Source organism: Chrysemys picta, chromosome 4 (assembly GCF_011386835.1).
Source record: "Chrysemys picta bellii isolate R12L10 chromosome 4, ASM1138683v2, whole genome shotgun sequence".
NCBI lineage: Eukaryota > Metazoa > Chordata > Testudines > Emydidae > Chrysemys > Chrysemys picta.
In genome coordinates, this window is record NC_088794.1 from 108,593,938 (window position 1) to 108,821,777 (window position 227,840).

General features: G+C 43.2%; 1 protein-coding gene and 2 long non-coding RNA genes across 4 annotated transcripts; all 3 read right to left on the reverse strand.

Annotated features, from left to right (window-relative positions):
• Positions 1–77,553: 77,553 nt before the first annotated feature.
• On the reverse strand, positions 77,554–196,416 carry LOC101945788 (uncharacterized). Of its 2 annotated transcripts, none has more exons than XR_010600683.1 (3): positions 196,244–196,416; positions 85,854–85,951; positions 77,554–84,200 (listed from the first exon to the last, which is right to left on the reverse strand). It is a non-coding gene; the product is annotated as an uncharacterized LOC101945788 (long non-coding RNA). The 2 variants fall into 2 exon arrangements; XR_255092.4 differs by lacking the exon at positions 196,244–196,416 and adding an exon at positions 97,966–98,187.
• LOC135983162 (uncharacterized) lies at positions 138,513–154,192 on the reverse strand. The gene is made up of 3 exons (XR_010600684.1): positions 153,743–154,192; positions 140,930–141,027; positions 138,513–138,626 (listed from the first exon to the last, which is right to left on the reverse strand). It is a non-coding gene; the product is annotated as an uncharacterized LOC135983162 (long non-coding RNA).
• A 22,112-nt stretch (positions 196,417–218,528) lies between the features above and the next one.
• SPTSSA (serine palmitoyltransferase small subunit A) lies at positions 218,529–224,664 on the reverse strand. Its single transcript, XM_005285327.4, has 2 exons — positions 224,450–224,664; positions 218,529–219,552 (listed from the first exon to the last, which is right to left on the reverse strand). Exons 1-2 carry the CDS (start codon positions 224,550–224,552, stop codon positions 219,449–219,451), a joined length of 207 nt encoding a protein of 68 aa, XP_005285384.1. The 5' UTR covers positions 224,553–224,664; the 3' UTR covers positions 218,529–219,448.
• Positions 224,665–227,840: the final 3,176 nt, after the last annotated feature.

The following is a 227,840-nucleotide window of genomic DNA, read 5'->3' on the forward strand; positions in this document are numbered from 1 at the left end:
CACCTCATCATTAGAAAGTTCTGACAGATGTGGCACTAATTATTTCTCCAGTAATTGTTAAGAAAGAAAAAATGAAGTTTAACCTGTCATTTTGAATGGGATTTTAAATCTTCATGCATATTTCAAAGGTTTTGATAAAGAAATAATATTAAGAGCAATTTAAGGGGAAATACCAACTGTTTTTTAAAGATTTTATTTGTATAATTGAAAATGTTTGAATTAAAATGCCCCCCCCCCCCGTGACTCAGATTCTTCTCCAGCTCTGCAGCATCCATTGAGTCTGACCTACTTTCTTTAAGATAGATTAGATGCTGTTCCAAAGTCCTTTATAATAGAGTAGTGCACTTGCAATCCACAAACCACTACCTTGATTCATGGCCACTCTAACTCTTGCAATGGTGCCTTGTAGTTATAGCTACTTTTATGGCAGCTAACACCAATAGCTGCTTGGCATCAGAGAAAGGTCCTCATTGTCAAAGACAGCTGCAGTTGTGCCATTGATTAAGCAGCATTCATTGTCCTCTGGGTAATTGCTTCAGTTTCCCCCCTAACCTTCTTTCAGATCTATTTTTTAAGTGAAGAGTCTTGAAAAGGTTATGGTGGTGATGAATACAACCTCATTCTTAGGATACTCCACATTTTGAAAGAAGGTTGACCCAGCCACCTGTTGTCTAACAATCTCCCCCTTCCTCCCTATGACTGGTGAAGTGTTAATGGGCCACTTCACCTTGAATGGTCCCTTGAAATATGCGCTACCTACCTACTTATGCTAAATGATCTGTTTCACCTTGTATGTAGTAGTGACACTCTGCGGGCATGTCTACACTAGCAGCCAGATCGACGGGCAGTGATCGATCCAGCAGCAGTTTAAGAATAGAATTAATGGAGATATCCCATCTCCTAGAACAGGAAGGGACCTTGAAAGGTCATTGAGTCCAGCCCCCTGCCTTCACTAGCAGGACCAAGTACTGATTTTGCCCCAGATTCCTAAGTGGCCCCCCTCAAGGATTGAACTCATAACCCTGGGTTTAGCAAGCCAATGCTCAAACCACTAAGCTATTCCTCCCCCCAGTATACTGTATAGTATAGAATAGAATAGACACAATAAATCAACCGATGAACGCTCTAGCATCAACTCCGGTACTCCACCTCAATGAGAAGCACAAGAGGAATCCACAAGAGAGCATCTCCTGTCAACACACCGCAGTGAAGACACCCCGGTAAGTAGACCTAAGTACGTTGACGTCAGCTACATTATTCAAGTGGCTGAAGTTGTGTACTTAGATCAATCTCCCCCCGTAGTGTAGACCAGCCCTGAGTTAGTTTCCCAGACCTGAAGAAGAGCTCTGGGTAAACTCAAAAGCTTGACTCTCTCACCAACAGAAGTTGGTCCAATAAAATATATTACCTCACCCACCTTATCCATCTAATATCCGGATACCAACACAGCTACAACACTGCATAGTTTCATAGTGTTCACACTGAAAGTTTCTTATCATAAATAAATAAACCTCCAATATAGTTTGCAAATTACAGCATTCTTGAGGCTTCTGGATTTTAGTTCTCTGTTTTCCAGTATATACACTATTATCTTTTTGAAGTTGTGAAGCATAGGTGCTGATTCCATGGGTGCTCCAGGGATGGAGCATCCATGGGGAAAAAAATAGTGGGTGCTGAACACCCACTGGCAGCTCTGTAGGTCAGCTCCTCCCTCCCCCCCCCCGAGTGCCTCCCGACCGCTGCCAGCCACCCGATTGGCTCCTCCTCCTCCCTCCCAGCGCCTCCGGCCCACTGGTGATCAGCTGTTCTGCGGCGTGCATGAGGCGCTGGAGGGGTGGAGGAGGAACGGGGGCAGGAAGAGGTGGGGGGAGGGTGGAAAGAGGTGGGGCGGGGGTGCAGGCTTGGAGGAAGGGGTGGAGTGGGGGTGGGGCCTGGGGCAGAGCAGGGATCAAGCACACCCTGGGATCTGAGTAAGTCAGCACCTCTGCTCTAAAGTACACTTCCCTTCCTAGGCTTTAGAATCTGAGCTCCAGCCCAAACTGCAACTTCCAAGTGCTGTCTATACAACTATTTTTAGAGTGCTAGCACAAGCCCCACTAGCTTGAGTATCTCAACCCCAAGCTGAGAGGCTCACCTCCCCTTGCTCCAAACTGCTGTATAGACATACTTTAATAGGCGCAGCAGAGAATCTCACTCAATTTTTTTTACGGATCTGTCTGGCATTGGAGTTCTTTGCTCTCTTTTTATGTTTATTTGGCATACAGTGCAATTGAACATAATGACCCACAGGTAACCCCAAAACACGCAGGTTTAGTTTTTTAATTTATTACCTGACCTTTGCTACAGCCACGGCTAGTTTTGCATGGGGAATCACTGCCGGAGCATGAGGCATCTCCCATTGACTATCTTAGGCAGCACCCCACCTAGCGTGCAGACTTTTGTGGATTGCAGTATAAGGCACCTGTCTCTCTATATCCACTGTATAAACAGCTTAGGCCCATTGGTGGTTCACTATTCTGTGTCAGCAACTCTTGTCAGGCCTGACATATTCACCACACCTAACACATGGTTGCCATTATATATACCCAAAAGGTGGTATGTAATATATAATTGGAAAACTAATAACTCACTGATCATCAATATTCTTGTCTTATGTATTTACAGGATGTGTACAAAGAGTTATAAATATGTCCTAGAATTATGTTTTTAAAATGTGTCTGGGAAGCAATTAATAAACACAGTCTGCCTTAGACAAAGGAATGTGTATTTGCTTGTCTGACCAGCCTGGCCATCAGGCAGAGACAATGAAAGTAAACAAAGCACTCAACCTAGCTCGTGCAGGAGATAGCATCTTAACTGTAAAGACAGGGTGTCTGAACCTCACATGATAAGCAATTAAATCAACTGATTGTGTACAATATTACTGTATTATAAAAGTGTATTGAGTAAGGCATCGGTTCTCAACCTCTGGGTCATGACTCCATTTTAATGGGATCACCAGGACTGGTGTTAGACTTGCTGGGGCCAAAGGCCGAAGCCCAAGACTAAGCCCTCCATCCAGGGCCAAAGACAGAGTCCCATTGCCTGGGGCCAAAGCCGAAGCCTGAGTCCCACCATCCAGGTCTGAAGCCCAAGGACTTCATCCCTTAGTGGTGGGGCTTAGGTCACATGCCCCCTGCCAAAGGCTGAAGCCCTTGGGCTTTGGCTTTGGCTTTAGTCCCTCCGCCCAAAGCAGTGGAGGTCAGGCTTTAGCGCCCCCCCCCCCCGACCTGGGGCAGCTGGGCTTGGGTGGGCTCAAGCTTCGGTCCCCCCTCCTGGGATCGTGTAGCAATTTTTGTTGTCAGAAGGGGGTCATGGTGCAATGAAGTTTGAGAACCCCTGGAGCAAAGTATTCTATGAAAGCCTGTAACACACTAACTAATATCATTATGAAATGTCTGCATTAACGCTATATATGGATTCATAGATACACACTGTAATTATGCTTTAAAGTCTGTGACCAAACACAGGGAGAAATAGGTTTTCTCCTGGACAGGAGAAAAGATAGATAACTATCTGTCTCCAATATAAATTAAGCAGTGTGGAATCAAAACAATGGAAGTCCATGTACATAGGAATCAGCAGACGGATGGGAAGTCAACAGGATGCATTCCTGCCTTTTGGAACAGGGTCAATGAACTTTGGGAAGACAGCATGGCGTCTACCTTATAGCCAGAGAGAGAAGCTTGGCCTGGGCTTACTTTTCAAAGAATACATTTCAACGGTTTACTAGACTATAAGACGAAAGGTGAGAGAACCTCACAATTGTCCATCACTTGGGGAACTCAAGGGGCCAGAGCTCTTAAATCACAGAACATTGGATCTTTGAACCAAGGGGGTTGAAGTCTCTAGGACATGAGTTTAAGTAAGAAACCTGCTTAGGCAAAGATTGTAATTTGCTGAAATTAAGTTTTATTCTTAGAAGCATATTTTAATTTTGTTTGCTTGTAACCCTTTCTATCTTTATACCCTTACACTGGGTAGCACTTAATTCTATGTTCTTTTGTTAAAGAAACTTGTTTTACTTTTACTAGAAACCAATTCAGTGTTGAGACTGAAATAAGTGTCTGTCAAAACCCACTTAATTTAATGAGCTGTAGAATAATGTCTCTTTAAAAGAGCAACGAACTCCTGTGAGTGTTCCTGTGATGCTGCACCCCATATTCTTCATCAAAATATTGTTATAATATTAAAATGGAATAACTAAGTTGTATTTTATGCAAGATGGGTCATGTGAGGTATCATTGGAAATATTATGATTTACTGAATGTAATTATCCAATTTCTATACATGTATCATTTCTGTATCTGAAGTTAGGAATATTGACTATGTAACAATTACAACTGTGTGTGTACTTGGGGATTGCCCACCAGACAGTAGGCAATCAGCCTGAATGGGCCATTAGGAAAGACAATGAGTCTTTGAAGATGCTGATTTCTCATATTCCTGGAGCTCCTTCCTGTGGACATTACAAATAATCCTTGTCTCATGGTTGCTTTAACACTGCAAGGTCATGTGATCATGTCATGAAGTACGGAGTACCACCTTGGACACTGCTGGTATTTTTCCACTGGAAACAAAGGATTGCTACCTTATGTAAATCCTATTTAAGTCTGGGAAGTGAGTTAATCAGGGCTCTTCTCCACTGCCTCCCTGCCCAAGAAGGAAGACTGCTGAAAACACCTGAAGAAACAAAAGGAACTACGGTGGGGAAAGGTAAGAGCTGAGTCCAGGCTGAGATGGGGTCTAGCCTGTGAAGAGAAATAACAAATAAGCTGCGGAAACTCTGAAACCTGCCCAAAACAACATTTAGGGTGAGATTACTATTTGTAACGTGTTTCTTTAGTGTATTAATCTTAGTTTGTGTGTTTTGTTTAATTTGCCCAGTAATCTGCTTTGTTCTATTTGCTATCCCTTATAATCACTTAAAATTTGCCTTTTATAGTTAATAAATTTATTTTTTGTTTATTCAAAACCCAGTTTGTGCAATTCATATCGGGGGTGGGGGGAAAGCTGTATATATAGCTCTCCACATTGAGGGAGCAGGTGATTTTTATGAGCTTGCGCTGTACAGGTTTCTATATAGCGCAAGACAGTATTATTTTGAGTTTACACCCCAAAGGAGGTGAGCATATGAGTTCTGGGTAAATCCCCAAGCTGCATCTTCCCACACAGAGATGATTTCAGTCTCTGTCTGTTGCTGGGTGTGGCCTTATCTGTGTGTGTGCTAGAGAAGGCACAGCAAGGACAGGGTGAGGTAGCCCAGGCTGGTGGAATTGGCAGGCTCAGTGGGACCCCAGTATATCAAGTGGCATCCGGACAGGGGGTCCAACCTGTCACAGCTCCAGGTGGGGGTTGGACACTGCAGGGAGACATCTTTGGGGAACTCAGGAGTTGGGGTTCACTGTTTATTACTTGCAAGACAAGTTTTGGACTGGTAGAGTGCTGATGAGTTTTCTGGCAAGGCAGGCAAGCTGGTGTTTCAGGGAGTTGACACACAGCTTAGCAGTAGCAAAACTCTCACTTGCAGAGGCTGAGAGGGGTAACTCAGTAACTCCCAACTCTTGGAACCCCAGCAGATGGTCATGTTGGCAAATGATTTTTGGGAAATTCAGGACTGTGAGGGCACTGGAGTCACTCTGCAAAAAGTAACTAGGTGGTGGAAGCCAGGGTGTGACCTTCATATTTGTGTGCAGACTGTTGGTGTCTGGGGTGGGAGCCATAGCAGAATAGCATTTCAGGCACCCGGAGTTGCAGGGTAGGCATGACACAAGCCCTTACAGGTCTGGGTTGAACCCCAAATGTCATAGCACCTAACTCAGATTTGTGGATCCCAGTGTTGTTCCTGTGATTTTCTAGGAGCCTAAGAGTGACACTCAGTGGTGCAATGCCCAAGTCCCTTGTGGATCCCACCCTAAGTTCTTTAGGGCAGGGACTGTCATTTACTATTGGTTTGTACAGCACCTAGCACAATGGGGCCCTGCCCAGGCACTACTACAATACAAATGTTAAATAATAGTAATAATACTGAGTTCCTATAAAAAGGTATTCCCTTCCTGAAGTAGAGAGCAAATGTATAATAAGGATCCATGACTGCAAATCAAGCTACTGGCATGTTTTATAAATGAATCATCAATGGCACATACCCAACCTATTAGACGAGCTGTACATATAACCAGATTTGGGCGATGGGGTGGTAACAACATTCAGCTGTTTCATAGACAGAAAATAACCTAATCGACTGGCAACAATTATACTCACACTCTTCTTCCATAAAAGCCTCACTGTTGGTGCCAAGCCTCCGCAAGTCTCTTTTCCACGCATGGGGAGCAACATCTTTTAGGCTAGAGTTAGTCAGATGCAGATGTCATGTACAGCAAGCTATTTATTTAGCAGTAGCAAGTTCTTGCTCTTGTTTTTATTCCAGTTCATTCAGAGAGTAAGGAGGAAAAGGGGGCAGTAGGCCCTTGTTATTGTTCAGGGCAATAGCTGTTTTCCTCAGTTGGCAGCCAGAATTGAATCGAGTCTGATTCTGTAGGGGTTCTTTTGACAGATGGTGCTGTAGCGACACTAGGTAGAGCAGCAGCATTGGTGATAGCTTACCCTTCTAACTCTGGTTTGGTTAATGAAGCAGAAGAACCACAGTCCTTGTAAGAGTGGTACCCAGAGGAGTTATACGGCTAACTTTTTCATTTCTGATTTTCTTTTTTCAGTTAAATGTGACATTTTTGAGAGTGAGCTTGGTCACAGACTATTAATCTATGACTGATAGCCAAAGAAGGAAAAAAAATACTTGAATGAGAAAAAGAACAACCCAAATTCAAAAAGCCATACTAGTACTTTAGCGTGTAGTTTGATCATTTTAGCTTGGTTTCATGTGGACATTCATCAGCACCTCATTGTGGTGTACCATCAAGAAATCAGCCTTTAGTGCTTTTATACAGGGACAGTGCCAAACTTTCCAAACCTTCTTTTCCCCTTTCTGTGTTAAGGATGTACATCAACTTTATGAAATCATAGCAGATAGTGTTTCTCTACCTGTAAAATGGGGATAATGATACTGACATCCTTTGTAAAGTGCTTTGAGATCTATTGATGAAAAGCACCACATAAAAGCTGGGTATTTTATTATTTTTACAATTACTAGTAATAAATGATGAACACAGGCAGGTGACTAGAGCTCAGCAAAACTGTTGTAAATAATGGTTGAAAATATGAAACTCCAGCCAGGCTTAGGCTACCCACAGTTTGAGCAGTTATGAGTAAACTTACCCTGAGGTTTGGAAGAAGCTGTATTCTGAATTTTGAACAAGTTTAGATTGGATGATAGTTTCAGGTGGAAAAACATGCAAAATTCTATTATTTTGATCCAACACCAGACCATCTGTGGCAGTTTCAACTGAGTAATTAGGGATGCCAACTTTCTAATCACATAAAACCAAACACCCTAGCCCAAGGACCCACCCCCCAATCACTACATTCCCCCTCCCTCGGTGGCTCGCTCTCCCGCACTCACTTTCACTGGGCTGGGGCACGGGAGGGGGTGATGGCACTAACTGGGGGTGCGGGCTCTGGGGTGGGTCCAGAAGTGTGGGTTTCAGGATGCAGGAGGGGACTCCAGGCTGGGTCAGGGAGTTGGAGTGTGGGAAGGGATGATGGCTCTGGGGTGCGACTCCAGGTTGGGGCCAAGGCATTCGGAATGTGGGAGGGAGCTGGGGGCTGGAGTGCAGGAGGGGTTACGGGCTCTGGGCTGAGGGTGCGGGCTCTGGGATGAGGCTGGGAATGAGGGTTTAGGGATGCAGAAGGGGTCTGCGGGTTGAGGTGTAGGAGAGGGCACAGGCTCTGGGCTGGGGGTGTGGGCTCTGGAGTGGGGCTGGGGATGAGGGGTTCAGGATGTGGGAGGGGGCCCTGAGCTGGAACAGAGGGTTCGGATGCAGGGGGGTGAGGGCTCCAGCTGGGGGTGCAGGTTCTGGGATAGGCCTGGGGATGAGGGGTTTGGGGTCCAGGAGGGGGCTCCAGGTTTGGGGGGCTCAGGGTTGGGGCACACGTTTAGCTCGGGTGGCTCCTGGTCAGTGGCACAGTGGTGCAAATGCAAGCTGCCTGCCTGTCCAGGCTCCACACTGCACCATGGAAGCAGCCAGCAGGTCTGGCTCCTAGGAGGCTCCGTGTGCTGCTCTTGCACGCAAGCACCGCCCCCCACCCCCAGCTCCCATTGGCAGTGGTTCCCGGCCAATGGGAGTGCAGAGGTGATGCTTGGGGTGGGGACAGAGCACAGAGCCCTGTGGCCACCCCACCTAGGAGCCAGATCTGCTGGCCGCTTCCAGGGCACAGCACGGTGCCAGGACAGGTGGGGACTAGCCTGCCTTAGACACGCAGCACCGCTGACCGGACTTTTAACGGTTCAGTTGGCGGTGCTGGCGGAGCCGCCAGCGTCCCTTTTCGACCGGGCATTCCAGTCAAAAACTGGACACCTGGAAACTAGGGCTGTCAATTAATCGCAGTTAACTCACACGATTAACTCAAAAAAATTAATCCAGATTTATCACACTGTTAAACAATAGAATACCAATGGAAATGTATTCATTTTTTGGGATGTTTTTCTACATTTTCAAATATATTGATTTCTATTACAACACAGAATACAAAGTGTACTGTGCTCACTTTATATTATTTCTCTTACAAATATTTGCATCATAAAAATGATAAAATAAATAGTATTTTGCACTACAGTACTTGTATGAGGTGAACTGAAATCTTTTCATCATGAAAGTTAACTTACAAATGTATATTTTTGTTACATAACTGCACTCAAAAACAAAACAATGTAAAATTTTAGAGCCTACAAGTCCACTCAGTCCTACGTTTTGTTTAGCCAATCGCTAAGACAAACAAGTTTGTTTACATTTACAGGAGATAATGCTGCCTGCTTCTTATTAACATCATCACCTGAAAGTGAGAACAGGCATTCACATGGCACTTGTTGCAAGGTATTTACGTGCCAGATATGCTAAACATTTGTATGCCCCTTCATGTTTTGGCCACCATTCCAGAGGACATACTTCCATGTTGATGATGCTCATTTAAAAAAAATGCATTAATTAAATTTGTGACTGTACTCCTTGGGGGAGAATTGTATGTCTGCTGTTTTGTTTTACCTGCATTCTGCCATAAATTTCATGTTATAGCAGTCTCAGATGATAACCTAGCACATGTTCATTTTAAAAAAGACTTTCACAGCAGATTTGACAAAACACAAAGAAGGTACTAATGTGAGATTTCTAAAAATAGCTCCAGCACTCGACCCAAGGTTTAAAAATTTGAAGTGCTATCCAAAATCTGAGAGGGACAAGGTGTGGAGCATGCTTTCAGAAGTCTTAAAAGAGCAACACTGAGATGTGGAAACTACAGAATCCGAACCATCAAAAAAGAAAATCAACCTTCTGTTGGTGGCATCTGACTCAGATGATGAAAATGAACATGCATCGGTCTGCTCTGATTTGGATCATTATCGAGTAGAACCCATCATCAGCATGGATGCATCCTCTGGAATGGTGGTTGAAGCATAAAGGAACATATGAATCTTTAGCGCATCTGGCACATAAATATCTTGGGATGCCGGCTATAACAGTGCCATGGGAATGTCTGTTCTCACTTTCAGGTGACATTGTAAACAAAAAGTGGGCAACTTTATCTCCTGCAAATTGTAACCAAACTTGTTTGTCTGAGCGATTGGCTGAAGTAGGCCAGAGTGAACTTGTAGGTTCTAAAGGTTTAGATTGTTTTATTTTTGAATGCAGGTTGTTTTACATAATTCTACATTTGTAAGTTCAACTTTCTTAAGAGACTGCACTACAGTACTTGTATGAGGTGAATTGAAAAATACTATTTCTTTTGTTTTCTACAGTGCAAATATTTGTAATAAATATAAAGTGAGCACTGTACTCTTTGTATTTAGTATTGTAATTGAAATGAATATATTTGAAAATATAGAAAACATCCAAAATATTTAAATAAATGGTATTCTATTGTTTAACAGCACGGTTAATTGCATGATTAATCACGATTAATTTTTTTTAATCGCTTGACAACCCTACTGGCAACCCTATGAGTTATGTGTTAGGGTTTGCGCAAATCTGAATATCTGGGGGTATGAATCCAAGCAAACAGAAAGAAACAAAAAAACCTATTGTTAATGCTACAGAACTTTAGTCAGGCTGTGATTTTTGACATCTATGGGCCTGTTGCTTTAAGCCCTTATTCATAATTTACTCAAGAAAAAGACTCTGCCTATATAAAGGGATAAACCAAAACTCCAGATCCAAACACTTGCAAATTTTGGAGAAATTCAGATCTGTATTTGAACTTTATAGCTCGGAGCCATCTCTTAAAACAAACAAAGGAAAACAAACCACCCATGTAGAAATTCCATGGATATCTGCAATCTCAAAGGAAACAAATGTCAAATGGGTATTTCCTTTGGAAATTTTGGAAGCAGTTTTTCTTCCAATGTTTCTAATGTACATGGAAATATTTCCAGTAGAAAGGGAAATGGAATATGTTCAGCATAGAGCATGGAATTCCCTCATGGAATTTTTTCACGATATGTTAAGACTTTAATCCCAACAATGCAGTAAGGAAATATGAATGACTATTAAAATAACGTATCAGCATGGGAACTTTGAAGAAGAAAGAGGGTCAGAAAGCACTGATGGTTGGGAGAGTCCTTTTATGAGCCAGTTTGTAAATATTCATTTAATTATTGTTTTCGATTTTGCACTTTGGCTAAAATCATTGGAATTAGTGCATTTAACAAATCAGAAGTATAATTTTAAGCATATTACCATCACTGACAGTCTTACAAAAGTCAGAGGACTACCATACAGGTGAAATTACCATAAACCTAATTTGCATCCAAAAATTTGTCATGAATTTGTGGTGAACAAAGGAAGAGGAGTGAAAGACACTCTTGTCTCCATGTGAGACTCAAACATTAACTCATAAAGCAATATAAATATAATCTAAGAGCACAGATGTGAAAGAGCAAAACAACCTCTTTTGGTAATTTTCCTCAATAGATTCTGATGATGAAGAAAACCTTTGTACTTAAATATGTCACAGAAGAAAAGAAGTTGAAAGCATTGTGATTTCAATGGGACCGCAGGTCCTGCTCTGCTTCAGAGTGGCAGAATTGGGCTCTGAATAAACAGGCAGCTTCATCCTACATTAGCACTAATTTTCAAATGGTTTTAAAGTGCAGCCCCATGTAGAGTACATTACAGCAATCCAAATTCAAGGCAACAGAGCTTCTCTATGGCATTCATCACTATGGTAGCTGAGTGCTTCACAAACATCAATGCACAGCATCCCAGTGCATGATGTAGAGAAGTTATAGCATTCCTATTTTACAGATGGGGAACTGAGGCACAGTGAGATAATGGTCAAAAACGTCCACTAATTTTGGGTGCACAATTTGAGACCCGTAGGACCTGATTTTTCAGTGTTCTCAGCATTATATATCACTTTTGATGTCCAAAGCACAGCTCCCATTGACTTCAGTTGCAGCTCTGACTGCTCAACACTTCTTTGAATCAGACCCCAGAGACCCTCAAGTCAGGCATCCAAAAATGAGGAACACAGAATTACTGTGAAAAGTCTGTCTTAAGTGATTTGCCCAGCATAACATAGGAATTCTGACAGAGGCAGGCTTTGGCAGCGGGTAGCATAGGCCAGGGAAGGCTGTGACCTCTGTGACATAATCATAGTCTTAATCATAATGCATATGCACAAGGAGCTGAATTAAAGGTACACTGACAACCTTAATTCCAGCATTTCCTAACTTTTGAGTGCAACTTTAATGTCTTTTTACATAGTTTGTGTTATTTTTATTCTTAGGGAAGCTCAAGCAGAAAGTTTAAGTGACTTGCCCAAGTCCTCAGACGGAGACAGTTTTAAAGCTCAGATCTGAATTCAAGCGATCTGGAATCCCAGTTGTATGCTCATACCTAGAAGAGAGACATCCAGGTGGAATTCTGATAACGTCTTCAGCGGGTTGGCAAAGGTACAACTTAGAGTAAAGTTTGGCTCACAGTATTTAAGAAGCTGAGAATGCACTTAGGGTGAAATGTTGAAAGCTCAAATGGGAATCAAGTGCTCACTCTCTGTACAGGGTGAATTTCACCATAATGAACAATGGCTCATCAGATATGCGATAAATTGTTTTGTAATATGAATAGGACAAACTGTATTTGCATTCCTTAAATTGTAATAAATAAACCTATTAAAATACATCATGAAGATTTGTAGGAATTATAGAGGAACTTAATTTGCTTTCTGTCGCCTTCAAAAATGTCTCTCTTTTCATTTTAATGCTTAAAATATTTTTATTTTATTCATGTGACAATAGGGGCTCTCTCTTCTGGCTACATTTAATATCTATAAATTCCCATAGATGTTGATCAAAATCTTTGTAGACTGTAAAAAAAGTATCTGCCTTAGATGATACAAGTAGAACCTTCAAATCCTGTAGGGTTTGTGTTTTTAATCCAAAATTATTCATATCCTTTTCCCCCCCTCAGTTTCAAATCAACGACTACATTTTCACCACCTAATTGAATGTCATGGTTGTAACTCAAAGCCAAGCTTGAAAAAGAGCATTAGGAAAAGAAGAGCTAGCAAAAAAATTCTTACTCTTCTTTTTTTGTTGAAGGAGTAAAAACCTAATAAATTAGGTCTGATATTCATGACATTTTGGATCTTAATACGAACTAGGGAATTCATTTTGTTTGAATTTTATAGTCTTTATGTTCATTTTTTATTAATTTACTTCTAAATGCCTTTGACTATTAACCAGAGAGTCTGTAACCTGATGGACTCTCTTTCTGCTTCATATTTCAGTGCTATGGAGTCCAAATCCTGATAATATTGTCATTTTATTAAAATGTCTAATAACCTGTATTACAAATCAGAATCCCTATGTGTGGGTTTAAGAACCTTGACAGGGGAGAGGACCCAAATGAGTCCTAACCACTAAACGTGTCTTATTTAACTTGACATATCAACCAATTTTTTTTCTAATGGCTATTTGTATAGATGTCACATCTTTACAGGACTGAATCATTCCCTTTCTAACCTGGTTTTTACTACATCTGAAATGTTTTGGATCAGACAGCTGATCTACCAGTGTTGTAGCAAAGCAAGTATTCCCTGAAAGGTCAAGAAGAAAGAAGAAGAGTTAACTTCATGAAGAACATTATTCATTTAGGGACCAATCCAATGCCCAATGAAGTCAATGGAAAGCCTCCCTTTGACTCCAATGGCCATTGGATTGGATCCTTATTTACTTAAGGTAAAATTCACCCGCTCTGCAGAAGGCCTCCATGAGGAGGCATGCATCATGTAAGAATATGTAGGAATTAAATTTTGTCACAAAGATAAGCCAAAATATTATTCCAGAGCCCTATCCAGACTGTAAGATCTTTGGGGGCAGGAACCACTTCTTTGTTCTGTGTGTGGACAGCACCTAGCACAATGGGGTCCTGGTCCATGACTGGGACTCCCAGGTGCAACCACAATACAAAAAGTAAGAACAACAACAACAGGGACTAAAATTTAGAAATTAGCTTCTTGATTCATTATGGGTAATATTGAGGCCATCATGAAAACACAGCTAGCACCCCTGTCAGTACAATAAGCTTGTTTTACCTGCTATTTGTAAAGGAAAAAGCCTTGTGTTCCCCTCCTCCCACCACACCCCTTTATATGATGTATAGAGAAAGGGTTTTTGTGTGTGTGTGTGTGTGTGTTTCTTCTCTTTGTATTTATTGTAGAAATTTGGGTTTTATCTACCTTGGAAAATGTTTAAATGACAGGAGAATCAGCAGACATCAGAGATACTAAGTAAGTCAAAGTTGATTGAGAAGGGAATATATTTTTATTCCCATGTTTCAGAATCTTTGGGGGTTTGTTTGTATTTGATAATACCTATTTAACTAATACAGTTACAGTTCTCTTCGGTAAGGATTCAGCAACCCCACCCCATCAATAAAGGACTGAGAAAGCCCCAAAATATATTTCTGAGACATCTAAAGAGTCCTCCAATAAAAACAGAAAAGAAAAAAACTTGACGTTCCTGATCATTCTAAGGTAAAAAAAACAAGCAGAACAAACCTACCAACCACCCACCCACCCTTAGAACCTTTGAGGTCATTTTTATAGATCAGAAACAAATAAAGGTCACAACCCCACATTTTTCCTTTGAAGGACATCTTTGAAAGTGAAGGCTGCAAGTTACACAGTCCCACCAAAGATATATGGGAACATGTTAAAGGCTTAAACAATTTTGCAGTTAATATCTCATTTTGATATATATTTTAAAGGCTCTCTTTAAAAGATACACAACTGGATCTTCAACAGTGGCTCCTAGCTACTCCACAAAAAGAGTAGTGTTCTTCCACAGATCACACTCTATACTGCCCTGGAGAAGATACACTTAAGTGTAAGTGAATTTCTTCTGTCACACTCAAAAATATTTCCCAGTGAATTAAAATGGAGACTATTTTCTTGAACTGAAAAAAAATTGAATGAAGACTATTCTCTTGAACTAAGGGGGAAAAATATCTACTGCACAGTATGAAGTAATACAGAGAAGCTAGAAACACTGAGAGCAGCATGGAGAAGAGTCATGGGTTCTCTTCTTTTAAATCATCACCTTTGACTTTTTCTAGCAGTTCTTCAAATATTACCCTTACTTCTTTTTTTAAGCCATATCCAGAGTAATCAAAGAACACAATACCGCTTTTACAAGAGTGCTCAGTCCTTTCAGAAGCCTGTATTGGATCTTGCCAGCTACAGATTTACAGGAGAGGATAGACAGCCCAGAAAGATAAACTATGGAGTTGGTAGTGAGGACTCCTGACCCTGATGTCAGTTTGCTTCAGAGTATTTTAATAACTTAATGTAGGCTACAATTTTGTGTGTAGTTCATGTTTCCCTTTCTTAGGGAGGACAAGCTTCCTATAGGAATTAAAAAAAAAATCTCTAAAAGATAAAGCAAGACAGACAGTGCCATTGGTTTTAAAAACCATATTAAAACCTTTACCATCCATCTGCTGAGGAAGCGGTTGCTTCTGTGAGCTTCAGTCCTCTGGAGTTCCTGGAGTAGTCAACAGATCCCTTTAAAAAAACACTATTATGAAAACTGTCCATCACTGTGAGGCAAGTAGGAGGGGGGAATTATGGAAAATAGTGGGTAGAAAATGTAGAGAACTTGCATAGCATGATAGTCCCAAGCGACTCAAAGGAAGTATCCTACAGTAAGTTTATCACATAACCACGGTGCTGCTAATAGCCGAGCATTGTTGACACAGTGCCGCTTTAGTAAGCTCCTGAACTCCCCATTCTCCTTGGATGTCTGTGTCTGACTCTCCCAAAGTGTAGGGCTGCCTCCCCATTGCCTTTAATTATCCTTCCCTGGGTGGGGGGAAGGGGAATATCTGTGTGGGATATTCAAGTAACACTTAACACAGGCCTAATGCTGCTGCTTTTGAAGTCAATGGGAGTTTTATCATTGAGCAGAGTTAGGCCTAACCTGAGTGCTTGTGAAAATCCTACCCTCTGGCTTCTAACTGGTTCGCAGAGCCCTGAATAAGGAGCAGCATCCCAGACCCGTCTCTAATTAACATATTGCTGAGTACCTAATAAGCTTAAAATATTCTGGTGATGTTCATGAAAATAAGGGACTACTGACACTAGCTTTTGGTGTAAGCCAGACAGGCGTTGAGGAAGGCTCTAGGCAGCATAACAGAAAAACTCAAACTGTCACCTATCAGTGAGCCTCAAACCTGACACACACCAACCCTTTCATTCTCACCAGAGGCACCCAGAGAACAGAGATTGCCATTCAGACTGACTTTTAGCAACTTGTCTCAGTTTGAGATGTAGAAATGAGGACCAGAACAAGATCACAGGGAACATTTTCACCTGTGACAAAAGACAAGATTTAATCCCAGAACCATCCCCAATGAAAGGCTAATGCTCTGAACCCACTATGCAACCTAGCCTTCAAGTCTCTGCATTGTCATGATCATTGCAGATTTAAATTTATGGCTGACAACAATTACAAGAGAAGCGAGTACATGCATCTCAGGATAAAAACTAGTGATGGATAAAGATCATGGCAAATTCCTGCCCTTACTAATGGGAGCCATATACAGCACAATACTGTGGGAGCAGTGGCTGCATCAGGACTGCAGGACCAGATATAGCTACAAAGCAATGCAGCACGTTGTTATGAAATACCTCTGTAGGACTTCCTTATAAATAAAGGACAGAATGTGGACTATAATTAACACAAACCATGTAGCCTAGCCACAGACATTAAGAGTGCTGTAGGAGTCTGTAACCAAACATGTTATTACAGAATTGCTGATTGTTACAATAGCTTTCCAGGCAGTACCAATATAGCTATAACATATCTAAATGCTCCTGTAGAGAACCATCAGATTTCTCCCATACTGCTCCCAAAATACTCTAAAATGCAACCGCTAGGTGGTTTACACAGGAATACTTTACCAATCACACACATTTCAGAGAGAATGATGCAGAAGTTAGAACGATTGTTAAGCAACAACAACATGGTCTCGCAAGTCCCTACTCACGTAGTGTCTATTGTGACTTCATGGAGGTGAAGATGCCTAGCTTTGCTTCTTGGACACATGATGCCTCAGGCACAAAATATCTCTAGCAGTGCAAGGACAGCAGGCCCTTTAACAGTGTGTTCAATCCCACAATGGGCCAACTCTGCAGGCCAGATGGAAGACAGGGTCACAACTCAACTCCTCCCAGATACTAGCACCAGTCACATAAACCATTGGACTACAGTGGTCCCTGGCTACTGCACAAAATTGGACACAATGGAGCCCACAGCATTATGTGTTTTGTAATATTTTTCCATGTGACAACTAGTCAACTAATCATTTTTGATCAGCCAATTGGCCTGAGGAGCTAAGTTCTCCTCTGTTTGAGTTGATTTTAATGGGGTGAACTGGTATGAAAGGATAATTTTGTCTAACCTAATTTTGTTTACACAGTCAAAAACCCTGCCTCTTCATAAATACTTTCATGATTATCACAACACTTTGAAAGCAAGGGTAGCTTTTCACTTCCCTACATCAGTGTCCCTAGTCAATGATCTTTCTGTAAATTAGATCAGGCCCTCTCTGTCCTGACCTTAAAAAGTTGTGAAAAATTATGGTTGAACCTCAGAAGAGTCAGATATCTGGTTCAGATAAACAAACAAAAGTTTGGATCCTTATCTGAAAGGAAGAATTGCTGGTCTGCAAAATTTCATAGCAAATCTCACATCAACCTCTCCCATCCCCACCTGTATTCAGGGCATGTATGGTAACCCCAGCAGCCATCTTTCCTCTCCCAGGAGCACCTGCAGAATTTCCTGTGAGGAAATTGCTCTTTAATAAGGCCCCCACCATCCTCCAGAAAGGAGACACTCCACAGCAGCAGCTTCCAACAGCACTAGGAGGTGAGGGTAGGGGAGGGTGGTATTTTAGCTTAAGGAAAAGCAATAACAAGAATGAACAAAGGTAAAATCTCCACAAGAGAGCTCGGGGGTGGGGCGGGGCGAGAGGGAGAGAGACAGATTTTTAACAGGCTGCAGCAACTCAAAATAAATTGGTTTCAAACAAACCGAGATCTTAGAAGTGTAAAAAGTGCAGTACATAGGGAGCCTAGCAGTTTCAAGCTACATGTACCATGGTACACTCCACTTAATAATGGATAACTTCATCATGCTGTTCCATCTTGCTTGTCTACCCTTCTGGAACCTCTAGATCACATAATCACAACTCTCATGTAGAGCTTTTACATTCTCTCTTTCAGTCTGCTTGTCTCCCTTTAATTATTTAAGACTCGTTGATAGAAGAGGTATAATCAATTAATCAAATGCACTCTGTGTTTATTCTGCGTGACGAATCATATTTCAGTTTTTAGAATGTTTGCCAGGGCCGCCTGGGGGGCAAGTGGGGCAATTTGCCCCAGGCCCCGGGCCCTGCAGGGGCCCCCACGAGAATATAGTATTCTGTAGTATTGCAACTTTTTTTTAATGGAAGGGGCTCTGAAATTGCTTTGCCCCAGGTCCCCTGAATCCTCTGGGCAACTCTGATGTTTGCATGTTTTTAGTCTTGTCCCTTTACCTCTGCACCAGCTTAACAAATACTATTCTGGGTTTATAATTACAAAACAAACCACAAACTAACAACACAGCAAAAACAAGCTAAGGAAACACATGCTCATTCGATGCACATGAAGTAAACTGACTGCCTTCCCAGTAAAGAAATGTACATGACCTTTTGGCTGAATGATTTGTAAAGTCAAAGTTACTTCTGAACTCCACAGCTCATGAGCTTTAAGTTAGTGTATGGCACATACAAATCAGTGTCCTAAGACAGACAAACTTTTTCAGTGGACAATCAGATGGATAAAAGTTTTATTATAAGGATTCAAGAATAGATGTATTATTACTCAGTCTCTCTTTTCCTATTGCTAAATAAATACCTTGTCTTATGAAGAGAGAGAGAGAGAGAGAGAGAGAGAGAATCATATTTCTCTTAGCTCAAAATCTCCAAGTGTATTAGAAGGCTACCTTATTTATTGAGTCTATTTACTGCTGTTGATGGATTGTATACTAACACAATAAACAGTTTTACAGGAAATGAAAAATCTTTCTTTTCATTAGAGCTCTAACTCCCTCCCACCCGCCGGTCTTTCTGGAAACACTTTCCTTTCTAAGATCCTCAAGGTGAAAACTAGGAAGATCTTTCACTTTTGCATATATCATTTGATGTCTTACTATAATAAAGTACATTCTTTTTTCTAATCATATTGGTCTTGTGATCTATTGCCACTGGAATTTATATTCTTGGGAACTCTGAAAAATTAGAGTTTCCTTATCTAGAAGTATGGATGCTATTTGGAGCTTTTCACAGTCCAGTATTCATTTTAAAGTAACTAGGAATTTACTTGGCACAGTAAAATATCCAGATGGCCATTTTTCCTCAAAGAATGAAAGAAGGAATTAAGAATAAAATCACCAAGATTATTGATATTCAACCGCAGATATGTTGTTAAGGAATTGTCAAGGGTCTGACAAATTTGCACACGTAGGAAATTTCAGAGTTAAAGTTAAAACTCTAAAATGAATGTTGCTTGGTTTAAATTAGCTATGAAACATTTATTTTTGTTTGGGGCTACAGGGATCTAGTGGCTCAGTGTGCAAAAGATTCCCCATGATTCCCCATGTTACCTCAACTCTGTTGTAGAGGGACCAGCTCTCTGAGTTAGAGAGGAGAGCAATTTGTGAAATGACTCAGCAGCAAAAAAAAGTTGCAGTCAGGAGAGTCTTTTCCTCAAGGGTTAATGTTACAAGAAGAAAGTAAGAAGTTCTATGGCCTGTGTTATACAGGAGGTCAGACTAGATGTCACATTGGTCCCTTCTTCCTTTGGAATTTATGAACCTGTAAATTAACAGGTGCAGAAAAGGGCTAACAGAATGATCAGGGGAATGGAGGGCCTATTTTATGAGAAAAGCTAGGAAAGCTTAGCTTGTTTAGCCTAGGAAATTAAGGCTGAGAGAGGATATGATTGTTCTTGAGAAATACAGTGGGGAGAAAAGCTATTTAAGCTAAAGGTCAATATTGGATAAGAACAAATGGTCATAAATGGATCATGCATAAATTTAGGCTCAAAATTCGAAGGTTTCTAGCTATCAGAGGAGTGAGAGGAGACTCTCAATATGGGTAACGAGGGCAACCAATCTATAGTAGAACCTGAGAGTTATGAATGGAGGTTGTTTGTAACTCTGAAATGTTCATGACTCTGAACAAAACGTTATGGTTCTTTGAAAAGTTTACAGCTGAACAGTGACTTAATACAGCTTTGAAACTTTACTGTGCAGAAGCAAAATGCTGCTTTTAACCGTCTTAATTTAAATGAAACAAGCACAGAAATATTTTCCTTATCTTGTAAAAAAAAATTAAACTTTCCCTTTATTTTTTTAGTAGTTTACATTTAACACAGTACTGTACTGTATTTGCTATTGCTTATTTTTTGGTCTGCTGCTGCCTGATTATGTACTTCTGGTTCCAAATCACGTGTGTGGTTGACCGGCCAATTTGTAACTCTGGTGTTCGTAACTCTGAGATTCTACTATGACTAGTTTTACAATGGATCTTGAGAAGTTTATGATAGGATTATAAGTCAGGGTTGACTGTGATAGCAGAGGACTAGATTTAATGACCCAGGAGTTTCCTTCTAGTTCTGTGTCCTTAAAATCAGAAAGCAAATGGAAAATGCTCATATGTGTCTGGCAAAATCCCACAGCCCAGGGTGTTCAGTCTAACCCAGGGGCACTCTTCCCCTCTATTTCCCCCATGTCATTCTGATACCCCTTCCTGTCAGCTTCTGTGCAATGGGAAATGGAAGCAGAACTGAAGTTAACCCTTCCCTCATCAGGGAGCAAGAAGTGTCCTGTACATCAGTCTCCATGCCCAATCAGCGAGCTCCCAACCAATGATGCTGTTTGAATTAAATTTAAAACAGATGCACATCATACCTCTGAGCATGAGCCTGATTAAGCCTGATGAGTCATCCCTGAGCAAGTGAGTATGAAGAGTCATCAGAGGCAATTACCTGCAGGTCTGCTGACAGGCCCTACACCATTCAACCAGCGTCAGCCAATCCACAGGTGATCCCAAGGCAGGTATATAGATTCCTAAAGGTAGAGTTACCAATATGTCTGGGTTTTTCCAGACATCCTGTTTTTTGATTTTTCCAAAGAAGAAGAAATGTCCAGGATTTTTGCAGAGCAGATGTTGTAGCTCAGAAAGAGCTGGCTCCATGTCCAAATTGGTCCCTCCGCTGCAGCTGCTGGATTCTGCCCATGCAGGCCCCGACTCCAGCCCTGGGGAGGGGGAGAGGTAGGGAGATGCTAATGGACAGCTGGTGCTGCGTCCTGGGCGTGTGCCAGCTGCCCTGCCACCATGACAGGGAGTGACACTGCCTCCAACCTCAAGTGAAGCCACAGGTTCCCCCTCCACAATCCCCCAAATACTCTTCCTAGTGCACATACCCATCCTGCACACCCCAAATACCCCCTCCTGCACTCCTCATATACTCTCTCCCAGTACACACACACCCTCCAGCACCCCCCAAATATCCCCTCCAATACCCCCTAACCATACGCACCCCAGGACACCTGAGGGCCCCCCCCCCAGCAGTGTCCTCTTTTTAGGAGCCTGAAAGATGGTAACCCTACCTAAAGGAAACAGTGTCTTCAGTCTGCTCAACATCACTACCTGGCTGGGACCACTCCTACTGCCAGTAGCTTCAACAGACTACCCCTGCCCCTGCTCCAGCCATGCCTGTTTCCACCCTTGCTAAACCCTTCTACAGCCTGCATCTGCTCCTGCCTCAGCTGGCCACCCTCAGTGACTCTGACAGTGCATGATCCAGTTATCTTAGCCATGGGAAAGCAATGCCGAGACTCACTTTATACCTTGGTTGATTAAAAAACCCATGTGAGGGTATCATTCATCAACATTTATTAAACATAATTTTTGATCATCTGAGAGATGCAGGAGTTTCCTGTAGAGAAAAATACTGAAAATTAGGCCACTTACCACAAATGTAACCAGATAGGTTACTCAAGACATTGGGGCTTGAGGGGAGGAGAATCAGCTGTTCAAAGCATGGCAGGGAGGGGGGGTGTTAAACATTGCCAGTTACTGGGTAAACAGGATTCAAAAACGCTGCTCATAAGAAAACTTTGTTAGTGAGGTGCCTTTGTTAATGTCTTTCCAACATTACTATACCTATTAATGGGCCATCAGCATCAGTGGGAGATTTACAGATACAGGTGTAAGTTATTTCAGTCACAGACAATAAAATAACAATGGGAATTCATGTTCATAGGTTCCCAATCCTCTTTGGACCATCTATGATTAGTAGTCAAATAAAATAATTGATGCAATTTTAAGTAAAATAAAGTTGCACAGAAATTGATTGTGGAGTCACACCATAGGCACAATGAAAGATGGTGTCTCATTTATTCACAAAACCATACTTGCAGAAGTCATGTGTATCATTATTACAGGGCCTTACAGTCTAATCAATACAACCCCATTTCTGTTATTTTTAACTATGAAACTGTGGATGGCGATCAAGCTGCCGTTACTACCAATAGGCGTCCCTTGAAATACATTAGCTGTCCTCTGCAGGCACGCTTCAGCTGAATTATTCCTTGCTTATTAAGGCAACCAATTGCGTATAGCAGGAAACAGTCATATTGTTTGTTTTTTTTATGCTTCGGCTGCCATGGCAACATTGTGAGATGACTTAACTCGAGATATATTTTAGTCACAAAGAACTTATGGAATTTTTATCAGCTCTGGGATGTCTGCCTTCACAGCAAGCAATAGCACCTCCAAACCCCAGTCTTCACTGTGGTGTTCTTGAGGCACTACTGGGATCTCAGTACTTCAGATAGTTACGCCATATCAGGGGGAGAGGAAACTAAGGTTCAGATATTCCAGATCAGTGTCGGGAGGCAAGCACTCCTAGGAAAAGCAGGCCATACTCAGAGGCTTGCAATCCAAAACAAAGCTTTGAAGTCTGTCCTAGTAAATCGTCCAGTGCTGACAACAGGTATGGCTGAAGTACAGTTTAACTGCTGCACGTGTAGTAGACCAGAACAAATTGCTCAGCACCAGCACAGAAACTACAGTTAAAACCGGGGCAGGTTTGAACCACAGTTTCTACCGTGATGCTGAACATACTTTATCCTGGTCAACACTTGCAGTTAAACTGTGCTCATCATCAGTTCAACTACACACATTGCTGCCATATTGTGAGCAATAGTTTTCTTAGTGGAGGCAAGACATTGACATAAGGGCTAAGAATAAAGGCTTATCTACACACAGGTTTGCACCAGAACAACAAAATGTGTGAATTAAAAAAAACGATGTAGTTATCTAAGTGCAAGTTTGCATTGAGACCAGCCCTAAGTGATGGAGGGAGCAAGTAACCAAGAAGAAGTGTTTAAGATTTCCTGAAAGTCAGTCTTTTACTCCCAGAGAAAGGCATTGACATTAAATTAAATGGTGACCTATATGCAATGAAAGTTAATTTTGAACATTACTTTCCTCTTACTGAAGTGATCATTTCTTTGTTGCATTGTAATGCTTATTCTGTACATAAGAAATAAGGAATAAAGCTCCCTTCCCTGTGGTAGTGCTGGATAATACATGGCCAAATGTCAACCCTCAGACCAATACATAAAAGAAAATTCTTATTCATGTAGGAGGTAATATTAGATCCCAAATTACTACTCACAGATGAAATGTTCCGCACGTAACGTACAATGCACAAGGACTGAGGTGTCACCGTAGCCCAAATTTCAAAGAGGCCTTTGACAATGTTTCCCCGACTGGCCTGAGGTTAGAAGAGCATTTAAGAGGGAGTGCAGTTCAAAAGAGGGATGTATTTTCTGCTGGACGTAGTCAGAAGCTAGGACTTTGAAGTCCCACCTAGAAGGCAGCCCATTCCCTACACCCCTACTTTAAATTATGTATGTCACGCTTACACAGACCTGAAGAAGAGCTCTGTGTAATCTCAAAAGCTTCTCTCTCACCAACAGAAGTTGGCCCACTAAACGATATTACCTCACCCACCTTGTCTCTCTAATATCCTGGGGCTGACACAGCTACAACAACACTACACAGTCATGTGAGAGTCAGTCCGTCCATCTCTACCTCTCTCTTCATGTTTGTTGAAATTGACATGTCTCCATGACACATTTGGCCTTTGACAAAACTGCATATTTTGTTGGAAATGTTCCAGCCCGCTCTAGTCCTAATCTGGAAGTACATGTGCAGTATACCGGAGAATATGCAAAAAATAGTAATAGTGCTTCCACCTGCTGTGCATCGGCAGAATAGCAGGGAACCAATTTGGAGCATTTATACCACAAACTGCACGAAGAACCTTTTACAGTATTACTAGCAGGACAGAATCAGTCACAGAGATGAACAACTTTTTAAGTGCTCCGCCGGCTCTATGCATTTAACTAGAGATGAGAAAGTTTCTTTTAACTTGATTCTTTCCTGCCTTGGGACAACTGCTCTAATGGGTGGCCTCTGAATGGGTACATCATTCACAATACCAACGTTTACTGCCACTTGATTTGTTTGCAATTCCTAAAACCTCAGCAGCAGAGCTAGAATTTGATCTTCACTGCAGTCAGCTCTAGGAGATAATAATCTAGGACAAATGGTCAGTTTGAGCACATTTCTTATTTACCTAGAAGAAAATCACTTAGGTCCCTTCTAACTACCTTGTTTTAACACTGCTTGGAAATACAGTTATGGTTTCCTCCACACTGTGGTGTAACTGAAGAGGGAGCGGCTATGTTGTAATTAGGTCCTCCAATGTGGCTGCAATTGTAGTGACTACAGGGATGTAGAGGCAAATCCTGACCCCTATGCCAAGTTTCGTGACTAATGGGGTTTGGTGCAAGAAAATCCTACAGGCTGTAGAGATGTAGTGGTAGTGGAACCATTCTGTAGCCACTGCTATAGTCTGCAGGCAGCAAGAGCCTCTATCCTGCTTAGTCAGGGGTCCTCAAACTGGGGGCTGGGACTCCTCAGGGGGTTGTAAGATTATTACATGGGGGGTCACGAGCTGTCAGCCTCCACTCCAAACCCCACTTTGCCTCCTGCATTTATAATGGTGTTAAATATATTTAAAAGTGTTTTTAATTTATAAGGGGGGGGGCACACTCAGAGGCTTGCTATGTGAAAGAGGTCACCAGTACAAATGTCTGAGAACCACTGAACTAGTGGATCACATCAGCATGGAAAGAGCCCCCATAATGCTGAGTTGCACAGCAGAAGAGGGAGAGTGACCCTTTTGCACGAGCTCCTTAAGTATTCTAAATCCTGACCTGCTCCCCATCTAATCCCCAGTCTAGATTCTCCAGCATTTTGAAGTGTGTTGTCTGAGTCCTGAGACAGCGAGGTGCTATCTTCCTGACGGAATGTCTGCTCAGGTCATTTCCAACAGGGTTGTTATACTGCACAGTTAAAAATAAAATTGCTTCCATTAACCCAGACCCGGCTACTGCACTAATTTAAATATAAGAATTTGGCTATGTCCAATACATTAGTATGCAGCTCTGAAGGAACTACATTTTATGGTATAAGTCTGTCTTTCTGCATTCAGGTGACAGAAACATTTGCAACCTGCTGTGTTCATCAGATAAAACTCATGTATCAGAAGAAATAAGTCAAACGTACATGCCTTACCGCACACATGTATAATGAGGGTTAAAGGCAATAACCTAAACAATTATTTTCAAGATGATTAGGTAGGTTTTCTAAATGGATCAAATTATTCCAGATTCCAAAAGACGCTAGCTATGCTTTATCTTTGAGTTGCACAGAAAATCGACATATCTGTGTAATAGAACCGTTGCTCGCCACAGTTAAAGATTAAACTACGCATAAAGCCATTGGACAGACATAAAATACTGCTGCTTAACATTTGGGGGGAAGGAATCAGCAGTGCAGAGTGAACAGTGCAAATCAAAAGGGATTCAGTTGCATTTGCTTCCTAAAGCATGCACTAGACAAGCAAGCACAGCATGTTTCATTAGAAACAATGAAATCTCCTTTTCAACTAACTGGCATTTTGGCAAGGCTGCTGATAGATCAGAAACCCAAAGCACAACTTGTTTGCCATGCCGTAGCCTACTTTTGTTTAATCAGACAGTCCCTGTTGAATGTGTTCCTGCTGTCAATAAACCTCCAGGCCTACATTTACATGGCAGTGTGTGTACGTGAGCTCTTGCTCATTCTGCGATTATAAAATGTAAGCACCTACTTTTTTCAGCTTGAAAGTCTGCCAAAACCTTTGTTTCTGAGTTGGCACGAGGAAGTCTTCCTGTGCCCATTCTATCATTCTAGCAGTCCTCAATAAAATGGCATAGGAGGTTGGATACTTTCTAATCCTTTTTGTGCATGGTTTCCTAGGGCTTCGCTTGTAGCTGTGTAGTGAGGGCAATGCCAGTCTTTTCATTGTAGCCCCCCTCTGTGATACATTCAGAACATAACTATATTCCTTAGTCAGACAAGTTCTCAGCCCAGAGGTGAAACGTTCTAAATGTTTTTAATTAAGGGCCCAACCCAATTCCTGGGCCTGAACCTGCTCCCACTGAAATCAACGGAAGCTGGATCAGAGCATAAAGGTTGCAGGGTCTGAACCTGTTCCCACTGATGGCAATGGGTGTTTTGCAAGAGCAGGTCCATAATTCAGCCATTTTAAAATTCAGTTGTTAGTACAGCTGGTTGGGAAATGGGATCCCCTCCCCCCAAACAGGAAAATTGACCTTTTGACAAAAAATTGAAAACCAATAAAACATTGTCAGTTTTTCAGATGAAAATTATTTGGAAATATTGTTGCTGTGCCTTATTGGATCTATAGTTCAGGCACTTCATGCTGCCATTCTCCTCAGCCAGACCACATCTCCCATGATACCCTATGGTCTCCCTATCTGTGGTGCATCGTGGGAGCCCCAGGCCATGGTGTATCATAAGAGGTATAGTCCAAATGGGGACCCCAGCCCATACAGGAGAACGGTGGTATAAGGCACCTGAACTACAATTCCTACAAGGCAAAAAAAAAAAATGGTTTAGTCAAAAATCCTATTTTTCATCAACAAAAAATATTTTTTTTTACCAGCCCTAGCTGTTAATCCTGGTATCCCTGGCCAACTTTCAGTTGGAGCAGTTACCATCAGACTGCCAAAAACCCTCTGCAGTAGAGCTGTGTGTGTGACTATATTTTTAATCCTGCTCCCATCCTGCCCCGCAATACCCCTCCAACTCCCACCACTCCGACATTGTTTCTTGCATTTTTGTCCAGCTCTCACCCACAAAAACCTTAGATCCCACAAATACCACAAGAGAAACAGATTCCCCCATGCTAATAACAAAAACAAAAAAACAGTCAGTTAATATATATCTATAAATAGCATTCAGACAAAATTTTTACCATTAAAAGAATAAAACAAATCTTGCTTAAACCATGTAAAAAATACTTTAAGTCCTATTATAAGAGACATCAAATCTGTTTCTATCCCTCGCTTAAATTTAAAGCTTTAAAGTGCTTTCCCAGAAATTACCACAGTCTGTTTTTTTGCCCAGCCAATTCCACCCACAACATTTTACCTGCTCCCGCTAATATGGCAGCAGGACGCAGGGGATCACAGTCCTGCTGCAGGGCTCTGCTCTAAAGTGACTATTTGACATGGTATTCTGCACTTCCTGATCCAAACGATCCTGGAGAGTTGCCATGTGCTGTAAGATAGCTGTCCCTATTCCCTGCCAGAGGTGCATGTAGCAATTTCTGTTACATTACATGTATATAATTTATAAAGCACGCTGTGACCCTTCAGGGTGCAAGATGCTATATAAATATTATTAAACGTAATGCTGACTGATTTTTGAATCAGCTTCATTCTTAAATGCAAGTTGGCAAGATATAGAACAGTCCATAATGGAGGTAAGATAAAGCAAAACAAAGCTTGCACACTGACTAGCAAATTCACATTAGAAGAACAACTGTTTTGTGTACCTTGTCTGGACAGGTTTCATAATGTCCTTCTTTGATATTACTCCCATCATAAGTGTCTTCTACTCCATTTCCACATAAAGAGTGTTTACAAAAGTGGGAGTATTGTCACATCTGCTAAGAGAGACTGACACCAGCATTACCATCACAACTTTCCTAGATCTAGCCTCAGTGCATAGAGCATGAAGATGCCTATGGCTCAGGTTCCAGGAATTTATAACACTTGTGTTCCAGCCTCTCCCATGTTCAGCCATTTTTCCAAGGATAGATCTTGTCTAGGAAATGGGGAGGAAGAAAAAGCTCTGACCCTTCTTTATACGAGGTAGATCTGGTACAGGGTTTTGCTTAGTATGGAGGGTGGAGGAGGAATCAGAACATTTTCCCCAATATATCACAGGGGGACAACACAACACAACTCTTTCCTGTTAATTACCCACTAATGTGGCCTGCAGTCACACCACTTTGAGCTGAGAGCCCATCCAATCTCTCAAACTAGATGAGGTTGGGCTGAACAGGAAACCTCCAAGAAGTTCCCGCAGGAAGTAGTGTTGGGCTGGGTCTACACTACCCGCCTGAATCGGCGGGTAGAAATCAACCTCTCGGGGATCGACGCTCTTACTCCACCAGCGGAGGTGGGAGTAAGCGCCGTCGATGGGAAGCCGCAGAGGTCGATTTTGCCGCTGTCCCTACAGCAGGGTAAGTCGGCTGCGATACGTCGAATTCAGCTACGCTAGTCGCGTAGCTGAATTTGCGTATCTTAAATCAACCCCCCCCCGTAGTGAAGATGTAGCCTTGGTTATTTCATTTGGGTCAGTACAAAACCAAGTGCTCCTGCGTGATATTGCACTTGTGTCACTGAAAATGCCAATTTTCAGATTAAATGTAAGAATCAAATATCCTGATCATGTATGGTCAATAGAGATCTTTTGGGATTTTTTTCCCACAGGGCCAGGAGTATAAATCCAGATGTCTTGGTGAACTTCAGTTTTTAGATAATTACATTATTTCCCGCCTCTCAGCATTCCTCTTGATACTTAGTTGGATAAAATATTATGCTTCATTTCTTGCTATAAACTTGCGTAGAATTGCTGTGTCCAGTTAAACAGCTGTTGTATTTCTCCCTGTAATGTGGATGAAGCAATCATTCTTCATAGCATGTATTTCAGTATATTGAGGGCTTTAGTATGAAAAGTGTTATATAAATGAAAGGTATCATTATTATTAAGATGGAATTTTAACAACCCAAGTTATACATCTGAACCTTATTTATGTTCCTCCTCCTATCTTCATCTCTTCCCCCCACCACCACCCCCCAATAGTGTTCACTCCATGTATTGAATGGCCTGAGCTGCCAAACTTAGGTCTGATCTGAACTTCATCAAAGTTCAAAGCTATTTGGATCCAGTGATTTGATTCAGCCCATCATGGGGGGGGGGGGGGGGGGGGGGGAGAGAGAGAGAGAGAGAGAGAGAGAGAGAGAGATTTTAAAAGTTAGCTCTGGATTTTAAATTCCAGAAAGGGTGTTTTAATCTGTGGGTTTATTCTCTAACATACTAAAGACTTCTTTACAGTCGAAAATTATCAGTGGAACTGTGATTGCAATTTACCAGGCTGAGAATCATTTTTTTGTTGGAAGGCATAGACATGGAAGGTTGATTTTGCACAAGTACACTCATTTCAGTAAGGGGCAAATTAAAGGTTACATTTTAGAGGACTTGACAGTTATTTAAGAGGGTACCACTATCAGTTAACTTAAGGGCACAAAACAACCTGGAGGAAGGGAAATAGAAATAAAAAGGTCAAATGATTAATAGAAAAAGAATGATGCACAAATCTTCCCAGCTATTTCCATCTGTTACAAGTGCAAAATCATGAACAGTAGCAGCAGCTTGCAGTGCTGTACGCATCTCAAAGAAAGTTTTGATGTGTGTATACAGATCTCTGCCCAGCGCTGGAGCCAGAGCAGGACAATCTTAATGCTCTGTGGAGTATGTATTAAAATGATCCCAACAGTAATTAGACCAATTGAATGATATCTGATTTAATAAGCATGGGTCATCCCATTCTCTGAAGACTCAAGATGGAGACCAAGGGGCCAAACAACTAGTGACTGAAGGGCACAGCTAATTAAAGTGCATTCCATTTTCATATTTATATACAAGATCCCAGTAGCTGTTGCCTCACTTGGGCAGTGGTTATGTACTATATGTCCCTTATTTTAATCATTTTCAAAATTATTTGTCATATGTTTACAGGGGAAGGCACTTTAAACATAAGATTTTATATTTTCCTGTTTCATAGACACACTAAAATGTCTGCCAAGTGTAAACAAGTAAACTCATTTAATAAACAAAGGGAATAAAGATATTAATGCACAGTGCATATATAATGTTTTCCATCCATAATTCTAAAAGCACTTTACAAGGGTAGCTAGGAATTATTATTTCTATTTGATAGATAAGGAAAGTGAGGCAAGCAGAGGTTAAGGCCAAAAATCTCAAAAGCATTCACTAATTTGGATGCTTAGCTTGGGTCTGGATTTTCCAAAGGTGCCAAGCACCAACTGAAGGAAGTGGGACCTGTAGTGCTTAGGACCGTGCTGACAATCAGGGCACAGGTATCTCAAACTGGGTACCCAAGAACTGAAGCATCAATAGATATTAGACACTTTAAAAAGTTTAGGTCTAAATGACTTGCCCCTGGTGAAATCCAGAATTCTGGTTAAAATTAGAACTATATGGACGGGCAGATGAAGTTTTGCCAATCTGGGTCATCCCACTACTAATTTAAATAGCACTTACTGAATTCTTTGTACTTCCCTTTTAAATGACAAGAGCTTATAACTTTTATCTTCTTACTTTAAAATGTTACAGGCGTTTACATGGAAGTTAGTTACAGCCATTGGACTCCTGGCAGGTTGCCAGTGTGGCCCTTAGTATTGTAAAACTTGGGAACTACTGTCAGAATGCATTACTGTGCTGTCTGTAGCAATTTAGTAGTTGGAGTGCCACTTGTAACAATTTAGCTGGTAAAGCACCTGTTTTCCTGTTTGTTTGTTTTTTATTATTATTACCAAGACAGAAAATTAATGCAAGCAGAGCTCAGGGAACTAGAATATAACGGTTCATCTGAATTAAAAAGTTAAGTATAATCTAGCAGAATTTATTAGTATTTTTAGGGATAGCTAAACAGATTAATTCCTCCCATACTCCAGTATGCTGCATTGATGTCTGCATGACAACCATTTGTTCTTGAGTCTTTCTGAACAGCAGCTTTTAGGCAGAAAGCCAATAGACACAAAGGGAGAAGTAAGGAAGGGTTGGATGGAGGAATAGCAGAGACCAGTCAACGCTGAAATGATTGCAGGAACTGGGGTCTCCCCCACAAGTATACTGTTTAGAGAAAGCCATAGAAATGTGTACCTTTATGGTCTGCAGTCCTGCATCATACCAAAAAAAAAAAAAAAAAAAAGTATGAAGATTCATTTACAATGTACTTTTCAGTAAATGGTTAGCTCTACGGATTTGATACTTTAGGTACTAAAGAGATTAAATTAGATATTCAAAGTCTTTTTAAATAGGACACAGGGAAAAGATGACTCTTAGTTCTCTAGGTATTATAAGAATGTAGGAATTGTTTAAAAAATCTGCAGGATATGAACTGCAGATAAAACCTTTTGGGTTAGATTTTAAGAATAACTTGCTCATAAATCATAGTTTTCTACAATAATGTTACTTATAATAACTAAAAGCCCATTCCAAAGCGCAGTAAAGTTGATGTGAGTCTTTCCTCTAAGTACACTATATAAGACAATTTGAGTCTTCGGTTTTCTAGGCCTTCTCCAGCTTCTTGTACTGCAGCCATTCCAAATTTGCAATGGAGTTCCCAGCCATGTGCTGGGAACAGAAAGCAGCGATAAAGCAGTGTCACTTAAGGAATGCAAGCTCTGGGTAGCAGCGATACTAAGGGCATGGCTACACTAGAGAGTTTACAGTAGCGCAGCTGCAAGGTGTCTGTGTAGTCACTCTAAGCCGGCAGGAGAGCACTCTCCCATCAGCTTAACTACTCCAGCCCCCGCAAGCTGCAGTAGAAGCTCTCTCATGACATCCCACTGTCCACACTGGTGCTTATGTCTGGGTAACTTATGTGGCTCATTGGGGTGGTTTATTCACACCCCTGAGCGACATATATTATGCCATCATAAGCTGTAGTGTAGACATAGCCTAAGAAGGCAAGCTCCTGAGGCATCTTTTAGAGGTTTATCTAGCTGATGGCTCAGAATGGAGACTGGCCTCCAGCTGGAAAAGTGTCAAGTGGAAGAACTCTGGCCATATAGTAAGCATCTTAGAATGGAGATGTGCTGTTCAGCTGAACAAATCTACTTTAACATAGATTGAGGTGTTCAGAGGTCTGGTGATACAATGGTGGAGAATTTGAGTGTTGATGAAGAGGTTGTGCAAGTCTATGTATAGTTTAAATTTATGTAAGGATCAGCAAATGGTCATTACAACAAGAGTTGTTCTTCCTTTTATAATATACAAAGAATTACCTCCTCTAACAGGGATTCATAATATTTTTACTTCTGTTTTGCTACTTGTGTTATTGTGCTGATTCAGCCCAAAGTTTTTAGTGTTAGAAAATTATTCCCACTACTCTTATAATTGCTTATTCATAGTTTAAAGTGGTTTAACCACAAAGTTTCCACCTAATAGTGGGCCCCCTCAGTAACATGCCACTTAATTGTACCTAATATTAATAGATCAGGGCGACAACGCTTGGCAGTGAGAAATTAATCTCACAGCCTTAGTGGCCTTTTGGCAGCATAAACAAATTTAGTTTACTGTTTAGAGAAAATCCCAGTCACTTTTTATATTTAGTTTCTACTAGAAGGAATTAGCTGTGGCAATCTTTAACAATAATACCATGTAAGGTAGTTGTCCTAAGATTGCATACATTCCTTTATATAGTCTTCCCTAGAACTCATTGGCAAATGGATCTTTCCCCCTCATAGAAAACCAATGTGAACACCAATTCCCCACTGCTGCCAAAGAGGGCACCCTGGAGGAAACCCAAGTAACCCTGCAGTTACTTAAGTTGTGACAAATCATTCACATATCTACGTGTAGACAAGGAGGCTAACCCTGACCATGTGCTCCCAAATTGAGGCCTATTGATAATTTTTCATTTACTGTTTTAGAAAAACATATCTTTGTTACATAAAAGAACTGTAAAGGATGAGAAAATAATAAGGTCCTTTAAAATTTTAAAGAATCCAATCATCTGCTCTCATACTTGAAGCTAAATACTTCTGGCTACCCAACAACCTAATTAAAACTTAACCAGAAGAAAGTCAATAGGTGGTATTTCAAGGAAAATCATGTCACTAAGGAATGTATAATCTGTAGTCTGTTCCCAATTAACACAAGTATATTGATCATTTTTAAAGATTAAGGGCCATGTTTTTAGAAGCAACCTACTAGTGTGAATGCATAACATTGCATACTTAGGGTGTTACATGCTTTCTTTGAGCATCTGAATCTTTGCAAGCAACACTCAGATGCGGGTGAACAGACTATATTTAAATGTGCAAATTTAAATTTATGGTAGACAGATACCATACTCACTTATTTCTTCACTCAGATAAGGTTTTTACACCTACATCTGAACATCTTGACCTTCCAGTCATATCAATAAAGACATATGTTTGAGCAGTCATTGCTAGAGGGCTGAGGCTAGGACTTAAGCGTTGTGGGCATTTTAAGCTATATTAGTCATATGACTGGTCATCAGATGATGTGTGGGAGGAACAAGAAGTACTGTACCACGATTTTTGGATGATTTAGATATGGCAACTCCTACATTATTGTATTTCAAATGTATGTCAAGAGCTTTAAGTTGTCAACCTGTGGTGTGGAGTTTCTTTTAGACCAACATATAAATAAATAAAGCTGGGTTTTCAATGGATAAAAACAAGTACCAAACAATCAGTATACAGAATTCTAGGCTTGTAATTTTAGGCGAGCAAATTTGTAGACCTGATTGAGGACATTTTTAAAAATTTGATCCTCTTTCTTTTTCTAGGTGCAATGACATAACACTTCAAAATGTGCTGTGTTTATAATGTGCCAGTTCCTGCTTTTCCTCTCCTTCCAGTATTCACCTCTGTAAAAATGGTTGCTTAATTCACTGGCAAAACTGATAAGGTCTTGGATCATGTCATCAGTCTCAGGTGTACTCTAATTCATAAAATCTCTGTGATCCAAATCAAATGCTCTTTTTACTGCATGTCTGACTGAAATTGATCTCAAGGGTTCATGTTTTCATTCCTGAAGTTAACATAATACTGTGAAATCTCTTACATAAATTAACAGAACATTTGGGATCTAAAATAGAATCACAAATTATGCCATTCTGTAGCACATAGAATTTTTAACAAGTAACGTACCTATGAATCAGCTGTCATGTGTAATCCATGGAAACAGAGAAGCCTAACCTCGGTCTGCTATTGTGCATTAATAAGTAGCCTTCAAACTGAAGATCTATTATGTTCAGGCTTAGGGGGTTAGTCTGATAAAAGGGAACACCTCCCCTCATAGCTATATTCCAGATTTTTATTGTATGTTGTTGATGTAACGTCAATATCAGCACATAGTGATTTATAGCCTTATCGCATGAGTAAAGATTTGTTCAAACCTGTGCTGAAGCTCAACAAGAAGTGGTTGAAGCAGAAAAAGCTGGTGTATTCATATCAAAGAGGGATATGTTGTATTAATTTTAAATGGAATATATGGGCCAAAGGAGTTAACATAACCCAGTCACTGTCCAACATTAAACAGTTTTAAACTAGGTCTAGGGTATGGTATACAGAGATCTCAGCCTCAGTACCATGGCAGACACATCATTAAATATCCTTGTAACCTTTTATTAAAGATACCGAAAAGAAGGAAAAACAGTTAAAGCATTTGAAATGTAACGTATTAAGTAAGGCTTTCATTTTAACATCCCATGATGCCTTTTCCTTTAGCTGGAGAAAGTTTTTAGACTGAAACCCCTTTGTTTGACAGTCTCTTAAATGGCATTAAAGATGATAATTAATAATGGTCTCTTTGGGCAAAAGAGAAGTTAGTCGAGATGGGCTGGAGCTGTCATTGCTGTTGGTGTTACAATCTAATCCCATTTCCTAAAATGACAAAACAAGACAAGCACACACAAAAGGGGAGAGAAAAGAATAGCAAAGATAGAAATCGCAGTTTCCGTCTCTGGTGGTGACTTTCACTATCAGCCACTCTGAGACCTGGCAAACTTGTACCAGCATCAGACTATTTAGGGCATTGTTTTTAGCTGCCTCTTCCTGGTCACAGCAGTGTTGCAAAACCTGCAATCTTGGCCAGCTAAATAAGATTCTTGTTAGGCAGAAGGAAAAAGGAGAGAGGCTAGGAAAGAGAAGAAATAAGGTAGGCCTTGTGGATTGAACTAATTCTCTCTCACTTTTGTACCTTTTCCCATCAACATTTGTTATAGTTTATTGTGACGTGTGAACTTGCGCTCACTTTTTACAGTTAAACTCACAATTAGGGTAAATTTGTAGGCCCAGTTATCACAAGACACCAAAATCCCTTCATATGCAAAGCTAAAACAGAAACTGAGTTAAGCACTGATTTATGTCCCAAAACTCCCCTAACCAACCAGGCTGTAGGGAGTATTCAGCAAAGAAATAAATGTTAACTTATGTATTAAAAGTGATCTCTCTCTCACCCACATCCCTTTTTAAACAATTAAAGTTTGTAATCAGTAATCACCCAGTTGGAGGGCTGTTTATTCTAAAAGCACAAATGGCCAATCTTAATCCAATTGAAGGCAATGGCAAAACTTCCATTGACTTCAATGGGAGCAGGCTTTGTGTGTTTCAGTTTAAATTGTTATAACTTTTCTCCCTCTCTGCCTTCCACAGTGGCTTCTGGTCCAGGGCCAGGTGCCAGACTCCTTCTGTTAGTGGCAGCAGTTCTTGGAAGACCCTGCTCTCCCACTCCTCCCCCTGTACCAGCACAATACTTTCACCTCACCAGCTCTCCCACATGTGTTTCTCATGCAGGAGGCAGAGGAGTGGCAAGTGTTTCCTGCTGTTAGGGGGATGGATGGAAGAATGAGGTTGGGGCACTCTGCATAGGCGCCAACTTTGTCCGGCGCCGGTGGGTGCCCGCGCCCCCCACCCCTTTCCTTGCCCCGACTCCACCCCATCCCCAAAGTCCCCGCCCTAGCTCTGCCCCCTCCCTCCCCCTATTGGATCCCTTCCCCAAATTCCTGCCCTGGTCCCGCCTCTTCCCCCAGCGCACTGCATTCCCCCTCCTCCCTTCCCCGTGAATCAGCTGTTTCACGGCGCAATGCCCTGGTCCCGCCTCTTCCCCCAGCGCACTGCATTCCCCCTCCTCCCTTCCCCGTGAATCAGCTGTTTCACGGCGCAAGCACTGGGAGGGAGGGGGGAGAAGCAGGACGAAGCGGCGTGATCGTGGAGGAGGCGGAGGTAAGCTGGAGCAGGTGGGTGGGGCAGGGCCACGGGGAGCTGCCAGTGGGTGCTGAGCACCCACCAATTTTTTTCCATGGGTGCTCCAGCCCCGGAGCACCCACAGAGTCAGCGCCTATGTCTCAAAGCCACAACTTGGAACCCCCATATTCACCACTGTAATAAGTTTTGTACAAAGTATGCCTCGTGAGGTATCATTTTAAAAGTCTTGATCTGTTGAACATTAATATCCTGTTGCATTGTATGTGCTACTATAGTATGTGAAGTTATGAAATTCTGCTATGTGTGTATTACTGAAATATGTTGTAAGGTTCAGAACACCCATAGCCAACCTTTCAGGTACAACAATGGAGTAGCCAGACAGCAGTTAATGGCTCATCAACACCCATCAAAGAAAGAATCCACCATCCCAGAAACTGTATACAATGGAGACTTCTGAGGCCTTGGCTACACTGACGGTGAAAAAACACCCCCGAGCGCAGCGAGTACAGCACTGTAAAGCGCCAGTGTAATCAGAGCCTGCAGTGCTGCACGCTCGCTCGCAGCGCTGCAAGCTACTCCCCTCGGAGAGGTGGAGTACATACAGCGCTGCAAGAGCTCTCTCGCAGCGCTGGCGGCGCGACTACACTTGCGCTTCACAGCACTGCCGCGGCAGCGCTGTGAAGTCCTGAGTGTAGCCAAGGCCTCAGAGAGAGCACTTATACAATGGAGATTGCTTGACCCACATTATAGCAAAAGCTCTTTCCAGCACGCTGGAAGAAATTATAAAAGAGGGTAAGGGCATCATGACTTGGCCTCACTCCCCCCACAACTCAACACCTGGAAACACATCTGGAGGACAAAGACTTTGAACTGGGGAACGGCAATCCCAGGCTGGAAAAGAGTCCCAGTCTGTGTACTGAGGAACTATATACCATCTGTCAGGGTGAGATACTGCTTGATTCAAATCGTGTTTTGTTTGTAGAACTCAGACTGCAGATTTATTTTTGTTTCTTAGGTAATCATCTTTGATCTCTAGGCTTGCTACTTAAAATCTTTCTGTAGTTAATAAACTTGTTAATATTTTACCTAAAACAGTGCGTTTTGGTTGAAGTGCTTGGGAAATCTCAGCTCAGTTTACAACGGCTAGTGTGTACCCTCTGCACATGGAGGGAGGGGTGGACTGGTAATGACCTTGCACTGGTCAGGCTTCTGACCAGTGCAAGACGGTACAGTTCTGGGATGCAAGACTGGGGAGCTTGGGGGAATTGGCTGGAGCCTCTCTATGGTTGGTTCATGAGTGGCTGGGGAAAGCATTCATGTAACTCAGCTGGGTATGTCCCTGCCTGTGGATGTCTATGTATGCGCAGTATCTGTCAGAGGTTTGTAGCCTGGCAATAGCATCACAGAATACCCCAGGTTGGTTGGACAGAGGACTCAGTAGTCCGACAGTCCAGGTTGCATCACGAGAACCCCGTCACAGAGGACTACTACAGGCCACTGCCAGATGGGGAAAGGAGGCAGCACCTGGCACTGGGCCAGGAACCTCTAAGGGGAAAAGCCTTCTCCCACACACTTAGAGGTAGTTGCCAACCAGCCTCCAGCTCAGCTCTTCTCTGCTGTATTTTGCAGGGGCTATGCCACATCTTAACCAAAGCACTGAATTCCTGGTCCATAAATGCTGACAGAACAGAACCAGAACTTAAAAACTCTACCCAAGCTAGGTTTCTTGAAGCAGGAAATAAGGAAGATCATTTTGCTATCTGTTGAGTGAATCCTATGGTGGGAACCTGCCTTATTGCCTTCATACATTCAGAGCAGTACCTCCAGCACTAGCAGTAATAATAGATGCAGTATTTAGATAATTCAATCCAGCAAACATTTTTTCTTCACCTAGCATAATAGTTGGACAATATTCTGAAATCTGAAGAATAAGTCAGAGTTGTGTGTCTACAAATGGGCAAATAAAATGAAAAAGTAATAAACCCTTTGCTGGTATTCGCAGTCCTTTTTTACTTGTGAACATTAGGGAAAGCAAAAGGTCCCAAGTGCTAATATGAATAAATAATCACATGAGAATTCCCAGAGAAGGAAGGGTTACCATTACCACAACCATTTTAAAAACCTCTGACTTTACTCCCAGGGTAGTACATTTTCTGCAAAAATAAGGGCACTATTTAGAGGCCAACTTCCAGAACACTAGAAGCTTAGAGGTGGGGCAGAACCAAGGAAATGGCACAAGGGGAATCCCCACATTACTTCTTTTCAGCTCCCCTCTCCATCTTGCCATCCTTGACAAATAAATGGCCTGCATGCAGTGCGGAGATAGCCCTGCACAACTAGAACACTGATCACATGCTCCTTGACTAATACACATCAGACAAGTTCATCTAGCTGATATTCCAAAATACTGGACAGGCCAAATTCTAACATTCCCATTACTAAGCAAATATAATTGTTGATTCATCCTGCCTCAGAAAATAAATGATAGTTTGGGGAAAAATGAACATTTCTCAACTATTTATGAAAAATGTATGGTTTGCCTAGAGAATACAAAAGTGAATACAAAGCTATCAAGGTTTAAATTAAAAGTCACTTAATTATGCAATTACTCTGTACAGTACTTGAAAACATAATTCCTATAAATTAACCATCAACTATGATAAAACATGTCTAAAATAACCCTAACCCTAGAAAATTACCATCCAAAGTTGTTCATTTTCTTCAACCAGGATCAGAGGTACAAAATGTTAGAAGTTTTTATTAATTAGTAATTATTATTAAACAAATAATCTAAACTAAAAGGATTATCCTTCTTAAAGTGAGAACTCTCTTCCCATTTTCTGTTCAGTCAGGTTTATATTTTCAGAATTTTTTCTTGTTTCAGCCAAGTCCGCTTCGAGATGTATTTTTTAACTCTCCTAGAAAATACCAGCTTTGCATTCTTTCAGTATGACAGTCCACCAAATTACTCATGTTGCACTATGACTCTAGAGGTTTGTTGCAGTTTCAATATGTGCAGATCACATTTTAGAAGCAAAGGACCAGATCTTCAGCTGGTGGGATCTGGCATAGCTACAATGAAGTCAGAGCTATGCCAATCTCCAACAGCTGAAGATCTGACCCAAAATATCTAGCTTTAACAGTGTCGGTGGTACAGAGAAAGCTGTAACTATGATGTCACTTCAGAATCTTGCAGCCTTTTTTCCAGTTTGTCAATGATCTTTTGTTTTAATAAAAAGATATTTTCAAGCTATCTACTTACACTTAATGATTTCTTGCCACAGCTGTTTTCAGTTTTTTGTTAGAGTGATGTATTGGAGCCCCCCCCCCCCCAGAAACCCCTTCTTAAAATTCTTTGATATTGAAGATATAGTTGGGAGGATTGCTCTGTTTCTGGTGGAGTCACCCCTGTATGATTGCTATTCAGCTCTGCCAGATTAGTTTTATACGACAAGATATTGTAGAGCAAATATATAAGCCATTCATGGCATAAAGAGGCTAAAGAAAGAGACAAGGATCTCACCCAAAGTCTCCTCTCTTTCTCTCCTTCACTGAGTCATCACTCACACATCCCATATGGAGCACAGCTCAACACACTCAGTATATTTTTAAAGTTCAAGGTATAAACATTTCCAGTTTTCTAGACTGGACTCAGGGTATGTCTACACTACGGGATTAATCCAAATTTATATAATTTGAATTCTGGAAACAGATTGTATAAAGTCGAATGTATGCGGCCACACTAAGAACATTAATTCGGTGGTGTGCGTCCATGTACCGGGGCTAGCGTCAATTTCCGGAGCATTGCACTGTGGGTAGCTATCCCATAGTTCCCGCAGTCTCCTCCGCCCATTGGAATTCTGGGTTGAGATCCCAATGCCTGATGGGGCCAAAAACATTGTCGCGGGTGGTTCTGGGTATATCCTCCCCCCGCTCCAGGGAAGCAACGGCAGACAACTGTTTCGCGCCTTTTTCCTGGGTGAACAGTGCAGACGCCATACCACGGCAAGCATGGAGCCCGCTCAGCTCAAGACAGCAGTCATGAACATTGTAAACACCTCGTGCGTTATCGTGCCGTTTATGCTGAACCAGAACCTGCAAAACCAGGCGGCGAGGAGTAGGCTACAGCAGCGCGGCGGCAAGAGTGATGAGGATATGGACATGGAATTCTAGCAAACGGCGGGACCCGGTGCTTTGGAGATCATGCTGTTAATGGGGCAGGTTATAGCAGTGGAACGCCGATTCTGGGTCCAGGAAACAAGCACAGACTGGTGGGACCGCAGGTGTGGGATGATTCCCAGTGACTGTGAAACTTTCGCATGCGTAAGGGCACTTCCTTGGAACTTTGTGACTTGCTTTCCCCTGCCCTGAAGCGCCAGAATACCAAGATGAGAGCAGCCCTCACAGTTGAGAAGCGAGTGGCGATAGCCCTGTGGAAGCTTGCAACACCAAACAGCTACCGGTCAGTCTGGAATCAATTTGGAGTGGGCAAATCTACTGTGGGGGCTGCTGTGATGCAAGTAGCCAAAGCAATCACTGAAGTGCTGCTACGAAAGGTAGTGACTCTGGGAAATGTGCAGGTCATTGTGGATGGCTTTGCTGCATGGGATTCCCTAACTGTGGTGGTGCAATAGATGGAACCCATATCCCTATCTTGGCACCGGAGCACCAGGGTACCCAGTACATAAACCGCAAGGGGTACTTTTCAATGGTGCTGCAAGCACTTGTGGATCACAAGGGACGTTTCATCAACATCAACGTGGGCTGGCCGGGAAGGGTTCATGACGCTTGCGTCTTCAGGAACACTAATCTGTTTAAACGGCTGCAGCAAGGGACTTACTTCCCGGACCAGAAAATAACCGTTGGGGATGTTGAATGCCAATAGTTATTCTTGGGGACCCAGCCTACCCCTTAATGCCATGGCTCATGAAGCCATACACAGGCAGCCTGGACAGGAGTCAGGAGCTGTTCAACTACAGGCTGAGCAAGTGCAGAATGGTGGTAGAATGTGCATTTGGCCATTTAAAAGGTTGCTGGCGATCGTTACTGACTCGCTCAGACCTCAGCCAAACCAATATCCCCATTGTGGAGCTCACAGCAAGCAGAAATAATCTCTGTGAAAGTAAGGGGGAGACCTTTATGGCGGGGTCGGAGGCTGAGGGAAATCACCTGGTTGCTGATTACGTGCAGCCAGACACCAGGGCTATTAGAAGAGCACACCAGAAAGCGCTGTGCATCAGAGAAGCTTTGAAAACCAGTTTCATGACTGGCCAGGCTACAGTGTGAAATTTCTGTTTGTTTCTCCTTCATGAAAACCCGCCCCCCCTTTATTGACTCATTCTCTGTAAGGAACCCACCCTTCCCCTTCCCCCAGCTTGCTTTCAAAGGAAATAAAGTCACTATAGTTTAAAAATCATGTATTCTTTATTAATTGATTATAAACATAGGGAGAGAACCGACAAGGTAATCTGGGTGAGGTTTGGGAGGAGGATAGGAGGGAAGTAAAAGGCCACTGAAAAAATTCAACATAATGACAGCCTTTTGGTTTGGCTGTCCACTGGGGTGGATTGGGAGGGTGCACGGAGCCTCCCCCCTCCCCCCCGTGTTCTTACATGTCTGGGTGAGGAGGATATGGAACATGGTGAGGGGGGAGGGAGGTTATACAGCGGCTGCAGCGGCAGTCTGTTATCCTGCTGCCATTCCTGAAGCTCCACCAGACACCGGAGCATGTCCGTTTGATCACGCAGCAGCCCTCGTGTTGCAGCCTGCCACCTCTCATCTCGAGCGTCCCTCATGACCTCACGTTCACTGGCATCTTTCCTATATTTAGATACCGTGTCCTTCCACTCATTCAAATGAGCTCTTTCATTGCGGGTGCATTCCATTATTTCTGAGAACATCTCGTCTCGCGTCCTCTTTCTCCGCCACCTTATCTAAGGTAGCCTTCGGGATGGAGGAGGGAGGCTTGAAAAATTTGCAGCTACTGGAGGGAGGGTTGAAAAAAAGGAGAGAAGTTTTTAAAATGATACATTTTACAGAACAATGCTTATACTCTTTCATGGTGAACAACACTATTCACATTACATAGCACATGTGATTTCAGTACAAGGTCGCATTTTCCATCTTAATATTGAGTGCTTGTGGCTTTGGTGTTAGAGATCACAGACGCAGGTCTGGGCAACAGAATTCAGCTTGCACGCAGCCATGGTAAGCTATTGTCTTTCGGCTTCTGCGCCCTCCTTTCCCACATACCAAGCAAAGCCCGTTGACTGCTGCGGTTTTCCTGTTAACCTTCAGCAGCAGAAAACAAACTAACCCCTGCCCCCATCCAATTCTCTGGGATGATCACTTTATCCCTCCCCCCACCGTGTGGCTGGTATCAGGGAAGATCCCTGCGGAAACCAAACTAACCCCCCCCCGCCCCCTCCTGCCATGAATTATCTGGGATGATCGCTGTACCCCTCCCCCCACCGCGTGGCTGGTAACAGGGAAGATCCCTGCTAGCCAAACACGAAAAGTTCAGGGCCAATTCCCCCCCTCCTCCCGCATTTGGCTAACTGCAGGGAAGGATTTCTTTTCAGCCACAGGCAAACAGCCCAGTAGGAACGGCCACCTCTGTCCCCTTAATTAAATTCCCATATTTCAACCAGGTTACCATGAGCGATATCACTCTCCTGAGGATTACACAGTGAGATAAAGAACGGATGTTGCTTGAATGCCAGCAAACACCGGGACCATACGCTGCCAGGCTTTGTCATGCAATGATACCAGATTACTTGCTGCAAGCATGGCGTGGTCAAGTGTCCTACCATGGAGGATGGAATAAGGCTGCACTGCCCAGAAACCTTGTGGCAAGGCTTTTGGAGTACCTCCAGGAGAGCTTCATGGAGATGTCTCTGGAGGATTTCCGCTCCATCCCCAGACACATTAACAGACTTTTCCAGTAGCTGTACTGGCCGCGAATGCATCCCAAGTCCTCAGGGCAAAGTAATCATTAGAAAACGCTTGCTTTTAAAACAAGTTTTATATTTTAAAAGGTAAACTCACCGGAGGTCCCTTCCATGGGGTCATGGTCTTCAGGGCCAGCTTTAGACCGATTCAGCCGATTCGGCTGAATTGGGCCCCGCGCCAAGAGGGCCCCGCGCCACAGCTCTCCACCCTGCCCCCAGCTCATTTCTCCCTCCTCCCCTCCCCTGAACGCTCCGTCCCCTGCTCCTCCCCCTCCCCTGCTTCCTGCGAATCAGAGGTTTGTGGGAAGTCTGAAAAGAAGCAGGGGTGGGCAGGCAGCACCTGGTAAGCTGAGTCAGGGGTGTGGGAGGGGGATGTGAGAAGCACTCCGGGGAGGCGCGGCGTGGCCCAGTCCGGCCCTGGCCGAGCACCTCCGGCCCCAGCAGCTCCAGCCCCAGAGCACCCGGCCCTGGTTCTGGCCGAGCGCGCCGGCCCGGCCCGCTCGGCTCGGCTCCGTCCCGGCCCGCGCGGCTCGGCTTGGGTCCGGCCCAGGCCCCGCAGCTCGGCTCGGCTCCGGCCCGGCTACCTCGGCTCGGGCCGGGCCCAGCCCCCGCAACTCAGCTCGGGCCCGGCCCTGGCTGAGCGGCTCCAGGCCAGACCCAAGCCCCATGACCCCGGCTGGAGCTCCGGCCGGAGCGCAGCCCGATCCCTGGGGGCGGGGCTTGCGGCAAGCCACGCTCCCAGGAATTGGGCCCCGCTCTTGCTAAAGCCGGCCCTGATGGTCTTGGATACTGGCTTGGGAGGGTACTTTAGTCAGGCTGAGAAAAAGATCCTGGCTGTTGGGTAGAACGGAGTGCTGGGTGCTCTCCGCAAGCTTGTCCTTCTTCTCCTCCTCCTCCTCCTCTTCCCCGTCCGCAGAATCCTCAGGTGTAGCTGATGAGATTATCCCCGCCTCGGAATCCACGGTCAGAGGTGGGGTAGTGGTGGCGGCCCCCCCTAGAACTGCATGCAGCTCGGCGTAGAAGCGGCATGTCCGCGGCTCTGACCCGGAGCGACTGTTTGCCTCCTTTGTTTTTTGATAGGCTTGTCTGAGCTCCTTGACTTTCACACAGCACTGATCTGAGTCCCTATTGTGGCCTCTCTCCATCATGCCCTTGGAGATTTTTTCAAAAGTTTTGGCATTTCGTCTTTTCGAACTAAGTTCTGCTAGCACTGAATCCTCTCCCCATATAGCGATCAGATCCAGTACCTCCCGTACGGTCCATGCTGGTGCTCTTTTTCGATTATCGGCCTGCATGGTTACCTGTGCTGATGAGCTGAGCTATCTGTGGTCACCTGTGCTCTCCACGCTGGGCAAACAGGAAATGAAATTCAAATGTTCGCGGGGCTTTTCTGTCTACCTGGCCAGTGCATCCGAGCTCAGATTGCTGTCCAGAGTGGTCACAATGGTACACTGTAGGACAGCTCCCGGAGGCCAATACCATTGAATTGCGGCCACACTAACCCTAAGTCGAAATGACTATCGATTTTGGCGCTACTCCGCTCGTCGGGGTGGAGTACAAAAATCGATTTTAAGAGCCCTTTATTTCGAAATAAATGGCTTCGTTGTGTGGACGGGTGCAGGGTTAATTCAATTTAATGCTGCTAAATCCGAATTAAAGTCATAGTGTAGACCAGGCCTCAGACACAGTTTGCAAAACTATTTCAAACAGGTCAGGCCTGCTGGTTAGGGACATGGTATTTAAACCATTTTTCTGGGAAGAACTATTTTAATGAGGTTTCATAGTCCCACACATGAGAACAGAGGTGGGGCGGAGGACAAAGTGAATTGTTTTGTTTAGCTTTATAAATAAGTACCCAGCATTTTCAGAAGTGGGATTTTTTTAAAAAACAAACAAACAGATCTTACAGCTTTGTATGGATGAATAAAAAACTTTTTCCCCCCCTCTCTTTTTTCTTAAAATGTTCTGGATCAGATAAAATAGTCCCTGAAATTGTTCTTTAAGTTTTGTATCAAAGCTACTTCCACACATCTTAACATGAGGGTAGGAGCTTTGTTATGCAATTACAGATTCAGGAGTATCTGGACTTTCATCTTCAGAATCAAAGGTAAAGAGTTCTTACACTACAGAACTATGAATTGAATTAAGGCTCATTAAAGAACTTTAGAGTTTTTACACTTAGAATTCCCAGCAGCCTTCTCGATTAGGTTTATAGTGACACTTTACTTATAAACTTGACTATGGGGCGGTGTAGCTGCGGTGCCCCAGGAAGAGTGCTAAAAAGCAACTGACTCAGAGGCACCCCGCTGACTCTCCGTTGCCCCTGAGCTCCTGTGTTGCACAAGCGGGTGCGAGTAGGAGGAAAGCATGCTGTATTGGTCCATTGATAATTGCAGCATATTCTCTCCCTTATGCCCAGCTCAGCTGCTTGGTGCATGTGAATGGCAAAGCTGTGGCTTTGTCTACTCCTGCCTCCTCTCTTCCTTGACTCTCCCCTCTTGCTTGACAGGAGAGCAGAAGCCCCTTTGTATCTGCACTCCAAATCTGGCCAAGCCTTATGCCTCCTTACTCCACTGTGTGGCTGTGTAAGGCCATGTCATAATGGAGGACATAATGAAAACCTGTTTGCCCACAGTGGGACTAATTTTTAAAGTCAGCTATGTGTAATTACACATGCAAAATGAATGCACAACAGTGCACCTAATTTGTTCACACAATTACTATGAGTGCACACACAAATCGCCAGTTGTTCTTCTACTTGGTCATCTGCACATTCAATCACAAGCTCTGGGGAGGAGACCCCTGCATATAATTTAAAGTTCCCAATAGAAGGAAGATCTACATTTGATTGAATAGAATAAATTTGGTGCACCTATCAAACCATCCATCCATTTCAAAAGCTCTGGCTCTGCACTTGGGTGCACTATATGACCCAAGTTAATATTCCATTTCTTCAACGTACTATCAAAAATAGAGGAGGGTACTTGATATTTCTTACTTTAGGAATATGGTAGGGATTAACCCAACATGGTGACTGTGGCATTGACTCAAGAAATATAGCAATTGGAAAAAATACCATGCCATGATGTCTAGAGGCAGGGGATAATGATGGTTTCTGCTAACTATAGGTAGATGATCTGTGACCATAGATGGCTTTTATGAAATTTTAGGAAAAGATAGTTGGCACAACGTTCTTCCCCTTATTTGATTATGACAACACATAACATGCCCCTAAAGCAGCTATGGTATGTTTGCTAGATAGAGGGCTAGCTAGCTCTATATTGTATCTATGAAAAAATCCAAAACAAAGTTTATGTGGTTTATGGGTCAGAATCTATACTGACTTGCATCACATGTAACCTCTCTGAGGTCAGTAGGCCAAACGAATCCTTGCTGTAATATCACTCCTATACTTAGGATTGCTACATCCCTAAAAATAGATGTTGCATAGATTCTTCTTACTCTTGTTTTGAAATTTAATCTCAAATACAAACCAATATACAGAATTCATTTTATCTAAGGTTTCTGATGGCATTTAATGCACTCACATAATGAGATTACAGTTTTGAGAGTGGATAACAATACACAATCCCAGTTTTATATCTGGTTCAAGGCTCCTAAACAGACTTGTGCATGATCGTGTTAACTCACAAGAGAGAAACTCATCTTCATTTTCCCCCGCAGTTTGCCCAAATGTCACATTGCATTACAAAAAAATAATCTGTCATTCTTATACAGGCAGACAACATAAAATCCCATGAAGTGTGAAAATGTTTTTCTTGAATAAAATTCTATGTTACAGTACCTGTCCTGCTGTAGATCGTCTGTTTCCTGGGGCAAATTTAATTGAACAATACTGCATTCCCATTTGTTTAATTCCTTCTAGTAGAGCAAGATGAATTTTAAATGGCTGGGACTGTACGAAAAACTCACTATTATAAAAATAAACTATAACCGCTCATTTTTCTTCTATGACTGGTAGAGTGTCTGTCATAAAGTTTGTCTCTTTATTAAAAGAAAAGTCACATTCAAAGCATTTGTTTCTTCTTTCTCCCTTTTTATATTTAAGGTGTTAAAACCCAGGTATTATCTTTGCACACACCACTATTCATCTTTAATTTAATAAATGATGATTTCAATGCATTAGCAGTGCATTAAATTAGCATTTATAGAAATCAATTACACTGTCTCATAAGACAGAGGAGAAACCAAGGCCTTCATCACTGGATCATTTGTATTTATCTGTTAATTATAAACCTTAATTGTCTCTTCTTATCAGATTAATTTGCATAAATTGCATAAATTTAAAGTTTAACAGGTTTTACTACTGGAATACAAGTATTCTTTAAACACTCTTTTTTGAAATATTCATTATTAATTATAGCATTAAAATTAGCAGTCCTGATAATTGACCTTGGCATCTCCTTGGCTTATCATCATCTGCCCATTGAGGTCATTTATCTCATGATTATGCATGCTTTGTGGCTTCTTATTGCTGATATGCTCAGTTTTAATTGTACTTTATAGCCTGTCAGATTTCACTGACTTTTGACTTAAAGTGGAACATTATGTGGTGTTCTATAGAGCTGGATTCATTACAGTTCACATTCTTGGGTCCGCACATAGACTCATAGACTCATAGACTTTAAGGTCAGAAGGGACCATTATGATCATCTGGTCTGACCCCCTGCATGCTGCAGGCCACAAAACCCTTCCCTGGACTCTGCCGTTGAAGTCCCCAATCCTGTGTTTCAGTGACTTCAATCGGCAGAGACCCTCCTGCTAGTGATCCCTGCCCCATGCTGCGGAGGAAGGCGAAAAACCTCCAGAGGAAAATTCCTTCCCGACCCCAAATATGGCGATCAGTAAGACCCCGAGCATGTAGGCAAGAGTCTCTAGCCTGACCCCTGTTGGGTCACATGTAACAGACTGAAAGGAATTCCCCTGGCTAGAATTCTACAGCCATTGGAGTTTGAGGCAGGGGTACACCTATCCTCTGGGGGATAAAGAACGTGTTTTAATGGTGCACCCTCAGAAGCTGAGGGAACCAGTAAGTTTCCAAGCAGCCCTGAAAGGAAATTTAGCCAACGGACCACTCTGTGTTTTGATAGGACTTTAGAAGGGTCTCTTGTCCTCAAATATAGATAATATGGCCCCTAAATGCCATCGCCGCTAGCTTAGTCTTGAAGAGTCACTCTGGATTATTGATCACCAGTGGCAGAAGTATTGGGCTGAATCTGACCTATGGAACGTAAAGAACTTTTAAAATATCATCATGCTTTATAGAAGCTTTTCTTGACCTTGGTGTTTCTTGCCAAAGCATCCACCAAGGCTTGTTCAGTGGGTCTTTATTGGGTGGTGGACTGCCTTATTAAGCAATGTTGTTTCCATTCAGTTAGAGGTTTTGGGGTTTTTTTTCAGTGAAGAATTTTCATATTATGTGGTTGACAAAAGAGCTCAGATATTGTCAGCTTTCTACTGTGAAGGAGACAGAACTACACATCAATGGGACTAATACCAAGTCTTCTCTGTGTTTCAAAGGATGTCATTCACTGAGGTGCAAGGAGACCTCCAGCCTCAGACGTCCTGCCTGGATAGCGAGGCTAATAAGGAAGCATTCAATCCAATGTTTGTTTGAAGGGGTCAGTGTTTTCTTACAAAGAAAGGGAGAGGATGCCTGCAGTCCTTAAAGCAATTATGAGGCCTCTACTCCATAAGTCATGTCTTGACAAGAAAATCTCACTCTCAACCTGTTTCTAGTCTTCCATTTTTGGGAAAGGTCCCTGAGTGCACAGATTTCACGACTCAGTCAGGCTGTAAGCCCGGTGTTGGGACTGAAAGTTCACTGGTTGCATTGGTATGTGATCTCTGCCTATTGTTGGCTAAAGATAGAATATCCATATAGATTTTTTTGAATCTGTTCAAAACCTTTGATCCTGTTGACCATGAGGTGATGTTGACACATTTGCAGCCCTTTTCAGGGCTGGATGGAGTTGCCTGAGAAGTTCTATTTCTGAATTCAGGTCACATATCAAAGAATAATGTTGGTCAATTGCTCTTCTTCTGCAAGGGATTTCTCCTATTAGGTACAGCAGGGTGTCTCCTATTCAAAGTGTATATGAGGCTGCTGAGTGGATTAGTAAGGAGGCATTGGCTGCAATGTCTTCAATATGCTGATGACATCTAATTCTAAGTATCCATTGGATTGGATCTGTTTGGGGGTGTTCAGGGAATGAGCCAGTGTCTATATGGGGTTGAAAGAGGGCTGGTTAGCTCTGTCCCTACCCACACAAGACAGAGATAATGTTAGTTGATTGAGGGGGGGAAAGCTGCAGAAGTTGGCAGAGTATTAGGTGTTTTAATTTCAACTCAAATTCATGATCTTGGTAATTATGAGAACCTAGACTTCTCATGGATGCACACGTAGAGACTGACAATAGTTTTTTCCACCTGCTCATGGGCCAGAGAGTGTGACCATTTCTTTTGAGTGCAGATTTAGTTACAATTATCCATGCCTTCATCTCTTCAGGATCAGATTGCTGTAAAATGAGCCACTGGATGCTAGATTTATTGGTTGAGCAGCTTTAGAGGTAAATATGGTAACAACTTTGGTTTATAAGTAGTATGATGGCATCTTAGGCATGGAATTCTTTGGCCTCCAAACCTCAGAAAGTATACCTGGAAGGGCATGGCAGATGCTTTGCACTGTGGCATGCCTACTTTGCCAGAGGATAGGCACTGCCTGGCAGAGAAGGATGAGGCCTAGAGATGCAACAAGTGAGTACACCTCCTGGGCAGCCTCCACTGGTGAGGTTTGTATTGTGCCTTAGCCAAAGTTAAAGCTGATTTTCCACAGCAGTGAATTCCCCATCTGACATAGCAGAGAGTGTGTGTGTGTGTGTGTGTATAAACTGCACCCTCGTGCACCAATGGGAGTACATTACTGGATTTAATTTACAAGTATCCGTAGCTAAAAAATTCTCAGTATTTACAGAGTACAAGTTTCTTCCCTTACAAATAGGCCTACTATCTACACTTAAAGGTACAATCTACCCTCTAATCACTGGACATTAAAATTAATATGTGTCAGAATCCTGCAGATTGCCACAGGTTATTTTAAGTGTATTTTTGTTACTCTTTATTTTTTGGTTTCCATCAGAGAAAACTGTTCTTACCCCAACATGAATTCCAGGCTGATCTCATCACTATCCAAGAACCAAGTGTATAGAATCATAGAATCATAGAATATCAGGGTTGGAAGGGACCTCAGGAGGTCATCTAGTCCAATCCCCTGCTCAAAGCAGGACCAATTCCCAATTAAATCATCCCAGCCAGGGCTTTGTCAAGCCGGGCCTTAAAAACCTCTAAGGAAGGAGATTCCACCACCTCCCTAGGTAACGCATTCCAGTGTTTCACCACTCTCCTAGTGAAATAATGTTTCCTAATATCCAACCTGGACCTCCCCCACTGCAACTTGAGACCATTGCTCCTTGTTCTGTCATCTGCCACCACTGAGAACAGCTAAGCTCCATCCTCTTTGGAACCCCCCTTCAGGTAGTTGAAGGCTGCTATCAAATCCCCCCTCATTCTTCTCTTCTGGAGACTAAACAATCCCAGTTCCCTCAGCCTCTCCTCATAAGTCATGTGCTCCAGACCCCTAATCATTTTTATTGCCCTCCATTGGACTCTTTCCAATTTTTCCACATCCTTCTTGTAGTGTGCGGCCCAAAACTGGACACAGTATTCCAGATGAGGCCTCACCAATGTCGAATAAAGGGGAACGATCACGTTCCTCGATCTGCTGGCAATGCCCCTACTTATACAGCCCAAAATGCCGTTAGCCTTCTTGGCAACAAGAGCACAGTGTTGACTCATATCCAGCTTCTCGTCCACTGTGACCCCTAGGTCCTTTTCTGCAGAACTGCTACCTAGCCATTCGGTCCCTGGTCTGTAGCAGTGCATGGGATTCTTCCGTCCTAAGTGCAGGACTCTGCACTTGTCCTTGTTGAACCTCATCAGGTTTTTTTTGGCCCAATCCTCTAATTTGTCTAGGTCCCTCTGTATCCGATCCCTACCCTCTAGTGTATCTACCACGCCTCCTAGTTTAGTGTCATCTGCAAACTTGCCGAGAGTGCAGTCCACGCCATCCTCCAGATCATTAATAAAGATATTAAACAAAACCGGCCCCAGGACCGACCCTTGGGGCACTCCGCTTGAAACCGGCTGCCAACTAGACATGGAGCCATTGATCACTACCTGTTGAGCCCGACGATCTAGCCAGCTTTCTATCCACCTTACAGTCCATTCATCCAGCCCATACTTCTTTAACTTGGCGGCAAGAATACTGTGGGAGACCGTATCAAAAGCTTTGCTAAAGTCAAGGAATAACACATCCACTGCTTTCCCCTCATCCACAGAGCCAGTTATCTCATCATAGAAGGCAATTAGGTTAGTCAGGCACGACTTACCCTTCGTGAATCCATGCTGACTGTTCCTGATCACTTTCCTCTCCCCTAAATGTTTCATAATTGATTCCTTGAGGACCTGCTCCATGATTTTTCCGGGGACTGAGGTGAGGCTGACTGGCCTGTAGTTCCCCGGATCCTCCTTCTTCCCTTTTTAAAAGATGGGCACTACATTAGCCTTTTTCCAGTCATCTGGGACCTCCCCCGATCGCCATGAGTTTTCAAAAATAATGGCTAATGGCTCTGCAATCTCACTCGCCAACTCCTTTAGTACCCTTGGATGCAGCGCATCCGGCCCCATGGACTTGTGCACGTCCAGTTTTTCTAAATAGTCCTGAACCACTTCTTTCTCCACAGAGGGCTGGTCACCTTCTCCCCATATTGTGCTGCCCAGTGCAGCAATCTGGGAGCTGACCTTGTTCATGAAGACAGAGGCAAAAAAATAATTGAGTACATTAGCTTTTTCCACATCCTCGGTCACTAGGTTGCCTCCCTCATTCAGTAAGGGGCCCACACTTTCCTTGACTTTCTTCTTGTTGCTAACATACCTGAAGAAACCCTTCTTGTTACTCTTAACATCTCTTGCTAACTGCAACTCCAAGTGTTATTTGGCCTTCCTGATTTCACTCCTGCATGCCTGAGCAATATTTTTATACTCCTCCCTGGTCATTTGTCCAATCTTGCACTTCTTGTAAGCTTCTTTTTTGCGTTTAAGATCAGCAAGGATTTCACTGTTTAGCCAAGCTGGTCGCCTGCCATATTTACTATTCTTTCTACACATCGGGATGGTTTGTTCCTGCAACCGCAATAAGGATTCTTTAAAATACAGCCAGCTCTCCTGGACCCCTTTGCCCTTCATGTTATTCTCCCAGGGGATCCTGCCCATCTGTTCCCTGAGGGAGTCAAAGTCTGCTTTTCTGAAGTCCAGGGTCTGTATTCTGCTGCTCTCCTTTCTTCCTTGTGTCAGGATCCTGAACTCGACCATCTCATGGTCACTGCCTCCCAGGTTCCCGTCCACTTTTGCTTCCCCTACTAATTCTTCCCTGTTTTTGAGCAGCAGGTTAAGAGAAGCTCTGCCCCTAGTTGGTTCCTCCAGCACTTGCACCAGGAAATTGTCCCCTACACTTTCCAAAAACTTCCTGGATTGTCTGTGCATCGCTGTATTGCTGTCCCAGCAGATATCAGGGTGATTAAAGTCTCCCATGAGAACCAGGGCCTGCGATCTAGCAACTTCTGCTAGTTGCCAGAAGAAAGCCTCGTCCACCTCATCCCCCTGGTCTGGTGGTCTATAGCAGACTCCAACCATGACATCACCCTTGTTGCTCACACTTCTCAACTTTATCCAGAGACTCAGGTTTTTCTGCAGTTTCATACCGGAGCTCTGAGCAGTCATACTCCTCTCTTACATACAACGCAACTCCCCCACCTTTTCTGCCCTGCCTGTCCTTCCTGAACAGTTTATATCCATCCATGACAGTACTCCAGTCATGTGAGTTATCCCACCAAGTCTCTGTTATTCCAATCGCATCATAGTTCCCTGACTGTGCCAGGACTTCCAGTTCTCCCTACTTGTTTCCCAGGCTTCTTGCATTTGTGTATAGGCACTTAAGATAACTCATCGATCGTCCCTCTTTCTCAGCATGAGACAGGAGTCCTCCCCTCTTGCGCTCTCCTGCTTGTGCTTCCTCCCAGGATCCCATTTTCCCCACTTACCTCAGGGATTTGGTCTCCTTCCCCCAGTGAACCTAGTTTAAAGCCCTCTCACTAGGTTAGCCAGCCTGCTGGCAAAGATGCTCTTCCCTCTCTTCGTTAGGTGGAGCCCATCTCTGCCTAGCACTCCTCCTTCTTGGAACACCATCCCATGGTCAAAGAATCCAAAGCCTTCTCTCCGACACCATCTGCGTAGCCATTCGTTGACTTCCACGATTCGACGGTCTCTACCCAGGCCTTTTCCTGGCACAGGGAGGATGGATGAGAACACCACTTGCGCCTCAAACTCCTTTATCCTTCTTCCCAGAGCCATGTAGTCTGCAGTGATCCACTCAAGGTCATTCTTGGCAGTATCATTGGTGCCCACGTGGAGAAGCAGGAAGGGGTAGCGATCCAAGGGCTTGATGAGTCTCGGCAGTCTCTCCGTCACATCGTGTATCCTAACTCCTGGCAAGCAGCAGGCCTCTCGGTTTTCCTGGTCGGGGCAGCAGATAGATGACTCAGTCCCCCTGAGGAGGGAGTCCATGACCACCACCACCCTCCTCCTCCTCTTGGGAGTGGTGGTCGTGGAACCCCCATCCCTAGGACAGTGCATCTTTTACCTTCCAATCGGTGGAGTCTCCTTCTGCTCCCTTCCCTCAGATGGGTCATCTAGTCCACTAGATGTGTACTAACACTGTATTGTAATATACACATTCTACAGCATGTGGTCAGCCTAGCAGGTGTTTATCTGTAGGAAATCTAATCCTATCATGTGTCTCACTACAGGAGAAAATGTCAACATGTTTACATTGGATTGGTGATTTTAAAAGCATGTTCTGCAAACAGTGCTCTTGCTAGAGTGCTGCAGTGTGTGTTACGCAAGTTCTGAGGCCAGCTGAGTATAGACATGTTCAGATTAGCTCCTGTGTTTGTCTCTATTTAATTGCACTAGACTTCCATATTAATAAGCTAATTTCCTGGTGAAGCAGCCTACTAACTGCAAAAAATGCATATAGTTAAACACTGGACGTAGATAGCATTCTTTTATTGGGACTAGAGTAATCTCCATCACCAGTCCATCACTAATTCATTAGATGTTGGAAGATCCATGCCTCTTATGTGCTTCCTGGCCACGTCTTCTAATGCCATAAAACCCTTTAATTGCAACTATTCGAGGATTGGTCTGCAGAGCTCTGAAAATGCAACATTTTGGATGCATGAGCTGTCTCCAGGATCAGCTATCAATGGAGAGATAGTGGGAGAATTGTGCAGCTGGGTGGCGGTTTGTATTTGGGATGGGAAGGGATTACAGTTTAGGAGAGGGTGTGTGCTGGCCTGTTTGACATGGGTGGGATTCAGAGGATTTAGCAGATGGGATGGATGAGATCATTGCCAAGAAAAGGGTTTGACAAATGCAGAGAAAGGCATAGATGAGGAAACCAAGGTCTCTTCCAGGCCAACACAGTTTGCCACCCATGCTGGCCTCAGTCCATCACTTGTACTCTGGGGTGGATCTTCAGACACTGGGGATCTTGTCGGCTGGCTGCTTTGTGACAGCCAGACCTCTGCTTCCCTGCCCACAGCACAGATCATTGATTGCATTGTAGGTCATACACTCGAGACTGAAAGCAATCAGTTAAAGCAAAGGCATGGAGAAGACACAATGATGTTCTGAATCAGTTTGCCCAGTTGAATCGCTGATATAGTCTTTAAAATTACCAGTTTGAAATCTTATTCATTACTGAGAACATTACCAAGGCATGTGGTTGAGGCACAATAACTGCAGATAGTCTAGAATCGGCTGGATAAGATAGGGGCTGAGGCAGTTAGTACAATACAGCTGCAAAATGCATTTGATCAGACTGGATGATACGAGCGCTGTATTCTGTCTCTGTTACAAATGAATCCATGAGCCCCCTGGCAGAGCTGACGCCTATGTCTGTCTTGTAGATTTTCAGCTCTGTCTATAGGGACACTATCAATCAACTGGATTTTCTGCTTCTGGACTCCATGCAGGGGAATTTTATAGGAAATCAGATATTTGGATATGAAATAACCCTGACACTAAAATGTTTCAAACTTTTTTTTTGCCCCCTTGACTAATTTTGTATTTTAGATTATCCCTATCCATACTGTCTCCTATAGATGTGCCACACAGCTCTATCCTTTGCCTCCTGTCCTTCCTCCCTCTGCAAACTATCTCTAGGGGCTTGTCTACACTGCGACATTGTTGCCAAAACTTTTGTCCTTCGTGGGTACTTAAAGTAGCCCCCCTCCCCAAGACAATTTTTGCCGACGCAAGCGGCAGTGTGAACACTGCTTTGTCGGCAGGAGCACTCTCCTGCTGACAAAGCTTATGCTGCTCGTGGGGCTGGAAGTATTTTGTCGGCAAAAGTGCCGACAAAATACCGATAGAGCGCGTTCACACATGCTGACTTTTAGTGACAAGGCTAAAAGCTGCATAGTGTAGGTGTCTACATCTAGGTCTGCTCCTTAGCCTGTCTCTCCAATATCTCTTCATGGATGTCCGGTGGCAATTGAAAGTAAATGGATCCTTACATCCAGATTGTATCCAAATCCTGTTTTTTCCTTCTCAAATATCTCAAAGATTTTCTTTTTTTTAATCTAGATTCCCATAGCTATTATCTTGACTGCTGTAATCTCCTCCTCTCTGGCCTGGACTACTGCAACATGGCCACACCCTGACAACTATTCAAGATGCTTGCTGCCAAAGTCATCTTCCTTGATCATTGCTTCAATTATCCCACCCTACCTCTGAGTCTCTCCTCTGGCTCTGCATTTTCCACCAGATTAAAGATAAACTTCTTGTTCTCATCTTTGAGGCACTTCGTGACTCAGTCTTATCCTACATACCAAATCTGTTATTTTATTGCATCACTGAGCACTGCCTTTGCTACACCTTGTTCCCAGCCTTCACTGTTTATCACTCCCACAGGCTCCTCTCTGCATTCTCCCATGCTAACCCTTATGCGTATGTGGCACAAAAAGCTTCCTCAAGTGTGTAAAGCCACCAGCTTATCCTCCTTCAGATCCCTCCTTCTCACTTTTGCCATGATGCCTGTTTCACATGCCAGCTGATGGCTGCTAGGTGGCTACCCTGCATACATAGCTAGTCCACATGAAAACATGCTTAAAGGTTACTACATAGCCTCCCTCCACCTCCCAAACCCCATGTTATTAGTTCCACCCATCTGTTGCATCTCTGTCATTACCCTTGATTGTATACTCTTTAGGGCAGGACCTATAGCTTTATTACAAATTTGTACAACAGCTATGAGGCCCTGATCTGATGGAAACCTCTTGGTACTACTGTGAGGCTGACAATGGCTATCATATATTTCTCTCCCTCTTTTAATGTTCACATCTCTCAAATTACTCATTTCATATTATTCACCATTTCAGTTTGCTACAAGAACATGAGCCTACCTCACAATTTTTTAAGTTCTTCCTTGAGGTTAGAAGGCAACCACTTTAGTATAAAAATAAATAAATAAATAAAAATGCTCCAAACAGTGGTCAATCAAACTGATACTTAAGGGGAAGTATGGGAACAAAACAGTGGGGGTAAGGGTCTTCCCAGTAGGTAGGATACGGGATGTAGAGGACAACCCATAGACTGCAATCCCTGTTCCAGACCTACTCGCTTGTGAGGGGAGGATTCCATCTCTTTCAAATCCTATAGGATTGTCCTGCACAAAACCCATTTATCTGGATTTTATTCAGGGTGAAAAGATTTAGCTTTAAGAATTTAGGGAGCTTAACTAGGCTTAATTCTAGTTATAGCTTTGCTTCTCGCCAGAAGAGCATGATAAATGTACCACCTCTCCTCTTACCAAAATGTTTTCTATTATGAATGATTAAAGACCTGGTCTTTACATTTACAAAGAAAAAATCCAGGGTGCTGACTGCTAAGAAAAACAGTCAGGTCTGTTTTCTCAATCATGTACTAATATGACAGACTACTGTGAGCTGTCTTTTCATGAATGCAAGTGAGTTTCATGTTTCCACTGTGCATAATAAAAGTAGTTACCCTCTGGCCAGTTCCAATTGTTGTTTCCGATAATCGTTTTCTCTCTCTTGTTTTATTGTGCAATGTAATTATTTGAATTGCAGGAACACAATCAAAACAAAAAGTGAGATATAATGTGTGGTTAAAACCTACATTAGCCTCATTCAAATCACTGGGTTTCCTAGAAAGCCGGGGTGTGTAATGAAAGCTTTCCATCCATTTATTGGCATGGCAAGCTGATAAAAGTGCAGATCTCACTGAAAGAGCTGGTATGTGCTGACAAGGGGTGTTTTAAGCATAGTAGTCCACCAGTTCTGTGAAACCTTGATGTTTAATCTGCAGATTAAGTGCATTTTTAAAACTATGACTTGTACAAGCAACAAGGGGAGGGATAGCTCAGTGGTTTGAGCATTGGCCTGCTAAACCCAGGGTTGTGAGCTCAATCCTTGAGAGGGCCACTTAGGGATCTGGGGCAAAATCAGTACTTGGTCCTGCTAGAGAAGGCAGGGGACTGGACTTGATGACCTTTCAAGGTCCCTTCCAGTTCTAGGAGATGGAATATCTCCATTAATTTATTTTATTTAAAATCTGTTTTTATACAACACTAGGTTCCTGTCCTATCAAGAGGATGATGGGGGAAGTGGGTGCGTCGGAAACAGCATTGTTTAGCCAGTTTCTATCACTGCAACCACAGAGGGGATACTGGACTCTTTACTTGGCGGAAAAGTTAGTCTCATCACCTGCTTCTAGATAACACTGTCCACTGACCAAGAGAAAAAACTATATGCAGAGCACGCACTCCAGAGGATGAAAGTACCTAATTCAAATGATTAAGTGCCACCAATATCATCCTCTGTGCTACGCAAAATGCAAAAATAAAGACAGGGCCTGCTCCAAAAGATTAAACAGACAGACCAAGAAGCCAGACGGCAATGGGAAATAAAGAGGAAATAGATTGCAATAATTGCATTATTTAGAAATCGGTGTTAAATTTATCACTAAAATTACTGCCATGGGTCACATCTTGCAGTCTTTACTCATGCACAATTCCAGTGGAGATCAATAGGAGCTTTGTCTGAATAAGGGCTGCAGGATTTGGTCATTAGGGGTTTTTTTCACCTCTAGGGCTCAGCTATGGGACTGTGGGAGCCAGAAGAGTCCAGTTTCCTCTGCACTTTATACGCACTTACCAATCCTTTTCATACGTGCTATTCTTTGAGCCAAACAGGAGGACTAGACTATTTGCTCAGATTTTGTCAATACCGCCCTCTTACTGGCCAGCTCTTGAGCCAAAAATGATGAGTCTCCTCCAGCAAAGAGACCTTTGTCTCCTGAAACTTCTGGCTCATGGAAAGGCAAATCAAAACAGAACCTGGAATTAAGAAGTCTTCAGTGAGACCTTTTGATTCAATTCTATTCTTACCATTTCATAGGCTACCACCATAGCTTTTCAGTGAGTCATTTCCATTCATCCAGTTATTTTCCTACTGTTTTTATGTCTCCTTATTGAAGTGTGGACCTAATCTCTTCTGTAATTCAAATTTCCTTTGGCTTTTGTTACACTTTTTTCAAGTTCTCTATCTTTTCATTGCAGGGAACTTTTTAAAAAGTAGCATCCTGATCCTAGTCTTCTTGGCTTCATGGCAAACGAAAACCTTGATCCCCAGTAATAAACGCAAATGTTTCCTAAGTAAGTTTTGTTAGAAAGTAAAAACAACAACAAAACAAATACTATTATAAGTTGTTCCCTTTTTTTTAAACCACTGGTTAAAAATAACCAGGGAAAATTTTTAAGAATCCCACTTTGTGTTCTGAAAAACATGCAATTTTTATAAGTATTTTAATAAAGTGTTTGAGGTGAAAAAATCCACTGTGTTTAGATTAAAAGAAAATACCTGTTGAACCATGTTCCTAACAGTAAAACTTGTTACTTTACAAATTGTACTATAATTCAACATCATATGCTCAGCATGTATAGAACAAGTGTTTCATATTAATGTTGCATTTGTAATGATATATACAAGCTGCAGAAACAGCAATTGATTCAAACAGTGAAACAAAATAAACTCCCCAGTGGAGTGCATATTCTAAACACTAGTATTAAAAGTTGGGTGAACTTAGTTTCCATGATGCTTACTTTGCAAAATTATTATGCTGATTGTTCCCTGGGCCAGATCCACAGTTGATGTGAACCAGTGTATTGCCATGGACTTTAAGAATTACCAATTTACACCAGCAAAGGATTGAGTCTATTACTTATATTGTGATATCACACAAAGGCCCCAGGTCAGGATCTGGATCCCTTTATGCTTGGTGCTGTGAGATCACATAGATGGTTACTAAACCAAAGAACAATTTTTTTTTTAAGATCAGGTGTAATTAATGAGTAACAAAGAATGGGAGGGATGAAGAGAGGGTTTCTTGAAGTGGCGAGAGATAGATTCAGAGAAATGTAAGATTGGAAGGGACCTGGAGAGGTAATCTAATCCATCTTCCTGTGCTGAGGCAGAACCAAATATGTCTAGATCACGTAGGCGCCAGCTTCCTCCAGGCCTGGGGGATGCTCAAACCCCAACTCTGGCCCAGGCCCAGGCCCCGCACCCACCCCCACCCAATCCCTTCCCCTAAGTCCCCACCCCGTCCCACCTCTTCCCAACCCTACTCTGCCCCAGGCCCTGCCCTCACCCACCCCTTCCCCCAAGCTCCTGCCCCTTTCTGCCCAGTTCTGCCCCCTGCCCCCCAGTGTGCCCCATCCCCACTCCTCCCTCTCCCTCCCAGAGCCTCCTGCATGCTGCGAAACAGCTGATTGTGGCAGGCTGTAGGCACTGGGAAGGAGGAGGAGGTGCTGATCGACAGGGCAACAGGTGGGTGGGAGGTTCTGAGGAGGGAGCGGGGAGCTGGCTGCCAGTGGATGCTAAGCACCCACTAATTTTTTTTCTGTGGGTGCTCCAGGGCTGGAGCTCCCACAGAGTCAGAGCCTATGCTAGACCATACCAAACTGGTGTTTGTCTAACCTGTTCTTGAAAACCTCCCATGATGGGGATTCCAAAACCACCCTTGGAGGCCTTTTCCAGAGCTTAACTATCCTTATAATTAGGGAAAACTTTTAAGATCTAACAAATCTCTCTTGCTGCAGATTTTATAAGCATATTCTCCACTCCATTATCCAAGTCATTAATGAAAATGACTGACAGAAAATTCTTTCCTTAGAAGAATCATGAACTCTATCTATTGAAAAAAGAGGAGACTTTTTAGGAGTGGCGTGAGATGGGAGGGTAAAGAGAGACCACCTGTGGGGATGGGTTGAAGTCAGTGGGAGGAATTAAACTGAATATGTGCAACCCTTTGAAAGAACTATCCTTAATATGGGTTGAGGAGCTTAGGTGCAATTTTGGCCTAAGAGTCGATGGGGGGGAAAAAACACCAAGCTGGAAAACAGTTTGTCTCCTTTAAATATTAGAACTTTAGAAGGAGAAATTACAGACTTCTCAGATCAAAATTGTGACACCCCAGAAGCTGCATTTTCCTAGAGATGCAGAAAAACCCTTCAACCATATTGAATGGCAATATCAATTTTATATGCTTCGATGATGCAGCTTCATTTCTCATTTTATCAAGCTGGTTTCCCCTTCTTTGCAAATACCCCTCTGTCCGAATCCTTAGAAATGGTATTTTAACACCCTTTCTCTCTTCTGAGATGCACACTAGATTTGCCCTTTTCTTCCCAGATATTCATTTTAGCTATTGAACCTTTAGCTAAAGCTATCCAAAGTCATTCAGGGAACAGCTTTCCACACAGCTGACTTTCACTATATACTTGTGTTCTATGTAAATGACTTACTTCTGTACTTAACCAATCTTCTCTCTTCTGTCAAAAAGATTTTTACTTTAATCCAGTCATTTTCACAGCTCACTGGGTAATCGGGCTAAAATGATTCTCTTGGAGGTATTCAGTCTTTCCTCTTGCTTTACCAGCTAATACCTCATAAGGAACAGGCTTCCAATATCTGGGTATTATATTCCTTACAAATCTTCTATGAACCATATTTATTAAAAATGCATCCATTACTCTATTCTCTGGTCACAAATTCTGCACTTGATATTTACTATATTATAAAAAGCTAACTAAAATGTAGCCAATATCACCTCCTATTCAACATAAAGGAAAACAAACCCAAATGAACTCAGACCAGCCTGGTTTGTGCTAAGTAGTATTAATAATTCTGTTGGACTTTATTTATACTTTTAGTAGGCTACCTACTCTTTTCCCTGGTATGCTATGTTTCATGACAGAATGATGTATTTCTTGTGTTCTAACACGCTCAGAATTAACCTGGATAAACGGGTTAAACACAAAGTGTACAGAAGAGTTGTTGATTTCTCAGATGTCCAACAATATATTACATATATAATGGACACAAGGGACTACATTCGCCTCTGGAAGAGATTAGCAACTACTGATTTATCTCAAGGAGTGGGACTCCACCAGCCAAATGGAAGGTTGTGGGTTTGAAATGAGTTCATAACTTACATTTTGCATTAGGGCTTGGAGCGGGCTAGTACAGTCCATATAGTGATCAGCCATGACCACAGAGAAGGCCTGGCCAAAAACCTTAAGAGATTACTAATTCAGCATAGCCAATATATGCTAATCTCTGCAATTCGCCTGTATGTGTGTTATAGAACTCTCACATGGCTGGAACAGAACACATGATCCATTAATCAATGCTGAGTTTCACCCATAGCAACAGGGGAGAGAGTGGTGAACGGATACCCATTAAAAGCAACTCGTCCAGAGGAAACTCCTCAATTCTCAATACAGCTGGTAGAAACCAGTTCACGGACAATGGAGAAGGGGACCCAGAGATGAGTCACTTAGGATGACTTCAAAAATCTACCCCATGGACCCTCCTCCCCCCAAAAATACCTTTTTGAATCTGAGTGTCCTGGGGTCAGAACAGTCACATGTCAGCGGTTTTGGATAACAGCTGCCTAGTGGAAGATTCTGAGATACCAAGGGGCACGACAAATGGGGCAAATCACAAGTTCCTTCCTCCTCCTATTGATCAGAGACATCTATCCCTTATTCCTTCAACTTCCTCCACAAACACATACAACATTTCTGGATGCAAGATCTACTTCCTCTCCATAACCCACTTCCCCGTATGGTGTGATCCAAAGGCGGCTGAATACTGAATCTTGAACCTTGCAGCAAAAGCACTTGAATCAAATGGCTTTGCAAGCTCCCCAGATTTGCTTGAACTGGCCCTATTTTTCATGCCAAGCACAGACTGTACCCATTCTAAGGAACTACCATTAAAATGACAGGAATTCAAATCCAAGTCACATTTGTTACCCTTCATGTCCAATCACATGGCTGTCCTCACACAGCACCAAAGTCGCACCATATATACAGTGTGTCATTTTAACAGGCAGGCAACGTAGCTAATGCATTGTCCTTTTACTGAACAGTGCTCTTCTCTCCCTTCCTTCTTCAGTGCTTCAAAATTAAACTTGAAGATGATATAAGTATATTGGTGAGTTACTTGGGTTCAGGGTTTCTCTTCAGTCCTTAGCATTCAAGTCACTCTAGCTTGACAGAAATAACTTTTCTACTTCCTCCTATTGCAGTGCTAGGGTTTAGCCTTAGGCACAGGGTTTCTGTTAAGCACCTAAATTCCATTCCTTCTTTTGCTTTGGGGAGCTTTTTGGTGGAACAGTTACTATTTGGAGGTCAAATCTATTAACAGTCAAGGATGCCTTTTCTGGACTGAAGCAAGGGCACTTACAGCTTAGCAGTTGTTAGGGGTGAGAGACATTTCTTGATCTTTGTTCTACCTTGGAGTCTGAATAGGTCTGATTTAATTAAGCAGAAATAGTATAAAAATGGATGCCAGTGCAGTGGTGCAGACGACTAAAGCTGTAGTTTAAAAAGGGGGTAGGGAGGGAAGGAGGAAAGAGAACTGCCTCAAAAAGAATTTCCCAGTAACAGTGAGTAACCTCATTACCTCCCACCCTTCCTTCCAGCAATTCACCTTACAAGAGACCAAGTGTGAATAAGAACCCCAAATTTTGGCTTCATGTATTTATTTTGAAAGTTTCATACAGGTCTCACAATATTGCTGCAATGCCAGATTCTCTCTGTGTTAAGATATTGTTTTCCTTTCAAGGAGATACCCTGTCACTGGAAAGAGGAAGGGCAGATGAGTTCAAATCATGGAAATTCCCTGTTTAGCAGGAAACTTTGCGGTCCCGGATGTGATGCATTTCAAACTCGGCTATGATCCTGAGAAAGAGAGACACTGACATCAGTGAGACCTGTTGTCCAAAGCTGATGATTTGTGTAACCTCACAAGAGCTGCTGAAAAACCAGAACAAAACAAGTCCTTTTCGCGCTGGGCTCATTGTTCTTGATTGGAATGTCAAGTAGCTGGTTTACTCAAGAAAGTCAGGCTTAGCTTCCACTGGAAACTGACGCACTCTAACATGACCTCACCCTTTATTATTTTCATTTAGAAGTGACCTGGCCTTCCTCCACACTTTATTACTTTTCCTATTGTCTCATCTCAAAAATAAAAGGAGGCTGCCGTATAGTCCCTAGTTCAATCCCAAAAAGAAATGTATCAAAGAGAAATGCTGGGGCCTCAGACTTGTTAAAGTCTGTGGTAAGAAGGTTATGCTATACCGTAGACATGAAAAGAATATTCTAACAGGAGATGTAAACAGAACAGAACATTGTAACCTAATGTAAAGTAAAATGCATGGTAATCTATACTTCTCCTGGTATAAGGTCTCTTAAACAAGACACTGTATAGGATTTTCAAGTATCAAAGTCAATGGTCTTGGCGGGAAATTAAAAAAAAACAGAGAGGACCAATTTCTGCTATCTTTGCCAGCAACATCCTGGTAGTGATTGCATCACACAAGGCCGTAGGCTTGAATTTTCTAGCCTAATGACACACCAGTCTTTCAGTCCTAAGCACGTAGCTGCGATGATTTATAGCATGATTCATTGGGCAGAGAGTATTTCAGCAAACATGTGGGTGGGGATAGTTGCATGTAGAGGACTGTAGAGCTGGAATTGGTGTAATCAATAGTCATGGGGAAATAGATGCCAGCAGATCTCACTTGATAAAAAAAAAGTATCCAACACTTTGTAATATTACTTTAAAATATCTTGGAAACATAAGCATGGTTAGACATTTATAGAAAAAAAATTGCTAAACAATGAGCCTGAAAAATATGATTTGTCACTACACCAAAGCTCTTTAATTTAGGGGGATGGAGAAGAGGTTAGTTATTTAGAAGAGGAACAGATAACAGCATGAAACTAAAGTTTGTACTCAAGGATGCAAACTTACAATTAATGCAGTATACTTCACAGAACATAGTGGATGAGAACTCCATTGCAATTGTGTCCTAAATGATACAATCTACAACATGTTGGAAATGTCCAAAACAAACTAAAGAATTACATTTACCAACAGGGAAATAACCAGGCACAATAACAGTTCATTGGAACTGGAAATTCAGAATTAAGATATTGGCTAGTAGGGAAAATTTTTCTTATAATAAAGGTCATATTTGCCTGCAAATTATAACTCCTTGCATGTGTAAAATGAACAGTCATCTTCTTGGCTCTCTGTTTCCGAGATTCTTTTTTATTTATTTTGCAGCTCTGTTTGGCTGGAATTAATGTAACTAGTGACAAAAGGGATAAACAAGGAATTTTGGATTTGATAATTTCACACCAATAAATCTCCTATGCTAGCTAGTGAGGGTTTCTGAACCCCCAATCATGTGTAGTCAAAAGTGAGTATTTCAATGGGAGTCACCACCATTGTGAATGCCTTGGGCTAAGAGACTGGACTTTCATATTGACTAGTAAACTGTGATGCACAGATTAAACAAACAGCATTAAAAGATAGCCTATTTATAGAAAACGATTATTGCCACAGAGAAGAGGACACACTTTCAGAGACAAAAAGCTAAAAGTCAAACTGCAAATTTCATGGCCAGCACAGGATGGGATGTTTACTTTGTTGCTTAAAGAGACAAATTGAGGAGTCTGAGAACAAATTATGGATTAGAAATCTAAGAATGATAGGCTTTTGCATGATAAACTTCCAGTTTCAATGTTATCTTGTGCAATGACTTGGAATCAGAGTAAGTGAATTGATAGAAAGAGTGGGGCATTGTTTGCACTGATTTGTGCAAGACAAACAAATAGTGAAAATTCTTCTGATTCAAAAATTCCTGAACTCTTCTTATAGAGCCAAATACTGGCCCAATTATTTACTTCAATGGAATCAGAATTCTACCCATACGTTGTGGAAGTAGATTAAATAATGAAAGAGTCTCTGATGTCAGTCAACAGTAAAACCAATTTAGCTTCATGTATAAAGGTTCTGTGGTTACTGTACAGAACAGGTACAATATGTCTGTGTAAGGTAAACTTGGGTATAATAACCACAGAAGTCAAATGTAGAAAACATGAAAATGTTCAGACAAACAATCAGAAAAACAGAATCACTCTGGTCTCAGACTTGGGTTGCAGAAGTTAGACATTTAAGATAAATATTCAGGCATGTCAGTCTGAATCCTCTGCAGTCATTGAGGATCAGCAATATTGAATCCTCAAATGCTAGTTCTGAAGCTACATTTGAGGTCTGCAACTTCCTTAGCTGAATAAGAGCCTCAGCTTCCCCTGGATTCTGGAAAACAAATATTTGGCTTCTGCAGCTTAGTTTTGCCAACTACAACAAAGGAAATTTAAGTCCCAGTATCAGACCTGTGGTTTGCCAGAAGTAAAACCTTGATGTTTCTTTCAAGAACAAGCAAAATTTCCAAACTTAAAAACTGAAAACTTAAAATTTTTGGCTATTCCTAATGCTACATGATGCACAAGAGCAAAACAGAAGAGAAGCAGGACTTTTTTCCCCACTCTGGGTCCTCTGTAATGTAGTGAGGTTGGTTGGTTTTCACCTTTTGAAGCCACTTTAAGAATCAGAGGCATGGGAGACGAAAATCTCAGGTTCATCAAACAAAAACAAAAGGCATCTGTAGTCCATACTATGTTGTAGAAGGGGAACAGAGTATCATTTGAAAAGTGTATTGTGAGGCAAAATGGTCAGTCTCCAGTCTCCCCCAGTGGTCTTATATTGTCAAATATCTGTGGAAACAGCCTCTAAATTTCTGGATAGTCTGCATCATGGCTTAGCCACATAACCTTCCAGGATCTCTGAATGCACAAGCTAACTAGTCTGACAATTCTGGAATGTTTTTCTAGCCACGTAGATAGAAAAGGCCTCCACTCAAAGATTCTACCACTAGTCTTTTTGTTCAGGCTTGAGACCACCGCATGATTAAAGTAGTCCAAAGTGGTAGTGGAGGGGGAGGGGGATGAAATGAAAGTGAGATCATATCTGCCTGTCCTCCCACCCCCTATCAGTTCTGCCTCTTCCAGACCTCCATCAATTCTATCCCTACACTCCTCAAATCAGTTCCGCCCCCATATCAGTCCTGTCCCCATCACATCAATTCTGTTCCTCCTACAGCTCAAGGGCTGCCCATGCCTTTCCCAGGCCTAGGGGGCTACAGTGGGCTCCTCTATTCCCCTTCCCAGTCTGGGTGATGTAGGGTGGCAGAGAAGCCATTCTGTTATTCACAGAAAGGGATGGTGGAAGAGAGAGCAGAACTGCCCTGAGTTGCTGGACTCTTTCTGCTCCCTCCTTTGCCCTCTCTCCTGTGAGAATGGGGTCAGTCAGCTCTTGAGGGGATGCAGTAGAGCAGGGGTCGGCAACCTTTCAGAAGCGGTGTACCGAGTCTTCATTTATTCACTCTAATTTTAGGTTTCGCGTGCCAGTAATACATTTTAATGGTTTTAGAAGGTCTCTTTCTATAAGTCTGTAATATATAACTAAACTATTGTATGTTTAAGAAGCTTCATTTAAAATTAAATTAAAATGCAGAGCCCCCTGGAGCGGTGGCCGGGACCCAGGCAGTGTGAGTGCCACTGAAAGTCAGCTCGCATGCCGCCTTTGGCACGCGTGCCATAGGTTGCCTACCCCTGCAGTCGAGCATGCTGCCTGCCTGCTGCAGCAGCTCTGATTGGCTGCCCTTCTCCAGGAGGCAGAAAAGTGGGGTAAGCAGCCAATCTCAGGGAATTTCCTCCCCCCACCAGCAGGGCTGAACTGTGGCCCCTTGGCCACTGGGCTTGAGTTGTAGAGATTGTATTCACTGGGTTGCGACCCCTTTCGACCTGACACACTAAGCACCGAAACCACCAAAACATTATTGGACCTTATTAAGATGGGATTGTGGTAGTGCCTGGAGGCCCCAATACAAAGATATATTCTGCACCACTACAGGATTCCAAAACATTACAAGTTAGCTTTTGTGCTACTTAAAATCATTTCTGATTAGCTTATAGATGGGGTTTAACTCATGCCATCCTTTAGGCTCCTGCAGAACGTTGCCCATTTTATGGTATCCTATATACACTGTATTAGAGGAAGCCAGTAAGCACTGAAGATACAGGCAAGCTCCCTGTTTGTTTTAGTCTTGTATTAGGTATCATTAGGGGGTCTACCCAGTCATCACAGGCTTCTGAACATCCCTGGATACAAAACATTTGGGCTACTCCATTTGATGCTACACTCCTTTTTCGAGTCTCTAAAGCTAGATGAATATTTACACCAACATTTTCCTCTCACAAAAATAAAGCTATCCAATGGACTTTGATCTATACCTAATCTGACTTCATTCTCACTCTTCCTGAGAAGCTCGACTGCCTCCTCCAAGCTGCACAAATAGTAATCATAGCATGAACTTACAACACACCCACAAACTCAGCACTGAAGGAATTAAATATGTTGAAACGCTTGGTCAATTTTAGTGTCAACATAATCCTTAAGAAACTTCCTCCCTTCTCATGAGAAAATAAACATCTGAAGGAAAACATATCAAGTCTGTTTCAGAGATGATCATAATCACTGCAAGTGATTTTGGATGAGAGAGGTCTGAATATCGAACTGTACCCAGTAGCTTTTGGCCTGGGTATAAAGAAACTGGTTTCATGTGTGCTCTTTCCTCTTTCCCCCCTCAGTCCTGCTGTTGTCCGGACTTGCAGAACACCTTCTTTGTCTGCACTAATCTTGTCCTACATGTGCTGCATAATACCCACCTGAGGATTTTAATAAACTTCCATTTCCAGCTGTTTCCCCCCCCCCATCTCAGCTCTCAATGTAGACAACACATGCCAGATTCTCATGTACACTAAGGGCTGGTCTACACTAGAAAATTAGATAGACCCAGCTACATCACTCAGGGGTGTGAAAAATCCACACCCGTGAGCAATGTAGCTAAGCAAACCTAAGTCCCCGTGTAGACAGTGCTAGGTTGACTGAAGACTTCTTCTGTTGAACTAGCTACTGCAACTCAGGGAGGTTGCTTACTTATGCTGATGGGAAAATCACTCCTGTCGACATAGGTAGTGTCTACACTGAAGCACTACAGCAGTGAGCTGCAGCTTTCCAAGTTGAGACAAGCCCTAGGGCTCCTTGACAGATCTCTGAAAGCATCAGAACAGTGGAAAGGGGACATAGTGTAAATGGGAATTAGATCCTACAAGTTTCAATTGCCTATTGCCAAGCAATCAGTTCCCATAGCAAGAGTCAGTTTAATAAATGGATATGGAGCCCTGATTGCTAGTATGGAGGTAGCCCTGGTGTGTTGCTTTCATCTGATGGATGTTTGTTGACCTATGTAAAATGTGTTGGTGTATCTGAGGCCTTGTCTACACTGGCAAGTTTCTGCACAGTAAAGCAGCATTCTGCATTGCAACTCCTGAGATGTACACACTGCCAAGCCACTTAGTGCGCAGAAACTGCGCAGTTGCAACACTAAAACCACCCCGATGAGAGGTGTAGAGCTTTCTGAGCCAGGACTACAGCGCTATGGTGCCAGTGAAGACACCCTCGTCAATTACAGTGCTGTGATTGGCCTCTGGGAGGTGTCCCACAACGCCAGTTCTCACCTCTGGTCATCGGTTTGAACTCTACTGCCTTGCCCTCAGGTAACCAACCATGAGCCCCACACCTTAAATTCCTTGGGAAGTTTGAAAATCCCTTTCCTGTTTGTTCCGTGACGCATGCAGTGGTCTCAGTGCAATTTTCCAGGTGACCATGCCTGATCCCCCGCTTGGAGCAATGCCGAGCTGCTGGACCTCATCAGCATTTGGGGAGAGGAGGCTGTCCAGTCCCAGCTGCACTCCAGCCTAGGAATTATGACACCTACGGACAGATTTCACGATGCATGACAGAAAGGGGCCATGACCAGGACACACTGTAGTGCAGGGTCAAAGTGAAGGAGCTGCAGAACGCCTACCACAAAGCACGGGTGGCAAACTGCCGCTCCGGTGCTGTGCCCACGAGCTGCCGGTTCTACAAAGAGCTGGATGCAATACTCGGTGGTGACCCACCTCCACTGCGAAGGCCACTGTGGATACTTCAGTGGCTCGCGTGCCCGTCGAGAGTGGACCAAGCCAGGAGGAGGAGGAAATCTTGGACGAGGATGTGGAGGGAGAGGGGGACCCAGAGGCAGAGGACGACTTGGAGGTCAGAGATGCATGCAGCCAGGAGCTCTTCTCTACCCCAGAGGAGGCTAACCAGTCACAGCTGTCAGAGCTTGGCGAAGCGCAAACAGGAGAGGAGGCCCCTGGTAAGTGTCTTTGATTTTGGGAATCGCTGAAGTGAGTTGTTGAGGGCAGGAGGGTTGCATAAAGCAGGCCTGTGTCTGTATGATGCGTGTACTACCACATGCCTTGTCTGAGCGGTAGAACAGAGTGTCGGTTGACTCCCTCACTTCACAGGAATCTGCCTCAGAGATCTCCACGAAACTCATGGAGATATTGGGCAATCTGCTGCCACAGGTTCTTTGGCAGAGCTACTTTGTTTCTTTCCCCATTAAGGGTAAATTTCCCATGCCACTCTGCTGTCACGGTCTGGGGGGAGGAGGGGAGGAAAAGACCATTGCTGTACACAGGTGAGTTGAATAAGGGCCAGGGCAGAAGCCAGTGTCTTGGAGAAGACCCTTCCTTGATTCCCTGCTCACCCTCAGCAGCGAGATATCTTCCATAATCAACACAGCCTGTGGAAAATGTGGGGACAGTAATGATTATAAGGATCCCCCCTCCTTTACGTGCTGGCTCTCCCCAAGAGCCACATGCCCAGTGTACAGCAGGGTCTGGAAAGAGTGATTTACTGCTCCTGCAGTTACTCATCATTTTGAGGGTCTTGTGGCTCAATTGTGCTTGCCTGGGGTCATTCAGTTAGTGACAGGTATGTGAATAGCGGCTGTTTTAAATCACTGAATCAGAGGTCTCTGTGTCGCAAACAATACTGCTTCTGTAAAATGTTGCATTTTGGCTTCACAGATATGACCTTGGGAGCCCAGTCTCCCTCTTTGTTGTCACTAGCTGAATGTCTGTGCAGATTTAGAAAGCGGCCACGAAGAGCTAAAGAGGACTTTCTGCGCGATGTCATGATGCACTCCGCGGCCAAAAAACAAGAATTGAAGGAGTGGCAGGACAGCGAGAAGAGGGACCAAAAGGAGAATGTGGTGCGTCAGAACGAAGCCACGGAGTGGCTCTTAACCATTATGGAGCGCCAAACGGACATGCTCCTGGTGCTACTAGCACTGCAAACCGAGCAGCTCCGCGCCCGCCCTCCCCTGCAGCCGCTGTTGCAAAACTCTTTCCCATGCCCCCCAGACACTGTCAACACATTTAACTTCCTGGCTCCAGTCTGTACCTGCTGCATTCCACTCTTGCCCTGTCACAGTCCAGCACTGCAGACTCCTAGTACCCACTGCACTCACCCATCCCTCTGTAGTTTAGCCCTGCTGAAGTACAGTACCCCCTGCACTGTACTCCAGAGGACAAGGTTGCATCTGATACCTGGACATACACAAATCTTTAACCATCCCGGGACCCCACCTCCTCCTGGGACCCTCCCTTCCCCCATCCCCCGGAGTGCTGATGTGTTTTTTTGTTTGTTTCTCCCCGCCGATTGCTTTCAAACCAAAACAATTTTTTTACTTAAAAACAATCTTTATTCCATTAATTGAAAGCCAACAGAGCCCTGCAAAGCAACAGAAAATTTTCTTAAACCTCTATAGTGCATCATCTGCACCAATCACAATCACTTCCTAGCATTACAAGCACTGGACTCCCGAGCATAGCAACAAGTAATAGTAGCTTTCAGCTTCAAATTGCTGCCTCAAGGCATCCCCGATCCTGATGGCCCTGCACTGTGCCTCTCTAATAGTCCTGGTGTCTCACAGTTCAAATTCAGCCTCCAGGCACTGAGCCTGAGCAGTCCAGCCCTGAGTGAAGATTTCACCCTTCCCGTCACAAATATTATGAAATGTACAGCCCACAGCTATAAGCATAGGAATACTGTCATCAGCCAGGTCCAGCCTCCCATATAGGCAGCGCCAACAGGCCTTTAAATGGCCAAAACCACACAACAGTCATTCTGCACTTGCTCAGCCTGTTGTTGAACCTCCCCTTGCTGCTGTCAAGGTGCCCCATGTCTGGCTTCATAAGCCACGGCATTAAGGGGTAGGCAGGGTCTCCCAGGATCACAATGGGCATTTCAACTTCCCCTACAGTGATCTTCTGGTCCAGGAAGAAAGTCCCTGCTTGCAGATTCCTGAACAGGCCAGTGTTCTGAAAGGTGCATGCATCATGCACCTTTCCAGACCAGCCTGCATTAATTTCTGTGAAATGCCCACAATGATCCACAAGCGCCTGGAGAACCATAGCAAAATACCCCTTCTAATTAATGTACTTGGTGGTTAGGTGATCTGGTGCCAGAATTGGAATATGCATGTCATCTATTGCTCCTCTGCAGTTAGGGAATCCCATTTGTGCAAAGCCATCCACAATGTCATGCACATTGCCCAGAGTCACGGGTCTTTCAGAGCAGGATATGATTATTGCCCCTCGACTTGTATTGACGGAAGTGTGCAACAGTTGACTTTCCCACTCCGAACTGGTTAGTGACCGATCGGTAGCAGTCTGGAGTAGCCAGCTTCCACAATGCAATCACCACGCGCTTCTCCAATGGCAGGGAAGCTCTCGTTCTCATGTCCTTGCACCGTAGGGCTAGGGCAAGCTTATCACACAGTCCCATGAACGTGGCTTTCCTCATCCAAAAGTTCAGCAGCCACTGCTCATCATCCCAGATGTGCATGACGATGTGATCCCACCACTCAGTGCTTGTTTTCTGAGCCCAAAAGATGCATTCCACTGTGGTCAGCACCTCTGTGAATGCTACAAGCAGTCTCATGTCATAGTTACTACATGTGGCAAGATCAATGTCAAACTGCTCTTGCCTTTGTAGTTTAAGGAATAACTCTACTGCCAGTCATGACGAGTTAGTGAGAGCAATCAGCTTACTGGTCAACAGTGTGGGATCCATTCCTGCAGACCGAAGAGGCAGAGCGCACAGTACACAAACCGTTGAAAGATGGCGCCAAATGCAGATGGAAACAATTGCTGGGATGCGAAACAATGCATCACAGGGCATTGGGACAGGACTCAGGAGGCCCTGCAACCCCCTCTGCCTTCCCACAACTCTTAGCAGCAGAAGAGGAAGAGATGCTCTGTGGGACAGCTGCCCAGAGTGCACTGCTCTGAATACCAAAGCTACTGTGCAGGCAACTGACAGTGCGAACACACAACAGCAGTTTCCCTTCTGCGCTCTGAGCAGCGCTGTGACTCTGCCAGTGTAGACATACCCTCAGTCCTCTTCATAGCAGACACCTAGTGGGCGCAGAAATCAGTCACAGTTGGGAAATAGTATCATTCTCGATGGAAGTTTAATCAGAGAGGCAGTAGCTGGGTGGCTGCTTGCTGAGTACCCTCCTGGCCAGAGGTAACTCTACCTTTGTTTTGACCCCCACCCTTCTTTGTAGCCCTTTAAGAACTCACAGTTCAAAGATGTCCCATTTATTTAGTCTTCTGGTACATACTATCCCTCCAGGCCCTAAACTCAATTCAGTGTCTTTCTCCTAATTAATCCAAAACACTTCATCCCAGCTCACATTTAGTGCCTCTCCCAGGCACCCCTGCCTGGAGAGTTTTCTTCCATACACTCCGCTTCTTCAGCTTTTTCCCTGCTGACTCAGGGCCCTGCAAACACCTTCTTGCTCCCTGCAGTATCTACAAACCTAGCTGCTGTCTCCTAAAATTCCTCTTTTTACCACAACTTCCTTCTGTTTTTATTCTGGGATCAGCAATTCAACCCAGGTGCGGCTTATTTTGTAATCAGGACTGGCTTAGGGGTCAGAATTATTGTGTGGAAACTCCCAAGCTTTAATTGTCAGTGTGTGAAATTACTAAAGACACTATCTTAAGAATCAGAATAGTCTAAATTAAGTAACCAAACTGGTAAGAGCTGAAAAGGTTTGAAAGTTCCCAGGTTCTGAGTGCACAATAAACACCAAATTACACAGCCCTGTGCTTCTGAAGCCTACCCTGACATGGCACATAAGCACATTGGCTAGCATGCTTTAGCCAATCAGGTTTCATCTTTCTATATCTTTTGTTGCTTAAACAGCATTTTCGTGGCTATTAGGAAAGGAGAATTTGTTGGCCTTTCTGAATCTTCCCACCAACCATGTTAAAAGGTGGCTTGATATCTAAGCAAAGCAAATCCCATAAATAGATTAGCATGACATAAAATGAGGAATCAAGGTACAATACAGTAACCTGATAGCGGGAGGAGGGGAAGACTCACATGCACAAATATAGATAAATTAGAAAAAGAAAAGTGTAGCTATATAAAAAGGTGACCTGGGCAGAGATTAGCCATGTTATTGGCCAGGCTAAACAAGGCTATTTAAACATTGCTCTAGGCCTAGAGTAAAATTTTCAAAGTGCCTAAGTGATTTAGAAGCCTAAATCTCAATAAGGCTCATTCTTCTAAGTGCCTTCTTTTACCAGTTTTGTCACTTAGTATAGACTATTCTGATTCTTAAGATATCTTCAGTAATTCCACAGAGTGGCAATTAGAATTACTATGGGGAAACTCTGACTCCCAACCCAAACTCTTCTTATAAGCCCTTGTCTACACAAAATTTCTTCTGCTTTAGCTATCCTGGCCTATTTAAAGTGGCAAAACACCTCTAGTGTAGATGCAATTACACTGGTTAAAAAAAATAAAAATAAAGTGTTTATGCCAATATAATTTATTCTGATTTAGCAATGCAAGATAAACTATACACATATGAAGCATTTGTACAGGTATGACAGTATTATGCAAAGGCTTTTACTGTCATAACTATAATATAATATGCTGGTGAAACATTTCAAGAGTAGACCCAGTCTAAGAGAAGAGATGGTCACAAAATTATGGACCATTTTTCAGTAGGAAAATACCAATTTGTCAAAATCAAAACATTCTATGAACATGTCAATTTTGTTTATTTAGAAAAACAACAAGGGATTTTAATAAGATCAAGACATTCCATTTTGTTCTTATTGGCACAAAACATTTCAATTTTTCCTGTTGAAATGACTTTTCATTATAAAATTTAAATCCAAACAGCATTTTGACTGACCACAGATGCAATTTTTTTGCACATTTTATTTCATGGGAAATTTATACAATTTTCATTCTGATTCAGCACAGAAACAAATTTCAGAGTTCTGAAATTCCCCACAAATCAGAAATTCTGGTTCCTGCTCAGTTCTTTTGCTGGAATAGTTAAACCACCTCCTTGAACGACATAAGCTATACAGGCAAAGGAGTCCTGCCAGCATAACTGTGTAAACTAGGGCTAGTTCTGGGATAGCAAAGTTAATGGGCATAGATTCACCCCCTCCCCCATCCAATGTACCTATGCTGACAAATGTGTAGTGTGGCTCAGATCAAAGAGGTATGATTAGGGGTCTACTTAAATTGCAGAGAAATCACATTTTTTGCAGGTTGGTCACAGTATAAATAGCAAGTTTTGCAGATTTGTTCCTACTGTATAATTGCATGGTATGGTATTGCCACCCTTCCTGTTATGTCGCTACGAGTAGTGGCGCTGCCTTCAGAGCTGAGCACCCAGCCAGCATCTGCCGTTCTCTGGCTGCCCAGTTCTGATGGCAGCACCACCACCAGCAGCAACACAGAAGGAAGGTGGCATATCATAGCATGCCACCCTTCCTTCTATGAAAGCAGCAAAGAGTCCTGTGGCACCTTATAGACTAACAAACGTATAGGAGCAGGGGCTTTCGTGGGTGAATACGCACTTCTTCGGATGCACGTAGTGGAAATTTCCAGGGGCAGGTATAAATATGCAAGCAAGAGTGAGTAAGGCTAGAGATAACTAGGTTAGTTCAACCAGGGAGAATAAGGCCCTCTTCTAGCAGTTGAGATGTGAACACCAAAGGAGGAGAAACTGCTTTTGTAGTTGGCTAGCCATTCACAGTCTTTGTTTAATCCTGAACTGATGGTGTCAAATTTGCAGATGAACTGAAGCTCAGCAGTTTCTCTTTGAAGTCTGGTCCTGAAGTTTTTTTGCTGCAGGATGGCTACCTTTAAATCTGCTATTGTGTGTCCAGGGAGGCTGAAGTGTTGTCTTCCTTCTATGCGGCTGCTGGCTGCAGTGCTGCCTTCAGAGCTGGGCACCTGGCCAGCAGCTGCCACTCCCTGGGAACCCAGCTCTGAAGGAAGAACAGAAGGGTGGCAATACTGCAGCCCCCATACAACAGCCAGATTTCATGAGGGAAAACCAGATTTCACGGTCCATGACTTGTTTTTCACAGCTGTGAATTTAGTAGGGTCCTAGATATGGTGAACGGATGTTATCTCATGTATATTTCTCTGGTGCTGGGGAAATTGGTTGCAAATGCATGGAGTCTTTTCATAGAAAAGAAAGTCAAAGCAAACAAACAGTAAAAAGGACGCAATGGATAAAAAGTCGTGAGAACTCTGAACTTTATTTTTGGCTTCAGATCATTAAGGGCAAGATTTTGAGCCCTGGCTTTTATTTTTGCATACACAACTTATTCTGAGAGAAGTGTGGGCACCAGCTTTCCATTCACAAACATGTGTGTGCATTGCAAAGCACTCAGCTGAGTACCCCGTTTCTGATTTTCAAAAATGGAAACTGGTTTGAGGCTGGCTGAAAATTTGCCCCTAAAATGCTATCTAACATGCCAGATCAGAGAATGATGGTGTAAAGAAAGTAAATGTATTGATCAATTGTACTTCTAATCTGCAGAGATTATAAGTATTGTTTTTCTTGCTTTATTTCTATCTTTAAAGAAGGAAAATTTCTATATAAATAACAGATGAGATGATCAATCAATAAAGAAAGGTAAAGCGATCTCATGGAACATATACGTAGCAAATATAGTTCATTCACTAAAAGATCTTGACCGTCTCCCCCTTTAAATTTTCACAAATTTTGATTAAAATGTAGGATTGAATCTTAGCACTTTAGAACATTTTAAAAGGCCTGCACAAGATGGGCCAAGGATCTGAAATATCAGAGGCACTTCAAAAAGTGTATTTTTAAAATTTTTTAAATTGGCAAACTAATTTTTTGTGAAGGTGTCATTTTGAAGCCCTGTCAACAGAGGTGTTGGAACAATTTTTATTGTGTGGGTACTGAAAGCCATTGAACAAAATTGAATATAATGGAAGCCACTTCAAGCCAGGGCATGCTGCTGATCTCTCTTAATCCACAGAACTACACATATAGTATGGTCAGTTGCAACACAAGTTTCTCCTCCTAGAGCTGGGTGAAACTTTTTTGGCAAAGAAAGATTCGCCAAAAATGCATTTTTCAAGGCACCAAAACTATTCATGAATTCAGGTAGAATTCAGCAAATAGTTTCAGCCAAAAAAAATTCTGCATTTTTTGAAACATTGATGTTTGTTTCAATGTTTTCTAAAAAAAAGAACAGGAGTACTTGTGGCACCTTAGAGACTAACAAATTTATTAGAGCATAAGCTTTCATGGACTACAGCCCACTTCTTCGGATGCATATAGAGTGGATGCATCCGAAGAAGAGGCCTGTAGTCCACGAAAGCTAATGCTCTAATAAATTTGTTAGTCTCTAAGGTGCCACAAGTACTCCTGTTCTTTTTGCGGATACAGACTAACACGGCTGCTACTCTGAATGTTTTCTAAATGAACCATTTCAAATACATATTTTCTGAAGAAGATGTCTTTGAATTGACATTTTCATTGTTTCATTTGGAACACTTAACCAAAAAAAAAAAAAAAAAAGGTTATTCATTCTGCTCTACCCACACTCACTAATCTGATCCCTGATGTGGAGGAGTGAGTCCTTAGTATCTCTGCTGAGATTTCTAATGGGTGCCAGCTAGAGATGGTATTTTTTGTGATGTGACCATCAGGAACTGGGTTGAGACCAGACTCATTTCATACTGGACAGCTGACATGTGTTAATGAGTTGCAGACACTACTGACCTGGGCCAAATAAGAACTGGTGTCTTAAAAGTAGAAAGCTTTCAAAGTCCTACTTACTGTCCCATGAGGGAACCATTCCTCTATCATATGGATAAGGCATATTATAACACTGTTGTGGAGCACAAATGAAAGAATAAACAGTTGTGATATCCTTTATTTTTAATGATAGGCCTGGATTATGCAACTAAGTACTGCAAAAATACATGTATTCATGCACTGATGGGCAGTATTTTTAAGCCATGCAGCAATGTCCGTGGGACTAGTTGAACATGCTAGAAGGACAGAATATATAGCCTCATGAACTCAATAGCTACTATGAATTTTTTTTTCTTTGTTCTTTTGGTATCACTGAAGAAGACTTGTAAGGGAACCAGAAGTCGATTCCCATTTCAGTCTTTAAATTATGTAATTCTGTGACATCAGAATTATACATGTGCTAAAAGTAGTTTATAGACCAGTGGGAGGCAGATTTTCAACAGAGCTCAGTGCTCAATGTGCTTTTGAAATTCTGCCCCCAATTGCAGGTGCTGAACACATTTGAGAATCTGGCACTTAAAGTTCTGCATGTCGAGCTTGAAAGCTTTTTCAGTCACATGAAATTGGATGAGCACATACATGCAATTCAATGTGTCCTTTCAAATATATATATACTATGCTATAGATCATAGCAAAATGTTTGGATACTGCTTGCCTCTGAAGAGAAACAATTGCCGGGGCAGAGGTTGTTTTCTTTCAAGTTAGGAAATTTAAAAATCAATTTAAAAGACAGAACAAACAGAATCCAGTTCATCAGATTTACTAATGGCAGTCTGACCCTTGTTGGGTCAATCTCAGGTTTAAGAAATGTGATAAAATAAACTGAACATTTCAGTTTAAATCATCTTTCAATCGGTCTGATTAAATCTCCAGAATTTGGGCATTAAAAAAAAAAAAAAAATCAGTTATCCAGTTACAGATCAGGATCCTATGGTGGTGGCACTGTACACACACAAGAGATCCTCCCTACCCCAAACAGTTTACAATTTAAGTAAGATTGTAATGAGAATAAGCTAGTAATAAGAGTCAAGTTTAAAGAAGCCACAATCTACAGCAGTTACTTTGAGTCAAAGTAATAACAATAATAATAATCAGAATAATAGAGGAAAAATACACTACTACACAGAGCTTGGAAAACCTGGCAGTGGGGGGGAAGAATCCACTCAACAAACAAGCTCTGCTGCTTTTATAGCCTTCAAGGCCATTACAGAAAAGCTCAAATTATTGCTCTTCATTTACAAGAATACTCCTGATGCAATTTCAATGCCACAAAAACAATTTTTCCATAGAAAAGTCCTAGAAATATCTCTCCTCTTTTGTCCATCCCCATCCCACATACACAGACTCAGGCAACAAATGAGTTTGAAAAACAGAGCGCCTGAATTTGCTCTCTCAAACTGCTGTAAATCTGGAACAGCAACTGAAGTCAATGGAGAATGGGTTTTGCACTAGTTGAAGTGAGATCAGATACAGACCCATGTATTCTAGTGCTCTCTTGTTCTCCTCCCTTTCCTGCAATTCTAATTTAGGGACAAGGGCATAATGCAAAACCTGGCAGTTGAGCTCCATTCCTTTCCCCTCATCCATCCAATATAAGGCATTAAAGCAGTTCTATATGAAATTTTAAGTGTTACTGCTTCTTTATTAACCTGCTTCTTTATTCAGTTACATAAGTCTAAATCTGTAGCACCAACCTGCTCTAATCAAAGGGCACAATGAACTCATTAAATATTTGAAAAATCAGTTAATGCCCATTGTTTTTCCTTGTAATATATACCCATATTACATTCAGACGGAAAGTAGGATTTCTAATTAAACATTATACACATACAGTTAGTCCACCTAAAATCAAACCCTGGAAAGCTTGTTTCTCTATGGTAAGGAAAGCCTCTCTTTGAATTGACTGGAATGAAGCCAACTATGCTCCATAGTGCACAATACTCACCACACAAAGTGAACAGACCATGGAAGTTATGCACAGGTCAAAGGCATCCTAGGCATAAAGTTACATTAAGCTTTTACACTATAAAGTAGGCACAATGGACCAGCTCTGGCAGTGCAAAGGGGATAAGTAGGCCTGTTCCAGGGTACACTCACTGCTAGTGTACCTCCTCCTGACTGCTCTGAGAACTAGCTCCTTCCAGGTGTAATGCTCTCGTCTGTCACTCATTCACACACCCAGCAGCCTCTCTCTACAACCAGGATACTTCTCTTCACGGCTTGTCCCTCCAGCCAGGTCACTTTGTGTTTTCCCTGCTTCCAGGCTATCAAAGTCCCACAGAACAATCCATTCCAGGCAGTCTTCAAATCCACTGCCTGAGTAGTGGAACCCAGGCCCACTCTCAGCTCAGGGATTCTCTAATCCATGGTCAAGATCAGCAATGTCCCACCTCACTGCCATTTTCTACACTGCCTCTCTCAGACTTCTGCTCCACCGCTCTTCTGGGTAAATATTCCTCAGGGCCTGGATCCCCAGGATTTCTATTCTCCCCTCAGCTTTCCAACTCTAATCCCCTGGGAGCAGTTACAAGCTTCCCCTGGTGCTGCCAACTTCCTGGCTTTATATTAGTTCTGCCTGTTCCTTCTCAGCTGGGCTCATTAATCAGGGGGTTGCTTAGGCCACTTAATTCCCTTCAGCTCTGGGCTATCTGCTTCATTGGCCCTGTATCATCCTCATTAACCCTTTCCAGGCTAGTGTGGGGTGAGCACCCCACCACAGTGCCCTAGTCCTAATAGGAAATCAGAGAATTTCCTTTGCACAGACTAATATCTGAGTAGTATGAAGCCAATGCAGCTAGCTCTACTCCATACATTTCTGGCCACTGGCTGGCTTACTTTGTCTTCAAGGAGTGGCATGGGTGCAAGAAGACTTGTGGTTGGAACACAATGTTTTCCAATGACACCGGGCAAGCAGCCAACTGGTGTAAGTTAAACCAGCCTTGAAGCTGCCTCGGAAGAGTGGCAAAGGGAAAGCTACCTAGGCTTCCTCCCTCTCGCGTGTTCCCACCAGAAGTTCTGGCCCAATGGCTTTAACAGGGTGTACTTGGAGAATCACATATCTTTTCATACTAAGTAATATAGTTGACATGGAGTATAGTCAGGAAAAAATAAGATAAACACTGTGTGTGTATTTTCATTTTCCTTAGGCTACAGTCATGTCAAATAGTACCTGACTAAAATATAGACCTTGCATTTCTTCTTTTTCACATTGAACCACCCATCCTTCTCTCCAAAACTTAAATGTGCAGTTTTGCTTTTGATGATTGACCTCTAAGAAGCAATTTAAAGAGTTACATCATGTGTTTCTGTGCATCACTTCCAATCTCATGACAGCAGTCAGAATCAACTGGGTTTTTTTCCCCACCTAAAATGGTATAAAGAAATGCAGTATGGCTTCAATGATTAAGGAAGTCTTTAGTTACAACTAAATTCCACTAATTTTTGTGGACAACATTTTGTAAGTCTACATAATTATATCTTTAGAGAAAGCTTGTAAATAAGATTCTTGTGTAACACAGTGTCTTCCAGGAGTGTATATATTCAAATACCACTTCAAAAGACAAACACAAACAGTTGTTTCTGTTCATAATGCAATACTTCATCCTCCTTTCACTTAAAAACTTCCCTCTTCGCACAACAAACAACATGCCCCTAGGCAGCAAAGTGAGAGAAGTTGGTGCAAAATGCTACCATTCTAAATTGCATGTAACACCCACTTTGTACTGGAAACATAAGTGACTACATAAGGTGTAGGCCAATGATGAATTACATCTCTAGTCTGTGAGGCTCTCTCACACCCCCATCTTTTGCTATATCTTTGCTTTTTTTTTCAGATTTAAAATGATGAGCACATACATGCAATTCAATGTGTCCTTTCAAATATATATATACTATGCTATAGATCAAAGCTAATGTTCAAAAATATGTATAATACATAGGTTGAAAAGAGTGTCTGTACATCTGGGTATAGTGCTTAGATTACCCACAAATACAAAGGTTGTTTTTAAAGTCATAAGATACATATAGTGCATAATCAGGAATAACCCAAATTTAGGTGAATGAATTTAAGAATACAGTTTAGATATTTAGCATCCATGCATTCAGGTACATTACTCATGAAAAAAGTTATACAGAGAGTTGGTGGCGGAAAGCAAAATATATCAAGGAGTGAAGATTGTCCCTCAGTAATTGAGAATTTAGGATAGGCTGTCCATTTAGAAAATACAATCCACAAGGAAAGTATTTCAGCTCATCCCCCCTGGTATTGCCAGTGTCCAGTGATGTGTTCTATGTAGATGTCCCTCAACCACCTGATAGCATCTAACACCATCAGCTACGATATCATGGACTTCTCCAATCAGTTGCAGTGCACACATACAAAATGAGAAATGACTGCCTAGGAAGGAGGTCTGCAGAATGGGATCTGAGGGTCCTAGTGGATCACAAGTTAAATAGGAGTGAACAGTGTAACACTGTTGCAAAAAAAGCAAACATCATTCTGGGATGTATTATCAGGAGAGTTGTAAGCAAGACACAAGAAGTAATTTTTCTGCTCTACTTTGTGCTGATTAGGCCTCAGCTGGAGTATTGAGTCCAGTTCTGGGCACCACATTTCAGGAAAGATGTGGATAAATTGGAGCAAATCCAGAGAAGAAGCAACAAGAATGATTAAAGGTCTAGAAAACATGACCTAGGAGGGAAGATTTTTAAAAAATTGGGTTTGTTTAAGTCTGGAGAAAAGAAGATGAGAGGGGACACAATAATAGTTTTCAAGTACATAAAAGATTGTTACAAGAAGGGTATAATAGGCCAGGGAAGGCTAAGCCCCCGAGGGACACCTGGGCCATGGTGGCCCCGCCCCTTCCCCGAGATCCCCCCCACCCACTGCCTGCTGCTTCTGCCGCCTGCCTACCTGCACTCCACTCACCCACAGGTCCCCGCTACTTGCTGCGTTGCTTCTCTTCAGGGGCGGGGGGGTGAGGAGGGACGCTGCAAGCAAGTTACAGGCGCAGGGGTCTGGTGGGGAAGTGAGGTGGCTCAGCTGGGCACTGGGGTCGCCAGCTTGGCCAGGGGGGCGTGGAGTGCCGACTCTGCCCAGCACTTGGGCGGGGGGGAGCAGCTCAGTCCAGCATTTGGGCTGGGAGGGGGGGGGGGAGTGGCTTGGCCCGGTGCTGGGGCCGGCATGGCGCTCCGGGGGGACGGCTCAACTCAGCCCGGTGCTGGGGCTGGCCCAGTCTGATGCTCAGACGTGGGAGGGAGCAGGAGCAGCTTGGCTCAGCCTACACTGGGGCCAGCATGGCCTGGGGCAGGGGGAGCGGCCTGGCACAGCACTCTCTCCAGCCCTCGGGCTAGGGGGGCTGGTCCAGGGGGGCTGGTCCAGGGAGGCTGGGGTGGGCAAGTCAGGGCTCCTCTGGTCACGGGGGGGGGGCCTCAGGGCACCTCCTGTTATGGGGGCAGGTTTCAGGGCTCCAGTGTGTGGGGGGTGGGGCCTCAGGCAGAAGGGGCGGGGCCAGCAGGCTAGCTTCCCCAAAGTGGGGATTCACTTCACCACCCATGGTTTTCCCTTTCGAGTGAGAATTCACAAAAATCATCAAACTAGTAAGGATGGATTTGCATCCTTCAGCAAAATGATTCTTCCTTTTTCCTTCCTTTTCAGGCTGCAAGATTCCATCCTAATCCTTGTTACTGCCCCAGTTCTCCAAACACATAAAATACAAAAATAAATAAAGAGAAATGCCAACATTTCTTTCTCGTAGTGCCAACCTTCCTGTATAAGGCACCCATAACTCCTTTACATATTACAGTACTAAGTGTCCTTTACATTCCACACATTGTACACCTGGCCTTGACCTGATCAGTTTCCACATTTTGAGAAACTATTTCTAATGACATACGTGTGGCTTTCAGACTTTACTCAGTATGAAGGTTGACTGAGGCCTTACATAATAAATAACTTTTTTAAAAGTATTATTGTTATTATTATTATCCTCTATAGGAAGCCAGCATAGGAGTTTAGATAACTTCGTTACTTCCAAAGGTGATTAATGAGGTGATTTTAATATCAACAGCTCAGCACCAACATTTTCAAACACTGTTTATGTTACAAAGCGACAAAGCCATTTGTAACTTCTGCAGCTGACAGCTCCAAGATGGGCTCCATCCAGGAGAGATGTTTCCTCCAATTAGGCCATTGTTTATCTTATCCATGACGAAAATAGGCCCCTTTGCTCAGCGCTGTATGCTGTATGTTTCCGACATGGAGTGTTTTATGTCTACTGGTTCCAGAGAGCCTAGAAAATAAACACAAAAATACTTTCCTATGGAGTTAAGATGCATTTCTGGGGAATTAACATCAGTATTTATAAAATGAGCTTCTACATGAAACATCTTTCCTGGAAATGCCCAGCACATTGGAGCATTCTCTTTCTAAACATGGAGAGAAACTAAATGGCATAGCTACTGTATAAACAGGCTGTATACCAATGCAAGGAGAAGTTGATTACATTTAAATCAGCTTTTGACAGCTACCATCATAACAATTACGCCATTTGCACAGCGTTCAGGTTCTCTTCACAGTTTTGTTCCTCTAATAGTTTAAATTTCTACTAGGTGTAGAGTCAGACTGGTTTGGATAAAACAAGAACCCATCTGAAACGTCATTGCCCCAAACTCAAAACAAAAACAAATTTTGAGGTTTGACTTTTAAAAAAAAAATCTATGTATTACTACTATTAATTTTAATGCACTTTTATACTTCCTGGTTCAAGCCAAGACCAGAAATAGAAGTGCTGAGATACCATAAGAAAAGCTGTTCTCATGAACTTTCCAGCTGGACTGGAAGCAGGAAGTACCAAAAATATTGTGAGAGTCTCTTCTTGAAAGTTAGTTTTCCAGACGTAAGAGGTTTGGACAGTTCAGATAAAGATCATCTGAATTTGGGGTGCTGATTTGCAAAGATTAGTGGTGCTTATCCAAATCAAATATCTGAGCTTTATTAAGTTATATCGTTCATTTCCATTATACCTTTGTGGTGAGATGAGTTAGCCTGGGAGTTAGGTAGACAGCACTAGAACATAGTTATGTGTTGCTCCATAAGAGGTCAATCCTGCAAGTTGCTGAACACTACGGCTCTGCTCCTGTAGAGCACTTAAAGACATGCTTCACTTTAGGAATACAGTACAGTAAAAGCTGTGTTATCTGGCCCTGTACCAACCGGAAAGCTCTATAAACCAGCATTTCTAATCTTCATAGAAAGTCCGGAGGCACGGTTAGGTGACTCCACCCACAAGTGCCGCCCCTGCAGCTCCCATTGGCCACAGTCCCCAGCCAATGGGAGCTGTGGATCCAGCGCTTGGGGTGGGGTGAAAGCAGCGCGCAGAGCTGCCTGGCCGTGCCTCCGCCTAGGAACAGCAGGGACAGGTCGCCACTTGCTGGGACCCACCCGAGGTGAGCGCCCCCCACATCCGGCATCCTGAAACCCCTCCTGTGCCCCAACCCCCTGCCCTGAGCCACCTCCTGCATCCAAACTCCCTCCCAGAGCCTGTGCTCCACACCCCCTCCCGTTCCCCAACCCCCAACCCTGCACCCCCTCCCACACCCAAACTCCCTCCTTCTTAGTTAACTAGAATTTTTGACTTACCGGTACCCCCCATTCTCCCAACAAAAAGCTTTTACTGTATTTATAATATCTGAGTGTCTCACAGTCTCTTAACATATTTATCCTCACAACTGCCCTGTGAGGTAGGGAAGTACTACTATTCCCATTCTACAAATGAAGAACTCAGAGGAGCTAACTAATTTACTCAAATCTATGGCGGAGCAGGAGAACTGAATCCCTGTCTCCCAAGTCCCAGGTTAGCCCCCTAACCACTGGACCATCTTACCTTTCAGCCATGCCAAGGAGTTCAAACTACTCACGTGTGTAAAGTTAAGCACATACTTACATGCTTTGTTGGGTTGGAGCCAGAGTGCTCAGCATCTTGCAAGAGCAGGGCCTTAATGTCAATACTTGGAGTAATATCCTGTTGATTGTTAGAGGTTACTGGAATAAAAGGACTCTTAGTTGTCACTCTGCCAAAATATTATATACTGTAATTAGGACAATGAGAATGGCAACTTTCCCACTTACTCCACCCTTTACATTTCTGCCTTACCTTGCTGAACATGTGCTGCTTTGATAAACAGGTTTTGTAGGTTTGAAAGTTATATTATTGCTGCTAATGGGGATGGACTCTAATATTCCAGGAAGAAAGATTTACTAAAACACTCTCTGGACACTGAAAGTCAGTGCATATTTCATATATTTCCTCTCTTTGATTACCGGGGAAGCTACTGCAGTACTAGCTTTAAGGGGGAGGGGAGGGTAATGGACTCTGTCATGCACAAAATAGAAGTGTCAATAGTAAGGCAGACATTTTGCCAATGTACTCAGAAGTGGGTGGGAGCTTTCTCTGTGCCAGTACAGAGATAGGGCTAAGGAGAGGACTCAAAACTTGTTAATGAAAAATTGCCCCTTGACCCAGAACTTTACCTGAACAAACACTTCAGAAATTTTCATAAATATTTGCTCAAATGAAAAGCTACCTGTGTTCATGATCCTTTCTGAATACTTCATCAAAGAAGTTTAGTGGCAAGTTTAGACAACTAATATTAGAGAATATTCATGGAAGGAGCTAGCGAACAGGAGCAGCTAACAGGGGAGTTTTGCGAGGGACTTCTCCAGGTAAAGGAGAAGCAATTATGTGACCCTTGGGGTAAGTTTGTTGTCTGTTGTGTGTGTGTTTGTTGTGGTGTGGTGTCCTTGCTACTGGACTGAAATATACTGTGTGGTCTGTTTGTTTGGGGGACAGTGTGCTGACTGTGTGGGCAGGGCCGGCTCCAGGCACCAGTGCAGCAAGCAGGTGCTTGGGACAGCCAAGGGAAAGGGGTGGCACGTCCAGTTGTTCGGTGGCAATTCAGCGGCGGGTCCCTCAGTCCCTCTCGGAAGGAAGGACCGGCTGCCGAATTGCCGCCGAAGGATGAAGTGGCGGCGGTAGAGCTCCCGCCGAAGTGCTGCTGATTGCGGCTTCACCCCCCCCTCCCCCGCCGCTTGGGGCGGCAAAAACGCTGGAGCCAGCCCTGTGTGTGGATGCTGAACCTAGCTGAACCCTCTGATACTCTGACAAATGAAGTGTAAAAATATAATTAGGAAGGCCAAAAAAGAATTTGAAGAACAGCTAGCCAAAGACTCAAAAAGTAATAGCAAAAAAATGTTTAAGTACATCAGAAACAGGAAGCCTGCTAAACAACCAGTGGGGCCACTGGACAATCAAGATGATAAAGGAGCACTCAAGGATGATAAGGCCATTGCGGAGAAACTAAATGAATTCTTTGCATTGGTCTTCATAGAATCATAGAATATCAGGATTGGAAAGGACCTCATGAGGTCATCTAGTCCAATCCCCTACTCAAAGCAGGACCAATCCCCAGACAGATTTTTGCCCCAGATCCCTAAATGGCCCCCTCAAGGATTGAACTCACAACCCTGGGTTTAGCAGACCAATGCTCAAACCTCTGAGCTATCCTCCCCAGTCTTAATGGTTGAGGAGGTGAAGGAGATTCCCAAACCTGAGCCATTTTTTTTAGGTGACAAATCTGAGGAACTGTTCCAGACTGAGGTGTCATTAGAGGAGGGTTTGGAACAAACTGATAAGTTAAACAGTAATAAGTCACCAGGACCAGATGGTATTCACCCAAGGGTTCTGAGGGTACTCAATGTGAAATTGCAGGACTACTAACTGTCGTTTGTAAACTATCATTTAAACCACCTTCTGTACCAAATGACTAAAGGGTAGCTAATGTGATGCCAACTTTTTAAAAGGGCTCCAGAAGAGATCCTGGCAATTACAGTCCAGTAAGCCTGACTTCAATACCAGGCAAACTGGTCGAAGCTATAGTAGAGAACAAAATTGTCAGACACATAGATTAATATAATTTGTTGGGGAATAGTCAATATGTTTTTTTGTAAAGGGAAATCATACCTCACCAATCTACTAGAATTCTTTGAGGGGAGTCAACAAGCATGTGGACCAAGGGGATCCAGTGGATATAGTGTATTTAGATTTCCAGAAAGCCTTTGACAAGATCTCTCACCAAAGGCTCTTAAGCAAAGTAAGCAGTCATGGGATAAGAGTGAAGGTTCTCTCATGGATTAGTAGCTGGTTAAAAGATAGGAAACAAAGGGTAGGAATAAATGGTCAGTTTTCAGAATGGAGAGAGGTAAATAGTGGTGTCCCCAGGAGTCTGTGCTGGGCCCAGTCCTATTTAACATATTCATAAATGATCTGGAAAAAGGGGTAAACAGTGAGGAGGCAAAATTTGCAGATGATACAAAACTACTCAAGATAATTAAGTCCCAGGCAGACTGCAAAAAGCTACAAAAATGGCAGATTAAATTCAATGTTGATAAATGCAAAGTAATGCACACTGGAAAATATAATCCCAACTATACACCTAAAATGATGGGGTCTAAATTAGCTGTTACCACTCAAGAAAGAGATCTTGGAGTCATTGTGGATAGTTCTCTGAAAACATCCACTCAATGTGCAGCGGCAGTCAAAAAGGCAAACAGAATGCTGGGAATAAGTAAGAAAGGGACAGATAATAAAACAGAAAGTATCATATTGCCGCTATATAAATCTATGGTACGCCCACATCTTGAATACTGTGTGCAGATGTGGTCGCCCCATCTCAAAAAAGATATATTGGACTTGGAAAAGGTTCAGAAAAGGGCAACAAAAATGATTAGGGGTATGGAATGACTGCCGTATGAGGAGAGATTAATAAGATTGGGACTTTTCACGGTGGAAAAGAGACAACTAAGGGGGGATATGATAGAGGTCTATAAAATCATGACTGGTGTGGAGAAAGTAAATAAGGAAGTGTTATTTACTCCTTCTCATAACACAAGACCTAGGGGCCACCAAATGAAATTAATAGGCAGCAGGTTTAAAACAAACAAAAGGAAGTATTTTTTCACAGAATGCATAGTCAACCTATGGAACTCCTTGCCAGGGGATGTTGTGAAGGCCAAGATTATAACAGGGCACAAAAAAGAACTAGATAAATTTATGGAGGATAAGTCCATCAATAGCTATTAGCCAGGATGGGCAGGGATGGTGTCCTTAGCCTCTGTTTGCCAGAAGCTGGGAATGAGCGACAGGGGATGGATCACTTGATGATTACCTGTTCTGTTCATTCCCTCTGGAGCACCTGGCAGTGACTACTGTCGGAAGACAGGATACTGGGCTAGATGGACCTTTGGTCTGACCTAGTATGGCCGTTCTTATGTTAAGGCAAATGTTTGACTTATAAATATGAGCATTTGCAATAAAAACTATTTAAAAGATGTACACTCATCCATCAGGGAATAGAAACAAGAACATGTGAGTTATATGTCCAGTCAAACGGCTTGTGAACAAGCTACAAAACAATTATTTGCAGGACTTATTCAATAGATAATTTCAAAAAATACCTTTGCAAAACATCAATACCTTACAGTTTGCCAACGAAAAACAAGCTAAATTCATTCAAAAAAAATTTCCTCTCAATTATTTGCTTAGTCTTATGCAGAAGTGTACAGAGAGCTATAGCTATTATTCGCCAAGTCTAACCATATTAGCCTAGTCTACCATAGCAAGGTTAAATTATTTCAGGGCCTACATACCATATCCTAGAAGTTAATACATTAACAGTGGCAGATAAGATGGTGGCAAACAGAGTACATTATGACCTTTCATTTCAGATGTGGACATTGCCCACGAAAGAAGTGAGGTTCTTACCCACGAAAGCTTATGCTCCCAATACTTCTGTTAGTCTTAAAGGTGCCACAGGACCCTCTGTTGCTTTTTACAGATTCAGACTTACACGGCTACCCCTCTGATACTTGACCTTGCCACAGTTACTCATGCCTGATTACTTCCAAAGGGATTAGTGCAATGCTCTCGCCTGAAGACCACTTGGAAACATCAGCTAATGCAGAATGTAACTGTCAAATTACTCAGCTTGATCTCTGGCATGGAACACGTTGCACCCATGCTCCATAACCTGCCTTGGCTTCCCTCTGCAAGTTTAGTTGACTCTGACATTGTCCCTTTTTGCCGTTTGACAGATGTGTTTCAATTAAAAAGTGAGCAATTTACAGGTAGCTCAGTTGGATAGATTGGGAGTGGGATCCTATAGAAGAATGATTCTCAAGCCAGCACACTCCCTCGTGGCTGGGTGTGGTGTAGCAAACTCTCTTTCTCTGGCGTCCTCCGCTGACAGTTTGTCTGGCCCTATGGCAGTCTGCTTTTTCTTGTGACTTGGACCTCCAGCCCTTTCCAAGGGCCTAGCATTAGGACTAGCCCTTCACCTTCAGTGTCCCCATGGTTTCTTTCCCAGAGTGAGGGAACTCTAAACTTCTTCCTTCTAGGCCTGGGTTGCCAACATTATATTTCAAAAATAGGAACAGACCTCAGTTGTCCTCAGTCTTCAACTAAGCCTCTGGGGACAAGTCTCCTCTCCTCACCCATCCTTCCCGGGGGTTCTCTCTCTGCAGATCTGGGCGCTGCTTGCCAGACAGAGAGATGGGTCGGCCAAATTTGAGTGATGTTGGCAACTTGACCTGGTGGGTGGGGTCACAATGTCACTCACATTTGGCCCAACCTCTGTCATACGAAATGGAGGGGTGGCCAGGACTGATGAGAGTGTCATTGCGACCCCCATCCACCAGAACAAGCTGCCAACCAGTAGCACTTTGCAAAGGAAAGTGCTGGAGCATCACTCCATCCTGGATTTCAGGTGCCGGAACAACACTTCAGACTACTTCAGACCCAGCAGAACTGAAATATGGGATAAAAGGCATCCTGTACTGATTTATTATGGAACCGGCAATTTGTTATTTAAATAAGGGACATCCCTTATAACATGGGGCTGTTGGTGACCTGGGTCCCTCTCCTGGACCTCCACTGTAGCTTTTACTTCCTTTCTGAAGAAGGCCCCACTCCTCCCAAGCTGAGTTTGATAACAAATCAAGCTTTACATACACCCCAGGTGCAACAGGGTGGACTAACTGAGCTCTCAGACTACCTTTAACCCTCACCTGTGTGGCATTTATACCCCATCACAGACCCACTGGAACAGGAGCAGAGTAGAGCTAAGGGGGAGTAGGTTTCAGATGGCTGCATTTGAAGAAGGTGGGGGGATGGGGCAACATGTCTCCCATTTACAGTGGTTAGAGTTTATAGTCATAGGAAGGCAGGGCCATGACGCCCAATAGGGGACAGCTGTCACTTGCCATCTACAGCTTCCACGTTCCACCTTGTAACAAGAACTTACGGCCAGACAGAAAATGTGCACTGAGAAAAGTAACAAACAAAATTCCATATCTTAAGTAGCTTGCCGCTTTCTGCCTCTTGACTTTTTTCCATGCATGGTTCCTGGCCAGAAGTGTATTTAGGGCAAGGAAAGCTAAGAAGAAGGAATCGACCTAGAATGGAAGTCAAATACCTCTATTTAATTTTACAGTTGTTGACACAACTTGTTACATGTGTTTCCTACCAGAATAAATGAGATCACAGTCATCTGATTTTCAAATTACCATATCTATTGTTTCAGAAATACAGGGTGTAAATAATTGCAGTGCAATCTCCTATGTCTGGACCTCTCTCATCCGGAACCGTTATCAGGATTAGCATAAATTATGGTGCCATCTAATAATGAAATCACTGAACACTGATTGTGCCAACTATTTAAACCTGTAATTACTGCTCATTAGAAACGTGGTTCATGTTATTTCCCTTTACAGACCCAAAGTTGTTGTCAAAAGTAAGCCTGCAAAAATTCAGCAGAGAAGCAGCATGGAAAAAGTAACTTCTTCTGCCTGCAGGACAAAACATACCAGTATTTGATCAGCTGAAGGGAATAGAAACATGGTGCCAGAAATTTCTTACCTATACATAATAAATACAGATTCCCACAGAAAGCTGTGAACATGAATACACTCTAGCAATAAGCTTCAGATAGTGCTTGTGAAAGTACAGACACTGTCTCCTATGAAAGGGGTAAGCCTCTCTGTATGTAATAACCTTATATTATCAATATTGAAGAGAGAGATGTTTACCTCTAGGCTAATGGTTATTGTGTGCGTGGTCATATTTGACCAGGAAATTCTTGGAAGAAAACAATGGGACTTCAAGGTGAATCAGGATCATGTTTAAAATTTCAAACAACAACATGAATTTCAGCTGTAAAGTTTTGGTCCATGTGGCAGAAGTGTGCTCTCATACAAGGCAGTTTCTGGACACAGTGTTACAGTCCCACCAAAATTAGTACCTGCTATAAGAGCAAGAGGTTTCTACTGGTGGGGAAGGGAAGTCTTTTTACCATAACTCTGATTTGCATTAATTTACCCAATACCACTGCATTTGCACCCTAAGAAAGCACACAGAGTAAGAGATGCTTTGGAAGCCACAAGGAGCAAAAGTCTGCCATCAGACCCATTCTAGTCCATTTAAAACACAGCCACTAAGATGATCTTACTTCACTTAGAACAGGTTATCCTCCCTCCAACCCCTCCACTCACTCCCTGCCTTTAACAAACTCATGCTCCTGGTCTTCATCTTTAAGGTCTTCCACAACCTTGTGTCTTCTTATCTATCCATTTGTGACTGTTATATCACTCCTCTGCCCTTTAAGTTAGCTTTGCCTTCCCATTTGTTCCCTTCTCCAACACTATTTTCATGATTTCTTCCATGCCACCCCTTATGCACAAAACACTCTCCCTGAACTGAGTAATGTGCAATGCCTTCTCTTTCAAATCCCTCCTCAAGACCCACTTCTATTATGGAACCTATAAGAAGTTAGCCACCTAGCAATGACTAGAGACTGGGGCATTTGGGGGATAGCTAGTATTTATTTTTAAAACATTTTAATTATACATTTTATACTTTTCCTGCTCTTTTTTGTACACTGCTCGTCTTCTTAGATTGTTAGGTGTACAGGAGACAGCCTACAAGCTAATGGCTGGACAGCATCTAGCACTTTGTGGGCATTACTGTAATACAATTAATAATCATTTGGATGACAGACTTCTAAATTAAATAAGTTTAGCACATCTCCTCCTGACTTGGCTAGAGGGAGACATGTTGGCATATCTTCTCAGGGCTAGTTTTAGGGACAGGGGATAGGCAGTCACTTTGGGCACCGCATTAAAGGTGGCACAGGACAGAAGCAAAGAGGAAAGGACTAGCATAGTAAGCTGTTATCTTCGCAGATCCCTTTGTAAATAGCTTGCAGAGGGTAGTTGCAGAGCCGGCTCTAACTTTTTTGTCGCCCCAGGCAAAAAAAGAGAGCGCCCTCCCCCCCCCAGTGCCACGCCGCCAACCCTCCCCCCCAACGCCGCGCCGGGCCGCCTAACTCCCTCGCCCTGAGCACCGGGTCGCCCAAAACTGAATCGGCCCGGGCGCCGCGCCAGGCCGCCCAAACCCCCACCCCCACCAGAGCGCCGCGCCGGGCCGCCCAAACCCCCAGAACGCTGCACCGCGCCACCCAAACCGCCGTGCCGTGCCAGCCAAACCCCCGCCCTCCCCCAGCACTGCACCACCGAAGCCCCCGCCCCCCCAGTGCCGCACCACCGAAACAAAAAAAAAACCTCGAGCGCCGCCCCACGAACAAAAACAAAAACACCGCAAGCGCCCCCCGCCACCCCAACATTGGCCACCCCTTATAAGGTGCCGCCCCAAGCTCGTGCTTGGTCGGCTGGTGCCTGGAGCTGGCCCTGGGTACTTGATTAGGATTAGTCTGTTTCCCTGCAGATCAAACACTTTACAAGATGAGGGGGCTGCAAAGTGCTCTTCAATCCTAATACATTTCATGTCTATGGCTTGACTGTAGAGAGACAGAGAATGACATGACAAAAGACAGGGAAAGCAGCAAACAGACAGAACAAAGGAACAAAAGGGAGAGAGAGAGAAGAATTAAGAGCTGTCCAAACACAGAAACAAAGCTAGGGACTGGGGACGACACAGAAAAAGATGCACCCAAGAATATCTAGAGGCAGCTATCCCAACACCTCCTATGAGGCACCATTACAGCTAGTGCAAAGGATTCATTGGCATATTTGGGAGCAACTGAGATGAGAAATACCAAATCCCAACTAGACCTATAGTGCCAGTTCATCCTGCTCCTGAGACTGTGGCAGATCTATTCATAATTTAAGGCTACTATTGATCATCTTGTTAGATTTCCTGCATAACACAGGAGGCCATACAGTTTATGCAGTAATTCCTCCTGGAAGAGCCAGAGCATATCTTTTAGAAAGCCATCCAATCTTGATTTAAAGATGGCAAGCGACAGAGAATCCACCTCCTCCCTCTGGGAGTTCTTCCACTGGTTAGTTAGCGGCTTGGTTTAAATCTTGCTTTCAGTAACTACGTGCACATAGCAGCTTGGATTCTCAACGGCACCTCCCGTGTGCTGTAGTTTAGGAGCAGCAGCCTGGGCAGTGTGAGGAGTAAAGCCACCTTTGTGCTCTTCATATTTTGAGCCTGGATGGGGACATGCCCAGCCCCCAGCATAAATTAGAGATGCCTTGGAGGGTGTGGGGGTGGATGTAGGGTTGCCTATTCCCTCTGAAGCTCAAGTGAAGATCTCTGTACAAAAATTTGCTCAGGTTCCAGCCCTTAATGCCACCAGAGCAACATAAAGGGGCCGGAATGTAGCCATGATTCAGGGCTAGAAAATCTAATCACCGGATGGGGGATTTGACTAATTGATTCTATTATGTACTAGTGTCTCACTAATAGCTGAGAGGCACAAGAAACACTACTCTGAGATTGTCATTTGATAGAAATTAGCTGGACTAATAGAACTGCTGACACTGTGTTTTGAGGGGGGGAAAACAATGTGTTCATCCATAATGTGAATGTTCCTCTTCCTTTTACATCCCACTGGGTTCATCATTCCGGAGAAAGGATCTGCAAAATTTCTGTTTCTAAAATAAAAAGCTCTTTTTTGGGTAGGTTGGCCAAACCCAGCAAAAGCTATTTGGTTGATTAATATTTATATGTAAAATAAACAAAAAAAGGAAAAACCAAATTAAGACACACCCCAGCCCTGTGTAAAAACCCCAAAACAATAATCTCTACTGACAACTTTAACCCTCTGAAGCACAACATATAATGGAAATAGCTACTTAACTTGGACTTAAGAGGTGTGAGGTTCTGCCATAATACACTGCTAGCTCAAGTAGGCATAGCCAATGATTTAGTGCAAATGTGTTTTCAGAACTGCTAGCAAAACAAAAGCAGAGCGAACATGTCCATACAACAGATTTATAGAGATGGACAAACCAATAAAGAGTCTAGACAGCACTGAACTGTGCGTTTGGCTCTTCTTCTGCCCTCTGTCTGTGAATGATGTTGAGCGAAGGAAGTAGATTAAACCCTGGCAATCAATCAGTGACATGCATTATTTACATATTTTCTTTCTTATTATCTAATAATCTGCTCCAATTGTTTATATATAGCTAAGCCAGATCCTGTAACTTGGCTCTTCCTTCCAACTTTCTGACCACACCAGAACTTTAAGCCTTATTGTTTGCATTAGTGGAGGGTGGGGGGAATGTCAGTGGTATTGTTCGTTTTTAAAACTATCCCTTTCATTATTTGTCAAAATATTCTGCTGTTTGGCCTGTCCTTGTTCCTGACTGAATAGAATGATGGATATGTCAAATGAAAAAAAAATCCTACTATTCTTTTCACAAAGATTCTTAAACTTTGTTACAACTTTTGACATCTTTAAACGTCTCCCAGTTTATGAAAGCAATTGGTTTCCTTTAAACCCTAACAAGATAAACTGAAATTCTGTTCAAGTCATTTTTATGCCTTTCCTCCCTGACAGAAGAAACTAGGATTTTTCCTTCCAGTTGACTGCAAGATTATATTTAGTGTTTTTACTCTGTTTTGTACAAATAGAAGTGGTGACGTGTTGTGACAAGAAGACAGACCTCATATTACCATATATTTATAATCGGCAGAAGAAAGGGTAGTATGTGAATAGGTTTATTAAAGCAGGCTATTAATGCATATGAAAGGAAAAGGCATCAACTAGTTCTACAATTATCTACTCACTACCCATTTGCTTACTCCACTGAACGGGTAGAGAACTAATCAATCAGAGATGGGAGCTCAGGGGGAAAGGGAGAGTTTAGAATAGCAGCAGACTGTAAAATCATCCATTGGAGGACTAAAAGATTTATACAAGCTGGAAGAGCTATAAGAGCTCTGAAGTGACCGAGTCATTTCCATATGGATTAATTGTTGAACTCGGGTCTCTTTATAAGGTTTTGTTAAATCGTTGATTGAGAATCATCTTAGCAACTAGAAAAAGAGTTCTGCTAATACCACCGGCACAGAACCAGACTGATGGTCAGTCAAGCAGAACTGCACTAATACTAAGGACTGGAATTATATTTTTGGTGTGTTTTTTGCGCACGCGCACACACCCACACAGACACACACACACACACCCTAGTCATGCTAATATCTCAGGCAAATTAATAGACAAAGTTCTAACTCAAACTTAGACAAATCCTTCTCCATTCCCTAATTAGAAAGTCAGCAATCTTGGTCTCTTCCAGGACTAGAATCAAATGGTAGCCCATTGCATTGCCCTGCAGTGTTGAGACAGATCATAAACCTGTCACTTGTCCAGGACTGAGTATTACCCATCTTGGACCGCAGACCATTGTACTTTTTGTATGGAGGTAGATCCCCATTTTGGGGGAAAAGGAAACATTTTTGTTGCAAGCTAAGGTTTTTGTTTTGTTTTGGGCTATTTGATTATAGCTGTTTGCAGATTCACAGAGGTTTGAAATAGAATAAATCTCAAGGGAGACATTAGTGGGCAGAGTAAAGATGAGGTAATCAAAGCTACATGCTAAGCACAGTTTATCACAGCTAAATTACAGATATCATACCTATCTCATAGAACTGGAAGGGACCCTGAAGGGTCATCGAGTCCAGCCCCCTGCCTTCACTAGCAGGACCAAGTACTGATTTTTGCCCCAGATCCCTAAGTGGCCCCCAAGGATTGAACTCACAACTCTGGGTTTAGCAGGCCAATGCTCAAAAGCATGTGATGTATGTGTATTCATAGATATATACATATACCTAGATCTGTATATTATATATTTGATATTATATCACAATATGAGTGTTGTGTTTAAATATGATATGATGTAATGGTGTAAAAATAGGAGTCTAAATCCTGTTGCAGTTACATTTTCATAAAAGCCAACCTATAATCCCCAAACAACAATACCCCTGGTAACCGATGGCCTGTTTCCAAAAAGTTAACCCAGTAATATGGTCCTATCCTAAAGAAAAAAAACTGGAAAACTTACACCCTGAAGATTGGTTTTATAAATGAAACAGATTTTATAAATGAAACAGGTAAGATTCTGAGAAGTCATTTCTCACCACAGCAAGAGGGTAAGATCTTTGTGGTATTTCCACATGTAAATTTTGAGTCTTAGCCTCACTGGGAGAGATAAATGTGGTATCAGACTCTAAAGCATTACATATTCTCTCTGTCTCTGTCCCTTTCTCTCTGTATATATTAATTTTATAGATCTTTTTATTGTCTGAACTCTACTGGTTGCGTGAGAAGCAGAACAATAGGCCAAGTGCTTCCATTTCACACATGCCACTTCTATAATTCAACAAAGAATAGTAAAAAAGATCTATAAACTTGTTATAAATCAGTGCCCTAAACTAAATTAACCATTGAAATAGATTATCATAAAAATAATGTCATAAAAATATTCTTCACCTCTGTGGCTCAGGTTTGGGTGTGCACACGTGTGCCAGCTCCAATGGCAATGCTAATGATGTGGAATGCTGGGCTTGTGCGTCTACTGCTGTGGGGGAGAGAGGGAGGCAGGAAGGGCGGTGGGAAGGAGCTTTAATATCTCTACATCTGGGAGAGTAACTCATAAACAGATCCACTAAAATATAATTATTCTACATAACTCACCTTTAGTAGCAATGAGTCATCTTCTCTTTCTTATTAGCAGTCAAGCACTAGTCTTTTAGGCTGTATCTCTGTGCCACTTGAAGAAATTAACGATTAAGCAGATTGGGCTGCTCTAATGGACGCTACGGTTTAAGCAATACACAGCTTGTGCAAGGTGTCTGGGTTCTACCCTGCATTGCTTATCCACTGAAGAGAAAGCTCCTTGTTTGCACATTTTAAAATAAGTTGCTAGAAATAAGCAAATATAAATATTATAAGATATATAGAAAATGTATCATACAGAACAATCCTGGATTGGGGGGGGGGTGTGGGCTAAAGGCCTAATAGACCCTTTCCATCTAATATCTTCCATTATTTCTAGAGGAGCAGGGAAGCAGCGGGACACTTAAAATACAGGGCAGCTTCAGGGCTGCTCTAATTTACATTCTGACTGCAATGGCCCCCTAGTGGCTGTCTACCAGCCAAGAATAGCTGAACTACCACATCCTCAGGCCACTCCCTCTCCTCTCTCCAGCATGCCCTCTCTAATAGTACTGGCTTGATGTGTAATCTAAACTTCATTTTAAGGCACGTATTTTGACAAGGAAATTCATTCAGCATAGGCGAGCTGTGAAATCTTCCAGAAACGAAACTCAGCTGCTGAACTGTCAGGCCTGGGTGTCAGCCATATGGCAAGAATAGAACCTTCTAATCGCTTTTTGCCTTTGGTAAAAAATGGAGATATAGAGAACTACCATGCATTGGCAGCCTGATTTGCATAAGATGGACTAAAAAAACTTAACAATGATGTGGAATGCTGGCTTATTCTGTTGCTGGTGGAGTGGAGGGAGCAATGTGAAAAACAGCCATCTCCGTAGGAATGAAAAAAGAAATCCAGGAGGGAAACCACACATAAGGAGCTAGCTGGAAGGGAGGTGGCTGCCAGCTGTAACAATCAGAGACAAAAATAGCCATTTGAGGCCACAGCTGGTTGTGTTTCCCAGATTTAAAGGGCTAGCTTTGGAGGGTATTCTAGGAGAAAAACACTCAGGGTAAATCAAACTAAGGAGTTTAGTGCTGGCTAGGAAGTCAGAAAGTAAGGAGCATGCAGGGATAGGGGTCTGAATTCCTTACTTATAGGAGGTGAGGACTCTGCGTGCATTACAACCTCACATTTCCAGAATTGGAGCCTGAAATACTATGTCTTTCTTTTGTTTTCATTTAGAACATTGTGATGCTATAAGAAATATACAAATCCCTGTTGAATAAAGAGTCCTTTGTTTGTGGTTAACCACATCTTCACAAAATAGTGGGCATAACTCATTGTTAATGGGGCTGGGGATGTATTAAACTGGGGTGGCGGGAAGCTATAGCAGTTCTACAGAGGTTGTAACATGCCTGGTGATACTATCAATAATAGAATTAATCAGGCAGTTTAAACTATACAGCAGTAATCTTTTGCATATATTGAAGAGCATTAAGACTCCAAGCATCCTCACTACAGAGAAGGGGGACTGTATATTTTGTTTTTAAGTGTCTCAATCCAGTATATAAGATAAACTCACCTTTCAGGATAGATTAGTTGTTATGCCATTTCAAATAAGCATTGTTAACAGATACACTGACTTGTTAAGCTAGGTAATAATGACACCACATTTTATTTATATGGCTTCCATCTGCTGAAGCCTTCGAGGCAGCTCACAAAGGGCTTGATTTTCAGCCAGGCCTTAACATAGCTGCTTTTTATGCCAATGCAAATAACAGTCGTTGGAGGCTGTGAGCACAGGTCTAAATGCTAATCCCTGCACTCACAATGCATTATTTTATTTGCTCCTGCAACAAAGGCTCTCTCAAAAAGTCAGGCTCACAAAATACATAAGGGATGAAACAGTGAAGACTCTCCATTACGGTCGTTTAACATTATCAAATGACATTATACCCTTCCCCGAAGCTTGCCATGCAGGGGGAGGAATGGTCATCTTCAACTCCTCCATCTCAATCTCATACCCCTGTCTCACTGTTTTTTTCTCCACAACATACTGAAAATTCAACCCATCTTCTCTGTCCCAATAGCTGTCACTGTGCCCTCATCCTCTCCCATCTTGATTACTACAACCAGCTTCCCCATCAATCTATTTAGCTTAACAAAGAGAAGGTTAAGGGGTAACCTGACTACAGTCCATAAGTACCTACATGGGGAACACATATTTGATAATGGGCTCTTTAATCTATCAGAAAAAAGAGCTAACACAATCCAATGGCTGGAAGTTGAAGCTAGACAAATTCAGACTGGATAGAAGGCATCAATTTTTAACAGAGGGTAATTAACCATTGCAACAAATTACCAAGGGTCATAGTGGATTCATCATCACTGGGAATTTTTAAATCCAGACTGGGTGTTTTTCTATAAGATATGTTTTAGTTCAAGCAGGAATTATTTTGGGAATGTTCTATGGCCCCTGTTATGCAGGAAGTTAGACTATTTGATCACAGTGGCCCTTCTGGCCTTAGAATTTATGTGTCACGCAGCTATGGAACACTCAGCTCTAGTCCATCCTAAATGCAGCTCCCAAACTTACCTTCTTTGCCTGGTGCTCCAGCTAGGACAACTCCCCCTACTTGCATCATTCTATTCACTCCTCTTCCAGTTCTATTTCAGATGTAAGGCTATGGCTATACTACAAGGCTTTTAGCGACATGGCTGTGCCGCTACAGCCATGCTGCTAAAAGGTGCGCAGTGTAGCTGCTGTTTGTCGGCAGGAGAGAGCTCTTCTGCTGACAAAAAACTTCCACCCCCCACAAGCGGCAGCGGCTTTGTCAGCAGGAGAGCATGCCTGCCGACAAAGCGCTGTTCACACCCGCCCTTTTTGTCAGTAAAACTTTTATCGTTTGGGGGGGGGGTGTTTAACACTCCTGAATGACAAAAGTTTTGCCGACAAAATGCCAGTGTAGACAATGCCTAAATATCTTGCTCTCACTTACAAGCTTCTACACAACTCTGCTCCACCGTTGCTGGCAATTCCTCTCTACACCTCCTCCCACAGCCCCAGGCGTCATTTGTATCCTTTTCCTATTCCCATCTTCATGCCTTCATCTCTCCTGCCTCCCGCTCATGCACGCTCATTAACCAATCTACATGAAGCGCCGTGCCTGCTCACCACCTCCCTACCTTCTACAAGTCTCACTTCTATTTCATTGCCCACAAGCAGTAAGTTATTAGCTTAATCCAATTCCGTCCTCCACACACATCTTGACGGCACACACACAGAAATTAGATAAAAATGTAAATACTCTTGCTTGAATGTGGCAACATAACACTGCTTCATTTCTTAGAATTCAGAATAATCACACACAAGAACCCTAAAACAGAAAGAGACACGAAGCAGGTTGCTCCCTAAAACAGAGAGGACCAACTCATCCCACCTCCCATCCTATATCTGGTTTGCAGGGCTGAACCTTTATATAATGTTTATATTTATAGTCTATGCATTGATTATTTATATTCTGTGCATTGATTATACACTGATAGGTTCCATGCTAGTAAACAACCACTCTCAATGAAACAATGCTAAACTAGGATCATTGTGGTCTTTAAAAGGTTTCTTTGTACTTTTATGCAGATTGTTTTTTTGCTGGCTGAAGCACAGCCAGAATAAAGAGTCTGCAAATCCTTAGAAGAAATTTTTTGTGGCTCTTCAGAATTTTCAATATCTCGCTGAGAATTAGAGCAGGAGGCGAGATGACTAAGCTGGGGGAGAGGGAGACTCTGCACCAATGAGTTGGGACATACAGTCCAACAGCCCTGGCAGAAACCTACTGCTGAGCTCCCTGGCTTTCTCAAAAAGGCAGCGGGAGCAGGCAGAGGAGCCTGGCACTGCCCTCCGGCTGCTGAGAGCCCTAAAGTGCTATTCTGTACTTACAGGAATTTTAATTCACTCTGATCATACAAAGCCTCTGGCTGTTTTCCTAAATCCTATGAGAGCTGTTTTCCAAAGAGCCTTACTTCGGTGGCTCAAATTTGGGGACAGCAGTTTTTGTCTCTACTTCTGAAACCATAAGGCTCAATCCCACATGGGGGAGTAAAGGAGCTTAATGGGTCCCTTTACTCCTCTGGATGGGCCATCTGAGTCCAAAATCCCACACATTGTGACCTGGCGAGCAACTGCTGCCAGACCACTACCCTCCCTCCCTCACAGGTGGGGAATAGACGGACTCATGATTACGCCCCTCCTGCCTTTGCAGCACACTGGCCTGGACAGCTGAGCCCATTTGGAAGTAAGCTGCACTAAGAAATGGGCTAACATGGCTTACTTCCCCGACGGAGCAAGGGAGAAGCAGGATTGAACTGTGACTCCTAGTCACAATTGGGGTACCTACTTTTCCTGCTGGGGCAGTGCAACCAGGTGCTGGCCCTTACTCGGGGTGGATTGCAAGATGCCACCCTCGCCCTTAGTGATATCTCTGGTTTTATGAAGATTCTTTTTAGGTTAATAGAGGAATGGGTGGGAGTGAGAATGATCTGTCATTTCATAAATGGGGCAGCTATCTTGTGTGCCATTTCTTGTTCACTTGGGGCCGGATCCTACCCCCCGATGATAAAGCAGGCTCTTGCCATTCTGTGGGCCCCACATTCACAGATTTAACAGGGTTTGCTGTAGAGACAGGACAAAATGGAAAATCTGAGATCCAGATAATCACCCTGCAGTTTTGGGTGTTTGGATTCAGTCTTTTCATCGTTATAAACCCTATATCTGGATTTGCATTTCTTACCCTCCTCCCGTCTCAAAACTAAGAGTATTCAACTCAATTTCTATTGGTCTTTTAAGAGCTAAAGCCTATGTAATCTATCAGTCTCAGGTTGGTTATATCCAGCTTCACCACATTCATTTGAACATCAGTGATCTAACTCAACAGTACAAAATGCAACAATCTTAATTTAGATTTTTGTTTCTTTATTTTCACATCTGCTTTCCAAAATAAACCAGTCAGTTTTTTACTGGTCGGTACATGAACTAAAATATATCTTGCTTGAGTACGGAAGTGGCTTAGATTAATGAGTTACATTTATTTAGGTTCTTCATTTTTACTGTAGTGTAAAAATAGATTTTTATGTTTCTAAACTACTAGTTATTACTGGCCTGATTTTTAGACTGCTGAGCAGTTGTAGCTCCAAGTTAACTCAGTGGATACTCAAAACTCTAAAAATCAGGCCATGAGAGACTTACTCATTGAAATGTATAAACTGTATTCTTGGTTAGAACCCACTAAAATACGCATATTAGGAAACGTTTGTGTTATTTGAATACAAAACAACTACATTTTGATTGAGATACAGAATAAAATTAATGAAGATGACTCATCTAATAACTTTGCATTTAAATGGCAAGTTTCAGAATGAATGATCCCCAGGCATTTAGCAGAAGGGAAGAATAAACAAGTCATTGAATTTTTAGGCAGAATGTAATTACCTAAGTTGGATTCTGGCCAGGACACAGGGCTACCCACTCCTATTCTCGCAAAAAGTTCTACTACTAAAGAAATGGCAGCTGTTGTAGCAAAAGAACCTACCAATTGCTCATGCAACCTACATCTGTTTAATTCTGAATGGGTTTGACTGCTACCAAATATATAAAGACAAACCACTGAAGTGGAAGTTACCAGCTAATGACCTAGAAACAGAAACCCACCTGCTAATCTTCCACATCTTTGGGGGAGTTCCTCGTACAGCCCAGAAAACTCCCAGTTTCCCCTTGAATACATTCTTCCCAGTTTCCTGGGAAGGGTAAGATCAGAGCTCCCTCACATTGGGTGCAATGGCCAGAAATCAGCAGCTCTTAGGACACATGCAGAGGAGACAGCGAACCAGGGAAGCTATGTAAATATAGCTCTTAAGAACCATGCTGCCACACTCCCTCCATACTACCTGCCAGGAGCTGCCCCAGAATCCCTCTTCAGAGCAGTGCTGTGTTTACAATGGCTCCAGTAGCTCCATGGAGCCGGGCCCGTGCTGAGAAGGGGCCCCGGCCTGCTCCACTTGCACTGCGCCCCAAGATGCCGCTGGCTCTCCCCGCCCACCACTTGCTTCTCTCGGCCTGCCTGCCAGCTGGCCAAGGGCTCCTCTCTGCTCCCTGGCCCCACCCCCTGCTCCTCTCAGCCCCCTGGCCGGACCCCAGTGCACCTCCGGCTCTGGGCAGTCTCTGCTTCCCACCACCTGTGGAGCCCCACCTGTCTCCCTGGAACTGAGCCGCCTGGGACTGGTGCAGAAGCCTGGCCAGTCTCAGCCAGGTGTGTGGTTCGGGGGAGGGGGGAAGGACAGTGCGGAGAGCTTGGCTGGGCCCCTCCAGGCAAATGCATCTTGAGGGAGCCCAGCCAGGGCAGGCCCTGGCCTGGCTGATTGCACCACTCCTGAGGGGCCAGAGCGATTCCCAGCCCTGGGACTGGCCCTGGCTGCACTGCTGGCTCAGCCCAGCAGACACAGTCACCTCCTAGCAAGGCCGGTGAGTGCAGCCAGGAGGCAGGGCTTGGGGGAGTGGGTCTGTGGGGAGTATGCAGGGCGTGCTGGGCTGTGAAGGGGCGGGGAGGATCTGTGTCTATTGGGGCACTAGGGAGTGGTGCTGGGTAGTTGTGGTGGGGCTGTGGGCAGGGATGGTGTTGTGCAGGGCACTGTGCATTTGTGGGTGGGTCTGGGGGGGCTCTGGCCATAGGGAGTTGGGGGGTGTTGGGCAGTGGGGGAGCATGTGGTGTGGCATGGCATGGACAGGCCACTGTGCGTCTGGCAACTGCTGGTCTATAAATAGTGCCCTCTCATTGGGCAGAGCAGGACCACCCCTGCCATGCCATGCTCCATTGCCCCTGGCTGGCCCCTCGCTCTGGGGACTGACTTCCACATGCCATGCTCCATTGCCTCCATGGGGGCCCACAAATATGTTTGGCACCAGGCCCACAAAAGGTTAATCCAGCCTGGAGGAGTTTGCAATTACAAATGAAAAGGTTCTGCTGGGCATTATGTTACTCCTGGAACCCCACTGGGGAGTAGGGGAATATTTCCTGCTCCCAGCTATAGAACCTAGTCCCTGTAGGTGGCTACCCATGGTGATAGGGGAGAGCATATGCACAGCCAGCATTCCTCTTAACCCTGATACTGCTTTTAGATCCCTTTTTCTTTAAAAATCTCTGCATTTTCTATAACTTGTGTGGGATTCAGGAACCATTTGAAAAAAGGACAACCCCTGAGAACATTCTAGTACTTACTAAGGCCCTCAGTAGAGCATTTAAGTATGTGCTAAAATCAATGAAATTTAGGAATATGCTCAAATGCTTTGATCAACAGGGACAGGATTACTCATGTGCTTAAAGTTAAGCACACATTTACGTGCTTTGCTGAATTGGGCCTAAGACTCAAAAAAGGGCTGCTCCCTAGCAAGGAACTCTGCCCAGAGTCCACTGTTTCTTGCCCCTCTCCCCTAAATCTCTTTAGAACTGTTACCAGACCAAGGCTGTTCTAGAACTTAAAAGGCAAATTTATTCAATAAGCACTAGATCAGGTGGCAGCTGCTAGACAATCTGCCACCAATCAGCAGTTTATGAAAGAGTAAAGAATCCAATAATAACTCACAGTTGGGGAGGGAGAGACAGCCTGCAGTTACGGTGGGAAGGTCATAGTTAGACTATTCTTTTGGTGAAATCGTTTCTTATCAAATCTATTTTTAGCTGGTAAATTTGCCAGTCCTGCTGGACTCTGCTAGCAGGATACCCACAGCTGAGCCCTCTGCAATATATACTATAGGTCAGAGGTGTGGGACTTTTGCATGGAAGGGGGAAATTTGAAGATAAAGTAGGGGAGAGAAAGATATACCATTTTGTCCCATTTCCCCTTTTACCTCCCTGCTTTTCGAGGTGGAGAGAGAGAGATCCTTATGCAATGACAATGACACTGACTTTTGATGACACTCAGTCCATTCCCAGGCGATAAAACCTGATAAAAATATTCATCATCCTCTCTCCCAGTCACAGTATGATTTGTGGGTGGTTAGGAAGGGTTCAGGTTATGCAACACATCTGGAAGGTGTTTTTGTAGTTCCCCCACATGCAACTGGCAGCCCTCTGATTTCTATACCCATCCATCTCAAATGAAAAGATTTGTCTATGTCATTTTCACTTACAGCTCAGAAATCCCTATACAAAAATTGAACAAAACCAATCTGAGGTCTACTTTCCTAAAGAAGCATGAAAAACTCTGGCAGGTCTCAGTGTAAACCAAGTTTTTCCAGTTGGATTACAGCACCATCTTCAGGCCTTTCCGTAGTGCAAGCTTGTTCAGTTTATTCTCTTTTCTGTACATACATATTCTTTGATTCCAGCAGGATATTTAATGATTTAAACAATGACAAACTATATCTTTTACACTGTCTCATTTAGAAGAAACTGAGCAAAATCCCTTTGGATATGGGTGGTAAATTTGTTGGCTACACACTATATATATATATAATTTACAGTACAGTTCTGTTTGTGATAGTTGAAAACAGAACTGTGAGATAATAGTAAGATACAGTATGTGTGAAATGCCTTAGTTAAGAACTGAAAACTGAACAACAGATTCTTGCTACAGTACCACAAGCTTAAAATGCTGCTTGCATTGGTCCATATATACTGCTATGTAGCAGCAGTAGCTGTGATTGGTCCATTAGCTCTCATTACACTTTTCTCAGGCAGACAGATAAATATAGATATCAAGTATTCAGAATTTTCGATGACACAAATCGCTAGGTCAGCTTTGTCCATGGAGTCTCTTGTTTGATAAATGACTTATCAGAACAAAAGAAAATAAAGTGTTCTGATACATTTAAAAGACCCTGGGATATAGGCTGGTTGAGTGTGCAATTTAACAATTAGACTTGTATTAAAACAACATCCATCTGTGCAGAAATTATCTGCTGTAACAGTACAAATGGATTTTTAAAAACACCCACCACTTTTCACCTTGAAGAACCTAAGGAATTTACAGGGCTGGATTCCATTCCAAAGGGTTCAATGTACACCATTTCATCACTTGAGAAATCCACTAGTGTTTGTGAGTGTGCATTGCTGCCCTAGGCCAGTCGCACAGATTTTGGAGATATGCAGCAACCTGAATCTTAAGGACAGGGCTTTACAGAACATGCTTTAGGGCACAGACATGGATTCTATGCAGGCTCCCTTCACCTGCTCAGTGCCAGGTGAGATCACTTAACAAGACTTTGTGCCTTCATCTGGACATCAAACTGCGCCAGATCTTCAGTTCTTGCTGTAAATTACCAGGCAAACTAGTCTGACACATGACTAGTCTCACTAACCCCAAGTATTCAAAAAATCATGTTGGCCCCCCATATCAATCATGAGAGATTTGTTTTAAACTCATAAGCATAAAAATAATTTTTGTTCTTTATTTGCTTTCTGATGTTTCAGATCTTTGGAAGGGCTGTCACATTTTTAAGCTTCTCTCTGCCACCAGGAGGTACAGAAACATTTTTTAAATGAAAACTGAGATTCAGATGTAATCACATTACTCCAAGAGCTTGGACTTAAAGCAAAACATCAAATATCATGAACCTCACGATAATATCATGAGAGTTGGCAACACTGCACATCAGCATGTAAAACCTTTTGGAAAGCCTTTTTTTGTTTGTTTGTTAAATCTCTGCTGTGATGAGAATTTGAACTAAAATAATGTTCTAAATGCAGCCAAAGATGATTGAAGTCCATGTAAATGCCCTTTAAAACAAGGATACCCTATCATTCCAAAAGGTATGTGTGAGCTATGTACCTATGTAGGGCATTTGTTGTTTTAAATGCTATATATGTTATGGCGTTAGAAGCCATGAAGTTGCTGCATAACTGATGAGAAGCAGCATATGCCACACACACACTCACTGCTTCAGAGTAATTGCACATATAAAAGTAGATTTCTTTTTTTAAAAGTCTTGCGTGCAGAGAAGAATCATTAATTTCACTTGAAGTGATTCCCAAACAGGATATGGAGCCTCTAACAGCTCTTTGGGTTGTGCCAATTGTATTGTGCAGGTGTTTAATCCAAGTGCTCAACTGCACGTAGGGAACACTCATTCCGCAAGTGCCGGGTGGAGTGAGAGCTGCATGCTAGTGTCACATAGCTGCAAGGGGTTGATTCCTCAAAATCAGCAGAAACCTTGGGAAGCTGCTAATTTTTGTAAACAAGAGCCTGGGTTTTATGGAGCAAAACTGAGCAGAAAACACTGAAGTACACGAGAACCAAATCCCTTCTGCCAAAGCCTCTTATTACAGCAGTGAAGCACTAAAACCTGCCATAAACAAGCTGATTGCTCATTTCAGCCTCACTCTGTGTCTGCAGTCAGGAAAAGCAGCAGCAGCTTCAACCTAAGTGGAGCTGTTGGGATAGGAAACATCTCTTGAAGGTCATTACCAATCTTATTTTTAGGCTTTCTTAGAACTTCCTCATTCACATAGAACAGAAAACAATATATATTTGCTTAGGATGAAAGCTGAGATGGGGTCACTGGAATTGTTGGTGTACACAATACAACTACACATGCTTGCTCTGCTTTTTAAGGCAGTGACTGATATGAGGCTGTGGGAAGATTAGATGTTCTTAGGGGAAGTAAGGATAAAAGTCCCAATGTGGCTGCTAATGGACTTTTGATCTCAGTACAAACCACTAGAAAGAGTTTGACAAAAGGACAGTCTCCTCTAAAAGCTGACATGGAACCAGGGAGAAGACTAAGGTTATGACTGTCTCCCACTTCCAGGAGGCTGTATTTGTGTGTGGTGGGGAGAGGCTATGCCTGCAGTGTTACTCAAGGACCAGGGGGAAGGAAGTATAGCAGAGAGGCAGCATGGACTGGCCCTACACAATGGAAGTGTGGTTAGTGAGGGGGCAATTGTGGATGATCCTTATGAAGCGGTACTAGCAGAGATTGAGCCAGAACCATTGATATCATTGGCTTTATGGTTCCAATCCCTCTACACACAAGACCTACTCCTAATTGCAGTCTCTGCACTCGGTAATTGAAGTTTAAATTATGTGCTTCAGTGAACTGGGCCCTGCGGGCCTGACTGAAAATCCACTGAAGCACAGGCACAGACTTTGTGATTTCCCGGGGGGAGATGATTGACCTCCACTCTGCCCCTCGCCTCTCCCCCTCTCTGTCCCCTCCCTGCCTCTTCCTGCCCCATTCTGCCTCCTCACCCTCCCCCCCAGCACCTCCTTCACACTGCTGAACAGCTGATCACGGGTGGATGGGAGGTGCTGGGATGGAGGGGGACAAGCTGATCAGCAAACTGCCGGTGGGTGCTGAGCACCCACTTTTTTTTTTCCGTGGGTGCTCTAGCCCTGGAGCATCCATGGAGTCCGCACCTATGCACTGAAGTCAATGGGAGTCTATTGACTTCTATGGGTTTTGAATCAGGGACTGAGAAAGAACTTGCAAGGTAAGGCCCAAAGTAAAAATGTATCTTGAAATTGATGTATCAGTTCTTTGGAGCTGTAAACAACAAGGCTGACCAGAGCACAACCAAGAGGAAAGTTGGGAGGGAACACAAGCCTCTCTGTCCCCTTAGGGATAAGGTTTCAAGAGAATCTCTGAATTCCCATCTGCCTTTATGAGAGGTAGCAGTAGCCTTTACTAGAAACTTATTTAAAATCTATAACATTAAACATTAATAAGCCAAAAAAAGGTCAACTCCTAAAGGTAGCTGAAATATATAAACAAAGAACATGGCTACACTTGCAGATGTAGAGTGCTGGGAGTTAAACCAGCCTTCAGAGACCGCAGCAGGGAAAACATTGCTGTGTATTTACACACTCAGCTGGAAGCGCACTGGCGTGGCCACATTAGCAGCTCTTGCAATGCCACAAAGAGCAGTGCATTGTGGTAGCTTTCCCAGCATGCAAATGGCTGCAACGTGCTTTTCAAATGCGGGGGGTAGGGTGGAGTGTGACAGAGAGTGTGTTGTGTGTATATGGGGGGGAGTTGGTTTTTGGGGTGCTGAGAGTGTGTCAGCATGCTGTCTTGTAAATTCAGACAGCAGCAGACCTCCCTCTCCCCCCACCCCCCGCCTCTCTCTCACTCACTCACAACAGCAGCATTACACACTAATGGCGTGCTTTGTCCCGGAGCACATAAGCATGCCGGCTGTCAGAAACGGAGCTTTGAAAGTGGATATCCGCATTCCTACAGCCGAGTTCAAAAGAATGACAAGAGTGGCCACTTGACTTAAGGGGATTATGGGACGTTCCCGGAGGCTGATCACAGCGCAGTAATGCAACACCTCATTCACAATGACACCCGGGCGTTTCAGCCGCAGCACAGCAAGCATTATGCTTCTCGTGGAGGTGGATTACCAGGAGCGCTCCAGCTGCAGAGTTCAGGCACTCTATGGCTGTGGCTACACTCAAAACTTCAAAGCGCTGCCGCGGGAGCACTCCCGCAGCACCGCTTTTAAGTGCGAGTGTGGTCGCGCGCCAGCTCTCCCAGCACTGCAGGTACGCCACCTCCACGAGGGGATTATCTTACAGCACTGGGAGCACCGCTCCCAGCACTGGGGCACTGTTTACACTGGCGTTTGACAGCGCTGTAACTTGCTGCGCTCAGGGGGGTGTTTTTTCACACCCCTCAGCAAGAAAGTTGCAGCGCTGTAAAGCGCCAGTGTAGCCAAGCCCTAAGTGCCTTGCCAGTGTGGACAAGTTGGGAGTTAGGTCGCCTGGGGCTGCTTTAATGCGCTCTAACTTGCAATTGTAGCCATGCCCAAAAACATTTAGTTTACATGATTCAGAGTACCCAGAATGCCATGGGACAACTATGCAAATACAAAACCAGCCAGAGTTTTAAACATTCATAGAAATGTAGGGCTGAAAGGGACCTCAAGAATCTAGTCCAGCCCCCTGTGCTGAGGCAGGGCCAAGTAAGCCTAGATCATCCCTGACATATGTTTGTCTAACCTGTTTTTTAAAACCTCCACTTCCACTTGAAATGCTAAACTAGACAGTAACTATTATATCTACATAAGGCCCAGGAAGTTGTAAGGACCCCTATAGTGACAGAATTGGTGTCAAATTGTTGCACTTGGCCACTGGTTCACACAGAGGACTGGTACGTGGCCTTAGGAGGGATTGTACATCTCTCTCTCAGCTCGCTGGTGCACAGAGCAAGCACACAGGCTCCACGCTGAAGAGGAGCAGTTTGTTGTATCTCTATGGAGAATCACCTAAGAGGTAGTTTATCCTTCTAGACTTATTCTGTGGGTGTCAGTTTCTCCAGAAATTGTTCTACCAAAAGTAATGAGAGAAGCCAAAGAAAGATTATTATTTGACAGGTTTCAGAGTAGCAGCCGTGTTAGTTGAACTCTAAGGTGCCACAAGTACTCCTGTTATTATTATTTGAGTGCTGTACAGTCCACAAAGGAAGATATAGAGCCTGGCCAGAGAAGTGTTAAAGGTTTTATAAAAATAAATAAATAAAACTCCCATTTAACAGAACAAGCAGACTTATGCATAAGTGTTTTATCCAACTCCCACCTTCCCAGCCAACCCTCTCCCTTCCAAACTCACAACTACAATTATTGAAAAGGCATGAAATGATTTTAAATTAGCTATATATCTTCACTGAACTGAAAAGAAACCTGCATGGGGTCAACATATTGAAAACAAACACCTTGTCTCATTCCTAGTCTGTTACTTTCAGTGGAACTAGCTATCCACTCCATGGAGTAATTTGATTGAATCTTTCTTTTACAACATAGGAATTGTAGAATAATTACTTGCACTGAAGGAAAGGTTAGCACTGTAGGCAGGGGGGAGGGAGCTGGAAAGGAGCACGCAATCTCAGTCTGGGGTTTACCCATGACTGTAGCTGGCATAAAACAAACACATTTACCAATGAATTATTCCAAGATAATTAACAGATTGAGGGAGAAACTTGCAACAGTTTAATGCCTACTGTCAATGGAAATGACTACCAAGCTCAGCTTTGCCTACCCAACTCACAAAGGCCAACAAGGCAGAGAGACAGGGGAGGGGAAACAAATCAAGGAAGAAAACACAGCATTTGTCAGTTGTTAATTATAAGGTGCTCACATTGGAGTAAGAGGGATGTTACCAGAGCTTATTAGGAGATGGAACAATAGTCTATGGAAGCAAGTAGCTTTGTAAGAGAGCTAGAACTCACTGGGCCAGATATTGTAAATAGACAGAGCTACAGTGAAGTCAACATGGATTTGGTCCGCTGGGCATCTTTCATTTTTGTTCTAGACACATCATAGTTGGTGAAATGGCAGTTTTTTTGGTTAATCTGCAAAGTTGCATATATCATGATCAATGGCTGCAGAGCCCGGTCCTTTAAAAAGATGCATGTTTCAAACCAATAAAATGTGTTTGCAGAGTTTTACACTTACAACTTGGAGTGCAAAACAAAACAGCAGAGTGGTTGCTGATGTAGAGAATCATAGTCCCATTCACATAAAGAGTGGCAGCTAACATACACAGCCTTCTATAGGGAAGATATCCATGTGAGATTTGTAGCTTATCCACGTACAACAGGAATAAATAAATGGTGAAGAATCTGATACCAATCTTACTCTGCCTTTTTTTTTTTTTACTTGCTCAAGGGAACATAATTCAAATGCTTCTGTGCAGAGTCATTATGTACAGAGCCAAGTTGATCTTCCACTTATTAAGGAATATTTAGCACCCTTACTCAGAAGCTCTTAGATCAATGGAGTCCACCAGTCTTGATCTCAGATTGCTCTTGCTAACAGTGTGGTTACGGTAATGCTAGCCCTGATCTTCAAAGGAAAAAGGATATTAGAGTGGAAGCCTATGGTAATAAAATCTGATGCAATGAAACTGTTTACTGTGAAATGTTCATATGTCGCCACCAAATCTGAGCCTGCACTTTCAAAAAGAAACTCTAATTATTCAACAGTCACAAAGTGGCAGGAAGGTTGTTTAAAGATTATTTTTACAACACATCACACTGTGACTTTGCAACCATAAAGGAAGTATGAGGGATATAAATATTACACAAAATACTCAGAGCAATTACGAATCACACATTCTGAACATTTTAATAGCAGCTTCTAAATAAATAAAAAGATATGCTTTTTTTTAAATTAAGGAAATTATATACAGCAAAAAAAAAGGCTTTATACCTGTACACATATAAGTGCCAGAAGAGGTCTGATCAATGAATGGTAGAAGAGGGAGAAAGAGCAGGACTAATAGAGAAAGAGTGAAAAATCTAAGCAAGTATAACAAGGAGGTATGTATGTGCATGAAATTGGTGCCCACATCAATCACGATGTTTGAATGAACCTGGCAATTTGTGACAGAGCAAGAAAACTATCTTGCCCTTAAACTTATAAGATATATCAAAGCAAAATGCAAGTCTTATAACTCCCAAGCCAGTGCCCTGGCCAGTACTACACACTGCCTACTGTTCAGTTTGGGGACTTTTGTCATTTCTTAAGCAATTACCATCAAATGCTGGAAAAGATGAAAGCTAAAACCAAAACCCCTTTAAAAAGCTTCAAAATAGTTAAAACATCTCTGCTGCAAGGCTGAGAGGAATAGGCTACCAAGTCCGCAGCCCCAAGAACCCCCAGCAGAGGGATACAAGCATTCCACCACAACCAAAGAGTCATTTTGTTTCTGAAGCCTTCACACACACCACACATGTAAGTACAATTCTAGCTACCAGCCATTATTTGTGAACAAAAATATACTGAACACTCTTGTTGTTATATCTAGTTCCTATCTACTGTAGGCTTTTCTAAGGCACCTATCAGCATGGTATCTAAGTGCCATTATACAGTTACCGGTACCGGTATATACCCTAGATTTTTTCCTGTGTTCATGTACCTGGGAATCAATAGACAGGAGACAAGCTGGCTGTTAATTAGATAGGAGATTTGAATAATAGGAACCCTCCTATATTTAACCCTGTGCTGTATTTACTATATTTTTCTTTATAATGTAGAAATTTGTAACAATCTATTATATTGACATAAGGATCTCATACAAAATGATCATATGTCCCAGTTCTAGTGGAGCAGTCCCTGTTTGTCACGTGATGTCCCAGGAGCTCAATTTGGAACACTTATAGCATCGAAGTTTTTCATTTCATCAGTCAAAACATTTGTTTTTATAACTAAAATATGTTTGTTCAAGGTGTATTGCTATAGCCCATAGAATGTGCTCTGTGTTTAGCAGGAACACAGCCCAGTGGAACGAGTGTTCTGTGTAATCCACAGTATTTGGAGTGAAGATGAATGAGTGAAGATGCTATCACAGCTGTTCTTTTGCTCAATAAAAGCTAGTGACAAATTCTCAGTGTGGCATGTTAAACTCATTCAGAACACTAAGCACTGGGGAAAATCCTCCACTTTGAGAAATATACACGTTGCTGTAAGTTAGAGACTAGTAGTAGTGATATCAGCTCACGTTATTTTAAAAATACACTTTTGTAACAGTATTTTTGACCCTAAAAATGTGGCTACAAAAACAAGTCAGTTTTTCCTTTTGAAAATATGTCCACCTTACTTATATAGCATTTTTCATCTGTAGATTGCACCTTGGATTCAATCAATTATAGAAAAAAAGTCCTTAAATTTAAAGCACATCTGGTTTCACTTGTGGTAGCTGACCTATGTTTTACTACTTTCACTAAAGGTAACAATAAGATTCTCAGATAAGTCTCAAACTATGGAAAGCTATTTTGAATAGCATTTAATAATAATAAAAATGCTTTAAGATTTGTACATAGTAATGAACTGAGACCCAAGAAATCCTTTTCCTACTCAGAGCTAATTTTCATACTGGGTCATGCAACAGATCCCAGCTTTTAGTCAAAAGACTAACAGATTGTAGGAACTACTAGGAAATGGATAGAAAATAAGACAGAAAATATCATAAGGCTACTATATAAACCCAGGGTGTACCCACACCTTGAATACTGTATCCATTTCTGGTTGCCCCATCTCAAAAAGGATATAGTGAAACTGGAAAAGGTTCATAGAAGGGCAACAGATCAAGGGTATGGAATGACTTCCATATGAGGAGAGAGTACAAAAATTAGGGCAGTTCAGCTTAGAAAAGAGATGACAAGGGGGGATGTGATAGAGATCTATGAAACCATGAATGGTGTGGAGAAAGTGTTATTTACCCTTTCCCACAATACAAAAACCAGAGGTCACTTGATGAAATTGATAGGCAGCAGGTTTAGTACAAACAAGAGGAAGTACTGTTTCACACAATGCACAATTAACTTATGGAACTCATTGCCATGAGATGATGTGATTAACGTTAAGATTTTGTCATGGTTATTTTTAGTAAAAGTCATGCACAGGTCATGGGCAATAAACCAAAATTCACAGGAGCCCATGACCTGTCTGTGACTTTACTAAAAATAACCGGGAAGCAGGGCTAGGTGGGGGGGGGGGGATGAATGACAGCTGGAGTCACATGGTGGGGGGACTGACAGGCCTTCCCCCCCCGCCATGATGGGGGCAGAGCCCCGGCTCCAGCAGCCGCAGCCGCAGCCACAGCAGGGGCATGCAGCCATGGGAGGAGGAAGGGAGCGGGAGATGCAGTCACAGTGGGGGAGGTGCAGTCATGGGGTGTGTGTGCAGCCCCCACTCTGGAGCTGGCTGCAGCTGTGGGACAGGGGCACACAGTCCCGGCTCCAACGCCAGCCACAGGCACACAGCTCTGGCCGCAGCCGGGGGGAGGGGAGGGCGCACAACCCTGGGAAGCCACCAAGGGGGCGCACAGCCCCTGCTGCAGCCCCCAGTGGAAGCTGTGGGGCAGGGGCACACAGCCCCAGCTGCAGTCCCCATCGCAAGGCATGGGGCAGGGCCGCACGCTCCTGGTTCGAGCCCCAGCTGCGGGGCAGGAGAGAATAGCCCCAGCTTCAGCTGTGTCAGAGGTCTCATAAAGTCATGAAATCCATGAGTACCATGACCTCTGTGACTAAATCATAGCCTTAGTTATGGCCAAAAATATAACTGGGTTCAAAAAAGAATTAGATAAATTCATGAAGATAGGTCCATCAGTGGCTATTAGCCAAGATGGTCAGTGATGCAACCCCATTATTAGGGTGACCCTAAACCTCTGACAGCCAGAAACCAGAAGGAGAAGAAGGGAGGTGGATTGCTCCAACTGCCCTGTTCTGTACATACACCCTGAAGCTCTGATACTGGCACTGTAGGAGACAGGATAATGGACTAGATCAATGGACCATTGTTCTGACCCAGTATGGCCGTTCTTATTGCAATCACTACATTAGTACACTGAATAGATAAGTAAACGTAAGAACGGCCATACAGGGTCAGACCAAAAGTCCATCTAAGCCCAGTATCCTGTCTTCTGACCGTAGCCAATGCCAGGTGCCCCAGAGAGAATGAACAGAACAGGTAATCATCAAGTACCTTGAAACTGTCTACTTTAACTACTTCAATAAACGTTTCCCATTAGATTACAATTTTCATTACGGGAGAACGTATGTATTTGATACATACATGAACACCATGGGCCTGATTTACAGAAGGTTCTGAGCACCTGTATCTCCCATTAACTTCAAACAGCACTCTAAGCACTCAGCACTTCTTTAAAATGAAGACTCCAACAGATTGGGCTGCTAGGAACTTTCAGGTAACAAAAATGAGAGAAAAAACAGAAATGGATAAAGAAAGGGAAGAATTTGTATGAGTATGTGAGAGTGTGGGTGCATTCATAATATTATTGGAATTCAGAATAATGAAAATGGCATTTAGCCTGACACAGACAGTCCATATTACTCAGTGTTTTTCCCTATGTTGGCAGCTAAGCCAAGCACTTATATTCTGGTGTTTTTTCAGATATTTGTGTGTTGGACATTACCCCACAGCTACCAGAAATAGCACTACAAAGAGGGAGCAGTATATATCATTGGATTTGTTTGTAGAACCCATAATAGTGGCCCTGTGACCATTAACTTTCTCTTTGTGATCATCTTTTTTTTTACATTATGGCTGAGACTACACTTTATTTCTCTTTTGTGGTTTAGTGGGGGAGATAATATTTCAGAGTGCACTTTGTCTCTCTATATCTCATACACACACTTTTAAAATGTCATCACTGTTTTGGCAAAATACAACTGAGTGAAATGAAATTCATGTCCAGTGTGGGTACAGGCAACCAAGGTGGTGGTATGGTTCCATCAGGTGAAGTGTCACAAGAAAGTCAGAAAAGCTCAACATACTAGATTGATATGACTACATTCGTGCATCAGTCTTTTAGAATACACCCCACCCTCCGTGTATCAAGTTTTAGTTTGCGTTGTTTTGACTGATTTTCTTCCCATTGACACTAGAGACAGTCTTGTCAGTCGCAAAGCAAAATGGCTGCCAATTCTGTCAAGAAGTCAGAGATTCAGGCCTACCCTACACCTAAAACTTAGATCAGCCTAGCTACGTCACTCTGGGCTGTGAAAAATTTCATGCCCTGAGCACCAAAGTTAAGTCAACCTACCCCTCGTTTAGACAAGGCAAGGATGATGGAAGGATTCTTCCTTTGACCTAACTACTGCCTCTTGAAGAGGTGGATTAACTACATCGATAGAAAATACACTTCTGTCAATGTAGGAAGCATCTGCACTACAGCGTCACAGTTGCAGCAGCATCGCTGTGCAGCTGTAGCATAAATATACCCTCAGTAACAAAAGGTGGTAACTTCTGAGGCGGAGGAAAGTCTTTCTTAAAACAAAAAAGCTCTCCCTTTTGATACCTCCTGTCTCCTCTCAGCCCCCTCACCCAAGATCCCCCGCTGCTGGCTCCTCTCCAGCCAACCCCAGGACCCTGCCAAACAGCTGATTGGTGGCCAGCCCTGGAGCCGAACAGTTGTGGCTGCTGAGTGCTGAGCACCCCTATTTTTTAAGGTGGGCTTGAGTTCCGGAGCATCCAAGGAGTTGGTGCCTACGTTGGTGCCACTTGTGTTGGATGCAGCAAGGGCCGGTGCTACCATTTAGGCCAACTAGGCGGTTGCCTAGGGTGCCAAGATTTGGGGGCACCAAAAAGCGGCTCCCCCAATTTTTTAATTAATTTATTTATTTTACAGCTGCCGCTGCGCTGGGAGGGAGAGGGAGTCTGAGCCGCCGGCAGACAGCCCCCGTTCAGAGCTGCCACACAGATCCCCGGGCTGGGGAGCTGCCACGGGGGGGTGCCTCAGGGCGGGGGTCAGCTGCCGCATGGCTCCCCGGGCTGGGGGGGAGCTGCTGCGGGGGGGGGGGGGGCGCCTCAGGGTGGAGGGGGGCCTGGGAGCTGCCACAGGGCTGGGGCGGGGGCGCAAGGTGGAAGTTTCGCCTAGGGCGCAAAACTTGCACCGGCCCTGGATGCAGCTAGTGTTGGTAGCCATTAGTATTCTCAGGGATGGAGTCAGGGGTGAAAGTAACTTAAAGGACTTACCAGTACGCTGGAGTCCTGAGCGGGGGGGGGAGGGGGGACGGCCTCAACCGGAAGACACGGGGACTTTCAAGATTTAAAGGCCCTGGGGTTCCAGCTGTGGCTGGGAGCCCCAGGGCCTTTAAATCACCCCGGAGCTACCAGCTGCAGAGGCGGCTGGGAGCCCTGGGGCTCAGGGGTGAATTAAAGGGCCCAGGGCTGGCCGCTGCGGAGCTCCGGGCCCTTTAAATCACCGCGGGAGCCCGGTTGCCAGAATTCCGGTGGGGATTTAAAGGGCCCGGGGCTCCCCGCAGAGGCCGGAGCACCGGGCCCTTTAAATCCCCACCCAAGCCTGGCTGCCAGAGCTCCGGCAGCGCTTTAAAGCCCTGGGCCCTTTAAATCATCGCCGCGGAAGCCGGTCCAGTCTGGCACAGCGTACTGGCTCATGCCGGTACACCGTACCAGACCATACCGGCTTACTTTCACCTCTGGATGGAGTGGTAATTTTAGAAGTGACTGTAGTGTGCTAGATGCATAACATTTAGGAGAACTGGAAAGCTACAGTTCACTGGAATCACTTTTGAAGTACAAATTATTTTGGGAAACTACTCCGAGTTTTGTGAAGAGATGGTCTACATTTTTTGGCCAAACTCGCTTCAGTGTTAAAAAAATGCAGATTCGGCAACACAGAAAAGTTTTGCAAATCTGTGTCAGTTTTGCTGAATTGCTTTGGCTGAAAAAACAAAATATTTCATTTCAACATTTTTTAAATGAAACATTGATTTGTTGTGGTTCAAAATTACTTTTCATTTTGATTTTTTTTATTTTCTTTATAAAATATCAAAAACATTTTAAAATGATTGACAATGAAATGGTTCAGTTTTGTCAAAATGAAATGTTTCATTAAAAAAAAAAGATTCCCCCCCCCCTCCACTTTTCAATTCTCAAAAATATTTCAAAACATTTCATCCTTGACTTTTTTTTAAATGTTTGGAATTGGAAAAAAAAATCTGCTATTTGCACAACTGTAGTGTTGTGTCCTAAACTTTGCTTGCGTTCAGTGGACTATTTATGATGTAACACGCAGAAGGAACCTTTAGCAAAAGATTCAAGGGGCATGGACAACAGGGAGAGGAAGTAAGAACAGAAAACTTCTGAGTTGGTAGAAGGTTGATTCCTTCCTTCTAGAGTAGAAACAGAAAATAAAATTTTTGAATTTGAGGCAACTACCTCGGGTGCCGAGTGAAGCAAAGACAGTTACAGGGAACTAGAATTTATGCCATTTAGAATGTCTTTGTTCCCTTTCACCCATCATATGCCAGTATTTACAATCTCTCAAAAGTAGACATGTTTCATAAAGCCATATCATGGTGGGGATATGTCTTTCCTATTCAATATCTGTCTACTGTTGTTCTCTTTGTTGAAGTTGTAGTTGCTTCTGCTGTTTTTCACAATCTCATCCTGTCTGTATATAAAAAGTTGGTATAAAATTCTCTTTCCCCTGCAGTTTCCCTAAGTTAATAGTGCAGGTTCCCTGCTACTTGAGATTTATCATTAGTTCTAAGAGTCTATCTATCATTGGCAGGATTTTCAAAAGCACTCAACATGACCTAACTGTATTCCCCCATTGAACCAATGGTAAAACTCCCACTGACTTCAATGGGGGCAGAGTTAGGCCAACCCTGAGTACTTCTGAACATCCCAACCTTAATGCACCATCCATCTAATGATCATCCTTATTCCTTACACTTTCCCTGATACTTTCTCACCCATTTTTATTTTTATATTTGTCTACTCTCATATAAGCAGTGCCTTCTACTTCAACATTCAACATTGCTATTGGCATAGCCATCCCTTGGGTATGGCGAATCGGGGCGACTGCCCCGGGCCCCGCACTTCCAGGGGCCCCACCCTTCAATAAAATCATAAGGAGGCAGGCGGGCAGGTGAGGTGGGAGAGCAGGGTGAGGAGGCGAATGGGGAGGTGAGCGGCAGGCGGGCAGGTGGCCAGGGGCCAAGGAGGAGCCCCTCTACCAGAACCTCCCCCACCCTGCAGCACCTCCTGCCCCCTGGCAAGCCCTGCTGATCAGCATCTCCCCCTCCCTCTCAGCACCTACCAACTGCTGCAGATCCATGTTTTGCGGCGTCAGGAGGCACTGGGGAAGAAGGGGAGAGGAGTGAGGGCACAGCACACGTGGGGGAGGGGGCAGAACTGGGTGGGGAAGAGGTAGGGTAGGATGGGGCCCTGGGGGAAGGAGTGGAGTGGGGGTGGGTATGGGCAGAGGAGCAACCCCCGGCAAATTAGAAACTCAACGCCTATGTCCCAGGCCCCACACACCTCTAGGGACGGCCCAGCATATTGGTCTAAATGCATGGTCTCTTTGATCAGACTCCTGAAATCCAAGTGGCTTGTGTCCGTTTCCCATTCCTTCCCAGTCTGTTCTGTGAATGAGCCCCACAAAGTAACTTCACTTGCTTTGTCATATAAGATGTCCTATCTGTGAAAAGACATTACTTTTTATCAGTTTATACTTTTCCATATATTTTGCCATCTCATCTCCATACATCTCTGGGATCTTGCCTGCCATTGGAGTCAGATATACTACCCTATAATTTCCTATTACTGTAGTGCCTCCTTCAAAGATGGAGGTAATATTTCCTTCCTTCATGTTCATTGACACCATTCCCTCTCTCTACAGGATTATCAAATTATGTTATTGACCACTATTCCCTTTGGAGTCTCTCTGTATTTGGGATCAAGACCCAAAAAGATTCCTACTTCTTTCCACTTGTCAAACATGCCACAAATCCTGCAAACAAACATATATTATACAATCCATAGATTATAAAGACAGAAGGGACTAATATGATCAATTAATCTGATCCTCTACAAAATACATGCCATAGGTCTTCTCTGAATTAATTTAGGAACTAGACACTAGAGCATATCTTTTAGAAAAAACATCCAATCTTGATTTTCAAATATCCAGTGATGGAGAATCCACCACAAAGGTTGGTAAATTGTTCCATGGGTTAATTACCCTCACTGTTAAAAAATGTGCACCTTATTTTGAGTCTGGGGACTGATTGGCTAAGCAGCAGTTCTGCAGAAAAGGACCTGGTGATTACAGTGGATGAGCATCTGGATATGAGTCAACTGTGTGCCCTTGTAGTCAAGAAGGCTAACAGCATATTGCGCTGCATTAGTAGGAGCATTACCAGCAGATCGAGGAAAGTGATTATTCCCCTCTATTCGGCACTGGTGAGACCATATCTGGAATAATGTGTCCAGTTTTGGGCCCCCCACTACAGAAAGGATGTGGACAAATTGAAGAGAGTTCAGCGGAGTGCAACAAAAATGGTTAGGAGGCTGGGGCACATGACTTATGAGGAGAGGCTGAGGGAACTGGAATTATTTAGTCTGTAGAAGGGAAGAGTGAGGGGGGATTTGATAGCAGCCTTCAACTACCTGCAGGGGGTTCCAAAGAGGATGGAGCTAGGCTGTTCTCAGTGGTGGCAGATGACAGAACAAGGAGCAATGGTCTCAAGTTGCAATGGGGGAGGTTTAGGTTGGATATTAGGAAACACTATTTCACTAGGAAGGTGGTGAAGCACTGGAATGGGTTACCTAGGGAGGTGGTGAAATCTCCTTCCTTAGAGGTTTTTAAGGCCAGCTTGACAAAGCCCTGGCTGGGATGATTTAGTTTGAGGTTGGTCCTGCTTTGACCAGGGGGTTGGACTAGATGACCTCCTGAGGTCTCTTCCAACCCTAATTTTCTATGATTCTGTGAATTTATCTAGCTTCAAATTCTAGCCATTGGATCATGTTATACCTTTGTCTGCCAGATTAAAGAGACCTCCATTATCAAATTTCTGTTTGTATTTACTTACAGACTATGACGAAGTCACCCCTCAATTTTTCTTTGATAAGTTACATGGACTGAGCTCCTTGAATCTTTCACTATAAGTAGGGCCCAACCAAATTTATGGTCCATTTTGGTCAATGTCATGGTCATAGGATTTTAAAAATTTCAGATATTTAAATCTGAAATTTCACAGTGTTGTAATTGTAAGTGGCCTGACCCAAAAGGAGTTGTGTGGGGGTCACAATGTTATTGTAGGGAAGGTTGCAATACTGCTACCCTTACTTCTGCACTGCTGCTGGCAGTGGAACTGCTTCCAGAGCTGTGCAGCTAGAGAGCAGTGGCTGCTGGCCAGGAGCCCAGCTCTGACAGCAGAGTCGCCACCAGCAGCAACGCAGAAGGAAGGATGGCATGGCGTGGTATTGCCACTCTTACTTCTGTGCTGCTGCCTGCAGAACTTGACCCTCAGTCAGCAGCCGCTACTCTCTGGCCACCTTTCTGGATTTTTCCTTTAATTTGTCACTCTTTTGACTGATAGAGCCCAGCCTTGCCCAGCCCTCGTTCACCACCAGGAAGCAACTACTTTCTCCCAAAAGAGAGCTCAAGCATCTCTTGGCACAATGTACATTCATTAATTTAGAATATCTTTAAGTCCCTGATCCCGCACCACTAAAGTCAATGGCAGTTTTTACCATTGACTTAAATGGGTAAAGGACCAAACCCTAGCTCAGCATCATAAAACACCCATTTATGCATTAGATAACACCCAGGTTTAAAACTAGTGATAAGCAAACTTCCAAAGGTTGGGGTTTGAGAAAGACAAGCACCCAAACCCTTGGATTCTTAACCAAAGCTTATCCAAACATCTTAAGCCTGCAAATAGAAGAGGGGGTGGAAAAGAGAGTCTGGTTTAAGTTACGGTGTGTCAGGATCCTGGGCAAAGGTATGCAGGACTAGTGGCAGGAGTTTAGGGTTCTAGAACTGAAGCCAGGGGTCAGAGCCAGCATCAGGTTCAAGAGCCAAGCTGAGGGCCAAGTCAAAATCAGCACCAGGAGTTAATTGAGGGCATAGCCAATGACAGGAATCAGGCCAAGGGTCAATATCAGGATCAATATTGGGATTCCAGGGGTCAACCAGGAGTCACAATCCAAGTCAGAAGCAAGGTCAATACCAGGAGCTCAGGAATGGCAAGGCACTTATAGCACCTACCTAGAAAGTCACATTGTTGCCTGGACACTCCCTTGTATGCCCAATGGGACAAGGAGCCAATCAAGGATTGCTAAAACTACTGTCAGAACACTTGAGGTGGAACCTCCTAGGGTATTCAACCTCTGTGGATTGTTGGTCACAGGACAGCACCAGCTTAGAGGAGGTAGCATTGCAGGGCTGTTGGTTGCTTGGTAGCCCTGCAGGCCCTGGTGGTCCATACAGGGTGAAGATTTGGTGGAAAAGGGGAGGGATTATTTTATTTTATCCAAACCAGTTTTCCCATCCCAGATACTATGTAGATACTCAGCTAGTACAATAATGAGCATGGTACACATTCTCACACACTCTTATCTACCTACCTTTTTAAATACATTTCTAGCATTCATGACAGGAAGACTCAACAGTTAATGTATAACAGATTCTGCTCCCAAGATAGGGAACTATTTTGCTCATCATAAGAGTGTTGAAGCTTGGCTATCTCTGCTTTGCCAACAAAAAGTTACACCGAAGTAAAGCCCAAAGAAATAATAATCTGAATAGGAGACAGTTTACAAATTCTGACTTTAAAATATAAAATTTTTGGAGGGTAGGGGAAGTGCAAAGTCGACACTTGTACCTAACCTGTCTTCTCCTATTCTATATAGTCAGCACTAGGAAATGAATCACACTCTTTGGAAAGCAGGAAGGCTGATGCAGCCAGTAATAGGAGGCATCCTCTGGCTGTCCTATCCGTGACTTCAGCCATGCTATCATAACTCAGTCCTTTGCCTTTTCTACATAGATTCCATTGCCAGTCCTTCCAAGGTGTATCTAATGGCAATTATCAAGTGCAATTTTTCTGCAGTGGCAAATACTGTTTACTAAAGACTCAGACACCAAGCTTGGTGAGGATTTAAATTGGTTTAATCCATAAATAGGGCCAAACTGGAACACTGGAATGCCAGCCCCGATCAAGATTTGAACTTTCAGACTTGGGTCCATCTTATGTTTCAGCAGGGGACAAAAAGCAAAGACATCATGCATTAAACCAGAGAAAATTCCTTTGTCCTCCAGTTTTTATTTCTAGGATAGTAAATCTAGCTTATATTATCCAAATCCAAAATTGCATTAAAAGTATTAAAATTAACCATTAACTCCTGTTCATTACAAATCCTGTGTTGAACTTCAGGACTTTATGCGAAGTGTGGGTTGTTTGTGTATGGGTTTTTTTGTGCATGCTCTTTTTTTTTTTTTTTTTTAATTAAAGGTTGTTTTTACTGAGTTGCTTGCCTAATAGGAAGCCGGGCTTTCACCTATCTTTTTCCTAAAACACAACCAATTGTAACAGGTCTCACACAATCAACTGCAATGGATCTGATTCTTAAAAATAACATTTGAGAAAGCAGGTGTCTTCCGGAGAGACTAGCGTTCCACAGATGGGCGAAACGATTAAGTATAACAGGAAGTGCTATCTTGCACTACAACAAAATGTAGTGACAGATTGATAATTGTACTATTCTCATGAGAAAAGCAAGGTCATTATTAAATTTATGGAAACAGTTGCTCATAAAAGACATTTGTATAAACCTAAACACTTTTTTACTGCTATGTTAAATTTACCACAAAACAAAGAACTGTCAGTTAAGACGTTGATCACTCTTTACGCCCCAACACTTCACCATGCACTGTAGAACATACATGTTAGACATGGATTCATAGATTCAAATTTTTACATTTGTGCAGTCATCAAAACATTCCTCATACTCAAATTCCCTACTAAACTCCCCTCATTTCAATGAGATTCATTACACAAAATTCCTGCATGCAGGCAGACATTTGCAGACATGGAACTAAATACTAAACCTCACCAAAAGCATCCTCAGTTACCCATCCATGGAAAATCCTTTGGAGCATTACAGAGGAAATTCCTTGCTACAGAGAAGAGAAAAACAGCAATCACTTTTCCATGCAGTTTCCAATGTTCTTTGTTCCCTGGTTTTGGGAAGGAGGGGAAGAGGCAAAATCCTTCCTGTTCAAATCATAACATATTGGCTTTCTCCAGTATGTTCCCTATAGGTCAGTTACATCTTCTGAGCTTTGTCTAGGTTAATAGACTATACTGTCACTCAACACCACCATGCTACATAGCCTGGGTAAATTGGTTATTTACTATAGAGGGAGACTGGAGCAATCCCTATATTTAGGTTGCTTAACAATTTCCATTATAAAGGATTTGTGTGAACTTTTCATTGAGATGTTCTCACATAACCATTGTTTACAGCAGACCTCTGATATGTGGTTTGAGGAACAACCTCAGGTTAGAGAAGTGCCTATTTTTGTCTCAAAATTCTGTTCAGGTTATGCTAAGAGATAAACCGTTAAGAGTAGCCTTCTCTCTTCTCTGGCTTGCATTCCTTTTGGCAATGCGGTAAAATAAGTAAATAAACACACAGGCCAGTCCCACTGCCAAAGCAGTAGAAGCAGACGACAATGCCTTGGAGCTGCCAAAGCAGCTATATGAGAGAAATGGGGGCAAAGACAGCCAGGCTATCCTCTCCACCCCCAAGGTTCTACACATGGCCCAGTGGTCCATGCCACCCTCTGATGGCAGCACATGAGGTAGAAATTTCCTCCAACTCCAGGAGGTTGGAGAAAGACACAGATGGACCAGAAGTAGGATCTCCCCGAAACATCTGGGAAAGTGTGTGTAGGGTGAGTGAGATGGGCTGACCTAGGCTTCCCCCACCTTCTGTATACCATTAGGACCAAGCATTTGGACCCAGTGGTCCTTCCCTGTTCTGGGGTATGAGCCATCTCCTCCTACTAGCTAAAATAGTTAGCTCTATGGCTCAGATGGTAGTATGCTGTGCTGTAATACCAAAGGCTGAGGGTTTAAACCTTGTAGATGATGTGCAAAGGGGAGATAGAATGTCACAATTGTTTTTACATCTTTTTGAAAACCTAGGAAGTTACATTTTTAAAAACCTACAATAAAAGAAGGTTGCAAAGTCAAGCACTCAAAAGTTTAGAAATGCCAGAATCACAGTTGTAGTGTCCATCCTTAATTCTGCCCCCTTATACATATGCATTATGAAACAGTCTTCAATGACATTACCAGTTTTCCAAAGGACCCTTTGACTCATTCCATGCACAGGAGGCAGAATTAAGGTTATATGTGTAATTGTAAATCTGACCTTTCCAAGGTGTTTTGTATTTGATATTAGAGAAGATAAACCATTCCCAATGTTAACAAATGAAAAAAATTGGAACCACAATCAAAGTCCTGAAAGGCTGAAAGTACTGGTGCTCTACAATAGATGGGTGAACACAAACAAATTTTTCAGGGCTTTGTAGAGGGAAGAGAATTCCAGGCATAATATGAATAGGGTAGTGTTCATTGCAGATAAGTAAATGCAAGGTCACAAATTTACCCAACCTGCCTTTGAGATTCCAAGTACTAACGTAATCAGATTCCTTTTTAGAAATTATCCTCCACTCATTTATTGGTATGTGAATTTAGTGTCCATGAAAGCGCCAAACTGACAATTTAGGGAGCAATGTCTTTTATTTGTCTACGTAACAGAAACAGCACCAGCACAGGTAATCCAAGTTTCTCTTAAACCACCAGTGTGATATAATCTTAATCTAGAAAGAGCACACTTAGTGAGGAAATGGTAGTTCCTCCTCCATGATTATTCAAATTTTAGTGTCTCTGTTGAATTGTTTATAGGGGATCCAAAATATAATTCTGGTCTTTGAGTTCAGCAGAGCACCTGTCTATATACAATAAACTGGACTGAGACTACCAATTAACCATTTTATGAGGATCTCCAAATAGCCTTAGAGCTGACTTTCAGTTACATCTTACCTGGACTAGATCTGAACAGGCAGCGTAAAGGTAAAAGGCTGTGTATAACATTATAAAGGCCCCTGAGCTATCCAGCCCCACAAAAATAGTACTTTTTTTAAAAAACAACAGAGATATACTGTAGACATAGATTAGATAAACAGTGTAACAAAATCTCAGTGTGGTCTATACCCAATAATTCATTCTTTCTGAATAGAAACACACCCTGCTCTGCTGACTAGATTTAGATTCAGTCACTAACCAGTTCACCCGTGTCTAATGTTCACCAGTGCAAATAGCTGTTTTAGGGATCCTTCTCTGCTAAAACCAAATTTGAATCAATTTCCTGGGAAGCCTCACGAGGTCTTGAGGAACTAGGGATCTATGTTTTTACTATCTGAGAAGAATACACTTCTTTAGTCCTAAGGAAACTCTAACCCTGACTTTATCATCCCATCTTTTTGCATGCCTGGTATCTGTGTGAAGCACAATATGGGGAAATTGTATTTTCTACTGTGTTTTAAATAGAAACTTATTAGGATAGTGTCTTTCATGGAAAAATATACTACTATGAAAATGAACTTTGTTTTAGTTAGACCGTACAAACATGTCTTTTAAAAGCAAACAAGATGAATTTTTCTTAAAATATTTAACCAGAAAAAGAACAACAGGTAGAAACAGCCTGACCTTGGAGTGTTACATTGTTATGTTCCCTGATATCCAGTCACAAAACAAATTATTTTATAGGCACCTGGCTCATTATGCTTTACAAATTAAATCTTCATTTATCTATATTCACCAAACAGTACCTATTCATCGCCTTCACTTAAAAACACATTGCCCTTCTTTCTAGCCTTGTTAATTTGTAGATGCTAATTAAATTTATACTCATAAAAGTATCTGTTTAGCATGCATGACTAGATCATCCGTCAATATCCATTATCCATTCCAATATGTTTACCTACTGCTTTTTTGTTTTGCTTCATTTTGATCTGTTTGCATCAGTTTAAAGGACTTGCAAATTCAAGTCTCACATTTTGATTCCAGCTGAGCAGCTTTTTCAGTTTTAGTGCTTTGTAAGCAATTTTGTCTCAAATTATCCTGTAGAAGAATTACTTCCAGATAATATCCCTTTAATATGTAACAGCAGGATGAGAAAGAATACTCTGAAAAGTAATATTTCAGCCTTCTTTATTGGGCCATTACACCAAAAGAGAGGACCTTCCTCTCTCAAAATCTGCAGTTGCTTATTTATTGTAAAAAACCTGACATACAGACTGTTTTAGCAGCATTTTATGAGATACCTAGTGCTGTTTAGTGTGAAAGGAACAGCCCAAATGCTACTTAAAATCGTACTCTGAAGGGCTCCCTTCCCCTTGTAATCTAGAGATGAGTGTTTGGAATGCTGTGAGGGAAAGCCATGTTTGACTTCCAGTCCTGCTTATACCCCAGGCTTCCAGAGCACTCAAGAACCAGCACATCCTTCTGCTGGAAATGACTAAGTACCTTTCAGGAGTGACCCCCTCTCTGGCCAGTTAAGAAGCAACCTTCAGACTGCAATGCAGCCCAGTCCTTTCTGGCAGAAAGGATGGTAATCACAATGTAGAACCTTGAAATTTGCGGCTTAAAAAGAGGAGAACCTTAGAACTCCCTAAAAAACCAGCAACCCAGTGCTTAATTTGTAATGAAAGAGATGCCGGGCTCAAGCTGAGTTGTCGGAGAGCAGTGACTGTTGGGCGGGCACCCAGCTCTGAAGGCAGTGCCTCTGCCAGCAGCAGCGCAGAAGTAAGGGTGGCACAAGATGGTGTATTGCCACCCTTACTTCTGCGCTGCTGCTGACAGCAGCGCTGCCTTCTGAGCTAGGCAGATGGAGAGTGGCGGCTGCTGGCCGAAAGCACAGAGGTTCCAGGGCTATGAACTGCCAAGCCTAGAAGTGCCAGGGTTCAGCCCAAGCAAGCCCCAGCACAAATTAAGCACTGCAGCAACCCTCTTTATCTTCACCCACACATTGAACTCAATGAGAGTTTCGCCTTTGACTGTAATGGGAGCAGAATTAGGCCCAGAGTTTACAGGGTTTGTTGCATCCCAGTCTTTGCCATAGATTCCACAGAGATATTTGGCTCTTTGTCCCTTGGTAGGATGTGCAGTTGCAAAATTGAAATTTCCTCAGCAATTGTGGTTTATTGCTAGGGGCCAAGGGCAGGTAAGACAAGATATCCTCTTCCCTGCCTCTAAACAATCAATCATTTCCCAGCCTCAGAATGTATTTCTGTCTCTCTCCACTCTCTATTTTTCAGTGTTTTACATTATCTTTTGCTAATTATAATACAACATGATGTAACCTGATCTGCAGCACTGAAACTAGAGACGGTTGAAAATCCCATGGGAAATTCTGATATTTCAACATTTCCCAAATCAGGATGAACAAAATTAAAACTTTGAACTTTTTCTCAGCATAGAAAGTTTTGAACATTTTCAATTTAGAAATGTCAAAAAGTTTAGCTTTGCTCAAAAGTGTAAAAATGAAACGTTTTGAAAATCCCAAATCAAAATATTTTGTTTTGTTGTGTTGAACTGAATCAAAATGTTCACTTCAGCTTGATTTGACATTGAACTGTTTTGCCTGAGCTGCTGTGGTGTCTCATGGGAATTTAATATGGGTGCCTCAAACCCTCAAACTCTTATGTGGGCTGGTCTTCTCTCTCAGACAACATCTCATGATGCACTGCAGTCATGAGACTCATCTGATGCACTGTGGCAATTAAACCAGTGCATCATGGGAAATGTGGGAGTCCCATAGAGGAAAATGGGGGACAAGACACATTTTGTAATATATATATTACAATTCCTATGAGGCATTGCACCAGCGCAAGCAGACACAGATTAATGTTGGTTTGACAAATCAAAAGGTTGGATTTGGGCCAACCCAATCCAAAACAAAATATCTAGTATATATTTTTTCCAAACATGCAAAAAATTGATTTTGGAGAAACGGCATTTTCTGTAAATTAAACCAAATTAAAATTCTTGGCCAGCTCTAATTGAGACCTTTAGACCCACACCTGCAGTGCTTATTCAGGCAAAACTTCCAATGATTTAAATGAGTTGGGTCCTTTAACCCCACACCCAAGAACTACCAATATTATATCACTGTCAAGCAACTTAACTTGGAGAAACTAGAAAATTAATATATTCCAAGTAAGGCCATTTGGACAGATTTATTCAACTTCTAAAGGAGTTCCTATAGAAATGGCATAACACAGGGAAAGGAATTAATGCATTCCTGTTATTGGGGGCTAATTCTACTCACCAATGAAAAGGGGAGACACTCAATCCTTTAGCAGCAAAACATTTCCAAGTATCTGTACACTGTACAGTGCAAAGGCATTGCTGCTACAAAGGAGAATTAGACTGCTGGTTAGCTTACATACCAGAGGATCAATGATTTTTTTTTTTTTTTTGGCATGGGCTCTGCTGTTATATTTCATTTGCTGTAACACAGACAATCATTATCTGCATGTGGGTATAGAGGGGACAAGGTGGGAGCTTGGAAATCAAGGTCAAGGAAATAAGAAAAACTGACTCATTTATCCTATAGAACAGTTATTCTATTCTGCAATAAGTTGGGTTAACAAATAACGTAATAAAGATTGGCATGCTGCCAGGATAACTGAATTGATTCGTATGCTGCACAGCACAAATCTCTTGATCTCCACATAAAGAATGGGAAATTATAGCCATAGTAGATACCTCATAGGAAAAGCAAATAAAAATGAAATGAACATTTCTAGCAGTTTTGACCTTGCTTTTGGGAATACTGTTTTAAATTTGATTGTCCTGCCCACTTATTATTTCACTAGAAGGCACTATCAAGTCACAAAGCTGTGTTTTAGTATTCTCTTTGATGAGGTAGAAAACTCTATAGTTCTTTTCTCCCTCTTCCCCCCACCCCCGCCTTTTTTTTTTCTTTTTTTTTTTGGTTACTATACCCAACAGAAAGGATCTTATCCAGGCTTTGATTTGATTTTCAAGATTTCTGGTGGGAAATTCTTACAGCAGGTATTTAAGCTTCCACTGGGGTTTATGGTGCTATTCTGTCTAATTATTTCTGGCATTTTGCCCATCAAATTGTGAGTTTCTTCAAAGTAATGAAATGACAGGAGGCCTCCTTTAGAGCAATCATGGATGGTGTTTGAATTTTGTTGTCTTGGAAACAAGCTAGTTCTTGTCATTGAATATATTCATAAAATAATGGCTAAAACATCCCTGATAATAATGGGCTCTTTCCTTGTCAAGACTCATCTTCTTGGGACTTTGCTTCAAGAGTCTCTGTCAGAGAGTTTTTGTACATTTTAAAGTTAATTTCAACTTGCCTGTTCAAAATGACCATCATGGATGCTCACCTCCCCTCTTCAAATCATGCCTTTGCCCAGCTCCATACATAGAAGGTGGCTCATAATAAGGATAACTCTGCTAACCATATTTTTTAAAAAGCCAGATATACTTGGAATGGGGCTCTCAGAAGAAGGCTAACTGTATCCTTCACTGCAGCTGAGCCTTAAAGGCACACATTATCCTCACAATATTTTTCAGAACTTCCAGGTGGCTCTGTATCATGAGAATGGCACCCAGCATGGATAACTTTATATGCACTGTGCCTATTAGATAGAAGATATATTTTTAGTCAGCTACCTACATAAATCCCAAGTTTCATGGCATTTATATTCTCTGGCAGAGATCTTAATCAGCTTCACAACAGGTACCAAGCTTTCCAAACAGATGGATACTGTCTGATGAGTACAATCCAGAGACTAGGTAGGATGAAGTATGATTTTTTCAGGGAGGTTATTCTAACTGGGAACCAGCTTTCTATATCAGTCAATCCACCTTCGGATTGGTTTTTCCATACATAAAAAAGACCCTGCACCAAAACACTGGTGGTTTCTGAATCATAAGAATTCATCTGAGAGCTGCATAGCATAAAACTTGCAAACTCATACTCCTCCCTGATTATTTGACTCTAGTCAAGAAGCACCTATGGGACAAACCATAAAAAGCTTCTGCACTGCCAACATTTGCAAGAATCACTTGGCTGATTATAGTAAATCTATGGGACACTTGAGAAAATTAAAACCCTAAACTATTACTCATGGGACTAGCTAGAATAGATCTGCTGTGAGAATCCTACCAGCATGTTTAGGCTTTTTTTGTTCTTCTCCAATCATTATTATGAGGATATTCAATACTCAGACATCTAATGAGGCCTTTTTTTACACAGCCTGCAGAAGAGACGTCTCTTCTGAAATTTTATTACAACATCTTTCCAACAAAGCTTTTTCAAATTAAAAGTAAATATGCAGGAGACTTTTAAAAAAAAAAAGAGTGCCACTTCAGTGACCACTTAGATATTCAAGTTTGGCAACTGTAGGCCTCTAAAAGTTACCCAAAGGAATTCTACAAGCCATTTGAGATTACAAATTTTCACTTCATTAGAAGAAGTGAAAGCCGGGTGAACCACAAAGCAAGGCCAGAAACTCTCCTTTGTGACATGAGCAGTACAAACATCAGCCACGTGATGAGCATGCCTGTGTCCTTCTCTAGCCCACTGGATAATCTTACACTGAAAAGTCCAGAGTCAACACTTTAATTGTCTGATGATCAGAAGAGTTCCGTCTGGGCCCTTTGAGAGACAAGCCTTTGTTTTAACAACCGTCAAACAAGCAAAACTTTTTTTTCAAACGTAACAGGGTGGATCAATGGATTAAAAGATCAGCTGCTACAACATTCTGAATGATTGAAGAGTGCGAATAGTCATTCAAGGTAAAATTCCCAGAAGATTATGAAGGCAAAAGAGAAGCAGCAAAAGAAAGGCACAAGTTCAGTCCTCTTTTTAAGACCAATCAGTTCTTTGCTCCTCCTTCCCAACAGGTTTGACATGTCATATAACAGTTTTAAACATGAAAGAACAGAGATGGATAGGTCTGAACCAAACCCTAGATTCTGCTAGAGCTTTCTTATGCACTCTTATTGATGGACATCTGAGTGTTGGGGAAAAGGCCACATCTGCGCCCAATTTTAAACTGGTGTCTGAGTGGTTATAAAAACATACAGTCACAGAGACATATGATCCTAAACCTAAAGGAAGAACAGGAGTACTTGTGGCACCTTAGAGACTAAAAAATTTATTAGAGCATAAGCTTTCGTGAACTACAGCCCACTTCTTCGGATGCATATAGAATGGAACATATATTGAGGAGATATATATACACACACATACAGAGAGCATAAACAGGTGGGAGTTGTCTTACCAACTCTGAGAGGCCAATTAATTAAGAGAAAAAAAATCTTTTGAAGTGATAATCAAGATAGCCCGGTACAGACAGTTTGATAAGAAGTGTGAGAGTACTTACAAGGGGAGATAGAATCAATGTTTGTAATGGCTCAGCCATTCCCAGTCCTTATTCAAACCTAAACCTAAAGGGACAGACTATGAACAGCTTTCTCCCCTGGATGAGCAGTCATGAGCACTCCCGCTGACTTCAATGGGACTACTCACCTAAGTAAGGGGCTCACCATCCAGCCAAAATGGCACTCACAAAAAGACGCACTGCACCCCTTACACCTCTGTAATTCTTCAGACTCCTACAGCTCTGTGTTGGTGGCATCAAGGGTCACACCACTGTCAGAGACTATGCTATCTTTGTCTTAACTCATGAAAGTAGGACCCTGATGACAAAATTTGCCCACCATTGCGTTCAACTATCTGGTGATTCAAACACTGAGCTCAAAAATGATAAGGCCCAGGGGCCTACAATATGCCTGAGAGGTATATATGGCAAACTAATCCATAGAGTGATAGAATATATCAGGCTGCCTGCCATAAAGATTTGAAAAGGACCAGCATCATCAGTGGTAACACTTTGTCTAGCCTTTAGAAATTTGAACTCACAATGAAGCAGGGGGATGGGAGGTGGTTCCAATCTGTTCTTTGTAAGTCAGTGATTATGAATCAGACATATAATGAAGCAGTAATAGGAATGATGACTAAGTAAAGTAGCTAATAAAGCTAATTTATGAGAGGTTGAACATTTTAGTACTGTGCATTAAAGAAAGCATGATGTCTCAGCATACTGGAGATGATGTGAGTACTATATACCAAGTGCCTGAAATGTTTGGAGATGATAATACAATTAGATGTGCTGGGTTCCTGGATCTTGGATAAAGAGTTTTGTTCCTCAAGATGAACATAATGGCCTCTTTCCTATCATATACACACTTGCAGGGAAATACACCCTACTAGGCAGCTCAGGGTGTATGCACATCTGTCTATGTGACGTTTTACACAGTTCAGTTGGGAAAGAAAAAATAAAGAGGAAATAATAAAGGGGAATGTTTTTGCAATTACAGGTGTCTCAATTTTACTATTACAAAATTCTGTCTAACCTTGACTGGAACAAATCTGATACTCTGCAATATGTATAGTGGGTAATAAACTATGCTACATATAGCTTTTCAACATCGCATTTCCATTTTAACTGCTCAACTACAAAAGTATTTCACTCATGCTGTAACTCAAATGATTACAGATTACTTAATACAATTTGCTTTTTTTTTTTTTTTTTGCTTTCATGGATTTTAGAAAATTAATAGACATGAACAACTTGCCAGAAAGTTTGAAAGCAAAGACATATTAAGGTCTTCAGAGCCAAAACACAAGCTACTCAGCTTCTCCAACTACAGACTTCTGAGAAAGGAAATATATAATGTGATCTATTTCACTGTGACCAGCAGGAAGTTCTGCCAGAATATTCTCAGTAGTTTGGCTTGTACTCAAGTTTTTCCCCATACACAAAGTCAAAGACACAAAGCCAAGACACAACTCAAGCCAGGCTCAGACTATCATTGGCTTGACCACCTTTACTGAGGAAGACATAGTTTTGATGAATCATAAATATCAATTAGGCAGAAGCCTTTGCAGTTGAGATTGCCAGATAGGGAATTTGAATCTAATTGGCAGAACACTGTTCCACTCTGCCATGAAAGTAAAACACAAAATAACCTAAACCCTTGCCAACCAAGGATAGCATGTTAAACTAAGGCCTTGGATCTATGCCTTGCAGTATGAAGGCACCATACTGCAGATACACAATGGATCAGCAATTAGCCCCGGCTTGTGAGAGCTACCAAGCTGAGTCACTGTCAAAAAGAGCTCTCCATATCGCTCTGAAGCAACACCCCACGACAGCTGAACAGTGTTGACAGCCTGTGGAGGGAGTGGCATACAGCCTTCCTTATAAGAAGTAAGATTCCCATGATATGAGGGCTTCAAAGAGTGGTCAGGTGGGATCCCTAAGGATCCCCTGCCTCCCAACTACCCTCTCCCCAAGAGAACAGACTTTGAAGTTATATATCACTTCAAAAGTGATGTGGTCTTTTATTAAGATGTAATTCAAAGGCAAGAGTAATCATCTGAATGCACTAGCCAGATGGCTAATATTTCTGAACATACACACATTTTATCACTTATAAATTTCTCCTAAATATTTTTTCTCTCTCTCGCTCAGAGCCTCCGCCCATGAAATGCCTTTGTTGTATCAGCTTTGGAAATATGGATTACAGTATTCTCTGAAAAACATTGATTACTCTGAACTATGACTCAGACATTGTTGCATTTCCAGGGTTATAGATTTTCTTTCAGCTAAACTAAGGCTGTAAGTCACAGTGACAGTTGTAATGTGTGTAATACTATAGTACCAGATTCTATTACATACATATTTTTGCTAGAGGTTTATGATGTTAAAAATATTTCTTCTTTTTCCAATACCTTTCTGTACCTGTTGTGTAAATATATTAGAACCTATAACACTGAAGTCAATTTTCAGATGAAATGTGCACAGGAACAGTAGTTTGTCCTTTTTTAAAAAAAAAACACTGCATACAAACTAATTATATTCAAGCACAATATTGAATTGTAATAAAAGATGAATGAGAGAAAGTGTGTGTCATTGTGAAGAATGGGGACGGTTACAGAAAGCTGAGACTGGGGAAGGATTTATCATGTGCACTGCTTCAGGCATTGTGTTGAAAGATCTGCAGACTTAAGAGCAGTCTACATAGGAAAGAATTACTATAGATTTTTATCTTTTATACAAGACAAAGATACAAAGATAAAACACGGTTTCTTTTTTTAAAGAAATCTATGAGAGAAATCCCAATTGCAATACAGGAAAAACCCTCCAACTCAGCTGAGAGACCATCAACTCCATAAATTCAGGGACAAGACATTTGTTAAAATACAACTGATCCATAATTTTCAATGTAAACACAAAAGTGTGTTTTGGGTTACAAAACACACCACAACCTGAGACAACCAGAAAGCTTGCCAGTTTTGCTTGCAAAACCTCAATGTGCATATACATGCAAACAAACTTTTTGACTGATTGTTAGAATTCAGATCTAGTACCGCCATAAAATAGCTGTGGAAGCTGGAAAAATAATGGCATTCTAGGTGTATTAGTAAGCAAATGAGCATGCCAACTGATCCACTTTGCTTCCAGAATTTCTACAGCCAGCACAAGTAGTGTTTCAAACCAAACAGGGTTTGGGATCTGTTGGGTAAAGAACTGTTGACACATTTTGCTCCATTATTGCTCCTTAGCATAATGCAGCAGCTTTGGCCCACCCAAAATTCAAAAAGACAGTGGGACCATGACATATTCAAGAACTATTTCCAGTGGATAAAAGCCTAAATGTGGTTGTTTAGTGTGTCAACTACAAGGAGGCTTCCAGTTAGCTCAGCTGTTAGAGCCACTACTGTGTGTCCCATGATAAGGTGTATGTTGCACACACAGCTGGGCAAATAATATATTTTTTGGTTTGCTGGCAATTCTGAAAAACTGGGGTGGGAGGAAGAATTATTTCAGGTCAACCTGAAAACAAATTTTCAATATTTTTGGCAAACTGAGGAGTTAAAATAATTCAGCTCTAGTTGCATATGTCAGGAACTTTATCAACTGCCTTAACATAACCTTAAATTTGAGGTGAAAAGGGACAGGAAGCTAATGTTATAATCTCCCCCTTCCAGCAGCTGGAACCATTCTACGGCTTTCAGTTAGGTAATGAAGATTCTCCTGTGGCCCAATAGGTGGCACTATTTGAGTCCCAATGGTCAAATGGAATCCTCCTGGATGCACCTTATAAGTGAAGAGACGTTGAATGAGACCATTCCTTCCTTCAGGATGAAATTTACTTCACCAGTCCTTCCGAAAGCCCAGTTATTCATTGCATGCAGTCAAAGTGGAGGGGAAAAATTCACCATGAACAACTTAATGCCACTGCATGGCTCTCCAACACAACAGCTGCTTCTGTAGTCACTACTCCAGCATATAGGCTACAGCAGCTGCTGCAGCTCTCCATGCTGTGTGACTGGCAACTTGGGCCAGTGGATCCATGTTAACGCTCTCAGTCCACCCCATCACTTCCATACATGTCTGCCTATGTGGGCTGACCCAAAGATCCTTTGGGGGGGGCACAGAAGATGTGGAGGCCCACAGAATAGCTGCTCTAGATCCCCTGCACTATCTGCAACACAGAGTCTGAGTAGTAGAGAAGGCGTTGGTCCTCTTAGAAGCCAGTGTTCTCAAATGAAGTTTCAACCCATTCTGGAAATCAGCGAATCTCCTCAAGCACAGATCTCTATCTCTCTCTCTCTCGCTCTCCCCTCCACCCATATAAAGAATTATAGATGAAACTTTAAACCCACAAAACCCAGGAATAATTAGAGTTAATTGTAATTAGAGTTAAGCTTGGGCGAAATCTTGGCTCCACTCTAGTCAATGATAAAACTCCCATTGACTCCAGTGGGGTTAGGATTTCACACAATAATAATAATATGCATAAAAGGGTCAAATTAAGTTATGTGCTATAATAATGTAAATATGGGTTTTCTATTAATAGAAATAGTTTACTACAGTTAAGGAATGAATTATCAGATCATACTGACAAATTCCCAGAATTATAGGCAATATAACTAGGATTTTCATTTTATTCAAAATCCCCCAACAAAACCTGCAAATTAAAATAATTTTTCACATAGAAAGAGCTGCATTTGTATTGTTTAAACAGTATCAGTAGCCAACAATGTCTATAATCATATAAAATACTAATAATGGTTACAAGTACAGGAATCTTTTTTTTTAATCAATATTTATTAGAAATAACAAAAATGGTTCCAACTGCAGTAGTAGTAAATATTTATATTATGGTGGCACTCAAAGGGCCCCATTTTGCTGAGAGCTGTATGAATCGAGAAGAGAATTCCTGCCTCAAATGGCTTATGGTCTATAGAGAGAGAAATAAAGAGAATCGTATTATATTAGATAGCTTGTGAAATATTACTACACATCGTCAAATATAGCTCCTGGATTTCTCTGTCCTGGAAAGGAAAAAATAACCATTATAAATGTTCAGGATAACATCTATAGTGGCTTCCTAAAAATTTCACTCTAAACTAAAATTTTCCATGCTTAAATAAAATTAACCTCTGACCAGAAGTCATTTAAGAATTTTAATAAAATTTTGTCAGTTATTTTTGAGTTATAGAAAGGTAAAGAAATACTCCCCCACCACGCACCCACACTTTAAGCAATTTTTAGACATTTTCTTGCATACAACTCAAAAAGGGCTGAAGTTTATATATTGAAATTCACAAGTTAGCTAACAGGTTTAAAAATTCAACTTTAATCAGGGCCAGCTCCAGGCACCAGCCCAGCAAGCAGGTGCTTGGGGCAGCCAACAGAGAGGGGGCGGCACATCCGGCTCTTCGGCAGCAATTCAGTGGCGGGTCCCTCACTCCCTCTCGGAGCCGAATTGCCACTGAAGACTGAAGCTGCCGCCGAAGTGCTGCAGATCACGATCACGGGGTGGTTTTTTTGTTGTTTTTTGCTGCTTGGGGCGGCAAAAACTCTTGAGCCGGCCCTGATTTTAATGTTGCGTTAACATTTAGTAATCTGCTGAAGTCTATAGGGATGGGTTTAGGGGTCCACCAAATCTCTTCAATTTCTCTTCCCACACACACTTTCATTTCATCCTCTCCTGATTCTTCTGTAAGACCAATTACAGTACAGATAATGGAGTCATGATCAGCCTATTCATCTAGGCACATAAGGCCCCAATTCTACAAACACCTAGGCACATGCTTACCTATGCATGTGTCTATAAATGTTTTCAGGATCAGTGCCTCATGTTGGCATCCATTCCCTTGTGTCTGCACATGGGAAGCTGAGGCAGAGAAAGATTAGGTGACTTGCTCATGGTCACACAGAAAGTTTGTGTCAGAGCCAGATCTTCTCAGTTTCAGATCAGTGCCTAAGCCACTAGAACATCCTTGTGCTGTTCCTCAAGGTGCCCACGTGGGGCAAGCTGCAAATAGGAGGCTGCTGCAAACTGGATTCCTCCCTATTCCCTTCAGTGAGTGGCTTTTGTGGATCCTGAAGGCCAGCTCTGGGAGTCTATCCCAATCAATAACTCTTAAAGGCTTTTAGAAACATTTCATTCTAACACACAGCATTAAGAAAAACAAAAGAAGAGTTATACCTACACTATATAAAAGAGTACAAAGAAATTCCACACCACCAGACAAGAGAATGATTGTTAAGAGACCATAATCTAACAAGGTGTCTGCTATCAGCTGCTGCTGTACTAGTCGAATTCACTTTCCATGAATAGTGGTGTTATTTGTTATAGCTTTCTGCAGGGAGTGATCAGCAGATACTCTATTATAAACATCTACAGAAGCGAAGTCAGTGTTGAAAAAGCACTTCTAGCTCTGCCTCCTTGCTGCCTGCCTTGTTCCTTAAGCATTGTTTTCTTTTATCAAAAGGGATTGTGATATCAAACTTGAAAGGAAATTGAAGCTGTGAAAATAAAAGACACAGGACAAGAATTTTTAATTTTGCCTCATTTTCTTTGATGATGAAATAGGGTGACCAGATGTCCCAATTTTATAGGGACAGTCCTGATTTTGGGGGCTTTTTCTTATATAGGCACCTATTACTCTCCACCCCCATCCCAATTTTTCACACTTGCTATCTGGTCACCCTATGATGAAACCAGTGCTGAGAATTAAATAACAGCCTTAAAGATGAATATCAAGTGTATGTGAAAATTCTACTTCTGTCAGAAACATGAGCAGATGCCCCACTAACCACATTCAGAGGGGTATTCAGGGTGTAGCGAAAATTCTTCTTGCTTTTAAGGTCACTCAAACTCAGATGCCCAGCTCTTACAGCACTGTGATCCCCCAATCTCACACCATGCTGTGACAACTATAACTCGTCTATGGGGTTGTGGGATTTCATCAAAAACAATTTTTTCCCAAAACTTTTGCTCTTAAAAATTTAAAACAAACAAACAAACGGGGGTTTCTCAAAAAGCCCCAAACTAAAAACTTTTAGTTTTAAACCAGAAATTATTTGATTACCAAAAAATCCTTTCCCCACCAGTTTTAAATCAAACATTTTTGGTCTAGGGAAAAAAAAGTCAACTTCTCAACAAAACCCCAAAATTTTCATGGGGAAAAAATTCCCAGACCAGCAGGAATCATCACTAGTAAGCAACTCCATCGAAGCACAAAACTGCCTCACATGGGTCAGGGAAGTCACATTTCTTCAGCATAGGTCATGGTTTTCCAAAGGGGATTTTTGGTTTAGAACCCAGATGGTGACTTGCAACTTCAGAGAACCTAAGAGAGAGAAAACATTATATTTTAAGGTATAAGCTGAATGCATTTTTGAGCCTGGTTAGCGAGAACATTCAGCATATGTTGCTAAAGTAAAGAGAATTTCCATATTGACATTTCTAGCTCACTGGATATCTTTAAAAGATACATTTATAACTAACAGAATTTATGGTCTTGATGCGGACATTGAGCGAGGTTCTTTGGCCTCTATTTTGCAGGAGATCAAATTAGATTTGCACATTGGCCCATTCTGGTCTTCAAATCTATGAACCATTATTATTGTTACTATTTTTAATTATGAACTTTTATACAGAGCTATCCAAACAGAAGGCTCAGTTCTATCACCCTTAGTCAAGTTGGGTAATACTTGCTCAAGCTGAATCAGCAGAATTACTTGAGGCATAAATTAAGTTATGACTCAGCCTGAGTTAGGGTGGCAGAATTGGGGCTACTGGGCTAGACTGGTTCTCTGCCCGAAAGAGCTTACAACTTAACCTCTGAAAGTGTTTGTCTTTTGTATTTTAAAGGGTCACCACAGTGTAAATAACCTTATTAGATTCAATACAGAAGCAATTTAGAAATGTGAATCTTTGTTCTTTTTAGGCGCTTCTCACCTGGTTCAGAAGAGTTTGGGAGAAGCCAGGATGGCTGACATCAAGGGGATTCTCAGGAATCTTTTCAGTGTCAGCGGAGAGCAACCAGGCTTGTTTTACAAATAAGGCCAATGGGGACCAAGGTTGTTCTAATTCTGTGTTTCTCATTTGTTTTCCCCACAAGAAAATAAATAAATAAATCCATTCTCTCATGCTTAATGCTAGGGTAACTATTTCTTTGATATTCATTGGACGTCACAGTTTGCTGGATATGTTTTCTAAAGCTTATGATTATTGCTGAGAACTAAACCAAAAACCTTCTAACCTCCCTGTTGGTTAAACATTAGATTTCAGCATCATTAATATTTTGGTTTGTATTAGCCTATTGTCAGTGACTGGAGGAGAACATCAGTTGCCAAGTTGTTTGATGGGGTTTGTTTTCCACTTTGGTTAGAGTTGCTAATAAGTGTTCATTTTTGGTACCCTGATGGGAAGAGGAGATACTAGGCCTTGAATGTGCAATTCGGTCTGCAGCAAATGTAAAAAGCTTCTGACTTTTCTTAACCTCCTCCCACTTTCCCCCCTGGAAACAAATCTTTAAATCTCACAGGGAGCTATTTGGATACCTTTTAAATTACAATTAAGATTAATTTTAAATTGCTCAAATTGAGGGCCAGATTTTGAACCCCTAGCTACTACTGGTGAGCAGTTACTCCCAGCAGTGGTCCTACTGAAGTAAATGGACCTAATCTTGGGAGCAATTCGCTCCCAATAGCTGTAAGTGGTTCACAATCTGACCCCAAGTAATTTCTCCCCCTGAGCCTGTGTGTCAGAGGCACGTGTTAACCATATTAGCAAGAATCAGGAACAAAATAAAACAATCCGAGTAACATACTTTGTGGTGTCTTCTTGGCTATTTCTAATGTACAGTAGTTACCACCTCTCACCCCCATTAGTAAGTCAACAAGCAGGTCAGCTTTCCATGGCCTTCATGTCCAAAATTCTATCCACTATGGTCACCTGTCTCCATCTCACCAAGTTACTTTTTGTTTTAAATTTTTATATTTGTAGTTCAGAAAGTTGAAATTAAACGTAACTGGCTGCATTACTCATAATAGAGTAAGTAACTGGCTGCCAATATTGTAGTTCCACCTCAACTGGATGTATTTTAAAACAGAAGTAAAAAAAAAATTAAGCAATGATACATAAATTAGGGCCTATGACAAACAATGGTTTTATATTGGGGAGAGGAAAATTGGCTGAATCAAGTCAGCATTATTCAGCTACTATCTGAGGGGCTAACTCATGCATTAGTGCATGGAAAGGTTATGCACAGGACTCTAGTTAGGGCCTGATCCTGCAATTCAACATGTAGACAACACTCCCATAGATTTCAGTGGGAATTTTGTCTGTAGTCCTTATGAAGAGTCAAATAGTGATGTACCTGGGGAGGGTCTTGGGAACCCCTTGTTGAAATTCCACCACCAAACTGGAGAGAAGGTTGGGATTATTTCCCTGCCTCTGATGGAGTTAGTTACCTCATCTCTGGATACTGCTAAATCATCCCCATCAGAGATGTCTTATCTCTGGAACTCATAAAAATACTTCTGAAGACCATGTGCTTTGGCTTTAGAATGCACCAGGCTGTACCAAATTGTGTCAGGTACTTTAAAAAGCAAAATAATCTCCTGAGGGAGCCTCCCTTTCCCCATAAGGTCCTCACACAAGTTCCACACCATGCTGAGCTATCAATATACCCTGTATATTTTTTCAGGAACAATGCATAAACATTTCCTGCAACTGCATAAGTTTGTTTGCCAAGTGTTTCTCTGCTTGGTTACAGAAAACATTTATGTTGAAAGGAGAAAACAAATGACCAGATTCCCGAGTCCTTCAGCCTTTCTTTCTACAAGAATGTGCACCCATGGTACACAATGTTTATCATGGTAAGAAGAAATCCTTTTTATCAGGACCCCTTGTCATAATACTGGTAGCAGATGACCGGGATCAAAATGTTAGTGCTGATAGAAGTTCTGGATCTAAATAACCCACCTTCACAGTGTATACATTTCAGTGACTCACGCGGGATTTTTAGCACAACATGCAAGCATGACACAAAGAAGATTGCTCCTTACACTAGAATTTAGTATTTCAGTTTCCAACTCATGAATACAATTTTGGTCGTTTTTGACAGAAATAGTTGAGCTAAGAAATCAGATTGGATTGTGTTATATTGCCCCCTACAGTTAAAAAATTAAAATATCTTCGGCATTGCTTCTATCTTGATAGCTTGCTTGCCACGCAGTGGTATGGGAGCATAAAAGCTTTAGCATGACCAGAGTGCTTGCAAACACTGATCCTAAAAAAGGATTGTGTGATAATTTTAATAACATTTTCCTTTCCAGCCATAACCAGAGAAAGTTGGTTTGTTTGCTTGTTCCCAAATGCTCCTATCTGATTAGGCTGTGAGCTTGGCAAAAAAAAATTACATTTTATGGAACACAGCAACAGATCTTATTATTTTCTTCTGTTTGTGGGTGGCAAACATCTCTCTCAAGAGACTTCCTCTCTTTTCATGATATGACAACCTGGGTTCAGGGTGGGGTGGGGAGGGCAGGAATAGCTGATGAAATATTGATTAATTCCTACCAAGCAAAGAAAAGCAGCATTCCAAAGGGGGTGTCAAAAAAGGTTTTTTTCCCCCATACTTCAAAAGATGCTGATGTACCATAATATAAAAGATGGCACAGAAGGCCAGGCACAGAGGATTATGGAGACTGCACAGCGCACGCACACACACACACACACACACACACACACAAGAAACCATGTGTTGGTCCCATTCTGTTTAGTAGCCAAGACAGTGCCATATAATCAGTTATTGTATTCATATACTCACATCTCTGCCTGCTACTTTGCTGTACTTTTCAAGTATCAAGTATCCTGGTTTACCAACTAGTAAATGTTGAACTTCAAAGGAATAGGAAATGGCTGCTGAATGGCAAAATGTTTGTATTGCTCCAGCTACAGTGTGTAACCTGGAACGTGACAGAACATTTTTCATTCTACAAAAACATTCTAAGGACAACACTTTCAAAATGGGCTGTAATAGGGTGCAACACAGGAATTCTGGCAAGATATTGAGCTTTATTTCCTGGCTCTAGTCATATGATATGGAACAGATTACAGGTGGCATAGCCCCCAGACATGGCAGAGCTCAGTATCCTACGTCAATGGCATTATTATGGGCTTCAAACTGACCTCCAAGCTTGCACCCATAATTTTATGTGTGGAAATTGTCATTAACAAAAATTAATTTAGATTTGCATGTGCAATCTGTTTGCTATGCAAATCAATGTAGCTAGAAGTCTACTGAAGTAACATGCTCTAAGTCAAGCTTCGTGCATATAAAAGTGTGCAGAAATTTAGTGGTCATTTTGGAAAATTTTACCTTAAACATGTGACTTATTTGAAGTTTCTACTGAAATTCACCACAAGTAGTACCCCTGAATAGCGGTTATTAAACTTCCAATGTTTCAAGAATTTCCGCTCAACAGGAATAATGGAAAGCGACTTATTGTTGGGATTGGCGATTTGGATACATGTAACGGTTCTCTTCAAATACGATTAGCAGCTCAGCCACTACTTCAGCCACCCTGATCTCTTGCTCAAATTTCAGAGGTCCAATCTTCAAACCCAATTTTCCCAGTCTTTGGGGACGTGTCTTTGCCCCAGTAACTGTCTCCATTTGAGACCAGTTAGGGAGCTCAGGTTTGGCTCCACTATTCCCTAGCCTTTTTAGAATGTCTGATCTAACAATTTATGCCTGAGCCTGTATCAATTATCCCTATACAATTCACAGAACCTATTACACATTCACTAGCCAAATTCTCATTATTGTTGTTTATCTGCCCAGATCTAAACAAAAACTGTGGGGCTGATCCTTGTACTTCCAAGCTTTGCCCCCTTTCTCCCCCCCCCCCCCCCCCAGCTTGGGGCCATACCACACACACCCCTTTCCCAAATTAGGAGAGAGGCTTTCACTAGACACCTACAACAGTCTGTCTTGGCCTGCATCAAAATTTATAACAATCCTTCTTTATGTGGCCAATTTTGTCTCAGTACCACCATTTAACTGAACTGTTTTCATTAATTTTTGCATTGTTGCCAATTTCCCTAGTTGTACAAATGAAATATATCATTTGTTCCAATCATTCAATACGGTCATGAACCAGATTAGAATCCCCTCCTTCAACCTACATATTAGACACAGAGCTGTATTTACAGGATTCATGCCGATCAGCTTCCATCTTCCACAGTACCTGCTGCTACCTCTTCTGGTACACTGCTGCAAGAAAAAAATCCACATTCTGTGGCAATTTCAACTGCCTCTTGGAGGGTCTTTGGTATCCTTTTCCTGATCTTGAGCTGCAAGTCCAGGTCCAGATGAGTAGCTATAAATTGGTCCATCACCTGTTTATTCTGGAAGGCCTCAGCGGTATCTGGGTATGCCAGAAACACAAGTCTCCACAGGTCCTCTGCTGGCTCAGGTAGGATTTCTTCTTTCCTTCTCCTTCTAGCTCTTAGCTGTGCCTTGGCCAGCTTGTATTGATGGCTAGCTCCAAACCTCACGTCAAGTGCTTGTACAAGGTCTGGACAACTCCATCTCTTTTCTGGGGATAAGTTCTGCAGCACCATCAAAGCTCAGCTACCCGGAACTGCTAGTAACCCCCTTTCTGTCCCTCTTCCCAGCCATTCATGAGGTATAACATTGAATTGAGCCAAATAAGCCCCCCAGGGCATTTTCCCCTCAAAGATAGTAGGGCTTTTGCATCACTAGAGCTGGGACAGCCTGCTCTAGGCCTCTGTGTGTTCCAAACAGGGTAGAAAATTGTTGTAAATGTCTGGTCTTACCCAAGTCCTCTCACTGGCTCAATTCCTCATTCAGATGGCTGCCTTCCACTGTGATTTTCTTCTGTAGCTAAGTTTTTCACTTCCTAAATTCTTGCTGCAACTTGTCTGAGATGACAAGTTCCAGATTGGCTGGTCTCTACTATTTCATGGAAGAGTCTCTGATCTATGGCAGTTAAATTGCTAGTCACCTTATCAATCCGTTCAACCATTCCAACCTGGATGTGTTGCAGCTGAGGTTCCCAATCTGTCCAAATACTTTGACCTGGTCTACACTACAGAGTTAGGTCGATGTAAGACAGCTTACATCAACCTACCTCTGCAAAGGTCTAGACCACAACGCTGCTTCCACCGAGGTAAGTCGCCCACTACACCGACCTAATAACTCCACCTCCATGAGAGGTGTAGCGCTTAGGTTGATGTAGTTAGGGTGATGCAGTGTCCGTATAGACACTGCTTTACTTACATCACCTGTTGACTGACAGACCCGTGTGGGGCTCACACTCCTTCACTTCCTCTGCAGTGAAGACTGATGCAAAGAATTCTTTAGCATCTCTGCAATGACCTTGTTTTCCTTGAGTGCTCCTTTAGCACCTTGACTGATTGTTGAGGCCTTTTTCATGCAGATCTGCTATACATGTTAAGGTGCTGTCTAACTGGGTCATGACGCTGGGTAATGCTCAGGAGATTATTGATAGCTTTTCACTGATGAGGTCCCCAAATTGTATTGGGGCAATTGATGGAACCCATGTGCCTATCATTTCCCCACTCTCTTCCCTCCCAACCAGGGTGCAGAATTTATAAACAGATTCAATTCCTAGGACTGGTGGACCACTGTGGCGGATTTCCAGACATAAATGCAGGGTGGTCTGGAAGGGTCCATAATGCTAGGATCTTTCAGAACTCAGTACTATTTAAATTAAGGGGAAAGAACTTTTTGTCCCCAGGCGCTCTGTGGACACTGAAGGTGTGGAGGTTGGTCCGGTTATTCTGGGAGACCTGGATTATCCTCTGATGCCCTGGCTAATGAATTCACATTCAGGCTGCTTGGACAGAAGCAAGAAACATTTTAACTATCACCTGAGTAGCTGCAGAATGGTAGCAGAGTATGCATTTGGCCATTTGAAAGGCTGATGGTGCTGATTATGGAATAGGTTGGAAGCAGAAGGGAAAAAAATGTTCCAGCCATTACAACTGCATTTGTTGAGTTTTGCACAATATTTGTGAAAGCAAAAAAGAGAAGAAGTGTTATTTACCCTTTCCCACAATACAAAAACTAGGAGTCACCCAATGAAATTAATAGGCATCAGGTTTAAATCAAACAAAAGGAAGTACTTTTCCCACACAATGCAATCTGTGGAACTCATTGCCAGGGGATGTTGGAAAGGCCAAAAATATAATTGGGTTTAAAATCAAATTAGATAAGTTTATGGAGGAAAAGTCCACCGATGGCTATTAGCCAAGATGGTCAAGGATGCAACCCCATGTTCTGGGTGTCCCTAAACCTCCAACTGCCAGAAACCAGGGCTGGATCACTCAATAATTGGCCCGTTCTTTTCATTCTTTCTGAAGCATCTGGTACTGGCCACTGTCAGAAGACAGGATACTGGGCTACACGGACCATTTGTCTGACCCAGTGAGGCCATTCTTATGCTGAATTGGCTGGCTACAGACCAGTAACGTTCTGGGGTGGCCGGTTCCAGATGGTAATGACAACCTGTTTCTTTATGGGTGTGTTGGTACACTGTGGCTGAGGCTCCAGGATCAGGTCTACAATTCTCAAAAATGGTAGCCCTCCCCATCTTGATGTTCTCTTGCCACTGCTACTCATCCCAGCTCTGCAGAACTGTCCTCTCCCACTAGGCTTGGCATCCTCCTGTTCTTCCACCTTGTGCTGCTGCCCCTGCTGCAGGTAACCTGCCACTGCCATAGGAGTCATTGCTGCTGCCATAAAATATTCTCCTGTTCCTGCATCATCTGCTCAGTGCTATGATGGGTGAAGTCCAATGCAGAATTAATTGAGCTCCAACTGAAATAATACAGCCCAAGCAACCTGTGCATATCCACACTTACCACAGAGTATTGTTGGGTCCATGCAGGCTGACAGCATTTCGAAAATTGTGCACGCCAGCCCAGAAAGAATTATAGGGAAAAGACAATGGAAACAAAAGATTTAAAAAAAAAAAATTGAAGCCACCTGCCTTTTCACAACTTAGAGAGAAAACAATCCCAGGATGCATGCTGCTCAGCAGCAAAGCAAAGGACCATGGGAAACCTCCAGAGAATGCTACATCCTCAGTTTAGAGCAAACTACCAGCATGTGTCCACACAATGCGAATTGAAAACAGAACAGATATTCTATGTGCACGCTAGTGGTGCGAGCGAGTTACCTGACACGCACCAAAAAGCTTTGGATTCCCCCCCACCTCTGCCAGGTAGACACACCCTCACATGAAGAAACTTCAGCAGCCAAGATCCTGATGCAAACCATGTATTACTGCCAGTCCCTAAAGACCTTGCTGGCTAGCATGCAATCAACATTGTATACTTCTGGAATTTGAAGTTATTTCCTTCCATTCACTAGTAGTTTCAGCTACATTGAAAACATGACAAAGGTAAATGATTGTAGCAAAGGAAAGATGATTAACATAGCAACTCTCTCCATAGAATTCTTTGTCCCACCACCTCCCCCTTCCTCAGAAATAGTGGACAAACCTCCAAAGGTTCGGCATTTGGGTTAGATTTGGATAACCTTCTAAAGGGATTGGCTGCTTAGCCGAGTTTTTCAAACTGCAGACTGACGCTTTTGCATCTGCAAAATTGGTCTAAAAAATCTTATGAGAACAGGCTTCCTTGCAAGATTTCTGGTACAATGCTTCCTGCTTCTGTTTGTGGTGGAAACACAGTGAATACCTCTTGCATGTTATTTCATTATCTCTGGTTCTAGTGCTGGCTATGCAAGACTGAAAATGCAGAGGTATGTAATAAAGAATAAAATAGAAATCATAACTGAACATTTTCCTACCTGTAAAGTTGTTTGGTTCCTGTTCTAAAAATGAGCAAACTTGTGTACCTAACATTAAACACCTAAATCCATATTTAGGCACCTAATAAGATGGTGAGGAGAAGGTAGGGCCATTGAAACAGAGGTAGGATCTATATCAATGATTTTTGCTCCCCAAATCAATTAGGCTTCTAAGGGGAAATCCTGTCCCCTCTTCTATTTGGGAAACCAGATTTTTGAAACCCAGCTCTACAATGGCTCCCTCACACAGGCAGGAGTTGTGACCAGGGCAGAATAGTGGCAAAGGAAGGGTCAGTAGCCCAATGACCATCATCCTCACCATAGAGCAAATGTGATAAGCTACTGGAGCCTTGAGGGTGCAATGGCACCTCTCTGGGAAGTGGAGGTGGGCAGAAAACCTTAGTCGGAACAGAGAACCCCAGTGCACAGCACAACTATTCAGACTGCACAGCGAGCTCCAGGATTTGGGCCTAGCTTGTAGTCCTTGCTATTGTCTAAGCAGCCTCTTGAATGCAATGAATTCTTTGCTAACAGAATCAGAGAACATGGGGCTGTTTATGAGGTTTCACAAAAACTCTAAAACTTTTACATTTGGGGTTTCATGAAACTTTGAGACTCACAAAACGTATCTCCCTTTCATAGAGAGCATTTCTTTTTCAAGGGCAATTTCATTTAAAAAAAAAATCAGATCGAACTGAACAGAAGCCAGTTCTGTGCACACAACAAAAATGCTCGTATGGAAATAATTCTTACCCTGCTTGTAGGCAAGCAGTGGATTGAAATAAAAACAGGCAGCAGCTTGGAACTCACATCATTGCCAAGCGAAAATCAATTCAAACCTCTGAGTCTGCTCCACATCTAGACCCCACAGTTTTCAAGTGAGTTCTGCATATTTCTCTGATGCCTAATTGCGCAGCAAATTCTTGTAAAGAAATGCCCAGAGTCTGGGTAAAGTGCTCCAAAAGCCTGAAAGCATAAACTTGCTAGCTACACAGCAGTAGATCTGGGCTTTTCTTCAAGGGCAAAATGCTTTATAGACAGATCTAACCTCTCCCTACATCCCATTTCCCTCCCCTTCCACCCCCACTCCCCCCCCCCAACTGCTTCCATAACATACCACAGAATGTTTTTTTAAGACATAGACAACTACTCAATGTGTCCTTTGAAGTTCTCCTGCAGTGGTATAACATTGTGCCAGTGTGTAGCAGACACTTACAGAGGTTTCGGGTTTCTCCCCACATGCTCTGGTAACCCCTCTTTTGAAGTCTCACACATTCCAGACACAACTCAAGGCTTGTTGCACCCCCGGGATTATTCCATGCTATATACTATGAACATTTAAAATGGAGCTGCTTGGTTGCAGAAGTAGGCATGGTGAATATTCATAAAAAATACCCTATGCTCTCAGAGTCCAGAGCAGCAGGAGGTATCCAATGGGCCCCTATATCCAGGAGCCAGGGGCAGAGAAATTAGACCAGAAGTTCCTACTAAAGAGACTTGTTTAGTTTCCATGAGCCTATCTTCAAGCGCTGCAGGACCTGAGCAAATCCTCCTATGTGCACAGGGATAATGATGCAGAGGGGTGGAAAATACAGTGTGTGGCAGTGAGCCAGGTAGGAACATACAGAAAAGTTTTTGGCACCAGAAGGAATAAGTTGAGAGATCCTGCCTAATAGAGGTGAGGCCCAGCTGCGGGAAAATGAGAGAGAAGAATGGTCAGGGTAGAGGAAACAGATGCGGGAGAGCGAGAAACATGAGAGAAAAAGAAAGGACGGGAAAGAGAGGAGAAAGAGCATGAATGCTAAAGGGAAGAATATTCAGCAGATGGGAAATAGATGAGGGATCTAGCAAAAAAATGTAAATAAGGTAGAAATAGGTAGGGGAGCCAGCAAAAGAAAGGCATAGGAGGAAGGAATATAAATAGCAATTAGAAACTATCTACACATTAGACCAGTGATACTCAGACTGAGGCTCAAGAGTCGCAAGTAGCTCTTTAATGTGTCTCCTGCAGCCCTTTGCAGCACATAATGTTAAAACATTGTGTGGCTTAATTATAAACCAATCTAAGTTATTAACCAATCAGGATGCTTTTACTATGTTATTAACAAATTGTAGCATACTTGATCGGTCATTTTGCTGTAAGAATAAGAGAGAGAAAAAATAGTAAATGAAACAAATTCACACTACTGTGGCTCTTTTGATCACTAATTTGGCTCCTGAACTACTGCCATCTGAGCATCACTGCATTAGACAATATATTCCCCACTCATATCCCCAGTGTACCCATATTCTTCTGTATATGGGAATAATAGCACTCCCCTACTTCACAGGGTTGTGAGGAGAAATACATTAAAAAGATTAAGAGGTGCTCAAATACCACAGTAATGGGGGCCATAAAAGCATGTTAGATGCAACCATGGTGAAAGGAAGAGAACAGGCTGGGCCATGCAGGCAACAGATGTAATAAATGGGACAGAGACAACAATAGATGAAGAAGTAAGAAAAAAATGGAATGGGGATGAAAAAAAGAGAAACGGGGTAGGGAGAAATAGACAGGAATAAAGAAATTGAAAATAGGGGGAAGCAGCAAGAACAGCACACACAACATTGGAGATATTAAACTTCATTTTTATTTTGTTTATTTTGGAACCTACCAGCCAGTTTTCAGAGGTAGCTCTTGGAGAATGCTTAGTTCAGCAGATAGTATCTACAAATTTAATTTTGCTCAGTTTTGGAGCCACCAAAAATTCTTTAGTTAAGGCCAGCCTTAACTATATCCTTGGCTAGACCTGTCAACGGCTGGATTCAGAGACTTGGGAATCTCTTTTCAAACCAATATTATTAGCATTCTCAGTTCTCACCAATGCCATTAGTGGGCATCCACAGTGCTTAATTTGTGCCAGGGCTGAGCTCCAGCAACTCTAGGCTTGGCAGTTCCTTGCCCTGGCACCTCTGGGCTTTCCGCATCAGTTATGAAAGTAAAAAAATTGCTTGAGCCCCAGCACCTAACTGCTTAAACCCTGGCACCTCTTTCATTATAAATTAAGCACTGGCATCCAGTTACAAAAAGCTACATAGTTTTGTTAATCCTGGACCAATTCCTCATCATAATTATTCAAACCAAATCTGCCTCCTTTAGTAAACTCTTCCTTTGGCCAAATAATAGAGATGAAAGCTTAATGAGGATAGAGGACCATATTGGTTGCATTTCAGCAGCTGAAGTTAACTATCACAGAAACCTCAACTTCCACTCAGTTTTTAGTTGTATTTCCTTATTAAAATTTCCCACTCAGCTTGGTAAGAGATACAGCCAGTACTTTGACTGAATGTCAGAAAATTTGTTAAAGTGAGCATGGAGCTTCCATAAAGAGCTTAAATTAAAGTTTTCTTCCAAGCATGCTGAAAGTGCGTGGAAGGCAAATTTAGACATCAAACAGGGGCCCACACAGTGGAAATCCATCTGGCTACACTCAAGATTGGGCATTCACTGACTCGAATGTGCTTTTACACTATAAACTAGGCCATTTGGATAACAATAAAACTGAGCCAGCCAGGCGTATCATCAGTTTCTATATGCCAGTCCAGCCAGGATGACGTTGGTACATCATTCATGAGTATGCAGCAGTCCACAAAGCTCACAATATGGGAAATTTATCTGTAACCTCCTGTACATAAATGAATATTGCATTATCTCCTATGCTGGGGCTACTTAGATTGTGTGGGAATAGATTTTGTCTTTATCAACAGACTGGTGGATTTTTAATAATAGTTGTGGCCATTGTGGCCAATTGGAAAGACACATTGCGCCCATCTCACTGAATGGCTCATAGCCAGTTGAATATATAAATCTGAAACAGCTCCAGTCAGGAATAGATTGAAATAGAAGCATTTTTCTGACATATGGGAGCCTTCAAGAATTATTTCTTTGTTATGCACCAACAATGTGCTCAGCACTGTACATGACTCAGAAGGAAGACAGCCCTGAAGAGTTTATATTTATATTCCCCGATCTTGCAAATGCTCCGGTAGAATACTCAAGTGAACAAAATTAAGCTCAAGTGTTTGTAGGATTGGGATGTAAGACATGAAACAGAGAGAATGGGACATAATGTGAAATCCAGAGGAAGGATTGATGGAGTTTAAACTTTGTGGTGTGTAATTAGGGGCAGGGGATAAGGGCACAACTTACCTCACTGACATCAAGTGTGTGGCTCTGCCTCAGTTTACCTACTGAAGGGGGTCTTGCCAGGACTGGTAGGGTGATTGTGCTCACCAGCCAAATCAAACATCCTTCCTTTCCAGGGTAAATAAGCCCAGCCAAAAGACACAACCAGCTTTTTTGGGCCACACCTGTCTGCCCTAGGATCTGTGCAACCATTAAATCCTTCCCTGTTGGTCGCTTTCACTGGGGTCAAGGCATCCTTGATCCACAACCTTCTCCAAATTACTTCTCTGTCAGGGGTGAGAGCCTGCAGCTGCACCTGCTCAGTCGTCAGGCAGCCAATGAGTGCAGCTGGTCCCCAGCAGAGCCACCTGATTGGCCAAGGCAGCCAGGTGGCTTGCTGTTAAGCCCAGCAGCTGCAAAGGATCAGTGGCTACTCAATGCACACCTTAGAATTCTCTGCCTCCCTTACTCCAAGCCTTGCTTCTACTTTCCCTGATTCCAGTTCTGACTCTGCCTTGATCTTGGGCTCTGACATTTGGACTGTGACCAGTAGACCTGACTCCTGCTCGGACGAGTATGCCTGACTGCCTATGACCTAGTCTCCTGACACCCTCAGTTGTAGGGTTTTTTGACTGACTCTAGGTAGCATCATAAGGGAGCCCAGGCCCTCCCTCTACTCCAAATGCTGCTCCTGGAATCCTTTACTATGGAGCAGCTATCTGCCCTAACTCCAACCTATACTGCTTCACAATTCTCAAAAAGACAGAAGTAGAAGGTGTCCATCTCCTCCTAGTTTCTCCTCAAGCTCTCTCGAGAGGCTCCTCACAGGCTCCATTCCTGGTCCTCTCTACAGGGAACTGATGCTGGTCTCAACCTAGATCCCTGGTCCTATGAAAACCCTGCCAACATGGTGCTGCTCTTCCCCAGATCTGCTCCTAAACTCTCTCACATAGCTTCAGCCAGACCCCTTCCAGGCTCCTTCCATAGCTGTCTCTTAGCCCTGGCCAGCTTACATAACCACGTAAGATTCCCCTAGGTCTCACTCTTCCATGCAAGCAAGTAGAACTTGCCTTTTATTTCCTGCTTCCCCCTTCCCAATAGGCCTTGCTGTAACCCAAAGTCACCTGATCTGGGAGGAAAACTAGGGAGAGGTAGAAACTGGGGCTGAGTTTCTGAAGCTCCCCTTGTGACTGGGTGGCTTGTTCGTTTTGGGGCATTGTGAAAGTAGTAATTCTTAGAGAGATGCCTGAATGCAGAGAGGGATCCAGTTTAAAGAATCTGGGTAGGGGGGTTATTCTGTGTGGAGGGGCAGTGTGGGAACAGGCACAGAGACAGGTGTCAGAAAAGGAATCAAATAGGACATTGAGGCTCATGATAAATATTTGGGTGAAATCCTGGTACCGTTGAAGTAACTGACAAATCTTCAACTGACTTCATTGGAACCAGGCCTTATCTTTAATGTGTCCAAAAGGCTTCTTCTTCCTCCTCTCTGTGTTCTCTTTTGTTACAACTTGTCCAGGTCTTCTGAGGTTATTACACCTGGCCTGGGGATTGTATCTTAGGCTAGGTCTACACTACCCGCCTGAATCGGCGGGTAGAAATCGATCTCTCTGGGATCGAATTATCGCGTCTCGTCGGGACACGACAATTGATCCCTGAATCAACGCTCTTACTCCACCAGCGGAGGTGGGAGTAAGCACCGTCGACGGGGAGCCGTGGAGGTCGATTTTGCCGCTGTACTCACAGCGGGGTAAGTCGGCTCCGATACGCAAATTCAGCTACGCGAATAGCGTAGCTGAATTCGACCTATCTTAAATCGACCCCTCCCTCCCCCCGTAGTGAAGACCTGCCCTTACTCTGATCTTTGTTCCTTCTAAGTCATTTTTTAAACAAAATACACCTCTACCTCGATATAACACTGTCCTCAGGAGCCAAAAAATCTTACCATGTTATAGGTGAAACCGCGTTATATTGAATTTGCTTTGATCCACCGGAGTGCGCAGCCCCGCCCCGGAGCACTGCTTTACCGCGTTATATCCAAATTCGCGTTATATTGAGGTAGCTGTGTAACTGGAAAACATAAATCTATGAAATATAACAAATTTGTATATGTGACCATTATGTACATTTAAATACCTTAGCTCTTGGGCCCAAACCTCATCTAGTATAAATTGGTAGGCGCTACACCACGTTTACACCAGCTAAGGATTTGGCCTTTCACTCTTTTGAAGTCTGATAATATCAGTCTTTCGCTGCATTCTGATAAACAAGAAACTTATAAAAAAAAAAAAAAAGGCTTGAGCTTTGGGACCATCTACATTTCCCTTGAAGAGCCCATGTGGCATTTCTGAAATGAGAAACCATTTTTTTATTTAATTAATTTCCAATAACGCTGCTTTAACTACAAACAATAAAACTCCTTCTACCATGTCACTCTTCCTCCTTTAATAAACACAAACCTCAAGAAAGCTCTGGGCATTCTGAGAAAAAGAAATAACCAAATAACTCAGAATATTTAATTTTCTATGCTGGAAATGAGAAACAGGTGTAATTAAAATAACACTTTTTTTAAATTAAGTGACCTCTGTTGGCCAGCCATCTGTGTATAATTTAGATTTTTTTCCCCATTATTACTGTAAAATTAAAACTACGGCATATAAATGGTGAGATCCTCTTTAAATATCTTTAAGCACCAGCAATATGTATTTTCTACCAGTTAAAATCCTTAATGATACCAAAAATCTGTCAAGCATAACTCGCCCAATTCATTTGCCTGAAACCATCAATATTTTATCATGCACTTGCAGTTGGCTTCAATTTAACAGTCCAGGTTACTAATCAAACAAAACACCCAAGTCATTAAAAGTTAGCGTGCCATTTAGAAAGTGCATTTCACGTTTATTAAAATATCTTTCATGGAGCCATTAGAAGGCTAAAGTTTTAATTACAATCAGATATTTAGTTCTACTTCAGTTATGCTTTTGGCACTCTCTTGCAACTGCCTTGATTAATCTTCTGGACAGAACTCATCCATTACCTCCTGAAATTATTTTCCTCTTAACTTCTTCATAATTCATCTCTTTTTCTTCCCCCCTCCAAACATATAAAATGTATTAAAAAGGTGTGCACAATACCTGCCTGAAAGATGTCATTAGAAAGATTCCATTTCAAATGCAATTTGTTCTCAAAAGTACCAAATAGCCATAATTCAAATGGATGTATTGAAATTGAAATATAGGTCTTAGTCATCATTTTAAACTATTTTCCTGCAGATGAGACTAATATGAGCTCCCCCCACTCCTTCATGGTTTGAAATATACAGTTGTCAGATTTTGTGTGGGTAATTCTGAGAACACCATGAACTCTCACACATTCCCTGTCACTGCGAATCTTTCTTCTCTTTCCTCCTCAATATAATAGTCAATGAAATATATTTTACCAAGGCTCTGTGTTGAGACAATTTCAATGGCTGCTTTCGGTCCACATTAATAAACAATTACATATCCCTAGCCTGCAGTAACTAACATACTCATTTCTGTCATCTCCTCATTTAATAGACTCATTTGCTAAGGGCATATCCAAATTTGAGCTGTGTACACACAACAAAAAACTTAAGAGCCATGTCTGAAAGTTTGGCCCCTATATGTATCTGTTTTGGATCTATGTATCACCTACTTTCTGTGGAAAAACCCTAGCTTGAAGCTTAGCCCCATTTTTAGCTTGAATAGGATCAGATTTGTTTCCTCTCATCTCCCTGATTTTTAAACAGCCTTCTCCTTATTCCCTCCCTGAAACTCTCTGAATGCTGCCTTGGGTCCCACCACAAGACTCTCCAATAGGCCCTAGTTAGCTTTCTTTCCATCCTCCAATAAGTTTTACATTAGCATCCCCTACCCAGGCTTCCAGTCACAGAGTATTTAAGGCATCCCTCTTGCCATCTCTAGTGTTGCTCTGCTGGGGGATGGATTCCCACATTGAGGCTCTTCAAGGCCCAGCTCCCTGCTACCAACATTTATGGACTAGAGTCTACTGTGAGTAAATGAAGGGTATTTGGGGCTCTGAGCATGCTATCTAGCCTCATAGATAGACTCCTAGCCAAAGGCTCATGAGGCCACCAGGCCTGCTCTTCAAGTCTCCTCTTTCCTCATTAACTGGAACAGGGTCATTCCTGTCATCTGAGGAGTGCCTCTGCTCTCATGGTGGTTGAAACCTAGTGAAAATACAAGGCCGCCATCTATAGGGTGCAGAAAAGCCACTAAAGGCAGCAAAGCTCATATGTCCGGCTAGCAAAAATACACAAACGGCACAGTGGCTATACTGGCTCATTTAGAGCCTGTTCAGTCCGTGATATGATTGGCAGCATTGGTGCACGGGTGTTTCAAGTCAAGAGGTGCACGGGTGTTTCAAGTCAAGGACTTAAGTACATAGGCCGAGAAGTAGGAGAAGCTTGCACAACTCCTACTTGCCTCCGCCTTAGCTAAAGACCATGGAAGTTGATCCTTTCCATTAGCACCAAATTCACACCATTTATTTAAATTATTTGTATTACTTTACAATAAAACAAAATGTTATGACTAGATCTAGCAAAATACAGCAAGAGGGTGTTTTTTGAATGGTAGGGAAATAAGAGAAACAGATAGAAAACTGATTAAGTATCCTTTTCTGTGAGCATTCCAAATTATCCACAGAACTAGGATAATACACAATAAAAGAACCCAGGGTAGTACAGTTTTTAGAGAAAGAGGACACAATTAGAAGTGGGCCCAAATCAAAGGTCAGATTTGAAATTGGACCTATTCTGATAAAAGCTTGGAATTAGTGCTACAGTTCAGCCCTCTTTAAACACAATATATTTTGAAAATGTAGCTAAACAAAAGGTGATACCACTGTGCATTATAAAAAATCCTGTTCTTTTCAATGCTTTCAAGAAAAGAAAAAGATGTTAAGATAGGTTGTTGTGTTTTCTGGGATAATCCTTGATAACCTAGCACCATCTAGTGTTTGCTGTGAGAGTAGTATCTTAAGTGGGACATTGGAGAAATGGAGTTGGTGAAGCTAACCCAGAAAAGATCTGAGTTTCCTAAAATTGCACCTTGCTAGAGTTGAGTCAGAGTCTTTATTGCCAATTCATTTATATAAAATGATCTAAACAATAAAACTCATGCTGTAGTTTTAAGAGATAGTGATAATTAGCTGTCCCTTTTTTCCCCCAGGGCAGTTCTGTTTTTCAGCAGTCTAATTTGGAACATTAAAACAGGACATGTATCTTCTTTTAATACTCAACATCCTTCACTCCTAGTCTTCAGCAGAGTGCTGCTGTGGACTCTGAAAAGCTATTCTCTAGAGCCGTGTGAATAACTGATTTGAGGGAGGCGGGGTCACAGGCAGTTCTAAAAAATAGAAAAAATTATTAAGGGTTGATCTGAAATTAAATAATTTGACATTTTTAGCTAATAAAAAATAATTTTGGATCAATCTAAATGTTTCATTCAACCCAAATTAAAATGTGTTTTTTATTTTGGCTAAAGAACACTTGTTTGAGTAGAAATGAAAATTTCATTTGAGCTTTAAAAGTTGTTAAAGTAAATTGAAATACAATTTTGAAATAAAAAGCATTTATAATCAAAACCTTTTATTTCAAAAACAAATGTTGAGGGAGGGGTTCAGTTTTTCAACCAAATCACTTCAGCAAATACAACATGAATGCGTGAAACATTTCAGCTGATCCAAATCTGCATTTGGCCGAAGAAAGTTTGCCCAGCTCTAGTATTCTCAGCCTTAGCACTTATTGGCAGAAGCTGGCAATGGTATCAGGAGGAAAGAGGTGAATGTAGGAAATAGACTTCTCACTCTACAGGGAGTAATGTGTGTCCCATGGTTTTTATTTTGGGGAACTAGTCACCTTAAGTAACAAGCACCTAGACTACAGTGAGGTGTACTATATAAAACAGAGAGAGATGTTGGTACACTGTGTGTAATCAAGGACAGACATTAAAATTTGGTATTTTGTTAAGCCGAATTAGAGTAGCACAATAAGAAAGCTTGGCCCACATGTGGGCTGGCTGAGATATGCCTCTAATTATCAAAGCCTCATTCTAATGCCTCCCTGAGAGGTTTCTCCCCAGAGGCTCTTCATGGAGCTTTTTACTGAAAATGCTGGCAGAGGGAGCCCAGAGAGGGAATATTAAGCTTTTGAATTGGGAAAATGAGGTTGTTTAAAGCTTCTAAAAAAAGTGTGTGGGGGCGTGTTTCTGATGCGCAGGGGCTAGACTGAATGTGCCTTAGGAAAAGATCCTTTATCATTGGGCAATTTTCTCAGATTCTCAGCTTTTTGGAGCAGGTATGTGTTCTCCTCTGGGTTTATCCAGCACTTAACACAGTGAGGGCCGGCCCCCCAATCCTCACTGGAGCTTTTGAGCACCATTCTTATGTACCTTAGAAATTATATTTCTAAAAACCTTGCACTAGCTAGCCTGACAGTAACAGGTTATCAGATCCACCTGAATTCTGCTCAGTGTAGGACCTGAAAGAGGATTGCACTAGGCAAAGGAAATCCTCATCTGGCCATTTAAAAAGGGCAAAGCATATGGACTTAGATAAATATCTGGGGTGAAATCCTGACCCCACTGAAGTCAGTAGGGAAACTCCCATTGACTTCAGCAAGGCCAGGATTTCTCCAGCAAGGCCTAGAACATTCTTTCTTTCTTTCTTTCTTTCTGTTATTTCTCACTATGACACATGCCAAAGTTTGATACAATAAGAGGCTTTGGATGAGTTATATATACCAGGCTGGACTAACACCATATGTCACAGGGGTGCACTCACCACTAGTAGCACTTCCTCCTGGGGATTAGCTCTGGCTAGGCAGAATGCCCTCTTCCAGCAGTCTCTCTCTCATCATCCTGTCACCATCTGCCACTCAAGGGGCTCCCCCATCATGACTTGGCCCTCTGGCCAAGTCACCACATGTGTTTTGTCTTCTGGGGGGGGGGGAGATGTATCAAAGGCCCTTCATATAAAATGGCAGTCTTCCCTTTACTGCTCTGGCCTTGCCACTCACCCAGTGGCTAGTAGAGGGTCCCAAGCCCACCCTCTACTCTGAGTGCCAACTCAGGAGACCTCTGATCAGCAGCCAAAGCCTGCACTGTCCTACTTTGCTGCTTTCCCCCTGAGCCTTTTCATACCTCCCCCTGGTTTGCCAGCCTCCCAACTCCCTCCTCTCAGGAGTAACTGTGGACCACCCTCTAGTCCTGAACACAGCTTCCTCCTCCTAGGGGGTAACTGCAGCCTACTTTCCTGCAGCCCAGACCTCTGTTGCCAGCTTCCTGGCTTATATAGGCCCCCTCTGTTCCTGTCCAGCTGAGCCTCTTCTAATTAAATCCCTGCTCCCTGTCTTCTTCTCCACTTAGCCATCTTAACTCCTCCAAGCCTTGTCTCTGCTCTTACATCACCCAGCTCTGGTCAGGGGCTAAGAGGGGGACCTCTCCCTCCCCCCTCCCTGTTGCACCCCTGCTGAGTTCAGGATCTCAAAAGGGGGGGGCATGACCCTTAGCATCTTCTGTCTCTGGCACCCATGCCCAAACCTTGTTTAAATCTGTTTAACACTGTACAGTAACAGGGTCGTGTTAATGTTTTTGATACTTTGGGTCATTTATTCTATCAAAATTAATACAGACAGATAGGGAAATAAAAGGAAACAATGACACAATATTGATCAGCATGATAGGCAGTTGTCTGAGTACACCAGCGGCCTTACCACTGGCAAGTTTTTTTATAGCACTAGGGGAAACTAAAATGAATGCTAGGTTGATTAGAACAGAGGTTTCCAAATAGTAACCCAGGGAGCACTTATTGGTAGTCTATAGGCAATTGGCTGGCCACTTTTAAATTGCATGAAAAGACAGTTAAAATTTCATTAAATGCTTTCCTAATATTTTCCCATGTAGCTGTGACTGCTGCGGGGATATGTGATAGAGATTGGGACAATAGATTATCGAGCAAAAACAAATAGCTTTCTTCACAAGACAATCTATTAATGTGGTCTACACCCTGAAAATGTTTGAGAACCCCTGAATTAGAGAATACTCTAACTACAAGATTGTGTAGTTCTCTCTTCACACATCATGCAAATAGGGTTTCAACTGTGGCCACAGATTTTTTAGGTTTCTTACCTTTATCTGTGATCAAAATTTTGCCATTCATCTCTGCAGTTTGTTACAGAAACCAGTTACCAAAGATATTCTTTCTTTTCAGCCTTTGTGGCTTACATTTTTTCAACTGTGAATGTGTGTCTGGGAGGAGGAGGAGAACAAAGAAAACTGATTCACTGAAAACCAAAAAGGAAACACGTCATGTAATTACATGACTTTTGCCATCAGGCCCGGCAAAAACTCCTTCTTCCAGACGATGAGATGCTGAAATCTGGCAGCTGGGGAAGCCCCGACAAATGAAAAAAGCCAGCATTCTGGGATCCCATCACTAGGGCAGTGAAGATATGAAGTGGGCCTGCAGCAACCAAGCTACCAGAAGAGAAGCAGAAAGAGATCTTGGAGACATCAACAACAACAAAATGAGCACCAAACAAATCCAGTCATCCTCTTTCAACAGGTACAGCATGTACCAAGCATGCATGTTGATTGGGTAGAGACCCCTCTGAGAAGACAGTACATCAGTACAGATTACTCTGGATGTGCTTTAATACTGAGAAGCCAATTTAAAATAGGCATAAGCAAGAACAGTAGGTATTGTGATGTTTTTCAGAGCTAGGACAAAGTTTTTTGGAAATGTCCAGGTACCTTTGGTGTGTAGGCCTGCTGTTACCTTGGATATTTTGACTGTTTAAATTTACAGCAAACCCAACAGGCGACATGACCACCAGATGACTTAACTCACAGAAAGGAAGGCTTCACGCTGAGGAACACTTAAACTGGATAGAACATTAGGTAACACACTGTGGTGAGTAATCTGCACTAGATAATGTGTGTGGAACATGGACTATATTACCTAATAGACTTTATCCGGCTCTAATTTCTATGATTCCAGCAATGATACCACAAAGCTGACCCATGCTGAATGACTATAAGAACCATGTCAGAAGTACTTCCAGCATTCAGACTACATGTGGGTAAAACGTGTATTTGACAGAGCAGGGTGATGGGCTATCAGCGGGCAGTCTGGCAAATTGGATCATTTAATCCCAGCAAATATCTACACCTGTCTAACAACTCCTATTTCTGGTTCTGAGCAGTAGGGGACCTGAGCTGAAGTATTCTGTTAAAATAAGGATAGTCTAAGATTTTGACTAAGTGTCACAGAAGATATTTTAAAGGTCAGAGAGTTGTTGAAGGACCTACAAGAAAGTTACAGCAGGCTGAGGGGAGAGAACTGCAGAAAGCAAAATCATCTCTCAGTAGAGGTTGCTAAGAGGTGAACCAAAGGACCTGATGGCAAGAAGTTAGAAGTAGAGGGCAATCAGAAATAAACTCACTTAGCTATTAAGGGGAAAGAAAGAAGAAAATAATTTGATAGTATCTAATTATAATTAAAATGTTTGGACAAGGGACATATAATGGTAGATCAACTGTAGAGACATGCCAGTGGTAGCATTTTAATTTTATTATAAATCATTGCTCACAGTTTGCTAATGTTAAAAAAACAAACCTAGTAATAGTATTAGGCTGGAAAATCAAAAATGGACAGTCAGCTAAGGGCTAGTCTTCACTTACCGGCTGGTCCGGAGGCACGCAATCGATGTTCTGGGATCGGTTTATCGCGTCTGGTTAAGACGCGATAAATCGATCCCGGATCGATCCCGGAAGTGCCCACAATCGGCGCCGGTACTCCAGCTCTCCGAGAGGAGTACACGGCGTCGACGGGGGGAGACTTCCGGCCGCGTCTGGACCCCGGTAAGTCCGGACTAAGGTACTTCGAATTCAGCTACGTTATTAACGTAGCTGAATTTGCGTACCTTAGTCCGAAGTCCGGACTAAGTGGGGACCAGCCCTAAGATGTGATGAATTGTATTTCCCTGCTGAGAAGGGAGGGAAAGTGACTATCTGGCAGAGAGAAGACTTAACATTTGATGTCTGCTAAATGAGCCCTGATGAATAATGGTTATGCTTGTCATAACCACCACAAGATTCCCCTAAAGTAGTGATCTGATTGACCAGAAGCAGGGCCGGCTCCGGGCACCAACGAAGGAAGCAGGTGCCTGGGGCGGCCAATAGAAAGGGGTGACACGTGCAGTCTGCGGTGGGAATTTGGCTCTCTCAACTCCGCTTCGGTCTTCAGCGGCGAGTCCTTCACTCAATCTTGTCCTCTTCGGCAGCACTTCAGCAGCAGCCCAATCGGGTTTTTCTTTTTTCTTTTCCTTTTTTTTTGGCCACTTGGGGTGGCAAAAAAGCTGGAGCCAGCCCTGACCAGAAGTATGTGTCCAGTTTCAACAAGATGTCTCATCCTGTTACCATTGAAATCAATGGAAGTTTTACAATTGACTTAAATGGGAGCTAGAGAAGGCCCTGGTAGTAGGGTTGCCAATTTTCTAATCGCACAAAACCGAACAACCTTGCCCTGCCCACTGCCTGCCCCTTCCCCGAGGCTCTGCCTCGCCCCTTCTCTGAGGCCCTGCCCCCTGCTCATTCTACCCCCACATTGCTCGCTCTCCCCCACCCTCACTCACTTTCACCGGGCTGGGGCAGTGGGTTGGAGAGTAGGAGGGGGGTGAGGGCTCCATGATGAGGCCAAAAAAGAGGGGTTCAGGGTGCAGGATGGTGCTCCAGGATGGGGCAGAGGGTTGGGGTGCAGGAGGAGGTGAGGGCTCTGGTTGGGGGTGTGGGCTTTGGGGTGAAGGAGGCGGCTCTGGGCTGGGGCCAAGGGGTTCAAAGTGCAGGAGGAGACTCAGGGCTGGGGCAGGAGGTTGAGGTTCTGGAGGGGGTGCTGGCTCTGGCTGGGGGTGTGGGCTCAGGGGGGCAGAGATGAGGGGCTTGGGTGCAGGAGGGGGCTCAAGGATGGGGCAGTGGGTTGGGGTACAGGAGGGAGTGTGGGTGCAGGCTCCAGGAGGGAGTTTGGGTGCAGGAGAGGGCTCAGGGTTGGGGTTGGGGTGCGGGAGAGGGTGTGGGGTGCAGGCTCTGGGAGGGAGTTTGGGTGAGGGAGGGGGTTCCAACCTAGGGCAGAAGGCTGAGGTGTGGGAGGGGGTTCGGGATGTGGGCTCTGGCTGGGTGGCACTTACCTCAGGTGACTCCCGGTCTGTGGCACAGCAGGGCTAAGGTAGGCTCCCTGCCTGCCCTGGCTCCGCGCATCTCCCAGAAACAGCCAGCATGTCCGACTCCTAGGTGCAGGGGCCGGGGACGCCGAACCCTGCCCGCGCGCACAGGCTCCGTCACCACAGCTCCCACTGGCTGCAGTTCCCAGCCAATGGGAGCTGTGGAGCCAGTGCTTAGGGTGGGGACAGCGAGTGGAGCCTCCCTGGCAGCCCCTGCGCCTAGGGGCTTTAGCCCTGCTGCACCACTGACCGGACCACTGACCGGAGCCGTCAGGGTCCCTTTTCAACCGAGCTTTTCACTCTCCCTGAAAGTGTCCTCCATCCAAACCAAATTTAAAACCAACCAAAAGGTTATTTGTTTTCCCAGAGGTTTTCCCTACAGAACAGACACGAGGAGTTAAATATATACCTCCAGACCAGTGGCACGGCTATGGGCACCCGCATGGCCCCACAATATGCCAACACTTTTATGACTGTCCTGGAACAACGCTTCCTCAGCTCTCATCCACTCATGCCCCTTCTCTACCTACGCTACATTGATGACATCTTCATCATCTGGACCCATGGGAAGGAGACTCTGGAAGAATTCCACCACAATTTCAACAGCTTCCACCCCACCATCAACCTCAGCCTGGACCAATCTACACGGGAGGTCCACTTTCTAGACTCCACAGTACAAATAAGTGACAATCATGTTAACACCACCATATACCAAAAACCCACCAACTGCTATGCCTTCCTTCATGCTTCCAGCTTCCACCCCGGATACACCACACGATCCATTATCTCAGCCAAGTGCTGAGGTATAACCACATTTGCTCCAACCCCTCAGACAGAGACCAACATTTACAAGATCTTCACCAAGCATTCTCAAAACTACAATACCCGCACAAGGAAATAAGGAAGCAAATCAACAGAACCAGACGTGTACCCAGAAGCCTCCTGCTGCAAGACAAGCCCAAGAAAGAAACCAACAGAACTACACTGGCCATCACTGACAGTCCTCAGCTAAAACCTCTCCAACGCATCATCAGTGATCTACAACCCATCCTGGACAACGATCCCTCACTTTCACAGACCTTGGGTGGCAGGCCAGTCCTCGCCCACAGACAACCCGCCAACCTTAAGCATATTCTCACCAGCAACCATATACCGCACCATAGTAACTCACTCAGGAACCAATCTATGCAACAAACCTCGATGCCAACTCTGCCCACATATCTACACCAGCAACACCATCACAGGACCTAACCAGATCAGCCACAACATCACTGGTTCATTCACCTGCACGTCCACCAATGTAATATACGCCATCATGTGCCAGCAATGCCCCTCTGCTGTGTACATCGGCCAAAGTGGACAGTCCCTACGTAAAAAGATAAATGGACACAAGTCAGATATTAGGAATGGCAATATACAAAAACCAGTAGGAAAACACTTCAATCTCCCTGGAAACACAATAGCAGATGAAAAGTAGCCATCCTGCAGCAAAAAAACTTCACAGACTTCAAAGAGAAACTGCTGAGCTTCAGTTCATTTGCAAATTTGACACCATCAACTCAGGATTAAACAAAGACTGTGAATGGCTAGCCAACTACAAAAGCAGTTTCTCCTCCCTTGGTGTTCACACCTCAACTGCTAGAAGAGGGCCTCATCCTCCCTGATTGAACTAACCTCGTTATCTCTAGACTGATTCTTGCATGCATATTTATACCTGTCTCTGGAAATTCCCAATACATGCATCTGACGAAGTGGGTATTCACCACAAAAGCTTATGCTCCAATACATCTGTCTATAAGGTGCCACAGGACTCTTTGTTGCTTTTTACAGATCCAGACTAACTCGGCTACCCCTCTGATACTTGAGGAGTTAAATAGTACTTCCTGGGAAATTTAGCTTAACCTGTTTTTCTTTTCATTTATTTGTTAAAGGTAAACAGAATTGCTGTAAAGAGATCTTCTAAACTAAGCATTAAAAGAGGATCTTGGCTATATAAAATAAGTGAAGATAGCAGAGATGTGACCATTGAGATCCTGAGATATGGTTATTCTAAGAGTTATACCAGTGATTTGTTTTTAATCTCTTTCTCTCACTTGCTGCATCTTTCCTGAGTTAATTCAGCTGTTTTCTTACCTGTGCAGAGTAGGCTCTTGTTCTATTTCTTTTTTTATTCTGTTGAATCACAATATTTTTGCAACAATAGCAATGAAATATATGTATTAGCTGCAATCACAAGTATTCTAAAACTGTTTTGTTTAATTTTTAGAAAATCAGGACATTTCCCTACCACCATTATAATAGAATGAATGGGGAATATAATGACAAAACTAACTGATACCCCATATCTCTTTAGTTTTCTTGTTATGGAAAAATATCGTGTTCGCTGATTTTGATCGTTGTCCTGGGGTTATGTACATAGAGACTTACTTCATATAAATCAATAAACATGCTTTAAAAATCAGACAATACAAAGAAGTGCTATAGAGTAGTGATGCCAGAGATTCATTTTTCTTTCTCTTAAATACATGTTTTCCATACCATTTCCAAAGCTAGCTATGCCACTAGAAGACTACCAACAGGCTGCAGAAGCAAATTTATACTTAGAGCAGGTTATACATGCCTTCCAGACAGATTAGGTAATAGAATGGAGTAGCACTATACCTAAATGATGCCATAGAATCCAACTGGAAAATTTCTGAATCTCAGACAAGATACTGAATTAAATAGATCACTGGTCTGATCTTTTATGGCAGTTCCTATGTTCCAGGCACAAAAAGAGAAAATCAGAGTTTCCACAAGTAAGGTAACTCCTCACTTAACGTTGTACTTATGTTCCTGAAAAATGTGACTTTAAGTGAAACGATGTTAAGTGAATCCAATTTCCCCATAAGAATTAATGTAAATGGGGGGGTTAGGTTCCAGGGAAATTTTTTTCACCAGACAAAAGACTATATTATATTATATATACACACACACACACACACACACACACACACAGAGTATAAGTTTTAAACAAACAATTTAATACGGGTACACAGTGATGATGATTGTGAAGCTTGGTTGAGGTGGAGGAGTCAGAGGGTGAGATATTTCCCTTACTGCTAAATGATGAACTAGCAATTAGCTGAGCCCTCAAGAGTTAACTCTCTCACTCTACAAGGCAGCAGGAATGGAGGGTGTGAGAGAGAGAGATGCACATTTCCCCTTTAAGTACAGTGCCTTGTTAATTAGATCAGCTTGCTGAGACTGCAGCTGCTGCAAGCTCCCTCAGTCATGAGCCCTGGTGTGTCCCCCCTGCTCTATGGAAGATGGGGTAAGAGGGGTGCAGGAGCAGGGGAGACAGGGACAACCTGACATTAGCCCCCCTCTTTCTTCCCTCCCCTCCCCCCCCCCCCCCCCCCACACACAGCAAGCAGGAGTCTCGGGGAGCAGCTCCAAGGCAGAGGGCAGGAGCAGCACATGGCTGTGTGGGGAGGGACAGCTGAACTGCAGGCAGCTGCTGCACAGGGAACTTAGGGGGGCTGCCGGTCCACCCTGGTTCCAAGCCCCCACCAGCTAGCTGCAACGGGCTGCTCTTCCTGCAAGCAGTAGACAAAGCAGGCGGCTGCCAAATGACGTTAGAAGGGAGCATTACACAACTTTAAATGAGCATGTTCCCTAATTGATCAGCAACATAACAACGTTAACCGGGACGACTAAGTGAGGCGTTACTGTACAGAAAATAGTTGCCCAATGCTAGGGCAACTATTCAAGCAGAATCTTAGAATTTAGAAGTGGGATCAAGCCACAAACCTTGGTTCTAAAAATCAAATTTCTCCAAAATGTGGGGGGAATCAAATCCCAAGTTATAATTTGGACCCATCTCTGTCTGGAAACAAGATAATCTAATGATCTTGAGAGAATTAAATCCACTTATGAGTCACTGTGTCTGTAATCTCAATTTGTCTAAGACGATGTGCTGCATAGCACAAGCTCATAAGGGACACCAGATTTAAATTAAAGCTACAAAATTGACAGAGGGGAACCTTGCGTTCCTTATGCTGTGGAGTAACTAGAGAAGCCTTATGGTGGATATTGCTTCAGATTATAAGCTTTTGCTGCAACAGATCATATTACATGACAACTACTAGCCACACTCTGGGCAGTAGTTAATTTTAGGTTTTGTACTCTCCTGATAGCTTATTGTTTGCATATGTCATAATTTTGAATTATAACACTAGAACACAAGAAAGCACTAGCACTGGAACAACACAAGCAACTTCTACACAAGCTTCTCTGCAGAGCTCTACACTGCCCCGCCATCTCAGGCTGAAATTCCCCTGCTGTTCCTGAGCAGAGGCTGCCAATTTCATACAACTTCCTGCTGTTTATGTGACCTTTCAAAGATGTTACAATTGAAGTGAATTACAGAATAGTTCACTATGCCTCAAAGATTCAGTGGGAAGAAAGCACAGTTGTGTGGGTTGTTCAGGCTAGAGGAAAGGACTATTACATAGCTGCCTTGCTGGAAACCATCCCCTCATTTTTCTTTAACAACAGGACCTCCTATTCTGTGTTCACTTCTTTAAGGAGTATTCATTTTGATTGATAACTCCTGTATAAATAGAAAAAAATCCTTCTTTAGTTTTGTTTTGTTTTTTTCTGCCAGTGCTTTTGTGTGTGTGGCTTTGTTCCTCTGTTGCCTTAAATCAATTTTAGTACTATGTCATTTAATCAAAGAGGTGCTGAACCTGATGGGGCTCCATAGCAGGATATCTAGTCCACTGACTTTTTTTTCCAGATATTTAATAAGTACCTAAAAACAGAGTACAGGCAGGATTCCTTTTTCCTTTAAAGGACTCGACCTTTCTACTGTATTAGTTTTCTATATATTCTATGTATTGCCTTTCACCTGCTAATAAAGGTACCACTGCAAAGTCTGATGGTAAACGGGGACTATTCTATTATGAAAAATGCTGGAAAATGCATTCCTCTCTTCCCAGAAATGTATATTTGTACCTACTCCACCACAGAGAATATGTGATGATGTGATTAGGGTGCTTTGCCAGTCCACTACAGAGTACACATCACAGCTAAATAAAGTCTTTGTATGTTTAGGCATCTCTTATGCATGTGTGTTGCTAAGGATAGAACTATGGTATAGGTCAGGGGTCGGCAACCTTTGGCACACGGCTCGCCAGGGTAAGCACCCTGGCGGGCTGGGCCAGTTTGTTTACCTGCCTCGTCCACAGGTTCGGCGCGGTTCGCCACTCCAGGCCAATGGGGGTGGCAGGAAGCGGTGACCAGCACATCCCTTGATGTTTTCAATTACTGTATTTTTACATTTGTAGGGTGTCATATGCTGATATGCAGACTATATAGATTAAAGGAAAAAGATTTTTGGGAAAATATCAAAATATGTTTTAAGAATGGGATTTGTTAAATAATTTGCTAAACGCTTTTAGGTCAGTTAAGGATTGGATTGTCACCACTTACAGGAATTTCCCACATGTGCACACCAGAGGGCTGTCTAGGGCTTAGCAGAGGTTGGAGTTACAAGAAACAGACGTCTGTATAGTTTCCAGTTGATGGACGAGAATTTAATGCTGCTGGATCTTGAATGCTTATGGCTCAGTGTCCTACTAGATAAAATATAACATGGGGTATTAGTGTCTGCTACAGACTACCACATCACACTATGGATTGAATGACCAGCTCCTTGTGAACTTACCAATAATGGAGGGAAAAAAGCTGTGTGATCATGGGGGACTTCAAGTTGACATATTTGAGGTTTCATGCTGCCAGTACTAACACATCCTTGGCATGTCTAACAATTATAGATGACAATTTTCTGACTCAATAAGTTTTGCAACCAGCAAGGGGAAATTCTATATTAAACATCATCTTGATAGATCAAGAGAAACTGATCACAGAACTAAAAATTAATAGTAGTTTATGTATAAGTGATCATGACTTGATCACACTTATGTGCAAGCAGGATAAAGTCCAAACCCTTAATATATACAGTTGATATACAGGGCTAATTTCACAAAGCTAAAAACAATTGTGAAACAAATCAGCTGGGAGGAAGAATTTAATTAGAAAAATGTGAATGATAATTGGGAATTGTTTAAGAACACTTTACTAGAGGCCCAAAAAGTAACTATTAAAGAAGAAGTCCTTACGTTGTTGTTTTTTTTAAATGGTTTACAGGGGAAGTGAAGGCAGGTATTAAAAAAAGATTAACAAAATGAAAGAAAGGGAAAGCTGATAGTAATGAATATAAATCAGACACTAGGAATTGTAGAAAATAGGGGAAGCCAAGGAACACAAGGTTCTATGGCTATGTGATGGGGCATCTGCCCCACACGGGCCCATAAGGAGTTAGGTTAAGAGAGCCCTAGGGAGGCTGTGCAGGAGGCAGCCAATCAGAGGCTGAAGGGAGAAGACAATCAGGATCATATAAAAAGGGACCTGCAGGGCAAAGGAAGGCAGTTCTCCCCTGGGAGTTTAGGGAGGAAGGACAGTGTTTCTGGAGGGCTGAGAGAACTGCCAGCACCCTGGAAAGAGCAATGCTGCTAGCAGGAACTGGAGGAGTGAGAGACAGCTCATGGCTAGCTGCTGGGGTTTGCAGGCTGAGACCCTGAGGCAAGGGCAAAGAGGATGCTGGGGCCATGAGGAAATGGCCAGACAATTCGCTGCAGTAGCCACTAAGGGAAGTGGCTGAACAGTGGACTGCAGGACCCCTGGAAGGGGGGAGCACAGTGTGTGGCACGGCTGAAGAGCTGTGTCACTGAAGAAGACGCCACGGTCCTTGAGAGACATGGGTCCTAGAGCAGGAGTGATGGCAGTGAGGCGCCACTGAAAGAGGGCGCACTAACATGCAGAGCTAATTCCCAAGACAGCCAGCAGGAGGCGTCAGAGTGGTGAGTCACACTCCATTATAGGCTATTAGAGTTAAGGACAATAAGAAGGAAGTTTTTCAAGTATATTAGAAACAAAAATAATCCTGATAATGGTACTGGTCCATTGCTAGATGGAAATGGTAGAATTATCAATAATAATGCAAAAAATGCAGAATTGGTGCAACTGCTGCCAGAATACTATGTCCACAATTCAAGAAGGATGTTGATAAACTGGAGAGATATAGAGAAGAGCCACAAAAAAGATTAGAAAACTCCCAGTAAAATTATGGGGGCAATCAACTTAATTAGTTTTAAGAGAGAGCTGGACAAATTTGAGCGTAATTGTATGATGGGGTTGCCTATGATAATAGGGGGCAGGGCTCAACAGCCCTGAGGCTCACTTCCAGTTTGTCCTATTTTCCTAAAAGTTTAAGCTTCGGGGTTTCAGTTGGTCATCTGCAGGGATCAGGAACCAAATGTGTTCTGGGAGGGTATTTTTTAATCTCCTTAGTCCTTCCTCTGAAGCATTAGGGAAGGTCATGGTTAGAGATGGGACAGTGGACCAGGTGGACCAGGGCTCTGAGGTGGCCTGAAAATTCTCTCTCTCAGGTGCTTGGCTGGCTAGTTCTTGCTCACATGCTCAGGGTCTAACTGATCACCATGTTTGGGGTTGGGAAGGAATTATCACTCAGATCAGTTTTCAGCATGGAGAGAGGTAAATAGTGGTGTCCCAGGGGTCTGTACTGGGACCAGCACTATTCACCATATTAATAAATGATCTGGAAAAAGGGGTAAACAGTGAGGTGGCAAAATTTGCAGATGATACGAAACTACTCAAGATAGTTAAGTCCAAAGCAGACTGCAAAGGGCTACAAACAGATCTCACAAAACTAGGTGACTGGGCAACAAAACGGCAGATGAGAGTCAATGTTAATAAATGCAAAGTAATGCATATGGGAAAATATAATCCCAACTATACATATAAAATGATGGGGTCTAAATTAGCTGTTCCCACTCAAGAAAGAGTTCTTGGAGTCATTGTGAATAGTTCTCTGAAAACATCCACTCAATGTGCAGCAGCAGTCAAAAAAGCAAACAGAATGCTTGGAATAATTAAGAAAGGGATAGATAATATGACAGAAAGTATCATATTGCCTCTATATAAATCCATGGCACACCCACATCTTGAATACTGTGCAGATGTGGTCGCCCCATCTCAAAAAAGATATATTGGACTTGGAAAAGGTTCAAAAAAGGGCAACAAAAATGATTAGGAGTATGGAATGGCTGCCGTATGAGGAGAGATTAATAAGATTGGGACTTTTCAAGTTGGAAAAGAGACAACTAAGGGGGGATATGATAGAAGTCTATAAAATCATGACTGGTGTGGAGAAAGTAAATAAGGAAGTGTTATTTACTCCCTCTCATAACACAAGAGCTAGAGGTCACCAAATGAAATTAATAGGCAGCAGGTTTAAAACAAACAAAGGAAGTATTTTTTCACACAATGCACAGTCAACCTGTGGAACTCTTTGACAGAGGATGTTGTGAAATCCAAGACTATAACAGGTTTAAAAAAAAACTAGATAAATTCATGGAAAATAGGTTCATCCATGGCTATTAGCCAGGATGGGCAGGGATGGTGTCCCTAGTATCTGTTTGCCAAAAGCTGGGAATGGGCGACAAGAGATGGATCACCTGATGATTACCTGTTCTGTTCATTTCCTCTGGGGCACCTGGCATTGGCCACTATCGGAAAACAGGATACTGGGCTAGATGGGCTTTTGTTCTGACCCAATACAGCCATTCTGATGTTATCAGATTGGCAGTGACCTTGGGTGGTTTTCTCCTTCCTCTGCAGCATGTGGGTGTGGGTCATTTGTCAGGATTACCTGGGTATATCTCATTTAAATAATTTCCCCACCATTGTAGGGCCTCAAGCATTAGTGCACCTCAGTTCCTCCTATTGTCTACCTGTGGCACATAAGAGTCTAGTTTTCTGTGGGCTGTAATACTTTGGTCTAATTTTGGTTGTTGGATTTAGTGTGTGGGTGCTGGTATACAGGAGGTCAGACCAGATGACCTAGTGATCCCTTCTGGCCTTAAACTCTATGAGAAAACTTGCCTTATAGTTAGACTCAGAGAGCTCAATCTATTTAGCTTAATAAAGAGGAGGTTAAGGGGTGACTTGATTAAAGTCTATGAGTACCTACCAAATATTGAATAATGAGCTCTTCAATTTTGCAGAGCAAAATATAACACTATCCAATGGTTGGAAGTTAAAGCTAGACAAATTCAGACTGGAAATAAGGCGCAAGTTTTAACAGTGAGAGTAGTTAACCACTGGAACCATTTACCAAGGGTCGTGGTAGATTCTCCATCACTGACAATCCATCGCTTAATTTTTAAATCAGGATTGGATGTTCTTCTACCAGATCAGCTCTAGGAATTATTTTGACGAAGTTATATAGCCTGTGTTGTATAGGAGATCAGACTAGATGACCACAATGGTCCCTTCATAAATTCCAAGGGCAGGATGGGATCATTTAAAGACTGATCATTGGTACTAATGAAGTTAAACTAAATTAACTGCTCTTAGTGCATCTGGGACCCATAAGCCCCTCAATGCCAAATGGCAAGGGAGTTACAAGAATATCCTGATATGTACATGCTTATTCACCAAAGAATATCATGTGAGGTGTTAAATAAAAGCCCGTGTTACTGGGCATTAGTAGCATCGAGAAATGTATATACAGATACTATGTAAGGAATTATATAGTATACTAAAAATATGCTCCTAAAGTATCAAAACAGAGTTGACAAACAGGTTTCTGCCGGACAAAGGATGTTTGTTCAACTGTTCCTCTCTGTCTGCATATAAATTAAGCATTTTAATCCAACACAATGGAAGCCCCATTTACTGTACATACAAAGTCGACAGAGGATACGAAACTAACAGGGAGGTGCACACCAGAGAATGAGGGGATCATCCTGACTCTGAGGTACAATGAACTCTGGGGAACATAAGCAGATGGCAAGGAAGACCCCCTTTTATCCTGCACCTAGGAACCAACTGAACAGTGTGATTACATTCCTAAAAATGGGATCACAACCAATGCTGGTTGAATTACTGCAAAGGACATTTGGGGTGAGATAAACTGCTTAGACAGAAGGTTAAGCTATTTCATCCCTAAAAAGCGTGTTATTATTCTGTTTTATATGTGACCCTGTTGTTTCCACTAGTGTTACTCACTACCTATTGAATATCTAACCTTTGATAATAAACTTACTGTTGCTTTCATTATAATTACGTCTCAGAGCTCTGGTGTTATACAAGGGGCTGATCCTGAGTTGAATCATTCAAACAGGTGTGACACTGTTCTATTGGGGACAGAAAACCTAGTATTTCTATGAGTGTTCAGTGGATAAGGGGCTCGACCCTACAGGGGAACACTTCAAAGGGGCTCAGAACTGGGGTGCATCTATTGTTAACCTGCAAGGCAAAGTAAGGGCTGGCATAGCCCAGTGGAGATTATTCAGGTGGCTAACAGGCTGGCAGTTTCAGGGAGTCAACAACCAGTTAAGCTCAAGCAAGTCTCTCTCCTTGGAGGCAGGTGGGTAACAAGGTGACCCCAGTCCTGGGTACCCCAAGAACTGTCACAGCATCTTGGGGAGGTTGAGGAAGGATTAAGACAACGCAAAACTCTAGGCAGATCCCACATGGGGCCCATTCTAGCTCTGCTTTGGTACAGTGGGCCTGTCCTGTATTGGGGTTGTAAGGATAACCAACACAAGAGCTTTCTGCTGAGCCCATGAGGGGCCAAGAGCACCTTTTTTTTGAATGGGCTGGACCTCCCTCCCAAACCACCACTTCCTGTCTTCTGGTGAGCTGGAGTCTCAGGGCTGCCAACCCTATGTGCTTCCCATGTAGACAGAGTTTCTACAGGTCCCTAGTCTACTGGCAAATCCTCATCTGATTGGCTGCCCTTCCCCCATTTCCCCAAAACTACAGCATTGAAGCCACGGTAGCATATGATGAGCCACATGCCAAAGGTTGCCAACCCCTGCCTTAGAACTTTCCCAGAACATATCTTGAAGAAAAACATCCAATCTTGATTTTAAAATGGTCAGTGATTGAGAATCCACCATGACGCTTGGTAAACTGTTCCAATGGTTAATTACTCTCACTATTGAAAATGTACTCCTTATTTCCAGTCTGAATTTTTCTAGCTTCAGCTTCCAGCTATTGGATTGTGTTATACCTTTCTCTGTTAGCTCAGAGCTCCTTATTAAATATTTATTCCCTATGTAAATACTTAGAGACTGTAATCTTAACCTTCTCTTGGTTAAAATAAATAGATGGAACTCCTTGATTCTATCACTGTAAGGTTGGTTTTCTAATCCTTTAGTCATTCTCATGGCTCTTCTCTGAACCCTCTCCAATTTACCAACATCCTTCTTGAATTGTGAAGAGAACTAGATACTGTATTCCAGCAGTGACCACACTAGTACCAAATACAGAAGTAAAATAACCTCTATACTCCTGCTCTAGTTTCCCTTCTTTATGCATCCCCAGACTGCACTAGCTCTTTTGGCCACAGTGCCACACTGGGAGGGCATATTCAGCTGATTATCCACCATGACCCCAAATCTTTTTCAGACATACTGCTTTCCAGGATAGAGTCCCCCATCCTGTGAGTATGGCCTACATTCTTTGTTCCTAGATTCATACATTTAGATTTAGTGGTATTAAAATCTATTGTTTGTTTGCACCCAGTTTACCAAATGATCCAGATCACTCTGAATCGGTGACCTGTCCTCTTCATTATTTACCACATCCCCAATTTTTGTGTCATCTGCAAACTTTATCAGTGATGATTTTATGTTTTCTTCCAGATCATTGATAAAAATGTTAAATAGCATAGGGCCAAGTTGGAGTCTTGTCTTTACCATAGACTCAGATGGTTCCATAGTCTTTGAGATTGTTTGGTCTCCTCAACAGGCAACCACACCAGAGGTGACCTATCTCTGTCTCCCTGTCACCTGTCTCCAAGTCTAGCAAACCTGCTGTGGAATCTCCTCCCTCCTGGTGGGATTGGCTTCTAGACGGTTCTCTGTCTCTCCGTTCTGTATCTCTGTAGGTCTCTCTAGGTGCTGTGTCTGCTTGTTCATAAGAGCCTCCTGTTCCTTTGGATCACTTGTCCCTCTTGCATAGTCATCTCATATGACCAGGATGCCTCTGCATCCATCACAACTTTTTTATTCCACTCTTTCTGGTTTCTCGCTAATGGCTGGATCCTCACAGGAGTGCCTGACTCCTGGGCTGGTAGATCCTTGGCTGCCTGTCATACTCTAGTGCCTGCTTTCTCTGATTGTTGGCCATCTCCTCTCGGTGGTATTTCCAATCTTCTGGTTGCAACAGGTCTTTCCTCATTGGGAGCAGGGTATTGGTCCTTCGTCCGATTAGAGCCTGCTCCTGACTGTTTAGGCCCCATCACAGGGATGTCAATGTGCCAAAAAATGTTAACAAGGGGTCTGACCCAGAAGAAACAGCCTTGTATAACAGTCTCTTCATAGCTGATTCCACCTTAGCATTACTCTGTGGATATGCTGGGGAGGTGGTGTGGTGGTCAAACTGTCATATGCATGCAAATTCCTCGAATTCTTCTGAGACAAATTTGGGTCTGTTGTCAGTGAATATGGTGTCTGGAATATCTTGCAAAGTGAGCCTCAGTTTGCCAATCACAGCTTGCTTCTTGTATCAGGCAGAGCACTGTCCTCCCAGAAATCTGAATAGTAATTCACAGTCATCAAGTATTGCTTTTTAATGAAGGTAAGTAAGTCCACTCCCAACTTTTCCCATGGTTGGGTGGGTAGGTCATGCGGTAATAGAGTCTCTTTCTGCTAGCAATTATCACATGATCGGCAAGCATCACACCCTTCTATCAAGGAGCAGAGTTTCTATTCATTCCTGGCCAGTAAACACACTCTGAAGCCCATCTAACATAGAGGTCAGTGCCCAGATGTGAGGTGTGTATTTTTTGCATGACATCCTTATGTAATGAGGCAGGGACAACAGCTCTCTGTCCTCAAAATATATTTGTATCCTGCACATTCAGCTCATCTTTATTTAAAAGTATGTTTCTGCTCCTATTAGTGCTTGGCTTTTGTCTTCTGGCCACCATGCTAGTATCTCTCTTGACTGCCTGTAGATGGATGTCTTTTTCCATGACCTCTTTGATTTCCATCAGCTTTCCTGCTGAAACTGGGACATTGAGTCCATTAACAGGCTGCACTATGTCTTGACCCCTCCCACCAGCTCATTGATGCTGGATTGTTACTAATAGATCTGGAACAGCTGGGGGAAGGAGGAGGATGCTCTCGGGAGTGGAGGCTCTCCATCTTTTTGCCTGACCCCTGGAGCAGTCCGCCACTGCTGCTGTTTTTCCAGGGGAGGGAGGGGGTTGACACAAGCTCAGATTTGGGTGGGCCTGGGTGCCACACCTCGGGGGACTTAGACTTAGCATTGCAATGCCTAATGGTAGGTGCCCAGTCGCCCAATGGAATCCACAGACCAATTTAGATGCCCAAGAATGGAATCCACAAAAGCCAGCACACTGAGCGGGGAACTGGCTAGGCAATAGCAGATACTGAGGAGAAGGGTGGGACATAGGCACCTAAGTCCAGTCTAGAGGGAGAAAACAAGAAGCTGAAATAAAACAATTGGCTGCTTCCTAAAGCATTCCTGAATGAAGGTATAACTTTGTGTGCAGAGTACTGTAAACTTTCATTATTTATTAGTTATATACATAGATCACTGTCCAACCCCTTTTTGAATCTTGCTAAGTTCAACAGAGCCCAGTACCACAATCTTCAGAAGAAGATGCAAGAAACCTTGCAGTTAGAAGTTTCTTCCTAAACCCCATTGTCACAGTTCAGGGCAACTACACCAGTATTTTCTCTTAGTGGCTCAGCAAGGGCACCTGCTCTCAGACTTCTGGCTCCCTAGCCGTTGCCTTTCTTGGGTGGAATCCCGCGTTCCTTTTCCTCCTGGCTGGGGTATCTTCAGGCTGAACAGTTCTCTGCCTTCACTATGTTATACTCAGCAAAAGACAGCACGCTTCTCTGACCTTCTCTTCAGAGACTAGTAACAGAGGGATAGATTAGATTACCACACAGCACTTCCTATGCAAGCATATTATATTCTTAAGGTAAAAGCTCTACAGAGAAAACACACATTAAAAAAATATAAGAAGCTACACACCTGCTAATAAGCTTCCCAGAGATTACTGCAACCCCAACATGGGCTCTGGCAAGAGCAGTCCTTCAAAACCTCATCCAAGGGGTTTCCTCGTGGTTTTAAATTCATCACAGCTTCAGCTCAGAACAAGCACACTCATGAAGAGTCTAGTCTATCCTTCATAAAATTGAGGGGGCTTTGATCTGGAGTTTTCACGAGTGAGTAATTAGTAGACAATGGGTCTCTCTCCAGGGCCTCACTTCAAAAAGCCTAATGTTTACATTAGTCATGTCCCTAGAAAAGTTAGATGCTGTCCCACAATAAAACATAAGCAATTGCATTTTAATACAATGGACACCAAAGCTATTAAATCTAATTCAATAAAGTTTATCTTAATTCCATAAGGTTTATTTAGGGTATTGCAGGATATTGTCAGTCTGCCACACCTAAATGTTAGAGGTTTTGCCCTGAAGTGTGAGGATTTATATCACTTTTGAAATCTAAAAAATAATCCTTGCTATTATAACTCTGGGTATTCACCTTATACATAGAAATGTCCAATCTTTTTTTGAGCTTTGCTAAACTGCTGGCCTGAATGGGCGTCTTGAAGGGGCAGCTGGCGGTGACACTGCTAAACCATATTTTTGTATAGATGAGAGATGATGAGTAGGGCAGAGAGGGACAGACAGGAGAGAATGGTGGTCTGAAGAAATTCTGAGACAATAGAATGGTTTGAGGAAAGAGAAAGGGATAAGAATTCAGGCCCACTGCTACAAATATATATATATATATATAGTTGGAGAGAAAATAAAGGAAGAAGGAGAAACCTAAGGTTGAAGAAAGGATGTGTGATGGGAAAGAGCTTTTACCGAGAACACATGCAGTTCATTTCTCACTATAAGGAAGGCAAGACCTTTCCTGGCAACATCATCTCCAATTTCCTAGTGGAAATGTGTGGGGTTTCCCGTCAATACAGGACTTAATTTTCAGTAGCCCTAAGCCTACACGCAAGGGAGTAGGGGGATATAAGGAATTGCCTTGCTTCCTAGTGTAGGCTACCCACTGCATGGCATGGCAGAGCTGGCGGGGAAGCAGGCTCCACAGAGCCACTACTAACCCCCTCTCATATAGCCAGTGTGGAATACACCAGTTATAGGCCTGGCACAGTTTATTTCGTCCCTGGTGGAGCTAAGAGGAAGGAGATTGACACACTCTGAAGTCACAAGCTGCTTCCCCAGCTCCATCTTGCTAAGATAGATTGTAAAGTGACCATCTAGACCAGGAGTCGGCAACCTTTCAGAAGTGGTGTGCCTAGTCTTCATTTATTCACTCAAATTTAAGGTTTCACGTGCCAGTAATACATTTTAACATTTTTAGAAGGTCTCTTTCTATAAGTCTATAATATATAACTAAATTATTGTTGTATGTAAAGTAAATAAGCTTTTTAAAATGTTTAAGAAGCGTCATTTAAAATTAAATTAAAATGCAGAGCCCCCCGGACCAGTGACCAGGACCCGGGCAGTGTGAGTGCCATTGAAAATCAGCTCACCTGCCGCCTTTGGCACACGTGCCATAGGTTGCCTACCGCGATCTAGACCACAGTATGGGTGGGATTTTGAAAAATGCTCTATGTTGACCTAACTCTGCTTCCATTGAAGTAAAATGGGAGTGTTATTGACTCCAATGGGAGTACAGTTAGGCCAGCTCTGACTTTATAAGTACAGTCAAGCCCATTTCACTGCTTAAACTATTCTGAACACCAGTCCTTCTTGTATTGCCCCAAGGCTATTGCATCCATTTAATGAGTTGACATTGCATCATTTCCTATCTAATGTCATGTGAAAGCACAGCTAAGCTCACTCAAACAGCACTATTGTCAATTGTCATATGGAGCTTGAATGAGATTTTCAGTATTTTGTAGCAAGGAATGTGGCTAAAGCCTGTTCTGTCATTTGAATTTAGTGTTTTATATTTATATGTGAACTTTCAAACCTGAGTTGATGAAGTGAATGAATGCTACTGTGGCTTGCTTTGGACGCAGTCAGTCAGGAAATATTGCTCATCCACTTGTGTATCCTGGCAGGAGCAGATAGAATTGTACTAAGCCAAAATGTTTCAAGAGTCATTGCACTGGCATCTGTTCATTCTCTCCAACAGGTTGGACAAGTCCCAAAGGCAGGGCTGGCTAAAATATTGGCTCAGCCTCGTGGGTAAACAGCCATCCTACAGTTTGCTAGAGACCTCTAAACTATTCCACAAATTCTGAAGTGGGAGTGGGAAATTCTGTGTCCTCCTGTTGGGGTCCACTAGGCATAGCTACCAGGTAACTCGGGAGAGTGGAAGGCCACAAGTGCCGATGAAGCTCTTTTGCTCTGGGCCTATCTGAACCCCCAAACTCCATCTTGGGAACTCTCACCTACTTCTATGCTAACTGCTTACATGCTCTGAAGTAGGTTGAAGCAGAAATGTAATGTCAGCTTTTTAGCAGATGGCTGCAGTTTCACTCACACTAGCAGAAATAATAGAGATAAGAAGCGGGGTAGTTAGTTTGCAGGCGTCTAACTCAAGGTCGCAAAGACTGAGAAAGTTTTCTCACAAGCTTATGTAGAGCTTATTGTAACAGTTGTCTGGAAGGGAGGGGTAAGGGGGAACAGCCAGACAAAGAGATGTATGTAAACAGTTTGGAGTATAAAAGGTAAAAGTTGTTTGTATTTGTTGCACTGGATTTGAGACATGCTGGTCTCCTAGTGCCATTTCAGAGCTCTGAAATAAACTTGGCTTGCTTTCTCCCCTCGGTGTCTTTATTGGTGCCAAGCACACCGGGCGACGGACCATTGTTGTCCCCTCGAGCCCTTTAGGGCGGGCAACACTCCCCTCCATTTTATTTCCTAAATGACAATAGCACTAATAATAAACAGAATCCTGCCATTGAAGCGAATGAAGATTCCTGTTCAAACTCCAATACATGACAGCCCCATTTGCTTGCAGATCACTGGGTTTCCTTCCAAGTATGGGAATGACTCTCAGCCTTGGACAGCTTCTCCACCAATGCTTTCCTATGCTTCTCACCTTCCTTTTCAGGACCTGCTTGTGCAACAGTGCCATTCTGCCTCTCCTCAGCACTTAGGCCTTGGAATATGACATTTTTAAATGTCCAAAAAGACATTGGAATGCAACTTTCCCACCATACCTTGTTCGCTCCCCACCCCAACCTCACTTCTACCATTATATCTTTTGTAGCTCCACTCTTCCCACCTCTCCTCAAAAATGTTTCCTGCCCGCCTTGGCTTCTGCTCTCTTAGGTCCCACATCTCCTGGCACTAGGACCTCTTGGCTCATAATAGTAGTAAATGGTATAAATGCCAAGCATATGGTGAATGATTTGTTCATATGCATGAAGCAGTAGAGAGTACACTGTAAGGCAGTGTGAAGAACGGAATAACTTTTCATTATGTTGCAAAAACAATTTTAGCAAAACCCGGCAAATAGCAAATAGTAAGATTTGCTGTTAATAAAGCAACATAGTAGTTTGTTTTATATGGCTTAGATAGGAAGCTGTGCTGAGCTGAAGAGTTTAGCTCTTTTTAGGTACCTCCAACATCCAGATTTTCTACATTAATTTTTATATGATGCTCTATTCTGAAGCTACACCACCTCCAGGATTATGTAATAGGTCTACTATCACTTACACATTATAAGGAGGGTGTTGCTGTGTCTGGTGTTGGATAATATTCCTGGGTGGTGATATTTTTAAAACAAACACATGTGACTATACCATAACAAGATCAGCAACCTACCCCCAGGGTTGTCTTCTTGTGACACATGTAGAGTAGGAAGGAAAGCCATTTTCATTGCATGGGTTTAATTAGCACTTTGCTAACCCTTCCTCGAAGCCTGTCTGCATGTTTTTTCTCCCATTAAATCTAGTTTGCAGGCTATACAATTTAAAAAAGTGAGCATAAGCACCAATTATTTGGGCAGAACAACTCAGATTTTACATGTTTGAATTTCATTGTAAACCCATAAATACATACAGGTCAAGTGTGCAGGCTACAGCACCTCACAGTTTTTTGGTCCATGCTCTAGTAGTTTTTCCCTCCTCATATGGTATTCCTATGCATATCTCCTCACTTTCTGGCCTGCTATGGCCCCTCTACATAGAAAGAAATACACAAAGACACAACTCGCCCTCTATTGTCAGTTACAAGCATCTTAAGCCTGTCCTCTTTACTAGTTTCTGAACCTCTCTACAGCCCAGTGACAAACTCTCCATTCCCCTAAGTTCCTAAACACTTCCAGTCCCCAGAAATATACTACATGGCTTGCAAAAGTCTGTGGGCCCTCAGCACATCTTACTAGAGCCAAACTGGCATGAGCTAGAACTGCTGTGCTCTCCATTGCCTCTGGGGTTTGCATGCATTTGCACATGTTCAGACAGAATTTATTTATATAGTAAGTCACTACCAGCAAGATACACCATGGCTCTCAGATGTACTTGCTGTGTGGAGTTGCTGCACATGAGAATTCAGGGAAATTTTGTCTTCTAAAGCTATAAAACTAATATATGGTATGCAGCTAAAATGGTTTTCACTGATTGAACTGACAATTATTTCCATAATAAAGGGAAATTAAAGGTGCTGTGCCTTTAAATCCTTCATTTCTATTCATCACTACATGATTGTGGTGCTCAGTGCTCCAGTGAGTACTACATCCTATCAGCAGCTGCCTCTTCCACTGTTGTTAATTGTAGTGATTTTTATCCTAAGTCTTGTGATATTTGGTGTTTTTCTTAAAGTCTCTGGTCCTGGAGTCCTGTGATTTTTGTGAGTATCTCAGCTTTCATTTTTAAAAAGTAAGTTTTTAGTTCTCATGATAGTAGAGAAAAGCCTGAAAACGTGACCCTTAAAGGCTCAAAAACCAGAAGGCAAAAAAAAAGATATATTAAAAAAAGTATCAGAGGGGTAGCCGTGTTAGTCTGAATCTGTAAAAAGCAACAGAGGGTCCTGTGGCACCTTTGAGACTAACAGAAGTACTGGGAGCATAAGCTTTCGTGGGTCAGAACCTCACTTCTTCAGATGCAAGTAATGGAAATCTCCAGAGGCAGGTATATATCAGTGTGGAGATAACGAGGTTAGTTCAATCAGGGAGGGTGAGGTGCTCTGCTAGCAGTTGAGGTGTGAACACCAAGGGAGGAGAAACTGTTTCTGTAGTTGGATAGCCATTCACAGTCTTTGTTTAATCCTGATCTGATGGTGTCAAATTTGCAGATGAACTGAAGCTCAGCAGTTTCTCTTTGGAGTCTGGTCCTGAAGTTCCACAAACCTGGAAATCCTGGACGCCCCATCATCTCGGGCATTGGCACTCTCACTGAAGGACTGTCTGGATATGTGGACTCCCTACTCAGACCCTACGCCACCAGCACTCCCAGCTATCTCCGTGACACCACAGATTTCCTGAGAAAACTACAATGCATTGGTGACCTCCCAGAAAACACCATCCTAGCCACCATGGATGTAGAGGCTCTCTACACAAACATCCCACATACAGATGGAATACAAGCTGTCAGGAACAGTATCCCTGATGATGACACAGCACAACTTATTGCTGAGCTCTGTGACTTTATCCTCACGCACAATTATTTCAAATTTGGTGACAATATATACCTCCAGACCAGTGGCACCGCTATGGGCACCCGCATGGCCCCACAATATGCCAACATTTTTATGGCTGACCTGGAACAACGCTTCCTCAGCTCTTGTCCACTCATGCCCCTTCTCTACCTACGCTATATTGATGACATCTTCATCATCTGGACCCATGGGAAGGAGGCCCTGGAAGAATTCCACCATGCTTTCAACAGCTTCCACCCCACCATCAACCTCAGCCTGGACCAATCTACACGGGAGGTCCACTTCCTGGACACCACCGTACAAATAAGAGATGGCCACATTAACACCACCCTATACCGAAAACCCACCGACCGCTACGCCTACCTTCATGCCTCCAGCTTCCACCCCGGTCACACCACACGATCCATCGTCTACAGCCAAGCACTGAGGTACAATCGCATCTGCTCCAACCCCTCAGACAGAGACCAACACCTACAAGATCTTCACCAAGCATTCTCAAAACTACGATACCCACACAAGGAAATAAACAAACAAATCAACAGAGCCAGACGTGTACCCAGAAGACTCCTGCTACAAGACAGGCCCAGAAGAGAAACCAACAGAACTCCACTGGCCATCACCTACAGTCCTCAGCTTAAACCTCTCCAACGCATCATCAGTGATCTACAACCCATCCTGGACAATGATCCCTCACTTTCACAGACCTTGGGAGGCAGGCCAGTCCTCGCCCACAGACAACCTGCCAACCTTAAGCATATTCTCACCAGCAACCACGCATCGCACCATAATAACTCTAACTCAGGAACCAACCCATGCAACAAACCTCGATGCCAACTCTGCCCACATATCTACACCAGCAACACCATCACTGGACCTAACCAGATCAGCTACAACATCACTGGCTCATTCACCTGCACGTCCACCAATGTTATATATGCCATCATATGCCAGCAATGCCCCTCTGCTATGTACATTGGCCAAACTGGACAGTCACTACGCAAGAGGATAAATGGACACAAGTCAGATATCAGGAATGGCAATATACAAAAACCTGTAGGAGAACACTTCAACCTCCCTGGCCACACAATAGCAGATGTTAAGGTAGCCATCTTACAGCAAAAAAACTTCAGGACCAGATTCCAAAGAGAAACTGCTGAGCTTCAGTTCATCTGCAAATTTGACACCATCAGATCAGGATTAAACAAAGACTGTGAATGGCTATCCAACTACAGAAACAGTTTCTCCTCCCTTGGTGTTCACACCTCAACTGCTAGCAGAGCACCTCACCCTCCCTGATTGAACTAACCTCGTTATCTCCACACTGATATATACCTGCCTCTGGAGATTTCCATTACTTGCATCTGAAGAAGTGAGGTTCTGACCCACGAAAGCTTATGCTCCCAGTACTTCTGTTAGTCTCAAAGGTGCCACAGGACCCTCTGTTGCTATTAAAAAAAGTGTTACTCATGATTTTTGAACGCTTGGGGCTGACAGTACTTCTGTTCTGCTCTTCCCCTGCCACAGCATTGCTGTTCTGCTCTTCTCCCATCGGCACTTCACCTTTCTCTTCTCTTTCAGCTTCCCATCTTGGCCTCCTCAGTTTGTTCCACCTCAGTTTGTTCCCTCTTGGCTCCACCAAAACTCCCTGGTTCATCCTATCCCCAAACCTTGGGGTTGTGTCTCACTATAACTGCCCCCTTCTCCACTGCCCCATGCCCATCCACACATTTCTTTCAATTTCCCATACCTGCTGCTCAGCTGTCACTTAGGTCCCCTTGCTTCCCATTCCCCCCCCCCCCCATATGTCTCTGACTCCAAATATCTCCCCTCTCAATGGTCACTAATTCTTCATCTTGCCTCTTGCTCCATTCACACACTCCCCACACCACATCCATTCCTCCAGGTAGCAACAACATGGAACAAAATTGCTAAAGTAATTTAGGCAGAAGACTCAGAAGGCTTGCAGGCATGAAACAACATGAACATGAACTGGGGATGAGGGAGAGAGATGGCAGCCATTTTCTGGGAGCAATTTTTTAGCACACATTCAGCTAAGCCACTGCTGTAAACAATTGTTTATCCGCACTGTGGAAAATCCCAGAAAATACTCAGACTAGAGCAGTTGGAAAGTGTGCTGTGCATGGATGAATTCAGTGGGGCTCCACATGGGTCGAGTATCATGATCAGTGAAACTGGGGTCAGAGGGCCCATGTTCACTCGAGGGACTGTTGTTGAGGGGACACCAGGAAAACATGGAATGTGAGGAGTTGGGCTGGAAGTGACACAGCCAGACACATAGACAGAGCAGCACACAGGGTTTAATAAAGTTCCACTTGTTCAACTTAACCTGCATTCCATTTCACTCTTTGTTAGTGAACCATGGTGGCATTGTCGGAGCAGTGAGTTCTCTGAAGTGCAGCAGCTGGCAACATGAGCCACGGAACTTGATCTGAAGAGCCTCCTACCCTGGAGCCCTGAATTTTGCAGACACAAACCTAGCCAAGCAATGGACTACTGGAAGTAGTAGTTCCATCTGTACGCAGACCTGACTGAGCAGGAGGTCAACAACAGCAGGATAGTAATATTGTTATTTTATCTTATCAAATAACAAGGCAGAGAGGTCTGCACCACTTTGAAGCTCACCACTGCCTCATGCCTCACAGCTGTCCTAGGACCCCTGGGGACCTATCGATCCCAAAAGCAGAATTAAACTGGAGTGACACAGGTTTTTCACTAGAGACCAATCTGAAGGGAAGGGGACAGACCCCTATGTTACTACCTTACGCACTGGCTGCTACATGCAATTTTGGGGCCTTGACAGACTCCCTGATTCGGGACAGGATAGTCTGTGGCACTTGGGATCCCTACTTGTGGGAGCAGCTGCTCCGAGAAGGTGATATCACAGTAGACAGATGCTTAGACATGGGCTAGGGTTACCATACGTCCGGATTTTCCCGGACATGTCCGGGAAAATCGGGAGGGAGGGAGGGCTCGGCCGGGGCCTCTTTGGCTGGGGTCGGCGGTGCGGGGCCGGGGCCGGGCCGGGGTCGGGGGCCGGGGGCATGGTGCCGGGCCAGGAGCCGGGCCGGGGTCCAGGGGCGCAGTGCCGGGCCGGGGGCCAGGCCGGGCCAGGAGCCGGGCCCGCGGGGCCGGGAGCCGGTCCGGGGTCGCGGGGCCGGGGGCCGGGAGCCGGTCCGGGGTGCGCCGGGGCGGGAGCCGGTCCGGGGTCGCGGGGTCGCCGGGCCGGGAGCTGGGGGGTGCGCCGGGCCGCCGGGGGCCGGCAGTGCTGGGCGGGCCGGGGGTGGTCGGCCAGGGGCCGGGGCCGGCACCAGCACCCTAGGGCCCGAGCCGACCCAGGCTGGAGCCGCCTAGGGGCCAGCCTGGGCCGCGCCTCCTCCCCCCACACTCCCCCTTACCTGCTTCAGGCTTCCCGCAAATCAAATGTTCGCGGGAAGCAGGGGAGGGGGCGGAGACTTTGGGGAGGGGACGGAGTTGGGGCGGGGCGGGGGCGGGGCGGGGCCCCGTGGAGTGTCCTCCATTTGGAGGCACAAAATATGGTAACCCTAGACATGGCAGGTGCAGCAGAAGCCTCAAGAGAAAGGATGAAAGCCCTGGGAGGAACACATCTCCAGAAGTACATGCAGTGAGACCACAGCAAAGAAAAGCAGGTGGCCAAGGTTCCAGACCCATAGTGAGATGCATTTACTGTGGGAGTGGGTAAAGGAGAAGTTCCCCACATTAGGGGGTATTGCAAAGAATGGGGCATGTTGAATCATTTTAGCAGGGCCCTCAAGAGCAGAGGACGGTCCCAGAAAAATTCAATCAGACTTATACAAGAAGAGGATGACACCCTGACTCTCTTCTGGAATCTGAGAGCATATCAGTTTCAGGCTGTTGGAATAGGAAAACAACAACACAATACCATTATTAGGGAAACATCCTGCGCAATTTCAGTTTGATAGTGGGACCTCCACCAATATAGTTCACTGGGGGGTGAAATGGACTCGAACATTGTCATTGCAAAGAACAATCAGAATCTAATAACGTACAAGAGCATAATACAGCCCATAGGAAAATGTGACCTCATAGTAATTAAGCTGAAAAATAACAGACAATTGAAGTTTTCGGTGGTGGATACTAAGTACCTGTGGTGGGTTTTGTACCTCGTCAACCCCTTGAGTCGGGGGAAGCAAGAGGTAACCCCGCCTCTCTACGCCTATGTCTGTTTTTACACCACCACCCCCGGTAGTCAGCACAGTGTGGCCCAATGGCCAGGGTCCGTATACTGCCTCTCCCTGAGTGGGACAGCACGGCCTAGCAGCCGGAGTCCATTCAATGTGCCCCTAGGGCAGTGTGGCCCAATGGCCAGAGTCCGTCTAATTCCCCCTCCCCTACTGGGATAGCGCGACCTAGCGGCCGGAGTCCACGCTGCCCCCTTTGGAGGCAAAACAGGGGATCAGGTAACTGGGAGCCATCGAAAGGGGTGGCGGCCCCTGGTAGGGGGGCCCGGGCCCAACCAACTCCACCGGGCCCCGACCCAGGACCCTGCCAGTGGCGGAGCGGTCTGCCATGGGGTCAGCGGGGAATTCTCCCGAAACACACTGACTTAATCATGGTGGGAGGTACCACTCCCCTACCTTCCCTGGGTCACTTCCTACCAGTCCTCTGGCAGCAGTAGTCCATATGGCATTGGGGTCTCCAGGTTCCCCAGCACCAGACACTCCCTGGGGTTCCGATAGCTGCAGGCCTCTGATCCAGGTTTCTGGCTCTTCAGCTCCAAGATCTCCAGGCTCCTCAGCACCTGACACTCTCTGGGATTCTGATAGTGACAGGCCTTTGGTCCAAGTTCCTGGCTCTTCAGCCCTCGTAGGTAAGGGCTGAAGCCTCTGCCGAGCGTCCTTCCTCCTCAGCTTCCAACCCTGACTGAGAAGCTCTGCAGGCTGTTATACCTGACTTCCAGTTGGAGAGTCTCAGGGGCGGGGCTTCCTCTGCTCGGAGGGAAGGGTTAACCCCCTCAGTACCAGTGCGGGGCCGATCCGCCCTGTCACACACCCTCCCCCTTAAAACGGTCACCGGAGCTTCCACAGAACCACCCTCCTCCCTGTCTTCCTCTTCCCCCACCTGGGAGAAAAAGTCCGCATTTCTGTGGGCCTTACCTGGCCTATGCAGCACTTGAAAGGAATAGGGCTGGAGGCACAGGTACCACCACATGATTTGGTCATTCATCTTTCATGTTTTTGATCCAGCGAAGGGGGAGGCATGGTCACTAAGAAAAAGTGGTTCCCCAATAAGTAGTATTGCAATGTGTCGACTGCCCATTTAACCGCGAGGGCCTCCCGTTCTATGGTAGAGTAGTGCGTCTCGTGTGGGAACAGCTTCCAGCTGAGGTACAAAATGGGTTGTTCCCTCCCCCCGTGACAATACGGCTCCTATTCCTACTCCTGACCCATCAGTCTGGAGAATGAAGGACTTCGTAAAGTTGGGTTGGCCTAACACAGGCTCCCGGGTCAGTTGTTCTCGGAGTGTGTGGAAAGCGTCCTCGCATTCTTCCGTCCATTAGACCTTCTGGGGCTGTGTTTTCTTCATTATGTCTGTCAGGGGGGCGACCAGTGTCGAAAAATTAGGGACAAACCGCCAATAATATCCCGCCAGCCCTAAAAACTTCCATATTTGCTTTTTTGTTTTAGGGGTGGGGTAGTCCCTTAAAGCCTGTACTTTATCTATCATGGGGCGTAATTTCCCCCACCCTACCGTATAGCCTAGATAAGTGACTTCTCGTTGCCCTAAATGGCACTTGGCTGGATTCGCCGTGAGACCTGTATCGCCTAGGGCCTTGGTTAGATGCCATATGTGGTCTTCCCAGCTGGCGCTATAGACAACGATGTCATCAATGTATGCTGCGGCATACGAATTGTGGGGCTCAGTACCTGGTTCATGAGCCGCTGGAATGTAGCCGCAGCTGCATGTAAACCGAAAGACATCACTGTAAATTGGAAGAGGCCGAACGACGTGGGAAAGGCTGTCTTTGCTCGTGAGGTAGGTGTCAGGGAGATCTGCCAGTATCCCTTGGTCAAGTCCAGGATGTAGATAAATTCTGCGTGGCCTAGTCTCACCAGTAACTCATCCACCCGTGGCATGGGATAGGCATCAAAGCGGGAGATGACGTTCACTTTCCAGAAGTCGATGCAAAATCTGTACCTCTGCAGGCTTTTATACCTGACTTCCAGTTGGAGCATGCCCAGGAGAGCCTCAGGGGCAGGGCTTCCTCTGCTAGGAGGGAAGAGTTAACCCCCTCGGTACCAGTGCGGGGCCGATCCGCCCTGTCACAGTATCACAGACACCTCTTGGGGAATATAGCCATGCAAGTCATGGATCTGATCAGAGTGCAGCATCAGAATTTTATAGCTACAGAGCATGAAGCAAAAAAAGGAGTCTTGTGGACAATGGAACATATGGGGATGTTTTCAAAAGCAATGGATGCCTCAAAGGAAATCTGAGACTGGAAGTAGACCCAGAATGGAACCTGAGTGCTTACCAAGAAGAAAAATTCCAGTGGCATTATGTAATCCGGTATGCAAGGAGCTTGAAAGTCTGCAGCGCAGGAATATTATAGCACCTGTAGAGGGCAGTACAGTCTGGGTAAGCAGCATGGTGTTGGTAAAGAAACCATGAGGCAAATTATGCATCTGCATAGACTCGAAGCCACTGACTGGGGCATTGAAAAGATGCCACTATCCACTGCCCACAATTGATGACTTCCTGCCAGAACTCTCCAAAGCCAAAATTTATATTGTCTGTCACATGAGACATGGCTTTTGGCACATAAGCCTGGATAAAGAATCCAGCATGGTGACAACCTTTGCAACATCATTTGATCACTACAGATGGCTGTGAATGCCGGTGGGCTAGGCCCAACACCATAGGTGTTCCAGGGAAGACTCACCCAAGTGTTGGAAAAACTGTCTGGGGTGAAAATAATTGTAGATGACATTCTCATTGTTGAAGGGTGCAATGATACAGAAGCTGAACAAGACCATGACAGAAAACTAAAAGCTTTTCTACAGCAATGCAGGGACAACAACATAAAACTCAACCCAAAAAACATATGATTCAAACAGTGTAAGGTCACATTGGACATCTGCTCACAGTAAAGGGACAGAAAGCAGATCCCAACAAGATCATGCCAGCTCCAGTGGATGAGAATGGAGTACAACATTTCATAGGGATGATAAATTTTCTGTCCTCACCTACTTGCTATAGCAAAACCCACAAGTCAGCTCAGAAGGCAGGATGTTGAATGGGACTGGGCAGGTTCCCAACAGCAAGCATTTGACACTCTGACACAAATGACAATGAATGCCCTGGTCCTGAACTACTACTAGCCAGGAGAGCCACTGACATGGGGGTGGATCGGAGAAAGGACTGGGTGTGTAGCTCTTTTGAAGGAGCAACCAGTCATTTAAGCCAGAAAAGCCCTGTCAGAGACTGAAGAGGGGTATCCCAACATAGAAAAAGACTTTCTGGTTGTGGTATTTGCAGTGAAGAGAGTCCATTGGTACACCTATGGCCACCCAGTAATAGTGCAATCAAACTACACACTCTTTCAGATAATCACTGCAAAGCCCCTCCTTAGTGCTCCAATGAGATCACAGCTTGTGTTGATACAGCTCTAGCACTACCAGGCAGAGATCAGATATTGTCCAGGATGATTACTGGTGTTATTGTTGTGAGCAGTCCAGAAGAGGTGAGTTTTCAGGAGGGACTTAAATGAGGTGAGGATACGCATTTGGCAGACCAGAGCAGGGAGGACATTCAGTGCATAGGCACCAGCATGGAAAAGGCACATAGTTGCTTATGGGAAGGCAGGACAAATGTTGTGTCAAAGTTAGTATCATTAGTTGAGTAGAGGAGGCAAAAGGGTGACACAATAAGAGATTACATTGGATAAATACAGGAGATGGAGTTCTACGGGGTCTTGAAAGTAAAGGTGAGAAATGTTTTGTTGAAATATTTCCCTTGGTTTTAGATTGCTGCGTCTTGCTGGAGGGTAGTGGACACAAGTTGGTGGATCCATTACAAGCAATTCCATGACAGTAGTACAGATTGCAATCAGACCCATCAGCAGCTCCATACTCTTCCTGAGCAGCTTGCTAGCTATGCGCTGATTGAGAGGCAGAGCACACCTACTTTAATCAAGATAATATATGCCATCACTCTTGGTTTCTTTTTTACAATATTAAGAGAGAGAAAAGGGAAATAGGATGGCTCAGCTAATCAGTAATGGGATACATGGACTTTCACTTCTAGGTCACTGATTCAAGTCCACAACAAATCAAAAATAGAGTGGATTGGGAATTTTTCAACAAAATGTTTTTCCATCAGAAAATGCCAATTCAAAAATACTTACGCAAACAAATTTCAGTCTAGACTAGCTTGCTTTAGCTATTCACTGTTAGTTATGTGATTTAGTTATCTAAGTCATACAATATTGTTTCAGACTGGATCACAAATTTTCTAAACAGGAGAATAATTAAATAATATAAACAAATAGTGAATATTTCTATTTGTATGTGAAGATAAGGTATTCATACAAAGAATAGCCCCAAACTCTTGTGCAAATACCCATTCACTGAAGTGTTCATGAATAGTGAATAATAATCTTATCCTGGAGGAATCTTTAGAAGATAAAGGCATGAGATCCAATGTCTGAAATTTGATTGAGTAAAATCCAAACAGGAATGAAGATGTACCTTTTAACAGGGAGGGTAATTAACCACTGGAATATATCAAGGAATGTGGTAAATACTCCGTAACGTGGGGTTTTTAAATAAAAAATGGATGTTTTCTTAAAAGGTCTGGGATAAAATTTTCACACACACTTAAGTGACTTAACAGTCTAAGTTTTCAAACAGATTTAGGCACTTAAGAACCTTAGTCTTAATGAAAGTCAGTAAGAGCCTATGTCACTTAGGTACTTTTGAAAAATTATCCATCCTATAGTTCAACCACAAGTTAATGTGTTAGATGCAGGAATCACTGGGTGAATTTCTATGGCCTGTGTGATTCAGAAGATCAGAATAGATTATCATTCTGGCCTTAATCTACAAATACGGTGAAACCAAACAATCATCTGGAATCAGAAACAGTGTTCATAAGCACTATTTTTGCCATACTCAACCAGGCCTACTAACAAATTTGGAAGCTAAATAATTAAAGTAGCTTCTTACAAATTTAAGATCCCATCTGAAATCTATAATTAGCTATAACAAGTTATGATGTGCCCTTTTCTGTTGCTTCATGCAAGAGCACAGAAGAAGATTAGATTCAAAGCTGTGATAATTGTGTGGAACAGGATTTGAAATTTTAGGACTTATGCTAGGTGAAATATTTGCTTTGCATACAAAGGTTTTAAACAAAATTCTAGCAGAATAAAAAGTTAATTTATCCAGCCTCTGCACACACTACATAATGCTATCAGGGGTGAAAGTAGGCTGGTACGGCGTACCGGTAAGAAGTGACTGCCGGTACCGGCCCACATGCATCCAACGCTAAAGTGCTGCGGCAGCTTTAACATCGCTGCCCCTTTTGCCCTCCCTCCTCCCCCTGCTAGCAGCCCTGATGGGGGTAAAAGGGGCAACTGCCCCAGGGCATGGTGATTTAAAAGGGCCCTGGGCTCCTGGAGCAGCAGCGGCCGGAGCCCCGGGCCCTTTTACATCGCTGCCAGAGCCCCGGGTGGCGTGGGCCAGGCAGCACGGATGGGCTGGCTGGGGGAGGCTGATACACCCCTCCCCCCCCCGCAGCCCCGCCTCTTCTGCCCAAGGCTCTGCCCCTTCTGGGGGCCCGGAGCTGGGCCCCCGTACCAGTAAGTCATCTGTGTTACTTTCACCCCTGAATACCAAAAATCATCCATCTGAGGGAATTGGCTTCTAAGACCAAGTTATCTCCTAATAGTAACAACATGCTTAGTCTGCTATCCAGCTAGGCAATGATTGCACAAATGGCAGTTAGTGGAAATTGCCACATCTCTGACCCTGTAGACAGAAGACAGGCGGCAATGAAAATATTAGTTATATATCTCCTCTCTTTATTTTACTGAATGGAGACTACAAGCCTGGTTCGCCCTTATGCTGGAGGGAATCCATATTGTCCAGAGATTCACCTCTGGGGGAGGGCAGGTAGTTACCCTGAATCATTTTCCCCAAAGGGTCGCCTCAAGGAAAGAGGTTTTAAATCTCCACCACCCATGGAAACTCCAAAAAGGAAGAACTGAGTTGGTATATCCACAATTGCTCTGACCAGTCCCCTCCCCAGGCAATGCCACCCACTTTTGGAGCTTTGTTGACCTGCTCTATGCTCTGCACAGAAAGAAGATTGTGGACACCTTGTATTTTAGGCCCTCACCCCTTGGGCAGATTTTTCACTATCAGAGCCTTGCAATAGGGTCTGCACTAGCTTCAGAAGGCATTTGGGTACAAAGGCTAGGCTAGAGCACATGACTATAAATCCAGAGACCTGAGTTCTATTCCAAGCTCTGCCACTGACTTGTATGATCTTGGGCAAGTCACTATAGACCATATCCTCAGCTAGTGTAAGTTGTTATAGCTCTATTGACTTACATTGAACTATAAGAGCTTCAGCTTGGGTAAATTGTTGTCATTAACCACTATATGCTACCCTTTCTGCATCTGTAACATGAGGCTAGCGATACTTGTCTTCCTTTGCAAAATGCTGACATCCACAGATGAAAAGATCTATGTAAGTGTGAAGTATTGTTTTTTCTTGCTGATGCAGATTCAGGACTGAATCTGACTCTACATATAAAGATAACCTAAGCCCTTTATAAAAATCAATTATTTTATCCCACTATGTCGGTGTACGCACACCCCATGTCCTTTTTTGGCGATAGTGGGTGTGCAGACACCGCGGTTACTGTCTACCCAACTGTCTTGGGCCTCACCACGCTGAGGTCCAAGGATCAGAGTCAAGCGGCAGCCCTTGGTGTTGGGAAAGAATTTCAGTTATGGTTTCCATGTTGGTCATATTGGATTTAAACTTGTTGTTGAACTCCATGTTTAGTCCTTTCTTCATGCCACAAGTGGCACCTTTTTCAGAAAGAGCAGGAAAAGGGAGCGGTCATGTGACTAAAATCTGCCCAGCAACAGCAAAGTTATTTAAGGGGGTGTTCACCCACCCCTCGGAGCTATTTACCTCTCTGGACTGCCAGATGCAATAGACAGGCCATGATCCCCTACCTCTGTGGTGCTTGATGTTCAGTGTTCTCCCACCAGAGAGAGAGAGTTTGGTACGACCAGCAGGTAGTAGGAGTAGCCCACACAGAGCACAGCTGCTGGGATAAAGCCAGAGTAGATCAGGGTTGTAGACAGGGATTGCACTATTCCACCTGATTTTTGGATCATACACACATCTGTAATATCACTTGACTCATCCGCACATGACAGCATGTCAAGAGCATAAGAAAGGAAGAGAGAAGACAGACCATCATCTGCTTACCAAGGTCCTGAGAGTTTGATCTCCGATTCCTGGTCCTGCATCCTGTAATCCTGCTCTGAGTCCTCTATCTGATTCCTGATCCCCGTGGCATCCACCCACCTGTTTTTCTGCCATCAAGATATGGTAGTGTGGTTAATTTTGTTCCTTGTTGTATTTTCCCTAATGTTTCTGTAAGGACTTTTGGGCTCTGGCTTCAAGCCAATTCTGTCTGTTGACAACCAAGTTTGTTTCGTCATTGTAGTTAAGTTGGGGTCCTTATCATCTGCACACATGTGTTTTGTTAAATAAACTTACCTGTTCGCACCTCACTATTCAGTCACGTCTCCTATTACTAACTAAGTAGGCCCGTGACTAGATATGGGCAGGGGTGGAGAACCTGAGCTTGGGGCCTTCTGATATACACACACACTGTCTAGGGCTGACTGATTCAGTCCTTACCCCAACATTGGGCTCAGGGCTGCGTGGCCTAATGGTCGGAATCAATACAACGGCCCTTGAGTTCAGGGCAGCATGGCCTAGTGACCGGAGTCAATACTGCGGCCCTCGAGTACAGAGTACTAGTGGCCAGTCAATGTGGCAGCCCTCAGGTACGCGGCAGGGTGGCCAGGCTGCCAGAATCAATATAACAGCCCTCAAATACAGAGCAGTGTGGCCTACTGGCCAATACCTGAGCAGGTTGGGGGGCCCAGGGCCACACAACTCCTGGTCCCTAACAGTGGCGGAGTGGTCCACCACTGGGTCAGCAGGAGACCCCACTGAAACATGCAGACCTCACACAGATGGGAGATACCATTTGCCCTCCCTGGGTCACTTCCAACCATGCTTCCTGAAGCTGCAGTCCATTGGGAATCAGGGTCTCCGGGCTCCTCAGTATGGGTAATTCCCTGGGCTCCATTGGCCACAGATCTCCAGTCCAGATCTCGAGATCTCTGGCTCCTGCTGGCAAGGGCTGTGACGGCTCCTCCACTGGAGCCTCCATCAAAAGTCCATCCTCTCCAGTTGTCCACCCAGACTGAGCCAGGCTGCTCCCTTTTATACTAGCATAGCACTTGGAGCATGCCCAGAATGGTCTGAGGGGTGGGACTTCCTCCACCCATAGTGCGGGGTTAACCCTTTTCAACCCAGTGCAGGGTATGCACACCCCATTACACCCACTCAAAATCATGTGAGAATTTCAGAAACCATATTGACATCCGTTTGGTTAAATTTAAGAAGAAATCATCATTATCATCAAAACATTTAGGCCCTAGCTAAATAAGTCCCTCAAAATGCAACAAGGCAAGATTGTTGACAAGGCTTTCTAATGATTTACAAGCATGAAACACTAAAAATCTTTAACAAAAGTCCCAAAAACCCATGTTTGGAAAAAGTAGGAAGATGGAGACATTAGGGCATGGTATTGCCCTATACTTTCCTACTAAAATGAGAAAAATAAAATTGTGACCCAGGCAGCCCCTCAATGCCAACTGGCTAAGGGCACACCACACCATAACTCACATCAGGCCTGACACACTCATTGCCCAAACACACTGTTGTCATAATCTGTATCTAAAAGGTATCACGTGCCAACTGGTATCACACTAGTCATTAATATTATTGTGTGATGTGTATAAAGAATTAGAGCTTTGCAATGGAAATATGTGCTTAAAAGATGTTTTACAAGCAGTGCCTGCCCTAAACCCAGCCTATCCTAGATAAAAGAGTGTTGTTTTGCTTGTTTTCCTATGTTTTCTGTGGAAACTGAGCCAAGTAACACCTCAGAAGACAATGAAAAGTACTTCTACATAGAAGGTAAAAAACCCATTAAGCTAAGCAAAAGAGAGGGGAAAGACCACTTATTATGGGAGATGAAGCCCACATCCCCAGAAGCCTTCCTGGCTCTTGAAACAGAGACAAAAGACTTTGGAAAATATAAGCAAAGGCAGAAAGCCATTTGACATCCATTACTGGGCAGAGGAAAGAGACCAGAACTCTTGAAATCTGAGAACTGTGGATCCTTCAACTAAGGGGGTTGAAGTCTCTGGGAATTGACTATAGGTGAGAAACCTGCTTAGATCAAGATTTGAACTTGCTGAGGTTCTAGTTTTAGTCACTAGAAAGTGTATTTTGTTTTATTTCACATGTAGCTATATCTGTCTTCTATTCTTACTCATCACTTAGATATATGTTCTTTGTTAATAAACTTACTCTTGTTTTATTATTACAAAATTCCATCTCTGTGCTGTGTGTTAAACTGAAGGGGGAAGTCCTCAGCTAAACTAACAAGCTGGTGTGTGCTCTATCTCTTTGGAGGCAGCAAACTTAATAACTTCTGTGAGTATCCAGTGAGAGGGACTGGACACTGCAGGGGAGACTTGGAGAACACTGGCCAGAGACTGAGATGACCATCATGAAGTAAAGGGATTCCTGTACCCTGGAACTTGGTCCCCTACCAGTTCTGTCCTATTATCTGTAATATGTATATGATCAGAAATTATAAATGGCAATGATTCTGTCTGAAAATTCATAACTAAAGGCAAAAAAATGATTAAGCCTAAATTGGATGGACATGTGCCTCAGTTTCCCATTTTAAATATCTTTGCTCCACAGATACTGAGCCTCACAGTTGACTTGCCTTGTCCTGCTCACAATTTCAAATCTTCCACCAAAACATTCAACTTCAAGAAATTTGCTCTTTTCAAGTTCCATAGCAAACAGCCTCAAAACTAAATAAATTAGTAAAAATTAGATTTTTTTCTTTTTCCTTCCTGAGCTGAACCTTCATAGGAAATGGAAAAGGGTATCCGATTTCTTCATCACTGTGTCATTCATGGTTGGTGATGTGGTAAATATCTACAGAAGTCCTTGGGTGTGGATAATAATGATTTAAACTTCAGCCTCATTTGTCTAAATGCCTGGGAAGGTTTCAGCATATACATTTCAAGGCTAAAGAGTCATCATTCTGCCTGCCCGCCAAGAAAAAAAAAAAAAAAGGGGGGGGTACATAGGAAATCCACACTATAAACAATGAGGTTAGTGAGAAGGAAAGGAATTCTTTTCCTAAATCAAACAACTCCATTTTATAGACAGAGTAGATTGCCTTTTATTGCTTTTATAGCAGTGGGTCTTAAACTTTTTTTACTGGTGACCCCTTTCACACAGCAAGCCTCTGAGTGAGACCCCCCTAATAAATTAAACACACTTTTTTATATATTTAACACCATTATAAATGCTGAAGGCAAGCAGGGTTTGGGGTGGAGGTTGACAGCTCACGACCCCCCATGTAATAACCTTGCGACCCCCTGTGGGGTCCCGACCCCCAGTTTGAGAACCCCTGTTTTATAGTAACTACAATCTACACTTTTCTTAACTATTTTCTAATTACCCAAGCTCAGCAGATAGTTAAACAAGACATGTGACAGTATGAAAATATAATGTACTAAAGTTTTAATTATGTTAATTTTAATTCATCTATAACAGAACCTTGTTATAGAGGATCTAGAATTATCAGTTACTATTGGTGCATGCCTCAGAGATATCATCACTTTACACAGCCAACAAATCTCATCAATTGTAATATAACTCTCTCTGATCCTTGAGAAAACAAAAGTTATTCCCCAATCCTACCTGTCATTCAGGTTCACAACCTTGGGATTATGTTTAAACTTCCCTTTCCTTCTCTTCTCACAACTGGCTCTTGCAAAACCTTGTTGTTTCCCCCTCATCTTGCTAAAATCTTCCGCTTTCCCCTAGTCACCATTGAATCATACCATGGCTCTATCCTGCCGGGACTATTCTATCATCCTGGTGTCAGGCATCCCCAACTCTCCCCTCTTCATTCTAATCATCATGCAGCAGCTACGATTTTCTTCTGTTGCTACTTGAGCCACTTGACACCCTCCCCATCCCCACTCTCAATTCCCCACACTGGCTCCCAGACTCCATATAAAATTCAAACTCCTTGTCCTCATTTTTAGGGTTCTGCACTGCTCTGTTTACATCTCATGTTGCGCCCCATCTTGTCTGCTGCCCACTCTTTTTCACCTGCTGTTCCTGTCTCCCTCATCCTACTCTCACCTTCATGCCCTCTCTCATGCTGCTTTCTGCACCTGGTACAACGTGCCCATTCCTGTATATCAAGCATCCTCATTCTCCTCTTCCAGCACACTCATGAAAACAATCCTGTTGGTCCTTGCTTTCTGCCGGTATGGGTTCTTCAAGAGTTCATACTCCTTTCCCCCTGCCAGTCTCAGTCTCTATTAAAAGTGTCAGAACTTACATGATACTCTAATATGATCCATATTAATTTTGGTAAGACAACTCCCACCTGTTTATGCTCTCTGTATGTGTGTACATATATCTCCTCAATATATGTTCCATTCTATATGCATCCGAAGAAGTGGGCTGTAGTCCACGAAAGCTTATGCTCTAATAAATTTGTTAGTCTCTAAGGTGCCACAAGTACTCCTGTTCTTCTTTTTGCGGATACAGACTAACACGGCTGCTACTCTGAAACATATTAATTTTGTTGGTTTTATTTTTGTCCCTCCTTTCCCTACTCTACGTTCCATACCTTAAAAAGCTGTATGCTACTTGAGGCAGAGTCTGTTTATTAGTTTCTCTAAAGCACCATGCAAAGTAGTGGGACTGTATAAATGTTTATTATTAATAGTAAGAATAACTGCAACATCCCTGGTCCTCCATGGATCAGAGTTTAGGATGCAAGCTTTGTACTTCACACTGTTTCTAGCTCTCTGATATTTATAGAACACCAGTCAATATATTTTCTAACCTCCTGAGATGGGATGTGTCAGCCCAAGGAACAAGAAACAAAGTTGAACCTCTGTCTCTACATGTCTGCACAAAGCATAAGGACTAAGTTACTGAGCCATCCCAAGCTACTAGCATTGGAGTCAGTTTCTACTATCTTTGTACCAGAGGTAGTAGAAGGGATAGTAAATTAAAATAAATATCGCACAATAGGACAAAAGTTATGAGACAAAGTACCACCATTCAAGTCTTCCTGAAATTAAATATAGTTACAATGAAATTTAATTACTTAATTCATGTGCTGGCTTACTAAAAAAAAAAAAAAAATATTGTCCAGGGATGAAAATAGCTTCATAAATCCATTAAAGTAATTATAATACTTTTGATATGCTTTCATATGATCAAAGAGAGCAGGTAATGATCCCTCAACAAGCAATAGCCTAAGTTCCATTTCTTAAAAAGAAATTCTCACAGACTACTACAAATTTCCAAATCCAATGATGGATGTATTTCTTATTTGAACCAGCTGAAAAATAGTTTCACAAAAAATGGAAATTTCAGTTTTCATTTTGAAGGGATTGAATGGCCACATTTTTCAAAATTTGTATCAAAAACATGATTGAAATAGTTATCACTTGTTGTTTGTGCTTTTGACAAACAAAAATTTGATAAGCGTTTCAATAATGTTTTCAACTATATTTTGAACAAATTCATGCAAAATTTAACAATTTTTCACAAAATACATTGACAACTTTTTGTGGAAAATTTTGTTTTTAAAGAAAGGCCATTTAATGATTTAAAAAAAAAACTTTTGGTACAAATGCCCACCAGTTTAAATGTGGAGAATTATCTGATAATTCTGGCTACAAATTCAGTAAATATTTCCAAGCCATAGTACCCCTTCAGGCACTGGATTCATTATACCAAGTTGCTTGACTGTCTATCACTTTTGACCTGGTAATTATTTATTATTTTTGTTACCTTAGTGATTAGATGCCCTCTAGTCATAGACCAGGGCCTCCTTGTGTTAGGCACTATACAAACAAACACCCACATGACTATGAACCTCTGTACATCCCTGGTATTATACCCACACAATCAAATTCAGAAAAAAGTGCGGATTTAAATAGCAGGTTACCTGAGGGGCTAGCACAACCTGACTATGTCAGCAAGTGTCTTATGCAAATTTACATTTTCCACTACAGTTTTACACACGGCTGGTCTGCAATTAATGAGACATGGAAAGTTGTGCGTTCTGAGCCATCAACCTTGTGCTTATGGAAAACAAATTAAGCTAGAATAACGAGAGTGGGTGGGGGAGCCTTCAAAACCTGTGGATGAAAAAGTAATAGCTACCCACTAAGGAAGAAGCAGACCGACAATTCTGACCCTGGGATTTTTTTAAATCACCAAAAAATGCTCCTAAATGGCCCCAAATCACACAGGAAATACTCCTAAACAGGAAGTACACTTAAATTGTCAAAAAGGGACAAGAACAAACAACTTCAGGCTGATTTATTGTCCAGAGAACCTTCTGGTTCTCAAGTTATAACAACTCCTCTTCTAAGCCTCTTCTCCATTAGTAGATATTGGGATGATCTTTAGTAACAGAACCAACACACACAAAAAAGATAGGCATGTTAAGAGTTTATTTATATTGTGTGAGGTTAACAACAACAACAACAATTATAGTTGATTTATGGATCAATACCACTTAGTTTCCAAAACTGAAGAAATAATTAAAAAAAAAACCCACACACAACCTGCCATTGTTTACATTAAACATTCCCAAACCAATCTGATCAAAAGTTACTGTGGGGACAGAGCAATATGGCATGTACCCTTGTGAAGGTTAACGAATGGCAACAAATGAAAAAAGAGAGACTCCCCAGTTAACCCATAAGACAGATGTGAGCTAACAACACAGTTCAAAACAAAACCACTCTTTTGGTGTTGCCATCACAAATATGCAGAAAATAAGGCTTGAGGGCTGTTCCCTGAGCAGTGTCTTTTCTTAGCTCCTTGATGTTTAGGATGTGCCAATAACACATCTACTATGCAATCTCAAATTCAGCTGTTTGTGCCTCACACGGTTATCAGACTAGCCTAAAAGAAGTATCAAGGGGTTCCAGAGAATGATTTTTACTGCTCTGCTCTACAAGAGTGATCGTTGATCTAATGTGGGACTGAAATAACAGCGCTCTTAGTGTTTCATTCACTTCAACTGCACCATGATAATTTACACAACTTGAGGATCAGGTCCATAATGTGTTGAATTTCAACAAGTGCGTGTGATTTTTTTCTCTCTCTCTCCTCCTCTCTTTCCTCTTGCTTCTTCCCATGAGAGAGATGAAGTTTGGATCCAGGTCTGGAATATGATTCCAGGTTTTAGATTCTTGCCCTTGTCTATTCAAACATAAACACAAAGGGCAGAGTGATCATTGTCTGCAGATACAAAGCTTACAGTGAAGAGATGAATATAACAATCCATTCGTGAGAGAATATGAAATACATGGAATGATGTAAAACAAAGTGTCATGGGGTAAAACGAGAGGGGAAACTTTTCCCCCACATTTGCAGTTCTAAATAATGTACCAATAAATCTAGCACACCCACACTGTACTGAAAAGAGCAATGTAGTGAGCCTACCTTTTAGAAATAACTAACTAATATAATGCAGATGCCAGTAGTTCTAACAGCTCCACAGTAACATATACAATGACACTTTCAAATGGGGAGGTCAGCACAAAGCTGCCTGTGTGTGTCCCACCTATGGAAATATGTATACGTCATTCTACAGATTCTGTGATTTACCACTGGTGACAGTGCATGGGTTGAACCATGCCTACCATGTTATCTCACAGTCCTATTAGTAAAGCTCCAACATCAAGAAATGGGAGACTGACTGCCAGCTACAAAACAACAAACAGAAACCAAAAATAAACACAATGCTTTTACATCTGTTGGTCAAAATTAAAGAGTTCAAACTCTTCACACATTTGGTTAGTATTGTCTCCCTGAAATAATCATGAAAGGCTAAGATGCCTGCTTTAGTGGAAAATAAATGAGTGCAGTCAAGAAAAGGTATGTTCAACAGAAGGTGAATTTATGCTTCACTACAGATGACCACAGAGAATGAAAAATGACTTCATTAATCCCATTTTAAATGTCTCTGCAAGGTTAGGGAGAAAAGCAAGCCACAACAGGTCTCCATCACATTAAACGGATCTGTCAATCCAAGGTAGGGTTTGAGAGAGGTATATCCAGTCACAGCTGATGTCAGATAAATCATGATCATAACAGCTATTGCCCTACAGTAGGGTCTTTTGCCTCAGCTGAATGGCAATCAGTGGTTCTATCTTATTACAGCAAGGTCAGCATAACTAGTCAGAAAATGAAGTTAGATACATTCACTGACTACAGTCAAACAATAGTGCTGTAGACACAGAAAACAGCATTGCACAATCCAAAATTCATGGTGGACTTGCTAGTGGAGACTACTGTGTAATAGCAGGCTGTGCTGGTCAAGACACCTGTAGTTAAGATTACTAGAGCATTTTCATTGTATCTACCTAATTCCCACTGCTCACAATTTCCTGACATTTTCATTGCATGGGCTGAAATTGTTCAGTCCCTGGCCTCTGCCTGAAGGTAGAGATTTCTGAAAAGGTTGAGCAGATATGGTTGAATTGCTTGTAGAACAGGGAGGGTGAAAAAAAATGCCAGCCCACATTTCCCATTATAGGAAAATTGGGGTGACTTTCTTTTTTAAAGACATCCCTGGCACCAAACTGGCTGTGTGTAGAATGTTGATATTTGGCAGGGAAACAGCACTCACTATGGGGAAGTGCCTTCAGGGCATTCTCATTAAAGTAATTTTTTATTTAGCTGATTTACGATGTTTTGAAAGTTACTATTATGTAAGTGCAGTCGTTGAAGAAACTAGTTAAAGCACTTTTTAGCAGAGGAAAAAATAGGGTGAGAGGTTTTGTGTGGGGAAGAGGAGAGATTGGTATGTGGGTGGGAGTGGCAGGGCATGGTCTGCTCCTGTCTTCTTGCTCCACAGAAACCTGCTCAAATTCCACTGGCTGGATAGCCACACTGTGCTGTTTATTAGGTTCCATTCACCAATACCTTTCCAATCCTATGCAGCTATTTACAGTGTCTTCTGTGCTTTTCCCCAGGGCCTGAGAGAAGCAAAGGTTCCTTTTGCTGAGAACTCTGTGAGCAGGGCCGGCTCCAGGGTTTTTGCCGCCCCAAGCAGCTCTCCCCCCCACTCCCCCCAAAAAAGCCGCTATCGCGATCTGCGGCACTTCGGCGGGAGGTCCTTCACTCTGAGCTGGAGTGAGGGACCCACTGCCGAATTGCTGCGGAGGAATCGGAAGTGCCGTCTCTCTCCGGTGTGGCCGTCCCAAGCACCTGCTTGGTAAGCTGGTGCCTGGAGCCGGCCCTGCCTGTGAGATAGCTCAGCTAGCCCCAGTCCATGCTTCCTTCCTGTGCCCTTCTTATCAGTCTTGAGCTGATAGGCTAATTGGCTCTTTAGCTCACCCAGCCCCTGCCTCACACCTGATTAGATAATTAACTCCAATTACCCCATTCAGCCTTCCCAGGTTACCAGTAGCAGAATCACAATCCTGAACAAATCCCCATGGTAGGAGGGACACAGTCCACTCTTGCCTTCTTGCCAGGGCCGTCCTTACCCATACGCAAAGTACACAGCTGCTGCGGGGGTGCATAGGGCACCAAAATAGCTAGGGTAGGGATGGGCCTGGCCAACACCCTTGTGCCCCCCCAACTCTACCCATGGGCTCAGGGCTTCTGCCCATGGGGAGTGTTGGGACTCAGGGCTTCAGTCCCATGTGGTTCGCAGCTTTAGCTGGTGGGGAGGGCTCCCAGCTTTCGGGGGAGGGGCCCGCCCACTTCAGCGGCTTCAGCACCACAGGGGGCGCCGGGGCTCGGGGCACTGGGTTTCTGATGTGAACCGCTGCTTTAGCTCCACCCTCCCCCACCTGATTAGATAATTAACTTCAATTACCTCAGTCAGCCTTGGGGGAGGAGAGGGAACCAATCAGTGACAGAGTGATCAGAACGCAGCCTTACCTGTTAACTCAGGGAAAGGGTCTTGGGAAAGAGAAGAAACATTGCTGGGATTTCTGGGAAGTAGGAGAGAGTTAAGATTTCACACAGACAGAAGTCAGGATGGAAGAAAAAGAGACTGAGGGATGGGGGGTGGGGTAGGATGGAAACTAGGTACAGTATGCTGTCTCAAGACTGCTGATGAAGCACTTTTTGGAAGCTAAAGATTTCACCATAGCCTCCATAGGAGAGAAAAAATGAGATCACGGTGCAGGGAGAATGTAGGAGAGACTGAAATTAAATGTGAAAAAGAACTTGTGAAGTTGGAAACGAGTTGTGGATGCTCTTGGAGCACTTCAGGGAGGTATCCCTACTCCCGACAACTCTGTAGGCACTGCACTAGGCCCTAGTGTTAGTCCCTGCAAGGCATGTGCCATTCCTCTTTCCTTGAGTCCTCTTTTCCTATTGTGCAATAAGGAAGACTTCACCCTCTCTATGTATATATGATGCACCTGTCAGCACAGTGCCTGAGTGAAATAGCACACTATTTCAACACATCACTTGTGTCAATCTACAGTAATACAATGCAGTTCTCCCTATCATGCAACCCTGGTTAAACCTTACAAGCCCAAGTTCCTCATTTTTTTTTCTTTTCCTGTTTGAATGGCTACACAAAATGTGCATTTAACAAAGTTTGACCAAGAGATATTTGCATTAAAATTCATGATGTTTTCTATCCCAAAACACCTTAAGAAACCAGCAAATGAAAATAGCCTCTATTTCCAGGCAGGCTATATGATATAATATATAGAATACAATATTAAAGTCTGTCAAGATTTATATAGCAAGAACAATTAATACCTGACAAAAAAGACTCTAACCATCCCAATCCCCAAAGACATTACAGTTAGATATTGCTACAGTTCTGATCCTATTTACGTAGAGAAGCATCAGTTTTTGAAGAAGGAATTAAAAGAAAAAATACTGGTCAATCTTTAAGTTTTCTGAGATCAAAGACTAAGCCATTCAAGTCGCAGATAGACAATAAAATGTAATTTTAAAGAGAAGAGAGGCCAGTTGTTATAACAATATATGTTGTGAAAATATATACAATATGAGAATATTTTAATTTAGTGTATATGTATGTTTCTTTCATTAAAAAACAGTATCAATAAAAGATCACAGTTCAGTTCCTGGCTCTGTACAGAATTCCTGTCTGGCCTTGGACAAGTCATTTAGTCTCTTTATGGCTCAGTTCCCCATCTGTAAAATGGTGATAACGCCACCCTTGTTCTGTCTTTATTAAGTCTATAAAATCTTTGGAGTAGGGATTAGCTCTGAGTGTTTGGACAGCGCCCAGCACAATGGAGCCCTGATCTCATTTGGGACCTGTAGGCTTTACTGTGATACAAATAATAATCACATTTTAAATCTTTTTTTTTACTGGTGTAATCTGGTGATTGAGGCTAAACCCTAGAAGCTTCATTGTCGGGGGGGGGGGGGGCTGGGGACTCAGCCAAGAAAAAGAACATTCTCTCTTCTCCACCCCACCCGCCGTTTTTCATTCTTTTTTTCTTCACTCTCCTCCTATATTAATAGGAAGTAAATGAAAATAAAGTGAGGTACCTTGATTGGGCTAGCGTCGACTTCAAGCTTATTAGCATATACCTCAGTTAGTTACCCTGGCATTCTTGTGGTCGAACATCTGCTGATGTTCCTGATTTAAAATATCTGAAGCTACCAATTGGCATCTTGTGGTTACCTGTCAACAATTTTGTCATATTATTTATTACAGCATTCTATCTTGTGATATCTTACGATCTAGGGTTACTCCTGTGTAGCAGCTTATGCTTTTTGGCCTTAAGCCTTGATTTGCTTAGCTAAGCTATAGTCTTACAGTCCTTGAGGCTTGTAGGCTCATTGCATTACTGCCTTAATTTATACCTATGCCTTACCTAACAAATACATATACCTATAAGTTGCAATATTACCTGTGCATACATCTCCCAATGATTATGAATCTTGACAAGTTACAAGCTTACTGCAAATACCTTACCTGCTACTCTTTAAGGATAAATACCCTGCAAGACACGTGTTTGATGTAGTGCGTTTGTCAGGTTTGAGATGAGAGTTGTTTGCAAAGAACAGGGAACCCTTTGCCAGGGACACATTGCTGCAGACAGTCAGAACATGACAGGGACTCTGACCCTGTTTTGCAGGATTTTGGAACAAAGATAGGGAAAATTTTGGAAGAAATTATTCTAAAGAACTATGTAATGCTTGGATCTCTCATTAGCCACATACAGCAATAAGTTATTAGCATTCACACCTCTCTGTGTGTGTTTAAGGTCTTGGAGATGTGCATGTGTTCCCTTTGGGCGTAAGGAAATGTTCATTAACCTGCTAAAAATGAATATTCAACATTGATCTAGTTTGGCAACAATCTTTTTACTGCTGGGGGGCAGTAAAAACTAAACCTTTCAGCATCTGAACAGTCTGTCTAAGCAGAAACCCAAGTCATCTACTTCTTCTTTGAATGGAAAGGTCAGACACATGGGAGTTCTGGGTGGGAGAGTACCACCTTCACAGCATCATCCTCCATTTCCCTGAACTTGTGCAAGCCCTTCCTAAAGCAGAACACATGCAGCTAGGTAACTATCTTTAAGAGGTATCAGAAGGAAGGAACCTAACCGTGCTAGCAGCCTTTCTACTGGCTCCCTGACCTACTGGGGTGCACTGTCCTAGCTCATGCAAAATTGACACAAACAGGTGATTGCAGTCAGAAAGCACCATTTTTCTTCCTGGGAAATATATAGTAAATGCAAAAAAAAAAAAAAACCTATTCCAACTTGTCCCCTGCACAGACAGGAGAGAACCAAATGAACAAATACCTGCCTGCGGAGGCTTCAAAAGGGTGTGTGCACTTAAGAGACATTCACCCGACCTGACATAGCCACTCTGTCAGGTAGAACAGCTTTCTCTGCACCCCAAACAAAACTGCAAGGATTCCCCACCTAGCTGCTCTCACTCTCTCCACTAAGTGAAGGTCCTGCAGCCAACGCAGGAATCCCTAACAACACAGCTTGATAAAAAGGAACCAGCTATCCAGTCAGAGGGGGCCAAGGGAGCAGCTGGAAGGAATACAGAAGCACAGGGTCTCCCATGCAGATAGTACTGGTAACTGGTGGCTTCCTAAAAATCCATCCAATTCTAGCAGGTACAATCCCTGCTTCCAACCTGGGAATGATCCAGTGGAAAAACTCTACAAAAACCTCACTGTTTCCTGTCCCCATTTACCATCAGTGTAACAGTGCTTGATACCCTCATTCAGTTGGGACTAGTCTCATGAGTAAGAGGTGTAAAACTGGGCCTAAAAAAACAGGAAATGCAGAGCTTAGTTACCAAAGCGATGTAGCCATGAGTATTCTACATACAAACCTTCAGTGCAGCATTATGACAGTGCAACTGGGTCTTGATCCTGCAAGATGCTGAGCGCTCTCAGCTCCCATTGAAGCCAATGCGAAATGAGAGCACTGATCACCTCAAGGAACTGATTGGCACTTTACGTAGGGTTACCATATTTAAAAAAAAAAAAAAAAAAAAAAGAGGACACTCCACAGGGCCCTGGCCCCACCCCTTTCCCACCCCCAGCCCCGCCCCAACTCTGCCCCTTCCCCACCCCAACTCCACCCATTCCCCAAAGTCCCCACCCTAACTCCCCCCCTCCCTCCCAGCCACCAGTTTCACGGTTTGCCGGGCAGCCTCCAGACCCTGCGCCCCCGGCCAGCGCTTCCCCAGCACAGCTGGAGCCCGGGAGGGGAAGCGCCCATCCGGGGGCGCAGGGTCTGGAGGCTGCCCGGCAAACCCGTGAAGCCGGTAGCACTCGGGCTTCGGGCAGCCCCTATGCCTCCGGACCCTGCCCCCGGCCGGGCACTTTCCCTCCCGGGCTCCAGCTGCTCTGCTCCTCCCCTGACTCTTCGGCTCTGTTTAAGAGCCAAGCTGCCCGAGCCAGCGCTACCGGCTTTGGGCAGCCCCCTTGCCTCCAGACCCCAGCCGCCGGAGCAGAGCAGCTGGAGCCCGGGAAGGGAAGTGCCCGGCCGGCGGCTCGGGGTCCGGAGGAAAGGGGGCTGCCTGAAGCCGGTAGCGCTGGCTCGGGCAGCTTGGCTCTTAAACAGAGTCGAAGTCTGAGTCGGGGGAGGAGCAGAGCAGCCGCGGGAGGGGAAGTGCCCGACCGGTATTTTTCCCCGGACATGTTCGGCTTTTTGGCAATTCCCCCCGGACGGGGGTTTGATTGCCGAAAAGCCGGACATGTCTGGGAAAAACCGGACGTATGGTAACCCTAACTTTACGGGATTGAGTCATTTGGACACACAAATTATATAATGTTGAGTTACGGTTGAGCAACCTTAATTCTGATGCCTTGATCATATACATCCCAAAACAGCATCTGTGCTCATCATTCACCATATTATGTTGAGAAATAGTCTGAGTATAAAAAAAGCATTCAGGGTTATTTTTATTTATTTGCACCACCTCAGGTATACATATAACACATTGCAATTGTATTGTAAATGTATTCTACATCTGTTTTCATAGTGACATTGCCCAATTCTGACTTGATATATCGCTTCTGCAAAATGGTTGAATATTTTTAATTACATAAGAACATTCTTTGCACACACAAGATTGTAAATTCTAAAATTTACAGGGGTAAGCCTTTAGAATTTTTTAAAACTGAATTATACCACCAAAAAAAGGGGGGGGAGTGTTATCATATGCCCTTTCTGATGTAGCGGATTAATTTCAATTTTTGATGTGCGTTCTCCTAAAATGGTATTAAAGTTAATAAATTATTTTTATATCGAATGTGATGTTCTTTTTCTGAAAGGTATTAAAATGGTTTATTTAAGTAAAACGGTCACGTGAGGGAATTACACTGCTGTTAAATACTGAACTGAAGCTCAATTTATTTCTGACCGCCTTTAAAACAAAATTTCTCATATGATGCATAATTTATATTCACAAGTGCTAAATATCTAATTATGTTAAAATTATAGCGCATGCACAGTAAGCTACAAAACAGAACTGAAAATGCTGTAGTCTATTCTGCTTAATAGTTCATAATATTATTACATGAATCCATATATGGAGGGTCTGATCCTAATCTCACACCAGTGTAATTAGCTGTTATATAGGGTTACCATCCGTATTTCCCCAGACATGTCCGGCTTTTGCGTCTCTAAATAGCCGTCCAAGAGGAAATTGGTAACAAGGTTAAAAGGTCAGGGCTTTTTCCCCCCTCGCCTCCCTCCCTCCCTTCCATGCAGAGTGCGGCTGCTGATTGGGTGGCTGGGCCTGACTGAGCCGCTCCCATTGGCCTCCAGCAGCCAGAGCCCCTCCCCTGCCCCCCCCCCCCGCCTGCAGCATGTTTTGCCTACACCTGGACATGGGCATGGTAAGGGAGTCCCGGGGGGCAGTCGGGGGGGGGCAGTCGGGGGGCAAGGGGAGGGTTGGATGGGTCCCCGGCCTCCACCTGCCACCCCCCCTCCACACATCGTTCCACCCCCCCCGTGGATCTCCTCCCCTCCCTGCTTGTACTGCCAGAGCCAGCAGCAACTGCTGTCTGCTGCCCCCGGGTCCTAGTGCCCCCCATCCACTAATGGCAAGACAGGCTGCCCTTACCCTGCCCTTCCACCCTAGCCACGAGCCTCTCCAATGCCCCAACCCCTCATCCCCCCGCACCCTAATCCTCTGCCCTGGCCCTGAGCTCCCTCCTGCATCATGAACCCCTCATCCCCCCACACCCTAATCCTCTGCCCCAGCCCTGAGCCCTCATCCCCCCGCACCCTAATCCTCTGCCCTAGCCCTGAGCTCCCTCCTGCATCATGAACCTCTCATCCTCAGCCCCAACCCTCAGCCCCCTGCACCCTAATCCTCTGTTCCATCCCTGAGCCCTCTCTGCATCATGAATCCCACATCCTCAGACCCACAGCCCTCACCCTTGCACTCCCTCCTATCCCCAAACTCCCTCCCCCTTCCCACACACCCCCTCCTGCCCTCAAACTCCCTTCTAAAGCCTGCACCCCCTCCCTTTGCACCGCCTCCCACCCCCAAACTCCATCCCAGAGTCTGCACCCCTCACCCCCTCCTGCACACCCTGCCCCAGCCCGGAGCCTGCACCCAGCACCCAAACTCTATCCCAGAGCCTGCACCCTGCACCCTCATCCCCAGCCCAGGACCTGCACCCCAGACCTCCTCCCCCTACCCAACCCTGCTCCCAGAGCCTTAGGCAGGTGGGGGGGGCAGTTCTGGGCACCACCAAAATTTCTACAACCCTGCCACCCATGCGAGTGGATAAGGGTCGGGGCAGTCAGGGGACAGGTAGGGTCCTAGGGGGGCAGTTAGGGTGGGGGGTTCTCAACAGGGGGCAGTCAGGGGTGGGAAGTGGGAGGGAGTGGATGGGGCAGGGCTCCCCCCCCCCCTCCAGTGTCCTCTTTTTTGATTGTGGAACTATGGTAACCCTATGTTATACCAGTGTAAAACTGGTTGAAGTGGGATCAGACTCAGTCCCATAATTTTCACTTTATCACACCTTCTGTCCAGTCATCCCAAAGTGCATTATAAATATTAAGGATCCAATATTTGTTCTTTTGAATTGTTAAGCATGCAAAATGTATTTTGTTTGCACAATTACTGTGACTCAATCAAATCAGGTAATTAAGCACAAACTCAATCAAAACTGCACATGGTACATGCAAATCAAATAATGGAAGCCAATCACAGTAATTGCATGCAATTCTATATCTAACCCTTTAAAAAAATTAAAGCTTAAAAACCTCTCCATTTTCATAATGGAAATTTGTAAGAGTCAGGCTACAGCTCAGTTCTCCTGAGACCTAGTCTTATTACTTAACCACAAGAAGCCAAGCTACAAGTTTTCCTGTCGCTCTTTCATTGTAGTGCTTTTGTAGTACATAGCAGAATTATTTTTAGTGTGTCATTTTTATGTAAATAGACCATTCTTTCAGTTATAAGCATCTACAATATTATATAAACATGGAGACTGTTCTAGTATCTACAGATAAAACATAAGCTATATTACTGTATTTGAAAAAAAAATAGTATGCTACCACATAACTAAGTACATAACATAATTCAATGGCAAAAAAAGTATGTTAACACAGAGTTAAGGTTGCTTGGTGGTATATTGTCCCCTCACAGAACTTAAAGTTGAGCAAAACTCAAACTTCTGAAAACCAGGAAATGCAGAATTGTGTACCTGCTATAATTAGCAGGGCACAGGGGTTTTATTGCAAAGGGTATTGTCAGTAGTGAGCTGGTCTATGAGAGCAGTCTAAGCATTTAGACTCCTCCCAAAAGGAAGAGAAGGGTAATGGCGGTCGGGGACTCCCTCCTAAAGGGGACAGTCATCCATCTGCCATCCAGACCAGGAATCCCGAGCTGCGTGCTGATTGCCTGGAGCTAGAATTCAGGATGTGACTGATAGTCTGCTGAGACTCAAACCCTCAGACCTCTATCCCTCCCTACTTATCCACGTGGGCACCAACGATACTGCCAAGAGTGACCTTGAGCGGATCGCTGAAAAGGTGGCTCTGAGAAGGATAAGAGAGTTTGGGGCACAAGTGGTGTTCTCATCCATCCTCCCTGTTGAAGTAAAAGGCCCAGGCAGGGACTATTGAATCATGGAAGTTAATGAGTGACTATGAAGGTGGTGTTGGAGAGTGGGCTTTGGCTTCTTCGACAATGAGCTGATGTTCCAGGAAAGAGGATTACTGTGCTAGGATGGGCTCCATCTATCAAATACTGGGAAGAGCATCTTTGGGTATTTTCTGGCTAATCTGATAAGAAGAGCTTTAAACTAGGGGGATGGTGACAAAAATCTGGCCAATGCCCATCTAGGTTTAAGTAAAGAAGATAGGGGGGGCTAATTTCTGAGAAGGATCTAGAAATCACAGCTGCATGAAAAAGGCAAAAAGAAAAGTAATAGAGCAGTCTGCAAGATATCTCGATGCCTGTATACAAATGCAAAGAGTATGGGGAACAAGCGGGATGAACTGGAAGTCATAGTATATGAAGAAAATTATGAATTGGCATCACAGAGAGTTGGTGGGACACCTCCCATGACTGGAGTACCAGCATTGAGAGAGTGAGCTTGTTCCAAAAGGATAGGTATAGGAAAAAAGGAGGTATTTGAGCTGTATGTCAAGAATGTATATACTTGCTCTGAAGTCCAAGGGGAAGTGAGCAACAGACCTACTGAGAATCTCTGGATGAGGATAGCAAGGGGAAAGAACAGTAGCGATGTTTTGGTGAGGATCTATTATACACTACCAAATCAGGAAGAGGAAGTGGTTGAGTCATTCTACAAGCAGATAACAAGATTAACTAACACATGACCTAGTAGTAACGGGGGATTTTAATTTCCCTGTTATCTGTTGGAAGACTATTGTAGCAAAACATAATGTGTCCTGCGAATTCTTAGCATGTGTAGGGGACAGCTTTCTGATTCAGAAAGTTGAGGAAACAACTAGGGGGGGGTCCTCCTGTTCTTCTTTTAACTAGGGGGGGGTCATCCATTTTGGATCTGGTTTTAACCAACGTGGTGAATTAGTTGTGAATGTAAAGGTGGTCAGGAACTTGGGGGGGAAGTGATCATGAGCTGATGGAATTCAAGATCCTATGGAAAGGAGGACATGGGAACATCAAAACAAGGACACTGGACTTCAAAAAGGCAGATTTCAACCAACTCACAGAAATAGTATGCAAGGTCCCATGGAAAGACCAATTAGGAAGAAAAGGAGCCAAAGGGGGCTGGCAGTTCTTAAAAGATGTAATAAGAGAGGCTCAACATCAAGCAACACAGAGGAAAGATAAGACAAGCCACAAGAGGCCAATGTGGCTGCACAAGGAGCTTTTTAGCTATCTAAAAAGCTAAAGGGATACATACAGGAAATGGAAGGAGGGCATATCACTAAGGAAGCATACATGGTAATAGTGCGAGTGCGTAGGGACAAAATCAGGAAAGCCAAGGCAAAGAATGAGTTACATCTGGAAAAAATGTTAGAGACAACAAGAAGGGGTCATGGGCAGTGGGTGAACCCCTCCCCCCCCCCTTTGGGAAGGCCAGACCAGCAGCCCTGCCCCTTCTGCCTGAGGCCCCACCCACCAGACCCTCATGGGCCCCCCCACAGCCAGAGGAGCCCTAAGACACCCATACCCTCCCCTCGCCCAGCACCAGGCCAGCCTCAGCACCCCCTCATGCCAAACTCCCCCCAGCCCACTAGCCCAACTCTGCCCCCTCCCCCCCCCCGGCACAAGCGCTGCCCTGGTCTGCCAACGGGCCCAAGCTCCAGGCCACTAGATGCAGCTCAGCCCCCACCAGCTGCAGGGTAGATTGGGATGGAGTATGGGGTCTCCCAGTGGAACATGGGCAGGGCCACAGCCTGGGTCAGAGGAGGCTTAGCTGTGCTTCAGCTAGCATGCTAAAAATAGCAGCGTAGCCAGGGTTGCACAGGCTGCAAGTCAGGCTAGCCACCGGCATATAAACCCACCCAGACCCCCCGCATACGTACTAGGGCAACTAGTCCGAGCCACCATCCACACTACCACGGCTACACTGATTTTTTTAGTGCACTAGATCAAACAGAGTTAGCATGGATATATCTGTGCAAGCTGGGAATCATACCTCTTAACTCAAACGTAGCTGCAGCCTCAGAGTAAGGGAGCTGTATAAGTCCATTAAGTGGTTCTTAAATTGTACAGTATGGTATTCTTTCTGGTGAGTTGGCTAGCTGTACGTGTGCCAGGATCTGGAACCTCCTGAATCTTATAATGCCAGACCACCAAGGTATATGCACATTGAGGCACTACTCAAAGAGGGTAGAGGGAAGGAGGCATGGGCAACATTTCTCCACCCCACCCCTTAAAGAGTGTTAGATGGAATCTTTCAGAGTAGCAGCCGTGTTAGTCTGTATCCGCAAAAAGAAGAACAGGAGTACTTGTGGCACCTTAGAGACTAACAAATTTATTAGAGCATAAGCTTTCATGGACTACAGCCCACTTCTTCGGATGCATATAGAATGGAACATATATTGAGGAGATATATATACACACATACAGAGAGCATAAACAGGTGGGAGTTGTCTTACCAACTCTGAGAGGCCAATTAATTAAGAGAAAAAAAAACTTTTGAAGTGATAATCAAGATAGCCCAGTACAGACAGTTTGATAAGAAGTGTGAGTATACTTACAAGGGGAGATAGAATCAATGTTTGTAATGGCTCAGCCATTCCCAGTCCTTATTCAAACCGGAGTTGATTGTGTCTAGTTTGCATATCAATTCTAGCTCAGCAGTCTCTCGTTGGAGTCTGTTTTTGAAGTTTTTCTGTTGTAATATAGCCACCCACAGGTCTGTCACTGAATGACCAGACAGGTTAAAGTGTTCTCCCACTGGTTTTTGAGTATTTTGATTCCTGATGTCAGATTTGTGTCCATTAATTCTTTTGCGTAGAGACTGTCCGGTTTGGCCAATGTACATGGCAGAGGGGCATTGCTGGCACATGATGGCATAGATCACATTGGTAGATGTGCAGGTGAACGAGCCCCTGATGGTATGGCTGATGTGATTAGGTCCTATGATGATGTCACTTGAATAGATATGTGGACAGAGTTGGCATCGGGGTTTGTTACAAGGATAGGTTCCTGGGTTAGTGGTTTTGTTCAGTGATGTGTCCTCGCTTACAGACAACCCCCCAACCTAAAGCAAATACTCACCAGCAACCACACATCCTGAACAAAGTTTTTTTTCTCTTAATTAATTGGCCTCTCAGAGTTGGTAAGACAACTCCCACCTGTTTATGCTCTCTGTATGTGTGTATATATATCTCCTCAATATATGTTCCATTCTATATGCATCCGAAGAAGTGGGCTGTAGTCCACGAAAGCTTATGCTCTAATAAATTTGTTAGTCTCTAAGGTGCCACAAGTACTCCTGTTCTTTTTTTTAAGATGGAATCTTGTAGATGACCTCACCAGGAGGTCTTCTGTCGACTGAAAAGGGGCAGTGGGGTTTCACAGAAAAGCTGAGCAGTTATACAGTATACAAGATTTGATTGCTGAACTGACAATGGCTGTAAAATGACCACAGCAAAGTGGGAAAATGCTAAACTTGATCTTCTTAGGTAATTAGTATATTATTTAAACTTACTGATGTTAGCCACCTACTGGTTTCCTTTGTAAAACTGAACAAACTCCTTATTAAATCACCACCTTTGACTATCTATCCTCCAGATTAGCGTTGTGAAATGTATGTCATAGAGTACTTGCTTTTAGGACTATGAACTTTAGTCATATTAAAATAGAAGAACCTTTTTCATCCTTTAACATCTTAAATTCTGACAAGATGATTCAGGGCTTTTATAACACTTACTTCAAGAAAATACAAGAAAACACAAATCCGCAAATGTGTGCTAATTAGTATTGCTAGACTCAAGTCCTCTGCAACTCCATTTATACTGTAGATGTTGACATGGTTGCATTTTCCCCACCATTAAAATAAATTGCTTTGAGAAAACTCGTGCATCATCAAAACCTATTTACAAATGCTTTCCCACTTAAAGCCATTTTTACATGCACAGTATTCTGCAGCATTTCAGTCACAGAATAAAAGAGTTCCCAAACATAGCTCATTCCATCTTAAAGTAATTACTAATTGGCAATGAGAAATGCCTCTCACAGCAAAAAAGTGTATGGCGGGGTCTCCCCCCCCCGCCCCCAGTCTTTATATGGCCAGTTTTTTAACTGAATAAAGACAATTCTGCACCAGTTGTCTCTGTATTCCCATATCAGTAATACTAACGCATTAGCCTATCATGCAACCAGACAATATGTCCCAAAAGAAATTTTTTCTCGGATGACAAAGCTTTCATTAGCTTTTGGGATTGTGAAAATTATTAATCTGCTGCCTTCTGAGACACTAATTTGCCCTCACTTTGGATACCAGAGGTGACAGCCTTATGTAATATCTGCATGTCAGATAAAAGTTAAGCCAACTAAAGATTACAAAAATAGTTTTTATACAACAAGTTATACTCAGTTAAACTGAAAATAAAATGCACACACTATTTTATTTTAAATATGGAAAAAGCATCTTACCTTTCCTCACTGGAATGCAAATTTAAGGGAATTAAACCTTATTGTCATGTTGCATATTGTCCAACTGCTGTGCATTAATTAGGCATAATGCATTATGAACTACATTAGCATCAACAGCAGCTGCATATCTTAGGACATAATTTGGCCCACAGTACCTATTTTTACTGGGTCAAGAATTAAGATTCTTTGGTTAACATCATTCCCTTGCTCCATCACCTGTGTCAGTTTTGAGCAGAATGCATAAAACATTAACGTCTAAAAATAAAGGAAAAGAGTTCTGCATCAATTCTGCTTTTAGTTTTTATTTTTAAAAACAAAAAATATATCCTCCACCTTAGAAAGTCAGGTTGTTGCCATCTTACATTTCAGAATACAAATCTGAAAAAAGTTAAGAACAAAGTTGGACTTCAGCCAAGTATTCAGCTTCTTATTTTTGTAGTTTTAACTTAAGTCCACTCAGAATCCTATGGTTTGGTCATTTGTAACAAGAATATGTTCAAATGCGTTTGGAACATTAACTGCAATACAGCAGTTTAAAACTAGACAATTACACTGCTGACAATGAGCACAGGAAAAACACTCCTCTCCATCTGCACAGAAACATAATCCTTGGAAGACAAGCATTATGTACAAGTACAGTTTAGTTAGAAGTTAGAACATTAAATTATCACAAAATCTTGAGGGCCTAGATGCAGTTCATGAAAGAATACAAGTCCATTAGTCCTTTTGCTCCAACTTTGGAAAGACTGCATCTTATCCCAAACATAATGAATGAAGTGTTAACTCTGTCTCATCCACCCCCTTCCTCCATCAGCGGGAATACAGAAGACTTTGTTGTTGCTAAAGCCAAATATAGTTATGCACAAATATTTTGTTGGACAAAGTCTGGACAGCAGACAGTACACCTGAGTTGATGTTTACAAACTACTTTTCACAAAGTTAAGAAAATACTGGTATCAAAGTACAAACAATGTTAAAATAGGCAAAACTACTATACAAGGGCATCTTGTAAAATTAAAGTGAATGAACACAACACACGAGGCATGTTGTGTCCCTGCTCTACACATCTGGTTTCCTAGTCTTCAGAGTCATAGTTGTGTGTTTCTCGTTCTGACATCTGTAGAAGTCTCGTTAAAACTAGGCGGTTGGATCTTCTTTGCAGGATGAATCTTGAATCACTATTACTTCTTGAATATACTTTCTTCATCACTGCACAATTTCAAAGTAGTGTAATATCGCCATGATGTGCTGAGGCATGAACACATAGCCAGTGTACAGCGCCATTCCAACAATAGAAACCAGCATAGAATCTGAGCAATAGCTAAGGAAAGCTGCAGTTTGGAATTCTATTAAATCACAAAACAAGAATGTTTTAACCCTAGCCTTCAAAACTATTATACAACTCGTATAATTCTAAATTGTATATGCTCAACTGTATTCATGTATAACAGCTGTAGGAAGAAATCCACTGTAAATGTGAAATCTAGAAGACTGGTAATAATCACCAACTATATTAGGAGAATGCCTTCCAGATTCCTCTATTTTATTGCCACATATTTTGGACATAAAAACAAAGTCCTTTGGGGGAGGGGGGGAGAAGGAGGGGGGGGGAGGGAAGATGAGGAGAAACACATTAATGGGAAATAACCAGATTCCCTAATCTCTCTCTCTCTCATATATTTGAAGAAACTAGTCTTTCGATGCTGATCTCAAGGATTCACTTGGAACAGAGTGGCCCAAATAAACTAAACCTTAATTTGTGTGCACACATTACTGGAGGGAGAATGGTCGTTGGTATAAAACAGGGAGTCACAGACCTAGGTGCCATTCGCAGCTGCCTGTAGGCTTTGGGCAGGTCACAACTCTAAAAGGAGACATTGAAGAAAGACCAAGCTGGGCTTATAAAGAGCTGCTCTCATGGGAACTCTAATGACACGTGTCTCTCCTGCCCCAAGACCTGAAATACGCATTGCTACAAAAACCACCACTGACCCATTTTGGAGTGTTGAATCTTGTTCTCACCTCTCTCCCCCTGAACCCTCCAAAAACAAAATCAAACCAAACTGCAGTCTTGAAAGATGACTTTAATAGACTCTTTGGAATATTATAGCTGAAAAATGAAGAGTCTGTTCAATTAGTGTTCTTTATTTCTGTGTTCAAATACACCTCTACCCCGATATAATGCTGTCCTCGGGAGCCAAAAAAATCTTACTGCGTTATAGGTAAACCCATGTTATATCGAACTTGCTTTGATCCACTGAAGTGCGCAGCCCCGCCGTCCTCCCCGAGCACTGCTTTACCACGTTATATCCGAATTTGTGTTATATCGGGTCGCGTTATATCGGGGTAGAGGTGTATATTGACTTAATTTGTATTGCCAGGTTTGTTAATAAATATGAGCATTATTGATCCTTTGGGGGGGGGGGGAAGGGTTGTGAGGCTCAATTTATTTTTCAAGAGCACTTCAATAGAAGGAACTATGGTATTAGTATTAATTTCCTTAGACAGCTGATCAATAGTGTCCCATCCATGACAGGGGCTCCTAGGTACTACCAAAATAAAAATAAATAATCTAAGGCCTTCTACCCTAGGATAATGTCCCATCATTGCTAGTGCTAGTGGCAAGTGCTCCAGCCATGCTTCCTGTAGCAATCCTCTCTTAAGTTGAGCTATTTTCATCCACAAGGAGAGCCAAGTAGAAATTAGTTGCTCAACTGTTTTCAGCAGCAGGTCCTAGTATCGATAAACTAGACCCTAGAATCAGATTTGAACTTATATTGAGAAAAAATGGCTATATGGTGATCAGGATGTTACCATCACTGAAATGAGTACACTTCTGTCTATTACCCTCTGACACCCCCCAAATGATACCCAAGCTTACACCAACCAAAAAGTTTAGTTTTTCAGTTAAATTATTTTATGCATTTTACAGAACTTCATATGTAGTCAGTTTCACTGTTTCCCCTTTAGAGTTAGTTTCCTCTGTGTTATGCTTATAAGAAGCACATGGAATTTTTTTTAAAGGGGATAAGGCAATACACTGAGTTTATTGAGACTGCAATTTAAGCATTGAAATTAACATATGCTTTTATTTATTTTTTTATTCCTGTGATTTTTTTAATTGCTTGACAGCCCTAAAAAAAAGCCACACACATGACAGCAATATTTTAAAACATAAATAAAATAGGCAAAGGGACTCAGGGGCAGGTGAAACTACTTTTAACTTAAAAAAAAAGATGACCAAGTTTCAAGATAATAGTATATACTATACTAACATCCAATGGAAATCTGACATTACCAGCTTTCAAGTAGCTAAGAGTATTCTAATAAACATAGTGGTTCACAAAATAGGAGTATTCATATTGCATTGTGCCAGGCACTGTACAGACACATAACAGAGAGCTTACATTCTAAGTATAAGAACAGACAGAAACAGGGGAGTAAACAGAAACAATAAGACAATACTGGTTGCCTGATAGACAGTGATACCCAGATAAAGCCTTTATAAAAGTGACTGATTCCCTTAGACCGGCAGGTCAAGGTCATTTTAGCAAATCTTGGACTTTAACTCAGTATGAACTTCAAAGTCTTAAAGAGATGCTGGTTCAAATTCAAACCAGATCAATGTTAATAGCCATCTAACTGCTGTTCAGTGGCTTACACGACATAAGTTATTAGTATCAGTTCAGTATCTAGTGGTATCTACCACAATCAGCAAACTCACGGAAGGACTCAGCAGGGAGTTCTTCAAGGACCGAATAGGCATGAAGACCAAAATAATATTCTCAATCAAAGGACCCTAAATGGCTTTCGTCTTTTAAAGACATCTTTGTAGTCAAGTGTAGAGTTCATACTTCTCAAAATGCTTAACACATTACATCCTGTTCACACTTGCCAGCAAACTTAGTCATTGTAAAAATATAATTAAAAGTTACCAGCAATTGCAATTTAGCATACATAGCAATTACTTCAATACAATAAGTAATCTGAAAGTTATACATGTCAAATTAATTTTAAGCGATAACGCTATAACTTACAGGAACAAAAGTTGTTTGAATTTGTCAACAAAATATGAAGAGACAACTGTACACACACCTTTAAGTTACTTATATGTTTTGCCAAAATCAGAAGATTGCTTAGCTGATATAAAGAGGTCAATGTTCAAGCCTAACTACTCTGACAAAATATAATGCTCATGAAGCATAGAAAACAAAGACCTTTCTTCACTGACACTAGACCTGGCATAAATAGTCAGGTACCATTGCTAAGGAATAGGATACCTCCATTGAGAGGAAAAAAGGAAAAGTAATTAAACACATACAATGTATGTGTATGAGAACATGAGATATCAAGTCCATCCCATGTTCATGCATTTCTATTTTATATGCTCTCCATTTTGGAGCTTTACATAGAAAAAAATCTACATGATTATGCACCTGTAACTTGGGCAAACAACAGTCCCTACTTTTACTAATAGATATTTTCTTTACAACTGACCACCACACCTATAAAGGCACCCTTATTATTACTATCACCATATCCTGTTTGTTACCGGTTAGATTAGTTTATCTCCTCACCTCTCTCAGTACTCCTTGGAGGTACTTTTAGAGGTTATCCATCAGAGAGTGGCTGCAAATACGAGGTACCGTTTTAACAAAGGATGAAGCACCATCACATTAAGAATAGAAAGAAGAGACATTATATTACTCTCTAGAAAAAGCTGCTCAAAAACCCACAATAATCTAGAATCTAGATACAGGTCTCTACAACTGAACCTTCATGTTAGAAGACTATTATAGTGAAATACATAAAACAAGCAAATTCACCAACTACAGGTTCAGTAAACATCAATTAGAAGACGACACAGGGAGGCAAACCAAAATGGAAACCTAGAGTTGCATGACTATGCAACCTACATAAATTACTTGTTATATGAAATACACATTTTCCTTTCCAATGTGCAAGGTATTTCTGACTAATGGAAACAATTCTTCAAGTTAACAGAGAAAAAAATTGCATAATTCTAGGGAAGGAAAGTGAAAGGAGAAATTGCATCAAGGCACAACAACCTGCCTCTGACTCAGAAATTAACTACATTGTTAAGTGGCCAGAAGGGATACTTGATACCTTACTGTTATGAAAGATAATCTGTGTTGCTCTCTCTTAAACATTGGCAACACTTGTTATAGTTTGATGTAACAATACAGATTGTGAATCTGAATGTGATTTAACAAGCAAGGAGTGAGTGGATTAACAGATTCCTCACACATGGGTGAAAGGGTTTCTTCGTTCGCACAATAAACTTAACCTGTGGAACTAGGAAATAGTGCCACATTATACACTTTGCAACACTGACCCCCCACCAAGGCCAACGTAGCTATAGACTGCTACTATATATCAGCGTTATTTTATCTAAATAGTCATATAGCCAGTTAGAATTGAACCTTGAGTTTTTAAACCACCAGCATAGCTACACTGGGATGGCTAACAACCCTCAATGTAAACAAGAGCTAAGCACCTCCCAAGCATCAATTAAAGGCATACACCATATGCCTGCCAGTAAAGTGTTATTGGGCCCATTTTACAGCTAGGAAGGGACACGTTAAGCACCCATGATCAGAGAAGTGTTCAAAGACATTCTCAAAGTCTGGAAACGCCAAGAATTGAACCCAGATCTCCCAAGTCCCAGTCTGGTGCCTTAATCATAAGAGCATCCTTCAGAACAGGGACTGAAGGGGATAGCAGGGCAGCTTGCTCAGGACAAAGGTCAGACCTCCCCTCCAAAAGCACCTCTCACAGCTCGGCTGAGCCTGACCCACATCCCGCAGTCCACACCACAGGGTGGGCAGAGATGCACTCGAAGGCGTTAGAAGAGCTTGGGGAGCACAGCAGCACACTAGGGTCCAGCCCCCTCCCTCACGCCCAAAGTGGGGCGACAGCCCTAGACAATCCACCGCTGCCCCGGCCCCTACCTTCCACTTCTCCAAGCTCGGCCATGAACTCTAGTCCTCCCCGCCCCCCTTCGACTCCAGCCACGTGCTCCAGCCCCCAACCTCCCACTTCCCCAAGGCTGGCTGTGGCCTCCCCCGCACCGACCTCGCGCACCATCCTTCGGCGCGCGCCGCCGGCGGCCGCTTAATTAACAGAGCCCGGCCCCGCGGCCTCTGCATCCCTCCCACCCTGCCCAGCCCGGCCGCGGGAGGATACTGAAGACCGTCCGCTCCCAGGGCTCCAGCATGTAGAGCGCGGTGACCAGCAGGTACTGATAATAGAGCCACGACACCCGCCCCCAGGCCGAGCCCAGCGCCATCGCCGGACCTGTCTGCGTGCGGCGTGCGCGGCCCCCGCAAACTGACTGAACCAGGCCTGACCGCGCGCGGGAAACGCCCTCCACTGCGCCCCGCCCTGCTCTGTTGGTAAGGAGCATGCGCTTGAGGACTGAGCATGCTCAGTAACACCTGCCGACACCGCTGCCCGGACTCTGCCCTCTCTTGTGGTAACCACGTGCGCCCTGCTGGTGACGGGGTTGCGGGGGCTGGAGGGGGAAGAGGGGCGGTGCTGACAGTTACCCAGGTGGGCTGAGCCATCTGCAGCGGCTGCAAAAGGAAAGTGGTGTTGGAGGCGGATGCTCCCCACTCCTGCATCTCACCACCTGCTGCCCAGGGCTGTGCCCTTAAGGGTACAGTGCGGTGCGTCCCAATGTATCTGGTGCCACCTATTGAGCTGCTAAAGGACACTTGATTGATTCAGTGAAATATTTTACATACGCCCTCCTGTCCAAAAATGATAATTATCAACGTTTAAAAGAATCGCTTATCATTTTATATGTCCCTGTAACAACTCATAGCAGGAAACATATTTGGCTTGCCTTTTATTCGGATATCCTGGACTGGACTGCATTTTTCTTGCAATCCACTGTTAAATGGAGTTTCACTCCTTTATTTACTTTTTGAAATTATATTTTTATTACTCTTAGCACTTCATTTACCTTTGTTAACACTGTGCAGATGAATGTCATGCTAGTTAATAGATATCTTAATAGCAATACTGGAAATATTAATAGTTGCTAGTAGTTTCTGCAATCACATCTCACAGTAATTCTGCTACTGCTCCTGTCAGTACTGGATATTAGGTTTTAGTTCTATTTTTTTTTCATATTTTATGTAAAAGTTTATTCTCTGGGACCACATGACTTCAAGGCTGACAAGTCTGGTTTGATGTATAACAGTGTTCTTTGAGCCTTCAATGGGGATTGTCTTTGGCAACTGTTATTTTGCCCCTCAGTGCATTTTCATATGTCACCACTTGTGTGTACAACTTGGTTCCCAAATATTCACCACAGGCCAGATTTTTAAAGTTTAAAAGTGCCTAGATGCTTTTAAAAATCCCACTAGTTGCCTAAATATCTTTAAAAATCTGGCCCTAAGGGCACTATAATATCTTTCATGAAATCCTTCTCAAAAGCAAATTTCTTCTGTAATTTTTACTAAATATAGGTATACAACCCCAAGATAGATTGACAACCACCAGTATTCAAAAATCATGAGATATACACCCAAAAGTTATGAAATTAAAATAAATAAACATATACATACATACCTTTGGGGTTCTTTTAATTTTCCTTTTTGTTTTTGAGCCTTTAGAGCACATTAGCGTCATATTTATGCTGTTACCTCTCCCAAAGAATCCATATATTTGAAACAGTTGTACATTCCTATAACATTCAATACTGTTTTGGACTTCCAGTATAATGATTCCCCACTCCCTTTGTAATTGAAAACTTATTAAAAATCCTTATTTTTGTAAGTAATTCCTCACCCTGCAAACACTGAAATTCACACTTGACTCTTCTATTACTTCATTTGTTCCATACATAAATGTTGATTTTTCTACTGAATTGTTTATACTTCTAATTGCATATTTTAATTTCATTGCCTTTTATGTATGCTACATATTTGGTTATCCAGTAATCAGCAGACAATGATCTTCAGGGCGTAGCTTCAAAAGGCTGGGATTTTGCATAACTGGAGATGAGAAATTTGCATTCACCTGCCCCTAGAGATTCCCCAGGGAAACCACTTGACAGTATCAAAGGGGTAGCATCTGAAGAAGTGGGTATTCACCCACGAAAGCTCATGCTCCAATATGTCTGTTAGTCTATAAGGTGCCACAGGACTCTTTGCTGCTTTCACTTGACAGTGTTTGTCCCAAAGGTCCATTCTTATCTGGCACATTGTTCAGTTAAATATTAGATAAGTTCATGAAAGATTGGTCCATCAATGGCTATTAGCCAAGATGGTCAGAGACAGAACCAGGCTAGAAGCCAGTATGCAGATGAATTCTGACATCCATCTGACCCACCCCATATGGACTTTTGTACAGGAACTCCTCACTTAACGTTGTAGTTATGTTCCAGAAAAATGCGACTTTAAGCAAAACGATGTTAAGCTAATCCAATTTCCCCATAAGAATTAATGTAAATGGGGGGGTTAGGTTCCAGGGAAAAAAATTTCACCAGACAAAAGACTATATATATATATATATATATATATATATATATATATATACACACACACACACACACAGTATAAGTTTTAAACAAACAATGTAATACTGGTACACAATGATGATGATTGTGAAGCTTGGTTGAGGTGGAGGAGTTAGAGGGTGGGATAATTTCCAGGGAATGCCTCACTGCTAAATGAACTAGCAATTGACTGAGCCCTCAAGGGTTAACTCTCAGATTCTACCAGCAGGGCCAGTTCCAGCATTTCTGCCGCCCCAAGCAAAAAAAAAAAAAAAAGGCCGCGATCGGCAGCTGTTCAGCGGCAGGTCCTTCGCTCCTAGAGGGAGTGAGGGACCTGCCGCCCCTGAATTGCCGCAGGTGCCGCCCCTCTCCCTTGGCCACCCCAAGCACCTGCTTGTTAAGCTAGGGTTACCAAACGTCCGGATTTTCCCGGACATGTCCGGCTTTTTGGGCCTCAAATCCCCGTCCGAGAGGAAATCCCATAAAGCCGGACACGTCCAGGAAAATAGGGAAGGAGGGGCCGACGGTGCTCAGCCAGGGGCCGGAGCCGCTGGGGCCGGCGGTGCTCGGCCGGGAGCCGGCAGTGCGGGGCCGGGGGTGCGGGGCTGGCGGCCAGGGCCGGGGCCGGCGGTGCGGGGCCGGCGGTGCGGGGCTGGGCGCCGGCGTTGCGGGGCCTTGGGCCGGCGGTGCTCGGCCGGGGGCCGGGGCCGGGGCGGGGGTGCTCAGCCGGGGGCTGGGGGCCAGGGCCAGGGCTGGGCCGGGGTTGCTCGGCCAGGAGCCGGGGCTGGGCCGGGGGCCAGAGGTGCGGGGCCGGGGGCTGGGGCCGGGGGCTAGGGCCGGGCCGGCAGTGCGGGGCCGGGGGTCGGGGCTGGGCCGGTGGTGCTCGGCCTGGGGCCGGCACCCCCGGGCCGAGCCATGCGGGAGACGCCAGGGCCAGAGCCTCTTGGCCTGGGCCGGTCAGCTGCTGGAGGGGGTCGGGGGGGCCGGACTGGGCCGCGCCTCCTCGCGCCCCCCTGCCCCAGCTTACCTGCTGCCTGCCTGCTTCAGGCTTCCCACGAATCAAATGTTCGC

What these genes read in the sequence shown, in the direction of transcription:
- SPTSSA (XM_005285327.4), bottom strand. Translation starts at nt 224,552, where the DNA reads ATGGCGCTGGGCTCGGCCTGGGGGCGGGTGTCGTGGCTCTATTATCAG. An exon ending in CTGGGAGCGGACGGTCTTCA is followed by an intron (nt 219,553 to 224,449) that starts GTATCCTCCCGC and finishes GCTATTGCTCAG; the next exon opens with ATTCTATGCTGGTTTCTATT.